Source organism: Lethenteron reissneri, chromosome 2 (genome assembly GCF_015708825.2).
Source record: "Lethenteron reissneri isolate LAM-NWPU_2019-01 chromosome 2, ASM1570882v1, whole genome shotgun sequence".
NCBI lineage: Eukaryota > Metazoa > Chordata > Hyperoartia > Petromyzontiformes > Petromyzontidae > Lethenteron > Lethenteron reissneri.
In genome coordinates, this window is record NC_083780.1 from 12,338,289 (window position 1) to 12,576,793 (window position 238,505).

Sequence of the window (238,505 nt, forward strand, 5' to 3'; positions counted from 1 at the left end):
ACAACACTATTCAAATTGTAGTTACATTACGGTCGTCAAGTGAGTAGCCCTTCATCTGGAGGTAGATTGATAATAATATAGTTTTAATTAAACAATATAATTGTGGTCATAATACCTCCAAAAAAGTGTGAAACAGGCCTTAATCCAGCAAGGAGTTTCTAATAATATTAACTCATTCATTGATGGGGGTTTTTTTACCATCTTTCATATCACGCGTGCTATTAAAGCCCCTTTGTCCGAAACGTCGAACATCATATACATGTTAAATGTTATAAGGTCGCTGCCATTGGAGGAATGTGTTGATGTGTGCGGGTTTTTTTTTGCTATTGCGAACCGCTGCTGAAGCAGTCGCATCTCCCGTATCATATTTCATATCAGAGATGTCCCACCCCCCGTACCCCACCGAATTCAAAGAAAATACTGATACCACACGCATGTCAGACATTGCAGTCGGCTTGTGAGCAAATCATTCCGTTTGCCGATATCACACGGTGAGCATCAAAAAAATTCGAACACTGGTGGTGGGGAATAAGGCATTCTCTCATTTCATTTCACAGTTGCATATATGTTTATGTGTGTTCATGAAATCACTGCAACGGTGCAGAAATGTCGCCGTTAAATTCTGCTCATAACTGGTGCAGAGTCCATCGTGAGAAATTGATCGTCTCAATATTATCGATTACAATTATTATAAAAGCCGCATCACAAATTTAAAACACGCAAACAAAAGCCAATTATACGCTTGAGCCGCACAAACAATAAAGTGAACTTGTCACACGAGTTAAACAGTTGTCCCATTATATAAACATGAGATATAGACCTACAATGTAATTAATTCGATATGCAATCTGCAAAGACATTTCGAACATTCCAATGATGAGTGGCAAGTTCTATCCATCGAAAAAAATTAAGTCAGCGAATGAAAATAAACTACACGTTTGTGCATGTGCAGTAATTTTGTCTATCTACTGCTGGATGAGGGCCTCCCTACCCCGTGCGTGGCTGGCTTTTTGACCATACTTCACCACGATGGTCAACAACCATAGCTCACACACACACACACACGTGCTTGGCGAACGACGCTTTTGGTAAATTGTGTTCGACTGGCGTGACCCATAAACAGGGATGAAAACAAAGTTGTACAAACCCCGAAGGGGGGCTTGGGGGGGCAGAGATAGGGGGGGCTGTATTGATCTTGAGGGGGAGGGGGGGCTTTGTTGCTGAATTCTACAACTCGTTTGCAAGATGGTAACGGCACAAAGAAGATAAGAGAGCGTGCAATGAGAGACCCCGTCGCGCAACGCATCAGCAGCCTCCACTCTGCCCTCCCTCGGGCTCGCAAAGGGTTAATTTCAAAAACGCAACGGTCCGTGTGGTCGGAAATATGGTCAGAACCGATAGATTTTAAAACATATAGAAATTAAGAATCATTCTCCCTCCCACCCACCCCCACCAAACACACCAGAAATTGCTGATGAGCCCGAGTCTCGGGAGGACCGTCCACGGGATTTGCAGCGCTGGGATGACTTTGGTCACCACAAAACCCAAACTCATTGCGAGAATCCTTGCACTGCCCGAGCATCGCCCATAGGCAAGCGAATACTTTGTGTGGTTATTTTTTTAAACATCGTTGTTACGTTTAATTAAACCTGCCGTCAACGTTATCTTGGTTAAGTTACTGCGTATGGTAAGCTTCGATAAATGCGATGTTATAACGTTAAGCAAGTACAACTTCTGCTACTTTGGATCATTTATCAATCGTCGCATGGGGGTTATTTTGACCATACTTCACCACGCTGGTCATTGGGGGTTAGTTAAGTACAATAAACAATGTTCGCCTGCAAAACAATACAAGCGCAGGTGATCGATGGTGGACATTCCACGATCCCATGACGGAACCACTCATCCTACAAAACGACAACTGTTAAACTTTCCACAAAGCGGTATCTATTTTATCTACGTGCCAAGAATGATGTATGACTTTGACCGGTATATGAGTCGACCCCCCCCCCTTCCACCCCACGCACCACCCCACGCACTACCCCACGACTGACCATGAATCGAACTTGAGCCCTTCCGAGTAGGACCAGCTGAACCACAAGGCTGACACAGCAGTGGCGATTGATGTCTGAACCGAACCTGGGTGGCCCACCCAACTCGCAACTGACCAACCAGCCTGAATTATGGCCAAACAACCGCCGTGAATGACAAAGAGGTGGGGAGGCATTCATCCAGCAGTAGATTATCAAAGGGTTACGCTACATTATTATCTATTTTTTGACTATCAAACGCGCCTCCTGCTTGGGGCCTATACTCACAGAAGGTGTATAAGGGAGGCCTTTATTAAACAGTGGAATGATCATGGCTTATGATGAAGGTGTCACTGCGTTTACAGAAAGAGGCATTCAGATTTGGGGAAGCAACGTTTGTTGTCCGATGGATTCACTGGTCCTCGTCCATAGGAATGTAGAATTGGCACCAATTCGCTCGGGGCCACCACGGAGACGGCGTCTCAGGGTTCTATATTGTATAATAAAACCTAACGTTGCTGAACAATTGCCGACAGGAAAGACGCCTCGATAAGAGTCGGTTGTAGTTTACACTACAGTAAAATCTCCGTATCTTTACAACTCTTTGCCGAATGATGGCCTTCCTACACACGGATGTCCAGTAGCTTGGATTGTCTGACCATACTTTATCACGCTGGCAAAGTGCGAATTCGTGAAGGGGGTTCGATGCCCAAGACCGGGTGCAGCAGCTATCACTCGCCACTTTAGTTGGTAGCCGTGGCCTGGAATCAAACTTAATCGGACGTGAGTTCGTAGCTTTGCATGTGACAGCTTGACCACGTTGCACTGTGGGCTGAAGCACGCGTGTTCGATTCCCGATTGGGAGGAGGCAAGGGGTCGTCTCGGCACATCATACTCGGCATCATCCCTCGAGGCGCGGAGAAGTTTAACAGAATCTAACTCGTGTTGCCAGGCTCCGTAGCGCGCATTCTATACATGCGTGTTAAACTTCTTTCGCGCCGTACGTAACCCAACCGCGCCACGGCGATGCATAGCGATACGCCCGCTAAATCACACTGTTGACTGATGTGATTGATCATGGCCTCAACACACGGTAGCCTGACGATGTCTTTTTGGGAAGAAGAAAAAAACACAATCTAATCTATTGACACGAACGGCTTTTGAATGTAACGTGTCCGTACAAGTCGCTCTTCAAAATACGCAAAGGAATAGAGTGATGCAAAAATGCGACGTCTTTTTAGTTTGACCGTGATGGTTTTTTAAAAACCCCGTTCGTTAAACTTGCGCAGTTGTGCCGACTCCAGAGGGCAACTCCCTAACAGCAACACAACTCGATGATAAAACGCCATTCCCACGACATAAATGTCACGTACGTCATTTATATGACATTTTATTGTACAGACGGACAGCGCTAACGCATTAACACCCTCAAAGCTCAGCTGTAACGCTGTAAATGTTAGTTGTTAAAGCTTTTTTTTCAATACAGGAGGAAACAACCTGGAGGCGAGGAACACGTGATTATCGCGCTAAAAAGGAAGACACCAGCGCAGCATCACCAAATTATTTAAGGCGCTAGATCCCAGAGTAAAGTTAAAAACGTTATGATATTTTCAAGAGGGTTCGTTGAGCTGTGTGGCCTATACGCCAAGATCGCTTGAACACGCGACAATCGATGGGAAACACTCATCGGCCACTCGTTAAACTTTCCACAAAGTGGGTACCTATTTTACCGACGTGAAGGAAGATGATGAGCCGCTTTCAAATGCTTTGCAATAACTATTGTAGTCGTTGGTCACCGTGGGTTGGTTGGTGTTGTACGTTAATGTTAAAAACACCCCACGACTCAAGGGCCGCACACTTTGGAGAAAAAAAAGTGATCGGAATATCGTGGTGGGTGTCCCAAGCCGACCTGGCCAGCTGCCTCGTTTTGTTAAGATTTGGGGTGGCCTCAGCCAGCAGTGGATCGATCATGCCCGATGACAGATGAGTACAGGTGAAGGACTTCTTCCACAGCAGAGGAAATTTGAGGACAACCAAACTGAACATGTCACACGAACTACTACTACCATCTTCTGCTCAATGTCATTGATCTTGAACTTACGTCCTGACCTCGTGTGAACCCTTCATGACATCACTTAACGTACAGCAATTTAAAAAAAAACGGGAGAATGTGTTTTTGAATTTGTAGAAACGCTATAATCTGCAATTCGGCGGCTTTTGTTTTGTCCTATGGGTTTGTTATGGAGTTGGGAGTGTTGTTAGGCGCATGATGGGAGGGGAAATTAATTCGTGTGATCATTTAGGTGGCCGTGTCGTGCTTAATACCCTGCACTTGTTGAGAACCACACAGTCGAATATCTGGGGTCTTTCGACATTTTTTTTCCCCATAAAACTATACACAACATGGCGTGATGATGTGGAATCACAAAATAATAATTAACGACCGTAACATTAACTGTAGCAGTACTGTACTGGCATTATGACACGCCAAATTAACGGATACTCTTACAAAAACACACACACACATTTATCACAATACATCCATATGTACACAGATGTAACTGAAAATAAAAAAAGTTAGGCGGCTATTAACTAACAAACTTACATCAAACCAAAAAAACGTGAGCCAAAAAAACTCAACAAAATTTCTCTTCGACATGTAAATACCAACAATTCGCAAAAAAATATCAACAAATAAAAAAAAATCCGTGAACGGCCAGTCATCATCATCAACCATCACCAACATCACCACCACCATCAAACAATCATCGCAAGTGGATGGGGGCCCCGTACAGACGAGGCTATACACGGCCACGGCTATACACGGCCACTTTAGAGCTAAAATCTCTGCCTTTTCCCGCCCCAAATTCAACTCCGACTCAACCGCCTTTTTCAAACTTTCTTTGCCAGCCAAATCAAGATTCCATTCACCAGGCGACGCAAACGAAGACCAATCACTCAAAACGTTTCGTACCACGACACCAGCCCTCTTCGTTAACAATTCATTATATTAACCCCCCTCCCCACGCTCCCCACGCTCGCTAATTGCGCCCGAGATAATGAATCAAAACCCCCAAGCAAAGCTTCAAACAGTCCCACGGCCGTTCAAAAAAGTTCTGCGTCTCAATTAAGCGCGTAGCATACGCCCCAAGTAGCTGCTACAAGTTACACGCTGTCAAATCAATCAATTAAGCTAGCAGGCAGGGCATGAGTGCGGTAAAATTACACGCAAAGCCGTACTTTATCATTCATCCAGCAAAGGATTTACAACGTCACTGACCACTTTAACCAACACTGGTTCAGTACGAGGTTAGCAGATGACCAATTTTCCATATCACTTCGAGGCATTTCACTAAAGTTCCCAACAGCAGCTAGAGTAGAACACGACACTGCATTTTATACCTTACACGGCCGACAAGACTAATCAAATACCACTTGCCAGACTTTCAAATGAAGGCACCTTAACACTTGTTACACACACACACACTGCCTAACGGAGACAGGGCCCGTTATAGGGTTATTACACACAAATCACTGCAGCGAACTGAAACTTTTTTTCAAAATGTAGTGATACACTTAAACAAATCTCAGCGCGGTGATGAACACAGTGGACTTAAAATAACGCGTGTGTAGACTTCATAATGAGCGTGTCCCGTCTCCACGTGTATGTCCGTCTGTGTTTTCTACAACTTTATAAACCCATCTCGTGTCCTTCCCCCGTCCGAGGTTCGTCTCCAAATTGTCTCTCCAAAAATCATTGAGACTGCCTCGCAAGAAAGGATTCTGTGTCTCACGATATTTTGTATATACCACCTCCCACCCCAAGATACGATCTCTATCATTCAGACTTGTCTAAGCGTGGTCTCACCTGGGAAAAACCAAGACACCTTGCTCCTCCCCCCCCCTATGTGTCTGTACCCGCGTTTCTTACCCGTCTTCACTCTATCGTTGCGTTTGTCTAACCGATTGTAAAACAGTTCCCATTCATATTTTTTCTCAGAGCGTCAGATAAAGTTGTCCACGTCTCTCTCAATGCCCAACCCGTGTGTCTATTATCTCCTGGAGTCCATCCTGTCTCCCCCCTGTCTCTTGTTTCGTCCTCTATCCCTGTCCGAACATGTCTCAACGCGTCTCTTTTCCTCCCTCCATCCGCAATGCTTTGCCCGCGTCTCTCTTTGTGCATACATAGACAAAATAGATCTCCCTGTCTCTCTCTCGCTCGTCACCGTGTCTCTCTTTACCCCGTGTGCCCCAGTCCTCGTGTCACCGTTGTCCGTCACAATATTGTCCGTCTCTGCTGGTCGCCACAGCCGATATATCCACCTCCCTCTCTTATGCTGTACACCCCCGTCTCTACCGGCAGCTACTCCCCGTGGTTGTCTCGGGGTGTCTCTCTCGTCACGTCCCGTCTACCGACCTGACTCCTCTTGCCCCCAACCCTGACAGTCTCATCTCATCCCAACCAGACTTCGTCTCTCATCCCAACCAACTCATCTCATCCCAACCAACTCATCCCAACCAACTCATCCCAACCCAACCCATCTCATCCCAACCAACTCATCTCATCCCAACCAACTCATCTCAACCAACTCATCTCATCCCAACCAACTCCTCTCATCCCAACCAACTCATCCCAACCAACTCATCTCATCCCAACCAACTCATCTCATCCCAACCAACTCATCTCATCCCAACCAACTCATCTCATCCCAACCAACTCCTCTCATCCCAACCAGTCCCATCCCAACCAACTCATCTCATCCCAACCAACTCCTCTCATCCCAACCAACTCATCTCATCCCAACCAACTCATCTCATTCCAACCAACTCATCTCATCCCAACCAACTCATCTCATCCCAACCAGTCCCATCCCAACCAACTCATCTCATCCCAACCAACTCATCTCATCCCAACCAACTCCTCTCATCCCAACCAACTCATCCCAACCAACTCATCTCATCCCAACCAGTCTCATGCCATCCCAACCAAACTCATCTCATCCAACCAAACTCATCTCATCCCAGACTCGTCTCATCCCAACCAGAATTGTCTCTCTACGTAACATCTCTCACCACGTATGTAAAGTCCGTCTGCATCCCTCCTCCCATACCCCGCCACCATCACGGTCCATCCTCTTCCCTATCAGCTTGTCAATGTCCGCGTCCGTCTCTCTGCCCTTGTCTTTGTGTGCTCGTATTGGCAGAATGTGCGTGCATCTCATCTTGTCTGTGTTATCCGATCGCGAAGTCTGTGTGAGTCTGTCTATCTTAAACCCTCCTCCGTTTGGTCTCTCCTGGATTTCCCCAGGTACCCGCAAATCACCCGGTCTGTCTGTGTGTCATCTCCCACCTCGTCTGTGTCATCCTTCCCACTTCGTCTGTGTGTCATCTCCCACCTCGTCTGTGTGTCATCTCCCACCTCGTCTGTGTGTCATCTCCCACCTCGTCTGTGTGTCATCTCCCACCTCGTCTGTGTGTCATCTCCCACCTCGTCTGTGTGTCATCTCCCACCTCGTCTGTGTAGCTCTCCCACCTCGTCTGTGTGTCATCTCCCACCTCGTCTGTGTGTCATCTCCCTCTTCGTCTGTGTCCATCTCCCACTTCGTCTGCGTGGTCATCTCCCACCTCGTCTGCGTGTCATCTCCCACCTCGTCTGTGTGTCATCTCCCACCTCGTCTGTGTGTCATCTCCCACTTCGTCTGTGTGTCATCTCCCACCTCGTCTGTGTGTCATCTCCCTCTTCGTCTGCGTGTCATCTCCCACCTCGTCTGTGTGTCATCTCCCACCTCGTCTGTGTGTCATCTCCCACTCGTCTGTGTGTCATCTCCCACCTCGTCTGGGTGTCATCTCCCACCTCGTCTGTGTGTCATCTCCCACCTCGTCTGCGTGTCATCTCCCCACCTCGTCTGCGTGTCATCTCCCCCTCGTCTGTGTCATCTCCCACCTCGTCTGTGTGTCATCTCCCACCTCGTCTGTGTGTCCCATCTCCCACCTCGTCTGGTGTCATCTCCCACCTCGTCTGTGTGTCATCTCCCACCTTCGTCGTGTGTCATCTCCCACCTTCGTCTGTTGTCATCTCCCACTCGTCTGTGTGTCTATCTCCCACCTCGTCTGTGTGTCATCTCCCACCTCGTCTGTGTGTCATCTCCCACCTCGTCTGTGTGTCATCTCCCACCTCGTCTGTGTGTCATCTCCCACCTCGCTGGTCATCCCCACATCCGTCTGTGTGTCATCTCCCACTCGTCTGCGTGTCATCTCCCACCTCGTCTGCGTTGTCATCTCCCACCTCGTCTGTGTGTCATCTCCCACCCTGTCTGGGTCATCTCCACCTCGTCTGTGTGTCATCTCCCACCTCGTCTCGTGTGTCATCTCCACCTCGTCGTGTGTCATCTCCCCACCTCGTACTGGTGTCTCTCCAATCTCCCACCTCGTCTGTGTGTCATCTCCCACTCGTCTGTGTGTCATCTCCCACCTTCGTCTGGTGTCATCTCCCACCTCGTCTGTGTGTCATCTCCCACCTCGTCTGTGTGTCATCTCCCACCTCGTCTGTGTGTCATCTCCCACCTCGTCTGCTGTGTCCATCTCCCACCTCGTCTGTGTGTCACTCTCCCACCTCGTCTGTGGTGTCATCTCCCACCTCGTCTGCGTGTCATCTCCCACCTCGTCTGTGTGTCATCTCCCACCTCGTCTGTGTGTCATCTCCCACCTCGTCTGTGTGGTCATCTCCCACCTTCGTCTGGTGTCATCTCCACCTCGTCTGTGTGTCATCTCCCACCTCGTCTGTGTGTCATCTCCCACCTCGTCTGTGTGTCATCTCCCACCTCGTCTGTGTGTCATCTCCCACCTCGTCTGCGTGTCATCTCCCACTCGTCTGTGTGTCATCTCCCACCATCGTCTGTGTGTCATCTCCCACCCGTCTGTGTGTCATCTCCCCTCGTCTGTGTGTCATCTCCCACCTCGTCTGTGTGTCATCTACCCCCTCGTCTGTGTGTCATCTCCCATCTTCGTCTGTGTGTCATCTCCCACCTCGTCTGTGTGTCATCTCCCACCTCGTCCTGTGTGTCTATCTCCCACCCTCGTCTGTGTGTCATCTCCCACCTCGTCTGTGTGTCATCTCCCACCTCGTCTGTGTGTCATCTCCCACCTCGTCTGTGTGTCATCTCCCACCTCGTCTGTTGTCTCCCACCTCGTCTGGTGTCATCTCCCACCTCGTCTGTGTGTCATCTCCCACCTCGTCTGTGTGTCATCTCCCACCTCGTCTGTGTGTCATCTCCCACCTCGTCTGTGTGTATCTCCCACCTCGTCTGTGTCATCTCCCACCTCGTCTGTGTGTCATCTCCCACCTCGTCTGTGTGTCATCTCCCACCTCGTCTGCGTGTCATCTCCCCTCGTCTGCGTGTCATCTCCCATCGTCTGTGTGTCATCTCCCACCTCGTCTGTGTGTCATCTCCCACCTCGTCTGTGTGTCATCTCCCACCTCGTCTGTGTGTCATCCCACCTCGTCTGTGTGTCATCTCCCACCTCGTCTGTGTGTCATCTCCCACCTCGTCTGTGTGTCATCTCCCACCTCGTCTGTGTGTCATCTCCCACCTCGTCTGTGTGTCATCTCCCACCTCGTCTGTGTGTCATCTCCCACCTCGTCTGTGTGTCATCTCCCACCTCGTCTGTGTGTCATCTCCCACCTCGTCTGTGTGTCATCTCCCACTTCGTCTGTGTGTCATCTCCCACCTCGTCTGCGTGTCATCTCCCACCTCGTCTGCGTGTCTCCACCTCGTCTGCGTGTCATCTCCCACCTCGTCTGCGTGTCATCTCCCACCTCGTCTGCGTGTCATCTCCCACCTCGTCTGGTGTCATCTCCCACCTCGTCTGTGTGTCATCTCACCTCGTCTGCGTGTCATCCCACCTCGTCTGTGTCATCTCCCACCTCGTCTGCGTGTCATCTCCACCTCGTCTGTGTGTCATCTCCCACCTCGTCTGTGTCATCTCCCACCTCGTCTGCGTGTCATCTCCCACCTCGTCTGCGTGTCATCTCCCACCTCGTCTGCGTGTCATCTCCCACCTCGTCTGTGTGTGATCTCCCACCTCGTCTGTGTGTGCTCTCCCACCTCGTCTGTGTGTCATCTCCCACCTCGTCTGTGTCATCTCCCACCTCGTCTGTGTCATCTCCCACCTCGTCTGTGTCATCTCCACCTCGTCTGTGTCATCTCCCACCTCGTCGTGTCATCTCCCACTTCGTCTGTGTGTCATCTCCCACCTCGTCTGTGTGTCATCTCCCACCTCGTCTGTGTCATCTCCCACCTCGTCTGTGTCATCTCCCACCTCGTCTGTGTCATCTCCCACCTCGTCTGTGTGTCATCTCCCACCTCGTCTGCGTGTCATCTCCCACCTCGTCTGTGTCATCTCCCACCTCGTCTGTGTCATCTCCCACCTCGTCTGTGTCATCTCCCACCTCGTCTGTGTCATCTCCACCTCGTCTGTGTGTCATCTCCCACCTCGTCTGTGTGTCATCTCCCACCTCGTCTGTGTCATCTCCCACCTCGTCTGTGTGTCATCTCCCACTTCGTCTGTGTGTCATCTCCCACCTCGTCTGTGTGTCATCTCCCACCTCGTCTGTGTGTCATCTCCCACCTCGTCTGTGTCATCTCCCACCTCGTCTGTGTCATCTCCCACCTCGTCTGTGTGTCATCTCCCACCTCGTCTGTGTGTCATCTCCCACCTCGTCTGTGTCATCTCCCACCTCGTCTGTGTCATCTCCCACCTCGTCTGTGTCATCTCCCACCTCGTCTGTGTCATCTCCCACCTCGTCTGTGTGTCATCTCCCACCTCGTCTGTGTCATCTCCCACCTCGTCTGTGTCATCTCCCACCTCGTCTGTGTCATCTCCCACCTCGTCTGTGTCATCTCCCACCTCGTCTGTGTCATCTCCCACCTCGTCTGTGTCATCTCCCACCTCGTCTGTGTCATCTCCCACCTCGTCTGCGTGTCATCTCCCACCTCGTCTGCGTGTCATCTCCCACCTCGTCTGCGTGTCATCTCCCACCTCGTCTGTGTCATCTCCCACCTCGTCTGTGTCATCTCCCACCTCGTCTGTGTCATCTCCCACCTCGTCTGTGTCATCTCCCACCTCGTCTGTGTCATCTCCCACCTCGTCTGTGTGTCATCTCCCACCTCGTCTGTGTCATCTCCCACCTCGTCTGTGTCATCTCCCACCTCGTCTGTGTCATCTCCCACCTCGTCTGTGTGTCATCTCCCACCTCGTCTGTGTGTCATCTCCCACCTCGTCTGTGTGTCATCTCCCACCTCGTCTGTGTCATCTCCCACCTCGTCTGTGTGTCATCTCCCACCTCGTCTGTGTGTCATCTCCCACCTCGTCTGTGTGTCATCTCCCACCTCGTCTGTGTGTCATCTCCCACCTCGTCTGTGTGTCATCTCCCACCTCGTCTGTGTGTCATCTCCCATCCTCGTCTGTGTGTCATCTCCCCCTCGTCTGTGTGTCATCTCCCACCTCGTCTGTGTGTCATCTCCCACCTCGTCTGTGTGTCATCTCCCACCTCGTCTGGTGTCATCTCCCACCTCGTCTGTGTGTCATCTCCCACCTCGTCTGTGTGTCATCTCCCACCTCGTCTGTGTGTCATCTCCCACCTCGTCTGTGTGTCATCTCCCACCTCGTCTGTGTGTCATCTCCCACCTCGTCTGTGTGTCATCTCCCACTTCGTCTGTGTGTCATCTCCCACCTCGTCTGTGTGTCATCTCCCACCTCGTCTGTGTGTCATCTCCCACCTCGTCTGTGTGTCATCTCCCACTTCGTCTGTGTGTCATCTCCACTTCGTCTGTGTGTCATCTCCCACTCGTCTGTGTGTCATCTCCCACCTCGTCTGTGTGTCATCTCCCACCTCGTCTGTGTGTCATCTCCCACCTCGTCTGTGTGTCATCTCCCACCTCGTCTGTGTGTCATCTCCCACCTCGTCTGTGTTGTCATCTCCCACCTCGTCTGTGTGTCATCTCCCACCTCGTCTGTGTGTCATCTCCCACCTCGTCTGTGTGTCATCTCCCACTTCGTCTGTGTGTCATCTCCCACCTCATCTCCCACTTCGTCTGTGTGTCATCTCCCACCTCGTCTGTGTGTCATCTCCCACTTCGTCTGTGTGTCATCTCCCACCTCGTCTGTGTGTCATCTCCCACCTTCGTCTGTGTGTCATCTCCCACCTCGTCTGTGTGTCATCTCCCACCTCGTCTGTGTGTCATCTCCCACCTCGTCTGTGTGTCATCTCCCACCTCGTCTGTGTGTCATCTCCCACCTCGTCTGTGTGTCATCTCCCACTTCGTCTGTGTGTCATCTCCCACCTCGTCCTGTGTGTCATCTCCCACCTCGTCTGTGTGTCATCTCCCACCTCGTCTGTGTGTCATCTCCCACCTCGTCTGTGTGTCATCTCCCACTTCGTCTGTGTGTCATCTCCCACCTCGTCTGCGTGTCATCTCCCACTTCGTCTGTGTGTCATCTCCCACCTCGTCTGTGTCATCTCCCACTTCGTCTGTGTCATCTCCCACCTCGTCTGTGTGTCATCTCCCACCTCGTCTGTGTGTCATCTCCCACCTCGTCTGTGTGTCATCTCCCACCTCGTCTGTGTGTCATCTCCCACTTCGTCTGTGTGTCATCTCCCACCTCGTCTGTGTGTCATCTCCCACTTCGTCTGTGTCATCTCCCACTTCGTCTGTGTGTCATCTCCCACCTCGTCTGCGTGTCATCTCCCACTTCGTCTGTGTCATCTCCCACCTCGTCTGTGTGTCATCTCCCACTTCGTCTGTGTGTCATCTCCCACTTCGTCTGTGTGTCATCTCCCACCTCGTCTGTGTCATCTCCCACTTCGTCTGTGTGTCATCTCCCACCTCGTCTGTGTGTCATCTCCCACCTCGTCTGTGTGTCATCTCCCAACTTCGTCTGCGTGTCTATCTTCCATTCCACCTCGCTGGCTATCTGACTGTCCGCTGTCTGCGTGCCTGTACGTAAATCTCCACCGTCACACACGTGTGTGTGTGTGTCTATCTCCCATCTCGCTATCTGCCCGCCTGTCTGCCCATCTCCCCCGTCCACGTGTCTCTCGCTCTGCCTGTCTACCTGCCGGCGTGGTGCGCCCTGCGCCACCCACGTGCGTGGCGTGTGTGCGCGACGCGGCGTTCGCCACTTTTCTCACCCCGCGGGGCGAGCGAGCGAGCGAGCGGCGGAGGAGGAAGAGGCGAGGAGGAGCGAGAAGGCTGAGGGCGGTGTCGTGGCCCCCGCGTCCCGGCGAATGCGAAAAATCCGCGGAGAAAAATTCACGGGAAAAAACCGCGGGCGGCGCGGGGAGGCGGCGGCGCCGGGCGCCGGGCGCCTGTGGCGGCGGGGCGACGCGCGGCCGTTAGCGTCGCGACGCGCTGCACCCTGGGACAAACCGCCGCGCTAAAATTTCAAATTTTCGCGCCTTATAAGGGCATGGCGTGGGCGGGGCGAGCGAACGGAGCCACGCGATTGGCTGGAGACGTCTTTTTGAATAAGCGCGCGCTTTTTTTAATACACCCCGAGCCGGCTGCGGGGCGGGGCTGTTGGGGGGGGGGGGGGGGTTGGTGGGTGTGTGGGGGGGTGAAATGCACGCGATGTGATTGGCTGGCTGGGGAAGCTACGCGCGGGGTTTTTTTGCCCCCCCCCCCAACCCACAGGTGCTTAAATATGAGCGGGCGTGGTGGGGGGGGGGCTTAGGGGGGGCTTGGGGGGTGTGGGGGATCTGAGGGGAGGGGTGAAGGGGGGGCTCGCGACCCGAAAACAAATCGTGATTGGTTGTCTTTAAATTTTTAAATTATGGCGCCTTTATATGGACATGGAGTTCAATGTTTGACGTTGATATTTTTTTTCTTTCAAAAAGCGGCTTATAAAATGCAAAAGCGCGACCCGTTAGAAGGAAAAGAATATATTTTATTTTTTTATTATTAAACTCAATTAAGGCGCCTTGTTTGGGCATAAAATGGGCGGTGCGCCGTGTACTGAACGCTTATTGGCTGTTTTTTTTATTTAAAATTAAGCGATAACGTTTACGATTTATTAATCTCATATTGTCAAAATCTTGTTCTCTGCCCGCTGTCTCGTCGCCTTACCCTTGATTAACTCACTTCTATGTCCCCCTGCAGTTATGAGCAAAGTTATCTCGGTTTTATATGCTTTTGTTATTTATTCTTTTGATGGTGAAATCATAAAAGTTCCTTGTGGATAAACTCAATCCCCCGTCATAGGAACGTACAATTTCCACCACTCTGTCTCCAGGGCGTATACACAATTGAGCCATAAGCCTCAAATGCACGTTTGACAAAGGAATCACCTTTATTATTGTTATATATACTGTATAGAAAATGCATTTTTAAGAAGAACTCCGTTCTGAATCCACCCCAAAAAAAAATCATCATTATTATTTAATAAATATATATATAGCATCCTCCACCCTTTCAGTTTTGAATGTGGGCGCCATATATGGGCATGACGTAGGCGGGGCAAATTTGGAGGCCGCTGATTGGCCGCTCCCCGTTTGAAATTATAACCGTTGCACGTTGGGCCCCCCCCCCACCGGGCCCCACCACTTGCCCCCCCCCCCCGTTTCCTCTCTTTTGATTGGACCTTCCTAATATGGGCATGGGAAGGGGGGTGGGTGCTGGCCGATTCTCTGTTTAAAGCCAGAGTCCGTTATTCGTTATTCGCACCTTTTTTTTATTCTCATTATTGTTATTTGAATCGGTCGCAAAAAAGAATGTTGTCGGTTACGCACTTTATTTGTTGCTTCTTTTTGTGTGCGTGGGTTTTTTTTCGTTTTGCACACACCCCACCAACCCCCCCCCCCCAACAAACATTTTTTAACGTTCTATATCGTAAATACGCAGAGCTCTCACACAAATTCATTCTGTGGGGTCATGATGATGGCAGTGATGAGCATCACTGCGCTTTGTGAACCCCGGTAACCCGAGTTCAATTCCAGGCCACGGCTAACATCAGCAGAACCCTCTGCCCACCACCACTGACCAGCGTGGTGAAGTATGGTCAAACAACCGCCACGGCCGAATTCCACGGCGTGGAAAGAGGCCCTCATCTCGCGGTGGAACTAACGCTGTAAACGATTCCCATTGTTATTGCAAACTAATTATTTCATCTCAGGCTTACAACCCTGCTACAGTCCCTAGTGCCATCCGGAACCGAACTATCAACATCTCAGCCTCTCTGCAAATTAATTCAGCGGTGCCTTGGCCGCAAAGGGCCGCACTGTTGAGAGGAAGGGGACCGTACGAGTCAAAAGCTTTCAGATGTTGTCGTTGTCATTTTAAGATGTTTTCTTGTTCATGTTTTTGTTTGTTGCGGTTGCACCCGATTCAAGAGCCGAATGGCTCACCAGGGGCTCTACCAAATAAATGAAACTGAAAAAAAAATGAAAACACTGGTGCAACGGGTCTCGCGATGGCATTGCGGTCTGATGAGATTGGGTTCGCCTACTGGAAGAGTAGGCCAAACACCCTGTAGACAGGCTCTCTAGAGTTCCCCTCGAGCGAAGACCCTTCCGCCATGAGTGACGTGGACAAGCTATTGCAGGTCTGCGCCTGTACCTCCTGTATTGATTGAAGGATTGATTTTTTTATTAAAGTGCTATACCGGTTAAAGGGGACTGCATTGATTTCACCTGTCGGTGGTGGCCATGCACTTGACCTGTGATCCCCAGCACTGCGGAGGCTGGGGTCACACAAATGTTGTGAAAACTCAAGTCCGGTGGGCGTTGGGGAAGTGCCCATACCCCTGGCTTGCCAGAAGGCAGTGCAGAATAAGTATAACCCGTAAAAACAAAGGTTTTCACTATAAATCCTTTATATGCGTGGCGGCTAGAGTCCTCTCGTCCTCTGGCTTGAGATGGCTGCCACCTATGGGTCAGATGATTGCATTGCACCATTAAGCAATTGGTAATTAAATATAATATTTTTGTCCTAAAAAGTGTAAAATTTTGGGGAAAAATTTTCACGAACATTAATTGTCACGCACAACGAGTCTGTGTGGAAAATGTCAGCTCGATTGGATCACGGGAAGTGGGTTAAAAAACGACCGAAAGATTTGCATGGTCCTAAGCAAGCAAGCGAACTTAATATAAAGGATTTTTAAAAAATGTGGACTCCACCTACTCTTTGGGTTTTTCGGTAAAGTCACGTAGGTAAAAAAAAATGAAATGAAAACAACTAAATTAAATCACGACGTTTCGGGCGCTTGTGTTTACCTACGTGACTTTACCGAAAAAACTAAAGAGTATGAATCCTTGCAGTCACGAAAGCTTCAAATCTAGAATGGACTCCACCTGTTCCATCTGCACGCGGGAACAGGCCGTTTGCTCCGGGTTTCCTCCAAATTCAATGGCCGATCACATCTTCATATGTAGAGGACGGCAGAGCTCTGCAGTTGGGGTGGGGGGGGGGGTTTGACGCCGCGTGGCTGCTGCCTTCCCACTCGACTGTGCTTCCTTCTCGCGCCTCTGAGTTGCTATCTCTCTTCTAGAGTAAAGGAAAACTGTACTATAGAGTGCGGGGGCGCGTTTCAAATAGAAATTATGAATAATATTCTTGGTTATTTCGGTAAAGTCACGTAGAAGGGAAATAATAAAATAATAAATAAATAAACTTGCAATTTTGTTTAAAAAATATTTTTAAAAAAATTTGTTTATATTTTTATTATTTCCCTTCTACGTGACTTTACCGAAAGAACCAAGAATATGAATGCCTGCAGTCGCGAAAGCTTTAAATCGAAAAGTATTAATACTATTTAAGTGGAGGGGATAGAGACGGGGGAGATTTTCATGGATAGTTGCTGTGGATTTGCACAACGGGCATTGCTTTAATTGAACCAGGCGACGCAGGGTATCGCTTAATTGTGAAGATATCGCTTGTGTCAGCCGCGGAAGGGGATTTAGCGGAGGTTCGTGGAGAAACGTGCGTTTACCACTACGCCCACCTCCCTCTGTCAGATCCGTTTATGTGGAGTTCGCGTGATACCTGCAGCCGCTAGATGCCGCTACGATTTTTTTTTATCTCATCTCGAAAACGTATCGAATCACCAGGGGTGGGTGAATCGTAACATCACTAGAAATTAAAGTTTCGGACACCGATCATGCAGGTATAATATACCCACTGCTGTATGAAGGTCTCCAAATCATCGCCATCTCAGTTTCACGTACAAACAAATCCACCAGCTTCTCAAAGTGAGCCGATGTCATCCATCCTTCCTCTGCGACGGCACGGCCTCTCTCGGACGAATTCTCTTTCTACACGCTTTGATTTAACTCACTCTGTCTGTTGTTGTTGTCGTTGTTGTATCCTCAAATCTTGTAACTCAATTTTAACCCACTTCCCAATGTGGTATCGACTGCAAACTTGGTATACTTATGTCATACTGATGACAATACTATATTCTATCATAAAAAACAAAATATATTTTTAAACATTCTTTTTTAGATGTTATGTTTCGGCTTGGGTCTAATTGGCCACGGTCAACTGACGTTGGCTGTAATTGGCCAGGGTCCCTTACGTTATGGCAAGCTTCGGGGCCACTTCCTGGAGTCGTGGAGTTCTGCCATTACGAGTAGGGTACATTTCATAAAAGCGTGTTTTAAAAAATGTGTTTTTAAATCTTACTTATTTGGCTTCTAGTCCATCGTGCCTCGACCACAAGCCTGAGTACCATACCATCTAGCAACGTGTGCTGCCCCCCCACCCCCTCTACCTAAATCGATACGATGTCTTTAACGTGTGCGCGTGTTATCGAATCCACGTGTTCCTTTGTCTGCAATTCCAAGCGTGCACTCCAAAGTTGCTTCTTTGCACACTTTTCAGCTTTTATTCCATTTTGCCAATGCCCGTGTTATCGAACCAGAGTCTACGTTTTGTTTTACTCCATTGTGTCTCCTGCGCACCTGGCACGAGCGCCAATGGTTTAATTGATAATTAAATGTTTGAGAACAAACGCACGTTTAGAAAGTGCTCCAAAAAACATTAATATGCACGATTCGTCTTCCTTGTCCTAATACAGTATTAGGTGTTGCTTCCGTCTGCCTCTTTAACTCCAGGAAATGATTGAAGAACTTACGTTAGAAAAAGCTGCAAAGGTGGAGATTAAGATGAATCAGCAAAACAAGAAACGCCGATGACCAACACAACATTTGCTGACGCGTTATTTTCAGAATTTTTTTTTAATCATTTGATAGCGTTCATTTACAAACACTTAATAATTACTTATGGACATAGTAACTATTTCTGAAGTACTAATAGAAAACGGACATTGACACACAGATAATGAATAACTTATCACAACGGTTGGTGCAAGGAACTTGGTCCAAGTCTATATTAACAAATCAAGAGCAGAAATGAAAAAAAAAATTAAGTTTAAAACATTGTTGAAATGTGCAAAATGTTATTACGGTTGCTAAATAGTTCATGTGAAAATAGCTTTAATTTCGTTAAACAAAAAAGCTCACCGCGAACCCATAAATACAGCCATTCGTATTAGTATAAAAAAAAGCATGCTAAACTTTCAAGCCCTTTGGTCAATTCACTGCTGAATTACACTTCCCCCTCACCACGTGAGTCAGTGTAGGTTGGTTGGCGAAGCGGAGGAGGGTGGCGGCAACAGCCAAACCAGTTCACATAACAGCCGCCACCGACCTGAGCCGTGGCCAGGTTATAGAACGCAGGCCGCCGGGTTCATAGCGCAGTGCGCTAACCACTCCACCACAAGCCTCAAATATTCGTCACGGATGAGACCGGACTCTCAATTGTGATCCATCCGCTGCTCGATTAAAATATGGTCAACAAGTCGTCATGGCACCTCGCCATCGCTTCCTTCCTGTTGCGAGCTTACGCCCATGAATGTCACACAATCGAAGTCCGACTTCCAGTTTCCCCACAACGGAGATATGAAGGTCCTCTTGCTACACAAATGGACGCATCCGTCAAGAACCACTCCACTCTTGCAGTTTCATCGGCATCATTGCCACCGGGCTGTAAGAATTGGGCCGAGTCACCAACCTCTGGACGTCGCTGAAAACTGGCCATGTCGGCAGTCTGCTCGTATCAATCCTCCGGCGACCCGGTCGGTACCGGACCAGATGGCACTCGCCACCAATGTTAGCCGTAGTCGGGAATCGAGAATTTCGGTTGCCCAGTTTAGGAGTAAAAACTAGAAACTATTTTTGTATTAATCTTGATTGGAGGCTTTCGTGACTGCAGGAATTCACTCTCTTTGGTTCTTTCGGTAAAGTCACGTAGATGGGAAAAAAAATTTTGTAATAAAAAATAATAGATCACGACGTTTCGATCTCAACAAGCGTCGTTATATATTATTTTTATTTCATTAATTTTCATTTTCCATCTACGTGACTTTACCGCAAGGGCCAAAGAGTAGTTTAGTATTGTACCAGGTAAGTAAGACCCACCGAGCTACATAGCTCTGTTTCAGAAGCGACCAGGCCACAAATTATGGCTAAACAAAAAGTGGCTTATCGCGTGGAAATGTATAGCAGCCAAAAGCCCTAACCGTGCAGTGGGCCAACTAACCGCGCCACCGCTCCACCCACTATCATTAATATGCAGTGGCAAAACACTTATATTGGAGTAGCTTCGTTGAAGTCCAGCTTTCAAATCATTAAAAAAACATTGGTCAACGAGTTAACACTACCTTTAGGAAGGGAATCATAGCAACTTAAAAGCTTAACTTATCACATATTTAAGCCATACACAAAATTACACTCAAATAGACGCGACCTCCATAATCGCTACAAAGACTACACGAAAGCATTAAAGTGGGAAATCTTTAACCGTGTAACCACAGTGGACATGAACTAAACAAAAATAGTTTTGGTCGTTGGGGGTTACTCATCCATATTTCACGCTGGCCAGTGCGGGCTAGTGGAGAAGGGGTGCTCAGGAACGCTTCAGATCTCACTCGCCACTGATTCGAACCGTGGTCGGGGATTGAACACACGTGGCCCGGGTTCATAGCGCAGTGCGCTAATCACTGCGCCACCGCTCCCCGCCCCAAGTGTAGCCGGTTGCTGTGGACCCATCCGTGCCTGGGATACATTTCAGACTCCCTGCCGGTCTACGTTCAGCGTTCATATCGTAGGGCGGTCGCGACCAAGTGACGTGTTCGTTCTCGGGTTAGGAATAGAGTTACGAATCGAGTTGACTTTCGTAATGACCAAGGGGGGGGGGGGGATAAAACAAAAGTATGATGAGCGAGAACTATCTGGGACAGAGTTCCAGAAAATCTCTGCATCACAACCTGGAGATGAAGCCATCTATCTATTGCCACTTGAGCAATTGTTTCTTGCTGTGGTTGTCTCACCTGATGACGGACGCTTGTGTTGCGCCCGAAACGTCGTGATTTATTTTATTTAATACCCACGTGATTTTACCGACAGAACCAAAACAGTAAGGATCCCTGCAGTCATGAAAACTTCAAATCTAGTCGAGCAAATCATCGGCCCTGCGCGTCAATCTATTGGGTAACGCGGCACAAGTGGAGTTCAAATCCCGCCACTAGGGGGCGCAGAGGGGCTCGTGAATTTTTTATCTGGGCCACTCACCGGTCGAACCCCCCATTCCTCAATATCTCTCCTCCCACGTTCGCCATGACTCGTGGTGGTCAATCCACTGCTGGATGATGGGATTGCGGGCGATTATTTTGCCACGCCGCACAATCCCGCTCGAGTGCGGGTTGGCGAAAGTGGGAGAGTATAGCCCCAGGAATATACTGCGATTTTTTTATTTGTATCCTCAAATCTTGTAACTCAATTTTTACCCACTTCCCAATGTGGTATCGACTGCAAACTTGGTATACTTATGTCATACTGATGACAATACTATATTCTATCATAAAAAGAAAAAACATATTTTTAAACATTATATATTAGATGTTATGTTTCGGCTTGGGTCTAGTTGTCCACGGTCAACTGACGTTGGCTGTAATTCTCCACGGCCCCTCACGTTATGGCAAGCTTCGGGCCCCCCCCCCCCCCACCAAACGTTGCATCTTCACGCCCTTCCTCGAATCGCGTGCGGGTGTCGTTCACCCGTACGCACGGCGAGCTCACGAAGTTGTTCTCGGGACGCGTGAACAGAGATGATCGTGACACAGAAGCAGAGGAACCCCTAAATTTCCGCGCCTGGCGCACCCCTATCAGTTGTATGGTTTTGGAAGGCGCGGGTCGCATCACGCGGCCGGGGTCATTAGAAATGGTAGGGCGGATAGGCAGCTCCGGGGCAGATTCGCCGAATTGTCGATTTCGATCAATCGATCGATCTTCCGAGCACGAACGACGCGTCATGAAATATTAAATGAACACCTCATTTTTATTCAAGTTGATGAAGAAGTCTTAGTGCTCCACGACTACCACAGATAACATATTTTTTGCTTGGGAAGTATTACAATTGCAGTACTTTTGTAATTTTCGCCACAGTATTATTATTATCTAGTTCGGGACCAACACAAAGACGTTATTTTATCGAAGAAAATCGTAATAGGTCTCGCATTAGCGTTTGCCGTCTAATCCAAAATGCTCATTTAAATGCTATAAATGTGGAAGTCATAACAATGGCCTTAATGCAGAAATGCCTCTGAGTCTCAAGCAAGACCTTTTTGTCAGGAAGGTCCTGCCTGCTGCATTGGGATGTTTGACCAACTTTCACCCCCGCGGAGGCTTTTTGAGGGCGGGAGAAACCCAAAGAAAACTCACAAGCAAAGCAAAAGGACACAGTAGCCACCTACTTGGCTGTACATGGTCACATCTTTATGGCCACCTAGCAACCTCGCCGGGCCATGGAAGCCCCAACACCTCACGGCTAATAAAAAAATATGAAGCGAAAATACTAATCTTGCGTCACGCACGGTCCAATTTAACGCCTCGCGATTTGCGAGAATAGATTGGGTTCATGAACTAATTAAATTAACCACCAACCACTACATTAGCAGCAGGTAGCTCGCCGCATCTGGTGGCTACCGAGTTGTCCAGGAGCGGGGATATGGTCATCCCCTCCTCCTCCTCCTCGTGCCGTCTTCCTCTAGAGGGCGGCACGCACACGCGCCACCACGGCCCTCAGAACCCCCACGGACCCCACGGCCCATTTGCGCCCCCAGCCACACCCCAGGCCCTGCCGCCGCCGCATGAGGGCGTTGGCGCCCACCACGGCGACGCAGGGCAGCAACGGGAGCAGCGCCAGCCCCACGGCGCCCGGCGCCCCGAGCTTCCCCGCCGCCGCCGCGCCGTTGTCGCTGCGGCCTAGGAGGGAGGCGAAGAAGCAGCAGCAGCAGAAGGCGAGGAAGAGGGCGACGGAGAGCCATAGAGCGGCGTGGAGGAGCGCGGGCCGGGAAGACGCGGGGCCCAGCGCGTGGAGCAAGGCCCGGCCGCCTCGGCCGAGGACCTTCCGCGCCGACGTCTCGGAGATCCTGGCGGCGCGCGCCGCCAGCGCCGCCGCGTCAGCCCAGCGAAGGCTCGCCAGCGCCGAGAGGAGGACGAGGCCTTGCTCCACCTCGAACGGGAGCCACGCGGTCGCCAGCTCCTCCTCCGTCACGCCGTCATCCGCGTCGCCGTCGAGAAGCGCAAAGACGTCGGCGGCCGTCGACGCTCGCGATGCCAACGCTCGTCCGCCGGCTCCGACACCCCAGCCGCGGTCAATGTCGAGTTCGTCAGCCTTCTGTTCAGTCCCATCGACGTCGTCGTCCTCTTCCATCTCCTCCTCCAGGATGACGGACAGGTGGTGGTTGTGGCCGTAGACGGCTCCGTCTTCATCCGTTGACCCCAAATCCCCTCCGCCCAGGCCTCCGCCACGCCGAACGCCGCCGCCGCCGCCATCATCCTCTCCGCCGCCGTCGCCTTCGCCTTCGTCGTCGTACGGAAGTCGGGGCAGCGGCGCGTCTCTGAGCCGTCCGAGCGGCACATCGGCCCAACCGCGCACCAGGTAGTCCTGGCAGCGGGGACCAAAGCTCGGCGGCTCGGGCCGGGCGGCGCACGCGGCGGCGCACAGCAGCTCGTAGCGCTCGCGGAACACGTGCATCTTCTGCAGGAAGGCCACGGGCTCGCCCAGCAGCATCGCGTCCTGGGCCTCCCCGGCCAGCGCCAGCACGGCGGCGTGCTCGTCCAGCACGCCGCGCAGCACGCCGATGGCCCGCTCGTAGCCCAGCGAGGCACGCCGGCTGGCCGCCTCCATGTACTCCATCACGGCCATCTGCTGCTTGCCGAGATCGTCGCGCAGCGCCGCGAAGTAGGCCTCGACCTGCGCTGCCTCCTGGTTCACCAGCACCTCGTACCCGGTGCGCCGCGCCTCCAGCTCCAGCAGCTGGGTTCGCGCCGTGGCCCAGGGCCCCGGGTAACGTTGCTTCGCTCGACGTTGCGGGCTCCGATTCCGCTCCTCCTTTTGCTCGTCCACTGCTTCCTTGGCCCCTCGAGCGACCGCCTCGTCCCCAGCAGCCCGTCCTCCCCGTCCAGTCTCCCCTCCCTGATCTTCCGTTCCACTCCCCATCTCCTCCTCGCTCGTCCCGCCGCTTGTCGTCCTCCTCCTCCTGCGACCCTCCCCTTGCCGCTCAACATCCCGAGCCTCTTCCTCAACCTCCTCCTGGTGCTGGTCATCCTCGGCAGCATCGTCACCATCGTTACCACGATGAGCATCGCCAACATCTTCCGGAGCTGGATTCAAAACGGTAGCCGAATCCCCAACTCCCTCCTCCTCCTCCTGCTGGCCCACGGCTACCTCCCTCACGTTGTCGTCGTCGTCGTCACCGCCACTGCTACTACGGCCGCCGGCGCCGGCGCCCCCGTCGTCGCCTTCGGCGACATCATCGTCGTCGGAGAGCAGCGCGCGCGTGCTCTCCTCGAGCGCGCGTCCCTCGCGGGCGCAGGCGGATGCGAGCGACTCGATGTCGTGGCTGCGGTGCTCGCCCAGCGTGAGGCAGAAGCCGCACACGAGCGTGCGGTCCGTGAGGCAGTAGACGTTGAGCGGCTGCTCGCTGTGCTCGGCGCACGCGGGCGGGCGCGTCGACTCGGCCAGCTCGCGCTCGCGCTGCAGCTTCTGCTGGCGCCGGTACTTTTCCACGATGGCCACCAGCGAGTAGTTGAGCGGCAGGTAGGAGAGGCCCGCCGAGGGCATGTCGAACATGTGGCGGCAGCTCGGGCACTTGAGGGGCACGCGGAGGGCGCGCCACAGCGGGAACTGCTCCACCGTGGCCTGCAGGACGCTCTCCAGGCAGCGGCGGCAGAAGGTGTGCGAGCAGGGCAAGACGCGCGGCTCCTCGAACAGCGAGAAGCACACGGGGCACGTGAGGTCCTCCTCCAGGTGCTCCATGGTTGAGGAGCAGGGTGGCGAGGTTGAACGACGCGGCGGAGGAGGAAGCAGAGGAGAGCTGCGGATTTCGCAGGGAGTCTGCTGCTAAAAAGTTTTTAGTTTTTGTATTCAAGCGGTGCTGCTCCCCCGACAGCCCAAATCGCTTTGGATGTTGTTCCTTAAAATTGTCACAAAATCGGGAAAATAACAGAACTATAAAAAAAAAGAAGCCTCGGCAAGCAACGTTGCAGAACTTTGTTCCAACCCTGCGATGGGTGCAGATTCTTTGAAGGCTTCCGAGATTAATCCTGAAAATGAGAGGGTAGCAGTTGGTGGAGAGGGAGGGAGGGAGGTATGGGGGGGGGGAGCAAGGAATAAAACAGGACGGCAAAAGGTTAATGGCTTCAGTAAAGCGTGCGTGTGGGTTTTAAACAAGGTGTTCTTTATATTGTACAATTTGTGGTGCTGTCGTGTTCTGAGAAAGTATCCGGTAGGATTTCTCGCACGGCAGTGCAAGCTTTTATATTGGAGTAAAAAGGCCCAGGGAATAAAGTATCGCAGCGCTCCCCGTGACGCGAGCTCCCGTCGAATAACCCTCCGGTGCACACGCGCAGTGCTGTAGAGGGCAGCACTTCATTAGGTTCGTCACATGACCGTAAACCCGACGTTTGAATTGTGTGTACGGACAGTGCTCGACTTACGGACCACAATTCGCTCCTGGGGCCGGTTGAACGGTACGTGGTCGCGGGTGTGTTTTTTTTAATTCCACAGCTGGAATTTAGCCAAATTAAGATCAGCAGCAAATTTTAAAACGTGAATATTTTTCGCGCGTGTGTGTGTGTTACCAACTCACCAACTACACTTAACCTGGTTTAAATCATTAAATCACAGGTGGCATCAGTTGAAGCCAGCTCAGCACTTAGACTTCTGAGCTACCTGGCCACCAAGGGCTTTAATTATTTTTTTATAATTAAAAACCCTGAAATTCATAATGATCCACTGCAATACAACTCGATTCGCACAGTTAGGACGCAATGGTTAAAACAATTATATGGTTTGCAATACGCGTTGGGTCAATAGATATTTTTTTCTCAGGAAAACACCATATGTACATTACAGGACACAAATGTAGAATCGATTTAAACCGAAGCATGTGTAAGTACATAAAATTTTATAGGTTTAATTAACTGCTAATTAAAACACAAATCATATGCTAAATTAGCCCTTCGGTGCAGGCAGGCCCTCAACCAGCAGGAGATGGCCAAACGAGATATTCATGTAAATAACATGCTAATGCAACGTTAGCATCTGCTGTGGTTTAACCACAGCTGATGCTAACGAGACTGTGGGGGGGGGGGGGGAAGAGATTAAACAAATCAGAGCTTGAATCGAATCTCTGTTCCCAATACTGACGATTCGTCCAATCTCTCTCCGTGTGTGTGTGTGTTGCAGCTCGTTACACGCCTGATTAGTACAGCAATTAGGGCAGGCTAAGATATTGCAACAGTTTGCCGCAAGGTGTCATGGGAGGCACAACACGTGTGCTCACTGCTCACAGCAGCAAGCGCCCATCGCCCCCTTATCGCCACGTGTCCTGCCAGTAACGGCCCCACTTTATTTTATCAAGGGGGTGAATTATGCCGTGATCCTGCATGTGTTCTCTATGAAATGAATCGCTTACGAGTACCAAACCGCATGGTCGGAAAGCGTTGCATGGTCAGGCATATGCACGGTTTTTCTTCCTCGGTCTTTTTAAAATTATAATTTCGTGTTTAATTATGCACCGGGAAGCGTCGCGTTACACGTAAATGGGAAATCAGTTTCTAAATTACCATCGTTAGAAAAGCTCAATTATTACGAAACACTCCCCTCCCCCAGGGATTAAACACACGTTGCTGCGATTAGATTCACGAGCGAGAAAAAGCCCTGTTTTTGTTTTGGCAGAAGCGCCCCTAATGGCTGTAAACATGGGTCACCGTGAAACTCTTTCAGAATCAGAATCCGTATGTAGACTACAGGCGGAATCCGATGAGCTGTGAAGCTCTTCATCGCAAATGTCCAGTATGGGCGGGTCAGATCTTGGGAGCGAAGCAACTTCGAGCCTTCGACGACTCCTCGGATGGGCGACCACTCTACTTGTAACAGGTGCTATAGGCTTGCTGCGGGACCACGTGGTGGGCATTGTAGAAAGCTGCATTGTTGTACTGTACTCCTACGCTCCCACGTCAACGGCTTTACGAAACAGGCACTGACCAATCTGGATTTGAAGTTTTCGTGTCTTTCGGTAAAGTCGCGTAGGTATATTTGTATTTTATACCTACGCGACTTTACCGAAAGAACCAAAGGAGTAAGGCACTGACCAGCCTGGTGAAGTATGGTCACACGAGTCGCACGGCCTTTATCCAGCGGTGGATTTGTATCAGGCGCTCTCGAGATAAACACACGCGCGCTCGAGTGCGAACATGGGAAGTTGTACGCTCTCTTGATTGCATCCGCCGCTGCTAATCATACTAATCATACATCGCGTTGTGAAGCACCCAGCTGTACCAACGCGTTAAATTATACTGGGTAGGACCTCCTGGTTACACCAGCCCACAGGGGATTATTGTGTCCGTCCGTCGTGTTGGAGGGGCTGGGTGGGGAGGGGAAGGTGGGGAGGGGCTGGTCACCCTGTGGTGCCCTTATAAAACTCAACGTTTAACCGACTCACGCCGGCTTGTGCCCGCCCTCAGTCGGGCATATTTGCGGAACACACCACGCCGCCGTTGACCCTGGCCATTGACCGAGCAACCCAACGTTCCTACCAGCTCCCTCCGCAAACTTTACTAATTGACTGTGTCGGGTTTAACTGCACATTTATATTTTACGCGATATAAGCCAGAAAACATCTATGATGGGTTTCTTTTAATGTTGCCAGGTAAATCCCACTGAACTATTCAACTCTTTTTCAGAAGCGACCTGGCAACGCATGATAGCTTAATGACATGGCTTATCAATCACGTGGGAATTAATAGCACCCAAATACTCTAAGCGCGTGCTGTTGATTCTAAATGTGGAGGGGAAAATCCGGAGGATCCGGAGCAAAATCCATACGACCACGGGGCAAGAGATACACAAACTCCAAATATACAGCAGCAGCAGGCGTCAGGGTCGGGTTCGAACCCACGACCTCCTGTACACCAGGCGAAGTAGTTAACATCTCCTAGCCACCGTAGCGGGTAGGGAATATCTTCTTGGTTCTTTCGGTAAAGTCACGTAGAAGGGGAATAATAAAATAATAAAAACATAATTAAATCATTCTCACGATGTTTCGGCCACAACGCAAGCAGCCGTCCTCAGGTGAAGAATGAAACACCACCAAGCTTGGAGCGTATATTTAAGCTGGGTTGGAGGGGGAAGAAGAGCGCCTTGAAGCTGAGCCTTCTTATCACGGAGCTTGTTGAAGGATCTTAAAGTTTTATGGAATCCCACAGCGTAGTGGCTGTAAATTTAGATTTAAAGCTTTCGTGCTTGCTGGGATTCATCTTCTTGGTTCTTTCGGTAAAGTCACGTCGAAGGGACATAATAAAATAATAAAAATAAATAGTTGAGGGGGGGTGGGGGGGGGATGTTGCATGGCGTGCCCTGCACTGCCAGCTCCAGGTGCTGCTACCCGTCCGTTGATAGGCGCTCACCTTGCACCTGGCGGGTAATCATCTCACCACATGTCCGTGCAACCCATCTGTCTCCACCCGTGTGTCTGTGGCTTCGTCCCCAATCTGTCGACGCTGCATCTCGGTGCTTTAATCGGCGTGTCCCGCGCGTTTGCGTTGAGCTCTTCACCCCATGTCTACGTGTCGCCCCGTTTGTCTTCGTCTCTCGCATCCCACCCACCACCACCCACCCCCATGTGTACCGTCTTCATCATCTTCCCCTCTTGCGAGGTCACAAACTTTAATGCTCCGAAACACAAGCACACGGCTCGGAACCCCAAATAAACAATAATCTATATATTCTTAGGTTTTTTCGGTACAGTCACGTAGGTAAAAAAATAAAATTAGCACGTGCTGTGACGGTTCCACCTGAAAACGGAATCTTGTGTTGCCTCCGAAACGTCGTGATTTTTATTTAATTTTTATTTTACTTTTATTCATTTTAATTTTAAAATTTTACCTACGTGACTTTACCGATAAAACCTAAGGATATGAATCCTTGCAGTCACGAAAGCTTCAAATCTAGAAATAATATATAATTTGTTATAATTCGGTAAAAAAATACTCAATATTTCAAGAGCCGCAATGCACTCACTGTGTGGTGAATACGAGAGGGCGAGTCCTTAACAAAGAGACGCGTGTTAACGACCTCTGCACCAGGACCCGATCTATTATTCTAGATTTGAAGCTTTCGTGACTGCAAGGATCCATACTCTTTGGTTCTTTCGGTAAAGTCACGTAGGTGAAAAAAAAAAGAATTGAGTTATTTCTATTTTTTATACAAATTTGAAATAATTGAGTTATTCATATTTTTTATTCTTATTTTTTTCAATAAAATAAAATAGACATAATTTAGTCATTTCTATTTTTTTTATTTGAAATAATCTAGTTATTTATATATTTTATTCTTGTTTTTATTTTTTTCAATAAAAATAAAAATAAATGAGTCATTTCTTTTTTTTATTATAAAAAAAGAAATAATTTAGTTATTTATATTTTGTATTTTTATTTTTTCACCTACGTGACTTTACCGAAAGAACCAAAGAATATGGACCCTATTCCCCCCCCCTCTCTCCTTCTTACTCTCCAGGTAAACACAGCTCACCCTGCACCTGCTGCGAGGTTCCCCGAGCCTCCCTCCCCCTACATCCTCCCCCTACATCCTCCCCCTACATCCTCCCCCTACATCCTCCCCCACCACCTCCACCCCCACCACCACCACCAGGTGCACGCAGACAAAAGGCAGAGCGCGGGCAGTAGCACGACAACAGATGCTGCGGCTCTCCGCGCTTTGCCGCACGGCCGCCCGCGGGGAGCACTTTCTCAATGTGCACCCAAAAAAACTTAAATTGTTATTTTCTTCTTTGGTTCTTTCGGTAAAGTCACGTATAAAGAGAAAATAATAAATTAAATACTAGCATACGACGTTTCGATTTCTCTGTGTGCCTATGTATGTGTCTCTCTCTATGTATCTCTGTGATATCTGTCTGTCTATATGTCTCTGGTTCTGTGTTTTATCTCTCTCTCACATTTAGCATTCTCAGGAAGAACGTAATCAACCAGGTAGGGTGTTGACTGTTATGTTATCCGACTCTCTGTTGTATTATTACATTACATTTCTAAGTATACTAGATTTGTGTTTCTATTTCATTTATACCTGATGATGATTGCTTGTGTTGCAATCGAAACGTCGTATGCTAGTATTTAATTTATTATTTTCTCTTTATACGTGACTTTACCGAAAGAACCAAAGAGTAATTCCCGCAGTCACGAAAGATCCAAATTAAGTTTTATTTTTCAATTTAAAGCTTTCGTGACTGCAGGGATTCATCTTCTTGGTTCTTTCGGTAAAGTCGCGTAGAAGGGAAATAATAAAAGAATAAAAATAAAACATAATAAAATAATATAATAAACTAATATAATATATTAATAAAAAAATCTCACAAGGTCATTATTTATTATTTAATTATTCTCACATGTTTTATTATTTATTATTTTATTATTTTCCTTCTACGTGACTTTACCGAAAGAACCAAGAAGATAAGTTTAATTTTCTTGTCACGTGACCCGTGCACCCCACCACCGCCTCGTGCGATTGGTCGATTGGCGCAGATGACCACGTCCACAGCGCGCGAGCTCGCCCGAGTTGGCTGACGTCACGCCGTCATCTCGCCATCGATTGGACAATAATTTCGATTTAAAGCTTTCGTGACTGCAGGGATTCATCTTCTTGGTTCTTTCGGTAAAGTCACGTAGAATGGAAATAATAAAATAATATTTCATTATGATTTTTTTTATTTTTTTATTTCCATTCTACGCGACTTTACCGAAAGAACCAAGAAGATGGACAATAATTGTGATTTTTTTTTCAGGTAGATGTTTTGACAATCCACTGCTGGATGAAGACCTCCCCGTGCCGTGTATGTCATGGAGGGGGGGGGGGGTGTTGTTTGGCCATACTTCACCAGGTTGGTCACTACGGGTTGATGAAGGACCGGTTCAGATCTCACCTCGCCACTGATGTTTGCAGTGGCCAGGAATTGAACTCTGGTGGCAGATGGCCAACTACTGCGCCACCGCTTCACACCGCCATCACAACGCGCCCTCTCATATCGCACACACATCACACTCGTACATACCCCCTACTATCACACCCATCAATCACAGTAACTCCTTGCCATCATACCGCTCCCATCCACACCATGCACACAATCACCCCCATCCACACCATCACCCCCTCCTCCCCGCCTCCACACGAACCCCCCGGCGTCTGTGGCGATGGATTTGACAATAAACAAAGCGATTAATAAAAAATTCGCTTGCCCAGGTGTCCAACTCATCTTGTGGGGGAGGGGTGAGACACGCGGCGGTGGCGACGTCGACGGTTTAGGACCGCGTCACGCCGAGACCACGTGACGAGCACGTGGCGAGCACGTGGCGCCGGCAAACAGCCACGACACAAAAGACAAAGACTCAGTGGACACACGCAGACACACACAGAGATTCACACAGACACACAGAGACTCACACACAGACTCAGTGGACACACACAGATACACACACAGACACACGCAGACACACACAGAGATTCACACAGACACACAGAGACTCACACACAGACTCAGTGGACACACACAGATACACACACAGACACACACAGAGAGACACACAGAGACACAGACAGAGACACACAGAGACTCACACACACAGAGACACAGAGACAGACAGACACACACACACAGAGACAGACACAGACAGAGACACAGACACACACACACAGAGACACAGACAGAGACACAGACACACACAGACACAGAGACACACACACAGAGACACGCACAAAGAGACACACACAGACATAGACACGCACACAGAGACAGAGATATACAGACTCACACACAGACACAGAGAGAGAGACCCAGAGAGACACACACAGAGACTCACACACAGACACACAGAGAGAGAGAGACACACAGAGACACACACAGACAGAGACACACACACACAGACACACACAGAGACACAGACACGCAGAGACACAGACACACACAGACACAGACAGAGATATACAGACTCACACACAGACACAGAGAGAGAGACACAGACACAGAGACTCACACAGACACTCACCCGTCATGATACACGCCGAGTCTCAAGGATGACCCCCCCCCCGCTTTTGGGACGACTCACGGTTTTACGAAATGGGAGTGCGCGTGCCTCACGGCTGCGCAACGGATTCACTTTGTTGTTGTTGTCATTGTTGTTGTCGTTGTGGTTGGAGCAGAGGTGACCCGGCCCCCCGTGTAGTTTAACCGGCAATTGCTGCCGATTGTGGATGTTTTTTATGTCAGGGTCCGATCCACTTTCTCCGAGTAACAAAGGGGGGTGGGGGGGGGACACACACAACTATCCAAGGTGATTATTTAATCCACCAAGTGGTGGACATTAACCGATTGTTGCGACGTAAAACTCATTTTGTAACCCCCCCCGCCACCCCCATGAGACTCGCCCGTGGCCCGCCAGGTTTATTTGGGTCTCGCTCCCGTTTGTTCGGTTTCCGTCTCAGTTTACTTTTAGGATTTCGGCCGTGGGTCTCGCGGTGGGTGGGGGGGGTGACGAGTACAAGGCACGCTCACCACATCACCTTACCAGCATCAATCACCAAGACAGCACAAAGACAAAGATCCCCCGTGTAGCCTCAACAGACTGTTGGGGCAAGTGCTGTTAGCGAGCACATTTAAAGGCCGGCACGGCACACGAGGGGGTGGGTGGCCAGCACTACGCCCGACCGCCTTTGTCTCCCTAGTGGCGATGGTTTACTACATCACCGCACCAGGTTACTGACTTGAGGCCGAGTCGACCTAGGGGAGGCCCAGGACCGGCTCAGATTGTAATCGTCACTGGGTGTTGGCCGTGAAGCGGGAACGAACTCGGGTCGCCGGGTTCGTAGCGCAGCGCGCTAACCGCTGCACCACCGCTCCCCGTGGACATCGCGAGTCAGCAAAGCAAGTGACACGGATTCGCCCATTCTAGGAATCGTCAGCGTGGCACTTTGCGCTAAGATTACTCCCCGCCACCAACTCATACCAACCCCCGCCACGGCGAACATCAGCGGCGAGTTAAAGCTGAACCTGAAGACGGAAGCTTGTGTTGCCTCCGAAACGTCGTGATTTTTTATTTTACTTTTATTCATTTTAATTTTAATTTTTACCTACGTGACTTCACCGAAAAAAACTAAAAATACGGTGTTGCAAGAGTTTGGTGCGCCATGCCGGATTTTAAACGCGGCGCTCGCTAACAGCACTTTCCCCAACACGTGAGCGCGGCCTTTATAACGGTGGCGGGGAATTTTTGTTCTATCGGTAAAGTCACGTAGGTAAAAAATAAAATTAAAAAGTAATAATAGAAAAAAAATCACGATTAATTATTTTAATAAAAATGATAATTTATTATTTAAAATTATTTTAAAAAAAATAATGATTTATTACTTTATTTCTATTATTACTTTTAGTAATTTTTAAATGTATTTTCTACCTACGTGACTTTACCGAAAAAACCTAAGAGTATGAATCATTGCAGTCACGAAAGCTTCAAATCTAGAATCTTTGTTCCGCTTCGCGTCTGTGGATGCGTCTGTGGATGCGACGCTGGGTCGTCATCGCGGTGGTGACCGGAGAACCTTCTGCTACGGAACCCGGCCGAGAAAAAGAGTTCGATTCCAGCTCTCACGGCCAATAACAGTGGCGAATATTTCAAAACCGGTCCTCATGTCGAGCACCTGGGGAGACAAAGGCGGCCGGGCGTGGTGCTTGGCCACCGAACCGCCCTCGTGCGCAACGCTCATGGCACCGTCTGTTAAAGGCGTGCGAGAATGTGAGCCTGTGTATTTGTGTGTCATTGTGTGTGTGTCACTGTGTGTGTGTGTCACTGCGTGTCTGTGTGTGAGAGAGGGATAGTGCGAAAGTGCACGCGTGTGTGTGCTGTGTGTGTCACGGCGTGTCTGTGTGCTGTGTGTGTCACTGTGTCTGTGTGTGTCACTGTGTCTGTGTGTGTGTCTGTGTGCTGTGTGCGTCACTGTGTGTGTGTGTCACGGCGTGTCTGTGTGTGTGTCACTGTGTGCGTGTGTGTCACGGCGTGTCTGTGTGTGTGTGTGCCACGTGAATGTGGAGGCTTCTGTGCCTGCGTTGTATGCCGCGCTGCGCTACCAACTTGACTCGATTTCAGACTTCTCGATATCGGGATTTTTGCACTCCCTCCCCCCCTATAGGGCAGACTTACAGTGTACCGGCAAAACAAAAACACTTTATCGATTCAAGGCAATATCGGATTGCCACCGATACAGCCCCATACCCCAGTACACACAAAAAAAATACACAAAATGTTCCCCCACGCAGACTGTCGGTACACGCGGGTCAACAATAAAGACGGTCCACTCACCCAGCTCTGGGGAGACGCAGCAGGAGCAGCAGCAGCAGCAGGAGCAGCAGCAGGCGGCGTTGTGCTCGAGTCGCGACGCGTGCGGTGTTTACAAGGGCGCGACGCGACGCAATTTATACCTGAGCGACGTCTCTCCCCTGTTGTGACGTCAGCACCCAGTCTCACTTCACCCCCCCCCCTCCCCCTACATCAGCCCCCACCACCCCCCTCTCTCATCACCCACCAACCCATTTCACATTCACTCTTCAGTCCCACTTGAACCACCAATCTCACTCCCCTCCCATCTAACAGGACCCCCCCTCCCTCCCTCCCTCCCCCGGCTGTCCGCCAACAATCCCACAACCCCCACCCACCCTCTTCATCTCACCCCCCCCCCCCCCCTCCTTACGATCTCACGTAATCCTCCAGTCTCATTGCTCGCTCGACCTCTACCTGCCAACACCTCGCTCAGCCCTCAACTCGTTTCACCTCTTCATCTCACACACCCCCCCACATCTTCTCCCACCCCGCCCCCCCCCCCAAACATCTCCATCCCAATTATTCATCAATATTCCAATCCAATTTAACCTCTCAAATCTTACCCCCCGTCCTCTCTACCATCTACCCCCACCCCACCGCTCCCTAACATCTCATCCCTTTTCGAATATCATCCCCCAAACTCCACCACCACCCCCCTCCGATTACCCCATTCACTCCTCCAACCCCCACCCACTACACCCCCCCCCACGCGTTCTCGGATTCCTAAACCTCCGCCTCCCCCCCCCCCATGGCTCGCGCAGTCTCTTACAGCGGCCTACGACTTCTCCATCGGCCATGGTCACTCCACTGCTGGATGATGAAGGCCTTTCCCTCCAAGCCGCCACCGCCGCCCCCCTCTCTCGACCCGCAGCAAGAAGAGCCGATTTCATCACCAACATCGACATCAATGAGGCCGACCTCGTGGTGCCTCGCAAGCTAAGCAACGTCATCGAGTGTGGCCATCACGCACATGGGCGACTACCCGATAACGCACCGCAAACGATCGGCTCGCTCTCGTCGAGAGAGACAGAGAGAGACAGAGACCGGCCCAGAGACGCAAGGAGGGCCGATAGCAAAGCTGGAATGCAGTCACGCCGCGAGCCAGCGCCGACAGTTGCCCCAGCTCCGCCGTCCTCTATTCGCGAAGCTGTTACCGGCCAATTGCCCGAGTGTTTACACGTGGTGGAGCAGAGCAGAGAGCAACCGGAGGATACGCACGCGTGCGAAGGGCCACAGATGGAACGGATGGGTGGGGGGGTTCCACGTGATTTGCTGTACTGCCTTCAGGCGAGCCAGGGCTGCTCGAAGCCCACCGGGGAGGGAGTTTCACAACATCCGTGCGCAGCAAAATCCATGCAGTCCTTGAATCGGTACAGTAATTGGCGCTGCTCAGAACATCCAGCACGTGGGCTGTGTGCATCGGAACTTCTGAAAACGACGATCGTCCCTGCGTTCGTATGAATACACCACGGCGTATGGGTGTCCATTGAATACGTTAACCGATATTCACCACTAAAAAAAATGTAACCCGTAAAAACAAAGTTTTTCAGTATAAATCCTTTATATGCGTGGCGGCTAGAGTCCTCTCGTCCTCTGGCTTGAGATGGCTGCCACCTATGGGTCAGATGATTGTCTGGCAGCATTAAGCAATTGGTAATTAAATATTTTAAAAAAATTCCCCTAAACAGTGTCAAATTTTGGAAAAAAAAATTCAGGAAAATTAATTGTCACGCACAACGAGTCTGTGTGCAAAATGTCAGCTCGATTGGATCACGGGAAGTGGGTTAAAAACGACCGAAAGATTTGCACGGTCGTAAGCAAGCAAGCAAGCACGCAAGCACGCAAGCACGCAAGCAAGCAAGCAAGCGAACTTAATATAAAGGATTTAAAACTATCCATTGAATACGTCAACCGATATTCAACACTGTGTACACCTATCCATTGAATAAATTAACCGATATCGATGATTACGATGAACTCCCTTAAAGGTGGTTAAGTTAAATTATAAGATAACCACCTCCCCCCCCACCGCCCACATGGCCCACACGGCTTGGGGAAGCCTCCATCTAGCAGTGAAGAGACAAAGAGCTCTAAATCATTGTAGAGTGGGGTGGGTGTACACAGCTGCGTGAATTCAGAAATGGTAGCATCATCATCTTCATGCCCCGAGGGTAGATAAAATAAGTAGCACCTGGCGAGGATTCGCCCACCACCTGGATTGACGCTTCAATGGACGTTGTCACCGATGCGCGTTCGGTTTTGGAAATACTGGGACCCGCCCACAGGAACGTGGAATGATCACACACGAGTGAATGTGATGTTCGTGTTGGTCACAACCACCCCCTCGTGTGCCGTGTCGCCATTCAAAGGTGATCGCTAACAGCACTTGCCCTAACGGCCTGTGGAGGCTACACGGACGACCTTTGTCTTTGTCTGCATGTCTGTTCATCTGCTCGTGTGTGCGTGTTTGTGCGTCTCTGTCCTGTACCTGTGCCATCTCGGTCATCTCAGTCAGTCGACCCGGCTCACCTGGGTCTGCCCCGTGACCTCCTGCCAGCGGGCGTTCGACACTTCACGTGGCCTCAAGGTGCACATGGCCTGGCACAAGCGTCGTGGTGACGTCACCGCCACTTAGTGGCGAATGGCTGTTGTTGTTGTTGTACCTGTGCAAGGGGGGAACGGTGGCGCAGCGATTAGCGCGCTGCGCTCCGAACCCGGCGACCCGAGTTCGATTTCCGCAACATGGCCAAGACCAGTGACGATTATCTGAACCGGTCCTGGGCTTCCCCTAGGTCGACTCAGCCTCAAATGAGTACCTGGTGTGGTGTGTAGAAACCGCCGCTGGGGAGACAAAGGCGGTCGGGCGTGGTGTTGTCCACCCACCCCCTCGTTCGCCGCGCTGCCCTTCGTGTGTGCTCGCTAACAGCACTTGCCCCTACAGTCTGATCAAGGCTATATGGGGGATCTTTGTCTGATGTCTATGTACGTTGAACTTCTTTCGCACCGCACGTGGCCAACCGCGCTAATCGGAGGCCTTTGCCGTGTGGACTTGCGCGTATCGATCTCAACCAGGGTGATCGTGTATTTTAATTTACGGCCACGGTCATCATCAGTGGCGATTGAAATCAGGGACCGATGAAACGCTTTGACGTCCCAAACCCCGGGAACTCGCGCTGCCGCTTCGCCCCGGGGCCCCCTCCAGCTCCTACTCAAACGCCTGCACGGTCTGTGGACCGTGTCACTGAATTATTGATAACGATGATCAAAGGCAAAGATAGCAAGCAGCACGCACGCGTAAAGACGCAGAGCGCAACAACGGCCACGATGTCACGACTCACGAACGGCGCTGGTGTCAGGCTCGCACGGGGGGGGGGAGGAGGTCGCCAACCAAAACAACAAGAAGAGACATTTTTTTATTCGGAAAAAAATATATAGTAATATTTCAACAACACAAAAAAACCCGGTAGTCAATAGGTAGCGTCGCGAAATGGAGTGTGTATGTTATCCCCACCACACCACCCCTGTTCTGAAGCGAGTTTTTTCCGTGTTCTCCGGTTTCCCCACAAAGAAAAACAATGAGGAGCTGTAACTCATAATGTCCCAATGCCAAAATATACCTGCAAACGATTCGATTACACAGAACAGCAGCAGCGGCAGCAACATCACGACTTCTGGTGACAACGTGGGCAGGGCCCTCTTCAGCATCGAGACTCGGCGAAATAAAACATCTGGCCCTGTCCAGCAAGCATTCGACCCCTGTCCATACATAACAAACACATAATGTACACACATAACACAGGTTTTGTTTGGGTTAGATCGAGTCAATTTATAAATGTGTCGTTAAACCCGCCACCACCCGCTGGTTCCAGTCATCGTCAAGTCCACTCCGCTCCACGTCCTCCTCCCGTACCGCATCAGTCGATCTCTTCTCCAGCCCAAGTCACACACGCACACACAAAGACAAAGATCCCACGTATAGCCTTAACAGACTGTAGGGGCAAGTGCTGTTAGCGAGCACCTATGAAGGCCGCAACGGTACACGAGGGGGTGGGTGGCCAGCACCACGCCCGACCGCCTTTGTCTCCCCAGTGGCGATGTTTACACACCGCACCAGGTACTCATTTAAGGCTGAGTCGACCTAGGGGAGGCCCAAGACCGGTTCAGATAATCGTCACTGGTGTTAGCCGTAGCACAGCGTAGCGCTAACCGCTACACTACCACTCCCCACACACACAGAGACACACACAGACACACATATACACACACATACATACACACACGCACACGTGCACACTCGCACGCACGCGATCGAGTATAGAGGCGGGCGTCTGTTATCGTCTCAAGTTCCACACGCGGAGCCTGCACCAAATCCCCGCAGTGACAAGACGAGATGAAAGTTTTTCACACCGCATGCGCCAAGGCAGAAACGAAACTTCCACCACCACCACCTCCATCACCACCTCCACCATCCTCGGGCGATTATACGAATTTCCGCGTTTTGATCAAAAGAAACAGCGACTGTTTGATTAAAGTTGCGGCGCATGTCAGCTGACGGCCGTGGCATCTGTCGCAAAGACATGTTCTTCACCTGAGGACGGCTGCTTGCGTTGTGGCCGAAACGTCGTGAGAATTGTATTTTATTATGTTTTATTTTTATTATTTTATCATTTCCCTTCTATATAAAGTTTTAGTTTACATAAACGAACCAAAAGCATAATATGGATCCTGCCACGTACGATTATACGTTCTCAGCCAAAACTATTCACACAGCAACACTGCGGAAAATTGACCGATTCCGATATCCCTCGCCACCGACTTTTAACCCAAAATGCGGCCGGGTGAACATGAAAGCTGGTTCGCTCGCTGACCACCGCGTCGCCGCTCCACGTCCCTCGTCGTAATTCGGGACGCGGTTTAATCTGTCGGAGGTTTCGCCGGTCACCGTGCAGGTTCAAGTTCAAGTTCAAGTTATTTTATTAGGTATATAGCCCTGTGAGCCATTCGGCTCTTGAATCGGGTGCGCACGGAAACAGACGGTTACGCGCAAACTAGCGGACGACGACGACGGTGTGGTTGCCCTTTACACCTGAGCCCATGAGATTATTCCGTGACCTTTCCGTGACTTGACATGGATTTATTGCACTTTAGATTCCGCAACCCTCGTAAATACCGTACGAAAACCAACGCATCGTGGCTGCGTGTTTTCAGACAGAAGGCATGTCGCTATAAATAGCTCGTGCGGTCGGAGGAGTTGAACAAGGAGAGATGAAAACATTGCGCGCGACGTTGCGAGGAGGAGGAGGCTTGTGGGTTACGTGAACTGCCCCCGTCACCACCTCTACCTGTACGTGTAGCAACGCGTGCGCACGCGCGCACCAATACGAGAGGAAAAAATAGGGTAGAGGCGCAGTCCCGCAAGTGCTTACTCCACGCCTCTGCTGGCGGAACATGTCCCACGAGAGGGAGATGAAGAGAGCCCCGCTCTCTGCGCTCGCTCGTCACCGTGGCGTGCGCGATGACCACCACCACCACCACGTGACTTTTATTTCGTGTTGTGCGCGGTGCTTTTAGCGCCACAACGCGTGGATTTGTAGCGTTTGTTTTCATTTGTGTTGCTGGTGACTTTGTGCGTTTCATATCGGAATCGCCTCCAGTGCTGTTGCTGCTGTCGGCAATAAAAGTTGTTTAAAAGTTAAAAGTCTCCCTCCACGCTGGCGTTGACGTCTTAGAAGAGTTTGTGGCGTCCACGCTTTTCTCCCACCACTCCTGACCTGACCATCCACTATAGCTGTGGTGCTGAACCCATGATAACCCACTCCTGGGTGGGTGCACAGAGGCCGGGTGGATTCAAGGAACTTGCCCATTCTTTTAACTGCATCTCGACCTTTCAGATGCGCTTCTGCGGCCGTCTGGAACGTTCTTTCTTCCGATATTAAGAAGCCACTGGAGCTTTGAAATTTTTAAATAGTCGCGATTGAAAACTCATTTCTATAGAACTGCTCTTTGTGTTCAGTTTTTTTTGTCCTCACGCACCTCCGATTAGCACGGTTGGCTGCGTACGGTGCGAAAGAAGTTCTGCGTACATACATAGAACTGTCGCGTCGGTAGGCAGAACAGGCGACCTCTGGGATTGCAAGTCCAGTGTGCTAACAGCATCGCGATCCATTCGGACGAGAAATGCCATCTACGTCGGGCGTGTCGTGACAAGAAATTGTCTGGCTTGAAGGTCGTGATTGAGCAAAAGTTGTGTGCGAAAATATCAGGAGGAAGAGAATTACAATGCTCGATGATGGAATGACGTATGGACGTATTTTAGGTCGATAAAACTAGTACCACTTTGTGCAATGTAAATACTGCCCTGGGCCATGGAAACATGGAATTTCCACCACTATATGCTCGTTGGAGGCTACATTTTGACGTTGCTTTACTCTGACTTCCACCGCCACGGAAAGGGAGACAAAGGCGGCCAGGAATGCGTGGTACTGACGTCACCACCATTTTTTTCATCCTTCTGTGTGCGTGTCGCGGCGCTCGCAGACAACATCTGACCAACCCATTCATCCAGGCAAAAACAGCCGGTGTTTATCTGACATCTTTATATTTTAATAAGCAGTTTGCGCTCAGTGTGTGCGTGAGAGAGGATGTGTGTGTATGTGTGTGTGTGTTTGTGTGTATGTGTGTGTTTGTGTGTGTATGTGTGTGTGTTTGTGTGTATGTGTGTGTTTGTGTGTGTATGTGTGTTTGTGTGTATGTGTGTGTTTGTGTGTATGTGTGTGTATGTGTGTAAGCAGTCGCCCTCCAACAACAACGGAGGGCGGAGGAGCGACGCTCACAACAACGAGCGGAGCGCCGGGTGGCTAAAGCACAGCAAGTTGGTACAGTAGGGGGCACAGGTGGTGCATCAGCCAGTCATCTCGGTCATCTCGGTCAGTCGACCCGTGGCACCTGCTGGGTCTGCCCCGTGACCTCCTGCCAGCGGGCGTTCGACACTTCACGTGGCCTCAAGGTGCACTTGGCCTGGCACAAGCATCGTGGTGACGTCACCGCCACTTAGTGGCGAATGGCGGTTGTTGTTGTTGTATGTGTGTGTTTGTGTGTGTATGTGTGTGTGTGTGTTTGTGTGTATGTGTGTTTGTGTGTATGTGTGTGTTTGTGTGTGTATGTGTGTATATGTGTGTATGTGTGTCTGGGCAGCCACCGCATGCCTAAACAGCTTTTGTTCCGCCGGATCGAGGGGGCTACACGGGCGCGGCACGGGCTGGAGAAGAGATGGAGTGATGTGGTACAGGAGGACGTGGAGCTGAGTGGACTTGCCGATGACTGGTACCAGCGGTGTCAAGATCGGCCTCAGTGGAGGAGGCTCGTTAAGGACGCTACTGGGCAGTTGGAGGCAGTCGCCCTCCAACAACAACGGAGGGCGGAGGAGCGACGCTCACAACAACGAGCGGAGCGCCGGGTGACTAAAGCACAGCAAGTTGGCACAGTAGGGGGCACAGGTGGTGCATCAGCCAGTCATCTCGGTCATCTCGGTCAGTCGACCAGTGGCACCTGGGTCTGCCCCGTGACCTCCTGCCAGCGGGCGTTCGACACTTCACGTGGCCTCAAGGTGCACATGGCCTGGCACAAGCGTCGTGGTGACGTCACCGCCACTTAGTGGCGAATGGCGGTTGTTGTTGTTGTACCTGTGCAAGGGGGGAACGGTGGCGCAGCGATTAGCGCGCTGCGCTCCGAACTCGGCGACCCGAGTTCGATTCCCGCAACACGGCCAACAACACCCATTGACGATTATCTGAACCGGTCCTGGGCCTCCCCTAGGTCGACCCAGCCTCAAATGATGACCTGGTGCATTGTGTAGTAAACATCGCCACTGGGGAGACAAAGGCGGCCGAGCGTGGTTACTGGACACCCACCCCCAAACAGCACTTGCCCCAACAGCCTGCGAAAGGCTACGCGGGGGATCTTTGTCTTTGTTACATTGTAATTATATCAGCGTCACCCGTGAAAGCCGAGAGGGGGGTGGGGGCGGGGCCCTGTGGGTCTGTGACGTCACCGCTCAGCTGTTGTCAGGTGAGAGCGGCGGTGGCGGCTTCACCTGGTCGCCTCGTGGAGCACGTGACCGTGCGAACGGGGCCAATGACATGCGCGTCTCTCCTGGCGCTGTGCGCGTGTTTTTGTTTTGCGTGTGGCCTTTGCACGCGTGTGTGTGTTATTGTGCGTGTCTCTGTGTGTGTGTGTTATTGTGCGTGTGTGTCTGTGTGTGTGTCTGTGTGTGTGTCTGTGTGTGTTATTGTATGTGTGTGTCTGTGTGTGTGTGTACATGTGTATATGTGTGTGTCTGTGTGTGTTATTGTATGTGTGTGATATTGTGCGTGTCTTTGTGTGTGTCTGTGTGAGTGTGTTATTGTGCATGTATATGTGTGTGTCTGTGTGTGTCTGTGTGTGTTATTGTGCGTGTGTCTGTGTGTGTTATTGTATCTGTGTGTATGTCTGTGTGTGTGTCTGTGTGTGTGTGTCTTTGTGTGTGTGTGTGGGGAGCGGTGGTGTAGCGGTTAGCGCGCTGCGCTACGAACCCGGCGACCCGGGTTCGATTCCCGCTCACGGCCAACACCGGTGACGATTATCTGAACCGGTGCTGGGTCTCCCCTAGGTCGACTCAGCCTCAAATGAATACCTGGTGCGGTGCGTAAACATCGCCACTGGGGAGACAACGGCGGTCGGGCGTGGTGCTGGCCACCCACCTCCTCGTGTACCGTTCCGGCCTTCATAGGTGCTCGCTAACAGCACTTGCCCCATCAGTCTGTTAAGGTTATATGGGAGATCGTTGTCTTATGTGTGGGAGTGTTGTCTGTGTTAAATCGTCTCACGTGTGGCTCTGCGCATGTTTTTAAGCCTTCGATTGTGTTGTTGTAGTTGTTGTTGTTGTTGCTGTAGTCGTAGTCCGTGTGCCCTTCCGAGTTCAATTCCCTGCTACCTCAGCGGCGACCTATTTGCACCGGTCCTGGGCTATGCCAAGGTTGACTCAGCCTCAAATGAGTACCTGGTGTAGTGAGCATCACGGGGGGGGAGAGACAAAGCCGGTCCGGCCGGAGTTGCTGGCCACCCAGCCCCTCGTGTGACGTACCAAGCTTCACAGGTGTTCGCTGACAGCTCTTGCCCCAAAGGCTACACCGGGGACCTTTGTTTTGCCAGCTGTTTGGTGTCTGCGAGCGTGCCGCGGTTTTTGCGCGCTGCCATACGAACCTGGCGCTTGCGTTCGAATTGCCGCTCACGACCACCGACACCAATGACGATTATCTGAACCGGACCTGGGTCTCCCCTAGGTCAACTCAGCCTCAAATGAGTACCTGGTGTGGTGCGTAAAAACATCGCCACCGGGGAGACAAAGGCGGCCGTGCGTGGCGCTTGGTCACCACCCCACCCCCCCTCGTGTCGAGCTCCCTTCTAGTTATCACCAGCATCATCATCATGCTGATGACAAGAACGACGAAAGGTGAGAGCGATTCAAGTGAGGCCCGGAAACACGTCCCTCCATTGAAACTTGTCTCACGCGACGTGTACCCACCAACATATTGATGTCTCTTGCTGGGTATGCAGAGCCTCGGAGATGACGGTGGGGGGGGGGGAGGTGGGGGGCCTTAAGAAACGTGCCCACTGTTTCAGTAGCCCCTGCCGGGAGATCGAACCGGTCCAACTCTGGATTGCAAGTCCATTGTGCGCACAAGCACACCAAGGGCGGCGTAGTCCCCAATGGGGCCGTCCATAAATGACGTCACGCGATTTTGGACGATTTTTGACCCCCCCCCTCAAATATGAAGTCACAAAGCTCTGCCCCCCCCTAAAAATATTAAACATGCTTCAAATCGCTGTAAACTATTGTCATTGTAGTGCGTATTTAATGTGGCGCTGCACTCTGATGTTGTAGGAGAAAACATTTATTAAAAAGTTTTTTTTTTAAGTAGAACGTGTTGTCTATGTTGATTTAAAGTTGCGCATTTTGATGTGACGTCACATTTCTCAACCCCCCCCCCCCTAGGTTCGTGACGTCATTTATGGACGGCCTCTATGATACAAAACGACACGAAGTAAATCACAGCCTTTTGTCAAATCCACCTGCTGGGTCGTTCGCCGGTGTTTGTTTGGCCATACTTCACCTCGCTGCGAGTTGAAATCGGGCGCCCTGAGCTGAGCTGGGTTCAGACATCACTCGCCCCATTGATCGCGTGGGTGCGCTAACCACTGCCCCACCGCTCCGTCCAAGATCATGTTTCTAAATAAGAACGCGTTTGCAATTAATTCCGTTCCAGAGTTATTGCTCAAAACGTTAATTGCCTGCATTTTATATGAAAGTGTTGGAATCAAAGTTTACGCCTCAGCTGATTATGCACCAACCTAATCATTCAGGAGGTCACGTGCTTGGCACCAAATTACGTCGGAGTAGAGTGAGATGAGAGTGGAGAGGTAGGAGAGTGCGTGGAGGGGAGTAGAGTGAGATGAGAGTGGAGAGGTAGGAGAGTGCGTGGAGGGGAGTAGAGTGAGATGAGAGGGAAGAGGTAGGAGAGTGCGTGGAGGGGAGTGGAGTGGGATGAGAGTGGAGAGGTAGGAGAGTGCGTGGAGGGGAGTAGAGTGAGATGAGAGGGGAGAGGTAGGAGAGTGCGTGGAGGGGAGTAGAGTGAGATGAGAGGGGAGAGGTAGGAGAGTGCGTGGAGGGGAGTAGAGTGAGATGAGAGGGGAGAGGTAGGAGAGTGTGTGGAGGGGAGTAGAGTGAGATGAGAGGGGAGAGGTAGGAAAGTGCGTGGAGGGGAGTAGAGTGAGATGAGAGAGGAGAGGTAGGAGAGTGTGTGGAGGGGAGTAGAGTGAGATGAGAGGGGAGAGGTAGGAAAGTGCGTGGAGGGGAGTAGAGTGAGATGAGAGTGGAGAGGTAGGAGAGTGCGTGGAGGGGAGTAGAGTGAGATGAGAGGTAGGAGAGGTAGGAGAATGCGTGGAGGGGAGTAGAGTGAGATGAGAGGGTAGAGGTAGGAGAGTGCGTGGAGGGGAGTAGAGTGAGATGAGTGTGGAGAGGTATGAGAGTTCGTGGAGGGGAGTACAGTGAGATGAGAGGGGAGAGGTAGGAGAGTGTGTGTGGAGGGGAGTAGAGTGAGATGAGAGATAAAGAGTGCTACATAACGATGAAGACACAAACAGCAGCATTAATTAAACGTTGACACTTGCGAACTTACGCGTGCGTGTGTTTGTGCCGAGGAAGGAGCCTCCGATTACGCAATCCCGGCATCAACAGCGGATCACGAGGAGACAGAATGTGCGCGAGTTTCGTCCTCTTCCGAGAACCAGCGGCCACTCCTCCTCCTCCACACAGAGGCCAAGCACAACAACATTCCTGACGCCACCGAAACCATTCCGGTACCGCGGTCAGCCATCGGTAGCCACGTGCAAATCCACAGCTGGTTGAAGGCCTCTCAAAAGCCACCCACCACCACCACAACCCTCCCCTCGCGGTTCCATGCTGCGTGCCTCCCCCAATGAGCGTAGCCCGTCTGTCTGTCCGCGCAACTTTATTGGACTCAAATCAACGGCGACGAAACCACTCGGAACGCACCCGGACTTCGCTCGGATCTCGGAAGTCAAGCAGGATTCGAGCCTGGATAGTGCTTGCGATGGGTGACCGCCATGCACGACAGGCCGACACAGGGCAGCTGCGGCCCTACGTCCTGGTCAACAGAGCGGGGTGCACAGCAAATCCGTTGTGCGGTACTTCTACGCGCCCACGTCTATGGCTCCTTGTTTTTGACCAGACAGCACCGAAGACCCGTGGTTAAAGAATGGCCCAACAACCGTTGCGTACGTGGATTCACAAAGCGGCTGTGAATGTATCATTGTGAAATGTGAGCGGGTACTTCCAAAAGCCACTCCAACTGGATCAAGATAAATGTGTCTGTCTCGTCTTTGAGCAAGTACATTTAAGTGGAAGTGAAGTGACCACGACACGGAATTAATCTTCACGTTGCAGAGCCCACCGAATCGGGACGCTTACTCTTTAGAAAATCAACACGAAGGTCACAGCACACGACGCAGTAGTGGCCGCTCTGCATTTAAACGATTTAGTTTCATCTTGTTTGAAGCTTTCGTGACTGCAGGAATCCATACTCTTTGGTTCTTTCGGTAAAGTCACGTAGGTAGAAAATAAAACATTTTCAAACCTTTTTAAAACAGTCTGCATCAGCAGCAGGCCACGCTTTCCCACCTGATGACGGACACTTTGTTGTTGCGCCCGAAACGTCGTGATTTATTTGATTTTATACCTACGTGACTTTACCGATTTAGTTTAGGAAAAGCAGAACGAATATTGATGTAAACAGTTCTGAGTTGACGAGTCAGTAACTCCCTCGCCTGGTATTCAAGCAGTTGTGGGCGTTCAATGTCGATCCTGACGCCTGCTGTTAATTTTTGGATTTTGGATGTTCTCCCCGTGGTCGCGTCGATTTTTCTCCGGCGGCTCCTCCCGGTTTTTCCCTCCACATTTAGAAACATGCGTTTAAGAGTACGTGGCCGCATTAATCTCCACGCGATGATAAGCCACTTCGTTGAGCTATCATTTGTGGCCGGGTTGCTTCTGAAAAATATCTCTGTAGCTCAGTGGGCCTTACATGGTAAAATAAAAGTTTGTGGTTCCATCGTGTACTTTCTTGGAAGGCAGTGCTGTTGACGAATGTGGCGTTTTATTGTAAAATAAAATATATATTTGTGCCCGTGGAACTATTATCTACGCAGCAGCAACAAATGTTTTCTTCTCGAGAACAGGATGTGCCAAGAGGGTTTACGTGCGGTCCGCCCCTCCCGTGACCTCTCAAACATCTACGCGTGAGCCGAGTCTCATTGTTTACCTAGGGAAGACTTGCCTGTGGGTCGGAACCCCCCCCCCCCCCCACCACCACCACCGTCATTGGCCAATCGTTTCACCAACCCCAAACTGACCCAGTGTGGTGAACAAGACTGACGCGGCACGATGGGGCCTGCCTTCATCCAGCAGTGGATTGTCAATTAAAACTTTTTTTTTTATAAAAAAAAACTTTTTAATTACAGAGCATACGCACGAACATTTCAACACGTTGATTTTGTAACGACTGAATCTGGGTCGCAGTTCAGACAGACTGAAAGTCTGCTTTGTGTTATGCGATCCATGTTACACTATTCAGCTCGACTGTCCAAAATTCAACACTAAATAGCCAAACCGAGCCGTACTAAGGTATCCCATTGAGTCTCGAACTATTAAATAAGATTTACGCATCTGTGAAAGCCAGTCTGAAGGCTCTTGTTTATGAGGGCTCTGTTAGATTGGGAAGTTTGGCTAAATCCTATTAATGGCTATGCGGTTAACTCGAACCCGTACCTGGAGCACAATCGGTTTTCCACCCTGGTTATATGAACGGCGGTTGTTCACGCAAGCACTATTCAGGCTCAACTCCGCTTTGCTTCCAAAAACTGGCGCAAGGTCCAGATGATTTGGTCATATAGCCTCGTAACGCACGACTGTATTTAACACATTACCCAGAGGCCCACAAGAACACACACACAAGTCTCCACTGTTCAAAAAAAGTGAAGATATTCACGTTTAATCGTTGGTATAAATACAAGAGAATCAAAACGCACTGGTTAGACACGTACGTTTTCCGATCACGTCATCGACGAGAGACAACATAACGAGAAGGGGCATTAACAGAGTTTAAAGTTTATCATAACCTTGTTATCGAAGTCCGTTCCATCGCACTGCGGTGCAGTGTGCACACACAACAATGCGACGCCGGGTGTCCCAACCTCCAAGTCCTCGTGGGCAACCACAGCAAGCCCTTCCAAGTTGACCTCCTTTCAAAAATGCGATTTACGTTCGTTGCAGGCCACACACGTCTTGGCGACTGTGAAAACAGGTCTCGCGTGATGCGGCAAGCACCGATTCAAATAAAGGTTGAGGATTTGCATTTAATCGTCACAAAAGCAGGGAAGCATGGCGTTGATGAACACTTTACATTAAATACAAAGCACAGAGGTCGGAAAGGGACAAGATGGCCGAGTTGAAAAACAGAAAAGTTAGAGAGAAAGAAATCGTGCATACGCTGGATTATGTAACACTTACACAATACCCAGTGTCTTCCGAAGACTTTAATAAGCACTCGGGAAGCTTATAGGGTAACTTGTCAGTGAAAATACATTTTCAAAAGCTGATTTTTTTTTCCTCTGCTTTGATGAATTGGCCTCGTGTTTCAATATAGGACGAGTCCATAATTGCAACAGAACTTTAGACTAAAGTTGCACCCGCGTTGAATAATCGTTACGAGAGGTTTCGAGGCCTCCATACTCCCCGTCAAGGATGTAACAATCTTAGACGGAGAGCGGTAATTGTATTCTCCGGATTATCGGTCACTCCAGAAAGTAAGTTGAACCCCCACACCCCCCACGCCACCTTTTGGGGTCATTGTAAACACATTTTTTTCCCCCCAAATAAATGACATCCAAAGAAAACCAGGAAACAAGGATGTAGATTACTAAATAGAGACGTGGATGCTGGGGGGAAAAAACAAGTGTCATAATATGGGGAAACCGGCTACTACGGCGAATTTCCAGAAGATGATTTTGAACTCGCCGCTTTAAAATTGGGAGCGATGTCATCGGGAAGGTTATTTTGAACTCGAACAAGACACATTCAAGCGTAGAATGCATTCTACAGATAAAACACACCCCTACTTTCTATTTAAATAATCTGGACTGTATGGTAATAAAAGGAGCAATTAATACGGGACAGCATTGGAAGAGGAAACAATCACAAACTCGTGCACAAACGCAGAGATCTTGTGTCAGCTGTGCGAGTTTAAGGTGACGCAGAGCGATCTTAATTTGAAATCGGTGCTTTCTGTCCCGTGGGGACGATTAGCAATCATCAGGCAAGTGTGGTGTGTGAAAACGACTCTATTTGTATCTTTAGCGAAAATTTGAAAACTTGGAAACGCATTGCGCGGGAAGCCGTGACTAACGGAGCCCCCGGGGATCGCCGCTGCAACTCGCTGTGGAAGGTGCACACACGTCGGCGCCACGAACACAGCCTGCAACAAGCAGCAGCTCCGTGGAACAGTCGGCGTGACGTGTCGCAGATTCAAACGCCGTCCAAATCCACGCGCAAACCTCTGGATGCCGAGCGTGGAGAGTGAAGTCATCGCTGGAATTTTAAAACGGTTGCAACACCGTGCCAATAGCAAGAAAAAGGCTTTTCTTCCTCAATTTTGTCCACAATTACATTGCTTACAACAGTGCCACGAGATTCGAGTCACGAGCAGAAGACATTTCCATCGGATACACCTCGCGGCGGAAACAGTCCTCGCGTTTTTTTCGCTAGCGAAACACCACTGGGTGTGGATGGGCATCGCAGCGCTGCTTGTTAAGTCAACGTCCACATCTTTTTTTTCGACTGCGCACCCAGAACGTCGGCGGGGCCGTGCCGAGCCAGTCCAGCCTTGGCTCATGGTGACACGACTGTTGTATTTTTTTTCCCCACTGCAGATCCCGAGCCATGCCACCGACGTCACGCGCCATGTGACACAACGAGCAACACTGTGCAAGCCGGCTCAGCTTGGACCTCAAAGCCAGATTCGGATGTTTTTCGGGAGGCCTGCGTCTTGAAGGTTTAGTTTTGACTCATACCTGGCAAAGAGCCGGCGGAGATCCACCCATACTGCAAGGGTCCCCCCCCCCACCCCTCATTAGAGTGGCTCAGATGTGTCAGCGAAAAATGAGTATTTGATAAACATCTTATTTACACTTAGGTAGCACATCTCGTTATATTCCCCCCCCCCCCACCCCGCCGCAAAGGTTGTTTGTCGCATGGCAATCAAACCACACTTTTCGTTTAGTTCTTACCGAGCTGAGTTAAGCCCAATTAAATGATAAAACCAATACTTAACGGACCGTGTGGTCATCATTGACCAGGCTTAAACCGTAAAACTCTCTGCGCTGTGAGAACTCGGTTTAAAGGTGGGTATTTTGTTTTCTTACAGATAAAAAACAAATGCTGATAAGACAACTTGCAATGACATTTTGTTTTTGCGTGTGGTTTGTGTTTTTTGTTTTTTTTTACAAACGAAGGGGAGAGGCTATCGAGGCAGGATCCCTCCTGGATTGATGATGAGCTGGTTCGGGTCCAGGGACATGTTGTCTGTGGAAACAATAACAACAACAACGACGACGACGATTAACACGTCGGCTTTTGCGATCAATATCATCCGAGTAAAGATTGTAAATGTTTACACCATTGGAACCTCATTTGCCAGTAAAAAAAAACTTATAATTGTTTTTTTTACCCTTTTATCTGGCAACAAAACTGACAAAGGTGTTATCATTGTAAATGTTGTGGATCTGTTCTCCAACACCGGCGTGCTGTACTAGTGACGAATTGGCCACGTTCTGTTTACGTGACAACCCTTACTAGTTGGCTGTGTCGGGTGGTGGCGGGTTTAACGACGCATTTATATATTTCTGCGATCTAACCCAAAAAAAACCTGCATTATGAACAACAATTAAGACTGACATTCGAGCGCATGGTGGATCGGGTAAAGAATTTTGATTTGACTAGACAGCGGTGGTGTGTAACGAGAAGTGGTCCTCGAGTTAGTGACCCTGCACTTTCTGTTCTCAGAATCCATAAATTACCGATCGCTGGAGGTTTTACGGCGTGGCTGTGACAAATCCTTCCCTTCGAGTGACATCACCGCTACACGGTCTGGCTCACAACCAAGACGGCGGCAAACAGAACAATACGCCACAACGCGGATTTACACGGCGTCTACACGCAAACTGCAGTTATCGTGCTGCCCGCCACACGCCCCCCCCTCCCGCCATCATGGACGGACGGACGAAGAAACAGACGACATTCAGCAGACGGACAAAGCTAAGGGCATAAACCATTACACGATGAGATCTCCTTTACCAGTGGCAAAATATAGTAATAGGTTTTTACCCTTTTAACTGGTACAAAATCTGACACCTTTATACAAGGCATCATGTTTGCAATAACCTCAACACAAGAAGTCAAAATGCAAACAAAAAGAAACAACTCTGATGATGATAATGATATGCACTGTCCTTGAAGTTGATTGGTCCACACCCGAGACAGCTTTCTTTAGAGCCTAGTCTCCATTGGTGTTGGACCAGATGACGCCAAAAGGAGTACAACTGGCATAAACCATTGTCAAGCGTTTAAAAACTAAATCGGCCAAAGGAATGCAAGTGCGGCAGCGGCGTCGTCACCTTGCTCAAAGTCGAGCTTCTTGACGGGCGAAGAGTCGCCCAGGCCTTCGATGTCCACGAGCTCCGCCCCCGCGTCCGTGTCGTTCAGGGCGCTCAGCGTCACGTCTGTCGGAGGGACACGATCAGCGCTTGCACGGACGGACATCGTAACACCACGTAACGTAATGTGCGGCACGTCGCAACACCACCAGCAGCAGCACGTGGCCTTAGTAACACGCACACGACGTCACAGCTGAAGAACCCGGCTCTACACAGTGCGGTAATGCTTCTTCAAGTGCGGCCTCATGATTTAAAACAGGAGCCGCTGCTGCGTTTGAATAGCGACGTTGAATCGGCGCTCGGGTACGGGGCTCACACGGCCAGTGCCGCACTCGGCAAAACATTTGAGAGGGGGCCCGAGTTGTAACGCAGTCACTCGCGCTGGGATGGCTGCCCGAGCAAAGCTGGTCACCTCTCTCGCAAGCGGATGAGCTCGCTTATCTTGGATCACTTTCCTTTCTGGTACCAAAGCGCCACCGACTGCGCGTCCCTTCGAGCACTGTCGTGAGGTCACGCACTGCTGCTGGCTCATCTCTAGAAGCTATTTGTTAGAATGTTTGGGGGTGGGGTGGAGGTCATGGCACCGACATAACGCTCTGCCCTGCGTACCCAAGGCGTTGTTGTGAGATCCGACGCATTCTCTTCCGAAGATTAACGCAGTCGCCGCGGCTGGCACAGCGCCGCTCACGAGTTACGCAACTGCGCAGTTCTCCGATGTGTTTTCGTGGCGGTCAGCACGACAGATCGACAGCTTCTGAAATTGCTGTCCATCTAGCAGTAAAAATGGGTAACACCCACACAATAAGTCGATCGGCAGGTTGCGTGTCGTGCGGTAGAGCGTGGATATTCCCGCCTCTTTCACGACATCTAGCCAGCGTGGAAGAGTAGGCCAAAGTACCCAATCAGGGCCCGCTCGAGCATTTCCGCGAGCAATGGCTCGAGGAAGGAATTTCAGGGCCGCACATTTTGCCTTTAGATTTTTAAAAAGAATATAGCTTCCGGACTGATCATCATAGAAGATGTATGGATTGTTATTGTACATGGGGGGTTATTTATGACGCAGTTTATGACGCAAGTTGTTTTGATTTAACACGTTGCTCATGTTCAACAATAGTGCATGGCCAAAAACAACAAACCGCACTCGCCTGCCAATTATCGCTTCTCCCTGCGCACGATTTGCAATGTGCCCACGGCCACATTCGTTCATTTGCATTCAACGGCAGAAAAAAAAAGAAATCCCACAGTAGGGGTGACGATGATGCAACGTTGCTGAGGCTTGCGACTCGGGGTCCAGTCATCGTTGCACGGCTCGATAACAACACGGAACCGTCAGTGCCTTGGCGGTCACCTGTTTCCCGTCACTTCCTGCGCAATTTAAATGCTTCTGCCGCACGTGGTGCTCAACATTTCAGCCAAGGCGACACCGAGGATTATTCGTTCAACAGCTGCTTTGAGGTCAGAGCAATGAGCGCCTCGCACTGCCTCTGTTAACCCGGCAGCAAAAACGGTGACCCACCGCATGAATAAGGGGGCACAGCGGTGGCTAGGAGATGTTAACTACCTCGCCTTGTATACAGGATGTCATGGGTTCGATCCCGACCCTGATGCCCGCTGTATATTTGGAAGTTTGCGCGTTCTCTCCGTGGTCGCGTGGATTTTTCTCCGGGTCCTCAGTTTTTTCCACACGGTAAGCCACTTTGTTGAACTATCATTTGTGGCCAGGTCGCTTCTGGGAAATTAGCTATATAGCTCAGTGGCTCTTACCTGGTGAAATAAAAATTGTAAAAAATAAAATAAGAAACGGGTGCACCACCACAGTTAGTCCGTGGGCAAGTCGCGGATGCTGATGACCAAGTGTGGGTACTTCCACCTCTTCAAAGATTGTCAAACCGGCGTGGAAGAGTTGGTCAAAATAATATTTTAGGGGAGAGCGCTTACTGGTAGGAACCACCTGGTTACACCAGCCCACAGGGGATTATTGTGTCCGTCCGTCGTGCAGGGAGGGGCTGGGTGGGGAGGGGAGGGTGGTGAGGGTGGGGCTGGGTGGGGCTGGGTGGGAGGAGTGGGGCTGGGTGGGGAGGGGCTGGTCACCCCGTGGTGCCCTTATAAAACTCAACGTTTAACTTACTCACGCCGGCTTGTGCCCGCCCTCACAGTCGGGCATATTTGCGAAATACACCACGCAGCCGTTGACCCTGGCCATTGACCGAGCAACCCAACGTTCCTACCAGCTCCCTCCGCAGGAATGTGTTTATAGCGCTCCCCGACAATGGATGACCTTCCACCAGCAGTGGCTTGAGCAAGGCATTCAAAGCAGGGCTGCACGTTTACCTTCGCCTGCGTGTTTTTAAATCCTAGTTGAGCACCGGAAGTGAATTGCACAACTGTGTGGCATAAATATTTTGGTCGCTTTTTTCTTTTTCTTCGGTGCGTTTGCCTGCCAATTGTAGAGCTCTCTCTCTTTAAGCCGACACAAGCTTTTTTTAGTTTTGCTTTTCCACTCCTGCACCCCCTCCCCCCAATTATATTCCGATTGTGCCATCAGTGTCATGTCACAAGACATACATTTGCATTGAGCTCTGCAACTAGCAGTGCATCCTGTGCCAAGTAAAACAAAATGTTGAAGGCTCAGAGTGAGAATCTATCCACGTGACAAAGCCCACCCACAAGTATTGTGATGTGATGGGGTTTTTATTGCAGCTATTGGGAGGATCATCAACTTACTACATTGGCCATTTACGTGCACATTTACGGCAGTTATGTGAATCCACTGCAGATCTTTGGCGTTATTTGACCATACTTCACCAAGCTCGTCAAGGCGGTTTGGCGACGGCCAACACATTCCTGCGGAGGGAGCTGGTAGGAACATTGGGTTGCTCGGTCAATGGCCAGGGTCAATGGCGGCGTGGTGTATTCCGCAAATATGGCCGACTGAGGGCGGGCACAAGCCGGCGTGAATAGGTTAAACGTTGAGTTTTATAAGGGCACCACGGGGTGACCAGCCCCTCCCCACCAAGCCCCAACCCTCTCCACCCAGCCCCTCCCCACCCAGCCCCTCCACACACAGCCCCTCCCCCATCCTCCCCACCCAGCCCCTCCCTGCACGACGGACGGACGGACACAATAATCCGCTGTGGGCTGGTGTAACCAGGAGGTTCCTACCAGTATAAGCAGAGACGTGTATAGGCAGTGAGGTACAGCAATGACTTCTGCACTGCCGCCTGCCGCTCGCGGCCACGAACACCTGTTGCGAGCATGGTCACCCACTGAGGACACAATCGAGGCTCAACACTGCTTTAGCTTCCAAGTTCCGACAAGATGGGGTGCATCTTCTTGGTTCTTTCGGTAAAGTCACGTATAATGGAAAGAATAAAAATAAAGCATAATAAAATAATTAAAATGTTTTACTTTTATTATTTTCATTCTACGTGACTTTACCGGTTCATCTTCTTGGTTCTTTCGATAAAGTCACGTAAAATGGAAATAATAAAATTAAAACATAATAACTATTTTATTATGTTTTATTTTTATTATTATGTTTTATTTTTATTATTTTACATAATAATTATTTTTGAATGTTTTATTTTTATTATTTTATTATTTCCATTCTACGTGACTTTACCGAAAGAACCAAGAAGATGAATCCCTGCAGTCACGAACGCTTTAAATCGAAATTTAAAGGTGGGGTTCATTTCTGCGAGATTTGGTTATTGGCTCACGACGACGATGCTAATAATAATCGAAACACTAAAACAAAAACCAATCGCTAATAAACTTCGGTCATTAGCGTGGTTTATTTTTGAAGTTTCCAGCGCGAGCACGAGGATATGGGGCCGGGCAAAGCTACTCTTGGGCAGGAGGGCGCGGGACCGGTTTTGCCGTGGAGCGATTCTGCCGCAGGAGCTTAGCAGCCCCGACTCGCACAGGAAGATTTCAAGGAAACTTTATTACAAAAACACCAGCAACAGCAGCAGTGACCACCTCCCCCCCCTCACCCCCCCCACCCACAGCTAGATTCACACGAGGAATACTTTACAGTTCGTACGCCGCCCATCGGGTCAGTCCAGTTCACCCCACCTTATTGCGAAGCAATGACTGACGCCAAAGCAATGTTATTAAATACCACGGCAGTACAGGAGAGGCTGGACCACAAGCACACCCCCCCTATCATTGTTAATGAGAGTTGCTCGCTCAATATTAATAGCGACGCGTGTTGCAAGCGTTGTGCGTGTTGCCAGGTGGCCGACTCGCAGGGATGGGTGGCTTGGAAAGTCACACACCACATGTGCTAATCATTTGAGGCCGAGTGGACCTAGGGGAGACCCAGATAATCGGCACCGGTGTCGACCGCGAGCCGGGTTCATAGCGCAGCACGCAAACTGCCCACGCCACCAGAATCACCCCCCACCCCATCATCCTGGTCCCACGCTGCCATCCTTCGCCCCCCACACTGCCACAACTGCTCACCAGATGAGGTTTTCTGTTTCTTGATTCCTGCGGCCTCGGCGAGCCGGTGTGCGGCGCTGAGTGCACTGGAGCCTGTGGCGCTCCCCGCGGCTGACGCCACAGAGCCGGTGCCCCCGGCCGCCTTCTTGGGCGACTTCTTGGGCGACTCGGCGGGAAGGGGCAACCCCGTCTCCTCGTAGGACTTGCGCTTGAGCGTTGACTTAATCTGGGCCCTGTCGCAGGGGAGGGTCGCGGGGGGGGGGGGGGTCACAGAGGGGTTGGGAATCGTCGTCAGAAGGCCCTGGGGCTAAATGGGACTTAAACAAAGAGGACGTGAAATGTTGTTTTGTTTTATCTTCACCCTCTGCCCCACTCAATGAATCCCGATTTTGCTCTTGGTGTTATGTGATGATGAATCCATCTGGATCTCTCGCAGAGGAGTACATCCCTTCGTGTTAAGAGAGCGGCTCGCCAAAGCAGAGATCGCAGAACTCCTTTTGAGATCCCTGGCAAGTGACCTCGAGTCCACACAGTCAGGGGGGGAAGCACTTACCCACCCACCCACCCTGCCACGTGTGAGCAATGCTTGAAGGGACCATCAACTCACTTGACTTGAGAACTAAGATTAATCGCAGGCCTGTATTTGAACCAAGGACCTCAAAGAATGCCAGTTCAGCGCTATAACCTCCGAGCTAACCAGCCAGCTCAGAAAAAGGCATCATTTTCTAGAGGACAGAAATAAGTCGCTTAATTTGAGGACCTGTATCACTCCACGGGAGCATCGACAAAAAAATTTAAATAACAAAATCGAGTGCGAAGAGAGACGTGTATACTTGGAATTACACCAAGGCAAAGGAAGAGGAACACGCGCATCACAGTGCAAAGACGAGTCGGAGACATATTGACTGGGCTTGTAGGCGGGACGTGCCGGTAGACGCGACGGTAGCCGACGGTTGAGACCAACAATGAAGGAGGGAACGTGCCCGAGAGGAAGTCCACCGCGGAGAGAGGGCAAAGAAGAGGTCCGCTCGTGAAAGGAGGCGGGGGATGGACCGATGCAAGGGAAACAGCGAGGCTTCGTGGCTGATAATTAATTATGATAAATGCCCCACATGCAAACACCTCCGACCGACACGTCGTGGCGAGGAATCCATCCAGCGGTGAACTCACAATGGCAAGCGCCTTGGGTTTGGAACGCTTAAAGACACATGCTTGGACCTAAATGTACATTCGGCTGCCACGGCCATGAGCGTGGACTTCAAACGGCAACCTTCGAAAGCACAAACAGCCACGCCCGTGACATCTTGACCACAGCGTTGCCCCGACTTGAGTATATTTCCCAGCGTTACGATACATTCCCCGGGCAATATTCGTCTCCGCGTTAACACAGCCCGACTTGACACCGACATAACTCCTATTTGCTCCATATTGTCGTATACTTTGAGCATTTTGGAAAATGTTTCATGGACTGCATGCACACACACGCCAAGATATATGCCATGCATTGCTCATATTTGATCTCCTCAATCCCGACATGAGATGAAGCATTAAATTTAATCCCTCGCACAGCAGCGCAACGGCCCACGGAATCGGATATCAGAGCAATCCTGAGATGTCTTTAAGTTCCCCTGAGTAAGCACACAGTAGAAAGCAGAACTTTCTCACCCACTCTGCCACTTCGAGGAGCATTAGTCGCATCACTAAAAAGTGTTTATAAACAATCATCCTATATGCACACATTCACAAAGATTATCAGCACAATGTATGTATGTCTTTCGCATCGTACGTAGCCACCCGTGCATCTCAGTAACAAATATTGAAAACGTCGACATTATGAATTCGCAATCCCATCTCGCAGACAGCATGGTGGAAAACGGCAGTGGGCAACCGCTAACGCCAAGTATTGTGAGTATCCGCCGTGCTAAACATTGTGGGCAACAATGTGTTGTAAAATGTAGAGGTGCAGCGCTGCAATGACCTGCTCACACCACTGCTGATGCATGGGCTTCCACTAAAGAGTGCCCCTCTAGGTGGGTATTTTGGCCTACTCTTCCGTGATATCCAAATGTCGTGGAAGTGGTGAGAGAACCCACAGTTTACTCCACCGCACGCGAACCCGCCGATCTTAAATCTGTACACAATATTATCGAGCTGTTAACAAAACCAAGTTCAAACACACAATTTCACTCGTCGTACTGCAAGAAATGGACGAATAACACCGTACATTTTAGTACAATTATATAAACATGTTCTTAGGTTATTTCGGTAAAGTCACGTAGGTAAAAAATGTATATTAAAATTAATAAAAGTTAAATTAAAATAAAATAAAAATCACGACGTTTCGGAGGCAACACAAGCTTCCGTCTTCAGGTGGAACCGTCACAGCACGATTGCTGTATCAAGTAAGAATTTTACTTTTATGAATTTAAATTTAAATTTTTTACCTACGTGACTTTACCGAAAAAACCTAAGAATATGAATCCTTGCAGTCACGAAAGCTTCAAATCTAGAATACATAAAAATGCACAGGTTTTGCCAATCCACTGGTGAATGTTTAGCAACTGGGCATAGATTCGTGCATATTTACTGACATGCAAATACGATGTCACAGTTCCCCCAGACTAAAAGCCTTTGGAAATATTGACCGAGTATTGAATGTAAACACATCTACGTAGAATAACTTAAACAAATTGTGGTCAATGTTGTCCACAAAGTATTTATTGTCTTGCGTATAAAAAATAAATGACGCCGTCCCATGAAAATACCAAGGTGATAGAAACCCGGCCCCTTTCAGTCTCCAGCATTAAGAGGTCAGCGGAAGTTTTGCATAGAGTATTTAGTTTTTTTAAAGAAGCCCACTTGATGGGGTCAAGTGGCTCATCAGTAGAATCCGTCATGATCTCTCCGCTGCTGGAAGACCTCCACAAGCAGTCGCCAACTCTTACGGCCTGCCAAAATAGCAAATCCATCGAGCGCCCGAGCTGATTTCACCGCCCCATCTAACTTTGTGGATGGCCTCGCAAGCGCGTTCCTCCCTTTCGCTGCCACTCCCGTCGTTAGTCTCGACCGCCGGTCGTCATTCCTTCCACCAAAGTGTAAGTGGACGATGGCCCTGTGAGAAGAACAACTAAGTGACTAAGTGGCAGTCAAAGGAGAGAATTAATGCGCCTCCTCCCACACCCCCCCCCCCCACCAAGAGGGTGCTCCACTGCAGAGCTGGAGCGATGACTTCGCTGCTGGGTGGATTGCTGCTGCATCACAGGACCACAGGACCATGGGAAATGGTAGTACCCTCTAGATTTGAAGCTTTCGTGACTGCAAGGATTCATACTCTTAGGTTCTTTCAGTAAAGTCACGTAGGTAAAATAATAATAAATAATAATAAAATAACAAATGATTAAATGTTATTAATAAAATAATAATAAATGGGGGAAAATATGCTATTTTCATTTATTATTATTATTTTTCCTATGTGACTTTACCGAAAGAACCTAAGAGTATGGTAGTACCCTCCCCTAACAAGTGGACTTAAGAGTGAAATTATATTCCGGATGAATAGAAATGTATAAAAATTAACTTCTTCAGATCGGCTTTTTGTGCTTAGTTTGCTGTCCCTCCCCCGCACGTCCGATGAGCACGTTTGGCTACATACGGTGCGCGAAAGAAGTTCAACATACATACAAAACTGAATGTGTCAGATAAACGTGGATTCGAGGTTCGCTTGCGCGTTCTTTGTTCAGCGTGAAGATCCAATCAACAGCCCCGCAGGAACTCCCTGTGCAGACGGACTCAAAGCGGACTCTTCCTGTCTCGAACGCTGTAAACGCCACGCCCCCCCCCACCCCCTCGCTCACACTTACACAGTCCTGTCCTTGATTATTCTGCTGATGTTGTTGAGGTCCTCCCCAAACCTCTTCACGGCAGAGTGCAGCAACCTCATCTCTTCCTCGGTCCACTTGGTGCTGTCGTGCAGACATGTACACGCGCATGCATTACACTCGCTCACGCTTCGCACACCTAACACATCGAGGCGTTACTCAATAGACATCGTTGCCCACATTTATATAGGAACGCGACCAACAGTGATCTTCACACCACCCAGCATCACCTAGCCACACTCATCTGGCTCGGTTACCCACAATGCCATTATCGACTACACCACTGAATGAGCTTGGCTACCCACAATGCCATGGGCTGCAGACATCAATCTTGATTTGAAGCTTTCGTGACTGCAGGAATCCATACTCTTGGTTCTTTCGGTAAAGTCACGTAGTGAGAAATAAAATAAAATAAAACAAATCACGACGTTTCGATCGCAATACATGACGATCGCTTGTGTTGCGATCGAAACGTCGTGATTTGTTTTATTTTGACTCTTTGGTTTTTTCGGTAAAGTCACGTAGATAAAAAATAAATCAATGAAAACTAAATTAAATCACGACGTTTCGGGCGCAACACAAGCGTCCTTCTTCAGGTGGGGACAACGTAGCGAAAGCGCAAACGCTTAAGTGTGTCTGACACACGTAGCGAAAGCACAATCGAAAGCTTCAAATCTAGAATTGTTTTATTTTATTTCTAACTACGTGACTTTACCGAAAGAACCAAGAGGACAGACATCACTCCATTAGCTCAGCTACACAATGGCGACGCAACAAGTTGATAAAATTCCCACCCCACGCCTGTCAACCGAGCAGTATAATTGGGTTGACCACAGTTATTCGATTGAACAGTCACATGTGGTGGGATAAAGTGTGGGTACTCCGATCGCTTTTACAAAATGTCTGGCTGGCACAGAGAAGGTAAAAGTACAGGTAGTGCTCCTACTTACGATGGAGATGCGTTACGACGACCCCATCGTAAGTCGAAAATATCGTAAGTCGAAGATGGCCTAGCCTACCCAGGAGTCTTAAAGAATGGTGATAATTTAGCAAAACAGAGCAATTTACAGTACCGTACTGTATACACTATATACTGTATGTATTTATTAATTAATTCCAATACTGTATTGCACAGTAAAATGTCAAGTAACAAAAAAACAAGGTAAATTCTTAGCCTACCGATATGAACTGCAATTGCATAGAAAGTTTTTTCAGGAAACAATCCTATCTGCTATAAAAAACTTTTAACATGCATTTTGTCGTATCGCTATCGCCATCGTAAGATCGAAATATCGTAAGTCGAACAGTCGTAACTCGGGGAACTACCTGTACTCTCGAGAAGGGCCCTACATTAGCACTCCCTCTAGTGGAGGCCCTTCTGCCAGCTGTAACACCAGAGAATAATTTCATAGCTGCACCTGTACCTTATTCCTTTACCCACAATGCCATTCACAACACACAACTCTCAAATAAGTTCAACTGCCCACACCAATCCCCCGGGTACTGCCACACCAGCACTTAAAAAAGAAATTATCTCGACGAAGCTGTTTGGCGAAAAGTTCACGGCGGATAAAATTAAACTCACAGGTGACTCATCCCGCCTGCTCGATATAAAGCGGTCACAAGATTTTCAGCGATCACAACCCAAGGGTCTCCCGCATGTGATGATGATTCATCACACCTCTGCGTCAGTAAAATAAATTCTCTGCATTAAATGTTTACCGCGACACGAAGATAAGTTCACTCTGCCGATTAACGCACGCACGCATTCTGCACAGTGTGCCCACTGATGTCATTAACGCCAGGGGCAAATTTCATATTTCGTTTGGTGGGGACCAGTCCCTCCAAAAGACGTCCACTGTTGACCTCCCACAAGGGTGTACGAATGTTATTGTCTTGAACGTAACACCCTGAGGCCATTATTTCCCTTACGTCATCATCATCCACGATCTATATACCTTCTTCTTGGTTCTTTCGGTAAAGTCACATAGAAGGGAAGTAATAAAATAATAAAAATAATAAATAATTCTCACGACGCTTCGGCCACAATGCAAGCAGCCGTCCTCAGGTGAAGACCAGGTCTGTCGGGGAGACAGCGTCTGAATGAAATGTGTGGTGGTGTTTCATTCAGACGCTGGTGGTGTTTCATTCAGGCGCTGTCTCCCCAACAGACCTGGTCTTCACCTGAGGACGGCTGCTTGCGTTGTGGCCGAAACGTCGTGAGAATTATTTTTTATTTTTATTATTTCATTACTTCCCTTCTACGTGACTTTACCGAAAGAACCAAGAAGATGAATCCCTGCAGTCACGAAAGCTTTAAATCGAAAGATCTATATACCGCCGAATGAAGGCCCCCTTCAAGCCGCTACCAACTGTCATGGACCTGCGATGCTACAAACCCAACTCCAGCTCCCACGCAACGAGGACAGAAGTTATCCTTCCTCCATGTCCACGGCCTCATCATGTACCACCCCCGCCCTGACCGCCAATCCATCACAACTTGTGTACATTGGCAATCATCCTTTCTGGTGAGGTATTCTGCCTTATATTTATTATGATTAGGGCACTACACTTTCAACACCACCTCCAGGTCTGCAAGCATTGGGAATGCTTTAATCTAGCAGTGGATTGACAAAGGACTGTGCTTTTATGTTATCTAGGATAACTGTGTATGAGATAAAGTAAAAAAAATATCTCCAAATTCAACGATTGTCAAGAGACGCTGGAAAACATCCAGCACGCACGCATTGCAACAGAGCTTGTGAAAATAAATTATTCACGTTATTAGCAAATTATATGCAAACGATATGCTCATGTTGCATCGAGTTGAAATAAGCAAACAAAGCCATACAAACGAGACAGCAAAAAAAGAAACAATACAAACGCGAGGGTAAAAACTAGAGAGAGAATTGATCGATTCTCCAATTGGATCGCGAACCCAGCTGGTGACAAGCCATACAATTAATATAACTGTTCGGCACATGGAGAGCGGACGTGTGAATCATCACACATACTTAATTTTCTAGAAATGAATTGACGTTGGTGAGTAAGGTGTATTACAAACGCACTATCCGAATGGCTCCAAATCTCAACGATCAACACATTTCCCACCGTTTAAGGCTACAACAATAATTTTGACGCCGTGTCCAGCCACTGCTGGATGAAGTTCTCCCCACATCTTGCCAGTCACGGTGGTTGTTTGACCGCATTTCACCACGCGAGTCAGTGCGGGATGGTAAAGCAGAGGGCCCCGCCTCTAGCACTGCTTCAGATATCACCCGCCATGGCTGCTGTGATCAATGATCTGATGAACTCATGTCGGCCGGGTTCAATGCATGACAAGCTTGGCACAGTTATGGCATTGTTTAAACGCTGCCTCCGGCGACAAGATGAAGTCAATTGAAATATTTTGGCTGCCCTCACTTTCAGCTCTGAACTATGGACAATGGCCATTGCCTAAAGCAGGGTTCTTCAACTCTATATTTTGCAGGGTCACATAATAAAACCTAGTGTCTGCCAGTGGGCCATGTGATGTGTCATGTCAGACGACGCCTTCAATTCAAAGTGTCACACTTACAGACGTTATGACGTGCCATGGTGGGGAGATATTAACTACTTCGCTTGGTATCCAGATGGTCATAGGTTCGATCCCAACCTTGATGTCTGTAAATTTTGAGTTTGCATGTTTTCCCAATGGCCACGTGGATTTTTTAAATCCTTTATATTAAGTTTGCTTGCTTGCTTGCGTGCTTGCGTGCTTGCTTACGACCGTGCAAATCTTTCGGTCGTTTTTTAACCCACTTCCCGTGATCCAATCGAGCTGACATTTTGCACACAGACTCGTTGTGCGAGACAATTAATGTTCGTGAAATTTTTTTCCAAAATTTTACAATGTTTAGGGAAAACAAATTAAATATTTAATTATCAAATGCTTAATACTGGCAGACAATCATCTGACCCATAGGTGGCAGCCATCTCAAGCCAGAGGACGAGAGGACTCTAGCCGCCACGCATATAAAGGATTTATAGTGAAAAACTTTGTTTTTACGGGTTATACTTATTCCAGGTCCTCTGCTGTTGCTATCTACATTTAAAAGCATGCATTTAGGAGTATTTGCCTGATAGAAATGTCCACATAAGCTACTTCGTTGAGCTATCATTTCTGGCCAGGTTACTTATGAAAAGGAGATATATATCTTATCTGGTATAATACAAATATTTTTTTATATGACGTTGAAGTTTACACATGCGACCACTATGCACACCTTGCCATCAGATCTCAGTTTCCCAAAAAAATGTATCACTAATTTCTATCTCAAGTTTATCTCAAGTTCATCTCACCGTCTGTGTCTATATATATATTTCTCTCATCTCTAGCTCTTATTTCACACATTTATCTCGGTTTAATTTCACTAATCTGATTCTCATATTCTGGACAAGCCACTCCAAAAACCTTTACTGGCTGCCCGTTTACAAACCCTTACCTTAAAACATTAACTCACTACAGCATGCATATTCAGTCATGCCGAAAAACAGTCAGTGTTCTGCTAAAAAAAAAGCATTGCGGTGATGCTAAGCTCCTTGTTACTGCCCAGAGAAAGCGGAAGAAATTTCACATTGCCATGATGGGACCAGTCTATCCATATTACAACCACTGTTGCCTTGCCCACAAAGTGGTATTTATGTTATCGATCCTGGAGGGATGATGGTGCAAGTCAACCCCCAATCAGGATTTCAACCTTCCGATTGCGAGCTGCTGGCTCTATCGCATCTTCTTTTTGGATTTGGATCAGCTCCAGTGTGAAGCCAAATCCAGTCTGGATTTCATGATAAGGCAGTATTAATTACAACAGCGGAGGGAACGTGTTGGAGCAGTGTGTCGTAAGGGGTGGCTGGTGTGTTTGTTATGGTTTTATTTTCACCGTGTTATACGGGTTCACGAGCCGCCAGGCGTGGTGGCGATGTCTCATCCCCTTAAAATGCTTGCTAATCCGATCACAGCGCGCGGTGGGATAGTGTGCGTGCAGCGATATCGCGCTTCCCGTGCGCACACACACACACACACCAAACTCCCACACTCGCCAAGCCACGCGTTCAAATACAGCGCGTCACACAAACCGAGTCATCCTCGGCGCAAAAAAGCGTGGGGAGGTGCACGGTTGGAAGTGGTTTACCGTATTGTACAGGTTATTCGACACTCCGGAATGTAACGAGCACCATTAATTTTGAGATAACTTTCTAAAAACACAAATCTTTTACAAAAATACTATGTTACGGGAAAGTGGGTAAAGTTACGGGAAACAGAGGACATTCCGGGGGAGGGTGGGGGTGCATTTTGTAATACAGAAAATAGACTGGAGTGGCTGAGGTAGCAATAAAGTTGTTGACTGTACCGTGCATTGATAAAGTTCGTAAAGTCTGGTCACACATGTAATGGTGTAAGTGGCAGAAGCACCAATAAAGAGAACACACTGGGTTATACAAAGCAACACAAACTTTTACAGGATATCCAAAAAACAAATAAATTCTCGATTATCCGTACGCAAATTATCTGTTGCAGATGAAGCACACTAGCGAAAAAATAATTCAAGTATGTTTATGCATAATAATTTTATCATTAACGCAAACATAATTTATTTGCGACTTCTCACTCGTTGAGGCTCAGTGACCCAGTCACCCACGTGGCCGCAAAGGTGTCGGAAAGTAAACCGATGAGGTTAAGAAACAAAAAAACACAGACGATGCGTTCTACATCTTCACCTCTTCGTATTTACCCCCAAGTGAGCTTGGGCATGGGCACATCGCCAGCAGCGATGATTACCAATGGCTCACGATAACAACCGAGTGCCAGTCAAATGAGGGAAGGTGCACGAGAGCTCGTGCACCATGGAGAAAGTGACGCAATCAGCCGATGTGCAGGTAGGTGCTGGGTGGATTGTTACTTCGCAGGACCGTGAGAGATGGCGATGAAGTGGGAAGGCCTATCGTCAAGCAGTGAATTAAATCACAGCTAATGATAATGATGATAATGATGAGCTATTAGCCAAACCGCTATAAGCCAAGTGACATGAAGATATTACGGCATGGGTACACGTGTGTGGACATCAACAGTGGGGAGTGGTAGTGCAGTGGTTAGCTACGAACCCGTCAACCCGGGTTCAATTGCCGCTCACGATCAACACCAGTGACGAATATCTGAACTGGACCTGTTCCTCCCCTAGGTCGACTCAGCCTCAAATGAGTGCCTGCTGTGGTATGTAAATACTGCCACGAGGTTGTGGTGTTGGCCACCCACCCCCTCGTGTGCCGCGCCGGGCCGTCAAATGCGCACGCTAACAGCACTTTCCCCGACAGTATGTTGAAGGCTATCCGGGGATCTTTGTCCTTTGTACATCAAAACACGCGTCAAAACACGCGTCAAAACACGCGTCAAAACACAGTTGCACAACGTCTTGAGTTACAACGATATTTAGGCAACACATGAAGCAACATCACTTGATATTGCATCGTACACTTCCATGTGCACGTGTGTAGGTGTATGGCTCTTTGCTAATCCACTGCCGGATGAGGGTCTCTCTGCATGCCATTATGAAGTCCAGCTTTCCAAAACGAATCCAACCCTGCTCACGTTTTTATCTCTATATTTTGATCCCGGTCTGCCTTTAATATCTGTGCCGATGCGGGTTTTTTTCTCCAGTTAATCAGAAGTTTAATTCCCCGAGTAAAGCCCATTTAGCTAAGAAGCTATTTTTCAAGAGCGATTCAGCCGGCTGACATCTCCAATTGATGTGGCAAACTTGCCGTATCTTCCCTTTGTTTTGTTCATATTTGCAGGCTCTCCTATTAAGTTCTTAGAACATTTCCTAGAGTTAATTTCCTTTAGATGTAACAATGACGAGGCACCAATGGTGGCGAGATGTTAACTACCACGCCTTGCATACGAGGTAGCAAGTTCGATCCCCCCAATTCTGATTCTGACCCCGACGCCTGAATATTTGGAGGTTGCATGTTCTCCCTGTGGTCACGTGGATTTTTCTCCGGGTCCTCTGGTTTTTTCCCTCCACAATTAAAAACATGCATTTAGAGGATTTTGCCGCTGTTAATTTCCATGTGAGAAGCCGCTTCGTTGAGCAATCATTTGCGGCAAGGTCGCTTAGAAAAAACGAGCCATGGTATATACTTGAGTGGGCCTTACCTGGTAAAATAAAACATTTTCATTTAGTTTTAGTTTACAGTCACATCATCGTATCGGAGATGGTTTACAACTTCTCCACCTTTGTCCAATCCAGTTCTCAGAAAATATGTTCTAATTTCGCCGTGAATACGTTTTGTGAGAGTGTGTCACATTGTCAAGACTCCCCTATTATTACCTATTGTGGAGCTCTCCACTTCTCACCATGCTGTGGCTGTTACATTTTCCGAACCGGTTCAGTAGTGTCTAAATATAGCTTTTATTTAGGCTTCGGTTTGCGAGGGCTTTTAATGACTGCATTAATTTCGACATAGTCGGATGCTTTTTTCATCCTTTTCATAGTCTGCAATGACTAAAAGCTTTCGTGACTGCAGGAATTCATATTTTTTGGCTCTTTCGGTAAAGTCATGTAGATAGGTTCAAAGACAAATTTTATTTTTTATTTTAAAATGTTATTATTTTTATTCACTTTATTTTTATTATTATGTTGACAAGATTGTTATCAATCAGAGTAACAGTCTAATTTCTGAGCCTAAAATCGGTTCTAGCTAAAGAGTTGAATTTCGCAGTCACCCCTAAACAGTTGATGATATCATTGCCCAGGTTGACGTACCCCCTAAGGGTTTTTGGACACATTACTGCAGACGTGGCAAGATTGGAAATCGCTGCAATCCTCAAAAACGCTAAGACACTTATTAGCAACATCAGCAAGGATGAGCGCCTTGAGCTTCCTCAATGAAAAGAGATGACATCGTCATCCTCTCAGCCGACAGGGGCAATGCCAAAGTCATCATGGACAAAACCACATACAATAACAAAATTCAGAACCTACTTAAGTAGCTATACAAAAATTAAAAGAGATCCCACCAACAGCCTCGTTACGAAAACCAACAATATCATCACCGATTCGACATCTTTAATTGAACCAACCAAGCGGTTTTCCTTAAAACCCTCTGCTGTTAGACCACCCAGATTGTATGGCTTACCAAAAATCCATAAAGAAGGTACACCCCTTCATCCTATCGTCTCTCACCCATCTACAAACTGGTCCGATTTCTGTCTGAGACCTTAAAACTATTCACTGGTAAGACCAACTCAGCTGTACTTAACTCAGCTCACTTGGTATCGTTAATTCAGGACATCTCACTATCTCTAGATAATTTGCTCGTTAGTTTCGATGTAGGCTCTCTGGTTACCAAAGTTGCTGTGCCTGACACCATTGCAATCATTGAAGATTTGGTCCAACAAGGACTGAATGCTGATGTACCGGCCCTGGTGAGACACTGCCTCACCAACACTCACTTCACCTGGAATAGAACATTCTACAAACAAGTTGAAGGTACCCCAATGGGTTCTCCCTTATCTCCAGTTGTAGCCAATGTTTTCACAGAAAAAACTGAGACAGATGCCATCCAGGCATCCACTCTACATCCGTCCTTGTCGAAGAGGTACGTAGATGACACGTTTGTCATCTGGCCACATGGCCGACCAGCTCTGAACCAATTCCTCAACCACATCAATTCCATAAACTCAGCCATCAAATTCACTATGGAGGTGGAAAAGGATAGCAAGTTACCATTCTTGGATGTTTTAATCGAAGAGACCAGATGGCTCAATGGGACGCTGTCAACAGGAAAGCCACCCACACGGATGCCTATCTAAAACCTGACTCCCACCACCATCCATTCCAGAAGAATTCCCTCATCAAAACTCTACACCGTAGAGCTCGACGTATTTTAGACCATCATCACCTAGCCTGTGAACTGGAACACGTACACCAAGCTCTCAAGACGAATGAATATTCAGACTACACAATCCGTAAAGCTATCACCCCAACCGTTGGGAAAGAACCATCTGAGGACCCAATCAAAACCATCACCTTGCCATACATAGCAGGGGTCACCAAAATGATTTCCAAAATCATGAGCAAACACAAGATCCAGGTTCGATTTAACACAGTACATACAAAATGCGTGATCTGATCCCATCTGTGAAGGATGCGATCCCTGACATGCAATACCCCGGCGTCTACAAACTAAGTTGTGTCTGCGGCAGTAGTTGCATTGGGGAAACTAAGAGACATGTCTCAAACCGTGTTTGTGAACATAAGGCAGACCTGAAACACGGTATGACCAATACCTCAGCCGTGGCTGATCATTGTTTTAATGCGGTGGGCTCACACAAAAATTGATTTCTCCAAGACAAAGGTACTTTGCAAACCCACTGGCTATCAACAAAGATTTGTTCATGAAGCCATCCATATATACAGACACAATTCCAACCGAGAAGATGGGTACAAACTTAGCAATCATTGGAAGGACGTTATCAACCAGTTTAAGTCATAACGGGCTGTGATGTTCCCATCCTAGCACCTTCCGATGTTAGTTGTTATTTTCGACTCTCAGATTTTAACAGGTAAAATTTCTCACACTTACACAGCCACCTCCGCGCGCCGACCTAGAGCTAACGGCTCTGCGATCCTCCATTAACATGCTAATCTCTCACATTAACATAGCCACCTCAGCGCGCTCGCCGTGGAGGCCGCTCACCGATATTACATTAACATGCTAATTTTTACCTGGCAGTCCTTTAATTGGTGGAAAACCCACCAACGTCGCGGTCGCTGCCCACCACTTACATTAACATTAACTGCCATGCTGCTGACATTTGGGCTACGCCCATTTCAAACCTTTATAAACAGTTTTCCTTTAAGTAGCTAACCCCCTGTTCCTGATGACGACCGCTTTTGTTGCGATCGAAACGTCGTAGTTTTTTGTTATTTTCTTTGAACCTACTTACGTGACTTTACCGCAAGACCCAAGGAATATATATAGCCTACAATGGCTAGGCACAATGGGAACTAAAATTTATTGTTTTTTTCCTCCAGATGGTGATTAATAGTATGCAATGACGTTGATTGGTAGGGAAATCTTTCCTCAACTCTACTTACTCCCTTGGTTGCTTGGCCTCTACATTGTTCTGTTCCCTACAAACCTTTGCGTACAATTTATATGCGTGTGCTAAGAGGTTAATGGGTATTTAGTTCTTCAAGTGTGTTTTACTACACTGTGAATTAAATCGGAATCGTGACAATTAATCAAATATTAGAGTGGACGAACTGTGACGTCCACGTGATCAAATAACTGTTACATTGAGTGAAACAATGCATGTACATATGGAACGTAGGAATATAATATTTATGTTTATTCACATCGGTGTCGAAGTGTCAAAGGCAAGGGTAACATTTATTATAGGTTTTAACCATTTACCCAAAGACTTCAGACTCACACACCCAAGGCAGCCTCAGGGCCAAGTCAGTTGTTTTCTTACCTTTGAGTCATCTCAAGTGTCTCAAAACTCAAAACAGAAGCATGCACGCACGCATATCAATTCTCATACGCACAAACAACACACATACGCACTACGTGGCTCCGTTGAACAGAGCTAGGAGCAACAACGAGAAGAAGTATTAATGAAGCACTGAGTGCTGTCATCAATACAACCAAAACGACCGCCGGCAAACTTGGCAGTTCATGGGCTGCCAAATGCCCGAAACATTACTCAGCCTTTAAAAAATACAGGTAGTCCTCTACTTACGATTGAGATGCGTTACGACGACCCCATCGTAAGTCAATAATATCTTAAGTCGAAGATGGCCTAGCCTACCCAGGAGTCTTAAATAATGGTGATAATTTACCAAACAGAGCAATTTACAGTACTGTATAAACTATATACTGTTTTTATTTATTAATTACAATACTGTATTGCACAGTAAAATGTAAACTAAAAAACACAAGGTAAATTCTTAGCCTACCTATATGAACTGCAATTTAATAGAAAGGCGAGTGATGCGTACATCCCGGCAGCGTCCCAACGTACAGTGTCGTACCTCGTACGCTGCTGCGTTTGCGCGAAATTTAAATATTTTACAATTTTGTCGTGTCGCTATCGCCATCGTAAGATCGAAATATCCTAAGTCGGACCATCGTAACTCAGGGACTATCTGTATATATTTTGCCATAAAATGTTATTAAAACGATAGCTGGGGCGATTAGTCGGTGAATTCACTTCATGGACTACTTTTCTTATCATCAACTACTCGGACTCGTTTAACCATTTGTCAGCCACCCGGACATATTCCATTTCAAAAAGGGCAGGAAAAACCTCCCTCTCCTGCCTGACAAGCCACATGTGACGCGGCTCGTGATGCTGGTGTAATCACTAAGCTCCGCCCATCACCTCACACCCAACGGCACACACGGAAACGGAAGTGGAATTTTTTCCCCAAAATATTTTCGTGTTATTTGAAGAAATCAAAACCAGTCATTGGTAGAGCAACCAATTACTTTCATCAGAAAGCCCAGCTCTTCTTTTGATCCAATATGTCAATTCATGGAGCAATTAAGTGTCTGAGATATGCAATGATATGTAATATATGTGCTTTTATATAATACTAATAATAGTAATTATCTAAGTGAAGTAGGTGGTTCACGAACTGCCCTAGGAGCCAAGCAACCCGAGGTAAATTCACAGCCGTGGCTAACACCATGGTTGCGTGATATCCGAGTCCTCCCACCTTCACCAACGCACGCTGACCAACGTTCATCCAGCAGTGGAGAGCAAAGGTCTGTGCATTATTACAATAGTCTATATTATAAGGATATCAATTGTCTGTCCTCAAGTCAGTCTGTCAGTCACAGCAATTAAAGTACTCAGGGCTCATTCTGACCATAAGAAAATATGGACGAGCTGTGTACATAGCTGTATGTATGACCTATACTCTCTAATCAAGGTAAATACATTCTTACCAACACGGTTTGCCGCGCTAAACTTGTGAGCTTGTAGAACACTCTAAATCCCCTTCCAATTCCTATAATTTTTTGAGTTTCAAAGCAGTGTTGTCAGGGATTGTAGTTGCTAAAATGATCCACCCTTGTTACTGGACACGGCGGTGCCAGCTTGTACAGGAATAACAATCCTAGCCGGCCACGTGGCACCGCTGTTAAAGAGTGTGTGACTCACAATCAGAGCATTGCCAGTTCATGGTCCTGTGATGAAACAACCACCCATCTCGCTCCCATATCGCTCAGTCTTGTGCTCTCTTGGACGTGTTCCCTCCATTGGTTGCAATTCTATCGCGAGTCGACCACTGGCCACTTTCACTTTTGGCGAAGTTTCCTGCCCACTTCGTGTTCTGTACAGTCAATGTGATGTCTATTCTTAGGTTTTTTCAGTAAAGTCACATTACCAAAAAAACCTAAGAATATGAATCCTTGCAGTCACGAAAGCTTCAAATCTAGAATTAATGTGATGTCTCTAAATGTGTATATGTTCTTTGCTCTATGGGTTCCTTTTTCGGTCAAGCGTACACACCCCTCCACGTTCCTTTGCACACTTTTGAGCTTTTGTTTCAATTTCTTTGCCTATGTCCGTGACACATGGATGAAAAACATTGGCAACAATTTTGCATAGGCCTTATATTTATTTAAAAATGCATCACTCATTTCTATCAATTCATTGAGTAATATCGATTCTAAAGATGTGTATGCAATTGTGGGTCTGAGAATGAATGACTTATTTTCTAATTATACACATATATGCAATACCTTATCCTATTACCAACTCACCCGGAATACGCCTTAATATCGTCAACCTATATGGTGTGATACTCTTTGGTACTCTTTGCTTCTTTCGGTAAAGTCACCTTGTGAATGAGATATGTAGATGACACTTTCGTCATTTGGCCACATGGCCTGCCAGCATTTAACCAATTTCTCAACCACATTAATTCCATACACCCATCCATCTAATTCACCATGGAAGTGGAGAAGGATGGTAAGCTACCATTCCTGGATGTTTTGTTTGAGAAGAGGCATGACGGCTCGTTGGGACACTGTCTACAGCAAAGCCACCCACACAGATTCCTATCCGAAACCCGATTCCCACCACCACCCGGCACAGAATAATTCCCTCATCAAAACAGTACACCATAGGGCCCACTGCATTTCTGACCAACACCACCTAGCCAGTGAACTGGAACACGTACACCAAGCTCTCAAGATAAATGGATATTCAGATAAATGGGTACTCGGACCGCATTTTTCGCAAAGCTCTTGCTCCAAACATGGAGAAACAACCCCCTGAGATGCCGATCAAAACCATCACGTTGCCATACATATCAGGTGTTTCCAAAAAGATTTCCAAAATCTTTAACAAACACAAGATCCAGGTCCGATTCAATACAGTGCAGAAAATCCGTGATCTAATCCCATCTGTGAAGGATGTCATTCCTGACATGCAATATCCTGGAGTCTACAAACTGAGTTGCACCTGTGGTGGCTGTTACATTGGGGAAACGAAACGACATGTCTCGGATCGTGTTCGCGATCACAAGGCAGATCTGAAACACGGCAGAACTAATACCTCCGCCGTGGCTGACCATTGCTATAACGCTGTGGGCACTCATGATATTTTTTTTTCCGAGACCAAGGTACTCTGCAAACCTTCGGGCTACTATCAAAGGTTTGTTCATGAAGCCATCCAGATATATAAACATAGACATAACTTCAACCGAGAAGATGGATACAAATTGAGCAATCATTGGAAGGATGTTATTAACCAGGTAAAACCTTAACTGCTTCATAGTTTGCCTTCATATCCGCATCTCAAGTTTCTTCAGCCTCCTACCCCTAGCCCCGCTCACTTCCCAGCCCCGGCATTTTATCGTGCTCGGAGCTTTTAGCACTCCACTCCCCCTACCCCACACCCCCACCCTCTCTATCTCTCCTCCCTGGCTCCTCCCCCCTCTCTTTCCTATATAGCCTCTTGTTACAGCAGGCCTTTTGCCCACTTCAGCAATTGTTTCTTGCTGTGGTTGTCCCACCTGTTGACGGACGCTTGTCTTGCGCCCGAAACGTCGTGATTTAATTTATTTTATACCTACGTGACTTTACCGAAAGAACCAAAGAGTATGGATCCCTTCAAATCTAGATTATATGGTGTGATCTTTTGGTGCTTGGATGTGTGACAACTCTACATTAACTAATTTTCATAAGGCTGCGGCGCTCTGTGGAGGGCAGCGCAGTAACACCCATTGTTACTCTGTACTTCTATGCTTCAACGTTTAGATCTTCTGATTTAGGAAGTCACTGGAGCTATGCATTTTTAAATCTAGATTGAAAATGAATTTCTTTAGAATCCGCTTTTTGTGTTTAGTTTGTTGTCCTTCCCCCGCACCCCCGATTAGCACGGTTGGCTATGTATGGTGGCTGTTGTAGAAATTTATGATAATTGAGCACGGCCCATCAAGGAGGCGATGTAGCCAGCACCACACATACGTCTCCAACAAAAACAGCTGTCATTCTCCACTAAGTGGCTGGGACGTCACCGCAGCGATTGTGCCAAGTAACCCAGACAATCAATGTCTGTTGACGCACACACACAATGTTTCTCTACCTATACACAGAGACGTGCACAATAGGTGCTTCTCTTCCAATGCCACCCACGACTCTCCTGCAAGTCACCTCACACCACCAGTAAACGCAGCGCACTCATGACCACGGCTGCCAAGCAATACCAATACCTGAATCTTACTGCCCTCTACAGGAGACCGGGAAACGTGTTTTCGCCGACAACTGCACCTCCGATTAGCACGGTTGGCTACGTAGTGTGAAAGAAGTTCAACAAACATCTACATACGTATCCTTACAATTTACCAGGTTAACTAAAAAAAATGAAGCTTCATTCGTATCAGAGAGCAATGTTGTGGACGCACATAACGAGGCCACTGTTGTGCTTTATTTAGGTTGACTCCGCCTTAAACACCTCGGGGCCACCGTTTTTCTTACGTACATCAGGTGGAGCTTTGCTGTGATCCATGAAGAAATTTACTCGAATACAAACATCTGACCGTTTCGAGTAAATTATGTTAATGAACATATATGAAACCTCTTCTTGGTTCTTTCGGTAAAGTCACGTAGAAGGGAAACAATAAATTATGTTTTGATTTAAAGCTTTCGTGACTGCAGGGATTCATATTCTTGGTTATTTCGATAAAGTCACGTAGAAGGGAAATAATAAAATAATACAAATATAAATTCACAGCAATAAAATTTCAAATGTCAAATTCTTGCTGTGGATTTCACACCTGATGATGATTGCTTGTGTTGCAGTTGAAACGTCGTGAGAATTTGTATTGTTTATATGTGTATTATTTTATTATTTCCCTTCTACGTGACTTTACCGAAAGAACCAAGAATATGAATCCCTGCAGTCACGAAAGCTTTAAATCGAAATATATGAAACCTGACAAGGCACGCGAGAGGGCGGTGTGGCCAGAATGCCACAGAGCCACATTTGCCTCACCAGTCATGACATTTACACACTGCTCCAGGAACACATTTAAGGCTGAAATTACCTAGCGGAGGGTCAGCAACAGTTCAACCATCACCCAGGATTAATAGTGGCTGTGGCCGAGAATCGAATCGAGATCGTCCGATTCCCAGCGCAGCACGCCACGACACCCCACTCACCATTTACACACGTGCACACCGTTTAGCCTTATAGACCTTATGCGCAAATGTTGCTCGACAGCACCTATTGAAACCGACACTGAGGTGTGGCCAGCACTACACACACCCGTCTGCCTTTGTCTTCAACAACACCAATGTACACGACAGGTGTGCCACAGCCAGGCAATCAAGCCTAGGTCATCAGGATCACAGCAGTGTGTTAACCATGGTGGCACTGCTACCAACAAAGGTCCTGAAACTGTATAGTCAAGTGCTGAGCTCCTATCAATGGTGCCAAGGCACAGGGAGTGGATGACGTGGCCAGCACAAGCCCGGCCGCCTTTGTCTCCTCAGTACTGATGTTTACACGCGACACCAGGTATTCATGAGGATGAGGGTAGGCCCAGGCCCAATTTATGTATCACGCACCACAAATGTTTACCATGACCAGGAATCAAACTCAGACAATCCCCCATATCGCTTTACGGACTGTTGGTGAAAGTGCCAGAATGGCATATGAGGAGGTGATGTGATCACACATACCCAGTTGCCCTTGATGTTTTATATACCACACAGGTACTAATTTATGGCCGAGTCGTCCTAGGAGAGGCCTAGCACTGGCTTTGATATCGCTCACCACCTTTGCTGCTGACGTTTACTGGCTGCGAATCGAACTCACACCCAATGACACATACAGCACACAAAGAGAAGAAGACAATGCGACATGCAGCGGTATATCAGTGCAATAAAGTCACGGCCGTATACTCGTGAGCAGCTGTTCCACTGATCTGGTCAATTGGTTCATAGCACAGTGAGCTAATTGTGCCACCACTCTCAAAGCCAGACACAAAGATAAAGACCTCCCGTATAACCACACAGGACGGTTGGGTGCAAGTGCTGGGATCAAGCGCCTATGACGGGCCGGCACAACGGACGAGCAGGCGGTGGGCCCACCGCCACAGACACAAACACAAAGAGAATCTAGACAATGCGACGCAGTGGCACATCCCGTGCGACAATGTCACAGCCGCGCACGTGAGCATCTGTTGTTCTGTTCCGCAGGCAGTGCAGCGCAAGCCACCTGCGCGAGTAGTAGCGCTCGGTGCAATGCCCTGGCAGGGCGCGTGGCGCGGCTGTCAACATGTTTACAGTGGCGCCGGCTCAACGACCGCCACCTGTGAGGCCGCGTCACTCTGCGACCACAGCCCTGGGCGTCGTGGGGTTAACAATACACATAAATATCTCCACGACAATTGCCACAAACATAAGAGACGTCGCTTTATCGAGCCATCAAAAAATTACTCTTTGCGCTAGCGATACACGCATCGACCTACACGCGTGCGTCAGAATCGATGGTGCGTTGATCTGTCTGCGCTGTATGTGGAATCAAAGTGTGTCACACCGAGCAGGCAGGTGTGGTGCATTGCTCTTCCTTGCATACTGCCCTGAGCCATTGGTGGAAATGTCACGTTACTATGGCAGGACCACCTCTGATTTAATAACTCGGAATGCGCCCGATCTAGTCAAGACACTCAAATGCTAAGTGGGTTTGGGCCTGCTTACGTGTTTTTATGGGCGACCTCCTTGTACAAAACAGGTTGTTGTAAGCAGCTGCGTGGCCGTGCTGTGGGTGGGCAATAGAAGGCAGTGAAGAAAAATCTATTGTTGGACCATACTATAATGGTCCAGCATCTTTGCTTCCCGCACCTCCACCAGCCCGCACTGACCAAATAATCCACAGGACTTGTGGAGGCCCTCTCAACGAGCAGTGCAAAGACAAGGGGCTGATACATGTAACAACGTGTACATGGGATTGAACTCATGGGGGCGATGTGACCAGGGCAGGCTTCTATTGGGGTGGGGGGGGGAGTCAGGGGTAGGTGTTGGGGGAGGTCCAATTGTGGCAAATTAAGTGGGGCCACAATAACTGCGTGGTTTCCAGTCAAATTATACACACGCGTTTGTCAACATGGCCTTGGGAAAGGAACGGCATGGATTTATAATGAGAGTCTAGGCATTATGAGTCTTACAGTGGCATTCAAACACCACGTAATTTGGCATATAGATTAAGATTTACATTTGCAGTTCTTTTGTCAATCCACTGCTGGATAAACACCTTCCACACACCTCCTCGAGCATGTGAGGTTGCGTGACGTACTTCACAATGCTGGTCAAAGCAGGCTGAAGGGGAAGACTCGGGACTGGTTCACATATCACTCCCCACAGACATTGTCCATGACCAAGCATCAAACGTCATCGGTTTCGTGGCTCAGTAAGCACTAAGTGCACTTTACCACTGCTTCAGTCTTTGTATTCATAGTGTTGGATTCCGACTTAAACTATGAGACATACCCCAAATTCAATGCCTGCACTTCTTTCTCAAGACTTCTCATTGTTCCCTTCAAATGATTTACCACTCGTTTTTAAGACGCTAAATCAATTCCAAGTGTGTCGTCTGAGAATGTGTAGATGTCCAAACGGCAGAAATCTTCACCAACACGACAATGGCGGCGAAACGTGAGCCTAAGAACTATGATTTGAGCAGTATCTTTTTTTCACAAAATGATTTTACATTTCATGATACAACGATATCAGATTTCCTTTACTTTGTCATTGTAATTCACATTTTTATCATGATTGTGTTGTTACTTGGTGCTCTTCCACTAAAAATAGATATTTCTTCAAAGTAATTAGAAGGCAGTTAACGCAAAATAGATTTTGCCACAAGTCTTCTCTTAATGATCGATGGCTTGTGCATCAGATCTTATTTATTCACGATGTACTTACAAAAAAATCAGCAGACTACCTGCTGGATCTCCTCACTGTTTCGAAGAACAAATGTGACCTAAGGTCTTCGCTCATTTACCAGCTTCACATTCCTTAGTGCCGTACAAATACTGGAGGAGGGGCCTTTTCTATCGATGCCCCCAGGGGGTCTGGAATGCTATCGCCAATAAACTGCAAGTTGGATCACTACCTATGAGATCTTCACTAAAAACTGCTCTAGAGGAATTGTACACACCTAGCTGCCACTGCTATTCAGAATGGCCTGAAATCAAATGTATCATTCCGGATGACCGCTGAAAAGTATGATCTTGAGTTTTCATTGTGGTGTGCTGATCTTTAAAGGTGTATTGAGAAATTTTGATTCTGCTACTGATACTCCTGCTGTTATGGAGTGACTCATGCAGCCAGCTATGGCTGCGGGGTTTGGTCGTACATGTTATGTATATCGTTTGTTGTTGGATTTGAATCACAGTTCCTATGATCACTGTTCCATTGTTTTTGTGGCTTTATTTTGGTGATTTTGAGGACGGTTTAGTCTGGCCATGTTTGTTTGTTGTAGTACAGAGTTAGCCTGATAACTTTAATCTACATTGTCTTATGGTTGTTATTGTTTGACTTGCATCCCACTGGGATTTTTGCACATAGCATTGAAATGCGGTGTTTTTTCTGGAAGACTGCTGTTTTTTCCAGTATTTTTCTGTTGCGTGTAGTCACTTTAAGATGTTTCTTGTTCATGTTTTTGTTTCGTTGCGGTTGCACCCGAGTCAAGAGTCGCATGGCTCACAGGGTTATACCTCATAAATGAAACTTTCTAAGGATCATAACTCTCTAGTAATAACTCGTCAAAAAAACACCGTGCTATCAATTTATCCAGAAATCTTTTACAAAACACTACTTTGTTCAGGATACAATGAATAATATTTTTTTCATTAAGGCTAATTATTATATTGTGGTGAATCTGTGCATTGCGCGTAGGATTTTGGGCAAGACTAAAAGGGAGACAAAGAATTAAATATCTAGATAACACAATGAGGCAGTTTGGTGCACAAGAAGAGCCCAATTACATGTTACAAGAGACACGAAAATCTGAAGGTACAAGAATTTAGACCCCACATTGGAGGTGACAAGATGATGACTAATGGATGGTGAAGTTGATGATGATGATTTTTGATGTTTATAATACTAAAATAACAATGATGAATCATGATGGCCACGGAATGACTGACGATGACCATGAAAAATCAAGGCGAGTGGGTCTCCTTACCCAGAAGGCGATGTGTCTGCCACGGGGTGCAGCTGCATGGTGAGTTCGCCCAACTTGGAGAACGCCGCTCCTGCCGCTGAGAATATCTCACCGACCTGCCGTGGGCGGGTGGGATACGGCACACGCAGGGCAGAGGATGACAGGGGAACAAGTGGGAGGAAGCCGGTGGTGACAGGGTTTGTTTGGAATCAATCATGGAACATTTAAGTCATCATCATATATAAGAAAAGCTGTACCGGGATGTTCCTGAACTGGCCCGGCATGTTTCTTGTACTAACGCTTCATGATGAAAGCATTTTTTATTTCTACAAAAAAGATTTAAGATATGCTTGGGGTAAATTATGCTATCCCAAGCTAACATTTATTATTCTGTAGTATCCCATCTTGACTCCATGAAATCAGGACATTTGTTTAGGACAGCTTGAGTGCAGGGGGCCTGAATTGGGTCAGCCCGGCGAATATGCAGCGCCAGCTTGCTTCAAAGTGGCCATGAGAGCATGGCCATCACCTTCAGAACAATGGAAATCGAGCTCTCTTAATAGTAGCAAATATTATTCCAATATCGCCATTGCATCAAGCACAAGACAAAACATAATATACGTACAGAACTATTGGAGATAAGTACATCACCTCATGTTGGATAATGACATGTGAAACAATACACCACAAAACGTCTTCTAAGGTTCCTTCAAGTGAGCTAGTTTATTCAGTAGGCACACACCACGTGCCACAACACAAACACAATAGAACACCACATTTTTATATGATGGGTTTTGTGCAGTCATTGGAGACGATCCTTAAACCATCAATTCTACTACGCTAAAGAGCCTGGTTTTTTTTCAATTGTGTCCGAAAGGATTTGAACCCAAGATCGTAACCGTGTCAGCTCAGTCCTCATATCCTTGAGCCAGCTACCACGTCGGCCAACCAGGATAGTTTTAATTTAATACAAAGTCTGTAGACCATAAAAGGTAACATGACCTAAAATCGTACAAATATTCAAGAATATTTATTCAAGAAAATTTGTGCTCTGCTGCCATCTCCTGGCCACGTCGCGGGATTGAACTCGACAAACCTCCGTGATTCACCAACCCTGGCCTCCAAAGCCCTGGGGGTAACCGGCATGCTCCACCACACGCAATTCAAAGGAAAAGCTGTTCTCCACACTCCTTCCTTACATATGATTGAGCCGTATTTGCGATCTGCTGCCAATGCATTTCTACCCATATTCACTTACATCTGGCGAGGAGGCGCAGTGGCTGGAGCAGTGGTTCTCAACATTTTTTGGCCACTGTGAAAACCACAGCAAGAAAATTTGGTTTTCACACCTGATGACGATTGCTTGTGTTGCAATCGAAACGTCGTGAGATTTGTATTGTTTTATTTTTATTATTTCCCTTCTACGTGACTTTACCAAATGGAATTAAAATTTATCGTGGTTATTTTTTATTAACCGATTCATACGCGAGCATCCACCAATGCCTACTCACGTATAATATAATTTCACAACATGTATTACCCCCCTGGGACATTGATTGGCACGTCCCACTCCAGTGAGTCCGCGTGCCGCCGATTGAGAACCACTGGGTGAGCACAAGACTCACAATCAAAAAGACGCGAATTCAAATCCGGCTTGCAGGTCAACTTGGCTTACGCACTTGCGATATGAACCTGAAAACCCCGAGCTCTAATCCCTACACCGAGATAGCATCGATGGTTGTTGAATATCTGAACCGGTACCCACTTAGCCAAGACGCACGGTCAATCATCCCACGTGGTTGACGCGGCGTGGAGAGTATTATATCCAACAGTGGGTTAACAAGGCGATATGCGAGTATTTTTGATCCAGATATTATTTGCAAGAGGCAAATGCTGCTGTCACACTTGCCCTCGGATAGTTTTGAATGTATTCATACTTCGAAATGTGTATTTTTTTTGTACGGCGTTTTGAGATTTCGTTATTAAAGGCTCTTTATAACATCGAGGTTATTATTATTATTACGGTATTTAAACGCGACCCCTGCCGTCATCAAGTCAAAACATCTACCCCGCTCAAACTGGTAATCAGTCAGAACTAATCTCTCCTGCCGATCCGTCAGTCAGTGGCGGAAATTTCACTTTCTGTCAGCCACCAGAAAATCCCAACTGTGGCACTCACGTTATAAACCCTGGCGAAGAGTCTGATGGTTACGATGATAGTGTTGACATTAATAATTGTGGTCAATGTTAATTATGATAATAACGATTATGGCCTGCGGCGATGGTGATCGTTTTGATGATTGTGATCGAATGTGGCAGACGTCAGACGTCAGCAGAGTGCTGCCGAGCCCGGCACCGCTGAGATCCTTGGGTTCAAGATCAAATTTCAGCCCACTGCGTTTGCAAAATGCAGCGAGTTGATTTCAGCCGTGACACCGCTCTCCTCCTCTCTGCACAAAAAAAAAACAAATATTGCTCATTTACCTTTTAGATTTAATCTGGGTAAATGCCGGCCTTGACAATTAACTGCCACGGGTTATCATGCGACGACACACAGACTCTCTCGGTAGCGGAGAGCGAGCGATATAACAGTGCCCATTGGTGTGGGTGCAGCAAAGGTCACTGTGTGCAAGGAAGGCATCTCTTGAGGAGGGAGGCACTTCTACGAGATCTGCGTGCGTGGGTCACGAAGCGTTCCAAATTGCAATGCTAAAGATGCGCACGGAATTGACGTCTCGAGACGTGCCGCCTAAAACGGACAATCGGTTTAACATTGCAGCGGGGAATTAACAATACATTACGACGACGGTGAAAGCTGCACAATCGGGTTTGTTTATATGTCGACGCACATAAACAAATTCGGCTCTAATAACCCGCCAAACGCCGGCACGGGGATCCCGGGTGAGGCAGGAGCCCTCGGTTGGGAGGCGCCGCGGAACCGGGAGGCTTCAATCCCCGCGAGCCGCTCAGGCGAGACCGCGGCGTTGTAGGCCTCAACAAGGCCTCCGCGGGGGTTTGGTAAGCGGCAACAAACTCACTTTTGTCGACGTGGACGTCATTGACGCGGTCGCTGCGAGCCGACGATTGATGAACGTGCGAATAAATAACGAACGTTGAGAAAAGAAACGCGGTTACATGTGAAACGAGATAGGGCGAGTTGAACCGAAGAAGGAAAAATTTAAGCCTTTTTTTAAAATGGCGGGCTGAGCGACGAGACGAAGCGATCTGATTCGCTGAACGTCGGAGGGCGGGTTGCGAATTGGAGACGAGCTCTGATTGGACGGCGGCTCTCTCGGCAGTTAACATGCGGGGGGTGGGGCGGGGGGGTAGGGGGAGTGGGGGAGGGGCGGGGCGGTGGGGGAGGGGCGGGGTTGGGGGGTGTAGGTTTTCGCGACCAATATCAATAATCGAGGTTTGTTTGGGTTCGGGGCCGTCCATAAATGACGTCACGCACCTAGAAGGGGGGGGGGGGGGTCAGACATTTGTGACGATGTGTGACGAAGGAGGGGGGGGGGGTGAGAAATGTGACGTCACATCATAATGCGCAACTTTAAATAAATATAGACAACACGTTCTACTTAATTAAATATGATTTTTTATAATTTTTTTGTCCTACAACATCAGAGTGCAGCGCCACATTAAATACGCACTACAATGACAATAGTTTAAAGCGATTTGAAGCATGAGCATGTTTTATTTTGGGGGGGGGGGCAGAGCTTTGTGACGTCATATTTGAGGGGGGGGTCTGACTTTTTGTGACGCCGTGTGACGAAGGGGGGCGGGGGGGTCAAAAATCGTCCAAAATCACGTGACGTCATTTATGGACGGCCCCTTAACCCAAACAAAAACCTCTATTATGGATCGCAAAAGAAGCCGTTATCAAATCACTGCTTGGATGAAAGCACCCCCCCCCCCCAAATAAAAAACAAACCTTTGGCATCTCTCTCAGTTTTGCATTTCATAGTTTTCCAATTCGTGGTTTGCATCATCTCGACACTCCCGCTATCATTAATGTCGTCCACCGGTCATCGTCCCACGTAGCAAGCGGTGTTCTTCACACATTTTCAGGGGTTAGAGGCAGGGCACCTGGAGGTCAGGGGGGCCGCCATACCATTTGAAACCATTGCGGTTTGACAGCACGATGATGATAATGAAGATGGGGGTGGGTAGGTGTGTGTGTGTTTTCACATTTGTGTTTTATCGGGGGCCGCAATAAAGGTCGCTAGGGGCCGTCAGTGGGCCGCGGACCTTGTCTGAATCGGTCCTGTGCCTCCCCGAGGTCGACTCGGCCTAAAATAAGTACCTGGTGCGGTGTGTAAACATTGCCACTGGGGAGACAAAGGCGGTCGGGCGTGGTGCTGTGTTGCTGGCCACCCACCCCATTCGTGCACCGTTCTGGCCTTCATAGGTGCCACTCGCTAACAGCACTTGCCCCTACAGTCCACCCCCCTCACCCCCCCACCACAGGCACTCTTACCTTGGGGCCGTCCATAAATGACGTCACGCGATTTTGGACGATTTTTGACCCCCCCCCCCTCTCGTCACACGGCGTTACAAAAAGTCAGACCCCCCCTCAAATGACGTCACAAAGCTCTGCCCCCCCCCCCCAAAACCATATTTCCATTTTTAAAATAAAACATGCTTCAAATCGCTTTAAATTATTGTCATTGTAGTGCGTATTTAATGTGGCGCTGCATTCTGATGTTGTAGGAGTGTTGTTATAACAATTAGTGTTGTTATAACAATTCTACATTTATTTAAAGTTGCGCATTTTGATGTGACGTCACATTTTCTCAACCCCCCCTCGTCACACATCGTCACGAATGTCTGCCCCCCCCCCCCCCAGGTGCGTGACGTCATTTATGAACGGCCCCTTGGCCTCACCTCCCCGCACTACCCTCCCCCCAACCCCTAATCATTGTAGCCAGGTCGCTTCTGACAAAATAAGCTAATATCTCAGTGGGCTTTACCTGCTAAGATTGTTTTAATGTTTAATTTTAGCGATATAACCTCCTGCCTCAGCAGTTCGCCTGCTGTAGTTTTGTACCTGAAGACGATTGCTTGTGTTGCGATCGAAACATCGTGATTTTTTAAATTTTATTTTCGATCTACGTGACTTTGGGGCCGTCCATAAATGACGCCAGGCGATTTGACGATTTTTGACCCCCACTCCCCCAGTCACAAAGCTCTGCCCCCCCCCCCCAAAATAAAACATGCTTCAAATCGCTTTAAACTATTGTCATTGTAGTGCGTATTTAATGTGCCGCTGCACTCTGATGTTGTAGGAGAAAACATTTATAAAAAAAAGTTTTCTTTAGTGCTAATGCTTTTCTGTCTAGGCCAAGGTGTTCTATTTGTGCTCCCCCCCCCCCTGGATTCTGCTGGATATTTCCGCTTCACATTTCCTCCCCGTCTCCTCGTTCACGAGTGCCTCTATGTTCCTCTTATACTGGTAGGAACGAAGTGAACCAGCCTACAATAGATTATATCGTCCGTCCGTCCGATGTCCGATTAGGTGTAGCAACATCGCCCCCTACTGCAAACACTTGGCAGGACCCTACAAAAACCTTTAGACTCAGTGAGGCTTTCCTGGCTAAACAAGTGTAACATTCCCTTATAATTCACTGAGATAGTTTTTTAATTCCATGAGATAGTTTTTAATTAAACATTTAAATTGAAAATTAACTTATTCCCTGAGATAGTTTTTAATTAAAACATTTAAATTAAAAAATATCTCACAGCGGCCTAAAGCCTACAGCTAGGCCTAAAGCCTAGAACTAGGCCTCAAACTCTCCGTTCGTATCGTATTTGTTCGTTCCTATCAGCCCACCCCGCAGGGACCTGTTTCTCATATTGCGTTTCGATATTCAGTTTTAGTCAAAGGCTGCATAATACCAAGCGTGGTCCGATGATACATCGGCTCCTTGGAATGTTCTGAATAGTCAAACTGTTCTCCAGCGTGAGAGATCATTACCAGACCTCTCATTCATGTCTTACCATCCGGTAACCCTCCATTTCCATTTTCTGCATTATTTTAGTTTGAACTTAGTATTACATGTTTTGAAGTGAATTACAGCAGTTTTTCACCTCTTTCATTTCTTTCTCCATATTCACACCTTTGCAGGATGCGTCCCCATCTGACGTAACCCTTCCCAATGTTCGCATTCCAATCTCCAACAAACAGCTGAACAGCTTTTGTAGGCAGTTCCTTTAACGTTGTTTCCAGCGTTCCATATAATTCTTTAATATCCTCTTCTGCACCATCTGATGTTGGTGCACATATTTAGATGAGACATATTTAGGGGTTGCCCAATAAATATCGCTACAATTACCCTTGGACTAGGCGGTCTGTATGCCACGACGGTACACCACGTAAAAACGAGACACTTTACAGTACTGTGTATAGAAAGATGATATCACCAGCCCTGTAACCAGAAATTTGACCCAAGGGCAGAAAGTAAGGCAAACTGGCTAAACATCCCACTGTAGGACCTTTCTACAAACACTGTCCGAGTATTTGAAACGCGGGACATGTTACGCATACGCATGACCAGGCAGCGTGTCAAGCAATTCTCGTCTTACGCGTGTGTTTATTTAAACAGAGTATACATGCGAGCGTGTACATGGTAGCAAGAGTGGCTGAGGCGGCGGTGTGATGTACAGCCCCAAACAAAGGCAGGGCAAAGGTCATCGCTGAGCCAACTCATCCATGACCTCAGCCGCCCCGAGCCAGAGACCCTCCGTTTCCTCAGTGGCACAGCCCTAGACCGCTTCCACAACACTGCTCGCCTCTCACACAGCAGCTGGCCAAGGCAAGGATCAGGGTAAGGTTATGCTCAGTTTCAGGGTTATGAACTTGAGCTGTTGGGAGGTTACGTTTATTGCATAGGGTTAAGTTAGAGCGGGGATTGTGCTTAGACATGCAGTTTGGAATTATGACACATTTTAGTTTGGAGATAAGTGATTCCATATGGTGGACGTTTAAATGCAGGAGTTATGCTAAGGAATTTGGATTTAATTCAGGTTAACTCAATTAAGGTCAAGAGTTAAGAACTGGGGGTTTCTGGATATAGTGAAAATGGTGGGAGTTGAGGTCACGTGACAGGGCAGGATCAGAGGAGCGTCAACAGCTTGATGTTTCCCTCTTTTCAGAAGGTAGCTAATTGCGAAAGGAAGCGACCTGCAATTAACTTCAACACCTATTTGGAAGCCACCACCAATAAATCACAATGTCGGTACAAGTTGGGGACATGGTTGAGATCTTCGGATGGCCTGGGTTAGGCCTGACGTGGGTCGGAGTTAGAGGTTTGGGCTGGTATATCTCTGCGTTGACCTGGATTGAGATAATGCTCGGAAAATGTTGGCGTTAAGGTTGGGGACTGACCGAGGATAGGGTTAGGTAAACGTTTGGGATTATAGCTCGACAGTTATAGGCTTAGAACCAGTCAAGGGCTAGGTTACAGTTAAAGTGTGTGCAGGTTATGGTTAGACTTTAGTTAGACTGCATTTGTGTAGGGGTTTGTGATTGGATAAGGTCTGAAGTGGGATACAGTCCTGGTTGTGTAAAGGTCAAAGTTGTTGTCAGGACGAGCTTAAGGCTCGAGCCATGGGTGGGTTAAGGTTGGGGCCAGGGTTAAGTTAGGGTTTGTGTTGGTTTTAAGGTTAGGGCCAGGTCTAGTTTTGGGTCTGGGCTGACTTGGTGTTGGGAGTGCAGGTTGTGTGTAAGGTGAGCGGTGGGAGGACAGCGGCCGGTTCTGGGTTTGCACCACTGGAAATGGAACCCTCGCAACCAAGCCACTGAGTGAAATAATCATGAGTCTGTTAAAACATAAATAAACACATTTAAAATTAATAGTAAAAAAACCTGTCCTTAATACTCCCATGTATAATGACACCATTCTCAGATGTGCATAATTTGCAGTTCTTGTCGGAAGTCTTCAACCGATATAGGTAACACGGCACATTGGATTGGACAGGAAGAGCTTCCAACTGAATGTGCATGCAAAATAATGCAATTTATATTACACACTTTTTTCCTAACAATAATGACCTTGATAATCATAATAATAACGCATTCTTTTTGTCTTGACCAAAGTGTGAAATTCCTTAAAGAACCAGCAAAAAAACGAAAGCCAAGCATATTTAACCTGAAGGATTTTTGTTGTTGTTGTAAATGTAAGCCATTGGATGTTAACTGCAAGACCGTGAACAATCTCAGTGGATTCACAAACTGAAATTTGATCTCCACAATTATTCAAAGTCAACTTTAAAATATTTTTTTTGCTTTTAAATGTCTACTCTTCTTAACACCCCTCCTCTTCACCCAACCAATGTAAATTATTATCGTACATCCTATATACAGAATTCTTATGCAACACACTTAACAAACGCTCAATGTAGTCAGAAAAAAATAACAAATTTCCCCCAATGTACATTATACTTTACAGAATTTTAAATTTTAAACATTTGGTACAGAAGGGATCAGAATTTCATTATTATACATTTCTTTTGGAACAGCTGGAACTGTTCTGCCATTAGCAAAACGTATATAACATTAGCTTTCCTATTTCACACGTGTTTACACTTTGATTGTAGGTTAACAATGTATTGCTTAAAACACACCTACGATCAGACTATATAAGCATTGAGCGGCAATGTCCAAAGATCAAAAATAGTTAACAGAATTCGGGGCGGGTACAAAAAAAGCGGTTAGCCTCAAAATTCCGTCAACACATTTTTGATTTTAAACATTTCAGCGAGAACAAACAAAAATGTCATGAAAGACCCAAAATTATATATTTTATATTTCACATGCAGCCGGATGCCTCGAGAGGGAAACTCAAACTCATGACCCAACAAGTGTGTGTCTAGGTTCAAGCCCAATACAGCTGTCCCAGACAGCCCAAGCGCAAACAAAAATCCCCCAAAAGTTGCTGTTGTCTTTGCAAAAGTTAATTTGAGGAGGCTGCAACTCAAGACCAAGAAAGGGTTGTCCTACATACCCAGACAGACAATATCCATTCAGACACTTTAAGACACAACCGATGACCTGGCCGTCAGCAATAGCGTGGTCTCTATAATCTTAAGTCCACGATTCAATCCCAACTGTGAGAGCATGGTTTATAAAGGGGTATTGAAAGAGTTAAGCGTTTTCAGTCATTCTTGTCCCACACCCACGTAGGGCACCTTCACAGCGTCATGAGCCACATTTTGCACAGGCCGCGGAAAAACGTATAATAAATGGCATCGAAACTCTCTCAGCGCTGGAACGCCTCCCCAGAGTAAAATGCGAGCCATGTTTGTCATGGAGAGTTGTAATTTTTGTACCAATCTACCGGAACTGGCGTCGACAAAAATATGAAAGAAACCTGTAGCCAATTGTTTTCATTGTGTGAAGCCACTATATGAAGCAGTCTCAGTGGGTGTATATATATATATGCTGCAAAAAAATGAGAAAAATCTGCCATTTACACTGATGTTCTGTACACATGCATACATATTTATAAAAATAAATTACTTTTTATACAAGTGTGCTTTCTTTATTAGGTGCAAGGGCAGTGGAAGGTAGCTAGCTCATGGCTCCGGTTTGAGGGAATGGCAAATTCCACCTTGGCATTTCCATTGCACAGAATTCACATAAATTTCCATCCGACCTGCTCTGAAGATGACCTATGGCTATTAAACCCATGCCTCCACGTCATAATTACCAACATCGAGCTGCAGCTGAAACTTAAAAGGCTTGTGGCAGAGTGTGGTGCTTGTCCAGGTGGTGGCCACGTGAACCGGCTTTGCTGTGACAGCTGGAATTGAACTGGGCTGTTTCTCACTGTTCCAGGTGTCAGTGGTTCCCTTGCCAAGCGACTTGTTAATTTCCAATGGCAATGAATAACAGAAGTCTTTTCTTGCTGTGGTTGTCTCACTTGATGACGATTGCTTGTGTTGCGAGCGAAACATCATGATCTATTATTTTTCTACCTACGCGACTTTACTGAAAGAACCAGTATGGATTCCTGCAGTCACGAAAGCTTCAAATCAAGAAAGACAAACCACTCATGGAAATGTAGGGAAGCCCTCATAATTGAGTGTGGGGGGGGGGGGGGGGGGAATTTAAGCAGAATTTTAAATGCTTAAAAAGTGTCCCAGGTGAGATATGAATTAATTTCCATTTTTATCACTGGCAGTGAGAAAAGTATGTCGAGTCCTTTGGAAATATATTTGTTTGAAATGTCATCAGGACACAAACGAAATGGAAAATATAAATGTGCTAAACCCAAATTGGTGTGAATTGGAAGTGTGATGCCACCAAATGTTCCCAAAATAAAAATTCATCACAAATTATTGGCAGCAGAACAACAAGTAACGTCGCCAAAGCCTGATGACAAGCCATCTACAGGGTTTTCTCTTGGCATTTCAACAACATCCTCACTTGGGTAGCATTAACCAATTTAGTCATCTCTCAATTATTTGGGGTGGGAGGGGAAGGTTGATCCAGACATTAAAAACACTGATAATGGAAAATGAATGTAAATTAGGCGATAAAACATATTTATAGTTTACCTATGTAAAATGGGGGTGAAAACTGGCACAGCCAGTGGGGGGGGGGGGGGGGTGGTATGTGCCCCCCCCCCCCCAATGATCCGATAAAAATTTCTAATTTCGATCGGATCATTGGGGTTTATTAGTAATAAATCGGCATTTTGCGACCCCCACTGCCACTGTGTAACATATGATTACGTGCCAGGGACTCTGAGATGATAGGACAATAGTCTGAGTCCATAATTGGCAATAAGTAACGGAAAGCGGCTATAAGTGACTCACAAAATTGTGCGCAGTTGCGTAAACAGTACACGACTTCCCTGAAGGCATTCACCTTCAGCGAGCGCGATGCCGATCACACAACGCGGTTTAAATTCGACCCTCGATCGATGGCTGTGCCATCGCCGCACGAGTCGAATAAAAAGCAAGGGACAAGTCCTTACTTACTAACAACTCCTTACTTACTAACAACTCCTCTATCGTTTTTCATTGCTGGAGGGGTTGCCCCCCCTACCTGAAAATTCTGGCTCCACCATTGCGGGTGAAGACGAAGAATGGCATCTGTTTATTAAAGTTAAATTTTAGAATGATAAGCATAAATCAACTTGATTTTTATATTATTTTTATACTCGCAAGCCCAACCCCGAGGTTAGCTTCATCTAAACAGGCTTGGCTCAAAGTAGTTCAAGGCCAGTTGCTACCATAAGCTACATAAGCCTGGCTCTTCTATGCGTGACAAGAGTGCTTCTTTCAGAAACCAGGACCTGGATATAGTAGGATTCTGTATATGGTTAAATTTGCTAACATGTAATCCAATTTCATATGCCCAAGCTTGCAAATCAGATATGTCACAAGAGTTTATAGGCAGCATGCTTATAAAAATGTTGTATCATGTAATCAACCAACGCAAGAAGATTCAACAGAAATATGATCCCATGCCACTGGGCAGTGACTGTTATACAAGAGCATAATCCAATTCAACCGGGTGAAGTGTGCTTAACCATCATGAAACCAGATCCCAGGAGTCCACGACTGCGCAATAAAAAGATCATCAAGATTCCATAGGAACAAGCTTGCGATACAAAAGTGCTGTACAATTGTATGTGATAAGAGCAAGCTTGACAATTCAAATTACTCAATCCAATATGTAATCCCATTAACGACAATATTGCTGCACAAAACTGGGTTTGGATTCCATAGGGTGAAGCCTGCGGAAAAATAACGACACCTGACTCTATAGGGACGAGCCTGCATTCCCAAAATCACAATCCGACTACACGGGGAAGAAGACGCTTTCTTAACAATAATATGACGGGATTCCACTGTGGCCCGACGCATTCCGATTGCATAGGGATAGTCGTGCCAAACAAAAAGCAAATGCAACGCAATTCCATTCTCTGAGGCTTCCAGGGCACACTAATGCCGAGTCGACTGGTGGAGAAAGCGCTGGTGGTGGCGACAACGGGTGGCAGCAGTCACCGTTCTAAAGTTTTTTGTTTTTCCAATCCTCGTTTGTGCTGGCGGGCCAGACACTCACGGCGATGTGCCCATGACAATGTGCTCTTTGTGGTTCTTGAGCACGTGGTGCTGCTTCTCGGATGGCCGACGGAAGCCCTTGTGGCAGAACTGACAGCGGTGCGGGTAGGCCTTGGTATGGATGGATACGACGTGGCGCTTGAAGCCTGATGCGTCCATGGTGCTGTAGTCGCATAATTCGCACTGGTACACTTTCTTTCCTGTGTGCGACTTCATGTGCTTCTTCAGCTCGCTCTGCTGCTTGAAGCCCTTCTTGCAGCGGCGGCACTGCAGCGCCCACACCAGCGCCAGCGGGGGAGAAAGAGCGAGGAACAGAGGGGGCGGAGAGAGAGCGTATTAATCTTTAGTTATATAAGTTGTGGTGCTAATTCACCCTGAATCTTGATCATCATCAGCCATTCTTTATCATCCACTGTTGGATGAAAGCTTCCTCACATTAATGAAAATCCGCAGGGTCCATTGCGGCTATCACCAATCTCACTACTGCACACGAGCTGATCTTCTTGTGCCATCTAACCAAGTTTCTTTTCGTGGAATGAATATTTCTTTAAACAAACGTGTGCGCCCACTCTCTCGCGCATGCATGCATACGCACGAACACACGCACGTGCAGTGAATGTGGTGTTTGTTCACCTTGAAGGGCAGCTCCTTGGTGTGCACAGACAGAATGTGCCGACTCAGCACAAACGGGTCGGATGTGCGGAACTCGCAGTGTCGGCACTGATGAACCTTCTTGCCTTTGTGTGTTGCCATGTGCTTGTTCAGCTCGGAAGGTCTGAGTCCATGCACACACAAATACAAAACAAATGAACAACACTGTAATCCATCTGGTTAAGAACCCATTTTAGGTGAGCGATATGGCCCTGCAAGTTTATTTAATATGGCTCGCAGCCACATGAACAGCCTGCAAACTATATTTACATGTCACTGCAAGCATCTTAGCTGCATTTATCGAGTAGTGTCTACTGCAGCTAGAGAAGTGACTGAAAGGTGTGCGTGTTAACAGGTGGCCCGCCAAATGTAGTTTGCAAATTCTATTCGGCAGAATCATGCCTACGCATGCATTGTATAATGCTTTCGAACATATGTTTGCCCAAGGCAGTATTTAATTAGCAGTAAAGTAGCCAATGGGTAGCTGTCACAGAGCAAGCAAAATTTCCAAATAAAAAACGCCTGTAATGTTATTTATGGTTTATCTAAAAGTTGAGCAATACTTGGATCAATTTGGCCAGCAATAAATTAGGTAAGTTGCTATTTGCAACAAAACTTTATACTTTACAAACATTTCATGATCTTTAATCATTGCCTTGCCATCCCCTGCTCTAGACAGAGTTAACACTTCAACCCTTTAAATTGTATTTGCAAATTAAAGGGTTGAGGAGAAGAAAACTTCCACTTCTTTTAAAGAGCAGTCTCCCATACTGGTGGTGGTGGTCGGTGATAGATGTAATGATTGTAGTGGATGTTGTGGTGGCTGTAGCAATTATGGTGGAGGTGGTGATAATAATTGTGGTGGTGGCAGCAGTGGCAGCTATGGTGAGTGTGGTGGAGGTGGCGGTGCTGGTGACGGTGGTGGCGGTGTTGACGACAGTGGTGACGACAGTGGTGACGGCTAAAGTCGTGGTGATGATTGTGGGAGAGGTAGGGTTGATTGCAAGTGAGCGTGTTGGCAGCGTTTTCTGCGTTGTCTCACCTGTGGAATCCCTTCTCGCACACCTCGCATTTGTGCGGGAAGCTGCGCGTGTGGATGGAAATGACGTGGCGCTTGAGGTCGCTCGAGTTGGAACTGCGGTGCCCGCAGTACTGACACGCGTACACGCGCTCCGCGCTGTGCATGGCCGCATGCCGCCGCAGTTCGCCCAGCGCCGTGAAGCTAGCGCCGCAGTCGCCGCACGGGAAGGCGAGTGCGCGGCTGTGACGCGCGCGCACGTGCATCTTCAGGTTGTACGCCTCCGAGCTGCGGTAGTCGCAGTACTGACAGCAGTGCGGGCGCTCGCCCGTGTGCGTGCGCGCGTGCTTGCGCAGCTCCGACGGGTGCCGGAAGCCGCGCCCGCAGTCGGCGCACACGTGTGGCAGCGAGCGGCTGTGCACTGACGCCAAGTGCTGGCCGAGCAGTGCCGGCTCGGCCGTCTCGTACTCGCAGAACTTGCACTTATGCATCTTGGCCGGGCGGTTGCGGTGGACGAGGCGGTGAGAGCCCAGCGCCGCAGCCTTCTCGAAGCGCCGCCCACACTCCTCGCACTCGTAGGGACGGTCGCCCGCACACGCCGTGTGCACCAGCCCAGAGACTATGTGGGGATCAGGAGCAGGTGAGTGTGGGGCAGTAAGGGGTGGTGGAGAAGAACAACACAAAGTTAATATCTTGTTGTGATGGTTCACACTCTGGAATTATAATCATGATCCGTGACAAATCCACCGCTGGATGTAGGCTTCCCCAAGATGTCACCATCTTTCACAGTCCTGTGCTGTAACAATCCATCTAGCACCTTAACACAAGCTGATATTGTTTTATCTCCTTTTGGGCATGCTCCCTCCTTTGACTGCCACTCCAGTTATTTTTGACCACTGGCCATCATTCCTTGTAGCAATATGTCATGCCCAAGCCCACTTACTTTCTTAAAACTGAATATAACCTCTCATCCATATATTCCTCTTTATAACTCTCAAGAGCCACTATAGAGGGTATTTGGCCTACTCATCCAAACTGGCCAGACGTCATGGATGAGGTAGGAATACAGAATTTACACACCACGTGTATTCTGTTTATCAACTGTGGTTTATTGAGAGTTGCCGGGGGGTGGCGGCACACATCTGTAATCCAGCACTGTGGCGGCGAGAGTTGGTGGATGGGAAAAAATTAACCCGTAAAAACAAAGTTTTTCACTATAAATCCTTTATATGCGTGGCATCGGTTTTATTTTATTATTCATTTCTGTTTTTCTTGAGTAAGAGTTTCATTTTTATCATATTGATATTTTAAATTAAATATGAAATTTCTTTTTTTCCTATAAAGTGAAAAATTTTGGAAAAAAATTTTTTGGAAAAAAATTTTCACGAAAATAAATTGTCGTGCACAACGAGTCTGTGTGCAAAATGTCAGCTCGATTGGATCACGGGAAGTGGGTTAAAAAACGACCGAAAGATTTGCACGGTCGTAAGCGCGCAAGCAAGCAAGTGAACTTAATATAAAGGATTCAAAAATGACAATGTTGTGAGACTCCCTTCCCTTGCATCGAGGTGCAATAACCCTGGCTTGCCAGCAGAATGCAGTACAACAAAATATGGATTAGTCCATAATTTGTTATAATCTCTCCTTTCTGTATGGGATAATAGAGTGTTTCCCTTTTGCATGTGTGGGTTTTCATCCAGGTGCTCAAGTTTCTTCCCACATATGAACACTCACTAATTGGCTGTAAACATCTTCATACAATGAAAAAAACAAATGTTGGCACCGGCTCACCACCTGGGAGACTTCCAGCTTTTCTGCAGTTCCTCAGCAATTGTGAGATGCTATTTGACTGAACGACGCTGTATACTATTAATCATTCAATGTGAAAAACTGCTGGGTGATATAGAAACTTGGCCAATGTTTCAACTGCCATGTTGCGACACCAAACAGGCGATCTCTGGAGCACAAGTCGGTGTGCTAACCATTACACCACGACATTATCCCTGAGGCAATTAAGCACCCTACAAGATATACTTATACTGGTAGGAACCTCCTGATTACACCAGCCCACAGGGGATTATTGTGTCCGTCGTGCAGGGAGGGGCTGGGTGGGGAGGGGTGGGGGGTGGGAGGGGTGGGGCTGGGTGGGGGGTGTGAGGGGTGGGGCTGGGTGGGGGGTGTGAGGGGTGGGGCTGGGTGTGGAGGGGCTGGTCACCCCGTGGTGCCCTTATAAAACTCAACGTTTAACCTACTCACGCCGGCTTGTGCTCGCCCTCACAGTCGGGCATATTTTCGGAATACACCACGCCGCCGTTGACCCTGGCCATTGACCGAGCAACCCAAAGTTCCTACCAGCTCCCTCCGCAGGAATGTGTTCAAAGCCTTCAAGAGTGGCCGGTCTTTTGGAGACCCCTTCACAACGAGGGGCTGGAGGGCAAGCCACGCAGCTGTTGTGATATGATAGTACTGAAAGTACATTTGATATTCTCACCATTCTTATAGCACACGGTGCTATATATTTGACAGACGGGTAAAGACTGCCAGTAGGAGGTGATGTTGCCGTATGATTTCAGCGTGTTTAAGTCGTCCGTACCAGGTGTGGTGTTGGAGACGAGACGGTGGCTCTCGATGTGCGAGTGGAAGTGCGATTTCCTGCCCGTGGTGTAGTCGCAGTCTGTGCACTGGTAGCGCCGCTTGCTCACGGCGCCCAGGCCGCTGATACGGGCGCTGCCTGCGCCGACACCAGAGAAACGCGGAGGAGAGTGAGGTGTGAGAGAGGGCGAAGATCAGGAAAGCTGCACGAAAATGCAAGATGCTCCAATCATATAACTTATTACAATTAGAGCACATGACTAGAATGCATTGCCCAGAAGCAAGGGATTACATATCTTTACAATAATAATTCCCCAACAATGCATTGCAACTGAACACAAGGTAGGAGAAATTATGCCATCGGATGGATTATGTAATGCCTTCCAACATGGGGTTGCCTGTGAAAGTATTTATGGAAGCCAATGGGTAGCTGTCAGGGCAAAAAATATTTATTGTTTGCAAATGGTCCTTTTGCGCTTGGGCTTGTCTGCAAGTTTCTGTAAACCCTTTGATCAATTAGTCTGGTTTTCAATTGGGTAAATCCCTAATTGCAATACAACTTTACATTCATGTTGTTTATTTTGGATAATTTTTTCGAGAGTTATGGACACACGGATGGAGCTAATACACAAATGGTTTCAACCGTAGTTGTACAGAGAAATAAAATGGCTAGCTAATGTTCTGAGGTCAAATTAAAATTTGAGAACCAAGTTGACAGAGGTGCAAAGCAGGAATTTTAGATTTCACAATTACAATCTACTTGGCACATACATTCACTCCCATGAATTCAAAGAATTGTCAAAATATAGTAATGATTAAATTAAAGAAAAAATTATGTTTTCTCTACTTTTGCCATCCCATTTGTATTCTAGGTTAAGCAGATTTGTCCACTTCTGTTAGCCTAAACATTGTAGTTAAAATGATTCACCCCCACTGGCCCCCTAACGATTGTCAAGTTTGAGAGTTACAATTCCACGCAAGACTCAATAAACGTTTTTATAACACACTGCTGTGAATTGTGGTGCCTATAGTGGCATTTGGAGTGAAGGACGTGAACCTATTAAACACGGGTAAGTGGTGCAGCCCTTCAATTGTTTGCTCCCACCACCAATGGTGAACCGACTGGATATCCCCTCTAGAGCAGTGGTTCTTGACCTTCAATGCAGCCTTGCATGCCTTTGGTTGTCAATCATACAACAAATTAGAAAGGTAATAAATACATAGGTCTGATGAAATAACGTAGTTGTACTTACGTGTCCGTGCTTAATTTGTGTTTTCGATGATTTACCCTCTAAAAAAATGCGACATGTCTCACGCCCTTAGAAAGGGCATCTCGCACCCCCCCTAGGGGTGCGTACATCCCCAGGTTAAGGACCACTGCTCTAGACGGCGTTTGACTTGCACTTCCATGCTGGCCAGATATCTAGTAATAGGCGGGAAAAACCCATATTTTACCCCACCAAATGCAGCCTGCCCATCGACTGCAGCATTCCCATTTATACCTCTGGGTTAAAAGAGGCGGACAGATTTAAGAAATTTGCCCATTGTTTCTACTGCCGTGCTGGGAGATTGAACCAGTGTGCTAACCATGACACCATGGTAGCAGGAGGAAGAGTCAAAATAAGTCAACCGCCCAAAGCGAAGGACACGTCCGCAGCAAGCCTTTCTCGGTAAAGGACCGTGCAGCGCCATACCCTTGCTGCTGCCCCCGATGGCGGCCATGTTGCCGCCCCCCTCACCCTCAGGGTGGTTGTGCATGTGCTTCTTGAGGAATCCGCGTGTCTTGAACTTCTTCCCGCACACGCCACAGGGGTACACCTTCATGGGCAGCCCGTCCGGCCCGATGATTATCGCTGTGCGCACAGTGGTAGCAGCGGTGGCAACCATGAAAGGAAAACACAGAAACAAATCCGCAAGTAAAAAAACTGTCCCGTGTGGCCAGCTACCGCGAGAAATTCACAATCTGCAGGGCACGGCAGAGCTTTATGAATGTTTATTTTGTGTAATCGCACGTAAAATGTCAGAGGCGGTTTGAAGTGGTGAGCTGGGATATGAAGGACTGTAGAGTGGACTTGGCGATAGAATGAGTGGAAAAAGAGGACCAGGAAGGCTGATCTCCCACATGAAATGGGAACATGCCTTGAAGAAAAAAATACTTTGATAAATCACATTCTGCGATGTTTTTAAGAATTGTGTTGAGGCAAATTTATATTTTCGGGGTAAGATAAAACTAAAACACGGTAATGGAAAAGACAAGTAAATTAGGTTATAAAATGTACTAATCGTCGACCTATGTACAATGGGGGTGAAGGCATCAAATACTTTATCTATTGATATTGCTTCTTAAAGTGATCGATTTACTTCTTGAATATTTGCAGTCATGTGGGCACTGTGTCACTGACCCTTGATGAATGCAATGCAACTCACATTGACAATGGCATGTGCGTAACAATATAAATGTGTTTCTCAAGCATGGTTTAACATCCAATACCTCGATAATCCACTTATAGATAATTGTGAGATCACTGTAGAGGAGATATATCAGCGAACGGGATGAGCACCGGTCCATTTTGTGGTGGAGTCCCACTCCTGTTGTGGCACTCACCGGTGAAGGCGGGAGCCTTGGCCCGACTGCCCTTCCGGCGTGAGCGGGGCGGCTTCTCTCCGGAGTGGCGGCGTGGGGTGTGGCCCGCTAGGCCTCCGGGAGACGCGTCCGGTCCAACTTCCCCGTCCGTCTGCTCGTCCGTCTGGTCCGTTCCCTCCACCACATCTAGGTAGAGATGGGTTTTATTTATTTCAGCAGAAAGGGCCCAAATAAGCTGTTAAACTCTAAATCATGGGCAACCTGCAATGGTACAGATGTTTTACAGTACAGACCTTAGCCAAATGCACCAGTAAAAGTTTCATTCACCTCACAAGATAAAAATCCCCCGTATAGCCAAAACAGACTGCTGTAGCAAGTGCTGGTAGCAAGCACCTACCAAGGCCGGCACAGCACACGAGGGGGTGGGTGGCCTTCACCACGCCAGACTGCCTTTGTCCGCCTAGTGCCAATTTTTTATGTACACTGCACCAGGTACTCATTTGAGGCAAAGTCAACCTAGGGGAGGACCAGGACCAGTTCAGATAATCATCACTGGTGTTGGCCGTGAGCGGAAATCGAACTCGGATCGCTGAGTTCGTAGCGTAGCGCACTAACCACTATACCACCGTGCCCCTCACACACACAGAGGTCAGGTCGCACACCCGTGGGGTTGAAAGATGAGGGTTAACACACCTGCTGCTCCTCGCCATTAGTCCCAGTGGAGGCCATATTGCCACCACTTCTTCCTCCAGAGGTTAACAATTACCACTGCTGCTCCTCACAACTACTCCACCTCCTGATCATATATACACAATTTGTATTTACATAGCGCTTAAATGCTACAGCATCTCAACACAGTCAGTCATAGGCAGAGAGAAAAAAAAGGGAAGGTTCTGATCCTGGACTAATTAACCTAATATCAGTGTAGTGGACGTACCAAAAGCAGACGCCCAGGTCACAAAGTGCTTGTTGAGCCCAGACTCTTCCACTGTCGTCTCAGCAACACCAGCCGAGACTTCATCCTCTCCGACGATGACCTCCATGTAGACCTCATCCGCCATGTCTGCGACACAGAGGGGACGGTTTAGCGAGTGTAACAATATTGTCAACAGAATGCACGCATTGCTATTGGTGCCGAACCATTGCCTGAAATCTTCAAAATCGTTCGTGAGCGCAGCCAGAATAATTTGTGAATTTGGGCTTTAGTGCCTCAGAGAAATGGCACCAGATATGAACACCACCATCTCCAACAAGCACCTACTCAGTCTCATTGAAGACCCTCTGGGATTTAATTTACCTCACAAATTGTTGTCTTTAAACCTAATCTGTACGTCTCATGACATATTTGCCCGCACTACAACCTTCACAAATGGAAATTTGAAACATGGTTTATGATTGCGGAGACACCAAATAGATAATTGACATACTACTGAAAATGAAGTGAAGACATTTCCAGGTAACCCAAACTTGTCGTAGACATTTAAGTTACTCTCGGTTGAGGTAGCCAGATGGCTAAGAATATCAAGCGCGAAGCTGGAACAACTGAGGTCCTGGGATTGATTCTGGGAAGCTGCCTGTGATTCAACCAGGTTTTCAAAATGTCGGACAATGGTCTCCACCCGGTTGCCACATTCAATTTAACTCTGCACCAAATAAAAAATTAACCCGTAAAAACAACGTTTTTCACTATAAATCCTTTATATGCATGGCGGCTAGAGTCCTCTCGTCCTCTGGCTTGAGATGGCTGCCACCTATGGGTCAGATGATTGCCTGCCACCATTAAGCAATTGGTAATTAAATATAAAAAAAAATTCCTAAAAAGTGTAGTTATGGAAAAAAAATTAACGAAAATAAATTGTCATGCACAACGAGTCTGTGTGCAAAATGTCAGCTCGATTGGATCACGGGAAGTGGGTTAAAAAACGACCGAAAGACTTGCACGGTCGTAAGCACGCAAGCAAGCAAGTGAACTTAATATAAAGGATTTAAAAATATAAGCAGCTTTCAAAAGCAGTTCTTTGATATCCACTTCAAGAGATCCAAATGTGTTGTATAATGACATTGCACTGATACCACGATCAGACAAAAACCAGCAATTAAAAATAAAATTGCTATTTATCCAGCCATACGCAAGAGAGAATTATCCCCCGCATGACTATCAATCGTCCGGCACAAAAAATAAGTGCGTGCGGCCGATTGCGACCATCGCTTACTGATGGCTTCCTCTGTTTGCTCCAACACGGCCGTGTGAATAGGACCTCCTGCCACTCCAGTGGCCACACCTGCACACACACGTACACACACACAAAAAAACCTCCATGAGATATACAGACTAAATAACTAAGACAGCTAGCTCATTTCTCTGTACAGCTAAAGATATGGACAAATGAACTGGGTCATAACATGCTTATTGCTTCAAAAAGATAGCATACAAATTTGGCACCATGTACGCAAACGTTTAAATACACATGTACCATGCATGAAGCTCAACACATGTATTAAAAGGAGAATTAAAGGCGAAATGTCACCATTGCTTCCACTGATGGTTGTTATCGCCAAGTCACAGTGTCATGCTGGGCGCACTCTGCAGTGTGTGTCTTGCGTTTTGAAGGATGGATGCCTGGTGTCTGCCATTTGAAAAAAGGCCGGAGATTCGTTTTTTCTTCCTTAGAAAAACCGATTGAATCTATTTAATGGATTTACCACTTAAGCACTATTTGCAGTCAACAGGCCAATAGCCTTTATCGCCAGGCTATTATCGAGCCAAATTATTTAAAAAGTGGACAATTACAAATATTAAACTCCACTGCAAGGGTAGTCAGAGATCAGGTGGACAGCTGTTCAGAGTTACACAGCTCAGCCAGCCAGCTACACAGCCAGCCAGCTATCTAGTTAAGATAGCTGCCAGCTAGCTAGCGAAAACAAATCAGTCAGTTTTTGAACCAGGAGCAGAGAGCATTAGAGAATAACTGTCCAGGTAGGTAGCCATATGCACCTGTACACACGTGCATATATGACCAAGAAAGGTGCCCGTCACCCGCCCCATGACCGCGTGCCACCCACCCATCTCGCTGGCCGAGCCATCGGGCTTAAAGATGAACACCTTGATCACTTCTTCACATATAGGGCCCACTTCACTTGGCTCCTGGTGCGGTTCCTCCTCCACAAGGCGCAGGGAGCCACTCTGCCCTGCGATGCCACGCAGCAACGCCACATCAGCTGCGAGCCGGTTACGCCACGCACCAGTTATATAGCATGTCAATGAAATAACCATCTGCTGTATTCTTCAGATGAAAGGTAGTACATTTTACACAGTAATAAAAACATTTGTGGGTAGTGTCCTTGTTAATCCACTGCTGGATGAAGGCTTCCATAAACCATGCCCGTCATCGGGGTAGCTTGGCCATACTTCACTACGCTGGTCAGTACCAGATGGTGAAGGCATACACACGGGAACATAGAAGTACAGCACAACAATGTATTTTGCTCCACTGCGCATCTGCGGCCAATCACGCACGTGTGACGATTCTGCACAGCACGGAGATGCAAAGAGTTTTACACTGCTTTGCATACTCTCCAGTTTTTGAACCTCAGCAGCAAAAAAATTTGTATTTCTTAAAAAAATGTCTACGGTCAACCGATCACCCAAAAATAACCCTTTTTATGGGGTACACAATATATCCACTCACACTATTTAGATGTCGCAATACAATCGCAAGGTCTAGGCTTGGAAACAACAAACAAGTCAATGTTGCTGGTGTGCGCATGCCCCTCTACTCACCCACGTTCTCCTCAGTGCTGGAAGATCTCCGTGGGCAGCAGCAGCCCGGCAGCGGGCGTCAGCGCCGAGTCGATTGTGGAGGTGGCTGACGGCCGCTCACTTAGTGCTGTGCTCGGCTGCTCGTCCATCGGCTGGCTCGACAGCTTCACGGAGTGGCCCATCCCCTCTGCGTCTGCCACTGTCACTGTGTAGCAGCAGCTCTGTAGTCAACACGACGCCACGTACATGGGATCACACGTGTTTACACGGCATGGTGTCAGTCATGAGCGATGCGGCACGCAGGATGCAGAAATGGTAAGGGAGGCAATGGGGTTAAAGCAAGAGTGGGGAACCTATGGGCCATTTATAGCTGTATGGTCAGACAACTGGCTGGCAGCATAGCTGACCAGCTGAACAGCCTGCAGGCATCTTATCTGGCTGAGTGTATAGCAGAGTAACTGGGAGCTGCAGTTGATACAAATGCACAATTTCCTTAAATCCTCTTGCTTCTGCCCACCCAACAAGCAGTATAAATAGCTACACCACAGATATTTTATCGGCAGGTCACAAGTGGTGGGGTGAAGTGTGGGTACTCCCATTGATTCCATGATGCCTGATCAGTGTGGAAGTCTAGGCCAAAATAGCCTCGAGACAGGCTCTGTGGAAGTTTAACACGTAGGCTTTCGTGACCAGTATCATCCATAAGAGGTTTTTTGGGTTACATCGCGTAAATATATGTCGTTAAACGCGCCACCGCCAGGCACAGCCAACTAGTAAGGGTTGTCACGTAAACAGAACATGCCAATTTGTCACTAGTACAGCACACTGGTGTGTTGGAGAGCCAAGCCACAACATTTACAATCTTAGTACGATGTTTCGCCGGTAATTACAACTAGCTTCATCAGGCGACAGCCAAATTTGTGAAGTCCACCTGTTTCATTCCTTATATATAGAGACGAAAAAAGTGGATTCTATTATGGAGGCTCTGTGGAAGTTGCCTTTAGTTGAGAACCATGAAAATAACAGGCCTGCAACTTCGCCTTTATACGCCAGTCCTAATCACACCATGCGGATGGCGGTGTTCACCTGCGCCGTGGTGGATGCACGTGACGCTGGGACCTCCAGGTCAGCTTCTGACACCTGGATCTCTGGCAGCACTTCTTCCGACATCACTTCCTGTGCCGTAAGGACCACTTCCTGGGTTGCAACCCCACTGTCGATCTCCTCCTCCTCAACCTCCTGTGGACCCAGAGCCACTTCGTGTACAGAGACCTCCATCATCTGCAGGGTGGCGGGGCGGGTTTGGGGAGAGGGGGACCCCGTGGTGATGAGTAGAAGTTCAAGGTGGGGCGTTAGATATGTAACAACGTGGCTGAGAGATCAACGTGCTGACGGGACACTGCTGAGATCCTGGGTTTGAATCGAGGCAGTTGTTCGGGAATAAACCAGTCCTTAAATTGTACTGAGTTGAAGTCGCGCATGGAAAAAACTGAGATACCTCCGAAATCTCTTCTAGTGACCTGGTTGACAGTATTTCGGCACCAACTCATCATGAGAGCATTGTTCACCGCAAGACAGCCCAAGTAATATTCAAAATTCTCAAGAGTATATACCCAGACTAACTGCAAAGCCACATTTTCTGTGATTGTGTTGTTTATGCACTGGTGACCAGATTGAGCCCATAAACTCACTACATTTAACCCGGTTTAATCACAGATGGCTTAAACCTTGATTAGAATCCAGGTTTCTCAGCATAAACGGCTTAGTGTTATGCCCTATGAGGCACCCAGCCTCCTCAAGAATGAATGGCCCACCAACCGCTTGACCTCGCAATGCAACCACTTCACCTGCTCATCATCGGCGAGGTCGATATGGAGCGCTGTCTCGTGGGCCTGAACCTCCTCGGTTGATAGCATCACCTCCTCCTCATCCTCCTCCACGCCCACCTCCACCATCTCCACGGTGGTGGTCTCCTCCTCCTCAGCAGCAGAAACCGGCACGAGACTCACGCCGTGCTCTGAGTCGCTGCAACCCGCGGCGCTGGACACGGCGCGAACCCTCACCGCATCCTCGCTCGCCACCACCGGCGGTGCGGGGGCCATGGGCAGCAGCACAGGTGTCGGCTCCTCCACCACCGCCAACTCCATCTCAGCCAGTGGTTGCGATGTCACCGCCACCAGCCCCGAAGACTGTGGAGATTCACGGCACACAACCACACGAGGCCGGTCCGTCACTTGCCAACATAGAGCTTTTTTTAATCTTCCGAGTTAGGGAGATTGGCGTTCAGGCACCATGCATGTTCATAACGGCAATCCGCATCACTGCAAAACTCCAATCCTTCAATGGCCTCCAACATTGCCCTCATAGTTTTTCAGATCCTCTGTGGACTAACCCCTGTCCATCTCTATCGTCCACTCTACTCCCCTCCAGTGACAAAACAATAATTTAATTTCACTTGATGGAATGGCAATCCTTCCCTGTTTAGAATTCCTTACTCTGGTTTTCCACACTCGACTAAAATCTCTCAAATATGGACTTCAGCAAGCCATAATTTGAGCCAGAAAGGCTGCCTGAAAAGATATTAGTAAATAAAATAGCAATATAACCAAAAATAAATTACAACTGGAACACTGCTCGTGCATTAAGCTGCACGCGGTAGGATGAGGCCTTCTGCAGTGAAATTGTCTGCATAAGTCTACATCGTGGTCAAGTTCATGTGCAGAGAATTCAAATGCGCTTGTCAGCACTATGGAACTATAAGATGCTATCCTTGACCACTGAAACAATTTCAACCAATTATAAAGCTAGATACTACGTGAAATTCGGTTAACCTGTACCCTTAACTGCCTCAGTGATCCACATGCTCTGGCAGCGTGCTCTCTTTTCTTAAATTTATTAAAAAATAAACGAGATTAATAATTATTAAAAGCCCATCAGAAAATCCAAATCAACCTTTGACATTCAGTGAAATTCAGGCTTGCACTTCTCCTTCATGACTCAGATTAAACTGTACAGCAGTGATTTTATTCAGTGTTATTAAACTTTCCACACTCAATTCTAATAATTGTTATGAAGGATTAATTGCATGTGTCAGGTGTTAATTATATAAAAATGTTATTGAAAGTATATATTATCTATTTCTTTGCAGCATTCCTGGCATGCCACATAACCAGAAAAGTTCTCCACCGGACGAGTCCGGCTTCGAATGTTTTGACTGTAGACACTTGCCGTGTTCAAACCCAGGTTCAAGACTTTCCTAAATTCTTCTGCCTTTGACTGTCTCTATCTCTCTATGAAGTGTCTTTATTTGTCGTCTCTGTCACCATCAGCATTTATTCCCAAATTGCAATGACCGTGGGGGCGCCACTTATGTCTCTTCTTTTACTCTGTTGATGCACTTATCTCCATGTCTTATAGTGTTCAAACATGGGTTAGCATTAATATGCTTTGTGACTACAGATTATATTGCTATCAAACCAGTGACAATTTTCTCCCCTTATGATTTGATGAATTTGTATGATTTGGGGTCACAATTCGATGATCAACTATGTTTGTTCACACGGTGATGCACCGTAGAACCTCTCACGGCTATAGGGGTTAGCTAATAAAATATACCATACGCACATATTAAAACGAATCAGATGTCACACGCGCAATTCGACTGGATGCATATATAGGGAGGATAATCTTTTTTTTATCTTCCCCCCCCCACATTGTCATGCCATCCGTGTTACAAGTGTCATGTCATGAGATGAATGATCTATTCTGAACTTTTAAAAAAGTGCAACCTTTGAGAGATAACAGCCCAAGCAAGTGGATTCCACAGAGTTACCTTTGAGATCTGTTCAAGTGACTTCTAAACCACGCAGCAGGGAGCATCACTTTCCACACTGACATCTGGGCCAACCGGCCACTTTTCGTGAAAATTAATTATTTTTACGAAAGAATTGGGGCGTTGTCACACTCCCAACAGCCACTACTTCGTCCACGACACCGCTGCTCCCTGCCGATCCCACCTCCTCCACGACCATCTGCACCATGTTCCCCATGTCTGTGCACACAGACTCCTCATCCACCTCCTCCTGCTCGATGGTGCCAATGGTGTCTATGACATCGTCCTGTGCCAAGAGCTCATGGTCATCGCCGACCTCCACCACCATGTCCGAGCTCTCCACGGTGATCGTCACATCCGACACGATCTGCTCCGTCTCCACGTCCACCGTGTCGCCTCCGAGCGGCACCGCCTCCTCCACTGTCACCTCCAACTCCACCGTCTCCGTGGCATCTACTTCTTCATCCACCACCTCTTCGTGCACCACCCCGTGCACCACCTCCTCGTGCACCAACTCCTCGTCCACCCCACCCTCGTCCACCTCACCCTCGTTCACCGCATCCTCATGCACCACACCCTCGTCTACCGCACTCTCGTCCACCGCACTCTCGTCCACCACACCCTCGTCCACCTCACCCACGTCCACCGCACTCTCTACCACCTCACCCTCGTTCACCGCACCCTCGTTCACCGCATCCTCGTTCACCGCCCCCATGTCCACCGCACCCTCGTGCATCACACCCTCGTCCACCACACACTCGTCCACCACACCCTCGTCCACCACACTCTCTACCACCTCACCCTCGTCCACCACACCCATGTCCACCGCACCTTCGTCCACCCCACCCTCGTCCACCTCACCCTCGTTCACCGCCCCCATGTCCACCGCACCCTCGTGCATCACACCAATGTCCACCTCACCCTCGTTCACCGCCCCCATGTCCACCTCACTCTCTACCACCTCACCCTCGTTCACCACACCCTCGTTCACCGCACCCTCGTCCCCCGCATCCTCGTGTACCACACCCACGTCCAACATCCCCTCGTGAACCACCCCCTCGTCCACGAGGCTCTCGGGCAGGGCGGCACCAACACCAGAATGTTCCAGAGCGATGTCGCACGGTGGTTCCATTGTCGTCGCCGCCGCCGCCATCATGGGATCGTCCGTTTGTTCCGAAGCCGGCGGTGCCAGGGCCCCGGGCGTGGGGCTGCCACCAGTGCCCACCTCGGCTGACCTGGCGCTCGGGACGCCACCCAGCTCAGACTCAAGCAACACGTCGTCCGGTTTGTCGCACTCGGGGACATCGCTTTGGATGATCTCGGCCGGAACTTCCAAAAGCAATGTCTTGTGGGTAATATCATCCACAGCCTGTGACATTACGCCGGGGTCCTCAAAGGAAAGACCCTGTAACCCACGGGTGTCCGCAACAAAAATGCCTGTGACAGAGACGTTTGAAAAATAGTTAATAAATTAACTGGCGTGTTGCAAAGCAATCCTTTGCATTTTAAATTAAATGTGGTGTTTTTATATAATCTTTAGCAACAACAAAAAGTTCACAACAGCTATTATTTTATGTTTTATAACATTAAATTTGCATTACATATAATTATAAATTGTATATATGCTTATAAAACATGTTATACTGTCTTCAATATTACCAACTTTTAAATGAAATCCCATTATTATTTCTATTTTTAGATAAATACCTGAAGGAATGCTGTTACAAATACAATGTTAAATGAGTTTATTCAATAAGTTATATTTTTTGAAATCATGTTACAGTATTGACATAGCAGACAATTGCTACGCAGTCACTCTGATCAAATATTCTCCCCCCCCCCCCCCCATGCTTTCTGATGCAAGCCGTAGTCTTTTGGTTGGTTTTTAAACAATGATTTGACCAATGCTCTCAGTCTCATGACTGTCAAACCACCTTCCAAGCAGAGCTTTGAGGCTCACACAGATGGATTTACAAATCGGCTAGGTCTGGGTTGTGCACCATCTGTTCCACAACATCCTATCCAAGCTTTCATAAACATTCCGCCGTCAAACATTTCAATATATGTCAAATGTATTTACACCATCTGGGGCCTCAAATAAAAACAAATAACAGCTTACTGTTCTTTTGATTTGCAGTTGTGCAAAGGTGCTATCATTTTTGATCGCATGATACACCTGCCATCTCGTGGCAAAGTCTGGAGAGAGAAAAAAATACTGGCAGGTTACTGAATTACTAAAATGCTTTCCACTTTTTCAAAGATTGTTAAACTAAATGTCAAATTACAGCTTTTTTTGTCTGATAAAAGTAGCACACAAAGGCACACTTGTGAGTGTATGTCAGCAGAACTTTAAAGTCAATGAAAGCTGACAGCATGTTTTGCAATTCTCTGGAGAAATTGCCAGGGAGCTGTAGCAATAAATGAAACATTAACCACTACACGAAAATTGAGCAAATCTATTGCGTAACAATGTTGTCCTATTCAGTGTCATGCTTATGGCCAAATACCCGGAACTCTATTATTGTTATAAACGGGTGATGAGCACGGCCTCGGTGCTCATGTGAGCATAAAAACACTTAAAATAATTCGTATCGTTTTCATTATGCAAAGGACCCCCCGCCCCGTCTATTGTGGTCTCTGCTCTGGAGGTTACTAAGCCCCGGATTTTGGCTACACGGAGGCGCACGCACTCACGCGATAGCAAATGCAAAACCACGTCTTCAGCCTCAGCCCAACAATGAAATACGCGGTTGCCGTAGGCTTATTGAGTGAGGCATGAGCACCACACGAGAAAGAACTGGGGAGGATTGGTGGGAGTGGGGTATCAAGGGGGTAGGGCTTGGTGAAATGCTGGGGAGTGGTGGTGGGGGACAGGGCACACGGGGGGGGGGCAAGGCGGTGGGAGCATGACACACACAAACTGGCGCGCGAACATACATAAACATGCATCTATAGTACTAGATGGTTGCTATAAATTTCCACTTGGTAAGTCATTTCGTTGACCTATCATGTGGGCCAGGTAGGCTTTTGAAAAATAGCTATATATGTCAATGGGCTTTATCTGGTAAAATAAAAAAATAGTTTCGTTTTAGTTATATGTGATTACACAAAGGCAGGAATATTACCTAAATACACTCATAGGTAGATATACACTGACAAAGATTTACACGTCGTACTGTCTTGTGCACTCACTCACGCACACTCATACTGACACACTGTACACACTAGCATATCGACACGCACTCTCACCCACTACTTGCACTCTCACACTTACTCGCATACTCTCACGTACTTGCATACTCTACGTACTCGCATACTCTCACGTACTCGCATACTCACACACGTACTTGCACACTCTCACTAACCACCACACTAGCACACCCCTAACATCTCGTACCGAACACCCACACACACCAACATATTTACATACACTTGTACACACACACACACACTTTTTCTAAAACACAACCACAACCGCACACACCTCCCCCACGCAATCTATCAACTCATTCACACACTCACCAAATCTCATGCACACCCCACCCCACTTGCTATCATCTCAATGCACTCCTCACGCACACCAAAAACCACCCTCACTCGCACACCCCCCCCCCACCCACCCACTCTGCCGTCACGGCCTCGGCCTGTGCCGCAGGGTTGTCTAGGCGAGCCGAGGCCTGCTCGGGCCCAGCTCGGGCCCTGCCGCCGCCGCGGGCGGTGGAAGGCGGCCGAGGGCCACGCGCAGCCTCCCCCCCCCCCAGGGCCGCCTCGCTCCCGCTCAAACCCTTAGAGCCACACGTTCCGCTCTTTTCAACGACCGCCACCTTCGCTATCTCCCCTTCTCGTGTAATTCTCGTCGTCTCCCCGCGCGCTCGGCGAGTGGTGAGCGAGGCGGGCGAGAGGCCGAGCGAGGCGGGCGGAGGCGGCGGCGGCGGGAGGAAGGCGCCTCAGGCTTTTTTGTGTCGCGCGCGTCGCGACGGGGCTCCCGACTTCCCCGCTCGCGCGGCCCCGCGGCACCCGCGCCTGGGATTCCGAGCGGCCGCGGCGACGCGGAGCGAGCGAGAGGCGCCTTACCTGGGGGTGAGAAGCGCCGATTTTTTTCCCGCTCTTGACTCGGGCTTCGCGGCCCAAGGGGAAAGGCGGCAATAATGGCGGAATGCGGGCCAGGCCTAAGATGGCGGGCGAACACGGGAGGGGGAGGAGAGGCAGGCAGGCCGTGCGTCGTGACGTCACGACGCACGCGAGGGACGGGGCGCGATGACGTCATTTCGTCGAATCGCGACGTTCGCGTGTGCGTGGTGACGTCACCGCGCCGCGGTAAGCGTAGGCGGGGCGGGGGGGAAGCGCGTCGGGATTTTCGCGAGGGTAGCGTGGTGACGTCACCGTCGGACCCGCGCGCGGCGTGGTGACGTCACGGAACGGCGTGGTGGCGTCACATTGCAGCGGGAATGCGCGGTGACGTCACTGGGGAAAAAGAGGCGTTGGGAGGGTGACGTCACGCCGAGGCTGTTTCGGTTAAAGCTGCGACCCAACGTCCCCGCGGGATTCGATTCAAAAAAAGATTTTTAAAAATGTTGTTGGGTCGAATGTAGCGCCTCCCAGCGGCTGCAGACAACGTCGCGCCGATTTTAACAACGAACTCTCAACACTCGTCGATGAACAACCGATCCTTAAAATGAAAGTTATGTAGCGGGCAACAATAAAACATGGCCCGTCTTCATAGCACGTGGACATTATTTGATGTCGGATCTCGGAAGGTTTGGCCAGATTTGGAGCCGGTTTGTATAACGTGCTGTGTATATCCCCCCCCCCAACCACGTACACGAAAGTTGCACCCGATTCAAGAGCCGAATGGCTCACAGGGCTTTACCAAATAAATGAAACTGAAACTGATGTACACGTGCACAGCCCTTTTTGTCAATCCACTGCTGGATGAAGCCCCCCCCCCCCCCCCATCTCTAAAGGTGTTGTGAATCGTGGGAGGCTAGTTAACCATGCTGGTTAGTGATGGTGAAGCGTGGGGAGCATAGGCATTGGAGGATAGTTATGTATATTGCAATACAGTTCGTTGTAATTTATGTTGTCGATATATTATATCGAGGGGATGTATCACGCAATCCACACCCAGAGGTCACCGACCTACTTGCTGTGCTGCCGCCTATTTACTCAGCTTGTGGCTCTACAGGCTGCCCGTTGCGTTTAATCGTCCTAGAAGGAAAAGTAAAGCGATTAACCATCATTGACACTTTATTTTTTATTAAATCCTTTATATTAAGTTCGCTTGCTTGCGTGCTTGCTTGCTTGCTTACGACCTTGCAAATCTTTCGGTCGTTTTTTAACCCACTTCCCGTGATCCAATCGAGCTGACATTTTGCACACAGACTCGTTGTGCGAGACAATTAATGTTCGTGAAAATTATTTTCCAAAATTTTACACTGTTTAGGGAAAACAAATTAAATATTTAATTACCAATTGCTTAATACTGCAGACAATCATCTGACCCATAGGTGGCAGCCATCTCAAGCCAGAGGACGAGAGGACTCTAGGCGCCACGCATATAAAGGATTTATAGTGAAAAACTTAGTTTTTACGGGTTAATTTTTTTAATCCTTTATATTAAGTTCACTTGCTTGCTTGCTTGCGCGCTTACGACCGTGCAAATCTTTTGGTTGTTTTTTAACCCACTTCCCGTGATCCAATCGAGCTGACATTTTGCACACAGACTCGTTGTGCGTGACAATTTATTTTCGTGAAAAAAATGTTCCAAAATGTTCCACTTTTTAGGGAAATTTTTTTTTCATATTAAATTTTTAGAAATTTTTTTTTCATATTTTATTTAAAATACCAATGTGATAAAAATAAAACTCTTACTCAAGAAAAACAGAAATGAATAATACAATAAAACCGATGCCACGCATATAAAGGATTTATAGTGAAAAACTTTGTTTTTACGGGTTATTTTTTTTTTACATTTGAATTAAAAGCGAGTGGTTCCGACCACGCGTAAGTTCGCTCCCAACTTTACGATGCTTCATAGTCTTAACTGCCCCTGTGGATTTGGAGTTGAGACGAACCTTTTGATTGTGCAATTTATAGAATTGCTCAAGTAGTTCTGCACTCGGGCCAACCCCCTTTTTTGGGAAAGATACCGTATACTTTTTTCGATTTAAAGCTTTCGTGACTGCAAGGATTCATCTTCTTGGTTCTTTCGGTAAAGTCACGTAGAAGGGAAATAATAAAAGTAAGCTACTTTATTATTTTTATTATTGTATTATTTCCCTTCTACGTGACTTTACCGAAAGAACCAAGAAGATGAATACCGTATACTCTTTGGTTATTTCGGTAATGTCACGTAGGTAGAAAAATAAAACAAAATAAAAAAATTGAAATAGAACAATCAAACATCGAACAATTGTTAAGTTAAATAAATTAAACAATTCCAATAATAAAGTAACATGACTTTTCAAATCGCAAAAAATCGCAGCCTTTGCGATTTGCTAATCGCATTGTTTTAAATTGCGATTTCGATTTGAAATCCATTAATCAGCCCTACTGTCAACCCCTTATCAATGCCTGCCTTATTGCAGACCAATTCAGACCTCATTGGTCACCTCGTGCCCTTATAAATCTCAACTTTCATCCTACAAAGTCCCAACACAAATCGACAAGCACATTTTTGCCCGTGTTGAAACGGCCGTGTGGACCTGTACAAGAACACGTGGGTTGACAGTACTGCGTTATATGCACCTTGCCCCACCACCACCCCCCACCACCCCCAACACACCCCCCCACCACCACCCCCCACCACCCCCCCACGACCACCCCACCACCACCCCCCCCACCACCACTCCCCACCCCCCACCACTCCCCCACCCGCACCGCCCACCACCCCCCACCACCACCTCCCACCACCACCTCCCACCACCACCCCCCACCACCCCCCACGACCACCCCACCACCACCCCCCCACCACCCCCCACCACCACCCCCCACCACCACCACCCCCATTCACCACCACCCCCCACCACCACCCCCCACCACCACCACCAGCACCCCCCACCCGCACCGCCCACCACCCCCCACCACCCCCCACCACCACCCCCAACACACACCCCCACCACCCCCCACCACCACCACCAGCACCCCCCACCCGCACCGCCCACCACCCCCCACCACCCCCCACCAACCCCCACCACCACCCCCCACCACCACCCCCCACCACCACCACCCCCCACCCGCACCGCCCACCACCTCCCACCCCACCACCCCCCACCACCCCCCACCCACCACCACCACCCCCCACCACCCCCAACCCCACCCACCACCACCCCCCCACCACCCCCCCACCCTCACTCACCCCACCCCCGACACCCCCCACCACCACCACCCCACCACCCCCACCCCCCACCCCCCACCCCACCACCACCCCCACCCCCACCCCCCACCCCACCACCACCCCCCACCCCACCACCCTCCACCCTTCACCACCCCGCCACCCCCCACCACCCCCATCCACCACCACCCCCCACCCTCACTCACCCCCCATCCACCACCACCCCACCACCACCCCCCCCACCACCTCCATCCACCACCACCCCCCACCCTCACTCACCCCACCCCCCACACCCCCCATCCACCACCCCCCCACCACCACCACCCCCCACCCCCCCCACCACCCCCCACCCCACCACCCCCATCCACCACCACCCCCCACCCCCACCACACCCCACCCCCCACCACCCCACCCCCCCACCACCCCACCCCCCACCACCACCACCACCCCCACCACCACCCCCACCACGTGAAGGGGAAGTCGAGGGCTGCACCGGTCGCGGGGCACGCCGGGATTCCGGGTCGACGCAGGAGGCTCCGCTGGGCCACGTTGCGCTCAAATCACCGATGGCATCGGTCGTAGTCGCGCGGTTTGTCTGAAGCAACAACGAAAGGTTGCCGCCTTGATAACTCCAAGTCGCATCATTACCAATCGCACGCTTGAGGTAAAACGTCTTTAACATTTATTATAAACTGCGGTGTTTGTTTATTTGCCAGACTTAAGTCTGGACTCCGTGTTAAGGCCCTCCCGTGTTAGAATTACAACACCGCCCCCCCCCCCCCAAGTGGGGTTTTACAACAGCAAAACCATTTAAATGTTTAATTTGTAAATGTGTACACGACAGCTGCGTGTTGTGTGTGACACGTCTTGAGGGGGGGCAACTGTACCGCAGTCGTGGTGTCTCTAACATGGCGGGAGATGGTTTCGTGACAATTACAGGCCCCGGACATCGAAACTTGAGGAAATTAACCTCGATAACTCCTTAGTTTAGTGCCGATAAACACGAGTTTTATTCCAGGCCACGGCTCGCAGCTGTGGCGAGTGATCATATCTGACGTTCTGAACCGGGGCCTTTGCTAAGCCCCACTCCCACAACGCGCCATTGACCAGCGTGGTGAAGTATGGTTAAACACCCCCCCCCCCCGCCCACGTGTGTATGTTACCGTATGTACGTGGGGGGAGCGGCCACCAACACCGCCAAACGTGACGATCATTGTCTGAACACGGTCGTGAGGTCTTCCCCTAGGTCGACTCGGCCTCAAATGGGTGCCTGGTTGAGGTGTGTTAGCATCGCCACTGGGGAGACAAAGGCGGCCGGGCGTGGGGGTGACCCCTTTGTGTGACTTTCTGGCCTAAATAGGTGCTACTCGCTAACAGCACTTGCCCCAGCAGCCTGTTAAGGCTACACGAGAGAGGGGGATCTTTGTTTTACTAGATGTTGAACTTCTTTCGCACCGTACGTAGCCAACCGCGTTAATCGGACAGCAAACTAAACGCAAAAGCAATTCTAAAGAAATGTTTTTTTTTTGCAGACTTGGGGGAGGCCTTCATCCAGCAGTGGATTGACTTATCGGTCTCTCAGACGCATTAAATCAGCCGCAAGTCTGACCTTAATTACATCTTTAATTGAAGCACACCTGCACTACATTAAACAGTGGATGTGTTTGCCTAGGTGTGATATTCACTCACAATACAGGGTTTTTTGGGGGTTTAGATCGTGTAAATTACGACACGTATACAAACGTTTTGTACTTGCCAAACGTTTGTATACGCGCCATCGTTTACTGAGCACGTGTGAATTCACACCCCTTTGGACACCCGCGCAAACGAGATGTTCCATCGGAAGGGATTTATCCAGGCGAAATACGTGAAGACAATGATGTTCACGTTAGTTTTTACACTGAACAGCACGTGTTTCCCATCTCTTCCTGCAGCGTGGAAAGCCACCCCCCCCCCTTCGTATGCCCGTTGCCTGCCTTCGTAGGTGCTCAGTTTAGCACGTAGGCTTTCGCGACCAATATTATTCATAGTAAAGTTTTTGGGTTGGATCGCGTTATTTATAAATGTGTCGTAACCCTCCACCACCCGATACGGCCAATCAGTAAGAAAGTGTCACGTTGACAAAAGACAAATAGTTCACTACTTTAGCCCACCGGCAATTCGCCCGATGATGCTGGATGCAATTACCAGCGAAACGTCGTACAACTCAAAAATTGTAAATGTTGTGGTTTCACTCTTCAACACACCGGTGGGCTAAAGTAGTGCACTATTTGTCTTTTGTCAACGTGACACTTTTTTGCTGATTGGCCGTGTCGGGTGGTGGAGGGTTACGACACATTTATAAATAACGCGATCTAACCCAAAAACTTTATTATGAACTTCGTAGGTGCTACTCACGAACAGCACTTGCCCTCAAACGTCTGTTAAGGGGGCATCCATTTAGTAGGTACGCAAAAATCTGTCAAACCTGACCCCTCCCTGTACGCACGCGTACTTTTTACACCCCCCCTCCCCGAATCCTATAGAACGGCCGATATTTAATCCACACAGAAACGATCAAGGATTAATAATATTCACGTGTTTAAGCAAACAGTCCACCGCCGGACTATCTAACTCATTTGAAGGCCAATGTAGACAAATTATTATCGAGGCTTCACTCCCCTCCCCCCCGTTTCCTATGCGTACATTGTCAGTAGACTCCCCCATACGCAATTTTACGCATTTGAGTTAACCCCCCCAGCCCCCCTCCGCCCCCCTCCATGCGTACGTACTAAATGGATGTCACCTAAGGCTACACGGACATGGTCTTTGTCTTCCTTGGGTCAGCCGTGGTAGTCATCATGGACCAGGCGCAGCTGCAGCGCTGCGTGGAGCACCATGGTCCCACGCTGCTCGCGATGCTCCAGGCGGAGCAGGATGAGAACCTGGATGTCGCTGCGATCACTGCCCCCGAGGCCCGGTGAGCTTCCACGTGCCTGTCTGCCCCGTCTATCGATAGTTTGACATTTTAATGTGCAATTTTATTGAGGGGATTTGTTGTCTGGGACTGTTTTTGCTGTTGTTGTTTTGCTGCCTTGCCCCAAGCCTGCGTTTAGTGTCGATAAATCGGAAGGAATTAATGTACCTACGCAAGTAATTTATTTTCCGTGACTTGCTTACCTTTTCTATAATTTACACACTCCTATCGTTTTTAATAGGTTTTGTAAGTTGCTGACCCGACCCCTACTGGGCATCTGTGAATAAGAGCTTCATACCTCATCAGATTCCTTCTCTAGTCTAAATAAACATTTTGATTCTGAATGACTACCTACCAACTCAGTCACTCACCCACTCGCCCTACTTCCCGTTTGACTGTCCACTCCACCGTTTGCCTGTTTAAATGCCCCCCACACCCATTCACCCACCTCTCTTGTTGGTCTGCCTGTCCCTGCCTACACACCCAACCACTTACCTGTTTGTCTATCTACTCACCATTCCAGCTACCTGCCTGCCTGTTTACCTGTATATCCAGCCCCAAATCTCCTACTGCTACCATCCATCTGCCTGTCTACCCACTTACCCGTCCATCCACTCACCTACTCAACCACTAACCTTTCCAACAACACACCAACTCACCCGCCCACTACACACCCACCCGCTCTTCCACTACACACCTATCCATTAACCTGTCTGCCCACGTACCTGCCCACCCACTCCCCTGTCACTCACCCACTGGGGAGCCAAAGTCCGCCAGGCGTGGATGATGCTGCCCACACCATCCCCTTGTGTGCCATGCCAACCTTTGTAGTTGCTCGCTAACAGCAACAGTCTTTGCTTGCTAGATGGGGGATCTTTGTCTTATCTTGTGTGTTTGTACTTGTCCATCAGACTGAGTTCCCCTCCGGACTCCCTGAGCCTCCGCATTCAGCACTTCATAGCTAAGAAAGCCGACCTGCTCTTCGCCAAAGGGTGGAAGTCCCGCGAAGGGAGCGGTCTTACGCGCCAGGATGAGAGGAGAGGTACGACCAGGCTGTCATCCGTCTGTGCACTAATTGAGCGAATCACCCTCAACACAACAGGACCGCAGCCGTTTCACTTTGAACCATTTCTCAACACAACACGAACCATAGTCGTACTGTGCATGCACATGTCATCGTATCATTACCAAGGGCAAATCAGTTTCCAGTATAGGCAATGGCATTGCAACAGGGTAATGGGACCCTGGGTTTTATAAAAAATTGAGTTTTGCCTGATGTCAGGCATTTTGCTACAAGTGCTGGGAACATGCGTTTTTTCGCATTGCACTGCGGGTTGTTTGGCATGATGTGCGACATTAAGCTCCACAACCTTCCAGCTAGTGGAGGGAAGTGTTGGACATGTTGAACGACACGTGATACAACCCAAAACAATATTGAGAGTTAATGTGAATAGATTCTTACACTCACACTGAACAGCACAACTGCAAAAACCTACGGAGTTAGTATTATTTTTATCGACGTGTCACGGCACGTGCCTAATCTTCGACCGACTTGCACATTTCCGTGTGCAGAGTATGTGGCGGTGCCGCCGCCGCTGGAGCAGCTGATGTGCGTGCGGAGCGGGGTGGCGCGCGCCCAGTTCTTCTCCGACGTGGAGCCGCAGGACCTGCTCATCGGCCGCGTCACCGCCGTCAAAGAGTTTGGCTTTTTCGTGAACCTTGTGTGCTTCGACTGCGGAAAGACACGTGACATCGAGCAACTCAACATCACGGTGACTGCCCTCACTGGCTGCCTCCTCCATGCTCAGAGCTATCCCCAGGCTGCCCTCACTACTGCTGCCATCGTAGCTGCCCTGCCCTTATCGGATCTGGATCGCACGTACGCGAGCGATGGTTTTAACCGTTTCCCATTCCGATGCTATACGCGTACGTCATGAGTTTTCTTCTAAAATAACTTATCAGTACCGAGGCTCCCCCCCCCCCAACCCATGTGGGAGGGTGTTTGGCACAGTTTGGCGACAGCTATCATAGAGTGCGATTGTGTCGCTACAGTTTTCTGCGGTGAGTAAAATGTCTTTAAAACAACTGCGCTATGCCTCTCCGAATAAAAATAACGCTAACCGTTTGCGCGGTCTGAGATTCAGTGGTGAACGGACCCACCCTGTAACTTGCACATGTCTCGGAATGGGAAAGGGTTAATTTCCAGCCATAAGTTGATAAAAAAAAGATAGAAACATTTTCTGTGTGCTGAGGATTCTGGGATTTTGTGGCAGGATAGGGTAAGATGATGGGATATTGTAAGAGCAAACTTTGGGAGGTGAAGTGTCAAACCATATGATGGTTGCATTATCTAGCAGAAGAAATTAAGTTACGGAGATGTATAGTGGCATCGGCTGTAATGACTTCCTCTACTTAATACACAATCATTTGCTTGATGCACAGTCAAATGCATTCCAAAAGAAGGAACAATTTGTTCCAAAAGAAGGGGCCCTGTCACATTTGTTTTATTAAACAAGGTACAATGTGTTCTTGAAATACTGCATTCGTTTTCTTTAAGGGGTATGGTGTACTTGTGTATACAATTTCTTCACAAAATCCTGTTACTTCCATAAATACCAGATTTAGCCCATGGTACAGCTTGTAATGTTATTCATATTTTTTTGTTTAAATAAAAAATAAGTGCAAATAACATTAATGAAACAAAAATTCACGTGTCAATTTTCAAACGCGCCATTCAATACTACGGTACCCACTGATCAGTACTTGATCGGTAATAAATTAAGGTGCTGAATGGAGGTGATTAATGTTCCGTATTATGACGATTTTGTGATAAATTGTTGATTCTCTCCCAGGCTCTGTGTCCGGCGAGGGAGATCCCGACACAGGGCCGCTACCACCAGGACCCGTTTGCGTACTACCACCCCGGGGACCTTATTAGAGGTACCAGCACACACAACTCACGCAGGGTGCTTGGCTTGTGTACAATACTGATGATAATAATGTACAGGCCTTTGTCAGGACTCCGCACGACAGTTCAGTCTGGGGTTTTATTTGACCATGCTTCACCACGCCGATCAGTGGGGGTTGGTGAAGGAATGGTGGCAGTAGCTGCTTGGGACTAGATTGCATATAACTAGCCACTCATGTTAGTTGTGGAAATGTTCTCCCTCTAACATGCAATTGGAGAAGCTAATATGTTTGCAATGACAGATACTTGCAAATATAGTTAGTGGGCCATTTTCAATTGGTAGGCCTCATGTGGACACGGGGCGTATAAAATGAAGTCGTGGTTTGGATCTGCCCACGGGCCGTAGGTTTCCCTGCTTCGATGTGTTGTGAAAGGCTGCACGGGAATCTTTGTGTTCATTTTTTGCAGCGGTGATGAAGGACGTGGACGAGGAGCAGGAGAGACTGACCATCTCCGTGCAGACGTCCGCCCTGCCCGAACATGTGGCCCACGTCAAACTGGGCGTCATCAACGCCGAGCAGATGCCCCCGCACTACAGGTAATCGTCGTAGTGGTCTAGCTGCAGGCCGTGTAACTGTACTGGGGCCCACGGGTCGGAGGGGCTCAGGCACTGCTACGAATAGCAGTGGAAATTGGACAGAGCGCTACATTTAATTCTGTATCACATTACCACGTTTTTAAATCCCTGTCCTAACACTGGACTCTATAGACTAACATGGATTGGCTCCCGCTGTACGTATGTATGTTGAACTTGTTTTGCACTATACGTAGCCAACCGTGCTAATCGGAGGTGCGGGGGAAGGACAAAAAACTAAATGGAAAAAGCAGTTCTGAAGAAATTATTTTCAATCTAGATTTGAAAGTGCATAGCTCCAGTGCCTTCCTAATATCGGAAGGAAGAGCGTTCCAGACGGCCGCAGAAGCGCATCTGAAAGCGCGCGATGCAGTGACCGTCTTCTGTTCGATGGTTAGGCAAAAGCCACCTTGCACCGCGCATTCTGAGGTAGCTGGAGGTGAATCGGCTCCACCGTGCCTTTGTGTGCGTGTGTTGTACCTGCTCACACGCATGTGTGACGTGCACGCTGGCGCCACAGGTGCGTGCTGGCGGTGTCTGGGGACGACACGCTGACGTACGAAGATGCGCTGCGCAACTCGGTGGCCTTCTCCAACCCGGCGTGCGTGGAGTTCCTCATGTCGCGCCTGGGCGTCAGCGAGAGCCACCCGCCCTCGCTACTGCGTGGGCTGCAGAGGTGAGCCGAGGCTGTGTGTCTCGGGACGGCCAGTGCAGGGGTAGGGAACACTCGGCCCACGACTTAATCTCGCATGGCCCGCAGCCACATGAGGACTACCTCTTTAAAACGGCACGCAAAGTATATTTATACGTCGCCTAAAGCATCTCGGTCACACTTATCAATTACTAGAGGCGGATTTTTTTCGACTTCGCAACACGGCGTGAAAAAATATTAACGGGGGCAGTCACTTTTGTTGCTCTTTAAAATGCACGTTATTGTTCAAATTTATATTGGATGACAATATATCTGGCCTGCCAAAGTATTATTTGAATGTGCTATTTGACCTTCGGTAAGGAAAAGGTATCCCACTCCTAACCTAACCTCTCAAACACAGCTATCTATGGGTGCAGCTTCTTGAGATGCGGTTGTATTTAGATGCCTTTACAGTCACATTATACAACCTGTCGCCACACCCACCATCGCCGTCGTGTAATGAACTGTGACGTAATTCTTTGTTTGCTTCGTTGTGCAGCTCCGACTTCTCGGCGGAGGATTTTGCGCCGGTGCTGAGACAGAAGCAGTCGACTGCATGGGCTCTGAAGTGGTGAGTTTGAGTGTAAAGGCCGTCAAGCTCTGACACGATATCAAAACGCTTCAATTTTAAATCGCTGTTGTGCCTCCAACTCAGCTCATCGTGCTGTCGGCCAGTGGTCATCCTCTGAATAGATAGGTCTCTGTCATGGGAATGTGGAATTTGCGTTCACGGGGATGAATATGGTCGCACAGGAAAACGTGTGTGTTTGTGCGCAGTCTGCTCACGTGTGTATGCTTGTGTGTTTTGTGTTCGTGTATACTTATCGTGCTTGTGAGCTTGCATATGTTCATACTCTTAGGTTTTTTCGGTAAAGTCACATAGGTATTCTCTTGTGCACGTGTCTGTTCACATGCATGTGTGTGCATGCATTTTGTTGTGTGGACATATTGTCCTGTGCATGCTTATGGAACTGTCATGTAGAACATGTGCACTGCATATAACAGTCACTGCTTATGGCATGTCCTCATCATCTATATGTATAAAAGGGAAATTTGTGAATGTGTGTCTGTTTGAAATGTTTAGCATATTTCCCAACATGCAACAAACTTGAAACTTTGCACGGCAAGTGAGCGGTGACGTCACATCTGTGATGTCACCCGCATGCGGAAGCATTACGCAGTGTGCCCTGCTGACGTCACGCATCCCCCCCCAAGACAAGAATCCAAGTCTCGGGCGAAGCCGGGTCGTAAAGCTAGTATCATATATGCAGTGACTGTTGTGGCATATCTCATGTCGCGTTGTACGTGTGCAGGTGTGTTCATATTCGCACGCGAGTGTATGCCACATGCGTTTGCTTCCTTGTGCATTTCACGCGTGTGCTGGCGTAACTGTGTCCACACGTGTACGTTCTCGCGTGCGAGGTTAAATCCGTATGGATGTACGTGCACGCGCGCATGTTTGAGTGCGTGCTTGTGCTCGTGTATGCTGCCCGTTCCCAGTGTGAAGAGCGGCGTTGATCACTTCAAGTCGGGGCAGCCGGTGGAAGCGATGAACGCGTACAACCGCGCTCTCGAGATGGACCCCACCAACGTGGAGGCCCTGGTGGCGCGCGGCGCGCTGTGAGTGAACCCCCGCCCTCTGCACCCGACGTGGACACCTTGCGATGACTCTGAGCCGCGCGTAAACCTGGGAGCGCCTCTATTCCCCACATGCTTCCCCCCCCCCCCGACACCTCTCTGCAGGTTCGCCAGCAAGGGCAGCCTGACCAAGGCCATGGAGGACCTGGAGGCGGCGCTGGAGGCCTCTCCGACGCACCGAAACGCGCGCAAGTACCTGGGACAGACGCTCTGGCAGCGTGGGCAGCAGTGAGTACAGGGGAACGCGAGCCTGTGTGTGAGTGAGTGTGTGTGTGAATGTTGCGAGCCTGTGTGTTCTTGTGTGTGAGTGTGTGTGTGAGAATGTGTGAGAGCATGTGTGTTTTTTTTGAGGAGCGGGAGTGCAGTGGTTAGTGCACTGCGTTACGAACCCGACAAACGGAGTTTGATTCCCGCTCACAGCCAACATCTGTGACATCTGAACCGGTTCTAGGTTGTATCGGCCTTAAATGGGGAGTTAGTTTGAGGTGTAAACATCCGTATTGCGGAAACAAATGAGGCCGTGCGTGTAGTGGCTTTTAGTTTCACCTGCAGGGAGATAATTTTCTATTCGTTTGGTGGTCTTTTTATACACATCTTAGCTTCTCATTCTTCCACATCCACGCGTTATCAACAAATATAGGGTTTGTATCAAATGGAAGATCTTGTTCTCTAGTTGTGACATGCTGAATTTGTGTGTACTCTTAACTTCAATTTAAAAAAACTTCAATTTAAACTTCAATAAAAAAAAATCCCATATACAACGGCGGTATAGCTGTGCCATGATTAACGGTTTTGGCCGCTAATGATTTTCCATGCTCAAATAAGCTTTTCGGGGGCAGTGGGTCGTGCCATCGGCCCACCCTGAATTCCACATTCCTCCGGTCGGCTCTCCCTCGCAGCACTCTCCCCCAACAGTAGCACTAACGCGTCGGTGCTTCGGGGTCTGTTACCCCGAGTGTCTCTGTGCGCACTGCTGCCTGTCTGTGTTGTACACCCTCCCTGTGTCTCACCCGTTCCTCGCCTCCTTAGGGTGTTTGCCGAGGGGCAGCTGCTGAGCGCCGAGTCACTGTACCAGCGCGCGCTGGAGCTGGTGCCGGAGCTGGGCCCGGCTCACGACGGCCTCAGGGCCGTGAGAGCCAAGCTGCAGGTGAATGCGGTGCATATGTTCTTGGTTCTTTCGGTAAAGTCACGTAGAAGAGAAGTAATAAAATAATAAAAATTAAACATAAACAAGCAGCTGTCCTCAGGTGAAAACCAGGTCTGTCGAGGCGACAGCGTCTGTTGGGGCGACAGAGGAAAGTTCACGTTTAACCCCCGCGATGATGTTGGAAGCGAAGATTTATGTTTTTAATTGCAGCACGGCATCAACTCTTCGATTAGAGTCTGTTCTTAAGTCCACGATAGAGGTGCAAAATTTCGCGAGTGAGATTCGATTTATTTACGGGTTTTTTTTGCATGTGGTGAGCTGCTGTTGCCTGCGACTGAACTCCAGATCAAAATACTGACAAGTTGTTTTGTGCTGCTCGTGTATGTGTCTTTGTACGTGTGTGTGTGTGTGCGTGCGCGCGTGTGTACGTGTGGCCGTGTGCACCTGTGGGGTTCGCCCACCACGGGGCACCCTGAATCGATGGCGATGGTGACGTCATCCTGTCTCCTCCTTCACCACCACCATCACCGCACTCGAACCCCCTGCCTGGCCGGTGACACTGGTAACGCTGGTAATGCACGATTCACTACACCTCACTCTCTTCCACGGAGTAATGCCTGGTGCGTTACATTTTCATTTGTGTGTGCTGTATCGTCTACAATATTTACTGTGATGGCCTTATTTATATAATGGCGTGCGTTAAAATTTGCACAATTTTATTTATCGTGTACCGTCCTGTATTGTATTTAATTTATTTACTTATCATGGTTTTTGGTTTTTCCCCCATACATTTTAAACTGAAATCCGATCGAATACAATCGCGTTCGCGTGTATATCTCTAAACCGCGGAATAAATTACTCCCAAAAACGTGTTACGCCCGTGTTAATGTGTGACCTGCGCTGCCGATGCGTGCCAAAAATGTTGTTACGTTTCTACTGGGCGTCTTATGTCCTTGTTTGGGATTTAAATGTGTGTGGGTGTTGCGTGTGTGTCAATGTGCGTTTGTTGCTTCTGTTGTCTGCTTGGGTTGTGTGTGAGGATGTGTGTTTTATTGCCTGTGTATGTGTTGGCGTGTTTGGGGTTTTCGGAGTGTATGTTGTTATATATCGCAATACACTTTGGTGTGTGTGGGTGCTTGTGTTTTTTTGTGGATGTGGTTTGTGTGTTGTCGTGCATATTGTCATATCCATCTGTGTGTCCGTGTGTGTGTTTGCCCGTGTCGTTGAGATGTGCGCGAGGGTTTTTCTTTTGTGGTGGGTGTGCGTGGATGTTTGAGGTTGCTTATTGTGTGTTGTGTATATTGTACGTTCCTGTTGCTGTGTCTGTTAATTTACGTGTTGCATTGCTTTGTGTGAGGTTGTGTGCTGTGCATTTGGTTGTGTGGCTGAGTGGTGGTGTGCATTGTTTATATCGAATGGGGTGTGTGGGGTTGAGTGTATTGTGTGTGTTTGCCTGTTGCCATTGGTATTGGTGTGTTATGGGTTACGTGTGTGTTGGGTTATGTTATTGTTTATAATAATGGGTTATGTTTGAATGGTGATGTGTCGTGTGTGTGTCTATTGGCGTGTGTTTTTGGATATTGGTCTGTGACTGTTGATATTTTTGGGTTAAACCTCTTCCCTATTCTACTGCTACACCTAACACCATAAAACTTTCTACATATTTTAATCGAATATTTTTAAACTATAAATCACGTTTACAACTCTACCTTCTCTTACCATATATACATGTTACTGTGCTAAATTATTTTACTAATTTGAACATTAAATAATCTAACAAATAAAACAAAATAACTTTTAAAACCTTTTATCACCCCTGTAACATTTTCTCAATTTTTATTTTCACACTTTCTCGTTAATTGGCCATCATGTTGAAATACTTCGTTTTATCATTACGTTACCATTTGCATGCAACTTAATGTTCTCAATCAATGTTGTTGTGTTACTTGCCGAATGAAAATCGGACTTTTTTTTCTGCCATTTTAAAACAATTGTGACATTTTATTTTTGGTACAACCAATTCTTAAAACCATTCCTAATTTTGTGCACTAACGTCACTTTAACCCATGTTCTTTAACCACAACTCACCAATCTAAAACCTTGCATCCGAATGTTTTGATTCCAACGCGGTCACTTCCACTGTCACTCGCGCATTGAAATGTACATGTGACTTGTTTCCACATTTCATTACGAATCGTATTTTTGTTAATCGTCAACATTACCAACATCGAAATTGGGCATTACGTTTTTTTTGCATTTCAAATTACGCTAATTTATGTCACCGAAACGGTTGTAAATCCTGTTCTGATGTGACGATGGAAACCTCGCCCCTGTTTGCAAATATTTAACAATCGTGCAATCCGCGTTAACATGTTCTCGCTCTCAACACGCGCACATTTGCTCCATGTGTCATAATTTGGTGCAATTTTTGGTTTATTTTATCGTGCAAAACAAACCTTTAATTACCCGTTGAAACTGTTGCAATTTTAATTAATTTATTTTCTCACTTTGTAAAACGTTTTGTAAAATGACATTGAGAATTGTTTGTGAATTTTACCCGACTCTGCGGGGACGGGAATTGGAACACGTTGCCAACCATCGGTGGCTTACGGCGTGCACGAGTTGCGTTCACCTGGGCTCGCTCGACTCCCAACTACCGCCCTCACCCCCCCCTCCCCCCACGAGCACGGTCGGGGTAACGATCGCACTCGTGTTCCCGATGCACACGCTCGCCTTGTTCTGTGTTCGCAAAACAAAAATCCCCTTCGCCAAAACCAAACGACCCGAAACAAAAACTCATTAAACCGAAACCCAAATACGTTCAATGGAAACCAAAACCCCGCTGAAACGAAACCCAATGATGTACTACTGCCCCGGAGCTGCTCGATTATTTTCTCACCATCATCATCGGACAAACACTGCGTCTGTCTCATCGGCACGAGCGCTCCACGCTGCACGCAACTCACTCTTGGTCTGCGACTTCGCGTTCTCGCTGCGTTGACGTAAAATTTATTTGCTTCTGGAAAAATGCGCACACTGCCCGCAAATTGCGCACGTTCGATAAACGTGTGCCCAATGTACTGCTTTGCCAATACGATGGCAATGCAACATGACGTGCGTCACATTAAACCCCGGCTTAATTGACTCCGTCAACGCGGTCGTAAAATTCGAATCTCCCTGCCCTAAATCTGTGACGCTGCGTGTACATGTATGGTACACATTGTGTGGTTATACATTTACACGCGCATATTTGCGCGCGTGCGTCGTACGCCCCGGCCGTTCCCTTTGGACCCAACATTTACCGTCGTGCAAATTCTCCCGGTTGTGGCGGCTGGGGTGGGCGGGGCACCAACCCGTTGACGCACGCGCAAACCATTGCCGCCGCTTGCTCCCGTTCGGGGTGCCTCGATCGTTTTCCCGACCGCTTGGTCCACTCGTCCACGGCTCGTCCACGGCTCGTCCACCCTCCTTGCTGCCGCCCGGCTGGAATTGCCACCCGTGGACCCGGCACCTTCCGTCTCGGCTCGCGCTCTGGCGGGCGTGGAGGAGCGGGAGGCGGAGGTGAAACTGGAGGAGAAGAAGCGGCAACAGAAGGAGGACTGTCGCCCGGGAAGCGACGAGTGCGGACAAGCTGCGGCAGCTGCTCCATGACGAGAAGAGGTGAGACGCTCATCGATTATTCCGCTGTTGGATGAAAGTCTCTCATCATGCCTTCACGGTCTGTTGTGTAACTATCCCTCAGTCTGGCCACCTGCACAGGAGCTGATCTCATTGCTTCGTCTCCGTGGTGGACATATTCTCGGGCGTAATTTTCTCTTTTGGCTGCCACTGTTAATAGTCGTGACTATTGGCCATTATCCCTTTTTAGCAACGTGTCCTGACCAAGCCCACTTATACTAACAGTCAACATGATGTCTTGATTTTCATGACTCAATGGATGAGAAATGCTCTTCTAAGTTGTTCTTTCGTGATAGTCGTGGCGAGCGCTGCTCCTTTCTCCTTCGCAACGTTTTTGGAAGTAAGTCGCGATTAGTGATGATGCCACTGATCATGACAATGTTGCTGCTGATGGTACTCTGTTTTCGCTCATACTTATTGATATCAATGGTGCTTATGATGTTATTGATGATACTGATAATGACTACACCGATTAATCATTTTGAAGCCCAGCTGTTTTAGTCATAGCGCAAGTCCGTCCGTTGCGTGTGCGCTACCGAATGCGACACTGGCACACTGTGCTTTGTTGAATTAAAGTGATGAGCTAATGCTCTTATCGATGACTCGTTGAACCAAACGACCAATCCTTGTTGCAGAACGCAGAAGAAACGCAGGCGAACGCCCTCGGAGTCTTCATCCGTCATCACGGTCTCCTCCACCGACTCTTCCGAGTCTTCGCACTCCTCCTCTGGTGGCGGCGGAGGCGGCTCTCGAAAGCACAAGCGCAGCGGGAAGAAGCGTGTCAAGAAGAAGCCGTCCAAGTCGAAGGCGAGGGGCAAAGGCAAAGGGAAGAAGAAGAAGAAGACGAGTGGGCACAGAAAGAAACGGAAGTCTTCCTCGTCCAAACCCAAGCGCAAGCGGAGGCACAGCGAGAGCAGCGGCGAGCGCCGGTCCCACGCCAAGCGGCAGCGGCCGAGCTCCAGCAGCCGGCGGAGAACCGAGTCTGAGTCACAGAGAAGCCGCAAGGAGTCCGTGACGGAGAGATCGGGGGGGCGAGCGCCGCGATCCATCTCTCACCACTCGTCCTCTTCTTCCTCCTCCACCACCTCGCGGTCGCGAACACGATCGGGCTCTGAGCGAAGCACCAATGGGAAGACCTTCGTACGCGAAAAACAACGCGGGGAAGAAGCGGCCTTCCTTGGGCAGTGGCAGCTGCAGAAGTGTCTCCCCAGGTCCGGACAGACGCTGCTCCCCGGTCGAACAAGGGTCGGTGAGGAGAGGGGACGACTCGTACGATCGCAGTTATGCCCGGAGCACGATAGGGGGAAGGCCGCTCGCCCTCGCAGGGGAGGTCTGGCCGTAACAAGTCCCCGTGCGCAGAACGGAAAGAGCAGCCTGCGGGCCCGGACGCGGTGGGGGCGGGGGGTTCACGCTCGCCGCGCCGCTCCCGCGAGTGGTACCGCCACGACTACCACGGTGCTGGTGACGCCTGCTCCCCGCCACCCTGCACGTCTGGATCGTTCCTGCGTGACGGAAGGGCGGGCAGAGCGCCCAGCGTGGTGGTCGTGTCGGACTCCAGCGATAATTCACCGAGCGCCTCGCGGGGCCCCGGCCCGCGACATGAGCAGCCAGGCCATGTCCGCGGCGGTAGTCGTCGTGGTTGTGGCGTCGGTGGCCACGCATCCACCGATCGGTCGGGCCTGGGGCAGCTGAGCGTCTCGTATGACTCGCAGCAGGAGGAGGAGGTGGAGTATGCGGAGGAGGACTTGTGGCGTCGTCACGATGCTTCAGGCGCCAGAGCGTCGCGCAATGAGGACGGGAAAACTCAGCGGAGGCACGAGTCCGAGCGCTTGGCAGGGAGCGGGAGGAGGCAGGGCCACAGTGTCGAGCCCAGAGGAGGCCGCTGTGCCGGTGGCGGCGACGCTCGTGATTATTGGGAGCGCGGGCAGAACAGGAGCTTTGAGGGCCCTGAGAGACCAAGCCACAGGTCCTCAGCGAGCCTGGCGTCCGACGTGGTGGAGGCGACGGCTTTCGGAGCAGAGCAGGGTGCACCCCGAACGGGAGAGCGAATGGGCAACTGGAAGGGGGAGGAAAGCAGGAGGCAGCGGACGGTTTCGGGCAGTGGAGGAAGAGGCGATAGTGGTGGAGGAGCAGGAGGTGGTAGGGAGATAGGCGGAGGAAGGTTGCGGTCAATATCAGGTGGAGACAGAGGAGCAGGGGGGGATCGTGGAGAAGATGGCGGTGGTGTTGAAGATTCAGCCGCCTGGGAGCAGGGAGGGGAGAGGAGTGGTGAGGGGAGATCTGGGAAGTTGCTCAACTCGCAGCCAGACAGGGATCTCCCACAGCAGCTGCAGGATATCCTGGGCAAGATCGAGAGGTTCAAGCGCGACAAGAACAAGGAGACTACCGCGTGAACAAAATGTGTATTATTTTGTCCCTTTACTACCATGGGGGATTTGGGGGTAGACACAAGCCTAGACTAACAAACCAGGTGCTGGGTTGTTTCATCTGTATATGTACAGCCTCTTTGTCAATCAACTTCTCCCCACACCGTCTGGGTATTGGAGGTTATTTTATCATACCTTTGCTATGGTGGGCAGTCCAGGTTGGGGCATATACAGGGAGCACAGAAGTAGAGCACGGCAAATGTTTGTTGCCGCAGTGCCCTCTCCTGCCTACGGTGTAGCCCTGCAGCCTTTAACACCTTTTGTGTGTAATGGTCACCTATCCAAGCACTATATCTAGGCTCGTGCTTGCTTCCTCTTCCGAGTTTGAAGACATTCCGAGTGATTAAGTCACAGGTAACCTACGGGACCTCTTTTTTTCTCGACAGTTTAAAAATGATGAAAAAATAATCTGCTTTCTGGCATTGGTAATCGTTACAGCTGTAAAATGTCCCTCTACGTGCACCGGGCTCCATAGGCTTCACGTGGAGACCGCTCCTCGCTGAGCATCGCACGTTGCGACGTAGACGTAGAGCAGAATGGTGGTGGCTTGTGTGATGCCACCGGAGGGCGCTGTAAACATCTGAAAGTTGTGTAGCTGTGACTTAAACATTATTTTTTTCCTCACTATTGAATGTTGAAACTGGTGTAGGGCAGCCCGTGATACACAGCCCCGACATGTTTCCACAAACTAGGGAGCCCACTCGTTTTTTTTAAGGTTGCGTCTTTAAGTAAGTGCATGATTCTCTCCTGACGGGACATGAGAAACATTTACAAATGAAAGGATGACGTTGGCATTTCAGAGAATGAAGATTTATGCCACTCCTGGGATAGGTTGAAGAAAATGTCTCTGCGTTGCTGGAGGCGATGGTTTTTTTTGTTCAAAGTTCGTCGTTGGTTTTGGAGACTGTTCGAGCCCACAGGGACATTTTGACCACGGTTCGGCCGCCTAAAGGACAGCCTCGCCTCCCCGAAGTGGAATTCTCTCGTGTCAGCACCACAAGGGAAGCCGACAGACAAGAGGCCATGGACAGTCAACGCTAAACAGAGTGTTTTGAATAAGGATTTGTTTATCAGTCGTCGTGGGATGCTGTTAAGCTCAAGACAATGATTTAAACAATTTGCCAAATATCCGGTAACGTGGAAAGCATTTTTGTGTTATTACTACCTGCGTAGATTTGTCTTGGTTGCGCTATACAACTCTCCCTTTGTGTTTTCGGGTTGTACCGCATGTTGTTTGTTATGATGTCCAACGTTTTGCTCCAGAAGCTCCCAGCACTTGGAGCGCAGTGTCGGACATTCTGCCGAATGACACGCAGTGCAAAACCGAAAATGCATCCGAGAGATATTTCTGTGCGTTTTTTTTTGTTATGTTTAACCACGAGCTTAGTAATTTTCATCACCATGAATTGTCTTAATGATGTTCTCTTTTCATGACATGGAAAGCCTGTCTCTTTGCTGAAATAACATGAGGCTGAATTCATCTCTAATGGTGGCCTTGAGGGGTGGAAACTCAATATTTCTACAGCGTGGGCCGGAGGAAGGACACTCTTGAGCTCACACATTGATACTGATCTTGTCGATCCTGGAGGAATAGTATGTTGACCCCTCTCCCCTCCCCACCGTACAGTCATCCAATTGCGAGTTGCGTGTTCATCGGAGTGTCCACCAGATGTATGGGAAGCTGAATAATCTACAGGTAGAGCATGCCTGAGACTCATTGAAGGACTTCAGGCTCCTCGAGATTGCCCTAGGGGCTCGTTGGTGCTGCCCTATCGGCCCCGGCTGTCCCTGGGGCTTATTGGTGCTGGGCCCCCTGATTGCTTTATCATCGGCTGTGCCACCGTGTTCCTCTCTCCCCTCCCCAATTGTACCCCTTGATCTAACCACTCCTTCACTCACCCCCTTCTTCCTATTTCATTTTTTTAGGAAAGCACCTCCGGATACTTATTCCATTTAGATGCTATATACATTATAATTGTTGCTGGAATTACCTACGTTGGGAAAGGGAACATTTACGATCTAAAGGTTGGTTGTAGATCAATACCTGTACGTTAGATTACCAGTGATAATTATTTATTTAGCTTGATTGTGTTTGCGCTGAGCCAGGCAGCGTCTTCATTATTTGAAGAATGCCTTGTCCTCAGACCCCCTCTAAAGCTTCGTTAACAGACGCGCGGTCTTTAACAACGAGCGGCGTCGCCGTCTGTCTTGCACCACGACCACAGGTCGAGTTGTCACGTAAACCTCACCCGTGCAGGTTTGCTGCACACAGGCCTCTCGCCCTGTGCAGGTTTTCCAAACACGCGAGGCCTTGGCCAGTTCGGGAAAGCCTGTTGAGCAGGGCCGAGTCGAGGCGTTGAAGATCAAACCAGGCGGGGCGGATTGCAGGCGTCCACGAGGAATTGGTTCCTAGTTGACGATAAACCACTCGCATCATCAATGACCACTTGCACGTCCTGGCGTGGCAATGTTGGTCCACAGTGGGTGCCTTTTTAACAGACGGGCATTTGGCGGGCTGCAGAGATTTGACATACGTCAGACGCGAATCTTCATCCGTAGCTTGCCAGTCGCGTGCAGAGGAGTGACGTTGCTCAGAACTGCCAGCCAAAGAAGTAGAGTTGGTTGAACAGTGCCTGAGATGATGTGCGTTGTGGAATGTAGCTGCATGTCAATCTAGCTCTGTGTATGACCGACCCCAGTCAGGCGTGCGGTGCATGGGGTTCTACCGTCGAGTACGAGACTTGAGTGCAGACGTCTGTAGAGTTGGAGCATTGGGGCCCCCGTGACGAGCCAGCAAACGTGTGCTGAGTTGCGAGTAGGAATAGCCATATCTGATGGTGAGATGCCTAATTTTCATCTCGTCTCGAAGTACGTTTTGTTAAAATCAGCTGAAGGCTCAAATGAGCCTGGGCTGCTAATTTCCCTTGGGATGACAACTGTTTTACTAGAGTGGTATTTATTTAATTCGTCAAACTCCCCCACTGCCTTCAAAACTGCGAAGAGAACTTTCTAATTCTGCACCACCCATGTTTGTGTAGTAGGAGTATTTCATAAATTACATCCATTTTCTTCCCATTCCACTGCTGAACGAAGACCTCCCGACGCTGTATGGGTCATGGGGATTGTTTGACCACTCTTCAGCAAGTTGGTCAGTGTGGGGTTTGGAGGAACGGTTTAGATATTGCTTGCCACTTGTGTTGCCAATAGCCGGCAAGAGAACGTGTGTTGCTCGAGTCAAAGCGCAGCGAGAGAACCACTGTGCCATGCTCGGCCGAATTATTGTTGCTGTTGCTTCCATATAAATAATAAAAACTGTTTCCCCGAGGGTCGTGGTACTCGGTAAAATAGACGAACTCGTGTTTATTTGCAATCTTCGTAAAAAAATGCATTCACCGTGGGCAATCCTGGTTCGAATGGATAAAAAAAATTAGGCCAAATGTGGTCATCACTTGTTACGGCTTTGGTTGAAAAGTGTTGCTTCATATATTGAATAAACGTAAATCCTGCTGTATTTCGTCATACGAGTCTGTGGATATTCCCAGTGTCATTGGGTATGTTTAAAATTTTCTCCCATTTAATGAAGAAAATAAAAACATTTCATCTCCCAAATTAGCTTTTGGTACCATGAGATAAAAAAAATCCGTTTGGAATATTCATTTACAGTATGGTATATAGAGTAATAAAACATGAATTTGAAATAAAATCAGCATACATCAAACCCTTTGCATGTCAAGAGAAGCCCCCCACGAATGCCCAGAAACCAACCAAAGTTATGATTGGGTAGGGGAAGCAATGCAACGCGTTTGAGGGCATTCGCAAATATGGAGCGGTCGTGTCAAGGGTGGCACAGTCGGGTTTTTTACAATCGGGTTTGTCTTTTATATTAAACTCGATCTGAGATTTGGAGAAATTCGGTTTAATTGGTTCTAATAAAAGAAACCCGATGCCTGCCGCTGGAAAAATCGAGTTTTTTCCACCCATGGTTGGCGTAGGTGGATTATAGCGCAGGATCCTGAATTGGCGGTGGCTTTTGAGGCCTCGGCTTAGTAGACCGAGTGGTGCCGTTTTCACCATCTGTTAAGAGGGGCAGAGCCCATGCCTTTGCACCAGCTTCAATTCCCAATCTCTTCAACATCCTTTGGCCCCACCATTTTCTGTGGCCTTACCCTCTGATCTAGCCCTGCACTGCTCTCCACTTCCCAAGATGTAGCCACCAAAACATATTCCTGCGGCGGTAGCTGGTAGGAACGTTGGGTTGCTCAGTCAATGGCCAGGGTCAACGGCGGCGTGGTGTATTCCGCAAATATGCCGGACTGAGGGCAGGCACAAGCCGGCGTGAGTAGGTTAAACGTTGAGTTTTACAAGGGCACCACGGGGTGACCAGCCCCTCCCCACTCAGCCACACCCCTCCCACCCTCACCACCCAGCCCCTCCCTCCCCACCCTGCACGACAGACACCATAATCCACTGTGGGCTGGTGTAACCAGAGGTTCCTACCAGTAACACCACCTTGTGACAACCTGTTTGTACATGGTGGACAAGAGTAAAGGACTGCATTTCTTGTCTCCAGCCAAGGGCATTCAACAAAGTGCGACACCATGGCTGTAGGGGGGGTGGGGGTCAGGCAACATAATTTATTGTTTATATATTGTTGTTGCTAATAACAACACGGTACAATCACAAGGTGAGACTAAACTGGCACAGAACTCGACAGAACTTGACAAAGCAAACGGACGAAACCAGTTTTTTTTGCAGCACGTGATGCCACTGTTCACATCCAGAGAAGTGGCTGGGAACCTACGGCTCCACAACCACACGAGGTCTCATCATGAAAGGGCTAGCAAACAACATTCATTACTGTATCTTCGCCGCACTACTCAATAGAATAGTTTCGAGCTGGAAACACTTTCAAATTTTTAGTGCTCAAGTCAACTGCGAAAGTTTCTTCATACTCTTTCTAGATTTGAAGCTTTCGTGACTGCAATGATTCATATTCTTAGGTTTTTTCGGTAAAGTCACGTAGGTAAAAACATTAAAAAGTAAAATAAAATGATACAGCTGTCGTGGCTGTGACGGTACCACCTGAAGACGGAAGCTTGTGTTGCCTCCGAAACGTCGTGATTTTTATTTTATTTTACTTTTTAATGTTTTTACCTACGTGACTTTACTGAAAAAACCTAAGAATATGAATATTTCTTCATACTCGTTTAGACACGCGCGTCACTGGCGTTTGTTCAGACATCCCGCTGCTGAAGGTATCGATTCATTTTCATCCATCGGTCAAGTTAACGGTCCACCCTCCTCCCCTCCCTCACCAACCCCGATCTGGAGGAACAAGGGCTACGAAATGACCAAACACAATATCCACACTTGCTGTTAACACAGCAATTTAAAATGCCACCCGCCCCATCAGTAGACCTTGCCCATTCCGCACTGAACATGCATATTCAGGGATTAATTATTTTTAAGTTTAACGATTTCCCAGTATTTTGCGCAGTACACGCTGCATGCTGAACAGATATTCGACCAAAATGCGTTGTGACGAGAGAGTGTTTTGTGTATAAGTTTGTGTATGCGTGCATGTGTGAACAGGTCGTCATTTTTAGTCGACGCTAAAAATTGTTCAGCTTGCTCACATGTAAATCTGTTCAACGTTATGAAAGAAATGTCCCGCTCATAAGACGGGCCAACCTATGACATTGCCTTGCTCAACAAGGGCTCAGTGCTGGGTTGAAATGCCAAGTCGAGCAGCCTATGATGTGTCACTTTCTGAAGGGCAAGTCTCTAACAACAGCAGCACAATTGTTAGGCTGAGTCTAAAAAGCAACACTTTTGTGCTCAATTAAAATTTATATTGGATCATCTTTACAGGAGTTATTAACCCCCCTTCCACCCCCCATCGGCCCTGCTACCGACGGACAGAACAAGTACATTGAGCCTTTCAGGCTTTGTTGGGAAGTGTTGGACAGCACTGGGTGTGTGTGTAAGCGTGTGTGTGTAAGCATGTGTGTGTAAGCATGTGTGTGTAAGCGTGTGTGTGTGTAAGCATGTGTGTGTAAGCGTGTGTGTGTGTAAGCATGTGTGTGTAAGCATGTGTGTAAGCGTGTAAGCACACACGCGGGCGTTCGACACTTCACGTGGTCTCAAGGTGCACATGGCCTGGCACAAGCGTCGTGGTGACGTCACCGCCACTTAGCGGCGAATTGCGGTTGTTGTGTGCAAGCGTGTGTGTGTGCAAGCGTGTGTGTGTGTGCAAGCGTGTGTGCAAGCGTGTGTGCAAGCGTTGTGTGTGTGTGCAAGCGTTGTGTGTGTGTGCAAGCGTTGTGTGTGTGTGTGCAAGCGTTGTGTGTGTGTGCAAGCGTGTGTACGCGTGTGTGTGTAAGCGTGTGTGTGTGTGTAAGCGTGTGTGTGTGTTCGCTGAAGTGGAGGTGTGGCAGGCTCGCGTGCTTGCTGGCTCAGCGGGCTTGTAGCGGGACAGGGCACGGGCCGGGGGGGGGGGGGGTGCGGTGTCGTCAGTCGAAGAGCAGGTCCTCGTCCCTCTGCTCGTCCAGCATGCTGGCCACTTCCTGCTCGCCGGCTGTGCGACGCGCCTCCCTCAGCTTCTCCTCCTTTGCCTTCAGGATTTTCTTCTTCTCCTGGATCTTCTTGAGTCTGGAGCGGAGACAAACGTGAGGGAGAAAGATGAATAGAGGGAGGAAAGAAGGGCGGTAAGAGGGAAGGAATACAATAGCGCGAGTGGAGGTAGATAAATGGCGGGGAGAGGGGTCTCGCAGTCAAAATAACGAGACATTTTTTTCAAATTGTGTGCAAAACTATTTCAAGAGCCGCAATGCATGTGGTGAATACGGGACGGTGGTGGTCCTTAATAAATAACGTCCCGAAGCAATCCTTTAATGAGCCGCATGCGTTTCCGGAACCACAGGTTTGCCGACCCTTCGTTGAGGGAGAGATGGGGGGGGTGACCTCACCGGTAGAATTCCTCTCTCTCGCGCTCGTCCAGCTCGGAGATGATGTAGGCGAGCGTGCGCTCAATTCGAGGGATGATCACTGCGGGTGCAGCAGACGCGCACGCACAGACAGCACGAGTCGTCCACCTTGCTCTGTCACAAGTTCAGCAGCAGCAGCAGATTTGCCAGGATCGTGGGGATCGTGTATAGATCAGTCCTATTAGGTGCCTGATGAAATTCTAGTGGTGCTGCCAGGTTGTAAATATGCCCCTCTAGTACCCAATTAGTGCAACCAAGGTGCATGCAGTGATGGATGGCGGGCTGTAGTCTAAGTGGTAGGCCTCGTGTGGCTGGGAGCCGGGGGAAACAAAGTGTCGTGGCCCATTGTTCTGGCTTGTGGAGCACGTGGGTTCCCCCAGCCGTGCTGGGCGGAGAGCCAGACCCTCGCCGCTGAGGCTCTCACCGTGCTCGATCGCGTTCACCCTCCGGTTTGTGATCTTGATGGCCTCGTCCAGTGTGACAAACGAAGTCTGCCAAGAAAAACAACGTTTTTATTTTCGCCGTCATCGTTGTCGTCCGTCGTAGTCCACTGGCTCGGACAAGTCATCGGTGTCTCCCAGGGTCCTTGAAACCGATATTTTTAATTATCTTAAATGACACCTTGAAACAAGCTGGTGGCGTGTTCTAACGGCAGTGCATTTGCCAATGAATGCCGGAGGTTTAGAGTTTGAATCCAGCAGTCGCCCTGATAATTATTACTACGAGTGTGATAAACATGGGCATTAAAGGATCCCCTGATGTCAATTGCAACAGTAGGCCATTGTGTGCTGGCGTTAGGATCCAAATTTGCCAAATTCCTCAAAATGGAACTATACATTGCAATCACCACCCTCCTACTAACGCCCAAGGTCGCTCTTGCAAATTAGACTTATCACCTCCTTAAACAAAATAAACATAAAATAAAGTCTGAATTGAGTAGCATTTGGTGTTTCGTTGATGCTCGATGTGATGTCAATAACATTACAAACATCACATCAGCATCATTCATACTGGGTTTGGAACAAAGGTGATCTAAGTACTGACCCCACTAAGTGCTCATTTTCCATGCCGTCCTTAATAACAGCACTTGCATTAACAGTTTATAAAGGCTACACACAGTGTGAATCTCCATCTTGTACCTGCAGCGAGGCGAGCTCTATGAGCAACTCCACGGCCTTGCCGTAGTTTTTCTTCAGCTTGGCCAGCTGCTCCCCGCCCCGTGCCAACCCGGTGAGCTCATAGCCTGCGCACGGAGATCACAGCGCCCCCCGCCCCAGTCAGTGAACAGCACACACAAGCAACGGTGCCCCTCACAGTGCAACACCGCACAACTCGGAGCTCCGTCAGAAAGCCCTGGTTGCTGGAGCGTAGCGTGTGTATGGATAGTAGAGGAGAGAGGCAGTATGTGTGGAAGGGAGTATAGTGAGAAGAGAGGAGAGGGGTAGGAGAGTGTGTAGATTAGAATAGAGTGAGATGAGAGGGGAAAGGTAGGCAGAAATGAGTCCGTTGGGGATCTTGAAGAGATCTCTGGGACCTTGTTTTGTCAGTATCAAGAGGAAGGGAGCGAGTATGATATTAAAGTTGAATAGGGATTTGTATTGGAGTTACGTGGTCGAGGCTACGGATGCAGGCGAGGAATTGAGCAGCAGTATTTTGGATATTGCTTTCACTGGAAAACAATGCATTGCATCATAATTTCTGAAGCGAGCGGCAAGATAAGCAGACGCAGTCCACATATGTAGGCGAGCGGTCGGCAGTAGGAGCCACCGAGCGGTGTGCGCACGTGTGAGCGCCACATTTGCGACGTGGTTGAGCCACTCACTGTCTCCCCCCTCGCTGTAGTGCTCGAACACAGGCAGGGTCACACCTGGGGGTCACAGAGGTCAGGTCACGGACAATCACACAGAGACAACAAGCAACACGCGTCCAGCCAGGCCCACATGCAACCGGTGGTAATAGCCATGAAAACGAGGCAGCTGGGGGACTCGGAGATAATAAAGATTGTGACAGAGTGCAGAGTTGGCACTGCCGAGGGTTTTGAATACACAAGTGACATATCTATGAACTCTTAGACAAGTAACAATGAGCTGCATAACAATTCACCCCCTCTTAGTGACTCGGCTCAGAGCTGACACAATTCGAGATTGGGAGCCAACCACTCTACTGCATCAGCAACTACTAATTTTAGGCCAAGTTAACCCAAGTGAGTCCCAGTCTTGGATTAAATACCAATTAACACCAGTGTTAATAGGTGTAAAGATCTGCCCACCTTACAAAAGGATCGTCACAAATCAAGAATCGTTAAAAGAACAAATTCTACCGCAATTATAATTTATGTCCATGAAATATTGTGTGCATTAGAAACTGCATTAACATTTTTATACCGTCAAAGCTGCTGCAATAAAGCCCTGGATACAGTAAACTCTTGATTATCCAGAGTAATGGGGGGGGGGGAGCAACGGTTCAGATAAAACATCACAGATAATCAAAAATTACGTAAATTAGGTTATAAGACGTATTTATATTTTACATATGTAGAATGGGGGGTGAAGATGTGTTTTTTTCTATGCGGGAATAAAAACTCCTTCTCTCTGGCCTAGTTTGTGCCGTGTAGAAGACCCATTGCCCAAAACTTCACCATACCTGCCACGTTATCCTTCTTGGCTTTCACCTTCACCTGCGCCCGGTTCACGTTCTGGATTACAGTCGTGCTGTGTACATGGGTGCGCGTGCACATGTGCATGAGTGTAGGTGCAAGTGCGTACGTGTGTACAAGTACGTGTGTGCATGCATGAGTGCGTGTGTGTACATGTTAAGGAGGGGGGGGGGGGGGATTACCCAAGATTAATACAGATTACTTGGATCCAGTTGCAGTTATATTCTGATCTCACTTGGACATTATTGAACAAAAAATATTGATTAAGCACCGTGCTTCCGTGAGCCACGTAACTTGAGTACAAACAACTGCCCTACTCACTTGATGACTCAAGTATCTCAGCCAATTATGGAATCACAACTTCTCTCGGCCAACTCGAGTTTCTTTCAACTTAAAAGTCCGACTGTAGAGTCGGCTGTCGATTGAAACGAGACCTGCATCAGACGGTTATACAGCAATACAAAACCTCTAACACAATACAATCAATAGAGCGATAACAGGAGCAACAGCAATACAATCTTGATTTGAAGCTTTCGTGACTGCAGGAATCCATACTCTTTGGTTCTTTCGGTAAAGTCACGTAGGTACAAAAATAACAGATCATGATGTTTCGATCGCAACACAAGCAATTGTTATCAGGTGGGACAACCACCGCAATACAATGTTAATACTAAGAAAAATAATACAAACGAGACGGAAAGTATGTCGATTTATTGTGGAATCGAATTGCGACCCTGAATAGTGGCAAAATATCGGATGGCTGCAGAGCAAAACGTTGGCCAAACAAATCCGCTTCTGACACCCGCCTACCGATATCTCCCACTCCAGCAAATATCTGCGGTCCCTTACCTGAAGTCACCAGCAGTGAATTTGGCCTCAGCCAAAGAGAAGGCAGCCTCCCTCATGACGTCACCCATCAGCATCTTGGTCTGGTGTAAACAAAGACAAATACCCACATATAGCCTTCTACAGACTGTTGGGCAGTGCCGGATTAAGCTAGTGCGGGGCCTGTAGCACACGTTGTTATAGAGGGGTTCCTAAATAAATAAATAACACGTAAAGATTTAAACAGATCAATTGTTTAACTTGCGTAAAGTACCGGTAATTGAATATTTTCATTTGCTATACGGCCAGATAATACGACATCGCTAACCTTAAACACCCAGTCGTTCATAAAAGTTGAAGGCGGTATCGTACTATAGTAATAGAGCAAGTGCAGAATCACTGAACCGAAATTGATAGCTTGAAAGCATTTAGCGCGGGGCCCTTGAAAGCATGGGGCCCTTAGCATTTGCTACTTGTGCTACGAGGATAATCCGGCCCTGCTGTTGGGGTAAGTGCTGTTAGAGAGCACCTATGAAAGCCGGTATGGTTATACGAGGAAGTGGGTGGCCGCAATTGTCTCCCCAGGGCTGATATTTACACACCGCACTAGTTACTAATTTAAGGCTGAGTCGACCTAGAGGAGACCCAGAATTAGTTAAAACATTCGCCACTGTCATTGGTCACGAGTGGAAATCGAACGCAGGTCACCCGATTCGTTTACAGACAGAACAGACAAACTGACGAACAGAGATAATGCAGAATTGCTTTCAACCCGAGTTGGAAAGTATTCATAATACAATCTTGATTTGAAGCTTTCGTGACTGCAGAAATCCATACTCTTTGGTTCTTTCGGTAAAGTCACGTGGGTAGAAAATACAATAAATCACTACTTTTCGGGCGCAACACAAGCATCCGTCATCAGCCTTAAATGAAAGCTTTCACACCTGATGACCGACGCTTGTGTCGCGCCCGAAACATCGCGATTTATTTTATACCTACGTGACTTTACCAAAAGAACCAAAGAGTATTCATAATACTCATTACCGTGTTGAGAAATGTTTTTTAGAGCTTTTCAAATGAGCCCCTTGGAGTTAATGCTTCGTCTATAGTACAACATCTGGGCAAACAGTGATAAAGATCACAAAACCGGTGCAAGTCTGTTGGTGTTGTGGCATTTTCATTCGGGGAGAAAAAAAATGACTTTGAATACCTGGTGGCTGAAAGGTCAACCTTTCACCCTTCCAGCCCATATATCCTCTATTCATTATCATGTTGCATACATACATGTTCCTATGACCAAATCACCCAGAGTACACCAAATCTCGTCCAATCTTGGAAGCTAAGCAGGTTTCAGCCTGGACGGTGCTTGGCTGTGTGATCACCATGCACAAACAAGTTGTCATCGTGTTTGCTGGGGCTCCGTGGTTAGTATGAGATGGCATTGCAACGAAATCAATTGCTTCCTTGGGGCTGTACTCCCCCCACCTTCACAAACCCACATGGACCAGCACAATCGAGTATGGTTAAACAACCACCAACGCTATTACAGCGTGTGCAGGCTTTCACCCAGCAGTGTGTGGACAAAAGAAGCCGTGCATTATTTTATCACGAGTTTTAAGGACGCTGCGATTGTTTTCATGGCATTCCTGGAAGACTAAATGTTCACAAAAGCACAACCAGCAAATAGCACCTGCCCCTCACCCACATTGACGCTGATCAGCTGTTTGTGCAAAGTTGTTGATTGCATAAAGATAGCACGTGCTCACTCAGGGAGATTGCAACCACTGGGAGGTTGAGCAGCCCCAGACGTACAAAACCTGCTCCAAATTAAACACAACCACATTAGCCCGTTTATCGTTGTTTGGGTTATTTTAGCGATAAGCACGCGAGTGGTGACTTTTCACCAGTTTATTTGTTAAATTTACTTGGATTTTTTTAAGCTAATGGTGCAACGTGTGACATGGTTTGGCTTGGGATTACAGTGGGCCTTGTGGCATTTTTTCGTATGTTGTGGCAGGGTGAAGCAGCTTGGTATTGCACTGCATGCCTTGCATGGTTTGTTACGGCCCAATGTGGCACGGTGCATGGGACTATTTGGCGTCCTGTGGAATTGCGTTTCACGATGTGATGTGGGTAGTGCAGTGTGGACATGGTTTGTGGTGGAGTGCTACATTGTATGGTGTAGCATGGTGCGGCGTGACATTGTGTAGAGGCACTGACCGCATGGTGTGGCGTGATGTAAAATGGTGTGGCATGTTATAACATAGTATGGCGTGTCACGTTATCATGTCATGATTTGGCGAGACGTAATGTGGTATGATGTGGTATGACAGTGTCCCACTGTAGGGCATGGTATGGTGTAAGGTGGCGTGGTGCTGCATAGGGTGGTGTGTCATGGGCGTAGCGTGTTTCCACGTATGACGTGCGCTCTCTCACGTCGATGATCTTCTTGAGGATCTGTCGGAAGCGCATGGAGAGCGCGTCGGCCTTCTTCTTCAGCAGGCTGCGTCCCGTCTGAGCTCCCTTCAGACGCGCCTTCATGATCGTCTGAGCCCTGCATCAAACACAAAGATCCCCCGTATAGCCTTCACATACTGTTGAGGAAAGTGCTGTTAGCGAGTACCTATGAAGGCCAGCATGGCACAAGAGGGGGTGGGAGGCTGCATAAATTGTCGTACTGTGTACTGAGATGCTATGCGCCCGGGTCTATGCTCATCGTCTTCATCGACCCGCACTGACCAGCGCGGTGAAGTATAGTCAAATAAACCCCGTGACCCGCGCGGCATTGGGGAGGGCCTCAATCAGCAGTGGAATGATAAAGGCAGCTCAAGTACTCACATGCGGGACGGGAATACGTCGATACGGTCTTTGCCCGACATGGTGATCTGCGGGAGAAGAGGGGTGAGAGAGAGAGAAGGGGACGGAGCTGAGGGTAACAAACAAAGCCAACCAGAGACTCCACTGCGGCTGAAGGTGAAGTCCTCGATTCGGCCTATGACGACGACAATGATGATGAAGCTACAGATGCGAAACACTGAAGATCGTGAAGATGGCGATGCTGATATAAGACGCAGGCCTCTCCGGTGTTGTATAGTGAAGGGTCATGCCCGAAACGGTGATTGTTATTACTTGTTATCTATTTTAAGGGCACAGTGTTATTGTCGATTGTGTTGAGGTTTTTTTAAATGTAGATACACTCTGAGTGAAGAGAATGGAGCTGTATAGATGAATGCGACTTGGATTGAAGGTGGTGGTGATTGGGAAGGCATAATGTTTAACGAGCAACACATATGTACAGTACTTTAGATGATGGTGGTGATCATTACGACGAATACGAAAAACTGTCCATAACAATTACGGTTTACACGTAGGAGGCTTTCGCGACCAATATTATGCATAATAAAGGATTTTGGGTTATATCGCGTAAAAATAAATGTGTCGTAACCCTCCACAATACGACACAGGCAAGAAGGCTCGTCACGGAGACAAAACGTGCCAATTACTTCAACCCACCGGTGTGTTGGAGAGTAAATTCATAAAATTTACAACCCCAAAACCTTTATTTACGTACAATCATCGTACTGTAGTAATTAACGCTAAGAGGAAATTAACAAGGTAGGTGCTGCTCTAGGGTATGAAATTGAGGGGAGGTTTCAAATACGTATAACAATACTAACGATTAGCAATTATAATTAAACAGGAAATCAGGACGGTAATGTACACTGACAATAATAACCCTAATAATATTTAACAAGGTCATACGAATAATTCTGCTGTATACACTCTGATGATCTAGGTTTAATGATCAATAATACAAATACGTACTCAGGATGGAACAGGACTGGAGTACCATAGCCTATGATGATAATTACAAATAACGATGAACACTATGAATTAGGAATTACACTTGTTACACAGTTGTAGTGGGATGTGACAATAATCAATGCGTGCCAACGACGAACGCTAACAATTAGTAACAACACGAAACAAGGCTGCTGCTGCTGCTGCAGTGTACACTACTACTACACGATGGTGATCGGTAACATTACGAATCATAAGCAGAAACATGACTATTGCACTTTACACTCTTAACATTGTGACAAACGCGGAGGCTTATTGATTAACCGGCACTCATAGTTAATTAATGATTAATCATAACACCCCCCTCCCCTCCCGATAGGATAGCGAGGGAAGACGAAATCTTGTCCCGTAGCCTACGACGGCGATTGATGAGGAACCCCCCAAACTCAGAACTTGTTAAAAAATTTCTTTCTGTAGATTTCACACCTGATGATGGTTGCTTGTGTTGCAGTCGAAACGTCGTGAGAATTTTTATTGTTTTATATTTTTATTATTTCATTACTTCCCTTCTACGTGACTTTACCGAAAGAACCAAGAATACGAATCCCCGCAGTCACGAAAGCTTTAAATCTGAGTTTTAACTCAGAACAAGCCAAATGTTAACAATAAGGAACGCGTATCCTGCACTGTACACTGCACTGTACACACAAATTAATGACCGCTCACACGACGGCGATCTGATCTTAAGAATTACAAATAACGCTGCTGACAATGCGAACAAGACTCGGTAATAACAACCTCAGTAGTGTAGTAGTCGTAGTAGTAGTCGTAGAAGAAGGGGAATTCGGCTCCGTTTGCTCGCTCCGTCTCCCGCCCCGGGTCGTTCCGCCTCTGCCCGGCGCGATCAGCCCCGAGCCGCCTCCAGCCGACACCTCCCGGCGACTCCTTCTTCTTTGTTTGTCGTGGCTTGTTGAGAAACACCGCTGGGGGTGGGTGTGGGGGTGGTGTGGAGGGTTTTGTTGTGAATATTTGTGAAGGAATAAGAAATTAAAACGAGTTTCCCCCTCGCGCTGTGAGCTGCTGTGTGAGGCCTTCGAGATCAGGTTGAGGACTTGCGGTCACGTGATCAGTGGGGGGGGCTACCGCCGCCTGTCACGTGATCAGGGGGGTGGGGGGGGGCTACCACCGCCGGTCACGTGATCAGTGGGGGGGGGGCCTACCACCGCCTGTCACGTGATCACTGGGGGGGTGGGGGCTACCACCGCCTGTCACGTGATCACTGGGGGGGTGGGGGCTACCACCGCCGGTCACGTGATCACTGGGGGGGGCGGGGGTGGGGGCACTATCGCTGGTCACGTGACAGGCAACTTGTGATACTGCTGTCGTGGCTGTGACGGTTCCACCTGAAGGCGGAAGCTTGTGTTGCCTCCGAAACGTCGAGATTTTTATTTTATTTTTATTTTACTTTTATTAATTTAAAAAATTTTTTACCTACGTGACTTTACCGAACAAAACTAAGAATATGAGTCCAAGTCGGTTCGTTCAACGCTGAGTGGGGGGGGGTGATCGAACCCGGCCAATAGAAGTTATTACTAATAACGTGAGCGAAGAATGTTTGTGTGTAACGCGTGTGACGTCACTCCACGTTGACCAGCCCCCCCCCCTCATTAATAATCATGACCAGGTGACGTCACTCCACATGGACCCCCTCCTCATTAATAATCGTGACCAGGTGACGTCACTCCACATGGACCCCCCCTCATTCATAATCGTGACTAGGTGACGTCACTCCACATGGACCCCCCTCCTCATTAATAATCATGACCAGGTGACGTCACTCCACATGGACCCCCCCCCTCTTTAATAATCATGACCAGGTGACGTCACTCCACATGGACCCCCCCCCTCATTAATAATCATGACCAGGTGACGTCACTCCACATGGACCCCCCCCCTCATTCATAATCGTGACCAGGTGACGTCACTCCACATGGACCCCCCCCCCTCATTAATAATCATGACCAGGTGACGTCACTCCACATGGACCCCCCCCCCTCATTCATAATCATGACCAGGTGACGTCACTCCACATGGACCCCCCCCCTCATTAATAATCATGACCAGGTGACGTCACTCCACATGGACCCCCCCCCTCATTCATAATCGTGACTAGGTGACGTCACTCCACATGGACCCCCCCCCTCATTCATAATCGTGACCAGGTGACGTCACTCCACATGGACCCCCCCCCCTCATTCATAATCGTGACTAGGTGACGTCACTCCACATGGACCCCCCCCCTCATTAATAATCGTGACCAGGTGACGTCACTCCACATGGACCCCCCCCCTCATTCATAATCGTGACTAGGTGACGTCACTCCACATGGACCCCCCCCTCATTAATAATCGTGACCAGGTGACGTCACTCCACATGGACCCCCCCCTCATTCATAATCGTGACTAGGTGACGTCACTCCACATGGACCCCCCCCCTCATTAATAATCATGACCAGGTGACGTCACTCCACATGGACCCCCCCCCTCATTCATAATCGTGACTAGGTGACGTCACTCCACATGGACCCCCCCTCATTAATAATCGTGACCAGGTGACGTCACTCCACATGGACCCCCCCCTCATTCATAATCGTGACTAGGTGACGTCACTCCACATGGACCCCCCCCTCATTAATAATCATGACCAGGTGACGTCACTCCACATGGACCCCCCCCCCTCATTCATAATCGTGACTAGGTGACGTCACTCCACATGGACCCCCCCCCTCATTAATAATCGTGACCAGGTGACGTCACTCCACATGGACCCCCCCTCATTAATAATCATGACCAGGTGACGTCACTCCACATGGACCCCCCCCCTCATTCATAATCGTGACTAGGTGACGTCACTCCACATGGACCCCCCCCCTCAATAATCGTGACCAGGTGACGTCACTCCACATGGACCCCCCCTCATTAATAATCGTGACCAGGTGACGTCACTCCACATGGACCCCCCCCCCCTCATTAATAATCGTGACCAGGTGACGTCATTCCACATGGACCCCCCCTCATTCATAATCATGACCAGGTGACGTCACTCCACATGGACCCCCCCCTCATTAATAATCATGACCAGGTGACGTCACTCCACATGGACCCCTCCTCATTAATAATCGTGACCAGGTGACGTCACTCCACATGGACCCCCCCCTCATTAAAAATCGTGACCGGGTGACGTCACTCCACATGTACCCCCTCCTCATTAATAATCATGACCAGGTGACGTCACTCCACATGGACCCCCCCCCCCTCATTAATAATCGTGACCAGGTGACGTCAATCCAAATGGACCCCCTCATTAATAATCGTGACCAGGTGACGTCACTCCAAATGAACCCCCTCCTCATTAATAATCGTGACCAGGTGACGTCACTCCACATGGACCCCCCCCTCATTAATAATCGTGACCAGGTGACGTCAATCCAAATGGACCCCCCTCATTAATAATCGTGACCAGGTGACGTCACTCCACATGGACCCCCCCCTCATTAATAATCGTGACCAGGTGACGTCACTCCAAATGAACCCCCTCCTCATTAATAATCGTGACCAGGTGACGTCACTCCACATGGACCCCCCCCCCTCATTAATAATAAGCGGGTGACGTCACTCCACATGGGGGTGGAGGGGGGGGCGCCTCCTCCCCCTCCTCGGCGTCAACTTATTTTGATTTCGAAAAGTGTATTGGTTTAGCCATGTTTGTTTGTTGTAGTACAGAGTTAGACTGATGGCCTTAATCTAAGTTGTCTTGTGGTTGTTGTTGGTGTTTGACTTGCATCCCACTGGGATTTTTGCACACAGCGTTGGTGTACGGTGTTTTTTCTGCAATATTTTTGCTGTCTTTTCTTGGATTTTCTGTTTGCACTTAGTCACATATTCACTTTAAGATGTTTTTTGTTCATGTTTTTGTTTTTTGTTTGTTGCGGTTGCACCCGATTCAAGAGCTGAATGGCTCACAGGGCTATACCTAATAAATGAACTTGAACTTGAACAAGCTTTAAGACAAAGGCAGAAGAATCCTCACGTCACGCGGTCTCCGTGTTGAGACATCGACAGCTTCCCACTTTCATCTTCTTGGTTCTTTCGGTAAAGTCTACGTGACTTTACCGAAATAACCAAGAAGATGAATCCCTGCAGTCACGAAAGCTTTAAACCGAAGCTTCCCACTTTGTCGGAAAGTACCCGAACGGTTTTTGGGATATGCAGATTGAGGTCTTTATTTATATAGATACTGGAGAAATCCGATGAGCTATAACGCTCTTTTCTCCCTACAGATGTCCAGTAAGGGGGTACGGGGTGAGCAAGTTACAACAACAAAAAACAATTAACAAAAACACGATAGGAGTGAAAAGTATAGGGAAGGTAAACAAATCCCTTAAAAAATAATAAAAAAATACTAAACATTTTTTCTCACTCAGTTTAACACGTAGGCTTTAGCGACCAATATTATTCATAATAAACGTTTTTGGGTTAGATCGCGTTATTTATAAATGTGTCGTAACCCTCCACCACCCGACACGGCCAATCAGTAAAAAAGTGTCACGTTGACAAAACACCGGTGGGCTAAAGTAGTGAACTATTTGTCTTTTGTCAACGTGACACTCTTTTTACTGATTGGCCGTGTCGGGTGGTGGAGGGTTACGACATAAATAACGCGATCTAACCCAAAAACGTTTATTATGAATTATTTCTCTCACTGTTATCAATTATTTTGAAAATTACAATAAATAAAACAATTGTAATCCCATCAACCGCGCGGTCCTTCTGCGAATGTCACATTTTCAGCAGCGTTAATTCAAAACGCAGCAGAATCAACATCACCTAATACACTATAACCAAAGAGTTATGGGTTCCTGCAGTAACGAAAGCTTCAAATCAAGACTAAGACAATATTTTGTGTCCGTAGAGTACTGTGGTATAATCGACGACAGGAATAGACAGTACAAGGTCCTTTAAAAATGTTTAAACACTTAAATGCGACTATCGTTTTTAATGGAAAAACATAACAAATGTATGTTAATTGCTTCAAAAAGGTCAAAAAGTATCCACTTGCTCGCCATCATTGTCAACACATGCATGGAATCTTGTCCGGGTGGTCTCCAGAGCTCGGAGGCATATTTCTTGTGGTGTTGTTGCAAATTCTCAGAAGTGTGGACATGTTTTTGAAGCACCCTGTATTTATACGCTATCGTGGAAACACGCGATCCCTTCCAAAGCCACTAGAAGGCGCTACATTGACTACAATGATGACGTGCTGTCTACGACATCTGAAAAAAAACAAATACGGTAACACAAACACGGAAGAATAAAACAACAACAAAATCGACTCTCGCACACACGATTCGATGCAACTAATAATGGTTGTCACGTAAACAGAACATGCCAATTTGTCACTAGTACAGCACGCCGGTGTGTTGGAGAGCCAAGCCACAATATTTACAATCTGAGTACGACGTTTCGCCAGTAATTACAACTAGCTTCATCAGGCGACAGCCAGATTTGTGGAGAAGTCCACCTGCTTCGTTCCTTATATAGAGACGTAGATGTGGTGACCACGCTTCTGCGCTCTTGCGCAAAGTGCGGGAGGATTAATAAGTCAACGTACATGATGCATGCGCATTATGCGAGCCCTTTGATCTGTCCATTATGTTTATTAAAATAGCCGTTTAAATGCATGCCTGTATAGGCATGCATTTAAACAATGTATTATAATTATTTGATGATTCGCTTCCATGCAGCACTAAGTCGGTAGATATCCGAACGGTTAAAAAGTTATTTATTTCAATTTTGATTCCACATTTCCCCTGCACGGTATCCACGCCACAGCCTGAGCTCCCCCCTCTGAATTAAATCGTTACCTCCCCCCCTCCATTTATCTTCCACTTGGTATCGTCCAAAACTCGCACCACGTGATGCGATCGGGCCAATCGTGGCGCCGCGTTTAGGGGGCTTCACGTGACCGCGGTGCGAGCTTTTCGTTCTTTATTTTCGCTTTGAAGCCCGCGTGTTTATTTTTCAATTTGACATTTAGTTTGACGTCCTTTATTTTATTTTTACGCCTCGCGTTTGTGTCCGAGCGATCGATTAATGTTCTCGGTTCGAACGAAGCGAAAACAAGCCAGGCGGGAGCGCGTGTCGCGACTGTCGGCCAGACTAGCACGGGCCTGAGCTGTGTGAGTTAAAAACATAATGAAAATAAATTAATACACTCGACTATGTAATTGCATTCGTAACACTTTTTAAAAAAATGTATTAACATCAATGGTCGTTCAGACTCGATACATTGTGCCGCTTTGATTTAAATCGATAACATCGTCACGATTCCGAACCTCTCGCTGAGGGATCGATTATTTGTTATCACCGGTTCGTGCGTTTATCGATTACAAGTGCGTACGTTTAAATAGTCGGTGGCTGTCTGAGTGTTAATATAAGTGATATATATTGGTATCGATCGATATCGCGCACCATGGGCATGAGCTTATGAGTCGGACAATGTGTTGACCTATTTTGACTGAAGCGATATCGGTGCCAGAATCGATATCCATGCGAATCGCGATGGATTTGTCACGAAATGCGTGATTCACTTTCATTTTCTTGATTTAACCAGCGGGATTCCTTATTAGCCGGTTTACAAAACAAATAGCAATGATCCGGCAGGTAGTAGTTGCTGTCTAACTTGTGTTGTTATTGTTGTTTGTGTGTGTTGCTATGCTTCTATTCAGAGTGTAGGTTTTTATTGAAGGACATCGTGGCGACCTCACTGATTGACTGACGGTGACGTCGTCGGCTGAATCTCATCTCCCACCACCACCACCACCCCCGTGCGTGGCTTTCACTCCCGGTTGCCAACGACCAGCAACACACAGCACTCATTCAAAGTTGTAATAACGCTGTCGTTTTACCGTCATTGCTGTTGATTCTACGATGATAACGTGACGGCGAGTCGGGGGAGGGAAAGACATTCGTACTGAGCAGGGCAGTGTGGGGTAGTGGGAATTGAACCTCGTGTCTCCGAGCTAAGCGATTAGTTCACAAACGCCGTGACAGGCGACTGTGTCGTGAACAGCACGCACAGCCACCGAACAGCAGCCAGCCAGCCAGCCATCTGTCCTCTCAGCATCTTGCACGTCCTTGTGTATGCATAACATTTTTTTTAAAATATAAAGTGACTCGGATGTACCGGGCCTAATACAGAATTACCAAAGTCTTTTACGATATATCTATTGTGCGTACTTAACACGTGTTCGAAAGTCGTCTTCACACGGCCATGAACCGCCGCTGCCTGATGATCTCCAGAAGTAGCAGACTCCTGTCTTGACTATGAAATGAGATCCCTCATTATAAAGCCATGGATTTCCCGACAGCGCCTGCATTAGCCACAGAGAGCAGTGGTGCATTGTCAGCAGTGATGGGAGCTCATAGCCACCGTGATTAGAGACAGGGGGCATGCGTTTGTTGGTTTTGTTTTTGTGAGTTAATCTGCCCAGGGCAGTTTCCTGGATCTAGTCATAACTAAGGGGCAGGAGTCGTTGAGGTGATTTCATCCCCCCCCCCCCTGCCTTTTTCGACAGCGTCATTAAGGCGTCACAATTCATTTTAGTTGTTTTAGAACGCTGACTCTGACCTGCACATTTTTTAAAAAGAAAATACGAACGCTGAATCCGTCAGAGGCATTTGACTGCAGTCTAAATGTTTTCATGCAACAAAGAAGCCATTGATGTTTACTTCGGATGAGTAGGTTTTACAAAGGACAGCCCCCGTTGCGTTTTAAATCAGGAATCTCAGAACCGAGCGGCGGGGAAATTTAGTTTGCTACAAACAACTCGACCGAGTTGGTCCCTCTGAGACGTAATTCAGGAGGTGAGGTTGAAGAATAAACGGAAGCCATAAAATCGATACATTTTCAAATCAAAACCAAACTGAAATAAAACGAAACCACCATCTCATCAATCAGATCTCAGCCAGGCTGAGCTCCGGTCGTCTTCCGACACGATCCACCACTGCAACCGCAACCACCACCGTCGTTGCCATTGCGTCTGCCCCATCATCGCCTTCGCCGCCGCGACGATGTCGTGTGGCGGCTGCTTCCTGGTGCTGTGGTCGCTGTGCGGCGCCGCGGCGCTCTGCTTGCTGGTCGCCGCCGCCCTCATGCCGTCGTGGCGCGACCTCATACTCGTGGACCCGACTAAGCGCTCCATCGTAGTGCGCCACGGCCTCTGGGTTCGCTGCGCCGGGTACGAGGGCGACGTCCCCGGTGGGGTGGTGTCGTGGGCGGCCACGTGGTTTGGCCCCGACAGCGGAAAGGAGGGCGAGGATGGCGGAGGGAGCCGGGGCTGCGTGGTCCGCGACTCCGCGTGGCCGATAGCCACCGACTCGCTGGACCTGCGCCTGCTGCAGCTGGGCGTGCCGACCGCCTGCCTCGTGGCGCTCGTGGCGCTCGCGCTCAACGTGAGCGGCGCCGTGGCGCTCTGCCGGAGCGGGAGGCGGAGCGGCCGTCTCTATGGTGAGGACGAAGACTCCACTTCTTTGTCGTCGACGTCCTCTTCCTCCTCGTCAGAATTCAGCTCCAAGAGGAAGAGGAAGAAGAAGAAGGCGCAACAGGTATGAGACAGAGCAGCACGGGACATGGAGACGGGTGTGCTCCCTCTAAGGGAGGAAGAGGGTAGTTCAAGGCCTTTTTTTATTTGTAATCACGGCATCTATCCGTGTTCCTTCACCTTGCAATGCTGGCACAATCTCAGCTGCTGGCAATGACCCTGAATGTTTCTCCCTCCGTTCCCGCTTCCCACATCCCACCCGCAGTGCTGCCAGTTCAACCCGTGCGGCTGCCAGGTGGTGGCGTCGGTGCTGTACCTGCTGGCGAGCGCTCTGGTGCTGCCGCCTGCGCTGTGGGCGCTGCTGTCGGTCGACGAGCTGAACCGGGCGCACGTCTCGGGGGACGCGCGCTGGCGCCCCGGCGAGGCCGTGCCCGTGTGCCTGGCGGCCTGCGCGGGGCTGCTGGCGGCCGCGGGGGGCCTCGCCATGTGGTACTGCACCTGCCGCCCGCTCCCGCCGGCGCCGCTACCGCCGGCGCCGCTCGCGCTGGGCTCGCTGCTGGGTATGGAGGCGCTGGGGCTGAGTGGCCGCGCCGGTCCGGCCGAGGCTTGCGGGCGCAGCACGCGGCAGAGCCATCGCACGACCGGCAGCTTCCCCGCCGGGCCGACGTCGGTGTCTTCGCGACCCATGTCCCGCGCCACCCTGGAGCTCGATATCCCCATGTACGAGTTGCACTAGCCTGACTAGACAGAGAGAGAGCAGAGGGGTCCCGGACGAACAGCTGAGCATGGGTTCGCACCATAGTTTGGAGACGTCCGTGCGTTACGACCGCGGCTGGGTCTGGGTCGTCACTGGAGCCGACGGACGGCTCCGCAGGCGAAAGTGTTCCCACGTACGAGTTACGCCAGCTCAGGGCTCCCCAACTGCCTTGATGTGAAGAGACAGATTAGTAAGACAACTAGATCGGATAGAAAAGAGAGGTGAGAGAGCTGCAGACTGAGAGGTGCACGTTTGTTGTTGCCACGTGTACAGGCGTTATAATTTCACAATGCCATCCAACAATAACAAGACACTAACAATCGGTAATTTCATTACGTGTTAAATATAGATGAATATCTGCTGTAGAGAGTGCGGAATGGGCGGGGGATTCGGATGTGGTTTAGAAATACACGGGGGGGGGGGGTGGGGGTGGAAAATGAGAAGCGCGTGCTGTTACACTGGAGCACTGGAGAATGGGGGGGTGTGGGGTGGTGGTGGGCATCTGTACGTAGGACTCGGGTTTCACTCGAGGGGACGAGCAGCGGGGTCAGTAAAACCTCACCGACTTCAAGGTGTCTCCCAGCTCAAATGAGCTTCGGGCGATGCTCGGTTGTGGAAATTCCATATGCCTGTGGCGGGGTCCAATCTCTCCATAGGACAGACTCCTGCAAAGGGGTACTCATTTCTCTCTTCTGGAGGAACGATGCGCCCAGTTTACCACTGGAGAGTCAAGCGCTTTCACCTGAGCACTACGCACCCAGACGCTTTAACTGAGGGGTCGTAAAAGCACGGCTTGCCGGCCTCGTGTGCCGCCTATAATTGTGCGTGTGACCGTGTAGCCATGCCATGCCATGCCAGTTGGGTTCCTCGGCAGTATCCGAACACCCACAACCCATGCTTTTTGGCTCGTCGATGGGCAAGTCACGATGCCTATATTTATCAATCTGAAATTGATTCGTACGGTTACCCGACACGCATCGAATCACGCATTCAAGAATCGTAATTATTAGTTTGTAAACGTTTGCGATTATTCATGTAAACCCTGCAGCTTGTAAAGTTTCGATGTGTCACAAGGAGTGATGTAGAATGTTAACCAATTAGGACTATTGATTGAGCTAAAAGATTTGTCCATCTATTTTAATCATGGATAAATAGTCATAACATACCACAGTGTTGGTCTTACTCGGATGAATTGACTTTAATCCATGGTGGAATGGCGATCGTGCCGCATTCCGTTGTGTGTGTATTAAACCATAAATAAGCCATACTTTATAAGATACAGATAATTACCTTCAAATTTGCTCCCCCTTATCATTTGGATCATTTTGAAATGTTGACTGTGAGGATGCCTCATTTGCGGAAGTGCCCTTCTTTCTCTCAACCTAAACATTTTCCTAAGTAGTTGGGCATCCCTCCTGCCAAAACGTCACGTTTGTCTTCCCTCAACTAGAGGAACTTAACTTTTGACTTCACAAAAAGACCCGATTCGGGGTGCAGAATTGTGTACAAAACTTTTTTATATAACCCCTACCGACTGTCTACCACGTGATTTTACCCCAAAGTCCGCCACCGTTTACATTCCTATGCACGGGTTGCACTAGAATCGTTTGGGAAAAAAAAGAGAGAAGGTTTATTTTGTTAAGACAAATAAATAGCACTAACGCGCGCGGTGTGCCACCATAAACGCGTACCGTCTACGCCCGTGCTGGTGGCCGAGAAAAGCGTTTGCAGAAAAGCGTCCGCGACATTTCAGGGTGTTGTTTGCTGAAAGAAAAAATGACTCGTTCACTTTCTCCCGTTACAGTTTTAACTTTGGCTTTCGTGTTTACGCTAGCGGTCATGTTTATTGAGACGCATCCGATGTACTCCTCTTTTTTGCACAGTTCATACTAAACATTCCAAACACACCAGTTAATACTTTTCTGTATCGGTTGTTAATCCCCTATCGTAACACCTCTTGTGTTTTGCAGAGGGGAACTTTGCTTCTTGTTTCTAAGACGGAACAATCAACCACACAGCATTAGGATCTTATCACTGTAATGCTATAATCACTAACATGCCACTGCCCCACCCAAGGTAGCAATGGCCTGCGTAGAGAGCAGAGCCCCTGCCCGGTCAATGTCCCTCACCTCCCGTGGGAGAAATATAAACATTAGCCCACCTTCCGCTGGACAAATGGCAACCGCACGCTATCGCAGCCGGGCCTACCCTTGCAGAAGAAGCCATGCCCACCTGCCATTGCTATTTGAACTCACCGGTTCGATTTTAAGGCTGCGTCGTCTTGCGACACTCTCGTTTCAGACTAGTTGAATGTCGCCAAGTATTGGGGTGACTCCTAAATAAAAGTCTTGCTTCAAATTCCTAAGCAGTTGGTTGCCTGGCATCGGTGTGGACGGCACTATTTTTTACAATTGGAAGTTTACGTTGTCCACGTCGTGAGGTACCCGTTTGTGGGAATGAGGATGGATAGCGGCTGTTCTGTTAAAGTCACGGCTGATTGATTTACGATCAGTCACCGAGTGTGGTTGCTAAGTGGGATAGATAAGACGACTTGAAGCCAGCTGAGAGCTCCTTGAGAAGGAAAGTCTCTCAAGGGTGACCAAGGCCCCGTTGGACATGGGGTTATTATCACATCCTCGTAATATGGCCTGTGGCTCTTCATTGCAAGTTTAGGCTGGGTTGGCACGTGGTACACGAACTCCAGCGATCGCACCGACACTTCAGATTTTGTAATTTTACTTTGTGCTAACATTTGAGCTGTGAGTATTTTTCTCGAATAGACTACATACGTTTTAAATTATTTATTGAAAAACATTTACTTAACAGCATTTTTAGACCCTTGTCGTGGTATACTCCGTTTTTAGACACGACGTTTTAATCGCGGCATTATTGACGTATTTTTAACTCGAGTAAGCCGTAGTAGTAGTACTCTTTTTTTTATGTAAATGCCATTGTGAGTTTACTTTTTGACAATGCTCCGCAGGGGTTAACACCCGATGTTGGCGAGGGGGGGTGCGGTGTCAAATGAGCACATGGAGGGCGAATTTTCTTCTCTCCACTCGCGCACTTGGCATTGCAGCTGCGCGTTTATCCAAACGTCGTCGAGACGTTGACCGCACAAGAGCAAGACGTCCCCCCCCCCCCCCCCGCAAAGGTCCACTAACCCCCAGCCCTCACCCGCCGCCTTTCGTGGCGACCGCGGTGCCACATTATCCACAGTGTGATGGCCTGCGACGAGCTATTTTCTGTGTAAATAAATAGTATTTTTCTCTACGAATTTTGTGCTTAGAAAGTTTGGAATTTCAGGGAAGCGCACCATGTCACGTGAAACAGACGAAGACTGCTATGAATTCGGAATTTCATTCGCACCGGGTATACCGATGCATAGTTTTATCGATTTATATCGATTCTTAAGCTCACAACAAGCATCAAAACAATACGTGTGCGCAAAATCGACGTTTTATGATTCCTGTGTGTTGCGTGGAATTACTTTCACGCGACTCCTGGAGCCACTAGTGGTCGCTACTTCACCACAACACAGCAGAACAAAAACTAACAATATATTGAATCGAATTGCAATCGTGAATTTCGACAATTCATTGAACCCCTAGACCAAGTGGGGTGGGTGAATGGTTGCACCCCAAATGGATGGTTTGGAATTCAGACCAAAGTAGACTATCTGACTAGAGAAGGTGATACTGAGTGACCACTACTATGGGATTTGTACCCCAGCTCGTATTAGTAGCGTGGGAAGCAGATTTGATCTATGACCAATATGTCCTGGACACAACAATTAGTCTGAAATACGGTCTCAAGACTGGAATGTTTTAAAAAAATAATATTTTACAACCCTGTGTAGTGCTCTTGTTAATCGTGTGGATTGTGTAACCATACTTCACCACGCTGGTCAATGTGGGTTTGTGAAAGGGGGGAGGGGAGCCCAGGACCAGTTTGAACGGCACTCGCCATTGACGTTGGCTATGGTCAGATATGAAACTGGGGTCATTAATGTCAGTGCAGTGCGCCAATCACTGCACCACCCCTTCTCCCTCTGCAGGCTAGTAAGGCGTTCAAACTTTGGCAGCTTGGTTCGTGTTTGATTCTAGGATTACCTTTAAGAGTTCAAATCCTTATTGTACACCTTACATCGCGCGCTTAGATCTTACGTGGAACGCGGGCACAGACACGTCCAGGGCTTGACTTTTTTAATCGAACTTTGCTTTAATCCTGCGTGCGCACACGTAGCAAAAACAATGAACCCCATTTGCTTCCCGTGACTTTTAACGTTTGGGACGTTTACCAAGCTTTCGTCTCGTGAAATGTCTCGCGGCGGGCGACGTGCGTTCGCCGATTAATTGACTAATCATGATCCTTTCCAACTCTTCTGAGCCTGCTCACTGACAATCATAACTCCACACTCCTCTATCCAGCACGGGTTGATGCAGTCGAAATATCTAATTATGCTAGCACCATGCCACCGATGGCATTGTTCTGTAACTGAGACCAACTTTTACTTGTCTCTTAGCATCGCTGGTGCCACCAAAAAATTCGGAGCCCCACTGATGATGTGTTCATTGAGCCCCATAATGCACTGCACAGCTGCGTGGCTCGTGCGGTCTGATAATGGCAAATTACCAAGTCACATCCGACTCGCTGGGGACTGAACTGAGGTTTAGGCACACGTGTGAAAGGGAGGGGTGTGTGGACGTGTACAGAAAGTGACAGTGATACCATGCGCAAATACTCAACGTGGAGTGGGAGGGTAATTGGTCGGCGGATGCCTGACATTCTTCTGTTATTAAATTACGCCGCGGGTGACGTCAAGAAAAGTTTTAAAGCGGCTGCCTTGACAATCATTGGAACGCTTTTCTCAGTAACAATAAAAGTGGGATGATCCAAAACGCAGGACCTAAATGGGGCCGATGTGTCGGCTTTCAGTTGTCATTTCAAATCACTGGATTATAAGTGAAAATCAGATGCAGATAATGTTGCGTTTTGGCATCGGCCCATCTTCAGAGCAAAACTGGAAGGGGGAATGTGATTTGTATTGCCAGCATACTTCGATGTTTTATTTGTATCTAAATTCCTCCGCCAATATTCTTCCTCGAAACAACACGGGGATGTCATTTTGGGTGTGTTCTTCGCCTGGTTTTAAACGATGAACTTTAGTCATTGAAGCAATTTTGGAACCAACCTTTTGCAATGTTGACTCGTGACGCTGCTGGTGATTAGTAGACTGCTGCCAAAGAACAGCCAGCAGTTTTGCAACAATTGCAATTATCTCCGGAGCAACCTTTCAAGTCTGCCACTATTTCTGTATTTACGTCACATACCGAAGGTGTCTATTTTTTTGCTTTGCAGACATGCCAAGTAGGCAGTTTTACGTTCATTGCGTATATATCATTTCGTGTCATTTTTTTATACGTAAAGAATAAACTTTGGCTAAATTAAAACGATCTGTTATTTCAAACTCGAGCGTAACTATTTCCATCGTCGACTGAGATTTTAATTTCGCAAAATCGTTTCCAGCTATAACTCTCAATCTCATGCCTTATTTGCTCAGAAGAAGGGCTATTGCCGACAACGTCAGTATGTCACTTATTTGTCACAGGGCACTGTCTGCGAGTGATGACGGTGGTTAAAGTATTTTGCGGGAAGTTTTATCTTTGTGCGTCATGTGTAAACAGAGATCAAGATGCTGCCTTAAAGTACACCGCTACCACCACCTCTGGGTAGTCTTGCGGGATGTATAATCGATGACATGATGTGTAATCGATGACGTGGTGCGTAATCAATGACAGGGTGTGTAGCCTCACGTAAACCAGCCTCTCGTACGAGCTAGCGTCGACGTATCCTGTGACTTAACGGTTTTTGATAGCGTGCGTTTTGTAGATAGTTTTACGGCAAAACACGTGTGTGGATATCACAGAATAATAACTGGGTACAGTCTGCTCTATGACGTGGCAGTTGCGTTCCTGAAAACCACCCCGTGGTGGAAAAAACGCGGTACAATAAATATAAAGCACAGTCCATGATAACGCGTGAGATGCGTATGTAGGCTGAACAAAGACTGGGGCACGTGGGTAGCATCTCGAAGCATCCAGCAGCATCCCGCCTTGTGTGATGCTACGCCGAGGCAGCCGTACAATCGCTTATTTCTACTCGCGCGGCGTAGTTCCGTTAACTCAAATCGCATTGTATACAATTCACATGATGAAAATACGCATTATAGGAGAAGAGACTGTATTGGTTTTACTCCTGATGAAGCTACCCAACTTGCTGGTTTGGCCCAGGGCGGTACCGATTTCAAAAAGGATGTCCCACAGTGTCTTGAAACAATTTCAAAGATTGGATGTTTTGTTCCACCCCCCGCCCCCCCCCCCCCCCCCCCCCAGTTTTAAAGGGTTTGGCCTCATGCTTTTGAAACATGACAACAGGTAAAACGGCGGGGCTACGGGACTCGTGAGTGGGGTTGGCTGAGGAGTTAACGGAGCCCTATGAGCAGTATCGCTGGGCCAGTGTCATAAAGAGCGAGGCCACTCAACTGCATCGGTGGGCCTAGTGATCCATTTGGCATGGCTCACTGTCATTGTGCGTGAGGCTGATAAGATCGACTAGTTCAGCCTCCCAGAAATATTCTGTTTAAAAGTAAAAAAAATCGTTTAAAAAATTAAAAGGAGGTGACCAGAGGCTTCGACACCAGCATGCTTTGGTGGGCCCACCCCTATTTGGTGGGCACCCCGATGAGCCTGGGTTCAATTCCAGTCAACAGTGCGTGCGATGAAAGCTCCTCAGGCGCAGTGAGTTGGCGGTCTCAACCCGGCCACGAATGACAAAAAATCCATATAATTGAATTCGGCTCTCAACGTAATTTGGCTAAATGGCAACTCTAAGAATAACAAAATATTGTTTTTAATGCCATGCGACGAATTTCAATCTCGTATGCAGAGTCATTTGGAAGTACTGCGCTCTGCTGTGTGTGTCTGTGGACACGTGGTCACTTGAAGGGATCTCAAAATTAGCTCTGTCATATCCGCTTCTGTTGGCCGTTCCCACTGTGATATCCCAGGGTGCACTGCTCTCCCGAGACATCGGAGATTTATCCTTCGTCTCGTGACATGACGCCTGTCATTGAATTCGGATACACAATGAGGGGAAAATAGCATCAACAAAACTGTTGGGGCATCGTATATTTCGACTTGGTCGCATATAAAAGAAACTGTCGTCGTTAAGTAACAGCGTGTTTTGTGAATGTGCGTTGCTCGTTACAAAATTAATCGTTGATTTGTCGGGAAACTTTTGGGCGGTTCAAGCAAGAAGCCATAATTCTCAGCACAACCTTGCTAATTAAAACCCATAACATTCAGTGTCATTTAAAACTCGCTGTGAAATTCAAGATAACGGTAAACTGTCTGTGATTCGAGCGTTACAAGGTTTCGTGACACTTAACAAGACTAAGACGGTTCGTACGACGAGTATTTTATGTTGATAAGTTTTTTTTCTGTTTACTCTCGGCAAGACTTCGCAAGGGACACGGGTGTTCTATTTGAGGCTCCTGAACGCCTTAAAATGTGAGCTGTGTCGACGGGTCAACGCCGGCGACTGTGCGAGTTTTATGAGAAACCTGTAACGAACGCGAAAATATCAAAATAAAATAAATTACCCATCCACGTGTGCCCTCTGCTTGGAGTGTCCCCATGGCCCTCTGATAATACTGGTAGGAACCTCCTGGTTACACCAGCCCACAGGGGATTATTGTGTCCGTCTGTCGTGCAGGGAGGGGTTGGGTGGGGAGGGGCTGGGTGGGGAGGGAGGGGCTGGGTGGGGTGGGGCTGGGTGGGGAGGGTGGGGCTGATCACCCCGTGGTGCCCTTATACAACTCAACGTTTCACCTACTCACGCCGGCTTGTGCCCGCCCTCACAGTCGGGCATATTTGCGGAATACACCACGCCGCCGTTGACCCTGGCCATTGACCGAGCAACCCAACGTTCCTACCAGCTCCCTCCGCAGCAGGAATGTGTTTAATCGTCAGTCATTGGTCTATCCTCTGCGAGCTGAATTCCCATTCCCTCATCCTCATGCCCTCGCCATCCCTTCGAGACCTACGATGCCACAATATAACCTCACTCCTGCAGATGAGCTCATCTTAAAGCTCCCATCTCCATCGCGGTCTTCCTTTTGTGCGCGTTCCCCTTCTTTGGCTGGCGTTCCATCACCGGCATCGTCCATCGGCCATGATCGCGTCACTTCTAGCTATGATGTGTTCTGCTCAAGCCCATTTACTTTCCTTAACGGGAAGTACGATGACTAATACTGGTAGGAGCCTCTTGGTTACACCAGCCCACAGGGCATTATTGTGTCCGTCCGTCGTGCAGGGAGGGGCTGGGTGGGGAGGGAGGGGCTGGGTGGGGAGGGGAGGGGCTGGGTGGGGAGGGTGGGGAGGGTGGGGCTGGGTGGTGAGGGGCTGGTCACCCCGTGGTGCCCTTATAAAACTCAACGTTTAACCTACTCACGCCGGCTTGTGCCCGCCCTCAACGTCGGGCATATTTGCGGAATACACCACGCCGCCGTTGACCCTGGCCATTGACCGAGCAACCCAACGTTCCTACCAGCTCCCTCCGCAGGAATGTGTTCAAACATGCGTCTATCAGTGCCTATTATTACGTGCAATTACATGGATAAAATATGGACATTAACAAAGAAAATTCACTCGGGACTCAATTTGTTCAGTACCTCTTACGGTATGTGGATATCATCGGCTCGATTCATACACCCGGGGAGAGTGTTCTGGGCCTGGATCCCCACGGCCGCCCGGCTGTTCCTAACCAGCACCGCATCATCGGGCCACGTCGCTTGCTAGACGCGTGGCTAGCTGACCCGGCTGTGAGGTCCTGGGGCGAAAAAAATGTGCCGTGGGTGCTTCGCTCCAGGAACGGGGCAGAGGAGTTGTCACGCGTCTGACTTCTGGACGTAGGAAATTGTGGCCGTTTGCAAAATTGGCAAAGCCTGAGAATGATCACAGCTGGCTCAATAATCGGCGGCCTAACAACGCAAAATTGTCTTAACAGCCTAAGGACTTTAAACAGGGTTATATTGGTTCTGTTCGCGATCAAAAGAAGGGGGAGTTCAACAACCTTCTCAGCTCGTGATTGTTGGTCATTCAGTATTATTACATCCATTGTACACGCACCGTTCTTCTGTTGATCCACTGCTGGATAAAGGCCTCCCCACCAGGCGTGTTGGTCGAGGGGGTTCATCTGTACATACTTCACTAAGGTGGTCACCGCGAGTTTGTTGAACTTGCGGATAGGGGTCCAGGTCCAGATTTTGATATCGCTCGCCACCCACGTGAGCCGTGGCCGGGAAAATCCAACTCTGGCCGCTGTGGTCCATAGCGCAGCGCGCCGTAACCACTGCGCCACCGCTCCTCTGCGCATTTCCCTCCAGTAACCAACCCACAGTGAGTGATATTCGTCGCGCTCTCTCTTGGAACTTCCACGGATTTCTTTTTCTCGTTTTTTTTCTGCCCCACGTAACAGTGAAGAGGTCCCAAGTCCGCCGTGTCTCTGTTTGAGCAGCACCGACTTTGCCGTGCGCTGTGGTGCGTGGGCGCACGAACCCTGACCGTTGCCTCCTTTCCCACCATATTCATCTGTTGGCCCAGGTCTACCTATCAAAGATGTGCAGTTATACTGTACTGCAATATAGATCGACACAATAGCGGTAGTAGTACCAGACGTCGGTACAAATAAATTGTGGCTGCTGTAGATGTTGCACGTGGTAAGCCACTTCATTGCGCTATCATTTGTGGCCAGGTCGCTTCTGGAAACGAGCTGTGTAGAGCGATACAATTTCTTGACAACTGCTTTTTGCATTTAGTTTGTTGTCCGATTAGCAAAGTTGGCTACGTACGGTGCGAAAGAAACGTAACAGGCATACGTGCCGGCGAGACGTATTATTGCTTTAACGATGCAGCCATGTGTATCCCTAGTTATACACGTGCGGTTTATTTTTAAATGTTTTTTTTTATAAACTGAAGTTGCTCGGAACATTTTAAACGTTCAGTTCTGTGATATGAGCCAGGAAATTGCCTGTACACAATGGCCTAGTTTAATATGATAATCTAATTGCATTTTCGCAATATCACTGGATGTTGAAATTACACTTAATAGCAGGCAGGAATGTATAGTTTGTGTCACAAGGCAAGACCATTCGTCATTCATCATCAGAATCATAAAATAATGAATAACCGTAATCGTAATCATCATTAGAAACATCAATCATCAATTACCATCATCAATTACCATCATCCATCATCGTTATCATCATCAATGCACCTCCGATTAGCACAGTTGGCTAGGTACGGCGCGAAAGAAACTCAACAACAACCGCCATTCGCCACTTAGTGGCGGTGACGTCACCACGGCGCTTGTGCCAGGCTACGTGCACTTCAAGGACCACGTGAAGTTGTCGAACGCTCGCTGGCAGGTCACGGGACAGAGATGGGGGCCGTCCATAAATGACGTCACGCACCTAGGGGGGGGGGGGGTTCAGACATTTGTGACGATGTGTGATGAGGGGGGGGGGGTGAGAAATGTGACGTCACATCAAAATGCGCAACTTTAAATAAATATAGAATTGTTATAACAACACTCCTACAACATCAGAGTGCAGCGCCACATTAAATACGCACTCCAATGGCAATAGTTTAAAGCCATTTGAAGCATGTTTCATTTTCAAAATGGAAATATGTTTTTTTTTGGGGGGGGGGCAGAGCTTTGTGACGTCAAATTTGAGGGGGGGGGGTGTCTGACTTTTTGTGACGCCGTGTGACGAGGGGGGGGGGGTAAAAAATCGTCCAAAATCGCGTGACCTCATTTATGAACGGGCCCCTAGGTGGTGCCATGGGTTTGACCGACAGACATACAATGACCATCCATGATCGCTCTCATCAACCGTGGGGGGAGGGGAGGAGGTGCGTTTGACACGCGTGGAGTCACCCCCCCCCCCCCCACCAATGGGTTGGGCGCCGCGGGCTATAGGGAATCTCATCCGTGATGTACAAATCACCAGAGGTGTGGACTCGAGTCATGTGACTTGGACTCGAGTCAGACTCGAGTCATGAATTTGATGACTTCAGACTCGACTTGGACTTGCATAACAATGACTTTGTCCCACCTCTGAGGTGTGGACTCGAGTCATGTGACTTGGACTCGAGTCAGACTCGAGTCATGAATTTGATGACTTCAGACTCGACTTGGACTTACATAACAATGACTTTGTCCCACCTCTGAGGTGTGGACTCGAGTCATGTGACTTGGACTCGAGTCAGACTCGAGTCATGAATTTGATGACTTCAGACTCGACTTGGACTTGCATAACAATGACTTTGTCCCACCTCTGCAAATCACTCCAAAATTGAGCCGCGTGGAGGGGAAAAGATAGGTAGCAGACAGCGGCCACGCGCCATCAATTCCCCGTGGTCCGGCCCTGGGCTCACGGCGTTTGAAGCCACGCGGTCCGAGCCATCGAACACCGCCGTTGTGTGACAACAGCCTTTGAAATTGCGCCGCTGTGGAGCATTGCAAGCACGGATCATGTACAGACCCCCTTTCCTTTTTCACTGCTGGATGAGGGGCCGTCCATAAATGACTTCACGCACCTGGGGGGGGGGGGGGGGGGGGTCAGACATTTGTGACGATGTGTGACGAGGGCGGGGGGGGGGGGATAAATGTGACGTCACATAAAAAATGCGCAACTTTAAATAAATATAGAATTGTTATAACAACACTCCTACAACATCAGAGTGCAGCGCCACATTAAATACGCACTACAATGACAATAGTTTAAAGCGATTTGAAGCATGTTTTTTTTTTGGGGGGGGGCAGAGCTTTGCGACGTCATTTGAGTGGGGGTCTGACCCCCCCTGAAAATGTGTGCAGAACGCCGCTCTATCGTATAAGGGTCTTTTCGGGCTTTGACTCCATTGATTCTCATCAGCAGGGCGTGACTCTTTTAAAACAAATGCCACTGGCTGAGCCGGCAGGGCTGGGAGAGGTTTTACGGCGTGTTTGTTGTGCAAAGTCTCATCGGGCACCGGGCACACTTCTCGCGAGCGCGTGTGGTGGTGACGGTGACGGTGGTGGCGGTCGTCGAGATGGGAGCGTGATGCGGGTGAAGCACGTAAGTTTTACTGACAACTTTAAAGCAAACTAAACAAAAGTTCGTGGAACACACACACACACACGAAGACAAAGATCCCCCGTATAGCCTTGACCGGCTGTCGGGGCAAGTTTCTGTTCGGGAGCTCTAACAAATACATATACTCACAGACACACGCATACACGCACACACGAAGACAAAGATCCCCCGTATAGCCTTGACCGGCTGTCGGGGCAAGTTTCTGTTCGGGAGCTCTAATAAATACATTTACTCACAGACACACGCATACACGCACACACGAAGACAAAGATCCCCCGTATAGCCTTGACCGGCTGTCGGGGCAAGTTTCTGTTCAGGAGCTCTAACAAATACATTTACTCACAGACACACGCATACACGCACACACGAAGACAAAGATCCCCCGTATAGCCTTGACCGGCTGTCGGGGCAACTTGCCGTTGTTAGCGAGCTCCTATAAATACATATACATAGCCACGCACAGACACACATACACACTATCAACACCAGCACGAGCTAGCTTGTTGAGTTAACAACAGAAGAATGATTTGATTATCCTGCGTCAATCGTCGAGTCGGTGAGTGGGGTCGCCGTGTCGATCACGGGCATCGCGCAGCCGTGCGAGCTGGCTGTGGTTTGGTGGTGAGGGCTTCATCCAGCAGTGGACAGAGCACGGCTGCTGGCGATGATACGACAGTGATGATGATGATGTAGATGGTGTCGGGTCGCATTGTGTGAGTGGGAGCGAGAGAATTGCCGTGCGTTAAGGCTCTCTCGCTGAAGGCAACGATATCATCTCACGCGGGGTTTCGCGTGGTTGAGACTCGAGAACAATTTGCAGCTCTTTGTCAATCCACTGCTGGATGACGGCCTCCCCAAAGCCGTGTCGGTCATTGATGGTGGTGGTGGGGGGGGGGTGGCTGGTCATACTTCACCGCGCTGGTCAGTGCGAGTTAGTGAAGGGGAGGGGAGTGGGGGTAGGACACGTTTGTATATCACTCACCCCACCGCTTGCTTCCACCGAGAGCAATATATGATAGGTGAGGACGTGAGGTCTATACCGGTTGGTTCTTTCGGTAAAGTCACGTAAGAAAACTAAAAAAAAAAACCTTTTAAAACAGTCTGCCTCAGCAGCAGACCATGCTTTCCCACCTGATGATGGACGAAACGTCGTGATTTATTTTATTTCACACCTACGTGACTTTACCGAAATAACCAAAGAGTATGGATTCCTGTAGCCGCGAAAGCTTCAAATCAAGATTGACGTGAGGTCTGACTATTGCACGTCTAACAACGGTGTCTACGAGTTTGCTGGGTGGATCGATTGCGCGGTGGTTCGAACACTCACCGCGCAACGAACCCGGCCACCCCGAGTTCGAGCCCCCCTGTCCACGGCTAACATCAGTAACCGGTTACCTCTTAAAACTGCGCTCGGTAGCTCCTCATACAGCTTCGCCAACGCCGGCACTGACAAGCGTGGTGAAGTATGGTCAAACAACCCCACGCGGCCCTCGCAGGCGTGGAAGATGCCTTCATCCAGTGGTGGATGATAAGCACGTGGGTGCCTCAGCTGTGCCACGTCTGGTTGGTGAGCCTGGGGAGCCAGACTACTGCTATTTGGTATCGGCAGGGAAGACGGAGCGTATATCTGTAGGTGGCTTGGGCCTCCCCTAGGTCGACTCGGCCTAAACTGAGCACCTGTCGGTGTTGGCGTGCTACTGGAAATGAGAGAATACACGGGGAGGTGGGGGGGGGGGTGCATTTCCTATGTGACGATGCGTCGATTAATCGATTGAAATTTATTATTACGGTCACGGCGCATGCATTGAATCTCCTTGTGCGTTGCATTGATGCTCACGTGGCTACGACCAGTCACTAGAGGCCGATATTTGCACTTGCAATGTGATTTTTTAAAATACATTTTTTTTATCGAATCGTGACACCGAATCGTTACGCTGCTTTCAAACGTGAGCGGTCGAGAATCGTGTCGGGAGTGGGAAATGAGACGTAAATAATAATCTATAACGTTATCGAATCATCGTTATATGATTCGCTGGGCGGGGGGTCGAGTCGTTGTTTGTTGTTGGTATATGTCGTCGTGCCGCGTTACATAACTGGAAAAGCCAACGCGTGTGCGCGCACGTGCGCGTGTGTGTGGGCCAAGTAGCCCGCACGCCCAGTCACCGCATGCCTAAACAGCTTTTGTTCGACCGGATAGAGGGGGCTAAACGGGCGCGGCATGGGCTGGAGAAGAGATGGAGTGACGTGGTACAGGAGGATGTGGAGCTGAGTGGACTTGCCGATGACTGGTACCAGCGGTGTCAAGATCGGCTTCTGTGGAGGAGGCTCGTGAAGGACGCTACTGGGCAGTTGGAGGCAGTCGCCCTCCAACACCAACGGAGGGCGGAGGAGCGACGCTCACAACAATGAGCGGAGCGCCGGGTGGCTAAAGTACAGCAAGTTGGCACAATAGGGGGCACAGGTGGTGCATCAGCCACTCAACTCAGTCATCTCAGTCAGTCGACCCGTGGCACCTGGGTCTGCCCCGTGACCTCTTGCCAGCGGGCGTTCGACACTTCACGTGGCCTCAAGGTGCACATGGCCTGGCTCAAGCGTCGTGGGGGTGTCACCGCCACTTAGTGGCGAATGGCGGTTGTTGTGTGTGTGTGCGGATGTGTCAGCATTGCCCCGCGGAAGTTTGGCCCGCGGTTCGGGTGTTTGTGAGTTCGAGAGCGCTGCGCGATTAGAGACGAGCCCCCCCCCCCTCGTGTAACTCTCAAAGAAAATTAGCGCCGCATTCAGAAAAAAACCCACAACCACAAACACCTCGTGTCCACATCCGGAGAGGGGGGGAGGAGGAGGACGGGAGGGAGGGAGAGCACCGGTTGGAAGGTTTCTCGACATCGTTTCAGACATCACCCGTCACTGATGTTAGCCGTGGAACAGAAATCCAACTGGGCGGCTTGGTTAAATAAAGGACGCGAAGTGATCGATGTGCGCCTGGCATTGCACGTGAAGGTGGCTGCTTAATTAAGAGTGCGCGTGGTGGAGCGGTGGCGCAATGGTTGACGCACAGCGCGACGAAACGAACCGGGCCGGCCACCTGAGATCGATTCCCGACCATGGCTAACATCATTAGCGAGTGATAACTCATCCGTTCCTGGCCTCACCCCCCGCCACCCCACCACACAATGACCAGCGTGGTGAAGTATGGTCCAATAACCCCCGTGGTCTAAACAACGCGGGGAGGCTCTCGTCCAGTCGTGGATTGACACAAAAGAAGAGACGCGGCAACATTTTCCCGGAGATCGATGCCAATGTCGAGGTCTGCTGCTACTGCTGGCAACGACGAGAGGGCTTCAGCAGAGAGTTCGTGTCGTGTCGCTCTTCCTCCTCCATTAAAGAAGCGCAGACGACAGTGGGTTTATACCATGCATTGCACAGTTTGCGTTGCATGGCCACAATAGCTGGTGGACTGTCAGCTCTTTGTGATAGGCATTGTGAGGGGGGGCGGGGGGGATGTCGGTTACGTAAACATTAATGCGGAGGTTCCTACAGCGCAACCAGGAAATGACAATGCAGATCTACCTGTTTGGTGATACCTCGTTACTGACATAATTAATCAGAGTAACCGCGAGAGGCAGTATTGCGATATCGCCTTGGCAGACCGCATTCCTGATCAGAACCTAGTCTTCACACACGCCGTCGTTAAATCCAAGGCTGTTATATGATTTTGAATACCTAATCTCCATAATTTAAAAAAAACATTACTTAATGCTTACACAGAAATTGAATGATGCGATCGTGGAACGATGCCTCGATCTTGACTTAGAGCTTTCGTGACTGCAGGAATTTATATTCTTTGGGTTTTTCGGTAAAGTCACGTAGATAGGTTCAAAGAAAATGAAATTTAAAAAACTACAAAAGTTGTTTTTAATCGCCAAGCACTTGCAACACGGACGGGCGAACAAGACGCTGACCCAATGGGCCATGTCGATGGTGAGACGCTATGATCACGAACCACGTGGGTTGTGCGTGGGGAGCGGTCGTGTGGTGGTTAGCGCTGCGCTACGAACACGGCGACCCGAGGTTTGATTCTCGCTCATGGCCAACATTCATTGACGGGCATCCGAACCTGTCCCGGGCCTCCCCTAGGTCGACTCGGCCTCAAATGAGTACCTGGTTGCGGTGTGTAAACAATCGCCGCTGGGGAGACAAAGGCGGCCGTGCGTGGTGCTGGCCCACCAACCCCCTCGTGTGCCGTGCCGGCGTTCATAGGTGCTCGCAAAACAGCACTTGCCCCAGCAGTCTGTTCAGGCTACACGGGGGGTCTTTGTCTCTGTAAATCTATCGACTGCAGGGGTCAGCCACACGGTTCATTGCCGCTCTTGAAATAGAGGGAGGGGGGTTATTTTTTATCACCGAATTCCAAAAAGTGTCTCTTCTTATTATTTGGTTCTTTCGGTGAAGTCACGTATAAAGATAAAATAATAAATTAAATTAAATACTAGAATGCGACGTTTCGATTGCAACACAAGCAATCATCATCAGGTATAAATTAAATAGAAACACAAATCTAGTATACTTAGAAATGTAATGTATTTAATTTAATTTATTATTTTATCTTTATACGTGACTTTACAGAAAACTCCAAATTAAGTGTCTCTTCTTGTTCGTGTTGTATTGATCCGGTGCAAATATTCCGCTCTCGTCATCCCATTGATTTCAGCGAAATTCCTAATTCCCGATCCCACAAGACGGGTTCTCCGAGCTCATCACGATTCAGATGGGGAGGAGGGGTGGGGGTGGTGGTGGTGGTGGCCTCATGGGGAGTGCACCGAACTATGAAAGAGGCCCACCCGAGTTCGATTACCGGCCAAGGTTAACACTATCGACAGTAAGTGATATCTGTACTGGGCCAAAGCGAATCGTGTGCTGTGCGGGGATCGATAAGGAAGTGATTAGCGCCCTCCGCTACGAAACCGGCGACCCGAGTTCGTTCCCTGCTCACGACCAACACCGGTGACGAATGTCTGAACCGGTCCTAGGTCGACTCAGCCTCAAATTAGCACCTCGCGCAGTGTGTAAACATTAGCACTTAGGGAGACAAAGGTGACCGGGCGTGGTTCGAGCCACACCACCCCCTCTTGTGCCGTTCCGACCTTCATACGTGCTCGCTAACAGCACTTGCCCCAAGCAGTCACTTGAGGTCCATATGGGGGGGGATCTTTGGCTTTGTCTTTGTGTACCTGGTCGTGTGTGAGCGGGATGTGACTGCAGGTGGTTCAACTTTATATAGTAAGTCAACAATGGTGGGTCTACTCGTTCCCTCCAGAGGAATGTGTTAGAGCCTGTGTTGTGATCCGTGCCTTTGTGATGGGGGTCTGCGTTCGGATTTGTGTTGGATCTGCGTTAATGTCTGTGTTGGTGAAGTGTGTCAAACATCGACGCTAGGGAGACAAAGGCGTTCGGGCGTGGTGTTGGCCACCCACCTCTCTGGTTTTGCCATGCCGTGAGTGCCTTTAAGATTTGCTTGCTGCTTGCTAACAGCGCTTGTCCCAACACCCTGTTGCAGGCTCTAACGGGAGGTTGTGAGTCTTTGTCTTTCTTAGTGTCTGTGTTGGAGGCTGTGCTTCAGGCTCTGGTCTGCGTTAGGTTGTAGCCGAACCAAACCGGTAGTATGCATATTTTCGGATGAACATATTTCATTATTTCTAGATTTGAAGCTTTCGTGACTGCAATGATTCATACTCTTATGTTTTTTCGGTAAAGTCACGTAGGTTAAAAAAATAATAATAATAAAATAAAATATTAATAAATGAAAATAACGAAATTAAATCACGACGTTTCGGAAGCAACACAAGCCTCCGTCATCATGTGTAACTGCTCCACGCTACAGTAACTTTACTGGAGCAGTTACACCTGATGACGGAGGCTTGTGTTGCTTCCAAAACGTCGTGATTTAAATTAGTTATTTTCATTTATTATTATTATTTTTACCTACGTGACTTTACCGAAAAAACCTAAGAGTATATTTCATTATAATTTATATGATCACATTAACCCCCCCCCCCCCGCCCCTGTGATCTTCGCACCTGATGGGAACACATTGATGACGGATTTTCTCTATTTAAGACCGGAAGCAGGAAGACTTCACAGTTCTCGCAACTCGCCTGACGAAGCTGGTTGTTGCTGTTGTAATCACCAGCAAAAGTGTCGTAAACTAAAATCGTTAATGCTGCGGGGTTTACTCTCCGGCAGGCACACCGCTGTGCCGAAGGATTAATTATTGGCCGCGTTTATTTGTTCACCTGACAAACCTTACGATAATTGGCGGTGGTCGTGGGTTAATTGCACATTTATATTTACGCGATCTAACCCAAAGAACCTCTATTATGAACGTTTCCTCGGGGGCATCGAAGCGTGGATGACATTCACCACCGAGAACACAAGTCGCGTCTTGTTCATCCGCTCATGTGACGGGAGCCCTTGACTAAAGGATTTTAACGAGTCGGAATTAGAACGTAGAATAAACGAGCATCTATGGCAATCAAAAGAAACAAACGATACGCAAGCCCTCTGATTAATCCAATGCTGGATGAACGCCTCCGCGCGCAGTATCGGTCGTGGGGGGTGGTTTGACCATACTTCACCACGCTGGTCAGTGCAAGTTTGATGAAGGCAAGGGGTCAGTTTAAAGACTGTATCACTCGTCACTGATATCAGCCGCGTACCGGAATCGAGCTCAGGCTGCCAGGTTTCGCAGCCTGTTGCGCTAACCACTGTGCCACCGCTCCAGCCTGGAATCGGGGTGTCTTGGGGTGAGAACTCTCACCTGCATTCAGCCCACACTAGTTAAGCGATGGATCAACTATGAACTAGTTCTTATTTTACAAGAGAAGACCACTGAGCGACCTGGCCACTATGAAGTCGCTTAGTACGTGGAAATGTATAGCAGCCAAAGACTCTAAACGGATAAAGAACCGCCTCATGTCTCACACAGCTTCGGAGGCATTCATCCAGCAGTGGATTGGCATATAACCGACTATTATTTGCTGTGAGTTTTATTATAGATACGTTTGTGAATCTTTTGACGTAAACATGGAAGACACGGGAGTAAACGTATGGCATTGTTCAGAAAGCATTTTGAAAAGTTTGCAGGCATTGTTCACAGACGAAATTGACGACCCGACTTCGTCTCCCGGTCACGGCTAACGTCAGTGGCGAGTGACACTCCTGAGCCGGTCCTGCTCCCCCACCTCCCCAACATTCCCTTGACCGGAGTGGTGAAGTATGTACAAACGACCTTCGGCGTTGGAGGGGGTGGGGAATGCCTTTATCCAGAAGCAGATTGACATAGGGCTGAAAGTTTCTTTTTTTAAATTGAATATTTACTTAACAAAACCCACCCCCAGCCCCAAACATCGGAGCCGAAAAGAATTCGAGATCAATACTTCCACTGGTTTGCCTGGCAGGTCATTCACCGTCTCCCCACCATCCCCCACATGGGTCCAGCAGAGACGCCACGACACTCGGGGGTGGTCCCCAACGTGGGGAAGTCACAAAGTCCACCTCGGGGTTTCCACAGTCGCGCAAATAACGTGCGCGCGTGGGTGGATCAATCGAGACACTGGGAGCGGGGCACGCAGATGGCGTTACCGTCAGTGTAACTGTTCACGTAGACCAGGGGTGGGGAACCATTTTTTTCTGCCAAGGGCCATTTGGATATGTATAACATCATTCGCGGGCCATACAAAATTATCAACTTAAAAATTAGCCTGTTATGTTTTTTGTCAAATATTTCATTAACTCACCCCTAATGCGATGGCTGGAACCGCTTCTCTTTGGTGTGGCGTGTGATGTTAGCTGGTATTGATGATGTTGCTACTCGCAACTGCTTTTCCAGGTTTGCTCCTAGATTCATTGAATTTGGAGTCCCGCCTGCGGTTGCCTTGGCAGGGCCAGACCCAATGATTTCGCGGGCCCTATGTGGACGTTCCCCACCCCTGACGTAGATCCATAGAAGGGGCTCGTAGATTCACGTAGAAATCCACGGACTCGCATAGAGGTCCATAGACTCGCATAGAGACTCACACACACTCCCTCAGAGAACCGTAGACACACACAGAGTTGTAAACGACTCGTGTCGAGACCCAATAGATTTACACAAAAGACCCCTAAATTGACAGACACTCAAGACTCCCACAGAGATCCATATACTCGTTTCGAAATCCTCTGACACACGGAGACCCATCTAATAATATGGAGACCCATACACTCACACAGAGGAAATGTATCGACTCTCACAGAGGGCCCGTTCATCAGGGGATATGTCTCTGGGTGTTTGTATGTGAAATATCAAACAATCCACCACACTTTATTTCGTGTAGCACCTTTTCACGAAATGACCTAGGACCCACAAAACAACGGGAAAGGGACGGTGAGCTCAAATCATGCTTGGAAGGCGATCCTTCTCGGGTCGCTAATATCGGTATCACCTTGTTGAAAAGCCAACAGTTGACCGTTCTATCGATCAGCAGCTGACTCACCGGCATGGGAATAAAATGTGGAATTTCCACCAGTGACGTGTCGGGGACGCCGGTGCAGATGGGCGCAGCCCAGCGACTGTTTGCACAGAGAGGGACACATCGACCGCTGAAGCAAACATTCACTGTGACCTGTTGCTGGCTATGGGTAAAAGCGCAGCTGCTGTCAGGATTGTGCCTCAACGCTGGGTGGATCGTTACATCTCAGTGGCGATGGGTTGCAGGGAGGGGGGAGGCCCTCATCCAGCAGTGGATTGCCCATGGCTGACGATAATGGCAATGACCTAAATTTCACACCTTAAAGTAATTTCTGATGTCTATCCAATTACTCCGTTGATGTCCAATTTGAACGAACGTGCCCTCCGGCCCCCGTCGTAACTGCGCGCGCGGAGCTTGGCACGGCGGCTCCACTTTCGCACCATTGTCCCATTGTCCCATTGTAGTCACGTCCTGGCTCGGGGCCCAGGGCTGGTCTCAATCCAGGCCCCGACCGCAGCTGGCCATTCCAGTGTGACGATGACGACGACGATGACGACGATCACCGTTCTGCAAAGTCGCCGTTCGTAATCGCGCTGAACAAAATAAGAATGCGGTCGGTGCAGCAGCTTATTTGTGAGCAGCAAGGCGAAGCCAAATATCCCCCATGCAGTCTTAACAGGCTCTTGGGGCAAGCACAGTACACGAGGGGGGGGGGTGGCCAGCATCCACGCCCGGTCGTCTTTGTGTCCCCAGTACTAAAGTTTACGCACCGCACCGGATACTACCATCATCATCACCGCGTCTTCTATCTCGAGGCCGTCAGACCCGATGCGGGCAAGGTGTGTACGTACGTTGAACTTCTTTCGCACCGTACGTAGCCAACCGTGCTGATCGGAGGTGCGGTGGCGGGGGTGGGGACAGCGAACTAAACATAAAAAGCAGTTCTAAACAACTGAGTTTTCGATCTAGATAATTTAAAAGTGTCATAGCTCCAGTGGCTTCGAAATATCGGAAGGAAGAGCGTTCCAGACGACCGCAGAAGCGCATCTGAAAGCGCGCGATGTGGTGATGCACACGAGACGTGAGAATAAATAACAGTGAAGAGCGAAACTGTGCTTCAGACTACCACACTCTCTTTATTCCCACGTCACTCGAGTTATTCGTACGCTATCTGAAAAATGTCTTCAATTTGGACTGCAATTGATGCATTGTGCGTGCATTCGGCAAGGTCATTTTTGGGTAAGCTGTTCGACAATTTTGGCGACAAATCACCACACAGCTTGTTCAGTTATTATTCAATTCTTCTGGGGCCGATCCCTGACACAAGGTGATGCTTTTCTAAGTGAAGGATTTCTAGACACTCGTTTCATCGAGTCATGACTGACAGCACAATAGGGATACAGCTGATGATCGATTCGCACCTGCCTACCTCTCCCCTCTCATCTCACTCCACTCCCCTCCACGCACTCTCCTGCCCCTCCCCTCTCATCTCACTCTACTCCTCTCCACGCACTCTCCTACATCTCCCCTCTCATCTCACTCTACTCCCCTCCACGCACTCTCCTACCTCTCCCCTCTCATCTCGCTCTACTCCCCTCCACGTGCTCTCCTACCTCTCCCCTCCCATCTCACCGTACTCGCCTCCACGCACTCTCCTACCTCTCACCGCGCTCAACTCCCCACCAGACACTCTCTGCTCAGGAAAGCCAAGGCACTCTGTGGAATAATAATCCCCTGTGGGCTGGTGTAAACCAGGAGGTACCTACCAGTATAAATGTTTAACATTAAACTGTACGGATTGCAGCCGGGGTGACTTCCCCAGGCGGCTGGCGGGTGGCTCAGAGGTCAGAGCGCTGAGCTGGCACCGCTGACATCTTGTTGAACCCCGGGAACTCAAGACTCATTGCTTTTATTTAACTCACTCTGTCTGTTGTTGTTGTCGTTGTCGTCGTTGTTGTTGTTGTATCCTCAAATCTTGTAACTCAATTTTAACCCACTTCCCAATGCGGTATCGACTGCAAACTTGGTATACTTATGTCATACTGATGACAATTCTATATTCTATCGTAAAAAAATTAAACATTCTTTTTTATATGTTATGTTTCGGCTTGGGTCTCATTGGCCACGGTCCCTCACGTTATGGCAAGCTTCGGGGCCACTTCCTGGAGTCGTTGAGTTCTGCCATTACTCGTACATTTCATAAAAGCGTGTTTTTAAATACGTTTTATAAAAGAATACTTATTACGTTATAGTTCAAGATGGTGTATTTGAACAATGTGTTGAATGTTTTATTTGTATTAGTTGCGCACCACTGCCAACGCATAATCAACAAATAATGCGATTAAACCGGTTTCTCAAGTATAGTGAGTTTGATTGGTCCCGATGAACAATTACTTAAAAAAAAAATTTACTCATCACATTCAATTTTGTCCTGCACTTAATTTGGCGAGGAACCAACTGGGATAATTAAACAAATCAGACTGTCACGCGACGGACATGACTCCCATATAGCAGAGCATGCACGTGGGACCGCTGGACCAATGGTCTATGTTTACTGGGTATCGTTTTACGCAATGAATGCGCTTGCCCAGCCACTAGGCAGCATCAAATCGTGACCCCAAAAACGTAACAATTCATGTGGGTGGGGAATCAATCGTTACATTCCTGATGATCTTCTTGGTTCTTTCGGTAAAGTCCTCAGGACGGCTGCTTGCGTTGTGGCCGAAACGTCGTGAAGACGGCTGCTTGCGTTGTGGCCGAAACGTCGCGAGAATTATTTTATTATTATTTATTTTTATTATTTTATTACTTCCCTTCTACGTGACTTTACTGAAAGAACCAAGAAGATGTACGTATGTTGAACTTCTTTCGCCAGGTACGTAGCCAAGCGTGCCAATCGCAGGTGCGGTGATGATGACGGCGATGGTGGAGATTACTGAATCTCTTCTTACATAACTCTCGATGTTTTGCCTGTGGGGATGCAGGGGGAGGAACGAGGAGATTATCATTCGAGGAGATTATCATTCAAAGAGATTATCATTCGAGGAGAGGCGACTACGAGGACAAGGAGGAGGAGCAGGAGAAGGGGGGGGCAGTGCCGGATTATCCTAGGAGCAAAAGTAGCTACATATGTAGTAGCTACGGGCCCCGCACTTTCAAGGGCCCCGCGCTAAATACTTTCAAGCTATTAATTCCGGTTCAGTGATTCTGCACTTGCTCTATTACTATAGTATTATACCGCCTTCAACTTTTATGAACGACCGGGTGTTTAAGATTAGCGATTTGCCGTATTATCTGGCTGTGTAGCAAATGAAACAAATACAATTACTTTACTGTGCAAGTAAAACATTTGTTTCATTATTTATGTTTTTTTTTAATTAGGGCCGCTTTATAACATATACTACAGGCCCCACACTAGCTTCATCCGGCACGGGGGGGGGGGGGGGTAGAGGCATAGGGGGAGTGCGAGAATTTGCCAGAGATGGCGTTATGGTGCTGTCTACCCCTGGCATTTGGTGTCATCAGCACGGCGGGCGTGTGGACCGTGTAAGCCGCACCGCACCGCACGCACGCACTGCACGTTCCACTCCGCACCGCACGCACCGCACGCACCACACGCACGCACCAAGCGCACGCACACGGTGGGCAGCAGAGGGCAGCACAGCAATATCCAATTTGTTGCACTGCACTTCTGCGCACCCGCGTCTTTATTCTCCCCGTCTTCACCAGCAATCCGCAGTGATCGGCATAGGTGGTGGAGGTGTGGTCAAACAACCGTAGAAATGCCACTGCTAGAGATTCCGCGCTACTCAAATCATGACCCCCCCCCCACCCCAAATCGTTACAAATCATTGAATCTATCGATGTATGATTTGGTGGGTATCGGTTGGAGGCGGTCGTGTTAGGCCAGGGGACGGAAACCAAAATAACAAGAAGGGGCATTTTAATCTTGATTTGAAGCTTTCGTGACTGCAGGAATCCATACTCTTTGGTTCTTTCGGTAAAGTCACGTAGGTAGAAAAAAAACAAAATAAATCACGACGTTTCGAATGCAACACAAGCGTTCGTCTTCATGTGAAAATCGCGATAGCCGCGATGTTTGCTGCGAGCAGCATTTGTTAAAAAAAAAAAAAAAGATAAACCCTCAATATTTAAAGAGCCGCAATGCATGTGGATGCGAGACGGTGGTCCTTAACTAATAACGTCACGGAGAAAGTCCCTGAAGAGCCGCACGCGCCTCCAGAGCCTCAGTTTGGTTGACCCCTGGCCGTTTGGCATTAACATTGAGGCCTACCAGCAGAGGGCAGCACTTAGCCTATGACACCCCGAGCGGTGACAACCAGGGATTCCGCGATATGGCGATTCTACGATAATCGTTAAATCCGTTTTTTTGGAGAAAAAACATTGCCATGTCCTGATTAGCGCTGCTCGTTAAATATGTGAAATATTTTACTTTCTTGACATTATTTACGACTTAAAAGTAGATTTGAAGTTTTCGTGACTGCAGTGATCCATACATACTCTTTGGTTCTTTCGGTAAAGTCACGTAGGTAGAAAATAAATTAAAGCACGACGTTTCGGGCGCAACACAAGCGTCCGTCATCAGGTGGAACAACACGGCAAGAAACCTTTTAAGTACGACTTAAAAGGTCACACTGTTTCAGTTACTTTTATACCAATAATTTAAAAAAGCGAGTACCAATCCAACGATTTATACATATCGGTGGTGAGTGATGCTCCGTGTAAAATGTGTCCTTCTCTCATTGCACTAGGTATGGACTGGCCGTTCAATATGGGCACGTGTGCGCATTTTCCGAGTGGCCTCGGTGAGTACAGCAAGTCGGTTTGCATATCTGAGACCCGTGCCGAGGTGTGAGTGACACGCGATTAAGTTGGCCGTACTAACTGTAGTCACGATTCCTGCTTGTGGGCTTTAGGATCATGGGCAGCAGAGACAGTGTAGCAAAATCCATTGTTGTACCGTACTTGTATGCTTCCGTGTCCATGCTCCCTTGCCTTCACATAATCCACACTGATCAGCGTGGTGAAGTATGGTCAAACAACCCCCCCACGATCCGCACAGCGTGGGGAGGTGCTTACACAGCAGTGGCTTGACAAAAAGGCTGTTATTTTGCACGGACATGTTGTGTAACCTATAATTTCAAACAAGCTACACCTCAGTTTAACACGTAGGCTTTGGCGACCAATATCATCCATAATACAAAAAAAAGAACATGTATTATCAAGCTACACCTGCCGGATTCCATTCACACGGCATCAGTGGTGCCCATTAAAAAGAAATAATCCCTCATTTGAAACAATATTTGTTAATACTGCTACTGCGTTGGCAGTGGTGCACAAGCACAAATAACAAAAACACTGTCATGAAGAAGGATCAGCACCCGAAACGTCGCCCATTATATTTTTGTTCATTAAAAGCCACAGTGTTATTGACACATTTGTTGCTTTTAAAAAATAAAGGTCATTAACGTTTTGATTCAAACATGTACGCCCAGTTTTTCCTCAACCTTCCTATAGGGGTGCCAAACACCAGTGTGTGTCAGCAAGATGGCGACCTCTAAGCGGCACCGACCTCTAAGCGCCGTGTATTTGTTGCACCCAGGTTCATCGAGGACTGCTACAATAAAACCGACTGTTGTGACCTCGATAAAATCCCCTACATCAGGTGAGTGCCTCGACTTGACCAATGAATGGGGCAGGGGCACCATTTGGCCAGGGTCAGGAATCAAAGTCACTTGTGTCCAGCGATAACCTAAGATATTGTAAAAGAGCTGTTTAGCTCAATGGGCCTTTCTCAGTTGCGGCTCAGTCTGCGTCTGAAGGTGGCCTCTTAAATAGAAAATGCTGCGATAGTGCATTGATTCGTGAATTAAAATCCGTTCTTAAGACTACGATGCACAAAGCTAATCGCATGCGTGTGAGACACTGGATTATTTACAATCAGTGCAAATGATGCGCAAAAATATGTGAATGTCACATTTGGCTAATGAAGCGAACACAACTATACAGAGTAATAAAAACCCATCGATAAACAAAAAATAATATATTTTTTCAATTGACACTGGTTCATGTCCCCTGTTAAACCCGTGCCATGCCACTGTGCCACTGGCAATTCTAAAGTAGGGCTTAATATCAGCCGAGTCTGGCCAGCACACCAGATCCAGTATACCTTCTCTGGCTGTGGTGGATGTGGTGACTAGTCACGTGTCGCCTCTTGGAATTTCTAGCTATCTGGAAAATATTCAGTGACAAAAGTAGGCGATACCACCGGGTACTCGTGGACTAAATCATGTGGCAGGCATTGGAGCAGCTGCCCGTGGATAAATGTGGTTCCTTAACCCTCTCACCCAGCCCAATCACCAGAATAGAGAAGTTTGTGTTGATGCTTTGCTCCAGTATTCTTCACTAGTTTTCAAAGGGTTGGCAACTGCGCCGATAAGACATAATCAGTGTGAGGGCCCGCCACACATTTGAAACTATTGGCTTTGACAGCAGGACGATGGGGTGTTTTCACATTTGTGTATTGTCGGGGGGGGTGGGGGACGGGGGACGTCAGGGGCAGCACTAAAGGCCATCAGGGGCCATTAGTGGTCCGCAGGCATTGCAACGAAAAACACTGCTGTGTTCTGTCGCTTCCCCTGCAGCGCGACCGGAGCGACGCGGCCCGAGAGCGCCCTGTTCAGCATCGTGACGACCATCTCCTCCATCGTGTGTGAGCGCCCTGCGCATCTTCACGTCCCGGTCTCATCACAGTCGGGGCTGCGGCGTAGAGCACGTTTCGGTTATGCGGTTCTCTTATCAACTACCGTTCATATTCATCTTCTGGAAGGCGGCTCTGCAAAGCGCCTTGTTCTCCAGATTTTAAGAGCCGTATTTTTACCAGTGCCCACTAAATTTAATACATTTTCATTCTACACCATTCCCCCCCCCGTTCCTTGGACATCATATTTCCTTCCAACGTTACCCCAAAGTTTGGGGTATGTCTTACTTTCCAGAGCATCCTGAATATAGCGGTAACGTTTAATATATACATGTTTTGAAATTTATAAACTGGCAAGTGCCAACTATGAAGGCTAACGTATGTATATGGCCAGAATTGCAAAGCACTACTCCCTATCCTCTCTCACTGGCCTATTTCACTGAACTTTATGCCCTCCTTCAGTTCACTAGCTGTCCTCTCCCACTTCCCTCACTGCCCTCATTTCATTCACTTACCTCTCTCACCGAATTCACGTCCCTCTCACTTGTCCTCTCTCACCGAGCTTACTGCCCTCTCCTACTTCCCCCTCTGCCCTCTCCCCGAAGCGTGTGGCTACCGCGACGAGCATCTCGCGTGCGCGTGCATTCCACACCGATATTGACGGACGCCGAGCGGCCATGTCCTCGCGGCCCTCGCGAGCCCCACGGCCCGTGACGCCAGTCGCGTGCAGACCAGCTGAAGAGAGTGACCCTTGCACCCTCCCCCGCAGTGGCGCTGGTGGCCCTGCTGCTGCACGGGCTGACGGTGCAGGCGTGTGGCTCGTCCCGCCTCGAGCACGTGAGCCGGGCGGCGCTGGCATGCACCTTCCTGGCGGCTGTGGGGGCCTTCCTCGTCGGCAGCTGCCCCAGCGCCGGCGAGGCCCTCCGCTGGGCCCACCTCATCTCCGCCGCCATCTGCATGACCGCCGGAACGGTGCGGTAGTGGTCAGTCTCAGTTTATAGTCAGGGGTGGCCCACATAAATGATAACGGGAAGGGTACACGCAGCCTTTTTTGTAGTTGCTCGCTCGCGACATTGCTGGCGGTAGGGCCTCCACTGGAGGGAGCTCTGCAGATATCTCTATTCGAGTTTTTTGGTCCCACATATAAAATCCATGTGGGCAGGGGGTAGAAGCTAATTCACTTAATTTTTGCAGTGAAATGAATGAAATATTATAGCATTTTGTTTACCGGTGATATTACATCCACAGTACGCATACAAAAATATATGTTAACGTTAAAAATTAAGTTGCTCGGTAGGAAGATGCTGTTGCCAAGGAGACAGCATCTCCCCACCAAGCTGTTGTACACTCCTCTGATCCCCTCGGCTACAGCGCCTCCACGCAGGAGATGAGGATTTTTATTCCTCCCTGACATCAGCACCTCAGTGCCCACCAAAATCGCCACAGTGATTCTCCTCGCCACTTGTAAAACAGTGGTGGGTGGCGAGGACTCAGAGGGCTCAGTCCCCACGAAACGCATTAACTAGCTCTAGAATTCACGAGTAGCCTGGACTCGGTGAAAGGGCACAAGATCACCACGAGCGAAACGCTCTGTGACCTTTTGTTATAATGTCTTGATCGAAATGACTGCACTAAAGTCGCTAGTGTTCGAGTGGGCGTGGCTGTGTTGATTGAGCTGACGGGGGGATGGGGTTGCTAGCTCACCACGTGTACCGGTTGAGCCTCCCAGAAATATGGTAGCTTTAACGGAGCCACATTAACCTTTGACTGAGCCACCTCCCCCCTCCCCACCCACACCATCTCAACGCTCCCATTCCCTGGTCCGCCTCTGCTGCGCCTGGTTCTTCCTGCTGTATCATACCAGAGGTGGGTCATTGTTATGCAAGTCCAAGTCGAGTCTGAAGTCATCAAATTCATGACTCGAGTCTGACTCGAGTCCAAGTCACATGACTCGAGTCCACACCTCTGCATCATACTCCCCCCACCACCGTTTCTGCTTTTCCGGATGCAGGTGGCGGCCGGGCTGCAGACGCTGGTGTCGTGGAAGCTGCAGGGTGGGGTGGCGTCGTGGGTGCAGCCTTGGGTGGCCGGGATGCGAGCCGCTCTCTGTCTCTTCCTGCTGCTCACTGGGGGCCTGTGTATCCTCCTGCTAACCTCGCATCTCGAGTTTCTGAGCAGTGGCATAGCTATCCAGTGTGCAGGTGGTGCAACTGCACAGGGGCCTGTGGGCTAGAGGCACCCGGGCCTTGTCCGTCTGTCCATCTCATCTGTGTTCCTCCTTCCATGTCCATGTCACTAATCCTGCAGCCACGTTCAGCCGTATCCATCCCACAGAGTAGTGTATCACTCCGTGTGAGAGAACGGCCCATAGATGGAGATGTCAGAGAACGATATCTGAAATCTCTGCAAGTGGCATCTTATCCAATCTAGGGGGTGCAGCACTTTTTCCCCTGTCCTGCCATTGACAGTAATGTTTGTTATGTGATGGATAAACTGATATTTTCGATTCTGAAAGCTGGACATTATACAAATCAAGTGGAAAACTAAATTGAAAGTCTTTTTTTGGTGTGTGTGGTCATTGACAACCGGGCTGAGACCATTAACATGCTACACTTGAGAAACATTTAATCACAGGATGAATTAGAACTTCTGATCTCAGTGGTGCCAGCTCATTATTCATATATATACATTCTTCAGAGCCTGTCAAACCATTCTACCTTGCATCTCTCTGTCTGTTAACCAATCCATTTGGGTCTGTCAAATTGGCCAATCTGTTAATTGCATCCAGTCTTTTGTTTTTCCATCCGTTAATACATGTATCCCTTTATTAGTCACTCCACCGATCTGTTTGTCCATCAGTGTGTCTATTCATCCATTCGCCCATCCATCAGTATGTCTGTCCCATCCATCAATCCATTTGTTAGTCCGTTCGTCTATTGGTCCATTCATCTGTCCGCCCGCCTGTCCATCAGTCTGTCCATCCATCCATCAATATGTCAGTCTGCTGGTCCATCCATTTGCACGTCCGCCAGTTCTCCTTGACCGTCACCTTTCCTGCAGACGGCTTCCTGTACGTGCGCAAGGAGGCGAGGCTGCTGCGGGTGGCGGCCGTGTGCGAGTGGGCAGCGTTCAGCGTCTTCTGCCTCGTGTTCTCCACCTTCGCCCTGGAGCTATATGGAGCGACCCGCGCCACCCTCAGCGCCCTCACCTGCAAGCGAGGGGACAGCGACGGCATGCAGGAACACATCCTCTTTGGCCAGATGTCCCCCCCAAACTAATACCTCTTTTCCACTCTACAACCGAGCCGCGCCAGGGGCCATGCCGAGGCGGATTGGATGCAGGTTCGCAGGCGTCAGTTTGTGTTTCTACTGCAGTGCCGTGACGTCGCAAGCAAGATGAACAAGTCGAGATGCACGTAGTTGACGCGGTGACACTGTGTCCGAGTTGAACTCGCTTCACTGATGGCCCGGCTTGGCCCCCAAGGCCAGCGTAGCGTGGTTTGGCCTCGCGCTCGGATGTGGCAGTGGAAAAGGCATATAAAAGAGCACGGCCAAGCAACAGCATTCGAGTTGCCCAGGACAGTCCCAGTTTCATGAAGGCTGTCCCGGTGTCTCGAAGCATGAGTTAAAATTGCGAAATGATCACGGTTTAAAATGTTCTGGCCTCGCGTTCGACTCGTTAGGGCGGGACTGGTAATTGAGTGGTTATCGCTATGTCACAGTGGGAAGGGTTAACCGAGGAGGGGTGCATGCTAGCCAACCATGCGATCTGGTTGAGCCTCCCAGAGATACGGTAGCTCTGAAGAGAGACAAGTGTGCAATGTGCGTGCAACAGGCAGCACGGCTTAATATGATTTTAAATTACATTCATAATTAATCTGACTTTATTACAAGTGACAGTGGAGTGGTAGCACAGAGGTAAGCGCACCATCCTATAAACTCAATAACCTGAGGTCAATAACTGGCCACGGCCAACATCAGTGGCCGGTTATCGAAGCTATTTCGCTGGGTTGATAATTCGGTTAACATAGCAATTGCACCCCTAGTCGTTTTACATCGCGTTGGATTGTATTACTGGTATGCGAATGCAAAAAGAATAATAACGCTTACATTTAAATGGTACGAATGTATTTTGTTAAAGTATGATGTAATTGTATTATTGTTATGCACCATGACATGCAATGATTCACCAATTATTTGTCAAATTTGTTAAATAATTATTTGTATGATGTATAAACTGACTTGAAATATTATTCAATTGCCATTGTGTTCGAATTTTACATCGTGTCCAAACCTTCCCAGTCCTGACCAAAATTTTCCTGAAAATAAATCTTCATGAGAGTACGTCCGCCGCGGAGTTGGAGCGATGAAATCAGCTCGTGGGCAAGTGCCGGCTGGATTATTACACCGCAGGATCGCGAGAGGTGGCGGTGGCTTGGGAAGGCCTTCATCCAGCAGTGGACTGGCACTTTAGTACAGCTAAACGATCAGATTTTGACCAGACACTGAAGTAAATAAGCATTTGACCAGGCACCGAACATACATGTGAGTGAATAGGAATTTAAAGAGACACGTGAACGAATATACATGTAAGTGAATACGCGTTTGAATGTGAGTGACCGTGTATTTGAACATATTTTAGTCAATATTGTATGCATTTAAATAGACTTGAAAACGAATGCATATTCGCATATGTAGTGGGTTCCACGGAGACTGGAGACGTTGTCTTTAGAGGCAACAAGGTTTATTTGTAACTACAAATAGAACTCCCCTTAACTCCCACTATCTGGGGAGGTACAGCCTCCGGGCTAGCGTGCCCTCACACTGGGTAACCTGCCCTCAGCCCTCCGGCTATCTGTGCCCTCGGGGAGGCTGACTGACGCGACCCAGCCAAGGTGCGGGTCCTGACCACTGGTCCGAGCTCGGCACGGCCCTTACAAGGACGTCGGGCTCGAGGTCCCAGGGTCCTAGCCTCGCTGGTCTTCGGTTCTTTGTCTTCGGAGCACTGCCCCGAGCTTGTCCCAGAGGTGCTTCTTTTATACACTCAGGGAGTCTCCGCCCCCGGTACCGCCCCCTTTCTGGAACCTTCTAGGGGGCTCTGGAAGAACCCCCCAACCCCTCACCTGGGGTCTGGGGGGTGGGGAGACCCCGGCCTCTCAACGGTCCGGCTCTTTCTGTCCTTCCCCAGCTCAGGGTGGCACCCTCTATGGGCCTGTGCCCGCAACTGCAGGTAAGTAAATACTGACGGTATAAGATGTGCATTTCCGACGCGACACAGACACCATGTGAGTGAATGGGCAATTAAATGAAAGGCATGTGAGTGGATATGCATTTTAATGTGAGTGAATGTGTATAGCATTGGGCGTGAGTGAATGTACATAAGAACATACGTATACTCGGATACGTATGTGAATATGCACGTGAGTGAATACTCGTTTGAATATATTACATGTTCGTCTGAGTGCGCATTGGGATATACGTCAAGTGAGTGAATAGCAGAGGTGTGGACTCGAGTAATGTGACTTGGACTCGAGTCAGACTCGAGTCATGAATTTGATGACTTCAGACTCGACTTGGACTTGCATAACAATGACTTTGTCCCACCTCTGAGGTGTGGACTCGAGTCAGACTCGAGTCATGAATTTGATGACTTCAGACTCGACTTGGACTTGCATAACAATGACTTTGTCCCACCTCTGGTACTGAATAGGCATTTGAATAGACTTGAGTGAATGTGCAATTTGAGTGCTGTGTACGTGTGAGTTTCGATCGACGTGCACGTGAATGGGGCATACGAATAGACGGGTGAATAGGCCATTTGAATAGGGGCCGTCCATAAATGACGTCACACACCTGGAGGGGGCAGACATTTGTGACGATGGGGGGGGGGGGGGTGAGAAATGTGACGTCACATCAAAATGCGCAACTTTAAATAAATATAGGCAACACGTTCTACTTAATTAAATATACGTTTTAATAAAAAAAAGTATCCTACAACATCAGAGTGCAGCGCCACATTAAATACGCACTACAATGACAATAGTTTAAAGCGATTTGAGGAAGCATGTTTTATTTCTTTTGGGGGGGGCAGAGTTTTGTGACGTCATATTTGAGGGGGTCTGATTTTTTGTGACGCCGTGTGACGAAGGGGGGGGGGTCAAAAATCGTCCAAAATGGCGTGACGTCATTTATGGACGGCCCCTTAGACGTGCGAGTGAATTGGCGCTTCCCGTGGACACAACCTCCGTTGGGTTTGCAATGGACGGCTGTAGGGGTGGAGGGAGGGGGTGGAGGGGGGTGAGGGAGGAGGGGTGAAGAGGGGTGGAGAGAGGAAGGGGGTGGAGGGGGAGGAGGGGTAGAGAGGGGGATGGAGGGAGGGGTGTGGAGGGGGGTGGAGGGGGTGGAGGGAGGGGTGTGGAGGGGGGTGGAGGGGGGGTGGAGAGGGGGATGGAGGGAGGGGTGTGGAAGGGGGTGGAGGGGGTGGAGGGGGAGGAGGGGTGGAGAGGGGGATGGAGGGAGGGGTGTGGAGGGGGGTGGAGGGGGGGTGGAGAGGGGGATGGAGGGAGGGGTGTGGAAGGGGGTGGAGGGGGTGGAGGGGGAGGAGGGGTGGAGAGGGGGATGGAGGGAGGGGTGTGGAGGGGGGTGGAGGGGGGGTGGAGAGGGGGATGGAGGGAGGGGTGTGGAGGGGGGTGGAGGGGGTGGAGGGAGGGGTGTGGAGGGGGGTGGAGGGGGGGTGGAGGGGGGGTGGAGAGGGGGATGGAGGGAGGGGTGTGGAGGGGGGTGGAGGGGGTGGAGGGAGGGGTGTGGAGGGGGGTGGAGGGGGGGTAGAGAGGGGGATGGAGGGAGGGGTGTGGAGGGGGGTGGAGGGGGGGGGTGGAGAGGGGGATGGAGGGGGTGGAGGGAGGGGTGTGGAGGGGGGTGGAGGGGGGGTGGAGAGGGGGGTGGAGAGGGGGGTGGAAGGAGGTGTAGGGATGGAGGGAGTGGGGTGAGAAGTGGGGGGGTGGAGGGGGGTGGAGGGAGGGGGATGTGCAAGGGGGTGGAGGGGATGGAGGGGTGGAGGGAGGGGTGTAGGGGGGTGGAGGGGTGTGGAGGGAGGGGGGTAGAGGGGGAGGGATGGAGGGAGTGGGGTGTGGAGGGAGGGGGTGAAAGGGGGGTGGAGGGAGGGGCAGCTCACAGAGCCCACACTGCGCATGCGCCGCGGTCTCCATAGCGACGGCTGTCAACACAACTCGAGACCAGTAAGCGAATCGATCTTCAAACGACATTCGCAGTCGCAGTTCATGATCGATCGAGTTATAGTTTAATTTTTAAAACATGCCGATCGTCAAAGACGTCGTGAAGCCGCCGATTCACGAGCAAATCAGCGACCTACACAAGAAAATCCAACTCCTAGGTGGGTAAAATCAATACATACACAAACACTTAAACATTTATCCATAGCTGTCAACCCATACGGTTTATAACCACGTATTCTTGTACAAGGTAATTGAGTTTTCATGTCCATACGGCGTACGTTGTGTTTGTGTATTTGTTTGTGTTTCTCTACTTGTGATGATGGGACTTTGTAAGATAAACGTTGAGATTTATAAGAGGCACGGGGTGACCACTAAGGTCTGAATTGGTCTGTAATAAGCTAAAGTTTCGGGGGTTTTGTTTATTAAATGGAATAAATATACATTACAGCGTTTGTTTACAACATGAACGTATTGGGATAAATCAAACAAACATCCCCAAATAACCATGACAACCGTTTACTGTACTCCAAACGAATTTAAACGGTGTTATTTAGCTCCATTGTATAATCGTACACACTTCACTTAAAATATACATTTAGAAGCAAATATACGTGCGACTTTGTTGAGTTATCTTTGTTTCAGTCAACACTGCAGTTGGGAATCGTGACAGATGGGGGGCGGATTTGGGGGAGGCCTTCATCCAGCAGTGGATAGGGCATGGCTGATGAGGCTGATGATGAAGATAGTGGTGGTGGTGATAACGATGACACCGATAATAATTTTTGATTTAAAGCTTTTGTGACTGCAGGGATTCATATTCTTGGTTCTTTCGGTAAAGTCATCACGTAGAAGGGAAATAATAAAATAATAAAAATATAAAACAAAAAAAAATGTATCACGACGTTTTGACTGCAACACTAGCAATCATCATCAGGTGTGAAATCCACAGCAAGAAATTTGAAAAAAGTGCTGACGTTAGGAAAAAACGCCACTTTTTTCTAATTTTCTTGCTGTGGATTTCACACCTGATGATGATGATTGCTTGTGTTGCAGTCGAAACGTCGTGAGAATTTTTTATTGTTTTATATTTATTTAATTTTATTATTTCCCTTCTACGTGACTTTACTGAAAGAACCAAGAATACCAATAATATTCTTAGTTTTTTTCGGTAAAGTCACGTAGGTAATTTTTTTAAATTAAATAAATGAAAACAGCTAAATTAAATCACGACGTTTCGGGCGCAACACAAGCGTCCGATACGTCGTGATTTAATTTAGTTGTTTTCATTTATTTGACTTTTTACCTACGTGACTTTACCGAAAAAAAAATATTATCGGTGTCATCGTAATCGTTATCACCACCACTATCTTCATCATCAGCCATGACCTATCCACTGCTAGATGAAGGCCTCCCCCAAATCCGCCCCCCATCTGTCACGATTATGAATCCTTGCGGTCACGAAAGCTTCAAATCTAGAACCTATAACATTGTGCCCCCCACCCCACGTTCAGAATCAGAATGTGTGTTCATAATGGAGGAATCCTATGAGCTATAAAGCTCTTTATCACAGATGTCCAGTCAGGGGCAGGCCAGCACGCTCCAACAACATCAATCATCCCAGTGTCTCACGCAAACACCGTGAGATCAGCTCGTGTGCAGGAGCGAGACACGATTGCTGAACCACTGATGTCATGATGTCACCCGTGGCCACCAACTGAGCTCAGATCTCGCCGAAGTTCACAGTTCAATGCACGATCCACACAGCTCCACCACCAAACACCACCACCACCACCCATCACCACGAAAAACAAGAACGAAATATGTCGGCGATCCGTGGTGGCTGCCTTAATTTATTCTTCATTTCATTTATTAGGTATAGCCCTGTGAGCCATTCGGCTCTTGAATCGGGTGCAACCGCAACAAACAAAAACATGAACAAGAAAACATCTTAAAGTGACTACGCGCAGCAGGAAAATCCAGGAAAAAACAGCAAAGTTAAGGCTACACGGGGGAATCTTTGTCTTTGTGTGTGACCGACGGCTGTCGCCCGCAGACGGGGAGCGCAAGGCGTACTACGAGAGCTCTCAGAGCACCATCAAGAAGAACCGAGAGACCATCTCGCACATCCGCCAGGAGAACAAGCAGCTGCACCGCAAGCTGGCCACCTCCATCGCAGTAAACAGGGCCCAAACCCAGACGACACAACGCACACATATGTCGTCTCAGTGATGACACTCTGAATGATGCATACAAATTTCGATTTAAAGCTTTCGTGACTGCAGGGATTCATCTTCTTGGTTCTTTCGGTAAAGTCACGTAGAAGGGAAATAATAAAATAATAAACATAAAACATAATAAAATACAATTCTCACGACGTTTCGGCCACAACGCAAGCAGCCGTCCTCAGGTGAAGAACAGGTCTGTCGGAAAGACAGCCCTGTTCGTCATTCAAAAGGGTTTTCACGCGTGCGTGAGTAAAGCGGTGCTTTGTCGTCCCATGTCAGGGAGATGAGCAGGTCATCAATGAGGCGTTCCAGAACCACCAGGCGGAGAAGGCGGTCATGAAGAACAAGACGGGCCAGGTGGGTCCAGCCACACTCCACTCTGTGTCTGCCGACACGATCGTGCTGTCGTGCGTGGACGCGCGTCAGCATTGTGCACGTGCACGTGTCACCACTGTTTGTTATTTAGACCACCCATCCCATGCAGTACATCTCAAGGCACATATCGAGTCACCAAAGCGGCATTTGAGATAATTACTCAGTAAGGATGTGATTGCAGACCCATTACAATGTTCAAAATCAACACAACATCGGAAATTTACACACCAAAGGAGAATAACCAAAATTGAAAAGGCTAAATTGTGCTCGGGACTACTCTCTTCTTTTCCCACTTAATTTTAGATACATCGTGTCTGAGAATATTTAAATCTTAGCCTTAATTTCCCCGTGTGCGTGTGGAGCGTCAGCATAGTGGTTCGCCTACTGCTCTACAAAGCCGGCAATCTAGGTTTGATGCCTGGATCTGGCGCCGGCCAAAGCTAACATCAGTGGCGAGTGATATATAAACCAGTCCTGGGCCTCCCCTCGGTGGTCATGTTCACCCTCTCTCTTTGTCCCTCTCTCTTTCTGCGTCTTTGTGCCTCTGCCCCCTCTATCTCTTGTCCGTCTCTCAGGCAGCAGTGGAGATGCTGGACCAGAGGGTGTGCGAGCGCATTAAGCGTCTCAACGCGCTGCACCACGAGGCGGAGCGGCGCGATCGCCGTCTCCAGGAACTGCAGGCTCATCGCGACCTCCTGCAAGCCGAGAGCTCCCGCGAGGAGGCCACGCACTCTGGGAACTCCGAGGAGGCCAAGGTGGCGACGATGTGCACGCCAAAAAAACACAAAAAAAACTGAAAAGTAAACTTAAAGTATTTTAGTACAGACAATCGACAGTACAAGAACAATGGGTTCGCATAATGCGCATGCATAAAACACGTTGATTACCATTGCAATAACTCAAACGGAACAGGATATCCATAGTCATTTATATGCATTCATTAATCCCCCCCCCCACTTTGCGCAAGAAAAGCGCACAAGTGTTGTCTCCACATCTACCCCTCTATTTAAGGAACGAAACAGGAGGACTTCTCCACAAATCTGGCTGTCGTCTGATGAAGCTAGTTGTAATTACTGGTGAAATGTCGTACTCAGATTGTAAAGGTTGTGGCTTGGCCCTCAAACACACCGGTTAGTGCTGTACCAGTGACGAATTGGCACGTTCTGTTTACGTGACAAACCTTACTAATTGGCTGTGTCGGGTGGTGGCGGGTTTAACGACACATTTATATATTTACGCGATCTAACCCAAAAAGAAAACTATACCATGGATATTGGTCGCGAAAGCCTACGTGTTAAACAAACAGAAAGTAGTGTTCCTCGAAATAACGTGAGCGGGTGTAGCAGGTCCCACATAGAATGAGTTATTTTTTTATACCAAAGATGAAAAACTGAACAGCACGAGAAGCAATGGTGACCTGTTGTTAACTGCGTCTCCATGCTGTGCAGAAATGCCACGTGCTGGGCAGTCACAGTTTAGTATTTTACTGTAAAGTAAAACAGGTGGTGGCTGGTCCTGCGGGGCTGCTGAATCTGGGTTCTACCAGTAAAGAATGTTTTTTATGCATGTCAATTTTTTAAAAATACATTTACAATACTTGCACGCACATTTCAAGGTTCATACACGGATTCCTTTTTTAGTTTTACACTTGCTGAAGAGCAATTTTGCAACGGCTGCTTACTCATATGTGAAAACAAGCTAGCCCCGAGTAAACATGTGCAAGATAGGGCTGGCCCCACCACTTGCTGTGAAGTGGTTATCCTGTGCTCTAAATACAGCGGCTCGGGGTCGCTTGAACATTAAAACACTAGCCCTGCCCAAAGAGTGAGTATCCTAGCTCTTAAACTATTTCAAGGTTAAAAAAAAATATTTTACAGGTCAGGCCCACTGAGCTATATAACGACATGGTCACGAATGATAGCTGTGGCTTATCATGTGGACATTTATAGCAGCCAAATAATCTAAACACATATTTCTAGATGTAGAGGGAACTCCCAATATACAGGCGTCAAGGGTCGGGATCGAACCCACGACCTCCTGCATGCTAGGTGAGGGAGTTAACATCGCGCTACCGCGGCGCCCAATGTCTTTCTAACATTGGCCTTGACCACTACTTGCCTTAACGATCTGCACTACTTGGGTCGCCCCACCCCTATTTGGAGTGAAACTTGGAAGCCAGAAAATATTAAACTGGGACTAAATCCAGTTTTTAAGAAATGCTGTGTGACACCGGGATAGTTCTTCTGAAACCAGGATTGGTACTACTGTTCCGTGGAAGGAAACTGAGTCTCCATTTTTATTCAATCACAAACCTTGTAATTTCCTCTCCCCACTCCTTTAGTTTTCAGATTCTGAATTTTGAGGGATAACTGCTTCTGAGTTAAGGGGTTAAAGTTTGGGTTAGGTTTCAGGGATCAAGTTAGGGTTATGGTGTTAGGATTTTGGTTTCGGGTCAGGGGTTTGCATTCTGGATAGCATTTATGGGTTAAACTTAGTATGTGTGTTATGGTAGGGGTAGTGTTAAGTGGTTAGTGGTTATCTTATCTTATTTTGTAGTTGTCAATATTAACGGTTAGAGGTTGTTGCTTTGGCTATGGGTAAGAATTAATGGTAGAGTTCAAGGTTAGAATTCCGGGGTGCAGGTTAAGTTCATGGTTAGGCTCTACGGTTAGGAACAGAAGTACCCGATGTCGTTCTTCTTGCTCCGCCTCTGCGGGGACGGCAGTCTTTTCTTCTTGATCTCAAACCGCTACTGCCACCTCCGCGATCCCCGCTGCAGGACCTGCGCATGCTGGAGAACCGCCTGGAGAAGGCGCGCATGAAGTGCGCCGAGGCGGAGCGCGTGGCGGGCGTGTACTTACGCATCCGCGGGCACCTGCAGCAGGAGCGCCTCAACTTCCCGACGGTCCTCGACGGCCTCGAGGCCCAGATCCTGCAGCAGCGGCAGCAGTTGGAGCACCTGCAGGCCATGGAGCAGGAGGCGCAGCTTGCGCGGGACACGGCCAAGGTGACAGCTGCACACGTGTGAGAGTGTGCGAGTGTGGGAAGCGGTACGTAGCCAACTGTGCTCACCGGAAGTGCGGTGAAAGGACAACAAGCTAAACAGAAAAAGCAGTTCTAAAGAAATTAGTTTTAAATCTAGATTTAAAAGTGCATATGAATCCGTCGATCTGAATTCGATTCCCTGCCACGGCCAACCCCAGTGACGATTTTCTGAACCGGTCCTGGGCCTCCACTGGGTCGACTCGGTCTCCAATGAGTACCTGGTGCAATGTGTTAACATCACCACTGGGGAGACAAAGGCGGCCGGGTGTGGTACTGGCCACTCACCCCCTCGTGTGCCATTCTGGCCTTCATAGGTGCTCGCTAACAGCGCTGTTAAGGCGAAATGGGGGATATTTGTGAGAGTGTTTTAAGTTTATTTGTGTAACCAGCTGAGAACTCAAGAGACCAGGGAAAGTCTCATTTGGAAGAGTGACATGGGCCACACCAAATTGACAAAAAGCAAATAAATAAATAAAATTAATAAATGAGGCAGGTATAAATCGGACCAAAAACAACGGTGAAAATTAAAAACAATTTCACAAATATAAATCAATGTTAAGCAATAAATTCCTTGCAACATAATTCGGCTCGCACAGAATTTTTTTAGACTTATAGTAAAATTACAATAAACTTACAGAAACATTACACAGATATAGGGTGACTTGCATGAATATATAAACAAAAGGATAGATGTCAAATGCAATTATAAGTGAAGTTATAAAGATTCAACAGCTTTGCATCGAATTGTGAGTTAATTTGGAGGGTATCAGTTTGTATATATATGTATAATATATATTCACAGGTTATCCATTTTCTTGAATTTTAATGAGAAGTGTGGCAACGGGAAGTGGCCGGATACCTCAGATGTCAGAGCGCCAACCCTGAATCGCTAAGATTCTGATGTTTCAAGGCACCTTGAGACATTAGTGGAAGGCGCCTTACGAATAAATGTAAATTATTATCAAGATATTGGGTTCACATCTGGGTTTTACCGGATCATTCATTTTAGAAGCAGTGCTTTGGTGTCCGCCTCACTAACACTGGGGGTTGTATCACTCTGCGAGTGTTCTGAATGGATTCTCGTCTCGAGAAAAGACACCTGATAGAAAAATATGGGTTAAATGAAAGAAAAAAAAACAATAAAAATTGGTGTATTGAGTAGCAAGTTTTTACTATTGCACTGAATATCTAATTAGGTATTTGCCAAAATGTTATATCCAAAACAAAATAGCAATTTTTTAAGTTGATTAAATGGAGGTACCAACCAAAAAATGTTTCAGAGGGCTGCAATTACACAACCCAGGATAGTCCCCTCCCTCACATCACTCTCTGACCTCTGTCAATTGTATCACTGACCTTCTCACCACCCTCCCTCACCTAACTCACTATCCTCCCTCACTGACCACTCAGCTAACTAACTTCTCTCCCTCCCATAGAGTTCTACGTAAGGGCCCCACGGTGGAGAGATGTAATCTTCTTCGCCTGGTATGCAGGACTCATGGGTTCGATCCTGACCCTGACTCCTGTATATCTGGAGTTTGCATGTTCTCCCTGTAGTCGATTAGATATTTTTTCGGGCCCTCCGTTTTTTCCCTCCACATTTATAAACATGTGTTTCGATTACATGGCTGCTATAAATTTCCCAGCTCACTTATGAAAAGGAGCTAATCGCCCAGCGAGCTTTACCTGGTAAATAACAACATTTGTTAAAGTTGTACTTGTAGTTGCATGTAAAGTGCTGTTCGTGTGACCGGTGACCACAGTTGGAGCTGCAGCAGCAGGAGGAGTCGGTGGCAAAGGAGCGGCGCGAGCGCGAGCGGACGCTCTCCGAGTACAAGCGGCAGGTGGAAGAGCGCACCAGAATGCTGTTCGATCGCAAGGTGAGGCGAGTGGCCCGCTCACGATCCTGGTTCACGTTACACAGGCAAAGACAACGGTGCCCTGTGTAGCGTTAAAATCTTGCTGGGTCAAGTGCAGTTGGCGAGCACCTATGAAGGCTGGACCGGCGGCGCAAGGGGGTTTTGTGTCCAGCTCCACGCACGAGCCACCTTTGTCACACTGCGTCAGATACTCATTTAAGGGAGGCAGAGGAGCGGTTAAGATATTCGCCACCAATGTTAAGCATGGCCAGGAATTGTCGTGCAGTATGTTAACAAATACACTATCAGTTAGTATTCTACACACAACAAAAACCCTGACCTAGAGTAGCACTAACACTCGCATGACCCTGACAAACCCGTGTTAGCTAGAACTACACTGACACCTGAGGGTAAAGTGGTGGTGTAGTGATTAGCGCACTGCCTTATGAACCCGGCGACCTGAGTTGTACAATTGTACATATGAATATTTCTCATATGTGCGTGATCACGCATGTGTGCATGTGTATGTGTGAATGCGTGTGCATGTGTGTTCACTTCCGTGTGTGTCTGTGTGTGAATGTCTGTGTCCGTGCCGTGTGTGCGCGCATGTATTATTGTGTGTGTATGATTGCAATTGTGTGTGATTGCATGTGTCATTGCGTGCATTGTGCACGTGCGTGTGTCTGTGCACACGTGTAAATTAGTACATGGTGCGATGTGTAAACATCGCCACCGGGGAGACAAAATGCGGCTGGGCGTAGTGCTGGCCACCCACCCCCTCGTGTGCCGTGCTGACCTTAATTTGGTGCTGTCTAACAGCACTTGCCACAACAGTCTGTCAAGGCTATATGGCGGATCTTTTTCTTTGATTTTGTGTGCGTGGCGACCTCAGCGAGCCCTCATCCCGCAGGAGGAGCCGGCATCAGAGACGCAGCGCGCGGCCACGGCTGCCGAGGAGCAGGAGCGCAAGATCAGGTCCTACGAGGAGGCCTTCCAGCGCATCAAGGAGGCGACCGGTGTGTCCGACACAAAGGTACAGCGCCAACGTGACGCTGCACACCGAGGGGGCACGGCGCCTTCAATACCACAACCAAGACACCACAAAACTAAAACCACGACTCCACAATCACTACACCGCAGCCACGATGGCACTGCACCGGCTACACCACCGCAACAATTTGCCTGCACCGCAACAGTGCAAATCTACGTGGTACAACGTGGCACTACACCATAAGGCCACCACCACAGTACCACTACTGTAGCACTGAACCAATAAACCACAACCGCAGCACAAGAGTCATTTCACTGTGCAATGGTACCGCAACTAAGGCCGAACCACAGTGGCACTGCACCACAATACCACCACACCGCAATAATCACTCTGATTAAAAAGTGGCTGGATGTTGCTATATCGCCTGGACATTGCTGACTAATTCATCTCATTGCTATGCATAATCAGATGTGTTCATCACTGGTCACTGCTGTAATCTTCTTATGAGTCAAAAATCTCATTATCGCATGGGGGTAGGCTGGTGAAAATTTCTTTATCCATGTGCTTATATTCTGTGTCTGTTCTCTCATGACATCCACCATCTTCCTATCTCGTTCCTCCACATTCTTTCATCGCAAATCATGAAACTTCCATAGTATTCTGCGTAAAGAAAACAAAACAATGCGGAGTCATGATGAGGCTCATCGGCTGCGCGTGCCCATGTGACTGACTGCAGGAGGTGGTCAGCAGGTTCCAGTCGCAGGGCAAGACCCAGGAGGATCTGGAAATGATGAAGAGCTCCAACAAGCGCGAGCTGGCTCGCCTCAAGGAGGAACATGAAAAGCTCAAGCAGGAGTACACGCAGATTAAATACTCGGGCGAGGCCAAGCTGTCGAAGTAAGAGTGTGGGGAAGCAGTTTGCAGAGTGGGAATGGGTTGGAATCTGCTGTTTAAATCTGTCAATATTTAGAGATTACAAGTTGGAAAAAAATTTTATTTCACCCCCCCTCCCCCCCCCCCAATTTCATTCAGATTTGTTGTCTACCTTTTGTTATCAGTATCCATTCAGATCTGTCGCAGAGCAGTGCAACCCTTCGTGTTAGAGAGAACGGCCCACTGAAGTGGATATCACAGAGCTATCTCTGAGATCCCTTCAAGTGGCCTCTTGTCCACACACTACAAAGTAGCACTTTTCCACCCACTCTGCCACTGATAATAATGCTCATCGAATGACAGTGAATCCAATGTATTCGTTATCAGAGCTGGAATTCATCCAAACAATCGATAGCTATGCCACTGCGCAGTGGCTCACGATGTGGTCCATGGTCCAGTCGTTGCTTCTGCATTCGCACTTTTATCTGCTTTTAGAATTTTTCCACTCGTGGATGTCGTGTGTGGATCTGCCCGTGGGGTATGCCTGATGCCATCCCCTCTGCGATATGGCCACAGCGCCGAGCGCCTCCTGCAGGAGCTGGAGCAGCTCGCGCTGGAGGAGGAGAAAAAGCGCGACGTGGCCCGGGAGGAGTTGGAGCGCAGCACGCGTCTCATGAACGGCGTGCGTGCCGGTGTCGAACACCTCTATGAGAAGCTGCAGCACATCCAGACGGTGCGGCAGGCACTCACATGCACAGTGTGCAACTTCTTTAAGGGTTTATGATGAGGATTTGCATTTATAGGGCATGTAAATAAATATGTCATACCATCCATTCTAATGCCCTGCTGCAGTATTTACAAGGGGGTCCCCTCCAGTGGCAGCTGTGCCTGTGTGGGACAAGGTGAACATGGCACCAGCCTGCAAATGGGTATTCGTCTGCCAGTAGGTTGCAATGTTGCTCTGTTGTTTTTCACCTGTCCACTCCTGGATGAAGGCAACTGGTTGGTTTTGGGGGCTATTTGACCATACTACACCACACACGGTACTCAGTGCGGGTTGATAAAGAGGTGAGGAAGCTCAACATCGGTCCGGATATCACGCAACACTCATGTTAGCCACGGCCCAGAATCGAACAGACCAATGACCTTTATTCCATATAATTGGAGGGGTGCAGCACTATCCACTCACTCTTCCACAGAGAATGATGTTTGTTATCTGACGGTCAAACTCACGTGTTTAATTTTCAGAGTCCAAATATATCCAAATGGGGTGCAGATCCAAACTTTGTAGGCGTTTTTTTTGTGTAGAGTAAATTGTCACTCTCATAGCTTAAATACAGTAAACTTGAGAACCCGGTTTAATCACAGGTAGCAAAAGTCTGGATATAAACCCAGGATCTCAGTGGTGCCAGCTGAACGCTCTGACCCCTGAGCCACGTGGCCACCTCTCTCTTATTCAGTCTTCGTGTTCTCTCATCACACCCTCTCCACGTGCGCGTTTGTGCAGGATGAGGAGCTGCCCGAGGCCGGTTCCTACGATGGAGATGAAGGGGTGGTGGCTATGCTGGCCGTGGCCGAGCGCAAGTTGCTGGCTCTTAAGAAGGAGCTTGAGGGGCAAGATCTGACTAAGCTCTTGCAGCAAATGGGTGATGAAGAGGTGCGGCGGCGACACCTTGAGCACAGCCCTTGCAAACTCTGTGCTCTACCTCTTTTCACATTGAGCCAATATGTTCTGTTTTACATGAAACCCAATTATCTTTTAATATGACAAGTCAAAGGTATAATGTACCCTCTAAACACATCCTAGCACTTTCTGTAAATGATGAGAAAACTCAAACTTGAAGACTGGCCCTGCCAAGGTGATTCAACAACATCAACCACCCCTGAAGCCCATTTGAGCACAGAGACACTTTTTCAATTTGTCAATTGATGAATTTTACTTGAAAGAAAGAGCTGAGAGGAAAGCATCACCGTATGTGTCGTGCAATTTGCGCCTGCAGTTTTACACGAGAATCGAAGGCAACCTTCCGGCGTACAACGTGCGGATTAAACTGCCGTCATCCAAGAAAAAGGCTGACATGTTTGAGGGTATGTCCGCACGCACAGCTTTCCGACTGCGCTCACTCGCTCGCCTATCGCAACGTACTTTGACATTTCCCATCAGCAATTGCCCTTTCCCACCCTTTCCCAGCCCACACCTATTGTTCATCATCATCAATCGTGGTCAATCCACTGCTGGATGAAGGTATCCCCAAGCCACAGCCATCTCCCGTGATCAACCAATGTAACAATCCACCCAATCACCTGCACACGGATTCCATCGTTGCATCTCCCGGTGGATATCCCCTCGGTGGACGTCCCCATTGGCTGCCACTCCATCGCTATTCTTGACCATCAGCCATCGTCCCTTTACGATGTGTCCTGCTCAAGTCCACTTACTTTTGTTAACAGTTTTAATCATGTCTTTAACTTGCATGTTCTCTAAAAAAAAAAAATCTTACACAACCCGCTGGCCCTGTCGAACTGGACCCCATATGCCGATAACATCTGATAGTTCACCAGCATTGGTGCAAGCCAGCCTGACTGCTGATGAGACACTTACGTGTGGGGCTGATGGATTGTAAATCATTGTCTTCTTATCTGTTGTTACTTATATTCTCCACAATGACACATGATTGTACAGGACAATGAGAAAGAGTGAGAGGAGAGCCATACTGGACTGGCTCATCAAATAAGGCAGATCATTTTCGAACTGGATGATGTTGATAGTGGTGATGCCACATCTCGCCAACTTCACAGATGAAGAGTCGAGTGGCGAGGATGCTACGGAGGTCCTGACCAGGGCCACACTCAAGCGACAGTCCCAGCAGATCATCGAAGCAAAGACGCGACGCCGCACGCAGGGCCGCAAGAAGAAGGGCAAGCATTGAGGCCACGCCGCTGTGCTTGCCCACTTGACCGATCAATTGATCGACCAAGTGGGCCCAAGGCTGCGAATGCAGTGTTTCTGGCGATGATTTATGGGAGCTGCTCTGTCGATTACATTTGGATGGAAGCCCAGGCTGAGATATAGTCATATGTTTGCAATATTAAAGTTGATTGTGAAACGTAGAAATACATGTTTTAGCATAGCCTGCGAACGTTGTGCCTTTTTCTGCTGTGAATTACAATGTCAGTAAAACTTTGACATAGAACAGTCATGTTTTAAAATGTATAGTATATAATATATATGGTTTTTAGGTGCCTACACACACCTAAACACGCATGCAGAAATGCATACAGAAACTCTCCTGTCATAAATAAAGAACCCCCATATGGCCATTTAAGAGACTCTTCGCGAACTTATTAAGGATGACATGGCACATGGTAAAAAAACTACTACCAAAACACGTACATAGAGGCATTTCCACGCAAAGTAACACACTCAAACAATTACACACACTCTTACACACTCGCACGAATAAATTCACACGAAATCAAGCTCACATTCCTTTAAAAAAACACATAAACGTACAACTTACCAGCTGAAGCACAAGGAGCGATGACGTCATGGTGACATTGGGGTTGTCTTCCTGGCAGCTGATTGGCTGGAGTATGGGGAATAATAACACCCGAGCAACCGCGGGCATCGTTTGACGCGAGTGTCGCTTGGAAGTCTGTGGGTGCATCCACACAACATCGTGGATGCATGCCAGGTCTAAGCAAGAACATCTGCTGGACTATACTCACAGTTACTGAACAGCGAATGCGGGCTCATGCCCTTGACACCAGAACCTACCCCGGAGCTGCTTTGGCTACTGATTATTGCCTTGTCATCTGTAAAGATGCACCTGCCATTCTTCCACTGTTTTTGCTAACCGATGAAGGTTGCAATCATGATGTTAATCTCTTACAGCTGGGGTTGGCATTATCTCCCCTCCTGATGCTAAGGGGAAATGGGTGAGGTTCAGTACTGTGACTGATGCACTTGCTATGATCCTGACTGACAAGAGGAGGTGCTTTGGCTAGCTGAAAGTGACAGGCCCAACTTCCACCATCCACAACATCCCTCGTCCGAGAATGCATCTGCCAGTAGCCAGTTATTTCAGTCAACCCATGGAACCTGGGTCTGTCCCGTGGCCTACCAAGGAGCCTTCGACACTTCAAGTGGCTTCGAGGTGCACCTTGCTTGGCACCAGCGCTGTGGTGCTGTCACCGCCATTTCGTGGCAAATGGCGGCTGTTAGCGTTGTGCGCGTGTGGACGTGAATGTCGGTCAAAGGATGTAGTAGTAGTTGGCACAGTAGGGGCACAGGTGATGCATCGGCCAGTCATCTCAGTCGACCCATGGCACCTGGGTCTGTCCCCGTGACCTGCCAGCGGGCGTTCGACACTTCACGTGGCCTTGGTGTGCACCTAGCCTGGCACAAGCGTCGTAGTGACGTCACGACTACTTAGTGACGCATGGCGCTTGTTGCTATAAACCGGTTTCTGTTGGTTCTGTAATATTGAATAAAAACATTTAAAAGTAAAATAAAGTAATAAAGATGGTGATTTGAAGATTTCGTGACTGCAGGAATCCATACTCTTTGGTTCTTTACGTGACTTTACCGAGTGAACCAAAGAGTAATAAAGATGGTGTTTGGGGTAGCATTGTTTAAATTCCAGTGCATAACCTGCAGTGATGCTATGATTGACAGGGATGTTTGTGTGAAAGACGACTCGTGTGCGTGGGTGTCTAAAAATGAACCCACTTGGGGGCGGGGCATCATAGCCGGGGCGTGACGGCAGTGCCCAGGTAGCTGCAGCTGCACACTTCACAAATCTCACAGAGAGAGAGACTTGGGCCAGGAGGAGACTCAACTCAGGAGCAGACCCAGGTGAGCGGCTGAGACCCCCTTCCTCTTGGTGTGGATGTCTGGGGACAGACGTGCTGCTGTCTGCCGTGGAGTCGTGATGTGTGACGGCCCTATTTAGAGAACATATGCAAGTTAAAGACGTGTCGTTGGTGGCAGTTGTAGATTGACAAGGGCTGTGGATGTTATGGTCGAGATTTGTGAAGGTGGTGGATGAGCGGCCGTAGGGGAGCTTGTGTTGTCTTGCAAGGTGGTAGTGATGCTTGTTAAGAGGACATTCTGTGTTCAGGTGAAACCATAGCAGGATCTAGACAGTCCCTGACATTGCAATCCTTTCGAAAAGAGCCCTACATTTTAAATATAAATCGGTGTGTTTTCTCAGGTAATATGAATGTTTTAAACAATTAAAGACGAGTATTCATAACAAAAATGTGTTGGTCGCCATACCAACCCCAAAAGATTAATATCGATGGAATACAAAAGTTTGGTGTCTCACGTTGGGTGTAGGGCAGAGGCGATTGCGAAATCGCCTCTGCTGGGTCAAAGCGAAGGGGAATTCCGAGCAGCCGAGAGCTGCAGCAACAGCAACACGTGACGCCTGTAGTGGTGGTGGTACAGCTGTAGTGGTGGTGGTACGGCTGTAGTGGTGGTGGCACAGCTGTAGTGACACAGAGGGAGTGTGACACAGAGGGAGTGTGAGGGCTGTGGTTTATTTTACACGGAATATAGAACGTTGCCCGTAATCGTTTCTTGAAAATAAACTTCCTCCGTGAGGTGGGTTGCTATTTAAAAGTTATAGAGTTAAAACTTGTAAAGTTTTTTTTACATGACATGAAAGCTGTTGTATTTGTAGTGTTGGAAGTATTGACGAATAAACTTCCTTATGAGGCAACACGCTGTTTATTGTCTTTTCTACAAGGTCCCTATTCTGAAGGGTATATCGGTCCCTTCACCCGATACCTAGGGAGCTATGGCCTCCGGACTATACGGCCTAACACTGGCTGCCCGTCCCCTCTCGTCCTCCGGCTCGAACCTAGGGGAGGCTATCTGACCCGGACCCCCTGGTCCGTGAGTCCTGACCACTGGCCTCACTAAGCTCGGCCCTTCGAATGGCTCCGGAGCTTGGGTCCAGAGTCCTCTCTATCCCAGACCTATTCTTCCCCGACCACTGGCCTCGCTGAGCTCGGCCCTTAGGAGGGCTCCGGAGCTTGGGTCCAGGGTCCTATCTTCCAGCCCGGTCTTCTGCGTGCAGATAACTGAGCCAGAGCTCTGAGCGCTCTGGCTTATATACCGGTTCGTGGCTTGCTCCGCCCTAGCCACGCCCTCTTTCTGGAACCCTCTGGGGCATCCTGGAAGGTGACGTCATTCCCCCAGTTCCCCCCACCCGGGGCCCTAGGGAATGTGTCTCAGGATCCGTTACTGGGATCCGCCGTTGCCCTCTGTGTGACCCCCACGGCATTTGCCCTGGCGAGGTAACGCTGCTGCACCCTATTGACAATCAGTGGTACTACAGGACTGTTGAATGGTGAGTGACAATCACCCCTACATATTGAAACGCTTATTTTCGTAAAAAATGGCTGTTGATTCATGTTAAGCTGATTAAAATTTTTTATTTTTGTACACACAGGCTGTCAATCCACTTCTGGATGGCCATACTTCACCACACTAACACGAGACATTTTTTTCTAATTCGCTAAGAAACTATAGATTTTAAGAACCCCGATGCATGTGGTGAATACGAGGTGGTCCTTAATAACATCACGACGCAATCCTTAAAGAGCCACAGGTTGTCGACCGCTGAGCTTGAGGGACAGCTATTGATGTAGGATAGTCTTATTTATTTTGTTACATAAAAGTCTCCACAACGACGCTAATGCTTTAGTGTGGTGAAGTATGACCATTCAGAAGTGGATTGACAGCCTATATATACACACACATGTACGAAATAAAATAACGTATCGACTTTAATTTGAATCAACAGTCCTTTCATGAAAAAAATAAACTTTCAATCAATACAAAGTTTTTCACGTCATGTAAAACAACTTGACAAGTTTTAACTCGATAACGTTTTAAATAGATATTCACCTCACGGAGGAAGTTGATTTTTCAGAAACAATTACAGGTAACGTTCTATCTTTCACTCCACACTTTTATTGAACTTGTCGTGTTTTCCGTTTATATTATTTGGAATCTTTGACGCTTAATATATTTGGATCAATGAAACCTAACGAGCTGAAAACTTCTACACAGACTCGCCTACTCGCGTGACAATTCAAGATTTCATTTAAAAAACGGTCCAGTTCCCACCCATCGTGGCCCTATTCGTGTTTTATTATTATTAAATTTTACTAATTAATAATCGTACATTCAATCTAGATTTGAAGTTTCGTACATTCCACCACCGTCCCACCCCCTTTTTTAATCACGAATGGTCGCGCCCACCCCACGAATATGCTTTTGAACACAGATTGGTAAAAAGTTGAGCCAGCATTTTACAGGACGCTATGTTAGACTAAAAATATGCTGGGTTTTAACTTGCAATGCAAATATATAAATGCTACTACTCACCTCCCGTTCTTTGATTAATAAAGATAATCTTGCTGGATGCACTGTATTTGGTCATTCTACCATGGTGTGGCATGTTGGGATAACCAAGTCTAAAGCCACAGTTGGCTACGGCGCGGCCTCTTGAGTTTAAATAAGCTGATTGAATGTCTCCAATGCTGACCCATGAAATGAATGCATGAAGTAATGGAATTATGTTTTTTTCCCTGTTCAGATCTGAGCCATGGAGGGAAGGAAAGCTGGCATCAGGGATTCACTGGCCATACTGAAGAAATTACCCAGGTGAGATATGGGTTCTGCTGCTGTCATCTGTTTTTTGCCACACAAATAAACTTCTCATGAACTGTTAGAACAAGACCTTTGTGTACATTTCTTGTAGATTTCCCTGTGCTCTAAGCGCCATGCACGAATGGCACCATTGGGCAAACACCTCCTTTAATTTACGTCAGCTATGGTTAAGCTTTAGAGTAAGTCATGAAAGAGTAGAGAAATCTGACAAAATTAATTCCCCGATGTGGTTTATTCGCTGTTAGCTGCATGCACAGGGCCAAGGTGTGCCCTCACTGGGGCTGCGAGGAGAGCTGGATGGTAATTGCAGCTATCGTATCTGTTCCCCACAATATACAAATTGGCAACACCTACGGATATCATGATTCCGTAAAATTGAACTCCTTATCCACAGTGATATCATGGGGAGGGCTACTGGCAAATCATTATCAATCCATTATCATTGATCCATCATCAATCTATAATAAACTAAACAATCTAGATTGGTAGTCTCCTTCGACTACTTCTGCCTACGCTCTTTACTACTGATAAATACGTGACGCTCTGCTGCTAACATCTGAAACCAGTACCAGGTAATGCTTCTTTAACACAGATACACACTCATAATACGAGGAACTTCTCTCACATAATAGGAAATTTCGCAGATACTAGGAGTGCACTAAGAGGAGTTCTACAGGAACACTAAATACTCGATTGTAACAGCCACAGCAGTGGATTCCCTTGCGTGTGACCTTGGATTCATGACTCATTGTCATTGATTGTTTTGCACGATATTGCTCAGTGTGCTATGTCGCTTACGCACTGACGACCAGACAGCACTGTTCACTGTGATAGCGGCTCACAGATTTTCAGAAGATGCATAAGCCTTGTAAAGGCTGGCAACCCTTGCTATAGGCAAGGCCTAGCTCTTGTGTGTATTAGGCAGAACATTACAAAGGGATGGAGAGGTGGAGTGGTGGTGCAGTGGTGAGTGCACTACGCTATGAACCCTGCGACCCAGCCACGACTTACATCAGTGGCAGGTGATATCCAAACGGGTCGTGAGCTTCCTCACACCTCTGACCAGCGTGGAGAAGTATGGTCAAAGGTCTGTACATTGCTCTGTATTCCATTGTGTACATCTTGCTATTCGTTGCAATGGGCCATACATGTGAAATAGAGTCTACACAAGGCAATCTTCGGGTAAAGGCTTTGTTGAAAATCCCTCACACTCAAAGAAAGCCGTCTCCCCGAGAGCTCCGAGCACACGTCACACCCCCTTTATATCCTCGATCTTTCTGGAACTTTCCAGCAGGTTCCTCAAATCTTCTCCCTCCTTTCCACCAACCCTTTCCTTTTTCATTCCCGCCAAATCTCTCTCGCCAAATATCTCTCCCTAAATATCTCTCCCCCAGTCCTCAACCTATTCCCTGCTTTCTCCTGCCTGGCTGTATCCCAGGCTCATTTAATTAATTACGTTTAGTGTGCCTAGATGACAATTACACCATCCCAACGTGTCCTTACATGATCCTTACACATGTTGTTAGGTTATTCCATAATTCTAGGTCATGCTTTTGTGGAATATGCACAGTATCACAATTTGTGCAATCATAAACGTGTACGAGCATCACCAATGTCTCTCATGAACCGTGAATGAAGATCGCACCAGGCACTGTTTGATCTTATGTGTAGGATTGTTTTTAAGTCATGAAACAAATGAGTAGGTGTGTCTGTGGAAATTGTCTTGTTTGTGGTATAAATGTTACGCTATACCACGGCGCTGTAGGTCACTTACCTGCCACCACGCTCGCGGGCGGACAAGGGGGCAGCCGAGAGAGAGGGCGAGGTGTGTAGGAGTTGCCTGACGGTAACCCCCACCCCTTGGTTGGCCCGTGACCGGAGGTTGACGCCCCAGACCCCCCACGGCTGGGGGCTGGGGGGGATGGGGGCCAAAAGGCCATTTTAAAGCTCTTTAGGATTTAAGACATTTTAAGACATTTCCTTAAAGCAAATCCTGGAAGGAAAAATCGAAGGGAAAAAACGACCAGGACGGCCAAAAACGACATGGCTCAGTAACATCAAAACATGGCTACAATTAACAACAGCACAAACTCTACACGCCGTGCTAGACCCGGACCAATATCATCGTGAAGTCGCACACGCCGTTAGGCAGCACTAAAGAAGAAGAAGACATTTTAGAAGGTTCTGGAGAGGTGGTGATGAGGAGAGGGGTATGCCCCGACCTGGGGGTAAAAGCCGGGCCTCTGAACGGGTTCGGCAGTGTTCGCCAACTCAAGCCTCAGGACGCCGAAGACCGAAGACTGGACCAGCACCCTGGGACCCTCACCCGAGGCTCTTGTCAGAGCCGGGTTGGAGCGGACCAGTGGTTGTGACCCCGTGGCAAGGGACCCGTGTGTAGCAGAGCCGGGGTGTGTAGGATACACCAGGAGGGAGGCTGTACCTCCCTTAGGCTATCGGGTTGAAGGGGCCGTACCCCTTCGTGTAACAGTCAGTGTCTGTTGAGTCTGTTAATAAACGCGTTGCCTCCAGCTGAAGTCTCTGTGTAGTTATACACACAACATAAACATGTGTGCGCATGTGTGTCCTGCAGATATGACAACACTGCGGTTCCCCTCCTGACTCGTCTCAGGGGTATAACTGCAGACATGGATTTGACCGTTAAAGAGCTCAAAGAGCTTTTTCAGGTTTTTTACGAGGAAGGCGGTGCAGGTGGGTGCCTGAGTGTGGGACAGCAACAGCGATCATTCTGTCCCATTAATTGTATATTACCAGTATTTCACTTAAAACGAAACTACAACGGTGTTTTAAAAAATGTGGGTGTGATACCGACCTCAAAAGTGATCTTTTGAAGCAGCTGCAGTAAAAACTCTCCAAGCCACAGAATAATAGTGGAGAAAGCTTTTCTGGTCTTGTGGGATGTTCAGCATACTGAAAATAATAAAAGGATTGAATACACGTTGATAAACACTCATGGAAGGAATTTCTCTCACATTGAACTACATTCATACTAGCGGTGGTACCGTGGTTCGGGCGTTGCGCTATAAACCCAGCGACACGGTTAACATCAGTGGTGAGTGATATCAGAACCGGTCCTCCACTGCCTCCCTTCACCAACCTACAGTAACCAGGATATTGAAGTATGTACGAGAAAACATTGACTAACATGGTGTGAAGAGGCCTGAAACAATTGGTTAGGAGTTTTAACATTTGTAAAGTTTCATTACATGTTGTCATTACCACTTAAAATATCTCATTTTACACTTAAGAACAGTTTACGATCTCCATGAGACAGAGGTGGGAGGCTGTGCTTCCCTTGTGTTGGGGCTGGAAGCATGAATTTTGTGTATTTGTTAAATAAATGAAAAATCAATGAGGAACAAATGAGGGAGAGACAGATCACTCAAAGAGCGTGTCATCCAAGAGAGCATTTTCTGATTCCATACAACATATAAGTACCGTGTTGTACATTCCGAATTGCTAGTGCACAAAAGCATCCCGTCTCCTTCCACATGCAGTTTAATTAACGTGGGAACAGAGTTCTGGCGTGAGTACTGTATAGTTTTGTACAGTATTCACATTTATTTATTTTCCAATAGCCTTCCCGCTGAGTCGGAAGGCTGTTGAAAGCTTGGAGAGGTTTTACCTTAAGGCAATCAATACAATTCAGCAAAACAATAATGCTTGATAATATAGGAAATAATTAGAATAAAAATCAGATTACGCGACAATAACTATATTCACTAATTTGAAGCTTTTGTGACTGCAGGAATCCATACTCTTTGGTTCTTTCGGTAAAGTCACGTAGGTATAAAATAAAATAAATCACGTTTCGGGCGCAACACCTCCCTCCGCTGCCGATCTTGCTGCCCCGCCCCCCTCTTTCGCCCCGCCCACGTACCCAACCTATATAGCCTCTTGCCACGGCAGCTTTCTCGCCTGCTTCAGCAGTTTCCCTGCTGTGATTGTCTCACCTGATGACGGTCGCTTGTGTTGCGATCGAAACGTCGTGATCTATTATTTTCTACCTACGTGACTTTACCGAAAAAACCAAAGAGTATACAGTATATTCACTAATGTTTAAACAATAACATATAATTACAACTTGTAATGCTCACAGTACTTGCTCTCATCGAGAGAGAACGTATTATATATGCCTAATATGTAAGTAAAGTGTATGTAAACTTATATTAAAATGAACATTTATCAGCTAGAGATGATTCTATTCGGTGGAAATTGATGCATTTATCCAAGCGCTCATAGGCCATAGCCTAATATATATAAAGTCATAAAAACTATTTACAAGAATGGGACGTCAACTCTGAGATGACAGTATCAAAATACTGTTCATGCAAGACAACTCCTCCGATAAGCGTCGCTTATCTGCGGCAGCTACAGGATCCATGAAAACTCCTGTCATCGGCGATCCAAGCCTTCCTATTAACTGCAAACCTTCCCTTCAGTCTTTGCGAAGCAGCATTCTAGTCGCGATATTTTCACAGATTAGAGTTGCGTTACAAATACATCTTAATATTCGTGGGTCAACCACATTTGTACACAAAGACACAGGAAAAGAGACAAACAGATCATGGTTATCGCACTGCACTACAAACCTGGTCACCCGAGTTTAATTCTCGCTCACAGCCAATATTGGTGACGAATATCTTAACGGGTTCAGGACCTCCTCTGGATCGACTCGGCCTCAAATGAGTACATGTTAACATCTGCACTGGCGAGAGGAAGGCGGTCGGGCAAGTACTGGCCACCCACCCCCTCGTGGGCCGTGCCAACCTTAATAGGTGCTCGTTAACAGCACTTATTTAAACAGTATATTAAAGCCAAGTCGAGGGATCTATGCATCTGTGCGTTCTCGAAGCTTTGCGTGTTAATGGCGCAGCTCGGCTGCTGCAGATGAAACCATCGCCACAGGGGGCGCCAGGGTACACATGAACCCAGCTGTTCTCTTAAGCATGCTGTGCCAAGTTACAGAGACGTGCAAACAGATACAAAGGCAACGATCCCCCAGATAGCCTTTCAGATTGAAGAGGCAAGTGCTGTGAGCGAACACCTATGAAGGTCGGCACGGCAAACGACGGGGTGGTTGGACAGCACCACGCCCAGCCGCCTTTGTCTCCCCGATGTGTACACACCACATACTCATTTAATGCCGAGTTGACATGGGGGAAGCGAGGGCCGGTTTCAGATATTCGTAACCAATGTTTGCTGTGAACAAGAAGCTAATTCTGTTCACCGGGATAATCATAGCGTAGTGCGCTAACCACTCCCGAGAAGTCACGTATTTGAAGCGCAAATGGTGTTCACCAATACCCACTGCACTTCAAAGACTACTCCTGCCCCAGTTATTCATACATTATTGTGAATAAGCGGGGAGGGGGGTAGTATTTGTGGAAAAGCAGAGTCACAAGCTAAATTAGTAATATCCGTGAATATTTCCTGGCCCCTTTCCCATCATGCACTGCGCATCGTTACTCCTATTATTCGCGACTTTGCGGATACGAGGAGTCGCCTGGCAAATATATACTCTTTAACTGTGGATAATAAGAGTACAAACACAAATGACCCTGTGGATAAGAGGATCTGCGATATTGGTCCCCCACATTGCCGCTCATAAGAGGAAAGAGGACACGCTTAAACCAACATTATTTACTGCAACATTGGGTGATGTATTCTGGAAATTGTATTAGAGCAATAAAGGCGTAAATATAAATGGAAACAACATTAATAATCTCAGATCTTCTGTTGACAACCATTGTATCATCCAATGGGAATGACCTACAGGACGTGTTAGAAGAAACTAATAAAGAAGGCTGCAGCGTCGGGCTCAAGATACGAGCCAAACTAAAGTCGCGTACAATAAGTTTGTTAGACAACTGAACATAACTGTTGGAGGGACACAACTGTGGGTTGGATTGATTTTGGAAAGCTGCACTTCATAATGAAAAGCAACAGTGTATTTAAAGAAAGTTTTTAATCAATGCATATTAAATGCTTTGACATGGATTATGCGTAATGTTGAACAATAAAATGTAATAATAAATAGAATGGAAATAAAGTGCTGACTTGTATGTACAAAACAATGAGAGCTGCCACCTGTCCAGAGTTTACCTGTTTAAACAAATGCTGCTGTAAAACATTGGCGCAGAAGGCCGCATTGTAGAATGCAGTAAGGCTTAATGGACAGGTTTTTTAAAATTGTTATATTGTCTGTACATCTGACATTTGATTTGTAAGGTGTTCAGTCTGAGACAAGGCAGTGAGTGTGTGTGCAACGAGGAGGCACCGCTGTGTCATTTCCCCCAGAGCTGCTCATGAAGATCCTGGAGTCCGTGTGCCCGGGCGGATCTGAGATCCGAGACGACAACGCACGCGTGGTGGAGTTCAGCGTGAAAGTTCTGACAAATTACACAGGATATGTCCCTGATCTAGGTAATTCACTCACGTGAGGCCTGTCAAAAGAAAAAACTTGTTGTTAATCGAACAATTATGAGATTATATATTTTTTTACTACATTTTAATAATCTAGGTGCTGAGCTAGCACATATATTGAAAACTTGGTGAACTTGCCAAGACAGATCAAATAGCATCACAAAAAATTTTCCCTGTGATCTGCAAACTTTATAATTACATGAGCTCTGAACTGTTCTAAGATACACTTTGCTCATTCATTTAATGCATAACTCTGCAATCTAAAATAGCGAGGTATAAACCACAAATGCAACCAATTGAAATAACCTTTAACAAAACATTGGTTGTAATTCCTTCCAAGTGGTTTTGGTTATAAATCACATTCGTTTGACTGTCAGACACTAAATCCTGAGTTGAATGGAGTCGAGATTTTCTAACCCATACTCCCTCTTAGATCGCAAGTTGTCGGAACTCGGAGCCATCAAGTTCATGGTGAATCTGCTGAGATCCCTTGTGGAGAAGAATCAGCTGATGGTGAGATGGACGCTCCCTACACGAGGAGCGGTCACACCACACGGCCACAGAGAAGCCGGCTTAAAACCACATCACCAGATCAACTTGTTAGTAATGCAGAGAGAACTTTGAACATTTGAATGCAAATACTGAATGCAGAAATGCATTGAGTTAACATTAATCTGAAGCCCACATGTTGTGCCAGCAGACCTCGACATTGGCATTTAGTTCCTGAACATTTTTCCATACCCAAGAACACGATAGAATGGTAATGATACATTTAACATAGCTTAATGTTGGATTATTTATCGTTACTTGATATGATACTTGCTTTCAATTACGTAAGTTAAAATTAGTTAATACACTGTTTAAGCCATGGGTGGATAACTTTTCCTTCCTAGGAGGAATATAACTTAAAATACCTTTGACACGACACACATTAACACTTCTGTTATTGCAAGGGGCCCTAGCAATGACAGGAGGGACTGAGCACACTAAAATTATAAACACTGTTTCCAGGATGGAAATATTCCTTTCTTATACCAAATTATTGAGACTAAGATGCTTTCAGTGACGGAAAAATATTATTTCCAGGCCGTTTGAAGTGCCTGGCCCTCATATGGCCGTGGGTACCACGATACGAAGTCAGCGACCGTATCCGACCTTTGGGCTGCAGGTTCCCATATCCCTGATCTAAGGCCTAGATACACTCTAGTGCATTCGGTAGATGCGATTCTATCACGGGCAATTAATTCATTGCTGTCAACAAATATGTGCACTATGCCATCAATCATGCTGCGGTTTTACGCATTAGCTGGGCTCGAAGTGTTTCATTTGGCATGATTGCAATCCAAGGGTCAACCAATGAGTGAGTGAGTTCGTGACTACAGACTGTGCATATATTTGTTTTATCGAGTGTGTTTTGGTGCGTGTGTAGTAGTGTAGCGGTTAGCGTGCTGCGCTATGAACCCGGTGACTTGGGTTTGTATCCCGCTCATGGCCAACACTAGTGACGATTATCTGAACTAGTCCTGGGCCTCCCCTAGGTCAACTCTGCCTCAAACGAGGGAAACAAAGGCCGATGCGCTTGGTGCTAGCCACCCATCCCCTTGCGTGCCATGCCGGCCTTCATAGGTGCTCGCTAACAGCACTTGCTCCAACAGTCTGTAAAGGCTATTTGGGGTATCTTTGTTTTTGCAAACATATGTGTGCATGTTTGTATGTACGCCAGGTGTGTGTCCATGTGTAACAGAGTACGTGTGTCAATGTTTGTGCATGTGTGCATGTTGTATTTCGGGAGTCAGAGCCGGGAGTCAGAGCCTTTCCCTGTACACCTTGGGGTGTGGCAGGGATGTCCTCTGGCTCCCACATTATTTAACATCTATTTTGACCGCGTAGTTCGTGAAGCCTTCAATAGCTGTACCGGGGGAATTTCCATTTGGTACAGATATAATGGGAGGCTGATCGACGCCCGGGTGCGATCAAGGTCGAGCTCGCGCAATAAGTAAATAATTAAAATAAGAATGGCACTAAATCGCTAATTAAAGTAATTTAAAGTTGACGGATGGGAAAACGGAATAGCCTGTTCTCACTGCGGGGCTTGTACGAAAATCCCACCGTCCGAGAGCCAAATCCCCCGCAAGCGCGCGTGGAGACTTTTATAGATAAGAAAGAAAAAGAATAGATTGTACTGATTGATCCTTATATTCAACACTTCAACATGAACTGCCATAATTCCATTATCAAGTTGCACATGATTAACCCAGACCTCGTGGCTTTACATCTTGGTAAGTGATTGTTGATAATAGCATGCGAAATGGCCATATTTAAATCTCTTATGACCCTGTGCTGCACTGTCATGTATTGGTACGTGAGGTCACCTTTCATCAAAGTTACAATATGATTGCATGATTTAAGTGTCCACATGTTGCGGTCATCATTGTGTGTTTGAATTTTTTAATGCCAAGACTTATTGTATATATTGCCTCTTTGCTCTAGGATTTTTCCTGGAATGTTTGGCAGATTTATTGTGTTTTGCCACATGGCTCATTCTCGGGCCACACAGATAATATAGTTTAGCCATTCCCGCATAGGGTAAATAAGACAAGCTTCCTGAAGAATTGTTGTTTGTGTTTCCTAAGTTCTCGCCCCAGTGGTGAATGGTAGATGGCTTGACTATTGCTTTCTACCCTAGACATGCAATGAGTACCATATAGATATACAAGGAAATGTGGCATTAAAAAATAGGCAGTATCACATTTTTATTTTCATTCTTGGAAATAGCAAACATACAACAATCCCTGTCGGCTCAATAAAATAAGTACCACTTTGTAGAAAATCAACAGTGCGTGTCACTTGGAGAGATTGAGCCTTCCCTCGCCTTATAATGTGTAATTTTCACCACTGGCTCAGAGCTACCAATAGAGATGAGCATGGATACAAAGCTTGTTTGAGCATGGAAACACTTGAAACAATGTCTACAGTTGCCATGAATATTCGCATTAACTTAATTATATAGCACTTTATTGCATGTTTTTATTAACTACTGATGTGTATACATTATGTAATTTATAAGTAGTCTTTAAAGGATTTTGTAGCCTCAAACTGTTAGTCACCTTTGCCGATTGGTTGGCTCGGGCTCGTCACGTGCATGATTCCCATGAGCAGGCACGCGGATGCTCATGAGCAGCATTTCTCTCGTAGCATGACTGAGTAGGCCCAGCGCAATTCGTTATCGGACGAGAACCTTCAACGCGGAGATTGAAATCACTGTATATACAGAGCTGAGATCACAAGCACAAAAACTCAAGTTCAAACTCAAGTTCAATCAAATACAATTGATACGGAATTGAACAATACCTGCCATTGGCCACAAAGTGGCGGTGACGTCACCATGGCACCTGTGCCAGGCCAGGTGCACTTTGAAGCTACGTGAAGTGTCGAAGGCTCGCTTACAGGAGGTCGTGGGATAGACCCAAGTGCCATGGGTTGACTGACTGAGATGGCTGCCAGATGCACCAGCTGTGGCCCCTACTGTGCCAACTTGCTGCATTTTAGTTGCCCGGTGCTCCGATTGTTGTAAGCGTCGCTCCTCTGCCCGTCGTTGTTGTTGGAGGGCGACTGTCTCCTGACCAGTAAACGTCCTTCACGAGCCTCCTCCATAGAGGCCAATCTTGACACTGCTGGTATCACTGTTCGCCAAGTCCACTCACATCCTCCCAAACCACATTAGTCCATATCTTGTAAAGCCCTTATCGTGCCCATTAAGCCCACTCTATCTGGCCAAACGGAAGCTAAGGCATGCTGTGGCTGGGCATGTGGGCTGCAGGAGCCAAAATAGGTGACAAAGCCTTTGCCATTGCAGCACCAACGTTTTGGTAACAACCTTGTTTCCCCACTTCTTCCTTCAAAAATATTCTCAAGTAGAAGATTAGTGTTGGATACAGCCACATTTGCAAATGTGATTTGTAAATTTAATCCTAAGCAATGTATTGAGTGTTTTAATGTACAATTTTTATTAAAGGACTGTGTGTTGTCTTGTTGTGGTCTCAGGACTATTTGCTGTTGCTGTTGTACTGCCTATCCAAAGCTTTTGAATTCATGCAATTTAAAGGTATATACTTTATTTATTCATGGTGGTAAGATGTAATCTTCCTCGCCTGGTATACAGGAGGTTGGGATTTCGATCCTGACCCTGACGCCTGCTGTATATTTGGAGTTTGCGTGTTCCTCCCCGTGGTCGGGTGGATTTTTTTCTCCGGGTCCTCGGTTTTTCCCTTCATATTTTGAAACGTGTGTTTAGACTATTTAGATGATTTTGCTGCTATAAATGTCCAAATGATAAGCCACTTTGTTGAGCTTTCATTTGTGGCCAGGTCGCTTTTGAAAAATGAGTTAATACCTCAGTGGGCTTTGTCTGGTAGGATGGGGATGGTTTAGTTTTGTGTTTGGGTGATTTGCTTACCTTTATTGTACTTTGCACTCCTATCGTGTTTTGTAGTGTTTGTTGTAACGTTCTTATCCGCCTCGACTGGTCATCTGTCAAAAGAGCTTTATAGCTCATCGGATTCTTCCAGTATAAATATCCTGATTCTGAAATGCTCGTTGGATGAGGCCTCCAGCACGACCTGTACCACACACACACGGCTTGTAGCACACGTACACCGCCTGCGCCGTACTAACACACTGCAGTACACCTACGCCTCGGCAAGGTAAGGTAATTTACCCTTTTTACCGGGTAAAAGGGTAAAAGTGTCGACATGCCCAAGGGGTAAGGTAAAGGGTAGGGTAAAGGTAGCTCGAAAGAATTACCCGGTAGGGTAAAGGTAGCGCGAACTATTACCCGGTAAATACGGTGCCTTTACCACTAAAAGCTCCGTGGCGCAGTCCGTGGCCTCCATTTAATAAGTAATATTTAAAACAAAACTTTCTTAAAAACGTTTTTAAATGTACTCGTAATGGACGAACTCCAGGAAGTGGCCCTGAAGCTTGCCACAACGTAAGGGACCCTGGCCAATTACAGCCAACGTCAGTTTACTGTGGACAATTAGACCCAAGCCGAAACATAACATACAAAATAATGATTAAAAACATTTTTTTATGATAGAATATAGTGTTGTCATCAGTATGACATAAGTATAACAAGTTTGCAGTCGATACCACATTAGGAAGTGGGTAAAAATTTAGTTACAAGATTTGAGGATACAACGACGACGACAACGACAAGAGTGAGTTCAAAGAAAGTGTGTAAAATTGGAATCGTCGAGAGTATTCTATATTAATAAAGCGCTCTACCTAGCATTTACCGTTGTAAGGGTAAAGGTAGGCTCGTTGCTTTTTACCTTACCTGCTAAAAGGTAGGATAGAGTGATTGTATTGTGGTAAGGTAAAAGGTAGGGTAAAGGTAGGCTCGTTTTTACTTTTTAACTTTTACCTTGCCTTGCCGAGGCCTAAGTACACCGCACACTGAAGCTGTACAAGTCAGTACACCACACGCTACAGTACACCACGCTACCGAACACGATACAGTAAGCCACACCAGGCTCTACCGCACACTACTGTACACAGTACAATACATTAAAACAACTACACATACACACAGACATAATATAAATACACAGACAATACTAATATACAGACGCACGTGTTGGCTCACACGCAAAAAGAACTCGCGCCAAAAAAAATTGAATTGAACAATCACATGATCACACTCGTGTAATACACATGTGAGCCCCTTTGCCCATGTAACATGTGTAGACAACTTACATTTGTCGTCATGTTAAAAGCGGCGGAGCCGTTTTCTTCCCGCCGTTGTTGGACAGTGAGGTGGAGCTTTGGTGCGAGTCAGAGTGAGCCGTGCTTTGTAGCTGTTCGCTTGTTTAATTATTATTATTAAAGAGCTTTATTGTTAAAATAACATCCTGAGTATGATCATCTTTGACTACACAAGTTAGTCAGGTGCTGAATTAGGAAATAGACTACACATGTGTTCCACTTCCAGGTGAAGTGTGACTATTATTGATCCAGCGACACTCGTTTCCTCTATGAAGTGGGGGGACCCCCATCACTGACAAGAAAACGTCCTCTTAGCCATGACTTGTCCACACTAATATGTGATGGCCTCTTGATCTTAAATATTCAGGTCAGACTATAAAATATCTACATGTAAATGTTGACTGCTGTAGACATTTTTTCAAGCGACAAAATGATCATTCTGCATGTAATTGTTTTAGGAAAGACGGAGCATTGTCACATGGGCAGTCGGTGTTCTGGGCAACATAAGTGGATATCCAGACCTCAAGTCGTGCTTCAGACAGGAGCAGGCCACGGCAGTGCTGGTGTCTGTGGCTAAAGCCCCCATCAAGACGAGCAGAATCGCCTGCATCGAGACGCTCGCTCGCATCATCAGCGAGGCGGACACGGACCTGCTGAACAGCAACGCAGGTACCCGTGGGGATGAGGACGCACTGTTTGTCTCCACTGTCTCTTCAGTGCCACTGCTCTGCAGGCCACGAGGATTCCTCAGCAGGGGAAGCTTAACAGATGTTGGCTGGAAGTGGAGGTGCATGTTTTTACCTCAGTTCACTTTGAAATTAAAACAATCTTGTTGAACTTTGTTGATGCCTCTAGTGCTTTTTTTCATTCACTAATTTTCAAACATTTTCTTGTAGATGTCAACAAATGCAAGTAAAGTTACTGCATATATAATATGACATTATTGTGTGTATTTATTCATTTTCCTGAGTGTTTTACTGTTGTGAATGCTAATATCTTGTGTTAATATCTGATAAACTTTTTACAGTTCCATGAGCTACTGAGTAATTTTACAGTTCACGACTTTTGAACTAAGCAATGCAGGTAACAATGTAAACATGGTGTGTGCATTTGTAGTCGTGTAATATTACACGTGTACCATCACAGATGCAGTGAGCGGGCTGATTGACGCAGTGAATAAACCCACATACAACATGTGGACTCCAATAGAGGATGCCATCTATGGAACAAGTTACCTCTACCAAACCCTGGCCAGTCCTGAGCACCATCCCTGGCATCCGCTTGAAGGCAAGTGAACGATCAGCATCCGTTTCCATTGCTCTCTATTAGCAGTCAATCACGTCGGTACGAGAAATCTTTCCGTGAAATAGTCATACCTCTGTTCACGAAATTCTCTGGGAACAAAGTTGGCCAAGGGAGGCCCCTTCGCCCCCCTGTTTTTGCCACAACAAAAAAATACAAAATATATTCGGGAATGATGCAAATCGATTAAGAAGAGAAACGGTTGAATAGCTGCGCAGGCCATGTAAAGACAACCGAATCGGGTTTGTTTTCGTAAAAATGATATCAGTAAATCAGCGAAGAGCTTCAGGGTCTCCCTTTCCCGCCTGCTATTTCCCAAGCTCCTCGTGTTGGTAAAATGTTATCGTGTTTTTTGCAGTGATAAAGTTATTTTACTACCCCCCGTTATGTCAGCCAACCAACCATCCAGTGCTGATGATCTTACTGGGCAAGAATAGCATAAATCCATCTCTTTGGAAACGAAAATGCAGATTATAAGGAGGGTAGAGGCAGAAGAGATGAAGAGTGAAGTGGTGCGTCTGTTAGGGTTAGCGCAGTCCACCTTAAAGACCACTTTAAACCAAGCGGACAAAGTGAATGCTGCTGTGCAGCAATGTTTTCCGATTGTACCCCCCTTCTCTGAAGTCATGGAGCGCATTGCTGTGCCTCCCATGTTATATTTACCTCCGGTAACGAAGGCTTCTAATAAAGAAGTGACAGCATGGAACTTATCTACTTCGTTACCCGAGGTATAACTGCAGAATGTGCATTGCCATCAACTGACCTTTGAATGTGCCACACATTTCCAACCCTAAAGTGGTATTATAACTGTTTAATTGCTTACTGTGTAGAAGTTGTTCAATGTTTAATTAAAAGCCTCGACTGAACATCGCTCATTCACACATAGAACAGTGTTTGCGGTTTAAACAAATTTTGCTAGAACAAAAATTGGTTCAGCATGTCAATAGACAACCTACATTTTTTATTTATGATTATTTTGGTAAAGTCACGTAGAAGGGAAATAATAAAATAATCAAAATATTACATAATAAAATACAAATTCTCACGACGTTTCGGCCACAACACAAGCAGCCGTCCTCAGGTGAAGAAACAGATCTTCTACGTGACTTTACCGAAATAACCAAGAAGATGAATCCCTGCAGTCACGAAAGCTTTAAATCGAAAAATTATTTTGGTAGTCAAACAGATTCTTGTCAATATTTTATTGCCCACAATCCATCAAGGCAGCTCATTAAACATTAAATAAATTGAAGAAAGGCCAAAATACACAACCTCCACTTGAACAAAGTGAGTTTATTTAAATGGACAAATAACATTATTGGATGTCTGTCGTTACAAAGTTTCCCCTAGAAATAACGTGAGTGGATATACCACGTCCCGCGTTAACTTTAAAGGTTTTTTTTGGGGGGGACCATGAAATTGGGAAGTCATTTATTTGTAAACACGTGGAAATTGCGCGGCCAAAGCTTCAACATGAACAGCGTGCAGAGCTGCTCACATGCCACTCGTAGCATCTTCACTCTCTGCAGAAACATCACACGGCATGCAGCCCCAGCTGGTGGCTGTACACACACGTTAGTTACACGCACTCGGTGTGAGTTGGTGAGGAGAGGGGGTGACGTCACGAGACGCGGGGGTGGTGAGAGTGGTTGATGGCGTCACGCGACACGGGTGAGGTGGAGCAGAGGGAGTGATGGCATCAAGAGAGATGCGGGAGTGGTGAGCACAAGAGGTTGATGACGTCATGCAGAATTTGGGTGAGGGTGGGGGAGAGGGGGTGAGTAATTGTAATTTATTTTTGGCTTGCATAAAAAAATATATTTCCACGTCAAATCATCAGTTCATGACATCGGTCTACATATTCGCCATCCTTTTACGGTGGAAGTCCCGCGGGTTCCTGCTCGTTGCATACTTTTTACAGGAATATAAACTATCAAGAACCCCCAGAACGTACGTTGAATAAGGAATGGCGAATATGTACAGAGGTTGATGAGTTCATAAACTCGAATATTGACTTTTCATATATATGGTGAAAATAAATTGCTGTTATTCAAGATTGTATTTAATTCAAATACATTGTTTTGATAAAAATATCAATAAGAACAAAATAAAACATCCAATTGTTTGCAGTAAACACTGAAAAAGAGCACTAGAGAAACAGACACGAACAAGAATCTTCTAGTAGGAGGAAACACTGAGGCTGTACGCTCTACCCACTGCGACTGCAATTGAACTGAATGGACGCACGGACTTTCTGTTTGTCAGAAGGAACAGGACCAAACGTGTTAAAACTTGTTTGTTTTTGGTTTTACACGGCCAACACACAGGTTATTTTTCCCCAGAAAAAACAAGACGTTATCACCCCTGTCACCTTCTCAGCGTCTCTTGACGTCATCACACCTCTCCCCCACCTCAGTGCCACGTGATGTCATCACCCCCTCTCACAACATCCCCCCAATCTCGCGTGATGTCATCACCCCTCTGCAGCTCACCAGTGTCGTGATGTTATCAAGCTTCCCTTCTCACTACCTACGTCTCATGACATCATCAAGCTCTTCTCAGATCACCCCAATCTCATCCCTCTCCTCTTCTGAACACCCCTCTCCTCCACCTCACCCCAATCTCGCGTGATGTCATCCAGTGTGTTACAGACAGAAACAAGCAAGCGTATTATCAATATACAGTGATACCTCGGTTCATGAACTTAATTCGTGAACTGACTCTGGTCGTGAACCGAATTGGTCGTGAACCGAGGCACATTTTCCCATAGGGTTCAATGTAAATCCGGTTAATCCGTTCTGACCTTTTTTTTTGGTTTTTGAAGCACAAAAATATGAAACAAATGACAATACACATTACTGTACTGTACAGTACTACAGTAATGTATAAAGAGAGAACACTAACCTTGCTTGAGATGACTTCTGGCATGGAGGAAGGCAGGTGGGAGGCGGGTGGGAGGTGGTTATTGTTTGGGAGTCCAGTACAGTAAGCACTCAAACGGGTGAACTGTACAATACAGTAAGTACAGTATTGTACAGTACAGTAGTACAGTACTGTATGTGCTAAAAAGCACACCAAAAATCAAAAAGTCACAGAAAGTGTCTTCACAGTACTCACAGTACTTCTTTCTGTGTCTCTGCTTCTCTCCACGATCTTCCTACAGGAAGTCACGACCATGTGACAGCCTGGAATTAGCATAAAAATGGCCGCGGCTCCTGTTCGTGAACCGAAGCGGAGTTCGTGAACCGGAGCATATTTTTATGAAATTTTTTGTTCGTGAACCGAGTTGTTCGTGAACCGAAGCGTTCGTGAACCGAGGTATCACTGTACATTGTTGAGCTCACAGAAAATTACAAGCTCTAAATGGATGTAACAGGGTTAGGGAAATAAAACAGATAGCACAGGGCACCCAATCCCTGAGAGTTAGCCCAGTATTTTGAGGAAGCAGCATAAGGCCGTGTGTCGAGTGCAGAGAAGACTGTCGCGTCTCTCCCCATGTAGACCTACGAGGCGGGTGCCGTCCCCGTTGTGAGCCGCGTCGCTCGGAAATGCGAGGACGCGGCGGCCGAGATCCACGCGACGCGGATCCTGCAGAACATGGCCCAGGACGGCGAGATCCTCAAGATCATCCGTGGAGGTCGGTAGACGCGGCCACGATTCACTGCACTCGCGCACATCCTCCGCGAGCGGTGTTCACGTCTGGCCGGTTTTAAAATCATCGTGTCCAGCTCCTTCGTTATCGTCAGCTCCACAGTTTTATCCGAGTCACTGCTTGCATCTTCTCTTGTGCTTGTCATCCGCATCTTGAGTTGCCTTCGTCTCTTTCTCTATTTGCCACAACCATCATCATGCTGTGTGATTCAGCCCCTGTTAACCCCAGTGGCTGAGACCAGCATCGCCACTCTTGGTCATAATCCCGTGTTATATTTAAAATCTGTCAAAACCCGGATGGATACGCCTGTTTCAATTCTCACTCCAGTTCCGTCAGTAAGGTGTGAGGTGGTGCGAGTGGTGACATTTCCTAATGCCGCGTGCTAACTCAGCCCATTTGCATGTGTGAGAGCGAGCCATGAGTTGTACGTCCATTTACAGTGGAACCTCGATATACGACCACTTAGGAATACGTCGAATTTGGTATACGTCGTGTTTTTACGAGAGATAAATGTCTTGGGATACGACGTCTTGCTTGGGATACGACTCGCTTGCTAGAACTTGTATGGGTCGGGATGAGTCACCGCGTACAGTACCCGCGTAGACCCCATTCACGACTGAAACAAAGCGAGAAGGGCAGGGTGGTGTGGGGGAGAGGGGCGGGGGGGAGAGGGGCTGGGGGCGTGGGGGGCTGCCCCCATGGAGAGTGGAGCCCCGGGTCGAGGCGCGCGACGTTCGGAGTTGAGGCACGCCACGTGACCAGCGCAGCTGGCAGCAGCGCGGTCACGTGGCTTCTGTATACACTTTAGTAATTAGTGTCTAAATTGTTTTATACAACCCCATTAATGTATAATATGCCACATAAAATATCATTTCTTATACTCTGGAACGGATTATTTCCTTTCCCTTTATTTCTTATGGGGAAAATGTGTTCGGTATACGTCATTTTCAGTATTAGTCCTACCTTCTGGAACGAATTAACGACGTATACCGAGGTACCACTGTACATTTGGTTCCACAATGAGTACAAGTCACTTGCCGTCTTTCCCTCCCCTCATTGATGTTTGTTATGGCATCTGTGTGATGTCTCCTTGTCCGTGCGTGTGATGTCCCGCAGGAGAGGATGACCCGAAGCCCAGGCCGCTCACGAGGCTCAAGAGAGCGGTCCTGTCGATGGTGCAAAGTGCAGGCCAGGTGAGGGAGCTTAAAACAGCACTGTGGATTCTCAGGACATCATGAGCTAGGTATGGGAGTTAAAGTACAGCTCTCAATTCTCACGACATCATGGTCCAGGTGAGGGCAGTAAAAGCAACACATAAGATGGTGAAGTAGCTGAGCACTGTGTTGCCGAGTAAGAGAAACTGAGTCCTATCCTGAGGTGTGACAATTACTTTCCAACACAGACGAGGCCAAGTACACACCACATTGAGTAGGCGCCAGATCACAGTCGCTTATGCAGACAACTTTGTTGCCACTGATGAAGTCTAAATGAGCTGATTGATGTTTCACTGCAGTGCCTCAAAGGAGATGCTGAGAAAAATGAACTCAAGCATCTTGCCAACAAGAATCTAAAGTTGTCTCCAGGTAAAAAAATTTCAGAAAAATATATTCAAATGTTTTTTTTAAGTTTCCCGAGTTATTTAGTTTGGTAATTACAGTATTGAGCTGGGTTAATCATTGAGTGTAACTTGATTGATTTTTATGTTTGAAAAATTGTATTTTAATTGCCATTTGAAATAACTGAAGATTAATACGTGTTTACTTTCTTGAAATAACAGATGGGAAGAGACAACTCCTCAAGCTTGGAAATGGTAATTATTGCCTTCTGCCAAATATTGAGCAAAGCTTAGCTGGGTAAAAGTGTGAATTACACAGCGTTGTTAGTTAATAGCCCTGTTTAAAGACACAAGTCAAAACACAAATAAACTTATCGCTTGATAGATATGTACCGATGCTGTCCCAGTCTGTCTAAGCAGAGGTTATACATTTCATGTGTGAGTAAAACATAATTTTAAGTTACAGTTAGATGTACTGTAGTGATGTCACTTGCTCATTCTCGATCTTACATTTTAACACCTTACTGCAGTGTGCCAAAACAACGCTTAATTTTTTTTTTCTCCATGAAGTACGTGTATCAGCTTTTAGAAAAGCGTGTCTCCTTGTCTGACTCTCCGTCTCATATACATTTTGGGGTACCTCTTGTAAATATGGACATTGATTAAAAAAAATGGAACAGCTAAATTGCGTGCGAAGAATGACACTGATAACACCGACACAAAAAGAGGAACGCATGGATTAGCGAGCATACACAAGTTTCAAAATTAAGTGGTATAGGGCAGGGCATGCCATTATTTATTATAAGGGATGACGGCTGGTGGTCGAGATGGACTAAAGGGTGAAAGCCAAAGCTGGGAACATGCCCAGAGCATGCAGCCCGAGGTACCTCTCTACAAGGCGTCTTTGGGTTGCAATACATCTCTAAGATCAAAATAACTTCCAGTTAGACAATAACTCAAGTATTGGCATCGTAATGTGTACGTACATGTTGAATAACTTAGTTTTTTACAAAAAATATATTACGCAATTACTGCCACTGTGCATTGTGAATTATTCATTGATTTTACTGGAGCCTCGTGATTATAACTTTCATTTGTTTTTTACCTTAAACTTTCCAAGTCTAATATGCAATCTTCTAAGAGAATATGAACCTCGCATAATATCCGTGATGCAGTCATTTTTAGTCTGTTGATGGTTGGCTATGCGGCAATCGACTCATCTCAACGAGCTGTACACGATGCACTATTCAAAGTAGAATTTTTTGATAACAGATTTTTTATGCAGTTTGGCGTTTCATCATCGCGGAGTAGCACTGATTTCGGATTGATTAGTACCCCAGTCGCGGAGTTAAGTACACCCCTTGAAAAAATAGTGTCCCAGTAATAAAATATTTAATTGCCTTGGCCATTTTGTATTATTTGGTACCCCGGGGTACCGCCATATAGATAATATGAAGTATAATTTTTCCATCTTTGTTAGTACTGTATAATAGGCATTTATAGAAGGATGTATTTTATTATCCATTTGATCAATTTTTCAACTGACAATTATTCATAAAAACTGCACTTAACAGAATAAAATTGTGAAAAGTGTGGGAGTTTTAACAAATAAACTTTGGTTGTGTTCATTATGAGCTGCTTGTTGATTTAGGGGATTAATTGGATACCAAACAACTTTGTACATGTAAAGCCCTTTGTCAGTGCACTGCTGGATGAGGGCCTTGCCATGCCACACAGGCCATGGTGGTTGTTTGACCATACTTCACCACACTGGTCAGTGCGGATTGGTGTAGGTGTGGAGCATGGATGTGGGAGCCTAGAAGTACAATACACCAGCGGATTTTTCTGCACCCCCCTTGGCTCCCCATAACGCCCCCACAGCCTTTCAGAAATGGTCTACTTGGTTACAGTTGCATACAAAATATTCACAATATTTACAAAACAACTGGTGATACAGGATGCATGTATGTGCGTTGAACTTCTTTCACACTGTGTACATAGCCAATCATGCTAATCGGAGGTGGAAGAACTGAACACAAAAAGCAGTTCTAAAGAAATGAGTTTTCAATCTAGATTTAAAAGTGCATAGCACCAGTGGCTTCCGAATATGGAAAGCAAGAGCATTCCGGACAGCCACAGTAGCGCATTTGAAAGTGCGCGATGCAGTGACCGTCTTGTTCGATGGTTGGGATAATCTTTCTATGGCTGCCCCCATGCCGTAGGCTGGAGCAGGGCCGATGTGCAGCTCTGGCTGAAGGTGAACGGCCTGGAGGAATTTGGTGAGAAGTTCGCCAACTTCGACGGGAAGCGGCTGCTGCAGCTGCTGAACGTCGACCAGGAGGTGCGACTCCCGGCTCGGGACGTCTCTCGTTAGCGCCGGGGGCGTCCGCCACGTGGCTGTGCGTCGTAGGAATGACCCACGCACCCGTGGGTCTAATCAACAATCTTGTCCAGCCTGCACTGGGCCACAGGCAGTCATGTGATCAGGCTACCCCAGGCTGATTGATGACTTTATTGTTACTCTGGTTTCAGAGTGTAATTATATTAGGGCTACTTTGCTTATTTGAGCTGATTACTTTTACTTAAACAAAACTAATCAAAAATTAGTAATTTAATTTAAAACGGCAGCCATTTAATATCAATAAACATTGTCATATTGCTATTGTGTACATAATGCACATGCATTTCAAGGTATTCTAAGTTAGTTTAAAAATCATTGCCAAAATAAACTTTCCAACACCGCTCATCGGCTGCTCTAGCCAACTGGGTTGATTTGGGTCTCAGTCCAGCGCTGGGTTCACCAAAAGGGCAGCCTTCAACCTGTGCCATGGAATTAATCATCTGAGCCTGGAATGAGATCTACATTGACATGGGCTGACGGATGATGGAATGAACCTTGAAGTCCGCAGGCCTCTGCGCAGAGCCCTGGTGCACAGCACACGCTCTACCTCGTGATGACATCCACTTCGTGACATACCACGTCATGGTGGCATCCACCCCGTGACGGTGTCCACCTTGCGATGTCTCACCCCTGCACGGCTGTGCCGAGTGTCGCTGTGAGTGAGCGTGTGCGCCCTGTGTCTCGTGTCTCCTGTGCAGATGCGTGGCCTCTTCACCAAGGTGAAGGATGACCTCCGCAAGCTGTAGGAGAAGAGGGCGGCTAAAAGATGGTGGTGGGTGGGGCTGCATATAATCCAGATGCCCCATGTTTAACATTTCTGATTTTGCAGCAAGTCAAATTTGCTCTATTAGCACTTGGATTTGAAGACCATTCCTATATCATGGGCTTTTTTAAGGTGTACCTTTGAACAAACTCCTGTGAGATTTACATTTTAATCAATATTTTTCATTGAAATAATGGAGCTCAAATTCTTGCTAAGAAAAATAATGTTACTCGCATCATATTGCACATTTTACTTATCGAAGTAGTGGTATAATGGGTGATCCCGTTGCATTAACTTTTTTTTATAGGATAGTAAAATAAGCAGTTGATTTCTTAATTGATTCGTGGGAATTCTTGACATTAAGAGCACTCGGAGGTTAGAGGGCTCAATTCTTGTTGGTCAACATCCCTTTTTGTGCCTTTTTTTGTGAAACCATTCTGATGTGTCCACTGCTAGAAATGTGACAAACCGACACCCAAGATGTGAATCCCGTACAAAGTGGCTCATTGCTCAAGCAAGCAATGGGGGTGAATCTGTGACGATCTCCTTGAAACCCATGTAATAAATTCCACATTCCCGATGGCATCTTGCAGTGACTGAATTAACTGTTAATGTGTGGCGCAAAAAAGTTACATGTGAAAGTTATATTCAGCTCTCGGTAATGAATGGTTTGCCCACCCCTGCAATAGGAAATCCATGTGATTACCAACAAAGTGGTACTCTTCCCTGGAGGAATGATAGATTGAGAGCACTAAACAGCCATTACATCCAGCGTGGGAATTTCCAGCCGAAAATTAAAATGCGATGTGCTTAGTTTCAGGTGTGTCAGGATTCCTTCACCAAAATTTATCTTACGTTTTTATCAGTTTTGCTCACTTTCGTTTTTACCATTTGTGGGCTTTTTCTAAGGTTACAAGGGATGAAACATAGTAAAAAATGGTATTCATACATTTTAACCAATTTAAATTTACTGTTGCAAGTGGTGAGATGTCTCTAAATGCCAACACTTAAGACACTAGAAATTGACAGTGCTTAGCAAAAGGAAATTTAATGCTGGTATAGTTTTTGTCTTTGTACCTGTTGGACTTCTTCGCACCATTAATAGCCAGCCGTGTTAATCGGAGATGCGGAGGAGGGACAACAAACTAAACATAAAGCAACCACAAAACACACTTCATTGTGGTGGTTTTATGTTTATTATGTATAATTCATTAATCCAGTATTCTTTCTGCAGTACAAACGTGGGTACCAAAATAAAACATTACCATTTACTGAAATATCACTCCATGGATTGTGTGAATATCTATATGTTATGTGTCGAGTTGTTACATTCTGTCTATGTAAAAGACATTTACCACACACCATAGAACCTGCAATAAGCCTGCGATAATTGGTACACAATGGTGAATTAATATTCACCATTTTGTCATAGTGTTAAAAATAACACAGGATTATTACATTAATAAATACAATTTCCTGAAACCCACCATGTTGCTCACAATGTCTGTCCTGTGTCTGTGGCAGGTGAGGTTTCGTGACTTTCATGGGTCATGAATGCACATGGGTCATGAATATTCAAACACAGGTCTGGGTATTGCAAATCCTCAAAGAGAGGAGACAGGAAGATCCTGCTCCTATCTCAAATCATGTTTTCTGTCTGTATGTATCTTTTATAATGGATTTACAGAATTCTGTACGTTCTATTAATTGGCCATTTCATTTTAACGGCATACTGTACTTTAATTCGGCATGATTTTTGTGGTTTCAGATTACTGTACTTGTTTTATTTTCTGTATTTTGCCTCATTGTGAATCGTTTTTTGATACAATATTATTAGGAAGGATCTCCGGCTCACGGTCCAAATACGGGCCGTGACTTCAGTTCATACACCTGCGGCAAATTGAGGCATAAAACTTTGAAACGACCCACAAATGACATCCATCGCTGCATGCACCTTGGCTGCATTAATCTGGTGGAATATTCTCACTGGTAACACTTTTTACTTTTAACTCACTCATGTCACTCCAAAGTTCTATGCGCTATTTTGATTGATGTGCACATTTTAAATGTCATTATTGGACAATGCTAAAGTGTGTTCATGTGGAGCCTGCCGAAGGTATTTAGTTTACTATACAGTAGTACATTAATTTAGAAAATGTAACAATATTCAAAGATTGAAAATCTGAAATTCCATTTAAAAAAACCAAAACTCATCCCTAGTGCATAGAGTATAACAATAGTATTGTGTATATATATACCCCAATATCTCATTCGAGCCTACAATTGCCAAGCACAGCCACCAGTCAGAATAACATTTGTTATTGTGCACTCTGATGCGTTCAGTCCACCACGAGTGCGCATTGAACACACATTGAAGTAGGCTCTCTGAAAAAACACGGTTTTGAGTTTGTTGCAGAACTAGCTCAGACTCAGGGATGGATCCCGAACATGAGCTGGTAGTGTGTCTTACTTAGGTCTTTGGGCAGGAGGCCCCGAAACTATGCTGGCTGTATCGCACGAGGTTTACGTGGGGGTACAGCTGTAAGGGGGTGGAGTTCAACTCATCAATTCATGTTTATAGCTGCTGTTTTTAATGTTATGCCAATAATGCAAATTATATGGTAATGGAAGTTATATTAGCGTATCATTTGCACACTACCTCCTATTCGGAACAAAAGCTGAAGAGTGCACAAAATAAGCATGGAGAGATGCGTACTTTACATTAAGATAGAGGAAACGTGGATTCGAGATACAGTACAGGTTATACCAGATTACAATCAACTTCAGCTTTGTTAGTCACAACACAGCAGACAAGCAGTGCCCTCCTGTACCCTGCCTGCAGAGATCGCCTGGATCTGGAGCTGCTGCTTAGACGGGAACCGAAGAAGAATCGATCTCTCCATGAGTCTCTCTGTCTCTGCTTTTGTTTTTAAATATGAGCATACTGCAGTCACTCCTCGTGTGATCCATGGTGCAAATTCAAAGCCAAGTGAACCTTGGTGATGGAGGCTTGGGGTGCGAGATGGGAGAACAGAAATGGATTATCGAATCAATGGGGTCAATCCCATTGAGTGTGATAACACGGTGATGTGTACTCCGAGCTATTAATGACGATCAAAAGTGGAAAGCCGGGGGTGTTACAGAAGTTGCTCCGAACACAATCAGGGCAGTTACAAAAGCAGATTTATTATCCCCTGGTGTGGGTATTTGGGGTTTTCCCTGCACTCTGATGGACCATTGTACCTTGTGCTCACAGGCACAAATATGCGAGCAACATTTATCTTAATATAAATTAGCTTGTCTGTTACTCAATAGCTACTTGTATGTAACCATTCGTAGGCCAATTTACAAACTAGTCATATAAAGACGTTTTAAAATGCAATTCCTCATCAGGCCTGCAGGTGGCGGTAGAGTACTGCAAACTACCGCAAGTCAATCCGAGTAGTAACACTCGAGTACAGTTTAAACTCGTACACGTGGGTTCCAACAAGACTGATGTAATTGGCTTAGCATACGAACAAGTACATTAATAAAAGTTGTCTAAGTTATTCCAATGTAATAACAGGCAGGGGAAAAAACGCACATATGCAGCGTTTTAAGTCGGTGCTTAACTCCATAATAGAATGCAGAAACATGGCCATTCAATAAACTTGTTTTTATTTTACCAGGTAAGGTCCACTGAGCTCTATTACCAATTTTTTCAGAAGAGACCTGGCCACATAATGATAATAGCTCAACGAAGTGGCTTATCATGATGTGGAAATGTATAGCAGCCAAGTACTCTCAACGCGTGATGTTGATTCTAAATGTTAAAGGAAAAAACCGGAGGGCCTGGAGAAAAATACACGCGACCACGGGGAGAGGGAGACACGCAAACTCCAAATATACAGCAGCAGGCGTCAAGGTCGGAATCAAACCCACGACCTCCTGTGCACCAGGCGAGTGAGTTAACATCTCATAGCCACCGTGATCATGAGACACGCAAACTCCAAATATACAGCAGCAGGCGTCAGGGTTGGAATCAAACCCACGACCTCCTGCACACCAGGCGAGGTAGTTAACATATCCTAGCCACCGTGATGATGATGAGAGACACGCAAACTCCAAATATACAGCAGCAGGCGTTAGGGTCGGGATCGAACCCACGACCTCCTGTGCACCAGGCGAGGGAGTTAACATCTCCTAGCCACCGTGATCATGAGACACGCAAACTCCAAATCTACAGCAGCAGGCGTCAGGGTCGGGATCAAACCCACGACCTCCTGCACACCAGGCGAGGTAGTTAACATCTCATAGCCACCGTGGTGCCCCAATAAATGTATAAAAATAATTACAAGATGTTTGAGCAGATGCACGCATCATATTGCAACCCAGAGGTAGAAAATAACAAACCCCACGGATTTGGAGATCACAACAGGCAAGATGGAATTGACATCATTCAAAGCTAGGAGAAGCGAGTGGGACTTGTGCAGGACACAAGTTCAAGTTCATTTATTAGGTATAGCCCTGTGAGCCATTCGGCTCTTGAATCGGGTGCAACCGCAACAAACAAAAACATGAACAAGAAAACATCTTAAAGTGAATATGTGACTAAGTGCAAACAGAAAATCCAAGAAAAGACAGCAAAATATTGTAGAAAAAAACACCGTACACCAACGCTGTATGCAAAAATCCCAGTGGGATGCAAGTCAAAACAACAACAACCACAAGACAACTTAGATTAAGGCCATCAGTCTTACTCCGTACTACAACAAACAAACATGGCCACACCAGTAAACTTTTCGAAATCACCAAAATAAAGCAATGAAACAGTGGTCATAGGAACTGTGACGGAATTTTCACAATAAACGACAAACAACATGTACTACCAAAACCCTGCAGCCATAGCTGGCTGCATGAGTCACTCCACAACAGCAGGAGCATCAATCAGAGTATTATAATTGTTCAATACACCTTTAAGATCAGCACACTAAATCAAAACAATCAAAACACGCCGCTTAAAGAAGGAGAAGGGCTAGAGGACATCCACGGGAGGAACGTGAATGGTGATTTCACCGACACGACCAATCCACACAACCCTCTCGGTGATTTTTCGATTTAAAGTTTTCGTGACTGCAGGGATTCATCTTCTTGGTTCTTTCGGTAAAGTCACGTAGAAGGGAAATAATAAAAGAATAAAAATAAAACATAATAAAATAATTCTCACGACGTTTCGGCAGCCGTCCTCTTCACCTGAGGACGGCTGCTTGCGTTGTAGCCAAAACGTCGTGAGAATTATTTTATTATGTTTTATTTTTATTATTTTATTATTTCATCTCGGTGATGTTGATGACCCCATGCCGCCCTGTGGGCCCTGGAGCCGCGCGCTGATTTATTCCCCAACGTGCCAAGGAGGTACCGACCGCAGGAAGTGACGTCACAGAAGGCACCAACAATTCCGCGCGTGCGAATACGTTTTTATTGAACAAACTAAATAAAATCGACAAGGTTTTGTTTGGAAAGTACGCTGTTATTGCTCGTTAAAACCTATTTATTTAAAATTTTAAAAGGTAGATTAATATATTGTTTAAAGGGTATGTAATACTAGCTTGCAAAAGAAGCATGAAATTTAAATAAAATAAAAATGTGGGGCCCACGGTGTAAAGGTAAACACCGCGACTATTAATGCTGCATCTCGGGCTGTTACATTTTGCCATTCCGTTAGTTATTCTCGACTAATTAAAAATTTTTGTCGGGTTCTCACCAAGCCGTTGCGTTTGGCGGGGATCTATCTGCATTTAATGACAGAAGCGTTGTGGGTCTCGCGTTTAAAAAAGGATCTGGGTATTCTTGGAGGGATGTGCCAGTTTATACCCTAAAGTATCTCAGCTCTCGATTTCTCCTTTTCAGCGCTAAGGGTTATCGATCGAGCCATGGGGAGGATATCTCTCTCTCTGGTGGATGTTTTCCCGTCGCCTCAACGACAGTCGGTTTTCTGGGGTTTAACATCATGGATTATATAAAATATCCCACTCCTGTAATATTAAAAACTAACAATCTGAACATTAACATGGGATTCATACTCTTAGGTTTTTTCGGTAAAGTCACGTAGGTAAAAATAAATAATAGAAACAAAATAATAAATCACATTTTATTATCACAATCAGTGATTTATTATTTTGTTTCTATTACTTATGTAATTTTATTATTTATTTTTACCTACGTGACTTTACCTAAAAAACCTAAGCGTATGAATCCTTGCAATCACGAAAGCTTCAAATCTAGAATTAACATGGGACCTTAATTTTGCCAATATCAACTTGGGAACAAAAATAAAACACGTGTGAAGATGTTCAAACACCAAATAGAAACATTTTGCAAGGAATCATGTCTGCATCAACCACCCGTAATAGTGGTGAACGTGCAAACAGATAGATGCTCTGATCATATATGCCTGAAGTCTGTCTCTGCTGTAGGCCAATCAGTTTCAAAGACAACGCATCGACCACATTGAGGCTTTATGAAAGATAGACGTAAATATAAATCGAGATGATATCTATTCACCACTGATGGTATAGTCATACCATTCAATGGAAATGAACTAAAGGAAAACGTAATGGTTGAAAAATAGTTCTCAAGATAAATTATCAACAACTTTGATCATTAGCCGGGTATCGATAGTAAAAAAAAATTATGTGCAAGTTTATTGACGGTCTGCGTCTTGTCTTGATGTGGTCTGGGGCTTTTTCTGTTATTTTTCTGCCCTTGGCCAAGCTTGAGACTTGATGTAATTACAATTTGAACTAACGTACTTTATTTATGTGATTTGCTTGGCTATCCTATACTTTGCACTCCCTCGTTTTTTGTCGTTTTCTGTTGCAAAAACTTCATGAACCGCCCCTACTAGACATGACATTTGTGAAAAAGAGCTTCATGGCTCATCTGATTTCTCCAGGATAGATAAAGATTCTGAGAACAATACTGAGCACGGTAATCAAATAATGTAACTGTACTGTACATTTTGACTTAAAGCTTTCGTGACTGCAGACATGCATATTCTTGGGTCTTTCGGTAAAGTCACGTGGATAGAGGTTCAACATTTTTGTTACAAACTACTACGAATGAAACGTCGAAGTTTTTTGTATGTTTTAACCTATCTACGTGACTTTACCTAAAGACCCAAGTATATGTGCTGTACATGCAGATATTTGATCAACAAAACTGGAACCACGGGAAAATTTTGTAAGGCGAACTAGGGAAACTTTTTTTAATGAAATTGTGCAGGTTACTGGACATCCTGTGATGTGCAAAAGTTACGAAACGGGTTATCTACCATAAGACAAAAGTCTTAATTCACCCTGATGTGCAGATAAGGTTACTGAAGCAAATTCTATTCCCTGGTTACCACATTCAGATAAGCCCCTCCCCCCTTAACTTGTATTTAAGGGCTGGTCTCTTGGAATTTTGCCTTACTTGATGCAGTAATTTTAGCTGTGATGGTCGCACCTGATGACGGAGACTTGTGTTGCCTCCGAAACGTCGTGATTTATAAAAAAATTTCTATTATTACTTTTAGTAATTTTTTTACCTACCTAAGAGTATGAATCCTTGCAGTCATGAAAACTTCAAATCTAGAATTACTGAAGCAAGCAAACAGATTCAACTGCATTTGAAAATTGTATTCAGGTTCCGACAAACAACGAGGCTTGCCGAGAACCTTGCAAAAATAGAAAGTTTTGTGATCATGGATGAGGAAAGCTAAGTAACGCGCACAGCATAATATATTAATACGTGTTTGCTCTACATTTACACTATGGGGTTCATATTGCGCTTTGTGATTAACAATGCTGACATCGTTAAACGGATTTAAAATCCATTTGAATATGACTCTTTCACCGAATAAATAGTTTTTTAACCCTAGATAAAGAGCATAGTTCTAAAAATCATCTTTGTTTAATCAGCTGCACGGAACGAACGCGTTGCTGATCGGAGACGTCACTTCCTGCAGTCTGGACCGCCGGTATCGTGAGCCGCGCAAAGTTACTCTGAAACACACGAGTGGCGTGCGATTAACATCGTGATTGAATGGAACTCGTGCGTTACATTCATTTACTGGGATTAACAACAGCTTGTAAGAGTGACGCGATATTGTTCAACACGCAATTGATATCCCTTAAGAAGTGCTTTGCAGCGCTCTTTACACAGCGAGATGCAGAGACCGGGTGGGGATGCATACACAGCAAGTTGAAAGGGTCACACGAGAAACACAGGCTCACGATTGCAGTGTACAAATGTACACGTACAACAGCCCCTTTGTTAAATCGTGGAGGGGTTAAAAGCCGTAATCATAAAAACGACAATCGGTAAAGTCACGTAGGTAAAAAATAAATAATAAAAATTATAGAAAAAATAATAGAAATAAAAGAATTTAGGTTTTCTATAATTTTCATTATTTTTTATTTATTTTTTCCTACGTGACTTTATCGAAAAAAAACCTAAGTACGTATAACGTACTTGATTTATTTTTAAATCCTTATATTAAGTTCGCTTGCGTGCTTGCTTGCTTGCTTACGACCGTGCAAACCTTTCGGTCGTTTTTTAACCCACTTCCCGTGATCCAATCGAGCTGACATTTTCCACACAGACTCGTTGTGCGAGACAATTAATGTTCGTGAAAATTTTTTCCTAAATTTTACACTGTTTAGGGAAAACAAATTAAATATTTAATTACCAATTGTTTAATACTGCAGACAATCATCTGACCCATAGGTGGCAGCCATCTCAAGCCAGAGGACGAGAGGACTCTAGCCGCCACGCATATAAAGGATTTAGAGTGAAAAACTTTGTTTTTACGGGTTATACTTATTAGTGATTTGCTTGGCTATCCTATACTTTGCACTCTGTCGTTTTTTGTCGTTTTCTGTTGCAAAAACTTCATGAACTTCCCCTACTAGACATGACATTTGTAAAAAAGAGCTTCATTGCTCATCTGATTTCTCCAGGATAGATACAGATTCTGAGAACAATACTGAGCCATGTTAATCAAATAATGTAACTACTGTACATTTTGACTTAAAACTTTCGTGACTGCAGACATTCATTTAATTGGGTCATCGGTAAAGTCACGTGGATAAGTTCAACATTTTTTTTTTACAAACAACTACGAATGAAACGTCGTAGTTTTTTTTACGTATCTACGTGACTTTACCTAAAGACCCAAGTATATGTGCTGTACATGCAGATACTGTATTTATTTGATCAACAAAACTGAAACCACGGGCAAATTTTGTAAGGCGAAGTGGGGAAATTTCTTATTAAATTGTGCAGGTTACAGGACATCCTGTGATGTGGCAAAATTTATGAAACGGGTTATCTACCGTAAGATAAAAGTCTTAATTCACCTGATGTGCATATAATACGTTGAACTAAAGCAAGCAAACATTCATCTGCATTTGGAAATTGTATTCAGGTTCCGCCAAACAACGAGGCTTGCCGAGAACCTTGCAAAAATTCATAACTTTAAGATCCTTCCTAAGGAAAGCTACATAACGCGCACAGCATAATATATTAATACATGTTTGTACTACATTTACACTATGGGGTTCATTGCGCTTTGTGATTAACAATGCTGATATCGTTAAACGCATTTTAAATTCACCTCGATATGACTCTTTCACCGACTAAATAGTTTTTTTTATCCCAAATAAAGAGCATAGTTCTAAAAATAATCTTTGTTTAATCAGCTGCACGGAACGAACGCGTTGCTGGTCAGTGACGTCACTTCCTGCAGTCTGGACCGCCGGTATCGTGAGCCGCGCAAAGTTACTCTGAAACACACGAGTGGCGTGCGATCAACATCGTGATTGAATGGAACTCGTGCGTTACATTCATTCACTGGGATTAACAACAGCTAGTAAGAGTGAGGCGGTATTATTCAACACGCAATTGCTATCCCTTAAGAAGTGCTTTGCAGCGCTCTTTACACAGCGAGATGCAGACACAGCAAGTTGAAAGGGTCACACGAGGAACACAGGCTCACGATTGCAGAGTACAAATGTACACGTACAAGAGCCCCTTTGTTAAATTGTGGAGGGTTTGAAATCCATCATCATAAAAACGACAGTGGGGGTGGGAGGTTCGTAAACTCAAGACCCACAAGATGAGGAAGTGACGTTTAAATCGCTCAAACCGCGTAAAAAAACCGGGATCAAACCTTCGAATTCTGAGCTTAATTTTTGCAATAAATTCCTCGGGCCCTCTTTGCTTTGAAACAATTGGAGGACCCGACAACAAAAATTGGACAACAGGTTTACACAGAACTTTACGGACTGTATCTCAAGCTATCGTTGCGCGCCTTCGTTGAAAGTAGATATACCTCGTCTTTCTTCCTCTACACTATGGGACTAGTTTATGCAAATTACACATTACAATGACAGCCCAAACCAAGCTAGGAGAGGATGTCTCTAGAAAGCTTTGACAGTGGATAAAAAAACACGGTATTCGCAATGTCAATTCGTGTATTACCATGGTTATAATGACGAATCTCACCGAACTTACTTACCGCTCAAAGAAATGTGATTTACCATTCCTGGCCCTTGGTATCTCCTGTAATCTCTCATTTACTTAATACAGCTGTCGGGCTGTGACGGTTCCACCTGAAGACGGAAGCTTGTGTTGCCTCCGAAACGTCGTGTTTTTTTATTTTACTTTTATTAATTTTAATTTTTTACCTACGTGACTTTACCGAAAAAACCTAAGAATATGAATGTGATTTACCAATTACAAGATTATCTGAAATGGATGTCGCCATGTCGCAATAATCGTCACTTCGCGATATTCGGTATCGTATTTTGAAAGTGATATCTGGAAATGATATCACGAAGTCAACCAAAATTATATCTTCGCAAATCCAACCGACAACCCACAACTTACCGATCAATAAAGATTGATGTGCCAATGTTAACACTGGCTGTGTGCGTTGATGAAATTCGCAGGATGGCAGATTAAAAAAAAACACAGAAGGGTCGCTGTTGCCTACCTCTCTAAACCATTCTAGATTTGAAGCTTTCGTGACTGCAAAGATTCATACTCTTAGGTTTTTTCGGTAAAGTCACGTAGGTAAAAAAATATAATGATAAAATAATAAATGCAAATAGCTCAATTAAATCACGACGTTTCGGAGGCAACACAAGCTTCCTTCATCAGCTGTAAAAAAGGCACAGCACAATAACTGTAGCGAGTTATTTGTGATGGGACATTTGTTATATAGCAGCAACTGGACGTTTTTTTGTCTCCACTGCACACAGCCTCTGTGACATGACCACGTGTTGTTCTGTTGTTCAACTTCACCGATTCATTCGCTCGCAAAACAGACCGAGGTGAGAGTCGTCTTGAGGCTTGGAGCCGACAAAGCATTCCTGGCCTCAATGCAAGAAGACTTGAATTTCTCTCGCTACGTGTATAGGTGATGGCTTTATATACACACACACACGTGTGAAACTCTTATAGTCTGCGTAAGTGTGTGCAGGTATATCATTGGCATTCCTATATGTAGGGGTAGGTATAGTTTGAGGACTCTGTATAAGTGTTTACACATTGTAGAAATGTTAGGACGAACTGAATAAAGAAGGCTGTAAAGTTTTTGAGCTCAGGATAAATAAGCAAAAAATAATGTACAAGGTGGCAACAAATTTATCAGAGCTACAGTATCTCAAGATACACGCATACCTAGAGCAGTGGTTGGTGATATAGACACGGGGACGAGAGTAGGCTGAATTACTTTAACTATTGAGTGGCAGCCAAAGAAGAACGCCATTCACCGCTGAAATGCAGTGATGAGTACGGCTCGTGTGCAGGTGCTGGGTGGATTGTTGTATCATGGAACAATGAAGCAAGGTGACGGCTTTAACAAGCCTATCCTAATCATTCTTAACATAATTGGTTTTTTACCCTTTGATCTGGCAATAA

At 47.6% G+C, this 238,505-nt stretch overlaps 10 protein-coding genes and 1 long non-coding RNA gene across 22 annotated transcripts; 5 read left to right on the forward strand and 6 right to left on the reverse strand.

Moving 5' to 3' along the window:
* Window positions 1-17,933: 17,933 nt before the first annotated feature.
* On the reverse strand, window positions 17,934-34,152 carry LOC133343226 (uncharacterized). Its single transcript, XM_061552668.1, has 2 exons — window positions 34,015-34,152; window positions 17,934-24,693 (listed from the first exon to the last, which is right to left on the reverse strand). The coding sequence occupies exon 2, from the start codon at window positions 24,404-24,406 to the stop codon at window positions 22,130-22,132; it is 2,277 nt and encodes a 758-aa protein (XP_061408652.1). The 5' UTR covers window positions 24,407-24,693; window positions 34,015-34,152; the 3' UTR covers window positions 17,934-22,129.
* Window positions 34,153-47,610: 13,458 nt separating this feature from the next.
* LOC133343839 (chromatin complexes subunit BAP18-like) lies at window positions 47,611-82,628 on the reverse strand. Of its 2 annotated transcripts, XM_061553745.1 has the most exons (6): window positions 82,452-82,628; window positions 79,435-79,529; window positions 59,664-59,765; window positions 55,825-56,036; window positions 51,319-51,423; window positions 47,611-50,227 (listed from the first exon to the last, which is right to left on the reverse strand). In XM_061553745.1, exons 1-6 carry the CDS (start codon window positions 82,470-82,472, stop codon window positions 50,166-50,168), a joined length of 597 nt encoding a protein of 198 aa, XP_061409729.1. In that variant the 5' UTR covers window positions 82,473-82,628; the 3' UTR covers window positions 47,611-50,165. The 2 variants fall into 2 exon arrangements, with proteins under 2 accessions (XP_061409729.1, XP_061409737.1); XM_061553753.1 differs by lacking the exon at window positions 59,664-59,765.
* A 3,355-nt stretch (window positions 82,629-85,983) lies between these two features.
* LOC133343351 (zinc finger X-chromosomal protein-like) lies at window positions 85,984-101,513 on the reverse strand. 4 transcript variants are annotated; one of them, XM_061552918.1, is made up of 9 exons: window positions 101,394-101,513; window positions 100,544-100,612; window positions 99,268-99,393; window positions 98,352-98,516; window positions 97,486-97,599; window positions 95,748-95,885; window positions 93,179-93,773; window positions 92,119-92,260; window positions 85,984-91,752 (listed from the first exon to the last, which is right to left on the reverse strand). In XM_061552918.1, the coding sequence occupies exons 1-9, from the start codon at window positions 101,395-101,397 to the stop codon at window positions 91,483-91,485; spliced, it is 1,623 nt and encodes a 540-aa protein (XP_061408902.1). In that variant the 5' UTR covers window positions 101,398-101,513; the 3' UTR covers window positions 85,984-91,482. The 4 variants fall into 4 exon arrangements, with proteins under 4 accessions (XP_061408902.1, XP_061408884.1, XP_061408892.1 ...); XM_061552900.1 differs by having other exon boundaries at window positions 97,441-97,599; XM_061552908.1 differs by having other exon boundaries at window positions 97,486-97,608.
* On the reverse strand, window positions 101,397-110,109 carry LOC133343317 (ribosome-binding protein 1-like). Of its 2 annotated transcripts, XM_061552827.1 has the most exons (7): window positions 109,997-110,109; window positions 108,042-108,118; window positions 106,071-107,359; window positions 103,938-104,279; window positions 103,177-103,371; window positions 102,112-102,311; window positions 101,397-101,519 (listed from the first exon to the last, which is right to left on the reverse strand). In XM_061552827.1, the coding sequence occupies exons 3-6, from the start codon at window positions 107,298-107,300 to the stop codon at window positions 102,123-102,125; spliced, it is 1,956 nt and encodes a 651-aa protein (XP_061408811.1). In that variant the 5' UTR covers window positions 107,301-107,359; window positions 108,042-108,118; window positions 109,997-110,109; the 3' UTR covers window positions 101,397-101,519; window positions 102,112-102,122. The 2 variants fall into 2 exon arrangements, with proteins under 2 accessions (XP_061408811.1, XP_061408800.1); XM_061552816.1 differs by lacking the exon at window positions 108,042-108,118 and having other exon boundaries at window positions 109,997-110,108.
* Window positions 110,110-113,738: 3,629 nt separating this feature from the next.
* Window positions 113,739-127,714, forward strand: TTC14 (tetratricopeptide repeat domain 14). The gene is made up of 13 exons (XM_061553065.1): window positions 113,739-113,919; window positions 116,082-116,214; window positions 117,123-117,253; window positions 117,784-117,983; window positions 119,064-119,151; window positions 119,588-119,717; window positions 120,274-120,429; window positions 120,944-121,015; window positions 121,945-122,064; window positions 122,188-122,310; window positions 123,112-123,229; window positions 126,776-126,889; window positions 127,543-127,714. Exons 2-12 carry the CDS (start codon window positions 116,096-116,098, stop codon window positions 126,878-126,880), a joined length of 1,362 nt encoding a protein of 453 aa, XP_061409049.1. The 5' UTR covers window positions 113,739-113,919; window positions 116,082-116,095; the 3' UTR covers window positions 126,881-126,889; window positions 127,543-127,714.
* Window positions 127,715-133,947: 6,233 nt separating this feature from the next.
* Window positions 133,948-144,740, reverse strand: ATP6V1D (ATPase H+ transporting V1 subunit D). 2 transcript variants are annotated; one of them, XM_061553521.1, is made up of 10 exons: window positions 144,400-144,740; window positions 142,639-142,685; window positions 142,237-142,354; window positions 139,825-139,904; window positions 138,963-139,030; window positions 138,142-138,186; window positions 137,459-137,562; window positions 136,744-136,810; window positions 136,302-136,380; window positions 133,948-135,984 (listed from the first exon to the last, which is right to left on the reverse strand). In XM_061553521.1, exons 2-10 carry the CDS (start codon window positions 142,677-142,679, stop codon window positions 135,846-135,848), a joined length of 741 nt encoding a protein of 246 aa, XP_061409505.1. In that variant the 5' UTR covers window positions 142,680-142,685; window positions 144,400-144,740; the 3' UTR covers window positions 133,948-135,845. The 2 variants fall into 2 exon arrangements, with proteins under 2 accessions (XP_061409505.1, XP_061409514.1); XM_061553530.1 differs by lacking the exon at window positions 144,400-144,740 and adding an exon at window positions 144,088-144,363.
* A 4,860-nt stretch (window positions 144,741-149,600) lies between these two features.
* On the forward strand, window positions 149,601-153,359 carry CLDN12 (claudin 12). 4 transcript variants are annotated; one of them, XM_061553267.1, is made up of 4 exons: window positions 149,601-149,839; window positions 150,389-150,487; window positions 151,621-152,267; window positions 152,469-153,359. In XM_061553267.1, the coding sequence occupies exons 3-4, from the start codon at window positions 151,734-151,736 to the stop codon at window positions 152,937-152,939; spliced, it is 1,005 nt and encodes a 334-aa protein (XP_061409251.1). In that variant the 5' UTR covers window positions 149,601-149,839; window positions 150,389-150,487; window positions 151,621-151,733; the 3' UTR covers window positions 152,940-153,359. The 4 variants fall into 4 exon arrangements, with proteins under 4 accessions (XP_061409251.1, XP_061409260.1, XP_061409240.1 ...); XM_061553276.1 differs by having other exon boundaries at window positions 150,396-150,487; XM_061553256.1 differs by having other exon boundaries at window positions 150,396-152,267.
* A 23,745-nt stretch (window positions 153,360-177,104) lies between these two features.
* Window positions 177,105-184,639, forward strand: LOC133343722 (transmembrane protein 150A-like). The gene is made up of 7 exons (XM_061553487.1): window positions 177,105-177,212; window positions 178,439-178,492; window positions 179,290-179,352; window positions 180,332-180,399; window positions 181,157-181,359; window positions 182,399-182,525; window positions 183,448-184,639. The coding sequence occupies exons 1-7, from the start codon at window positions 177,148-177,150 to the stop codon at window positions 183,663-183,665; spliced, it is 798 nt and encodes a 265-aa protein (XP_061409471.1). The 5' UTR covers window positions 177,105-177,147; the 3' UTR covers window positions 183,666-184,639.
* A 2,944-nt stretch (window positions 184,640-187,583) lies between these two features.
* Window positions 187,584-200,312, forward strand: ODAD3 (outer dynein arm docking complex subunit 3). Of its 2 annotated transcripts, none has more exons than XM_061552941.1 (12): window positions 187,584-187,779; window positions 189,675-189,796; window positions 190,126-190,203; window positions 190,797-190,976; window positions 193,001-193,228; window positions 195,030-195,146; window positions 196,036-196,158; window positions 196,853-197,013; window positions 197,566-197,722; window positions 198,497-198,646; window positions 198,990-199,077; window positions 199,789-200,312. In XM_061552941.1, the coding sequence occupies exons 1-12, from the start codon at window positions 187,701-187,703 to the stop codon at window positions 199,917-199,919; spliced, it is 1,614 nt and encodes a 537-aa protein (XP_061408925.1). In that variant the 5' UTR covers window positions 187,584-187,700; the 3' UTR covers window positions 199,920-200,312. The 2 variants fall into 2 exon arrangements, with proteins under 2 accessions (XP_061408925.1, XP_061408916.1); XM_061552932.1 differs by having other exon boundaries at window positions 187,585-187,779; window positions 196,018-196,158.
* LOC133344047 (uncharacterized) lies at window positions 193,228-207,606 on the reverse strand. Its single transcript, XR_009755304.1, has 3 exons — window positions 207,507-207,606; window positions 206,451-206,588; window positions 193,228-195,172 (listed from the first exon to the last, which is right to left on the reverse strand). It is a non-coding gene; the product is annotated as an uncharacterized LOC133344047 (long non-coding RNA).
* LOC133343644 (uncharacterized) lies at window positions 201,809-227,841 on the forward strand. Of its 2 annotated transcripts, XM_061553350.1 has the most exons (11): window positions 201,809-201,847; window positions 204,603-204,670; window positions 207,267-207,385; window positions 210,995-211,120; window positions 211,554-211,633; window positions 217,345-217,555; window positions 218,033-218,173; window positions 221,690-221,825; window positions 222,957-223,033; window positions 223,354-223,423; window positions 223,618-223,651. In XM_061553350.1, exons 2-9 carry the CDS (start codon window positions 204,612-204,614, stop codon window positions 222,964-222,966), a joined length of 882 nt encoding a protein of 293 aa, XP_061409334.1. In that variant the 5' UTR covers window positions 201,809-201,847; window positions 204,603-204,611; the 3' UTR covers window positions 222,967-223,033; window positions 223,354-223,423; window positions 223,618-223,651. The 2 variants fall into 2 exon arrangements, with proteins under 2 accessions (XP_061409334.1, XP_061409344.1); XM_061553360.1 differs by lacking the exons at window positions 201,809-201,847; window positions 204,603-204,670; window positions 207,267-207,385; ... (3 more) ...; window positions 218,033-218,173; window positions 221,690-221,825 and adding exons at window positions 225,618-225,736; window positions 226,495-227,841 and having other exon boundaries at window positions 222,963-223,033; window positions 223,618-223,650.
* The last annotated feature ends 10,664 nt before the right edge of the window (window positions 227,842-238,505 follow it).

Coding starts and splice junctions, on each gene's coding strand:
- LOC133343839 (XM_061553745.1), bottom strand. CDS start 82,472: ATGACGTCCACGTCGACAAAA. Junction 79,530..82,451: donor TGACGTCCACGTCGACAAAA/GTGAGTTTGTTG, acceptor CGCCCACGGCAG/GTCGGTGAGATATTCTCAGC. Junction 59,766..79,434: donor GCAGACACATCGCCTTCTGG/GTAAGGAGACCC, acceptor TCTGCACGACAG/CACCAAGTGGACCGAGGAAG.
- LOC133343226 (XM_061552668.1), bottom strand. CDS start 24,406: ATGGAGCACCTGGAGGAGGACCTCACGTGCCCCGTGTGCTTCTCGCTG.
- LOC133343644 (XM_061553350.1), top strand. CDS start 204,612: ATGGAGGGAAGGAAAGCTGGCATCAGGGATTCACTGGCCATACTGAAG. Junction 207,386..210,994: donor TTACGAGGAAGGCGGTGCAG/GTGGGTGCCTGA, acceptor CATTTCCCCCAG/AGCTGCTCATGAAGATCCTG. Junction 211,634..217,344: donor TGGAGAAGAATCAGCTGATG/GTGAGATGGACG, acceptor TAATTGTTTTAG/GAAAGACGGAGCATTGTCAC.
- LOC133343722 (XM_061553487.1), top strand. CDS start 177,148: ATGGCGTTATGGTGCTGTCTACCCCTGGCATTTGGTGTCATCAGCACG. Junction 179,353..180,331: donor GATAAAATCCCCTACATCAG/GTGAGTGCCTCG, acceptor CTTCCCCTGCAG/CGCGACCGGAGCGACGCGGC. Junction 182,526..183,447: donor GCTGCTCACTGGGGGCCTGT/GTATCCTCCTGC, acceptor CCTTTCCTGCAG/ACGGCTTCCTGTACGTGCGC.
- CLDN12 (XM_061553267.1), top strand. CDS start 151,734: ATGTCGTGTGGCGGCTGCTTCCTGGTGCTGTGGTCGCTGTGCGGCGCC. Junction 152,268..152,468: donor AGAAGAAGAAGGCGCAACAG/GTATGAGACAGA, acceptor TCCCACCCGCAG/TGCTGCCAGTTCAACCCGTG.
- LOC133343317 (XM_061552827.1), bottom strand. CDS start 107,300: ATGTCACAGGCTGTGGATGATATTACCCACAAGACATTGCTTTTGGAA. Junction 104,280..106,070: donor GCAGCGGTGTCGTGGACGAA/GTAGTGGCTGTT, acceptor GAATCTCCACAG/TCTTCGGGGCTGGTGGCGGT. Junction 102,312..103,176: donor GTGCATCCACCACGGCGCAG/GTGAACACCGCC, acceptor TGTTGACTACAG/AGCTGCTGCTACACAGTGAC.
- ATP6V1D (XM_061553521.1), bottom strand. CDS start 142,679: ATGTCGGGCAAAGACCGTATCGACGTATTCCCGTCCCGCAT. Junction 142,355..142,638: donor GACGTATTCCCGTCCCGCAT/GTGAGTACTTGA, acceptor TGTTTGATGCAG/GGCTCAGACGATCATGAAGG. Junction 136,811..137,458: donor TAGAGCTCGCCTCGCTGCAG/GTACAAGATGGA, acceptor TTTTCTTGGCAG/ACTTCGTTTGTCACACTGGA.
- LOC133343351 (XM_061552890.1), bottom strand. Junction 92,261..93,178: donor TGCGAGAAGGGATTCCACAG/GTGAGACAACGC, acceptor GCATGGACTCAG/ACCTTCCGAGCTGAACAAGC. Junction 91,753..92,118: donor CCAAGGAGCTGCCCTTCAAG/GTGAACAAACAC, acceptor TGGGCGCTGCAG/TGCCGCCGCTGCAAGAAGGG.
- ODAD3 (XM_061552932.1), top strand. CDS start 187,701: ATGCCGATCGTCAAAGACGTCGTGAAGCCGCCGATTCACGAGCAAATC. Junction 187,780..189,674: donor CAAGAAAATCCAACTCCTAG/GTGGGTAAAATC, acceptor TGTCGCCCGCAG/ACGGGGAGCGCAAGGCGTAC. Junction 195,147..196,017: donor GAATGCTGTTCGATCGCAAG/GTGAGGCGAGTG, acceptor TGGCGACCTCAG/CGAGCCCTCATCCCGCAGGA.
- TTC14 (XM_061553065.1), top strand. CDS start 116,096: ATGGACCAGGCGCAGCTGCAGCGCTGCGTGGAGCACCATGGTCCCACG. Junction 116,215..117,122: donor ATCACTGCCCCCGAGGCCCG/GTGAGCTTCCAC, acceptor CTTGTCCATCAG/ACTGAGTTCCCCTCCGGACT. Junction 123,230..126,775: donor CCGTGAGAGCCAAGCTGCAG/GTGAATGCGGTG, acceptor GCGGGCGTGGAG/GAGCGGGAGGCGGAGGTGAA.